The following is a 277,725-nucleotide window of genomic DNA, read 5'->3' as shown; positions in this document are numbered from 1 at the left end:
AAGTCCTGCATGAAAGAAACCTGCTTTTTTCAGCCCAGATCAGATCAGATCAGTCGCTCAGTCGTGTCCGACTCTTTGCGACCCCATGAATCGCAGCATGCCAGGCCTCCCTGTCCCTCACCAACTCCCGGAGTTCACTCAGACTCACGTCCATCGAGTCGGTGATGCCATCCAGCCATCTCATCCTCTGTCGTCCCCTTGTCCTCCTGCCCCCAATCCCTCCCGGCATCAGAGTCTTTTCCAATGAGTCAGCTTTTGCCAAATGTATTTGCTTATACAACCATTTATTTTTCATCAGGGATACTTATAAACACCTCATGGATCTCTTTTCTGAAAAACTAGAGTTGGAAAATGCTGCTCTAGATAAGGGAATTAAATAGAAAAGCAAAATTATGGCAAAATAGATTATTGCAAGGAACTAAATAAGCATTGACCTTTAGGGTTTTTTAAATTAAGATAGCAATCGGCTGGATGCCAGGAGATAAGAAGTGATAGCATCTTCTTATACCCAGTGGTATAATCTCCCTTTAATTGTCCAAGAAAATAAAATTGTGTTTCTAAGGATCAATATGTACCCAAGGAGAACTTCTGCATGCTCATGGGATAGATTCATGGTTTCCTAATCTAAACTCTATCCATTTAAAAAATGTTGGTTTCAGTAATTAGGAAGAAATTTTTAACACTTTTAGGTTGGATACAAATTTTGTCACTTTCAAATGTAAACGACATCATCTGAAAGTGAGCTGAAGAAATGTTTGTGTGTGTGCATCTGTGTGTGTTTGTGCATGTGTTTGTATGTTGTTAGAGCTTTTTCTGGTCAGCAAAGTGATATCTCTGCTTTTTAATATACCATCTGGGTTTGTCATAGCTTTTCTTCCAAGGAGTAAGCATCTTTTAATTTCGTGGCTGCAGTCAACTGTCCAGAGTTGTTTTGAGTCCAGAAGGACTCCTAGTTCAGTCCCGTGACCAGTGGACATTTGTACTGGGGACACTGGTACTGCTGGAGAGTGGAATGAGGTGGACCACCGTTTTCCATCTTCATCAGGTGAAAGTCTTTTCTTGGGAGTCAAATGTTGAACGCAGGCAGGGAGCTGAGAATAGAGACTGAAACGAGAATTGTTCACTAAAGGAGAAAAAACCTTGTGAATGGGTGTTTCTGTCTTGTCTGTTAGAAAAGGCAGTCTCTTGTTTGCAAATCTGCATTTCTGTTTAAGTCTCTGTTTCCCAAATGAAGTTTCCCTTAATGGACTTCTATACTGAGACTTAATGATTCTTGCAATGATAATCTGTCAGGAGGATTCTTATGGTGATAATATGTTATTTGAGTTTCCTTGAGAAAGCACCTATGTTCTTGCTCTGGCTGAGATGTGAGGCAGTCAAAGGGAAGGAAAAAAAAAGTAAGAAAAGAATAGGTACAAATCAGGAACCTAACACCACTTAACTCTTTCGAAAAACCAGTGAAGTGGGAAAATGATTCTGTGCTACTGTTTCCTCAGATCACCTTGTGTGTACTTTAAAAAGGAAATAAAGTGACTTACGGATCGCTGGGGGGAAGTCTGAGCAGAAGTATCAAGTCTGAAGCCATAGGGACCTCATTCATCATTATGTGTGACAGTGCAGACCCCATAGAGCCTTGAGCCTTGTGGGGACTTAATTTCGTGGGGACATCAAGCGAGGGAATAGCGGGATGAGTAAATGGCCAATTGTTCAGAGTATGTGCTTCTATTTCTGAGAAACTGGTGTGTTGTACAAAAGAGTTCAGGATGGAAGTGAGGAACAGGGTTTAAAATAGGAAACACTTATAGAGACCCTCCTGTGTGCCAGGCACCCTCCTAAAGGCTTTATATATTTTGACTCATTTGATCCTCACAACAACCCTAGGGGAACGCTTTATCCTTATCTTTGTTTTGCAGAGGAGGACACAGAAGCAAAGCTAACCGATGACTCGCCCAGGATCACACAGCTGGTGGTGGAGCCAGGCTGAATCCTGTGCAGGCAGACTCCTGAGTCTGTGCTCTTAACCACTGAAATGTGCTGGCTCAGAAATAAGGCAAGGGCAAGGGCAAGGGCAAATTGTAGAGGCTGGCCCAGCTGTCCCATCTGTTTAACCTCGCTGAGCCTTGGTTTTCCCGTTCAGAGGATGGGTACATTCAGTGTTCCTACCTCATAGGGCCACTGTGATTATTCATTTCATTAAATAAGCTCCCAATAGCCCTACATATCTTTAGCTGTAAACATCTTTAAAAAGGTCTTCCCAGGTGGCGCTAGTGGTAAAGAACCCTCCTGCCCATGCAGGAGACATAAGGGACTTGGGTTCTATCCCTGAGTCAGGAAGATCCTCTGGAGGAGGACACAGCAACCCACTCCAGTATTATTCTGGGCTGGAGACTCCCATGGACAGAGGAGCCTGGTGGGCTATAATCCATAGGGTTGCAAAGAGTCAGACATGACTGAAGGGACTTAGCATGCATGCATCTTTTAAAATGTGAGCCTGGGGACTTCCCTGGTGGTCTGGTGGGTAACAGTCTGCCTGCCAGTGCAGGGGACATGGGTTTGAACCCTGGTCCAGGAATAAGATCCCACACGCCACAGGGCAGCTGGGCCTGCTGAAGGCCGCACACCCTAGAGCCTGCGCTCTGCAACACAACAGTAGCTCCTGCTCTGCATAACCAGAGAAAGCCCGCACACAGCAAGGAGGACACAGCGCAGCAACAAATAAATAAATACACTTTAGAAAAGAAACTTTTATAAAAGAAATGGGAGCCTCGGAAGAAGTCTGGATCACTTTTATCTAGTGCTCTTAACAGGAAAAGATCCAGTATTCAGAGTAGTGCTGTCCAACTGAGCACTGTGACGACAGAAATGTCCTCTACCAACACCGTACAATATGGTACCACACGTGGCCACCGAACGCTTGACACATGACTAGTGCTCCAGGAGAAGTGACTTTTAATTTTATTTCATTGTAATTCATTTAAATAGCCAAACAGTGGTTGCCTTGGGATGGGAATGGGGGTGGAGGAGTGGGTAACGGGAAGGGCAGAGAGGGACGAGAGAGGGTTACAAAGGGATGAGGCAACCCTGGGTGTGACGGCTGTATTTATTCTCTAAGTGTGGTGCTAGTTGCATAGGTGTGTGCTTATCCAGTTGTCCTGATGTGCTGCTGCTGAGTCACTTCAGTCGTGTCCGACTCTGTGCGACCCCATAGATGGCATCCCACGAGGCTCCCGCATCCCTCCAGGCAAGAACACTGGAGTGGGTTGCCATTTCCTTCTCCAATGCATGAAAGTGAAAAGTGAAAGTGAAGTTGCTCAGTCGTGTCCGACCCTCAGCGACCCCATGGACTGCAGCCTTCCAGGCTCCTCCATCCATGGGATTTTCCAGGCAAGAGTGCTGGAGTGGGGTGCCATCGCCTTCTCCATTTGTCATATTGCATTCATATTTCAGTTAAGCTGTTAAAGAACAAAACAGATCCATCCAGGATTAATCCAGCTTATGCATGGCTTCCAACAGTGGTTTTTAAACTGAGTGTTGAGGGGAGCCTGGAGTCACTGGGGCTTCTGGGACTGGAGGTTGAGGTGAGGGTAGAGGGGTACATGTCAGTTAAGCACACCCTCCAGCTCTGCTTGGAGATGAGCTGCTTGCTGAGCTGCGTGTTCAGTTTTCTGGCTTGCCCTCTCTCCTGAACTCATGGGCTACATGAGATCAGGGAGTTTGCAGTCTCCATTTCTGTCTCCTTGGTGAGTGCTCAAGAGATGCTTGTTCAGCTGAGATTCTGAAAATAGCACTCCTACGCTCTGTTTAGCCAACACTTGTAAGGTACTCACTTTCAGCCAGGGACTGTTCCTACACCTTGAAAACAGTAACTTCTTTAATTATTGTTTTAAAATATTTTTAGAGTATAGTTGCTTTACAATGTTGTGTTACTTTCTGCTGTACAGCAAAGTGAATCAGTTATATGTATACCTATATCCTCTTTTTTTGGATTTCCTCCCCATTTAGGTCACCACAGAGCACTGAATAGAATTCCCTGTGTTATTCAGTCGGTTCTCATTAGTTATCTATTTTATACAGAGTGTCAATAGTGTGTATATGTCTATCTCAATCTCCCAATTCATTCCATTCCCCCCTCCTTTAATTCTTTGACATCCTTTTTTGAATTACATGCTCTCAGGGCACAGGAAGGGTAAACACTTTCCTGGGATCTTACACCTCGTAGGAGGGAGGATTCAGATCGACGCTGTCAGCTCAGAATCCATCCTAAGAATATGTCCCCACCACCATTGGGGGAGGGGGCTTCCCAGGGGGTGCAGTAGTAAAGAATCCACCTGCCAATGTGGAAGACGCAGGAGATGTGGGTTCAATCCCTGGGTCAGGAAGATCCCCTGGAGAAGGGAGTAGCTATCTACCCACTCCAGTATTCTTTCCTGGAGAATCCCATGGGCAGAGGAGCCTCGCAGGCTATAGTCCTTGGGGTTGCAAAGAGTCAGACAAAACTGAGCAACTGAGTCACACGCACGCACCATTGGGTAGAGGCCCCTCCTGGTAGAACCTTCCTTCCAAATCAAGGATTTTTTTTTTTTGTCTGTGCCACAGGGCATATGGAATCTTAGTTCCCTGACCAGGAATCAAAACCACGCCCTCTTCAGTGGAAGCTCAGAATCATAACCACTGAACTGCCAGGGAAGTCCTGAAATCTGGGATTCTTACATTACCACGTGCCTCTAGAATTCTGGGGATGTCTATGAACTTTTTCCTGGGATAATATTTTTTGTTTGCTTGTTTGTTTTCTGGAATAATACTTCCAATTGCACATGAAAAAAATTGCATAGGATTACAAAAAAAAAAACAATTTTACTGAAATATGGCTACTGCAATATTAAAAATATCCTAGGGTGTTCATTTGTGTTATGATAAAGTACGTGGCTCTTTATTAGCATATGAAACAATAAGAGCTAGCGGTGGGCCTAATCTCTACTGTAATTCCCAAACAGTCATCAGTGGTATTTGGAGAGATCATAAAGGGAAATTTGGAGCGATGGAGGGATATTGAAGAGACCTGAGGTTTCTATTTGGGACAAAATTACAGGTGCTCCTTCTAAGGGTAGTTGTCATCTACGTTCATAATAGAAGGGAGTGATACGTTTCTCTTTTTTCGGTTGTGCCACACAGGCACAGGAGCTTAGTTTGGTTGTGCAGGCTCTTAGTTCCCCAACCAGAGATCCCACCCACACCCAATGCAGTGGAAGCTCAGAGTCTTAAACACTGGACCACCAGGGAAGTCCCAGGATTGGTAAGTTCAGAAGATAGTAAAAACGCAGATGTACGTATTTTTTATCATCCAAATTCACTGACTCCATGAGTTGAAGAATTCTATGTGGACCCAGGTCAGGGGCCCCGGTTCGGGGTGCTCTTGATGTGGACCGGCAGCACTGGCATCACAGCATCAACAGCATCCAGGATCTCAACCCCACACCAGACCCAAGTATCCGAATCCACATTTCAACAGAAATCTTTGAGCTATCTGTGTGCACACAGAAATTTGACAAGCCATGCAAAACAGATGTTTAGTGAGGTCAAAGCAACAGAGAACTGTGTTCTTGAACAGGACTGAAAAGGTCTGGCTGCAAATTTGTTTTTGTCCATCTCTCTGCCTTTTATAACCTCCTTCCTGCGATGGAGGACAGTTGAACCAGGTGGTGACGTTGGGACCATGGCTGCCGCTGACATCGTCTCCGTGCGCCCTTGGGGCCCACCCTCAGGGGGCAAGGGTGTTCTCATCCTCTCCAGGTCGTGGGTGGTCCAGGCAGGTTCTGCTCCTTGGGGAGGGGGAGTCAGCATTTGTCCACAACTATATCTGGGACAGTGGACCCTGGTCAATATGCTTCAGGGGGAAGACTATTTGGACCTCAGACCCAAATCCAGTTTTCCAATCCAGGTATTCCAGCATGAAAACAGCAATAATGCTTTGTCTCAGCTCTATTTGTTTAATTAGCTCTGAATCTTCTAAAGAAGGATCTGATTAATTAGAGCCCTCAAATTCCAACAATATTGGCTGTTAGAAAACTCAAGAGCCGGGACTTCCCTGGTGGTCCAGTGGTTAAGAATTCACCTGCTAACGCAGGGGATACGGGTTCAATCCCTGGTCCGGGAATCTCACATGCTAAGGGGCAACTAAGCCTGTGTGCCAGAACCACTGAGCCCTCCCTCTAGAGCCCGTGAGCTGCAGCTGAAGACTGCCTGTGCTAAAGCCGGTGTCCTGTAACCAGAGAAGCCACTGCAACCAGAGAGTAGCCCCTGCTCTTTGCGACTTGAGAAAGCCTGTGAACAGCAATGAAGCACTCATGCCCCACATCCAAGACCCAGTGCAGCCAAAAATAAATAAGTAGATAAATTTTAAAAAAATGATTAAGAAAAAGAAAGCTCAGCAGCAAATGTACAGAGCTCTAAGAATGCATTTTTGTAATAATCTCATTCCTGAATCATTTCTATGGCCCTCGTCTAGTTCTTCCTTTTATTTTCCTCCTTGTTTGAATTTATGTCCTCTTTCTGTAATCTTGTTCTATTTTCTCTATCCTTATAAGCCTCTTTAAATCATTTTTAGAATAAGGTAGGCACATAGACTCGTAAATAAAGATGCAGATATTAAGACAAGTAGATACCCAAGTCTTAGAGACAGATGCTGTATCTAGGCAGGGTGGTCACATCACCCAACCACAGGGGCTTCTACCCTCGTTGTTTGTGGAGATCGTGGTCTTTGAGCACAATGATAGACCAGAAGGGGAGACGGAATCAGGCCACTGGGATCAGTGATCCAGGGCTCCCGACACACATAGTCTCTGCGGATCAGTTGGCGATGTGTTTCTGGAAAAGAGAAAGTTTCTGGTAACCAAGGGCATTTGGGGGTAGGCTTTTCATTTGTAAAACTGTCCTCAAAAACATTCTAAAAATAGTCTTTGCTCTCGGGATACGTGGGTGAGTGCAGGTGGCCTCCCTGCTCATTTAGTTGGAATCAGTGATTTGAAAGCCGGGACCTGAAGCACGGCGGGCAGGCGGGGCTGGGCATCTCTGCTGAATGGGTCCAAATGCTTCCCACTGAGCGAGAACTCGCTGGTCTCAGGTGCTGTGAGAGCCAGCTTCCCCTGCCGGTTATACCTGCCTCCCTGGGGGGGTGCTCCTCTGTGCTGTGATACAGGGATGGTGCTGGTTACATAGGCTGTACTTATCCAGTTGTCCACTTCATGTGCGGTTTATTGTATTTTCCAAAGAACAGGTGAGGACAGAGGAGACGAAGGCAAATGGTCAAATAATACATGTTAAAGGTTTTCCAGGCTCTCAGACTGACCCTGGATTCCTTGAACAGTCCACACTCCTTCTATCCTCAAGGGTCTCTGCTCATTCTTTCCCCTTTGCCTGGAATCCTTTCCCTGCTTCCTTTCCCAGGCCAGGGCCCATAATTATCCTGTGGGACTTGACCCAAATGTTATTCCCTCTAGAAGCCTTTGCTGATGTTTAACTCCATCAGGTCAAATCCCCCAGAATACCCTTCACTGCCCTTATTGTGGTTTTAGTGAATAAGTGTTCGTGTCATCATTTCTTTAGTGTCATTTTCCCTACTGGACCACAGGCTCCTTGGAACACAGGCTACCCTCATCTTGGTTATGACCATTTTGTTGCCAGTTAGGCTGGCAGTTGCCTGACACAGAGCAGGGCTCATTGAATAATTTGCTGGATGAATGAATGGAAAAGTGGGAAACAGATTTACAGACACAGCTAAAGCATTGGAAACGTGAAAAGAAGTATATTCATATCATTTAAAAAAAGATGAAAAAAAATTTTTAATGGAGGAAAATGAGTTCCTCTCATTTTTCAGGCATCTGGAAAGGCCACTGTATTTGAGGTGGACCAGCCATGGGGCTCACTGTGGGAAATGGGCAGCTCTCCTCCTATTTTCAAGAAATCCCTGGCCACAGAGAATAGGTTAAAACTGTAGCAACAGAAGAAATTGTAGATATCAAGAAATTTCTGAATCTCAGGGAAAATGATATTTGAACCAAAAAGACAATATATCCTAGTGATGAGGAGCCAGACCCTGGGTTCAATTCTGACTTTACTACTTATTAGCTCTGTGTCCTTGGGAAAACTACCAAACGTATCTGTGTGTTGCTAAAACAAACAAACAAAAGATGAGAATGATGTGACCCACTTCATGGGCAGGATGGCTATGCAATTTACCCTTTAAACCCAGGCACTTTGGGTAGTAAAAGAGGGGGTGGGGTGCTGTTAATAATTTTGTTTGGGTGACAGGAATAACCTGGGCCCCGACCCAGAATCTAGAGAAGTGTGGTCATTGTACTCATAAAGCATTACAAGAGTTAAAGAAATTGTTGTTCAGTTGCTAATTCGTGTCCAACTCTGAAACCCCGTGGACTGCAGCATGCCAGGCTCCTCTGTGCTCCACTATCGCCTGGAGTTTGCTCAAATTCACGTCCACTGAGTTGGATGCTATCTAACCATCTCATCTTCTGCCACCACATTCATGTGTCATCCCCTCCTCCTCCTGCCTTCGTCTTTCCCAGCACCAGGGTCTTTTCCAATAAGTCAGTTCTTTGCAACAGGTGGCCAAAGTATTGGAGCTTCAGCTTCAGCATCAGTCCTTCCGATGAATACTGAAGAAGTGAATGCATGTAACTCCCCTAGAGGCATGCTGACACAGTCAGAGCTCAGTGATGGCCAGCTATTCCTGAGAAGACGCAAGCTTTCTGAAGACTCTAAGAAAAGACGGACAGTTGATTATATGGGATGGAGGTTATAACTTGGGGTGCACCAGGATTTAATGGCCTGATTTTTTTTACACTTATTTCCTTTTTAACCTTTAAAAAAATTGACATATAACATTCTTAGAAAAACAGACATATAACCAGTGTATAGGGCTTCGCTGGTGGCTCAGCAGTACAGAATCCACCTGCAATGCAGGGGCCACAGGAGAGGCAGGTTCAATCCCTGGGTCAGGAAGATCCCTTGGAGGAGGAAATGGCAACCCACTCCAGTATTGTTGCTTGGAGAATCCCATGGACAGAGGAGCCTGGTGGGCTACAGTTCATGGTGTTGCAAAGAGTTGGACACAGTTGAAGTAACTTAGCTCACATGCACGCATGCAACTGGTGTATAGCTTATTGAATTATCATGAAGTGAACACACCCAGAGACCACCTAGGAATCACCACCCAGAGCAAGAAATGGAATCTTCCAGAACTCCAGAGATGTCTGGCCTGCCCATTCCCATCACCAACCCATTGTGTCAGCCCCAGGAGTGACAACTTTCCTGACTCCTAACCTCCAAGTGAGTTTTGTCTGTTTTCTTGAAAGACACGCATAAGTGGACACTGGAGATGTGCCCCTTCGTGTGTGCACTTCTTTAGCTCCACCCTTGGCTAAGGTGGTTCATTAATGTTGCTGAGTCAAATCAGAATCTATTTAACCTCACAACTGGGCAATAGTCCATTGTGGGTATACACCACTATGTATCTATCTGTTCTGCAGATGCTGCATATGTGGGTAATTTCCAGTTTCTGGCTGCTATGAAAGATGCTACAATGGCCATCTTATCTCTCAGGACGCGTACTCTCTGTTGTGTTGGGTGTGTAGACACTTAGGGATGGAAGTGCTGAGTTCTACCCTTGGTAGATTCTGGTGACCAGCTTCCCAGGGTCATGGGACCACTTCACCCTCCCACCAGGTCATATAACAGTCCTGGATCCTCCCCATCCTTCCTGCCCTTTGACGTTGCTGATCATTTCTGGAGGTTATCTCATTCTGGCTTTTAAAACAATTGCTTGTGAATTCTACCCACCTCTAAAATCAATGAACACAGAGTATCTAGTAAGTGCCAGACCCTGAGTCAGGTAGAGAATACTTCATTCAGTCCATAAATGAGCCCTTGGGTCCAGGCATGTCCTCACCGCTCTGGGGAAGACCAGAGAGACTGGGTGTGGTGGAGGCTGCAGAGGGAAGTCCTCAGTGGCGAGACCCTGGTTGCCTCGGATCCATTCAGTGTGATGCCAGATGCAAGTGCTCATTTCCCTGCCCTGTGGTACTGACCCCGCAGGGTCAGGATGAAGTAGGGAAGTGGGATCCTGAGCAGAACAGGAGGGTGTTCTGAATCCAGCTGTGCCCTTAGGGCAGCCTCTAGGGGATGGGGGTGTCTGCTGTCTCCCCACGCAGGACTGTGTGTACCTCCCTCCCCCAGCCATCTGGCTCCAGGGTTCTGAGCCAGAGAGCTGGAACGGACACCCTGTCCCAGCCGCAAAGGAAGATCAGATGGGGTGGATCTCATCTCCTGCTTCCTTTTGGAAAGAGGACCAGCCGTGGGTTGGGGAGGTACCCCTGGGTCATGCTGAAGTGGGGAGAGGGGGCAGGGGCTGAGTTCTCCCGTGGGTCAGAATTCCCTGCCCCTGAGCACAGGGCCCCATCATTGTCACCTGAGCTTTGGGAGGCTGTGATGCGGGCTCGGACAGACCCATTTTCCCTGGGTCTCCTTAGGCTCCCCACGGGCCCCTCCCTCCTCTGTCACAAGTCTAGGCCTCTTTATAGCCCCACCCCTGCCTCAGTGCCTTTCTGAGAACCATGCGCACCTGTGACTGGGACGTGGCCAGGCCCCCCCAGGCTTGCCCTCACCTCCCCTGCACCCACATTCCATCCTGAGGCCCCAAGAAGGGAGACACATCTTTAATTCAGGTGTCTGTCACCTTTCACACTGTAAAATAAACATAAACACGAAAACTACCAAACAGCCTAATAAGGACAAACACCCCTGCCCAGGAAAACCAACAGGACACGCTGACCATCCCAGAAGCTCCCACGTCCCCTCATCCATCGCTACCCCTCGTGCCACCAAAGTGTCCTCTCTCCCCCTTGTATGCATCACGTCCTTGAGTGACTTTATGTGGATTTGTCACCAAAGGGGGTGTCCCTGGGCTGGTAACAGATTTCCCTTTTGGAGGATGGTGTTGGGATTTATCCAGACCCCCGGTGGATATATCCTGCAGCCCTGCCTCCTTTCTCTGTCCTCACCTGCCCTCGCCTGGCCTCTTTTTATGCTTCTGCTTTCGTGCTCTATGCTGCCCTATGATTCCCTTCTCCCACAGCCTCCTGGCTGGCGTTCTCTGCATTCCCATTCCTGACTGCCTGGTTCCTTCTAGGGAGCAGCCCTTGGACATTCTGGTGAGTCAATTTCTCCACCTCCTTCCCCTGTACACACCTGGAGTAACTTGTTTCTTCTTTGATTTCTGGAAAATTCATTGCCTCCTTTAAGACCTAAGTCCAAGGTCACTTTTTTTTTTTTTAACATTTATTTTTATTAATCTGGCTGTACCAAGCCTCAGTTTTGGCATGTGGGATCTTCAGTCTTTGTTACAGCACACAGGCTCTTTACTTGTGACATGTGGGATCTAGTTCCCTGACCAGGGATTGAACCCGGGCCCCCTGCATTGGGAGAACAGAGTCTTAGCCCCTGGGCCACCAGGAAAGTCCCAGAGGTCACTTCTATTTGCCCTTCCCTGCCTCTCTCCACAGACTCACCTTCCTTTCTTCTCTGTCCTCTAAGAATATCTTAGCTGATTAATTTAGCTGAGCTTATCTTAGCTTACCTCTGTGTTCTCCTGATGCCATGGTAGCACTTTGCTCAAGGGTCAGACTTCTTGGCTGGCAGGGTCACAGTTGCTCAGCATACAGAAGGTGGCCAGTAAGTGTCTCTTGAGTTAACAAGGACTGTAAAGCCCTACGCTAAGTCTTCATAATGAGAGATTGTATGCAGTGAGAGCTCACAAAAATAATAAATTGGGAGTGGGCAGAAGCAAGCATATTTTTAGCTGTAATTGTCAAGTAACAAACCCACAGGATACATGAAAAATATAGTTAGAGAAAAGGGGGTGAGAGGACTGTGGGTAGAAAGAAGATAAAATAATGCTTTAATGGGAGCACACATTCTGAACAAGGAGAATAATTTTTTCTTTTTGTTTAATTAAATGATATTTGATAGTTCAGGAAAATCCTTAAAATATGTCAACCACTTCTCTTTTTTCAGACAATGACAGTAATAAATGCATAATGGTTAACAAGTATTGAAACAGCAAAAAAGGGTATGAAATGAAAAAGGTTTTCTGTTCCACTTTGCCCTTACACCACTTGCCTAGTTTTCTAGCATCTTTTAAAGAAAATTCCCAAGTACTTTCTTAGAACGTTATAAAGTACTTCAAATATTTACCTTCCAGTAGGGAGAGGGTGGTTCAGAGAGGACTTTGGCATCAGTCAGATCTGGGCTCTAACCCACTGCTTATTCCCTGTTTGACCCCACCAGAGGCAAATTTCCTCTAAAATCTTGAGCTAAACTTTGGTTTCACTTCTTCGGAATCTTGAGGATGAAAATAGTTCCCCTTCTTTTCCTCGGGCTCATTCTCCTTAATGTTGTTGATGTTTAATCTCTTGGATCATTGGATTGAAAGTCAGGAAAGTGGGTCTTATCCTTTCCAGTCATGAAGCGTTTCTGTGATCTTGGGCGGGACCTCCAGCCTCTTCTCTGTGTGACCTCGGGCAGCCCCAGGCCCCTCGGGTCTGAGCCCTTCACCTCTAGTGCTCACTCCAGCAGCACATATACTGAAACTGGAACGATAGGGATTAGTATGGCCCCTGAGCAGGGTTGAGCGTAGTTGTTTCTATTAGATGCTCCTTCGGGCTCCAAAGTCTCCTGGCTCCGTAGGTCAGTGATGATGGATTTTAGGAAGCCAATCTCCGTCTGTGTTTTTTTTTTTTCTGCTTGTTTGTTTTTCCTCTAGAACCTGGAACATACATACACCCAGACCCTAAAATCCTTCTCAAAACCTGGGAGAGCAAATTTTTCCTTACCTCGGAAGGTGCTGGGGAGTGAATGAATTAAGCTAGAACCTCTTTGAACTCTCCACTGTGGGAGAAAGGTGATATGAAAGAGAAACCATGGCTTATTATTTTTAAAAATAGCCTAAAGGGAGATCAGACAGCACCGTCTGCAGACGGCCTGCAGCAATCTACTGCAGCCAGAGCTTTCTTCTCTCAGCCACCCTGCCCCTTGATTTCACCTCTAGGGAGCACTCAGTAAGGAATGGTTCTGTGGCCGAGGGTGACAGCAGAAGAGAAGATGAGTGGCCCTTCTGGAAGCTTTATGTCACTTTATGTTCCCTGGAGTGTGCAGAGGGCATGTTGCAAAAAGACATGTTTAAATCAATACCTGGGTTATCTTTTGCAGGCCTCACAGTGATTTAGGTTTTTTAAATATATGTAATGCCGTATTTCTAGCATGCTGGGAGACAGAGCGTGTGCTGGGCTCTTCCTGACGAAATACGGTAAATCACAGAGCCGTAATAGAGATGTGAAATGGGCACCGAGCAGAAAACAAGCAGGCAGAGATGAACACTTCCAAAGTGTCATCATCTCTTTCAGTTTTCTAAATGAAATTGGGTTTTCCTATTGAGCTTAAAATAGAGTTTCCCATCTCTAGCTAACACAAGCTCTCCATGGTGGGTGGGTGGGGAGGGGGAGCAAGTGTGGAGGAGAAAGAGGGGGGGACTGGAGAGAGGGGAAGGGCTGGAGAGAAGAAAGTGTCTTTTAGTAAATCTTTTTTTTTTAAACATTAGACTTTAAAACATTATTCATGCATTTATCTGACTGCAGCATGTAGATCTTTGATCTTCAGTGTGGCTTGCAAACTCTTAATTGTTGTATGTAGGCTGTAGTTCCCTGACTGAGAGCAAACCTGAGCCCCTTGCGTTGGGAGCGTGGAGTCTTAGCCACTGGACCATCAGGGAAGCCCTCCTTTTTGTAACTCTTATGCAGTGTGCAGTTGGAAATCGAGTTGGCCCGTCACAAGCTGCATCAAACTCATTTCCAAAAACTCCTGCAAGCACTACACAAGAAAGGAACTCCAAATAAACAATGAGATTATGAAAAGGTGCCTACCATAATTAAAGGTGCCTACCACTGGGAAATGGAAATTTTAATGACAAAAGCTACTCTTTCATCCCTATTGTTGCTGTTTGGATGCTGAGTTATATCCAACTCTTGTGTGACCCCATGGACTACAGCCCACCAGGTTCCTCTGTCCATGGGATTTCTCTGGCAAGAACACTGCAGTGGTTGCCATTTCCTTCCCCTTTAGCATGGCTAAAATGAAGAGGACTAACCGTGCCAAATGTGGGTGAGGATGTGGAGCCATGGGAACTCTCCTTCAGAGTTGAGAGGAGTCCACACTGGTTAAAAGTGACTTTGCACAGATTTTCTTGGAATATCGCCTTTAGGTGTATTAAAGTTAAACACAGGCTTAGCCTATGGCCTAAGCAATTCCACTAAAGGCATGTGTAAGGCTGTTCATATCATCTTTATTCTTAACAGCCCGAACAGGAAATAACCCAAATGCCCATTCACAGTATAAATGTTCAATGAATTGCAATACATTTACACACCACATAACGATAGGAAAAAACAAAGCACTGCCATATGCAACAGTATGGACAACCCTATCAAATGGAATGTTGAGTAAAGCCGGCCAGATTCAGGAGAGCTTGTATTCTGCGACTTCATTATACGAAGTTCAGAAATAAGCAAAGTGAATCTGTGCTGCTAGAAATAAGGCCTGTGGTTGCTTTGGGAGAATGGTACTGATTCGGAGAGGCATGAGGGAGCCTTCTGGGATGTTGGAAAGGATCTGCATCTCAACTGAAGTGGTGGTTACACATGGGTAAGCATATGTAAGAGTTATTAAGTTTTGTACTTTACGTTTGTGCTTACTGTCAATCAAAAAGAAAAAAAAAAAAAAACCCATCTGGCTTTAGATGACTGCAAATTGAGTCTATTGGTGTTTTCTGGGAAAAGGAGACTTCCCCGTGTGGTCCCATAGTGCTATGAGCATTTGAGGCTGGGAGTATTAAATTTCATGTCTGAATCCTCAATATCTTAACATGTGATGTGCCCACTGAAGCCCTTGGCTAAATATTTAGCCCTGACTTCTGCTCTTGTTGGGTACCTGGGCTGAAGAGAAGTTGACTTTTGCCATGTTCCTTCTTTTTAGAAAATGAATAGTTTTATTTCTCAAATTGTGTTCTTCTTACAGCATCAAGAAAAGGATGGGACTGCCCAAAATGCTCTTGGTCTGATCATGTATAAAATAAGATGGAGGGTGAAACCCCCCGCCCCTTTCACTGAAGGCAGTGTTTTACATTAGAGGAATGTGGACTTCCAGAATTGCACAGTTTAGAGATGGCAATCTGCCACTCCCAGCTTCGTAGCTCAGGCCATTGTTTTGCCTCTGGGTCTAAGTGAGGTCAGTGATATTTACTTTGTTGTCTTGTGACATGGATTAAACTTCTAATGTTGGAGAGGCAGTTGGCATATGAGCCTAGTATCCAGTAGGTGCACAATCAGTGCAGATTCTCTCGCCTATTTTGTTTCCACAATCAGCATCAACATGCTTGGTGACATGACTGAATTTCCAGGAAGTGGCGCTCCCCTGCAGCTTCATAGGCCACCTCCCAATTGTATGGACACTTCCACTCTGAAATCAGGCTCATTATCTTGCCTGTGTAATGCAGAAAACAACTCCCAGCTGCTCTCTGAGAATTACCAACATTCGTCATGAAGGATAAAGAATCCTTTTAAGATTATGATGAGAGGAGAGAAATCTGAAGGCAAAATTCTATCTTTCCATACCTCTGCACGCACTTCTTCAGCGATGTTTTATCTGTCCACCTTATGTCGCCCCAAATCATTTATTGGACACTTTGGGGGGCGTCCACTCCAGTATCCTTGCCTGGAGACTCCCAGGGACGGGAGCCTGGTGGGCTGCCGTCTATGGGGTTGCACAGAGTTGGACACGACTGACGTGACTTAGCGGCAGCAGCAGCCATGAACTGAAATCGCATGCATAAAACATGCCCCCAGGGCTTCCCGGGTGGCTTAGTGGTAAAGAAACCGCCTGCTATTGCAGGAGACACGGGTTCGATCCCTGATCTAGGAAGATTCCACAAACTGCAGAGCAACCAAACCCGTGAGCCACAACTCTTGAGCCTGTGCTGTAGAGACTGGGAGCCACAACCAATGAGCCCACAAGCCTCAACTACCGAAGTCCACGCGCCCTAGAGCCCGTCCTCTGCAATAAGAGACGCCAACACAGTGAGAAGCAACTGGAGAGTAGACCACATTCCCTGCAACTAGAGAAATGTCAATGCAGCAACGAAGACCTAGCTTAGCCAAAAATAAATAGATTAATTAAAATTATATATGTTAAAAAAAACCTGCCCCCAAACCACCATGATGAACAGATTTAAATCTACACTTCTGCCAACTGAGCTTCAAAATCCTTTCCCCATGATTTCCTCGGACCTCCCCAAAGATCAATAGGAAGTTGTTAAAATGAAATTAGGTAGAAGAAATGGCCTGCTACTTTAATTTGAGGGGAAACGGAAACATTAAGCCACGTGTAATCACAAGGTCAATCGTCCTGAGTTTGAATGCTTTTCATTCTAATGAAGGTCAAGGAAGTAAAGTCACAGACATGGAAGGAAATGGGAATTTCATGTTAATGGCTGTTGAGGATGATGCAGGTCCTCTCAGGCCCGAAGGTGGAAGAATAAAGTAAGGTAACGATTTGTGAAGGTTATTGAACAGTGAAATGTTTCAACTTTCATTTTCTCAACTCCCTCCAAACTTTTTTCTTAGCCCATAACTGTGTATAGACAAACATTTCCCAAATTTTTCCTTGTAGAAAACATGCTCTGCTATGTGTTCAGTGAAACGAACATCCCATGGACAAGGACATTTGGTCATCCTAGCCTACTTTGCCTCTTTCTTGGAGAGTAAGAAATTCCCTGTGTTGTTAAACTGGTCTTTCTTCAAATGGTTTTGAATCCTGGAGTCTATTTTAAGAGGAAAGGTCCATGAAGTACAATTTGAGAAATGTTGGTGTAGATATATGGTATCAGTGACTAAAATTTAACACTGAAAGTGTCTTTTCCCACAAATGTCACTCTCATATAGTACTTGGATTTCTAGAGCATTGATGAAACCTATTCCATTAAAATTAGGAACTGGTTCAATTTCTATGCAATTATATTATCTCTACAACATGAAGTCTATTGTCAATTCCATATGAAATCTACCATTTCCTCTCTCTATTCACTTTGATTAATTCTAATATTCAAAATTCAGTTATGTAAACAAAAAGAGGTGGTATTTGCCAATGTTGTTTCCCTTTGGAAGTATCTTCATTATGAACACAGGCTCTTATGCCTTTTGCACATGTTATATCCATGTCAGTATACACATATCTGCTCCAGAATGTTTACTTTTCATCTGGATTTCTTTTTTAAAATTTATTGTTAATTGGAGAATAATTGCTTTCCAATATTGTGTTGGCTTCTGCCATACAATGCTGTGAATCAGCCACAAGGTCACGTACATCCCCTCCCTCTTGAACCTCTCTCCCACCCCCTACCCCATCCCACCCTTCTAGGTCATCACAGAACACCAGGTTGAACTCCCCATGCCCACTGAGATTTCTGCTGTGGATTCCTGACATAGTAATAGGCTTATGGCTTTACAGTCAGAGTAATAGGGGTTTGAATTTAAGCTCTGACCCAAGTTATCCTAATTCTTAGTATCAGCTTTCCCATCTTTAAAGTCTGGATATGAAAACTTACCTTACACAGTCTCTGTAAGAATTCCATGAGATTCTCTCCATCAGACAGTTTGACATCATCCTCCAGGGCACATATGTAACTGCTTTATAAATGGTTTCACTGCCCTTTCCATAGTTGGAGTTGATGACCTTTGAAAATGCATCCCTCTCATCCTAATTATCTAATATCTAACTCACACTTTGAATCGAGGTTGTTTTCTGTGCAAACAGCCATGACTGAGTACATTCCACCATGGTATGTAACTGACAAAGGGTAGCTTAGGTTTGGGAATTCCCTGGCAGTCCAGTGGTTAGGACTCCGTACTGCTGTGGGTGAGGGTTCAGTCTCTGGTTGGGAAACTAAGATGCCACAAGCTGCGAGGCCAAAAAAAAAAAAAAAAAAGGTAGCTTAGATTTGTTTCCTGCTCTTAATGTTTTTTACCACTCTGTGGGTATGCTTTTTAGAAGTGATCTTGGCCCTAAGTCATAGGTCAATATTGTTTTTTTAATGCTGCTGGTTCTGTTTATTTATTTTCATTTCATTTATTTATTTATTTTGGCTGTGCTGGATCTTTGATGCTGCATGTGGATATTCTCTAGTTACAGTGACCAGGAGCTATTCTTTGTTGTGGTGCATGGGCTTCTCAATAAGGTGGCTTCTCTTGTTGCAAAGCACAGGTTCTAGTCTCCAGGGCTTCGGCAGTTGCAACACATGGGCTCAGTAGTTGCCACTCACAGGCTTACTTGCCCTGAGTCATGTGGGATCATCCTGGACTAGGAATCGAACCCATGTCCCCTAACCACTAGACCACCAGGGAAGTCTCCATGGGTGAATACTGACTGTCATGTTTATCTGCGGCAGGATGCCAGGTCCCTTTCATCTGCAGCCTTTGCTTCTTCCATCTCAATGCTGAAGGTGCAGCTGACAAACATTGGTTTCAGTTTTCTGATGGAAAAATGCAAATCTGAAGGAAGTAAAAGAACACAGACTTCACACTTCAAATTGTAACCTGCTGCCTGAAGGAACAATCCTGATGCTTATCAGAGGTTTATTCCATCCACTCATCTTTTCAGGGCAGAGCTCTAAACTGTAACAGTGGCTTGGTTACCAAGTCAATTGGCTTGAAATAGGTTTTCAATAGTGAATTTGAATTGAACTGGGTTTCTTGCTGCCTCTTTAACTTAGGGAAGACTGAAAATATATCTGTTCTGTAGAATGTTTGACTCAAAAACTTTAAAGACTGGAAATGCACGTGGACTGTGCATGTGTGTGTGCCTGCGGGTGTCTCTAAGTGTGGTTGAGATGGGGAGGGATGTTTGTAGGTGTGAATGAATATTTGTGCACTTTGAGAAAGGCAGGCACACTTATTTTGGGTGGAGATTGAGTTTACTGGTTTGACTGAAAGATTATTGTACCACAAAAAGGCTTTCAACTTTCCTGATTCTCCCAGTTAGAACTGTCTTTCAGAAGGCTAGGAAAGGCCATATTTCTTTCCTTTTTGTCAGAATTGGAAAGGTAGGAATTTGTCGATACATGACATTTTCTTGAAGAAAAAGTGCTGTCCGCTGACCAAGAAACCCGGTATCCAAGTACTATGATTAATCTGTGGAAAGATTATCAATAGAGTTTTCTGAAAGTTCTTTGAGTTCTCTTTGTAATTATTTTTCCTTGAAGGATGAAGGAAGGAGAACAAAGGTTGTCTTCACGAGAACCATTAGAACTGTTACATGAAATCTACCTCAAAGAGGTCACCCTTGACTCGAAACCAAAAATGTTTCAGCCAATGTAGGAGAAAGTCTCAGTGGTTGAGAAAACTACATATTATAAGAAAGGGACAACAAGATGTCCCTTGTCTACTATAAATTTGAACTTGACCTTATTCTTTTGTGTCAGCCTCAGAACAGTGGCGGTAGGGCGCTCACCCACTGGCAACTGTAAAACTCTTTGCTGTTGTTCAGTCTCTAAGTCATTTCCAACTCTTTGTGACCCCGTGTTCATGGGGTTCTTGAGCCAAGAATACTGGAGTGGTTTGCCATTCCCTCCTCCTGTGGACCACGTGTTGTCAGAATTCTCCACTATGACCCGCCCATCTTGGGTGGCCCTGCCTGGCTCATAGCTCCACTGAGTTACATAAACCCCTTGGCCATGACAAGACTGTGATCCACGAAGGGGCTAGAACTCTTACACCTTCCAAAAGATCTTGTTCTTTTGGATTTTTTTTTTTTTTAATTTTGGATTTTGATTACATGTCTCAGATCAGAGTTTCTCAGCCTCCACACTACTGACATTTGAGGCCAAGCGTCCATTGGTGGGGAGTGGTCCTGGTATTGTATGATGTTTACAGCATCCTTGACCTCACCCCTCAAGATGCCAGCAGCCCCCTGTCACCCGCTCACTTCCTCCTTGCTCCCACCCCCCAAATCTGCTCCCACTTAGCTGTGACAACCACACATGTGTCCAGACAATACCATTATATCCCTTGGCAGGAAACTCAGCCCTGGCTAAAAGTCACTGTCTTAGCATGTAGTGTGTGGTGCTCTGTGATGGAGAAGTGGGGTGAAATGGAAGATTGGGATTGACATATATACACTACAATGTGTAAAACATAGTTAGTGGGAAGACAGAAGAAGCAAGAACTACAATTCCACAGCCTCCAGAATGAAAACCACAGTCACAGAAAGCTGGTTAAAGTGATAACATGGATCACAGTCTTGTGTAACTCAGTGAAGCTATGAGCCACGCCATTCAAGAACCACCCAGGATGGACAGATTATAGTGGAGAGTTCTGACAAAACATGGTCCACTGGAGAAGGGAATGGCAAACCACTACGGTATTCTTGCCCCAAGAACCCCATGAACAGTATGAAAGGCAAAAAGATAGGACACCAGAAGATGAGCTCCTGAAGTTGGTAGCTAGTGAGAACTTGCTGTATAACACAGGGAGCTCAGCTCAGTGCTCTGTGATGACCTGGGCAGAGGGGGATGGGAGTGGGTGGGAAGGAGGTCCAAGATGGGGGGGGATATGCTTCCCTGGTGGCTTAGACAGCAAAGAATCCACCTGCAATGTGGGAGACTTGGGTTCCATCCTTGGGTTGGGAAGATCCCCTGGAGAAGGGAATGGCTATCTCCTCCAGCATTCTTGCCTGGAGAATCCCATGGACAGAGGAGCCTGGTGGGCTACAGTCCATGGGGGTTGCAAAGAGTCAGACACAACTGAGCGACTTTCACTTTAAGTGGCTGATTCACTTTGTTGTACACCAGAAACTAACAACATTGTAAACAACTATACCCCTGTTTTTTTTTTAACATAGTATTTGGAGGATTAATTCAGATAGATACATATAGCAGTTTATTCTTTCTAATTATTGAGTAATATTTTCTTATATGAAAACACCACAATTTGCTATTCCATTTTCTTATTGATGGATAGTGGTTTTGGTTTTTGGCTGTCATAAATAAAACTGCTGTGGACATGCTTATTCAAGTCTTGTTGTGAGCCTGGTTTTATTTTCTTGGCTAAATAATTAGGAGTGTGAATTTCCGAGTTACATTGTGCGTGTGGGTTTAACTCTATGAGAAATCCCAACTAAATTTCCAAAATGGGGGAAATATATTTTCAACATCACCAACAATCTCAGTCAATATTTCATAGTGATAGGGCAATGAAAATAGTTGGCTGTTAAGTCGAGACTTAAAGAAACTCTCACTTTGGGAGAGGACTCCTAACCTCAGAAATGAAAAGCATGGGTGTAAGTTTCCCATAAGTGAAAATGGGGAAAACGTATCTGGCCTGATCATCAGAGGATTGCCAGACAGGATATGTTCTGGCTAAAAGCCACCAGGTTATCAATCCCACACGTGCTTTCTAAGCTTATTTGAGATGGAGCTCATTTCTTTCTGGGTCCAGTAAAATCATGAAAACTCTAGGAAACTTTTGAAATGGTATCTGTTAGGATTACTGAAGCCCTAGGAAGCTATGGAATTTGAAACCCCTGAAAAGCATAGTATATGCAAGGGGAAAAAAAGATTAAATTCATGAGTTTTGCACTTGGGAGCTTCTTTTTGATGAAAGAGTTTTAAATAGTTTTGAAATCATTGTACTTTGTTTTGTCTGTTCTTCAACGCATTAAAAGCTTTTAGAAGAATCATCCATACAACATTGGTAATTGCAGTTTAAACTGTATGAGGGAATTAAATTCTTCAAACTTGTAATCAATGAGTAAATGCTTAAGAATAAAAGGCTTTCAAAATGTCCTTCATTAGGTATATGAGTTTAATGAATTGAGCATTAAACAAAATACAAATACAAGTGCCTTTTCCTTTCTATACACAAAAGCCCCATGGACATCAAAGAGAGAGGCTGATACTCTTTTAATTCCTGGAGTTATTACACTGTGTCTCCCTGAATAAGATAAGGCAGTTTGGTGCTGCTGCTGCTAAGTTGCCTCAGTCATGTCTGACCCTGTGCAACTCCATAGACGGCAGCCCACCAGGCTCCCCCATCCCTGGGATTCTCCAGGCAAGAACACTGGAGTGGGTTGCCATTTCCTTCTCCAATGCATGAAAGTGAAAAGTGAAAGTGAAGTCGCTCAGTTGTGTCCAACTCTTAGAGACCTCATGGACTGCAGCCTACAAGGCTTCTCCGTTCATGGGATTCTCCAGGCAAGAGTACTGGAGTAAGGCAGTTGAGCCAGTAGTAATTAGGCATCTACTTCCACAGAGTGGGTCTTAGGAGCTAATTAGTCAATGAGAAATAAGTCTTTCATTCTGGTACAACAGCCTTTGGGGAAGTGGACCAGTGTGAGCTTTTGTGAACCATGAGTTGCTAGAATAACCTCCTAAGGGGGCCAACACAATGGTCGTTGCCCAAGATGCTTCATTAAATGTATCTCCAAGGTCCACTACCTTGGACCCAAATGGTGAGATCCTCTCCCATGTGGCCAGGAGTGCAAATGAGAGATGGATAAGGGTGAGCAGTTTTAGTTCTTTCTCCCTTGTTCTCTGCATCCAGTGAACACGACTCACGCCTTTCATAGAGGGCTGGGGCCCAGAAGGTGGCGTTCGCGTCCCTGGTTGCAGGATTAAGGCTAACCAGATAAGTTGTTTCCCATGCCCTGAATGTCTCTGGCTAACTTCGAAGCCATCTGCATCACAGATTCCCAGCAGACCAGGAAAAGTGACCCTCCGTGAAATAAATAAGTAACATTAAAAAATCTTGGAGGAGTTATCCAGCTCTAAAAGTAATTCAGGACACTACTTGCAAAACTTTTTGCTGAGAAGTTCTGGGGATGTTTCGATTGAGCCGAGGTGGTGGCTGATAATTCCTCTTTAGGAAGCAGGGCTAGACTGGGACTGTACTTAAGGGAGCTTAAACAGGGTCATGTGTCTTGTCCTTCTTAAGAAGCAAACAGTCCCAGGAAGAGGGTTAGTGTGAGCCTCTCAGCCCCTCCTGCTTCCCTATCAAGTGGCGCCTTTCAGACTTGCAAACAGAGCAAGTTGGGGTTTTTTAAAGGAGGTATTTTCACTTCAGGAATCCCCAGATGCTTCTGGTTATCCTTCACTTCTCCCCGCACTCTCCATCCAAGTGAATAGTATTCTTTGCTTTAGGAGGACGGCTGGATACAGGATAGAACAAAGAGATCATTGTTATTTCTGACTTTTAAGGGTTTTGCGAGTCCACGCCTGCAACAATAGTCCGAAAGCCTAGTTGATTTTGATTGCTGTGAACCAGGCACTTGAGATAAAAAGGACTTTTATCTGTGTCTCCAAAAAGGCACAGCTTGAAATACGCTTAGTTTGAGCCAGAGGACTCAGATCTGAGAATTAACACTGGAGTATGAAAGGATACGGGGTAGGGCATCAGAGAATCTTGCCTTCGTGAAATGAGATCCAAATGCTGGCTCTTGGTAGGGAGGAGGAGACGGGGAGGGGAGCATGAAGGGAGGGTGCAGGCAGAGTTTCTCACGGGGTGTCGGAGCCCTGAGAGCAAGGCTGGTGCGATGACCAACCCCACCCAGCTGATGCTGGTCTCCGAGAACCGCAGCGCCACACGTGGGCTTGCCAGCCCGCCAGCACCTCTGTAAACAGCTCCTTCATTTAAAGTCCCTCACCCAGGTGTTGAACAGCGTTTCCCACCCCAGGTCTGATGGCTGCAAGGTGTAACTAGAACTCTGGGGGGAAACTAAATCCAAGAGCATAAATGGAAGGCTGCTGCACATGACGCGCAGAGTGGACACTGCACACGTCTAGGTCTGCGGAAGTGTCTGTGAGCGTGGTGTCTCCCCGGCAGTCTCTGAAATGGTACAGGGGCCAGCCTGCATAATCGTCCATAGCAGCCTTGGCCAGGAGAAGTCATGGTTGAGGACAGCCTCTAAGATCAATGCTGGAAAGGAGTCCTAACAGACTGATTTTTCTCCAACGTGCAAATCTGACCATGTCACCCCTACCCCTTAAATATCACAATATGTCCTAGTGTTACTTGGGGTAAAGATGTTTCAAGGGGCTCTGCTTGCTCTGACCCTGTGTGACTCCCCTATTGCACGTTGCATCCTGTCTCTAGTAGCCCCATGTGCCTTCCTGGAGGCCTTTGAACTCATCATGTACTTTCCCATGTCAGGACCTTTGCATCATCTATTGTCTCAAGGCCTTTCCTCCCCTCTGTGTGCTCACCATTTTCCGCTCTTCCTTCGGATCTTAGCTTACAGGTCACTTTCTCCAGACAGTCTACTCTGATGTCCCTGAGCAGCTTACCTCCCCTGGCAGACACCCTCCTAGCATGGTGTAGAACCACTTAGAATTTTACCTTTGCTTCTATGATGCCTTGATAAACCTCTGTCCTTATAGACAACAATAAGAACAATCACAATGACAGCTGACATATATTAGACACTTTCTTTGTGCCGGGCCCTCTTTTAAGGCCAAATTAACTCATATGATCATCTCAGGGACTGGGTGCGATTGATATAATTGTCCTCTGCCCCTGTTTTACAGATGAGGAAGTGGAGGCGCAGAAAGAGGTCATGGGGACCATGTCTATTTTGCTTGCCCTTGAATACTCTCTAGTCGAACACCTAATATAGCAAACGATCGCTGTTTCTTGGTTACTTGAATAAAAGATGTTTGAGGTGAATCTCAGAGTGAATCACAATGCTGGCATTAGTGCCCTAGGGGTAGGAGCTTTGGGAGCAGGAGGAGGTTGAGAGGCTGATTGGGAAGAACAGGACAGAGGAATCCAGAGAGAGGCTGTGGATAAAGCAAGGCAGAACACAGTCCTCTTGTTGGCCTTAAAGCAGGTGGCAGGCCTGTGCGTTTCAAGGTGAAGGACTAAGCTCCACGGAACGCAAGACAGATGCTAGAAGAGAGGGTGGAGGTGGTGACTGGTAGGGTTACCGGGAAGTAGACCCCAGAAAGATACCATAACCTCCACTCTCGTGGAAGAGCCCACTGGGGGAAAAGTTTGGGGTCACAGATGGCCCTCATTTCTTCCAGTTCAGTTTGATATTTCTTCAACAAATAATACTTCACCAGAGTATATCATTGTACCCTTGCTGCCCATGAGCATATTTCATGAGGAAGGAGCTATGGAAGGTCTGTACGTTCACCTTCACTCCAGGGGAGAGGGAAGGCTGAAGGGAATGTAATTAAGATGAATTTTGCTGCGCAACCGGAAGCCAGAACCAAATAATCAGTCACAGGAAAGCAGCCTCTCTTTGGGATCACCCAGGTGTCTATGAAGTCTTGGTCTTTCCTGGAGCTCGGAGTTCCTTGCATGGATTCAGGTTGTGAGTGTGAGTGGGATGGGGATGGGAGATCAGACTCAGTAACACACGTCGTTTTCTGTGAGTGTCCAAGGGAAGGAAGGCATCGGCTGAGAGGTCCTAGGACCCACTGTTGCCTTTAATCTTCCCTGTGATCTTGCTGGAGGTTTTCACGTCTCCGGACCCCGGTGCCCACATTTGAAAGGGGAAGAGCTAGAGTGACTGCCCCACTGTAAATTTTCCATGTAGTGATGGTGGTTACACTGTGGGTGGAGGGGAAGGAGGGAGGGCAGGGGCTGCTGAGGGTTTAGAGCCTGCAGGATCCTCAGAAGATCTTAACATTCAGTGGCTCTGAGGGTCTGTAAATGGAGACAGTGATAGCAGGGAGCATAATGGTTTAATCCGTAAACTACGAAGTGCATTTTAGCTCCTTGGCAAATTCAGCAATTCTCCTGGGAGGCTTGGCTGTCACTTCTGGCTGCCGTTCCTGCCTGGGAAATTATGAACAGTAGCAGGCAAGCAGTCCCTCTTCATAAACCCATTTGCTGATCAGCGCCTGATACCAGGAGGGAGAAATGACCTGAAAACCCAGCTCTGTGATAATCCGCAGCCGGCAGCACTTTAGAGGGAGGCTTTCTCATTGTGGAGAAGATGCGCCATCAGAAAGGTGCAGATTACCTGCCATTGTGAGAGCATTTTCCTCTCAAAGAGAGCTCCTGTCACACAAAGTTCTGTCTCGGATCTGCTCCCATCCCTCCAGGGAGAGAGGGAGGGAGAGAATAAATTCCCCCCCCTTTCACAGACAGAACTAAATCAGGAGCTATGACTTTGTCCAAGGTCATATTACTAACTGGCACCAAGGGTGGCTCTCAAAGTCTAGTCCTTTCTGTCATCATCTTTAAGATACTATGTTAAAAATAAGTTTCGTTTGCTCTTCAATTTATTCCCTTTTCATAGCTCTGTTTCTGGACCGAGCTGCTTATTGAGTTGTGCCAGAGTTTCTTTGTTGAAGCCAAGGTCAGAAATGGTATATCTTGATTCAACAGCACCAATGATAATAGCTAAGGATTATTAGATGCCTTTCCTTGGGATTCTCTTCTTGGTAGTGGTTCTTCCTGTTTTTCCCATCAAATTTATCCACTCTTCCAACTTTCCAATTTTTAAAAAAATGTAAAAAAAATTTTTTGCCACACTGTGTGGCATGTGGGATCTTAGCTTCCAATCAGGGCTCGAACCCTCCCCCTCTGCATTGGAAGCACAGAGTCTTAACCACTGGATTGTCAAGGAAGTCCTAATTTTTATCTTCTCTAATTTGATCACTCACTTTCAGCCTCAATGATGAATAAAATGGGAAATGGAGAGTGGTGGTCAAAGTTGCATTGTACTTTTCTTCTATCTGCTACTTATTGCTTTCAATCCCTGGATTTACCTCTTGGTCTTTATATATCCATTTCAACGCTGACTAAACACTTTTAACCTTGAGTACTGTGTGCCTGGCCCTCTGCTAAGTTTATTTCATGTACTGTTCAAATTTACAGACAAACTGAAACTCAGGGAAGTGAAGCAACTTGGCCAAAGTCACGCAGTTCTAAGATGATAGGTCTGGTCCACTCCGTAGCCCGTGTTCTTAACTCTTATACATTCCTATCTTCCGAGATTGGTGATGTGGTTAAATATTGGGTAGTGTCTCAGGGTGAGATGGGTTAGAAGAGAAAGAAGCATGCTTTCCAAACTTAAACCCTGCTTTTCACATTTTCAGCCTTGTCTTGCACATGTCACCAATTTGGGGGCTACACAGGGAAAAGCCAGGGCAGAAAACTTAAGCACATACTTGCTTGTGCACAAACACACAGTCCCATCAGCTCCTATGACTGGTTCAAATCTGTCTGCTGTGTCCTAGAATTGTGATTTTAGGAAAATATTCATTTCCCAGGGCTGCTACAACAAATTACCATAAACTTGGTAGCTTAAAATAACAGAATTGATTCTCTCACAATTTTGGAGACCAGAATCTAGTTGTCAGCAGGGCCCTGCTCCTTCCAGGGTTCTCTGGGGAGAATCCTTCCTGGCCTCTTCTGGCTTCTGGTGGCTCCTTCATCCCTTGGCTTGTGGCAGCGCATCTCCAGTCTCTGCCTCTATCTTCCCACGACTTTCTTCCGGAGTGTTTCTCGGTCAATCTCCCTTTCCCTTCTCATCTAAGAGCTTGTCATTGGATTTAGTGCCCACTCGAATCCAAGGCAGTCTGGTCTTGAAATTCTTACCTGAATTCCATTGGCAAAGACCTTATTCCTAATGAGGACACGTGGGAGGTTTGGGTGGAGGTACGTTTTGGAGATCACGTTCAACACACTACCTAAGCTTATGGCGCTAGGCAGGAATCGCAGTTCACAACCCTCAGTTTCTACATCGGGGTGATGCTCCACTTGCTACTTGCTCTTTCGCACATGTTTTATAAGGATGAGGTGAGTCACTGGGAGGCTGTGTGCTTCTGGAAGCCCAAACAGTCAGATGGTGCTAAGCTGCCTTCGTTCCTTCAGCAATAGCCATCTGTAAGTAAACAAACGTCTAGACGCTTTACTGAGCTAACATGTCTTTCAAAGATCTCACTCTCAGAGAGAAACTTGAAAAATGGGAAAACTAGGCTCAGTATGTGTGAAAGAACTATGTGTCTTCAGGGAAAAACCAGTGCATACGTTTCAGAGAGTAGTAGTATTATAGAAAGACACGAACACGTGGGGATAAAGTGAAAAATAAATTCTGCTGATATGCCCATCTGGGGACTTGCTCCATTCCCCAAACGGTTTCATGAAAAACCCTCCCTCTGAATTGCCTGAAAGGAATTGATGCCAGCTGGATAAAGCATCAGGGCTACACCTGCACCAATAGGCTAGGAGGACCTTCTGGAGAAGTGGCCATCAAGCCTCATGAACGCTTCCAAGGGTTTGTTCATCTTTTCCTTAACACCCGCAATTCCTGCTTCATTGGACAAATGAGTTCTGAAGTCTCTGTCCTCTGGTCAGATTGAAAGTGGTCAATTATATGTGAATATGTGCTTAGTCGTGTCTGACTCTTTGCCACCCCATGGTCTGTAGCTTGCCAGGCTGTTCTGTCCATGGGATTTCCCAGGCAAGAATACTAGATTGGGTTGCCATTTTTTTCTCCAGGGGATCTTCCCAACCCCAGGATCGAACAGGGTCTCCTGCTTTGCCAAGTGGATTCTTTACCACTGAGCCATTGGGGAAGCCCTTAACAACTACGGTCAATTAGAATCAATTACATTTTCTCTTTCCCGGGGAATGGCTTAGACGTCTATTTGCCCAGCGTCTGTCTTTTGACAGTTCAGTGCATTCAGTTGAGCTCTGCAAATATGTCCTCACTGACAGCTCAGCATGTGGCACTGCGTCTGTACTGAGCAGAGGGTGGTCCTGCCTCCCAGGACCATGATCCAGAGACAGCCCACTCAGCAGACAATCAGAGGTGAGCTGGGCATCCGCTCATAGAGGTGCAGAGCTCCATGGCAACACACCTGGGTGACAATTAATCCTTCCTTATTGAAAAAATTATGTTTCTGGTAAAAATAAAATAGAGATAGGAAAAAAGAAAAATAAAGACAGGGTATAACTCCACAACACAGAGGTAACCATTCTTAACATTCGGTCTGTGTCCACATCTATGAGTATCTTTGTACCTGACTCCACCTATGTCTACACCTTTATGTGAACCTGGGTTCATATTATGCTCATGTCTATCGGTATTTTAATAACAATATCATCCCCTGATATGCCCATACATCTTGTTTTACAGTCCACTTGTATATTCCATAGTGTCCTGAAAACCTATTTCAATGTTATTTAGTTCATTATTTTTAATAGCTATATATTATTCTATTGTAAGGGTGGAACTTAATTATTTAACCAGCCTCTCGTTACTATGAATTTAATAATTTTATAGATAAACCCATGCTACTGCTGCTGTTAAGTTGCTTCAGTCATGTCCGACTCTATGCGACCCTATGGGCTGTAACCTGCCAAGATCCTCTGTCCATGGGATTCTCCAGGCAAGAATACTGGAGTGAGTTGCCATGCCCTCCTCCAGGGATGTTCCTCAACCCAAGGGTCGAGCCTGAGTCTCTCATGTCTCCTGCACTGGCAGTTGGGTTCTTTACCACTAGTGCCACCTGGGAAGCCCCAAACCCAGGCACAACTCCATAGTTTTGTTCTTAGAAATAATCTCTGGTGCTGAGACTCACCCAGGTGGAGCCCTCTGCTCTGCAGAGAGTCACTCAGAGGGGCCAAGACCAAGCAGTGGACTGCTTGTGATGCTGTGAGAAATAGTGGGTGAACCCGGGCACCCTGGAGGCAGGGGTGGGGTGCAAAAAGGAGGGGTGTCTGGTCTGCAGGCATTTTGTTTATGACAAAAACGCTGTTTTCTTCTCCAGGGCTGTTACCCATCCAGGGACTGAATCCATGTCTCTTGCATCTCCTGCATTGGCAAATAAGCCAAATAGTTGCTAGCAAATTTGTGAGCAAATAAGCAAAATATTTGCTTATTTTGTTTTCCATTTTAGGCTACAATTTTCTTTTTTGGCTTTTCTTTCCCCCAATCATGTGGAAGGTAAATATTCTGCTTTTGTTCACACTGTAAGTAGTTTTCATTAAGTTTAGCAACAATCTTTGGCATGTATATTTCTCCAAACAACAACAACAAAAAGAACTGCTGAGTTTTGACTTCTTTAAAATGAAAAAGGTCATACATTTTAACTCCTTCCCACCCTCTATTTTTTCCTTCTTGACTTTTGCTAATATGAGGTTTTCTATTCTTATATTTATTATGAATAGGTCCTTGTTATATTGCTTATATGTCTCATTTGGTAATTGTTTTTGATATTGTGGAAGCACATTTATAACATGTATTTGGAGAGAGCTCGGTGTTCTATTCTTCAGTGCTTACTATTGGTGCTTTTATATCAAAGCTTTTTTTCTGTATTGAGTTATTTTGATCACCTCCTGGGATGAATGGTGAAAGCATTAAGTCCAATGATAACTGGTTGTGTGTGTGATATAAGAAGTAAAGGCACCGTGACCTCCCTGACCCAGCCAGCATCACAGGGGACTTTAGTGCCCTCCTGTTGGTTGTAGATGACTGTGTAGATCAGTGTCAGCCCCAGCTGCTCAGCGACTGTGATAGCTCATGACAAACGAGACCACTGCATGACCATGTCTGAATGCTGACCAAATGTGACCACTGTCCAAACTGCAATGACTGAGCATCTGCGTACTGTGGCTAATATGAATGACCCCTGCTTTTCAAAAAACTTAATTTTATTGTTGTCGAGTGGATTTACAATGTTGTGTTAGTTTCAGGTGTGCAGCAAAGTGATTCAGTCATACATATGCGTATATCTGGGGCTTCCCCGGTGGCGCTAGTGATAAGGGATCCACCTGCCGATGCAGGAGACGCAAGACACACGGGTTCAATCCCTGGATGGGTAAGATCCCTGGAGAAGAAAATGGCAGCCCACTCCAGTATTCTTGCCTAGAAAATTCCATGAGCAGAGGAGTGTCATAGGCTACAGTCCAGGGGCCACAAAGAGTCAGACACGACGGAGCAACTGAGCACATGTGCATGTATCTCTTCTTTTTCAGATTCTTTTTCCATAAAGGTCGTCACAGAATGCTGAGTAGAGTTCCCTGTGCTATGCAGTAGGTCCTTATTGATTATCTATCTTACATGTAGCAGCGTGTGTGTCAGGGACAGCTTTAGCCTTTGTCTAGTCTTCCTTCCTTCTAGATAAGATGTATTAAGATGCCCAAGCTTAGCATTACCTCTGCTTTCTGGGAGCATTAATTCCAAGCAAAGCCCTGTATCCCCAGATCACTAACACAAGCTCAAATCCTATCACAACCCCTTTCTGATACTCCTTTACCAAGACACCTCAAGGCTTTCCAGGCTGGGCTCATCCTCATTGAAATGGGTAATAAACCCAACGTGTTCCATTGTATTCCTGGTACTCTGTGGCTGGAAGGTGTTGACTAGAATGGTCACACGATGGCTTCACTAACTGGCCTCCTGTGTCCACCTTTCTTGCCCAGTAACTGGAAGGTCCTCTCCCTCTGGGCTCTGGCTCAGTCACGGGAATCGTGTTGATCCATGTGACAGTGGCAAACTCAATGCCAGCACAGGCTGGCAAGCGCATATGTGTCTGCTCTCTCTTTCAAACCCAGCTATGGCCAATAGGTAGAGCTGGCACGATGGAGGGTGAATCGTGTGGAGATCAGTCAGGTGGACCCAGCCTCAGACACAGGAGGCAGCCTAGCTCAGATCAGAACTGCACAGTCAACTCATCATCTTGGTTTTTTTTTTTTTATTAATTTTTATTGGCATACAGTTGCTTTACAATGTAGTGTTAGTTTCTGGTGATGGTGGTTTAGTCGCTCAGTTGTGTCTGACTCTTTGTGACTCCATGGGTTGTAGCCCACCAGGCTCCTCTGTTCATGGGATTCTCCAGGCAAGAATACTGGAGTGAGTCGCCATTTTCTTCTCCAGGGGATCTTCCTGACCCAGGGATCGAACCTAGGTCTCCTATATTGGCAGGCAGATTTTTTACCACTGAGCCACCTGTTTCTACTATACAGCAGAGTGAATCAGCTATATGCATACTTACATGCCCTCGTGTTTGGATTTCCTTTCCATGTAGGTCACCACAGAGCACTGAGTGGAGTTCCCTGTGCTGCACACTAGGTTCTCACTAGTTAGCTATTTTACACATAGCAGTGTGTATGTGTCAGTCCCAGGCTCCCAATTCACCCCCCTCCTCCTTTTCCCCACTTGGTGTCCATACGTTTGTTCTCTATATCTGCGTCTTGTCTCAATTTCTGTTTTGCAAATAAAATCAACTTACACTGTTTTTCTAGATTCCACATATATGTATTAATACACGATATTTGTTTTTCTCTTTCTGACCTACTTCATTCTGTATGACAGTCTCTAGGTCCATCCACGTCTCTATAAGTGATCCATTTCATTCCTGACTCATAATCTTGTAATGGTCAGGTGGAATTTATTTCAGGAATGCAAGGATGGTAATTTTGCGATTTTTTTTTTTTTCAAAAAGATCAGAGCAAATGAGGGTTTCTGATAGTCTTTCTCCTCAGTCTATTTTTTAATGTTTGAAATCATGCTATGTCATTGCATAATTATTAGATGACATTCCATCCTCATTTTAGATAAATGTTATAAGAAATTTCCTTGTGATTCTTAAGATAATAAAGGTGGTTTTTAAACTATTTTATCATTACTGATATTAAATATTACTTTTGCTATTATTCATCACATAGAAAAGCAGCATTGCATATGTCACTGTGACCAGAAAGGAAACTGGAACTGTCCAGGCAGCATCTGTTTGCCCACACAGGGATGAGCTGGTGTGTCTGGAACAAGGGTAACAGTTTCTTATTGGAGCAGCCAGCTGGATAGAAGGTAATGTTCAGCCGAATATTTGCTTTCAGCCAGTCTGTTTGACCATATTGCAAAGAGTACATTTGCTATTAATGGTGGAAGATGATAGGAACCGCAGAGTAACTTTCCTGGGAACCAGGCAGAAGGCTTTGTATTCCAACTTTGCAACTCACTTAGCTGTGTGATAGCTGAGCAAGTTCCTTCTCCTCTGAGAGCCTCCTTTCCTTTTTTTAAATGCGAGGCTGATGAATTTCCATCCAACAGGGATACTGGAAGGGTGATGTGAGATGTTATGGCAATTGACCAAAGACACAGTCAGGCATAGATGCTGGGTTCCACTGTCCAGGTGGGGCTGCCTGGGAAGTCAGTCCCCAGTAGTCCAACTGTATCTTTAGGTGACAGTTGGAGTCACTTACCGCAGTTGAAATATTTTCTAGTTACATCTTTTACTTCTTTGTTTGTACATTTATGTATGTTGTTGTTCTAGTCACTAAGTTGTATCCGACTCTTTTGCAGCCCCATGGACTGTAGCCCATCAGGCTTGTCTGTCTATGGGATTTCCCAGGCAAGAATACTGGAGTGAGTGGCCATTTTCTTATCCAGGGGTTCTTTATGACCTAGGAATTGAATCTCCTACACATCTCTCCTGCGTTGCAGGCATATTCTTAACCACTGAGCCACCAAGGAAGCCCTAATCTATTTATAGATTCTTTTTTTTTTTTTTTTGATCATTCATTCATTCAAACATTTGTTGGTTGTTGGTCAGGTTCTCTTGGAGCAGACACTGAGTTGGAGTTTGAGCAGCAAAGTATTTATTAGGAACCAATATTTATTGGATAGAGGGAGGAGTCACACCATGACATGGACAAACCAGAAGTCTCTGGGGGGACTTGGAGCAGATGATGTCTGTTGGGGTTGTCCTGTGGGCACATTTGGTCAGAATGGCTGTGCCTCTGTCTCCTTGCCTTGCTCATCCATGGAATGAAGGCTGTCCTGGGAAGACCATGACCTCAGGCAAGAGAAGGCACAGCTGAAGCAATTTCTGAAGGTGTCAATGACTGAAGGCTGTGTGCAGAGGACAGCAGGTTCTTCCTTGAAGGGGGTCTGGGTGACATGTCCTTCTCTCCACTGCTGGTGGCTGCCATGGGCAGACCCTGCACCCAGACCTGGGCTTGCCAAATAGGAAAGACAAGACCCCTCACCCAGCTTAGCTTACAGCATAGGCTGCTTTTGAGAATTTTTAGTTGTCTCCATATTTCAAGGAAACCATCTTCTTTAGATTGATTGTCCATGAAGCTGGAAGAAGAGTCTAATGTTCCTAGGAAGAAAGCAACAGAAGTCTCTAATTATCGTAACACAGACTCTGGGCTACTGGAATCTTTTTCCATTAGTTTTCTGCTGATTTTAACAGTTCCACGAATACTGATTTTCTGTCCTGTGCCAGGCACAGTGTCAGGTGTTAGGGGTACAGTGGTGAACAGTATACAGTCTTGTAGGAGAGACAGACAGGTAAAGATAACCTCAACATAAAATAAGAAGTTACGGGAACTTACCTGGTGGTCCAGTGGTCAAGAATCCACCTTCTAATGAACAGGACACGAGTTTGATCCCTGGTCCGAGAACTAAGATTCCACACACCTCAGGGCAGCTAAGCCCATGTGCCACAACTATAGTGCCCAGGCGCCTCAGTGAAAGATTCCGCATCACGCAACTAAGACCCAATGCAGCCAAATAAGTAAATATTTTTAGCAAATAGTAATAAATTAAAAAAACAAGAAGTTATAAGGTAGTGATGTGAGGACACTGCTTAAGGCATTCAGAAGTAAGACAACTTCCTCCAGCCAGGTGGAGGGGCGGGTGTGTGTCAGGAGAAGCTTCTCCAAGGATAAAATACTTGAGCTGAGACTACAAGAAAGAATATGAGTCAGCCAGATAAATAAGTTCTCGGCTCTTAAGTAATTTTCCTCTATTTCATGGAAAAAGAGGACACATTAGGAGTCTTAAACATTTATAGAAAGTAATCATGCCAAGAGAACCAGGGATATTTAATGGGACAAATGAACTTTGATGGTCTCTCTCAAGAATGTTTCCTTCATTTTAAGCTTTGAAAGCTTAAGATTTTCCTGGGGGGCCAGAAAACTGAACATTGGATGGTGCTGGTTCTTTGTAATTGATTTCACTCTTTGTGTTAACGGCCATCACGCCTCTAAGAGGCCATCTAAAAAAGAGAAAATCTGTGCATTCTTAAATGTTGTGTGATGCAGTCATTTGGTTTAATTGGAGTTCTCTCTAGGTTCTCCTGACTGATAGCTCTGTGGAATCCTGAAAGGGGCTGGAGGGAGTCATTAATACGTGCACATGTGTGAGCCTCAAGCTCACACCTCCAGGCTCCCCCTAAGCCCACAATCTTCTTCAATCCCTTGACTCTTGGGTCACACATATTAGGATTCTGAAAATTGGGGGTTTTAATACAATCGTGTTAGATAGAGGCCATGTTTTTCCTTTTATATTTTAGAAATGCTCTTCAAGACCCATGAGCTGAGGCTTCTTTATTAACGTAAAAGCTGGAAATCCTCTAAGGCAAAAGTCTGTTTGCAAACCTGGTGGGTATCAGACTGCCACTTGGCTTCTCTGAAATTTCCCCATTGTTGGTGGGGTTTCCACTCCGAAGGCTCCACCATGGGGGAAGAGTAGATATGTGGTTGGGGTTGAGATGCCAGGCTGTCAGGGCTAATAATAATCTCACCATGTACTGAATGTGCACTCTGAAACCAGCTGAGTTCACCTTTGCTCTGAGACTCTGGAGAAAATAGACCCCCATCCTTATTTCTCATGGGTTGGAAGGGGGTCCCCAACTCCTGGGCCACAAACTGGTGCTGTTTTGTGGCCTCTAGGAACTGGACCGCACAGTAGGAGATGAGTGGAGGGCACATGAGTGAAGCTTCATCTGTATTGACAGCTGCTCCCCATGGCTGGCATTACCACCCAAGCTCCACCTCCTGTCAGAACAGCAGCAGCATTAGATTCTCACAGGAGCCCGAACCCGACTGTGAACGGTGTGTGCAAGGGATCTAGGTTGCATGCTCCTTATAGGAATCGAATGCCTGATGATTTGAGGTGGAGCTGAAGTGCTGATGCTAGCGTGGGGAGTGGCTGCAAATACCGATTATGATTAACATAATAAATGCCATGCTTTTGGATCATCCCCAAACCACCCCCCTCCCACCATCCATGGAAAAATTCTTCCACCAAACTGGTCCCTTGTGCCAAAAAGACTGGGGACTGCTGGTTCAGGAAGTCTGTGTTCTCCCCACGATTTCTACCATTTCCAACAGCTTTGTGTTTCTCCCGGTCATCTCTGGCTTTTACCGTATCTTTATTCTCTGCTTATATTCTTTTTCTATATCAGTATCCACCCAAATGAGAGTTGATGGCTCTTTCTCTTTGAGTGTCTTTCTCTCTGTTATTTCCCTAGATATCCCCCATATGAACTGTGCAATTGCTTTAAGCAGAGATTTGTCATGGGATAGACGACACCAATAATACTGGATTTCTGTATTCTTGAATAAGATGCCTAATCATTTCTGCTGCTTAAGCTTCAGATATTCTACCACAGCGCAAGGTGCTTCTTTCTCTCTCATCAGGCTCCAGATCTCTTTTCTTTCTCTCCTGCTAATCTGCTTTTGCCACTCAAGATTATATATTGCATGGTAGTGGTTTAGTCACTTAGTCGTGTCCGATTCTTGCGACCCCATGGACTGTAGTCCACCAGGCTCCTCTGTTCATGGAATTTTCCAGGCAGGAATACTGGAGTGGATTTCCATTTCCTTCTCCAAGGGATCTTCCCAACCCAGGAATCAAACCCAGGTCTCCGGCATTGCAGGCATCCACAGGCAGATTCTTTATGGACTGAGCTACGAGGAAAGCCCCATATATTGCATATGGGGCCAAAAAACACACAGAGGCTGTGTAACTTGGCTTAAATCATATGATTAGTAAGAGCAGAGCTACAGTGCAAATCTAGGTGCGCTATGCAAACCCAAATGAGTATAAAAATCACCTGGGAATCTTACCGCAATGCAGATTCAGAGTCTGCTGCTTTGGGTGAGGGACTGGAGAGCTTGCATCTGTGACAAGCTCCCAGGTTGACGCCCACACCACACCATGGTCCATACTCTCAGTAACAGAACCTAGAGAGTGCTGCTTATGTTTCTGTTTTTCCTATTCAAACCAGCGAGGCTTTGCCTTGTGGTTCAATGTCTCACACAATCTCTGAATTTTTCTTCTTGAGCCAAATGGGCTAGGGGTGAGGGGGCCCTTCCCTTCAAAGATCCAGGACTCCTACCAGGTCAGAGATTCCACCTCACATTAATGAAATTAATTAATTAAAAAGCTACCATTACTCAGATCTAAGAAATAAGGTTCCCTTCAGAACAGGCAGGAAAGATTGATGTAGGCAAGGTGATTTAGTGTTGAAAAGTAGGACGTTTGATGTTGAACGGTGACAGTGGATGTTTTAAATTCTGCCCTTCTGTCCCTTCTGTAGTCAACTTGGTGAGAAATCGACTTTGCCCATCCTCAAGCTTCTGTGAAATGCAAACTGCTAGGGGAGCTTGAAAGAGCTTCCAACAGTTACACATCATTCCACAGATGTTCTCTTACTGAAGGCAGTTTCTTCCATGACGCTTTTTATTTTTTAAATTTTTTAAAAAATTGCTGTTCTTCACTTTGATGTTCAAATTTGTGGAGGCCCTGTGACTGAAGCAAAGGGTGATTAGTGCCTGGGAAAGCCACTTGTCACTGAAGCCTGCTGCTGCTGGGGAAGAGGGCAGTGGCAGAGTCAGGCAGGGTGGGTGCGTGTGTTTCCCTAGCCATGGCAATGCTCTCAATACAAGAATGGCCAGAGTTGTGATCGCCTCCTGAAAGCAACCAGTATTGAGTGCATCATACACTGCCATGGAATACTTAATTACAGAGGAAAGTTATAGGTTCCAGTTGACAGAACCATCTAATCAATATGGCTTACTCCAGACTCTAATTTACTTGTCTTACAACTCATTAAATTTGAAATATTATTGATTTTCAAGTAGATGGCTTACAGGATAAATAAGTACATTTTATCTTGGGGACCTTCATTTGAGTTTGATCCGTGGACCTGCAGGAGAGAAAGCTCAAACGCCTTCATTAGGCAGTATCTGTAAAATCATCACCCCAAACATACTCCACTGATGCAGGTAATTTGCCAGGACCCCATATTTCCCAACAGCTGGTGGGGGATGAGCTACTGCCCTGTGTCTGAGGGGGTCCCTTGACAGCAGGGTCCAGTGCATTGTATGTCTTGGAGACACCCTTCTTAGGAGCGTGGACGTCTCTGAAATGTAATTTCTCTGGATTCTACAAATCAAAGGATGCTGTGAATCTTCTTTTTCTTTTGCTCTAGAAACCATCTTCTTGCTTTTCAGCAACCTATTTTGCCTTTTAACCTCAACACTCTGGAGCAGATTCTGTTCCCATTCATCCTCCAATGAAAAGTCTCAGAGGCAGGCTTCTGCATACCCTGGACTATTTTTCTAAAAAACATTTATTTGTTTATTTCGCTGCGCCAGGTCTTAGCTGATGCACATACGGTGTTCGTTCTTCATTGTGGCATTCTGGATGGTTTAGCTGTGGCATGAAACTCTTAACTGTGGCATGTGGGATCTAGTTCCCTGACCAGGGATTGAACCCTGGCCCCTGCACTGGGAGGGAGAAGTCTTAGCTCCTGGACCACCAGGGAGTCACTGCCTGGAATCTGACAAGCCCGCAGGCACTGTTTACTGGTGTGCTTTGTCCACATGCTGAGGGTGATGGGTGGGTTGCTGTGAAGGCAGAGACCGTCAAATGAGTCTTTCGTCCACTTTCACTCTGGGGTGGCCTTTTTAAAAGTAGCTGTTTGAATAGATGCCTATTGACATGACTAACAAACTTAACATAAAAAGGCACCCAGTGAAAAATATTCAGCCCCCGTTTTGTTTTCATATTTGCCCCCCTCCCCTCCCAACAGGAAACTACTGGTTTTAGTTTCTCTTGTTTCCTTCTGGAGTTTCCTTATGTGTATGGAAGCAAGAACAAATACAGATTCTTATTTTTTCCCTACTACTATGCTGCTGCTGCTGCTGCTAAGTCGCTTCAGTTGTGTCCAACTCTGTGCGACCCCATAGACGGCAGCCCACCAGGCTCCCCTGTCTCTGGGATTCTCCAGGCAAGAACACTGAAGTGGGTTGCCACTTCCGTCTCCAATGCATGAAGGTGAAAAGTGAAAGTGAAGTAGCTCAGTCCTGTCCAACTCTTCGCGACCCCATGGACTGCAGCCTACCAGGCTCCTCTGTCCATGGGATTTTCCAGGCAAGAGTACTGGAGTGGGGTGCCATCGCCTTCTCCGCCCTACTACTATAAAAGGTATCATATTATATACACTGTTATGAATCTTTTTTAACTTACTGGCTTATTGGAGGGATTCTTCATATCAACACATAAAAAATATCCCATTAAAAAAAGAGTTGGGCAGCTTTCCATCCTATGTATATACCATAATTTATCTAATCAGTCTGCTGGAAATGGACCTTTAGATCCTTTCAAATATTTTGCTATTACAAATGCTACTACAGTGACTAATCTTGCTCACAGGTATACAAGTGCAAAACAACTTCGTAAGTAGCTTTGCAATTGTGTAAGTATTCATGCGGACTCCCCACTGGTTCAGTGGATAAAGAATCTGCCTGCAATGCTGGAGACACAGGAGATGCAGGTTCAATTCCTGAGTTGGGAAGATCCTCTGGAGGAGGAAATGACAACTCACTCCAGTATTCTTGCCTGAAAAATTCCATGAACTCGACTAAGCATGCGCACACACACGTTGGATAAATTCTCGAAGGTGGAGAGCTGGGTCAAGGAATTCATGACAGCTTTGCCAGGTTGCCCTCCCTGGTATTATTGCCTGTTTGTCCTTCCACCAGCAATGAATGGGATCTGCAGCTGGCAGTTTTCATACCCTTGGCAAGCACTTACATTTCCAGGTGAAAAACTATAGCCAGGGTTTCAAATAACAGAAAGAGGGTCTAGTTAACTTGAGGCAGGAAAGTCTATTGGAATTGATTGGAAAACTGGAGCACAGGCTTTGGAAAGATGAGGGAGGTGAAAAACCACCCCGCTGCACCACTGGGCACCTCTGCGGAGTCAGGGCCCCCAGCCCCCAGCTTTGCTCTCCCAGTACCACACACTGGCTCTAATTAAGCTTCTTTTGGGCTTCCCAGGTATGAGTAATAGTACAGAACCCTCCTGCCAACACAGGAGACAGACGTAAGAGACCCCTGCTCGATCCCTGGGTTGGGAAGATCTCCTGAAGGAGGGCATGGCAACCCACTCCAGTGTTCTTACCTGGAGAATCCCATGGATGGAGGAGCCTGGTGGGTTACAGTCCATAGGGTTGCAAAGAACCTGACAAGACTGAGGTGACAGCCTGTACACACTGGGGTACGGTAGCCTGGGGAGGTGGGGAAAGGAAGGGAGCCCTGCCAACCTCTCTTCGCCTCTGGACGAGAAGCTATTCAGATGCTAGGCAGTCAAAACAACATCCCCTCTAAGACACACCTACCTCTTTGGAAGCAGTGCATCCAAAGGTATTTCTTGGACTATTCAGGTTTTAGGATCTGTGTTTAAAAGCTCTCCCAGCTTTGGGATCTAAATTGAACCTAGCATCTGCCACTGCATGTGGGAGGGGGTTCATGCGTCATTTTAGAGCGCAGTCAGTAAGTCTCCTTCATTTACTGATCAGCTCACTGAGGAAGCACACACTTGGCCAAGGACTTGGAGTCAGGAACTCTTCCGTCTAATGCTGCATCAGCTCTTCTGATGGATGACTTAGCCTTGGGCAAGCCATTCTTTTGAAGCCTGCTTTCTCATCCACAAAGCAGGGATAATAATATTGCCCTACTTTCCAGGTTGTTGCCGGGGCTCATTAATTGATAGCTGTAAAGAACTCTGAAAATATCAGTCCTTGAGACCCCTGGCCCCCTGTACCTTTATCCCCTTCAGCACTGCAGCTGTGCAGTTTGGGAACAGATGACGGACTGGGAGACAGACCTGACTTGTTTGACATATTAAGAGACGGTGAGACTGAGCCAATGCGAAAGGAAGTTCGTTAGCAGTTAGCAGACTCTGTGAAGGTTTCTGCAGCACCACGGCTTCAGCTCCAGCCATCAGGATCCCCAAAGGGCAGATGCCCAAGTCCTAATTGCTTTCCCTGGTTGTCATCCTCAGATGTAAATAAATTAGCAGCCGAGTCCTCGACACGGATGGTCTGAATGGCTCACCCCAAGCAGCTGTTACAGACTCTGACATTAATCACACGGTCCCCCTCATGGCATTGCCCTTAACATGAGATGCCTGCTCTGCTCCTAGCAGGGCGCATTTGTGCCCCTGATGACAAGGGAGAAGGTTGGATCCTTATCATGAATATCATCACCACAACATTTTTATATGCATTGGGATTCACAGAGCATCCTTACATCTGGGAACTCCGTGGAGTCTTGGCAGTATTTTGAGCTGGGCAAACATGATGATCTCTATTAATGATAGAAAAACCTGAATTTGGAGAGGGTCCTAGACCTAAGATTATACAACAGGGAAATGAAATCTTTTGCCTGGCCAGCCCAGCACTCTCTCTATTACATTACTCTGTGTCCTTAAATGATAAATAACTGTCTCTGGTTCTCTCCACTTTGATAGTGAATTGAAACAACTCAAAAATACACTCTGCCCTTCCATCCTTGATGAAACGCTCCCTACACGCAGCATACTGTGCTGGGTGAGGGCAGGTAGGATAACATCTCATCCTCACTTTGCTCTACTGGGCAGGCATCTTTGTCCTCCTCATGAGATGAAACAAACCGGGGTCCAGAGAAGTGAATAACTTGTCCAAGGACACAGAGAAGGTCTAGGCACTCCACTGCAGTTCTCCACTGCCAAACACCGAGAGCCCAGTGACAGACCTGCCCGGGGCAGAGGGCTGGCTTTTCACGGGTGGAATAGAGAAAACGAGATGCTGCCTCTGGCCTCTTGCATCACGGGCGGTTCCACTCCAGTTTACCTCATCCATCAACCGAGAATTTGTTTCTCTCATTGCAGTGGGAGAGCTGTGAGCTCCAGGTTGGGGAGGTGGCCCGGGAGGGGTGGAAAGTTTTGCAGGTGTTCGGTGGGTCACACAGGGTGTGGGCACTCAGTCGCTTGTCTGGGTCCTGCTGATTGCTGTCTGAAGTGTCCCCTCCCACCTCCTGTGCCCTGGAAGGCAGGCACACCTGGGACCTGGACTCACATCCTCATGGCATCACCTGGGATTTTATTGTGATAAGATAGCTGTGACCAGACAGCTCAGAACCTGCTTTCTGTTCACTTCTGCCCACGGAATCTGCATTCACCCACGTCTTCTGTCTTCTGTCTGTGCTTTCCACCCCCGGGCTCCGCTGGGGTTGCAACCATGGCTGAGGGCACCCAGCCGGCCCACATACCTAGGACAGGGAGCAGGGGCAGGTTTCTCCCTCCCTCGAAGAGGAAAAGTTAAAATTTTACATAACCTCCTGCTCTTTCTGCCTCTGTAACTCAGCTTGCTCCCTGGCAAAGTCTGGATCATGTAGGTCACATAGTCTCCAAAAGCGGGCACTTACAATACTAGGAACTGGAGCTTATCTCACTCACCCTTGTCCTGCTCTTTGCAACTGCCCAGCCCCTGCAAACCTGCTTAATCATGCCTGTTTGTGTAAAGATCAGGCACCCCCCTCCCCATCTTGAGTGCTCTTCCCGTGTGCGTGAAACCCCTTAGTTTAAACCAGCCTATTAACAGTTAGTGTTACCCACTATAGTCTGTCTATGAAAACTCTGTAACCCCTTTGTTCGGGGCTCAGAGCTTGGAGTGTTAACTCCTCTGGGCCTGCCGGCATAATAAATCTGAGTTCTCCAAGTCTCTGAGTGTGGTGCTTGGTTTCTCGATTACTGGTTTCTGCAACACCCTTCCCATGGGAGCTCCTCTGGAAGGATTCTCCAGAAATTCTGTGTACTCGAGCCCTGCTGTCCGCAGCCAATTAGAAACTTTTTTTTTTTTTGCTTCTATCTCTTTTCCCATACAAGCCTCCTCTGTTCCTGGGGATCACCTTAGAAAGAAACCGCCTGCACCCACCTTCCTGTCTTAGGTTATATCTTTGGGAAGAACCCATACTAGGAAAATCGATTCCCTTTCTAACAGCCTTGAGGGCATTATTCACCTATTTTTTTTCTTCCAAAATCATCCCTTGATGTCGAGGAGCCTTCACCAAGGTCCTCTCAGCTTTGTCCACCTTGGTCTCCCTGTGTACACAGCAAGGCTAAGAAGACTGCCTACCTCCTCAGTTGTAAGAGTTAATAATTGTGGGAGAGCCAGGTGCGTAACAATCCGTGTTCAGTGAACTAGAGCCGGATTGTTGAATCCTCCTGGTCAGCAAGTGGGTTTATTGACATCACCCTCTGGATTCTTTTGATCCCTCCGGGACACTCTCTCGTGGGAGAACCGTGCATGTCCCTGGCCTCTCTCCCAAGGCTTCATCCTTCTTGTGCGTGTTACGTGGCTTCAGTCGTGTCCAACTCTTTGAGACTCTATAGACTGTAGCTCACCAGGCTCCTGTCCATGGAATTCTCTAGGCAAGAATACTGGAGTGGGTTGCCATGCTCTCCTCCAGGGGACCTTCCCAACCCAGGGATGGAGCCTGGGTCTCTTACATCTCCTGCATTAGCAGGTGGTTCTTTACCACTAGTGCTACCTGGGAAGCCCAGGTATGTTCTTCTTAGAAGCTTAAAAGGATTCATTCCTCCTGAATCATCTGCTAGTGAGCCATCACATTCAGGTGAGGTCATCAGAGAGGGTCCCTGGTAAGAGAAGAACTTCAGGAAGCAAACTGGTTCAGCCTCCTCAATGGACAGGGAAAGCGTGGCCCCCAAGCTCAGCAGATGTTCACTGCAGACTGTCCCCTGGAAACTGAAACAGCAGGAGGAGAGCTTTCAGGAGGCAGGAAGAGGAGCTCAGTGAAAGCAGCTTTTCTTGGAGAGAGTCACGGGGTTGAATGGCGGAAGCTTTATCCAGCAGTTTTGGTGAAAGTCAGATGCTCCTTCTAGGAGGCTCTTCTTGGCGGTGGGACTGTCAGTCCAGCCATGGCTTTCCCTGGAAATGATTTGGGGCCTGCTGGGGAGCAGGATGGGGGCCTCCCTGTGGCACCTGGGTAGGGGATCATCCTGGCTTGTCCTTCTTTCCCTTTAACTCTATGTGTCCCTATATCCTCAACATCCAGTGAGGATGAGCATGCCCGGCAGAGAAGGGCTGTGGGGGTGACCACTGCTGGACAAAGAGAGGAGGGAGGTCTGCAAAAGACTGCAGGCATCTCCTCAGGGCTGGTGGGGGAGCTGGCTGCTTCACTTGGAAGACCTTCCGGAGGCAGAGATGCATACTCAGCCTGTGCACCTTTTCATCCCCGTCTCTGATGTGTCAGGTGGCAAAACTTTCCCTACTGGCAACAAACACACTTTGTCTTGTTACACCCACCGTTGATCTCACTGGCTGGCATTTTCAAAGAGGAAGCTTGTTAAACTAAGCTGTTATGCTTGTGGTTTCAGAGGTTGGCAATGGTAGACAGTTCTAGGGAAGGAAGATGTGCGCATGAATGGATAGAAAAGCATTTCTACTAACAGCATATACACTTCTAGGGAAAAAAAAAGTCCCCACTAGCACTAAGTCTCTCTGAGTACATTCTGCAATAGCAAACTCCTGGTCTTGCCAGTGCTCTGGCTGGCAATGGGAGGTTTGAAATGATTTCATTGCCTGGGAGAAGGGGGTTTTGGTGCGGGTTCTTGGCTCATCTCCATGGTGTATTCGGGACCCCCAGATGTGGTATAATTTCATCCTATTCCCCACAATTTTGGGGTAAGTCAAGTCAATTATGGTCCTATTTCCTGTCTACACCTGCATACTCAGCTTGGATAACCGAAGACGGGAATCCAAGTGTAAAAGAAAAGTTAAAAATAGTAATAATGAGGATAATACTAGCTATGCTGAAGCTGAAGCTACAATACTTTGGCCACCTGATGCGAAGATCTGACTCACTGGAAAAGACCCTGATGCTGAGAAGGATTGAGGGTGAGAGGAGAAGGGGACGACAGAGGATGAGATGGTTGGCAGCATCACTGACTCAATGGACATGAGTTTGAGCAAACTCTGGGAGATGGTGGAGGACAGGGAAGCCTGGCATGCTGCAGTCCACAGGATCGCGAAGAGTCGGCCAAGACCGAGTGAGCAGCAACAACGACCAGGCATATGACATCCTCAGCTCGTATGGCTATTCCGCAGGCCGGGTGCCACGCTCACTTTCCAGGGGAGCTGCTCCTGTGCCTTTTAGCTCTCATACCCACATCCTGAACTTTCCTTCTCTTCCTTGGCTTTTAGGGAACTACATTTCCCAAGACCCTTAGTCAAAAGCCCTCCAGGTGGCTTTAGACGGTGGAAGGTACTGTTGTGAAACGACAAGTAGAATCCAGGTCTTCTGCCTCACCCTCTGCCCTACCTTGGGCAGCACCCTTGGCACAGCTGTGTCCCCTTGGGCCCCCCGGGATGCCTCCAGCTCCCAGCTCCGATCCGTCACATCCCTCTCCCTGGCCCCTCCCCCTGCAGGGCATGGCCGCTTCTGGCTGCTGGGAATCTCTGCATTGCCCTCAGCTCTTACAGCTTCTTGAACAACCATTTCTCTGCATTAATCCCCCTTCACCTACACCTCCCCCATCATTTGAATGGCCTAGACTAGTTTCTGATTTCCTGGCTGGCAGAAACTAGCAAACTTTTTCTATAAAGGGCCAGATAGTAACTATTTTAGGGCTTGTGAGACAAGAGACAAAAATCAAGGTACTTGTATGTAGGTATTTATGTAATAACAAAAAACAAATTTCTGCAGATGATTGCCATACAAAAGCAGGTGCTGGGTGGATTCAGCCAGAGACAAATAGGTTCCCAGCCCTGCAGTGTGGCTAGGAGACGGAAACGTATTTTAAGTGATGTGGAAAACCACTGAGCCATTCTCAGGAAGAGAGTGACAAGATGGGATAACTTTTAAGAAAATTACTCTGGGACCTCCCTGATGGTCCAGTAGTTAAGAATCTGCCTGCCAATGCAAGGGACATGGGTTCGATCTCTGGTCAGGGAACTGGATCCCACACGCTGCAGGGCAGCTCAGCTTGTGCACCACAGCTACTGCGCCCGCCCACCCTAAAGCCTGTGCTCAGCAAGAAGAGAAGCCCCTGCAATGAGAAGCCTGTGCACCACAGCTGGAGAGGAGCCCTTGCTCACCACAACCTGAGAAAGCCCTAGTGCATCAGCGAAGACCCAGAGCAGCCAAAAAATAAGAAAGAAAGAAAACACTCGGGCTACTGCGCTGAGAATAACAGCTGGGAGGGAACAAGAAAAGACGGAGCAGATGGTGGCCTGGGTGAGGGTGGTGGCTGTGGCAAGAGTACAGCAGGTGGATGGAAGTGCTGGTCTCAGTTCTGAAGGCCAAGTTACTGCCCCGAAATACCAATCTGATCACATCACAGAGAGAAGCCGGGCCAAAGCCACAGGTTGTCCACAGTTCAACTGGTGAGCTCCGTGGACTTAGTGACCATCTCTTTCCGACCCCTAAATGGGGACATTGCTAGAAAGCTCAGGAAATGAAGGCAGAAAGCCGTGTGCTCTGGGTTTCTGTGTGGCATCCGGGAAAGGGGGAATGACCATTCGTTTGGATGGATTTGGGGATGGCAGGAGTTGTTGTCACTATCTGATGCCTTTCCTGTCACTTCATTCCAGATAGGGCTAGGGTCTGGGGGATTTTTATAGGACATTTAAATTAGAAGGTGAATGCATGCTTTCTTATAGCACTCACAGTGACTGAAGAGGGTCATGGTCATTTCAAATTCCCACTTACAGCAGAAGTTCTTAACCTAAGGCACATGGAGAGAATGCAGCGATCTATTAACTTGGGTGAAAAAAACATTTATTTTCACTAACATAGAAATGAAGCTTTGCTCTTCTTTTGGTGATAAATGTAGGTCGGAAAACCACAGTAGAATTAACCATTCCGCTAGATAGTACATTTTCATATCATCTAGATATTGTTGTAGACATCTTAAAATATTCATTACTTCCATAACTCTAAGTTCTCACACCCACCACTGAATCTTATTTAATGTTTAATAAAGATGAACAACTGTTACTACTCTGTCACCAATTTGTTTTTTTAAAAAATATATTGGTAATGGTATTTCAGCATAAGTGGCTTCTTCTGTAATCCTGCATATTTATTTTGTGCCCTTAAAAACATTCTTTGGAGAAGGGATTGTAAGTTTCAGCAGCCTTCCCAAGCCAAAAGCAGAGCCCTGCCTGCCCAGTTGGGACTTCTGCTCACAAGCAGCATGAATGGATGGTGCTGGTCCTGGTTTGGGGTCAGGTACAGAGCAGACTTCCTGAAGCTTCTCTTTTCTTCCGCACTTTTATACTTAACAGCGAGCCGCCGCCTGCCTTCCCAGGCTTCTCCACACTTCTAGAAGCACTTAGCTAATTGTGCTGAACTCGGGGCCAGACATTAGGGGGGAAAGAAGCAGCCTGTCTGGTCCCTAATGGCAGTCACTTATTCCCTGAAGTAGGAAGATTGATGGCTTCTGCACATTGATGCAGCTAATAATACTGCCGATGCTGTTTTCCGAAGCACATTCCAAAGCACGTAGCCATCCCCAGTCTTCCTTTTCAGCCTCTTTGCCTCAAATGGGGGTTAGAGCTCCTGGAGGCAAAGCAAAGATGCGTTAAGGAGGTGATTTGAACCCTCATGCATCCTGTCCGTTTCCACAGCTCATCTGCTTTCTGGCCACTAATTTGCATTTCCTCTCATCCTCTGATTACCTTTCTCACATTTCCTTTTTGGGTCACACATATAATCTCCTTCCCTGCATGTTCTTTATATTTTATTTTTAATGGGAGTATAATTGCTTTACAATGTTGTGTTAATTTCTTTTGTACAACAATGTGAATCAGCTGTATGTATATATATATATATATATTTCATCCCTCTTGAGTCTCCATCTCCCTGCATGTTCTGAAATGACCTTTTCTCCAACCCAAACCCCTTGAAATACCTTGTCCTTCTCAGGACCTCAGCAGTGTTTGATGGGGTTGGAGAGAATGAAGACCTGGGGCTCTGAGGAATGAGTTGGGAGTGGGAACATAGGAGCTGTTGACTGTCAATCCCCCTGCGAGTTGTTCAGAGACCCTTCATCAAATCCAGGGCCCTGGGAATACATTTTTAAAAATTTACATTTTTCCCATGAGGACTTCCCTGGTGGCTCGGATGGTAAAGCGTCTACCTACAATGCAGGAGACCCAGGTTCAATCCCTGGGTTGGGAAGATCCTCTGGAGAAGGAAATGGCAACCCACTCCAGCACTCTTGCCTGGAAAATCCCGTGGACAGAGGAGCATGGTTGGCTATAGTCCATGGGGTCGCAAAGAGTCTGACACTTTCTCCCATGACATTGCCAATAACTCATTCCTGAGACTGCAACCAGTTTCCACCCCCACCTGAAAGCTCAGGAGTTGAAATAACAGTTTCTACTGGCTTATCTTATGATTAAAAATGTTGAACTCTCAGGATTTCCCTGGTGGTCCAGTGGTCAAACTTCCCTTGTAACTCAGTTGGTAAAGAATCTGGCTGGAATGCAGGAGACCTGGGTTTGATTCTTGGGTCAAAAAGATCCCCTGGAGAAGGAAATGACAATGCACTGCAGTATTCTTGCCTGGAGAATCCCATGGACAGAGGACCTACAGCCCATGGGGTCGCAAGAGTCGGACACAACTGAGCAACTGAACCACCACCAGGGGTTAAGTGTCATGGAGCCACTAAGCCCACGTGCCACAACTGCTGAGCCCCTCATGCTCTGGAGCCTGTGCAATACAACTAGAGTCTGTGTGCCGGAATGAAGACCCTATGTGACACAATAAAGATCCTGTGTGCTGCAACTAAGACCAGATGCAGCCAAATACAAATACATTAAAAATAAAGTGTTGAAATTTCCCACCATGGTTGCTGAGAGTGGAGTTGCCTTCCCTTCGCTCATCACTGACTTATTCCCTGCTTCTGCCTTCAGTACCTTCAGGATCTGCCCTCCCATCATGGATCAGAGAGTACTGCCAACAAGTGGCCCTACTGGAAGTTTCCCTCTGAGGTCATGCCAAGGTCTGGGGACACTGAAAGACCCACAAAACCATGTGGGTAGTTTTGCTTTTGTCTCTGTTTCAAGCACAGAAAGCCCGGAGAGAGTAGGTATGATTTTTGACTCTTTCTGGGTACAGCATTCTATTATTCAAGCATTTTTCATGGTTACACTGTTGTGGGGACAGACTCTGACATTGACCATACTTGAGAGCTTCAACAGCTCATGACTGTTGTGAATAAAGCTGCAATGGGCATGGCAGTATAAGCATACCTGAAAGACCCTCTTTTGAATTAGATTTGTACCAGGAGTGGGATTGCTGGATCATACAATAGTTGCATGTTTAATTTTAGGAGAAACCGCCATACTGTTTTCCACAGAAGCTTTGCACCGTTTTACATTCCTGCCAACAGTGAACATGGATTCCAGTTTTTCTGCATCCTCAACATCACTTGTTATTTTCCACTTTTTTCCTTGATAATGGCCATCCCAGTGGGTATGAGGTGATATCTCACTGTGGTTTTGACTTACATCTCTATTGAGTCATGTTTACTGAGCATCTTTTCATATGCTTGCTGGCTTGTCTTTGGAGAAATGTCGGTTCAAGTCCTTTGCCTGTTTTCCCGGGGAAGGAAGGGTTTCACTGTTTCATTTTACTTAATTCTTAATACAAAGGAAAATCAGCCAACATTCGGGTCAGAACTCTACCCTTTTGGCAATGGAACGGGGGTGGGTGGGCTGGGGTGGTAAGCAACTTCCTCGCCAAATGGGATAGAAATCAAGCGTTTATCTGTGGTATGACTTTGTGACACTACCGTGATACCATGATCAAAATCCATACTGAATTTTGAAAGGCGTGTACCGAGGGTACAGCTGCATGAAATTTATGATGAACAGTTGTGAGCCGTGGTCCCTACACACACATCATTGGGGGGGGGGCTAAGCCAGGTCTGGGGTACCTGCGGAACTTGGTTCGGGCAGGGCGGGAACAGATAGCGGGGAGTCACCATTCCCAGGACCGCCGCCAGGGCGTGCACCCCGAAGCTTCACGCCCAGTCCGGCTGGGCTGGGGGCGATGGTGTTGAGTTTCTGGGGAGAAAAGGCCTCGCCTCAGCCCGGCTTCCTTTACTGCCCCGCTCCACCCCCCACCCCTTTATGAAACCGAGTTGTCTTCTTGTTTGGGGCTTATGTATTCTGGCCGTGAACCTCTTGTCAGAGAGACGACTTGCAAATATTCTCTTATTCCATCGATTGGCTTTTCACTTTGTTGATTTTTCGAGGACAGTTAACAGATTTGGTCTAACTTTTCCAACCCTGAGAATCATTGGGCTTTTGTTCAAAAATACATATATTCCCAAGCCCTTACTGAAAATTCTGATTCAGGAGATAAAAATCAGGAACCATGAATCTGTTTTGGTTTTGTTTTTGCCTTGTGGTGCTTGCTTGCGGGTCTTAGTTCCCCTACCAGGGAGGGAACCCCCTCCCGCTTACAGTGGAAGCTCAGTCTTAACCACTGGACTGCCGGGGAAGTCCCCAAACCTGTATTTTTACTAGGAACCTCGGGGGATTCTCGAATCTAGAAAGTTTGGAACATTCTAGATTCTGCTTTAATAGTGTTTTTCAGCTGGAGCTGAACAGGAGAATCAGACCTTTAGCAAGACTAAGGCCTCCTTCCTATTTGCAGAGTTTTGGAATTAATTGGCAATAATTAGTTCTCAATAGAGACCTGCTGGGATTTTAAGTATCTCCAGGAGACACTGATGCCGAGCCCTGGGAGGACCTCGTCCATCTGCACCTGGCCCAGGGACCCCAGCTCCTGGCACAGTCTGGCTCAGGGTGGGTCTCCTGTAGCCTCACTGCCTTGTTTTGAAAGTGATGCTTCCATTTCTGATATTGGACAGTGGTTCTGTTCCAGGGAGGTCGAGAGCTTTACAGAGAAATCTGACATTTGTGGTCAGAATTCCCCGTGAATTCCCCGTGATGGCATGGGAAAGTTGGAAAAAAATGGATTGTAGGTTTACTTCAGAGGGGATCCAGTCAAGGTCTGCCTTTGGTGACCAGCTCTGAATGCTTCCTTCTGCAGAGAAAAGTGGCGCCGCAGATGGGAGTATTTGCTGCCAGAATTGCTCCAAAGAATGAGACTTTATCACTGTGTGGTCTTTTCTCTACAGTGGTCCTAACACAGCCACACTTGCCATTGCCCTGGGCCCTGGGAAGCAGACTCTCTATTCAGTAGGAATTTTCTCAAAGGTAATTAAACCGTTATTTACGTATTTATTTATTTTTAACCTCGCTGGGTGGCTTGTGGGGTCTTAGTTCCCCAACCAGAAATTGAACCTGAGCTCCGACAGTGAAAGGACCGAGTCCTAACCACTGGACCACCGGGGAATTCCCTGGACACAGTTATTGTTAAGCTCTTTCTACAGTACCTTGTTTGTGATTTGGATGTGTGTGCTTGTCGGTCTGAAAGCCAATACGGGGCAAGAAAAGCCAACTGGAGAATTTATAAATTAGTTTCCATTTATCCCTCAAACAAGCTAATAGAGGAAAGCTGATAAGAGACAAGAGTGTGAGGTTAAGAGTTCAGATCTGATTCTATCGCTTATTATTCATGGGCTTCTTAGGCATGACATCTAACCTGTCTGGGTCTCAGTTGGCTTATCTGTGAAATGGAGTTAATGGTATCCACTCAGGCTGTAAGAAGGTCAAATGAGGTAAGACAGAAAAGCTGTTTGGTAACCTTGGTATGCGAATAAATGTTAGCCTTTAAGAAGTGGTCGTTACTACTTTTACTGTTGTGGTTATGAGCTGTTGTGTGTATCAGTGGGCGTTGGTACTTCAGAGCAGCAAACTTTTTGCCTTCGCCATGCCTGCCAAAGGGCAGGAGAGCAGACAGCCGTAAGGATGTGGAATATTTTTGTGGACACTTTCCATCCATATGTATTACCTAAATTATTCCAAAACACCAGCAGCCTCTCACTGGGTGCTTATTGGGTTCCACAGTTGTTTTTTTTTTTTTTCCTTTAGGTCTTTCAGTTGACTTAGTACCTTCCAGTTTCTCACCAGCTATACCCAAACCAAACAGAGACCTTACCATCATCATTTGTGTGTAACTAGAAATTATTCACGCTAAGGTGCTGACACTCTTGCTCCTAGCTAAATTTTAAACCTGTCTATTTCTATGAATGATCTCAAAGCCAATTTTCCCGATTACTTTGGTAGTATTCTTTCAGTAAATAGGAAGTCTTTGGGGGAATTTTAGTGTGAAACCATGTGACTTGGAGATTGAAGGCAGGTGCTTCGGGGAATGGGATCCGAGGCAGAGAAAATAAGTCATGGGGAGAAGATTGAGAACCTCTGACATTATTGGACGTGGCAGTCATGTGGATATAAGAGACAGGAAGACTTCATCGAGTGCCTACTGCATATTAAGACTGTGCTAGAAGTTTCTTTCAGTTTCTCATTTGATGCTCATATCCATCCTGCGGGAGGGGCCTCATTTTCATCTTATACAAGAGTCCAGAGACATAAGGTGCCTTTATCAAGGTCACACAGCCTGCGTGACTCGTTTGGTTCCAAAGCCCACATGAGTTCTCTTCTGTCAGTTAGGCTCAGTGGAAAAAATACAGTGACACCAAGTAGAGCTGGGATATTGGAAAACTATTAAAGAGAGAAGAAAAACACAAAAGTTATTGTTTAATAAAATGGTGCTATCAAGAGTCATTCATGTCCCATCTATGCCTAATTATCACATAGCACGATAATGATTATGATTAGATGTCTAACAGCTGAAGTTGGCTGTCCATTTTATTCGATCAGAACAGAAAGCATAACACATATAGGTTTCCTCTTCATTGTTTCTTGCCCACGCAGCATGTTGCTTGTTCATGACTTCAGTAAATCACAAGTGACGTTGACCAGCAGTTTTAGACCAGCCCTGTATCCCAGACGTAAGAACAAACAGAGCCATATCCAGCCTTTGCATCAGTCTCAACAAAGAACAGCCCGTTAATTCGCTAATTATTTCTCCCTGCCATGTACAGGTAGCATTAGGAAAAATAAACACACTGAAACTTCAGTGACTCAAAGTTCCTGCTTTTGTTGTTGAATTTGCTTAGTATTTTTTTTTTTTTTTACATTTTATGATTATGATGGGTGCCTTTGTCCACAGTGAATGAGAAAATTAACTTATTGTTCTTGGGGAGGGAGGAGAGATTACTTAACTGCAAAGAGGATTGGGTTGGAGGGATGCAGCTGGAGGAAGAAGAGGGCAGTGAAGTAGGATTCAGGGAATCTCACTCTGTCAGGGCCTGCTGTGTACCTCTAACCTTTGTGTGTTTTCTCATACTTAAAATGAGGATAATAATAATATTGGCCTTATATGGGATGTCTGAGACACCAAAGGCAAACGTGGAGACAGGAATTCTAAGTGCAGGTCATTGAATTTGGAGGTGATCTACGGGAGCACAGCGAGGGAGTTGGTAAGTAGGTTACAGCTGTGGGTATTGGGGTCGATGCCACTAGGACTGCTGGGTAACAAATTACTCCGCAATTTAATGGCTTAAGCAAGAACTATTTATTATACTTACATTTCCTGTAGCTGAGGGATTCAGAACTGGCTTATCTGGGCAGCTCTGGCTCAAGACCTCTGGTAAGATTATAGTCAAGATGGTGGTCGGAGCAGCAGCATCTGAAGGCTGGAAGGGGTGCAGGATCCGTCTCCAAGGTGGCTCCACCACGCGGCTGGTGCGCGGGCGCTGGTTGTTGGTGCGACGCCTCGTCCCTTGCTGTGCGGGCCTCCCCGCGAGCTGCCTGTGTTCTCACGACATGGCTCTGGCTTTCCCTAGAGGCCGCGTTTTCACCGCCTCAGCTTGGAAGTCTCATCATGTTCTAGTCATTAGAAGTGTCACTTAATGTCGCTTGCATTTGAGGGCAGGGGAATTGGGCTTCACCTTTTTAAAGACTGAAGTTCAAAGAATTTGTTGACATATTTTAGGACTGCCACTTACTCCGTGTGACTCTTATGGAATACACTTTAGAATTTTCCTTTTACCTGAGAATGGAAGAAGCTGGGCTGTTTATCTTCCGACTCCCACCCCTATGGGTTGAAGATCTGGTTGGTGATCTGAGGGCAGGAATGGGTGAGAGTAGGGAGGAAGGTAGTTCTCCTGTTCTGAATGGTGCTTAATAGACATTCCCTGGGGCTCCAGGGGGTGCTGAGGGGTACCACTGACAGGATGTACCACCCCAGACTGAGTGCTGCCCCTAGGCAGAGCCCCTGGGGCCCCCTCAGCACGGGCCAGCGCAGGGCCCTGAGCTCAGTGTAAAGCTCAGTCAGAACCTAGCTCTTACCTGATTATTTCCACTTATCATGACTAGAAAAACCTGCCTTTTTTGCCATCATCTTTTTCAGCTGAAAACGAGACTGAGGCGCTTATTCTTTTGCTTAAGTTGCGCTTGCTTGGACTAGCAAAGGATTTCCAAATACCGCGTATATTGGAGATTTGTTGTAAAATATGCACACACACTTGCATCCATAGAGACAAATAGCACCTCTCTCTGCTCTGCTATTTCTAGCACTAACCTTCATTTATGATGCCATATTTACGTAATTACAGTGCTGCAGTGGGAGATCATGATTTCAAAACACAATCCTGATCACCATCGGAAGAAATGGGGAAGAGGAAAAACATACACAAAGCAATTAAAAAGTCCTTGTGAATGAATTTTCCCAGTGCCTCCTGTTCTCGGGTCATGGGATGCTCCACCTCCAGATGCATATGTGTGTATGTGTATATGTTTACATTTCTGCTCTTAGTATATACCTGGGCCAGGGTATATATACCCAGTGAAATGACTTATCCCTTGGAGATTGCCATCCATCTGCTTGATTAGGTTTTTCTGTTCATTTATCTGTGGTCTTTAAAAAAAAAAAATATTTGGCTGTGCCAGGTCTTAGTTGTGGCTTGTGAGATCTAGTTCCTTGACCAGGGGTCGAACCCTGGCCCCCTGCATTGGCAGTGTGATGTCTTAGCCAGTGGGCCACCAGAGACATCCCAGTCATCTGTGGTCTTAATGGTCAGGGGATCTTGGCCACAGTGTATTTTTTATAACACATGTATCCCTGCTTCCCCAGTGGCTCAGTGGTAAAGAATCTGCCTGCCAATGCAGGAGACACGGGTTTGATCCTTGGGTCAGGAAGATCCTCTGGAGAAGGAAATGGCAGTATTCTTGCCTGAGGAATCCCATGGACAGAGGAGCCTGGCGGACTACAGTCCATAGGGTTGCAAAGAGTTGGACACAACTGAGCAATTAAACAACAACAATCCCTGCTTTATACTCCTTCCTGCTGACGACACTTTATACATTCAGTTCGGTTCAGTTCAGTTGCTCAGTTGTGTTCGACTCTTTGCAACCCCATTGACTGCAGCACACTACGCTTCCCTGTCCATCACTAACTCCTAGAGCTTGCTCAGACTCATGTCCATCAAGTCGGTGATGCCCTTCAACCATCTCATACATTAATTCCTTAGTAATATTTTAAAGTTGTTTCTCTATGCTTGAAAAATAATTTCCCACTTCCAGAATCCACGTGTCCCTCTATGCCTGTTTTCCCAGTCCCCCTCCCCACTTTATCCTTCTGCAACACCCCTCCATCCCCATCGGTGCTGCTGCTGCTAAGTTGCTTCAGTCGTGTCCGATTCTGTGCGACTGCATAGACGGCAGCCCACCAGGCTCTGCCATCCCTGGGATTCTCCAGGCAAGAACACTGGCGTGGGTTGCCATTTCCTTCTCCAATGTGTGAAAGTGAAGTCGCTCAGTCATGTCTGACTCTTTGAGACCCTATGGACTGCAGCCTACCAGGTTCCTCTGTCCATGGGATTCTCCAGGGAAGAGTACTGGAGTGGGGTGCCATTGCCTTCTCCAGGCCCCATTGGTGAGATGCCAGCTAATTGAAAAGCATCCTATTTTCTCTGCGGGGTCCCCTTGCCAGCTGGAAGCTCAGGGCTCTGTGTTGCTTTGTGTTGAGGACACTGCCTGTCCGGCTTGCTGCGTTCTGTGAACCTACTGAAACACTAGGCAAGTCCTTTTGCAGTGCCTGCTGCTACTGCTGCTAAGTCACTTCAGTCGTGTCCAACTCTGTGCGACCCCGTAGACGGCAGCCCACCAGGCTCCGCCGTCACTGGGACTCTCCAGGCAAGAACACTGGAGTGGGTTGCCATTTCCTTCTCCAATGCATGAAAGTGAAAAGTGAAAGTGAAGTCTCTCAGTCCTGTCCGACTCTTAGCGACCCCATGGACTGCAGCCCACCAGGCTCCTCCGTCCATGGGATTTTCCAGGCAAGAGTACTGGAGTGGGGTGCCATCGCCTTCTCTGTTGCAGTGCCTAGAAAACCCAATTCTTTTCTCTGCCATTTCTGGCTTATGTGCAGCAAAAGCACAGTATGCTCTGCCAAATCTTAAAACCTTAAAGCAGTTTATATATCCCATTAGGAGACTGCCTTTTTCTTCCAGAAAGTTCCCTGTGGCTATATCACACGAAATCTCACCCTGAATTACGTATTTGGACGCATAAATGAAAGTATTCCTTTAGTACGTTACAACTTGCGGGATTGGAGAAGACGACTTTGGGGGAAAGTGACTATTTAAATTATTATTAATTTTTTATGGCTGGGACTTCAAACAGTAGTTACTCTTTACTTTGAATCAAAAGCTCTCACTGAGTCCATAAGATGAAGTGTTTTTTCCATCTGTCTACCGTCAACACTCCCAGCCGGTTTGTCCCTGACGATTGTGAGGGGCAAAGAGGAGACTTTAGGAAGGAGTGGTGCTGGGGGAGTGAGCCTGTGTGTCCAGTCCTATTTCTTCATTAAAGTGCTGGTGCGCACGTCCACAGACATCGCAACAGACGTGTCTCCTACAGCCAGCACTTCCTTTGGGTCAGCACGGAGGGACGAGGGTATGTCACCTTTAGCCAGCTTTCATTCTGCCAGCTTTAACATTTCATTCTTGATAGCTACGGTATAGCTCTAGGGTGCCTTTTAATGGTCGCTGGAGGGAGATCTGTTGTTTAAAAGATGGGTTGGGAGAGGGAGTGTCTGGGTGTACCTTTTGGTCTGTGTCATTCATGACTGACTTCAAACCCAGAAAGCAAATTAATTCTAGGAAATTAATTCAGTCTCTTAATTGAAGCAATAGCCTATTTTCAAGTAATTTAAAAAATGAGATATGAATTTCTTTATGTAGATGGCTTTTACTGACCTAAGGCAAGGAGACCTGCTTTCCTAGGAATTCCTTTCCTCCTGCTGTACCTTCGTTGGCTTCTGAAACCTTGCTCTTGTTTAACTGCTGGCTGAAGATCTTCTGTCTCCTGTTTCTTCCATCACTGATAGGATTTTCTCTCATCTGTGATGCCTGCGCACACTCTAATAAATTAAGTACCTGGGATTGCTGTGTTAAAGGTATGGGGGTGGGATCCAGCGAAGTGTAGCAAATTATTTTTATCTCCTGCTCCCTGTTGAGCAGCGGTTGTTACTCTATTATCTATGTTTTGAATCTAGTTCTTTGATCCTCAAAGCCTAAAAGTAGCTTCTGTGCACAGTTTTATGGTCTTGGGGGTGCCAGCGACAGCTATAAATTCTTTGGTTGAGCCATATCTACTTTCCACATCCTGAAAATACGTTCAGCTCTGTTTCCCCCCCACACACATACATATCGTGGCCAACAGTGACATTACTTCCACATCCTTTTCTGTTTCCCTTCTTCACAAACCCACTACGGAACTGACAGCCTGAATGAACAGCAAAGGAAGCATTGCCTCGCGCCCACACTGTGACGACCTTCTTTCTTCTTTAGCTGGTGATGGCTGAATGTTGGCATCCTGGGAGGTTTGCAAGAGCCAGCCTCTCTTCCTCTGAGGCTACAGATAGATTCTACGGTGGGGAGAGTGCCATGGTGGAAAACTTAAGTGTTCAGGTGTTCTGTCTGGGTACTTTGAGACCACAAGGAAAGGTCTTGGTGTCATTATGCCTGCATGTGACGAGATGGTCAGCATGTCTTTATGATCTCGTTCTGGAGTGGGAGAAACCAGGGAATTGGAACCATGCATTTCCATCAGCCATAAAGGCAGCTGTAACCATTGCACTTTGGTGTGTTTATGTGCAGAAGGGAGGAGATGGGAGGAGGAAGAGAGAATTGGAGGAGGTAGGTGAAGGTGTGGCTTGTGCTCAGAACAGATGGGCAAATATGAAGCAACTGATTTTCTTCTGTCTGCTTCCTTCTCCTACTGTTGGCTTGGTTTCTCCTCATTCTGGTTTGGTCATGATTCCTCGGGGCCTCGAGAGCTATCTCATGCCCTACCTTGACCTTCACTTTCTGCATTATCTTACCCACATCCCATTTCCAACTCCCAAGGAAGAGAGCCCAATGGGCGTAGCTTGTCTTTTTCCCTGTGTCCACCCCAGAGGCTGGGATTTGGCCGCTCTGGTGTTCGGTCTGCAGCCCTGGCCGTGGCTGGAATGGGAGGGCCACATGCTGGAGGACAGACTCATGTTCTGCATAGGCTGTGGTTAGGCACCTCCTGTGGAAATGGGCTGGAGGCCTTCCACATGGCAGGCACACCCTACTCATGTCTGTGACGGATTGTGTACCCTGCAAAGTATGTGACCAAAGAGCCCACAGACAAAGGATTGTACCACATGGCCATCAAAGGGTGCTGGTTTTCCATACTTTTGGTTCAAAAGAAAAAGGCTTCCATGTGAAAGTCTGCATGCAGCAGGAAACCACCACACCCACTACAAACAAAAAGGCCTGGAGAGTGATTTTTATATGGAAACATGTATCAGTTCAGTTCAGTTGCTCAGTCGTGTCCAACTCTTTGCAACCCCACAGAGTGCGAATGCCAGGCCTCCCTGTCCATCACCAACTCCTGGAGTTTACCCAAACTCATGTCCGTTGAGTTGGTGATACCATCCAACCATGTCATCCCCTTCTCCTCCTGCCTTCAATCTTTCCCAGCATCACGGTCTTTTCCAATGAGTTAGTTCTTCATATCAGGTGGACAAAGGATTGGAGTTTCAGCTTCAACATCAGTCCTTCCAATGAACACCTAGGACTGATCTCCTTTAGGATGGACTGGTTGGATCTCCTTGCAGACCAAGGGACTCTCAAGAGTCTTTTCCAACACCACAGTTCAAATGCATCAGTTCTTCTGTGCTCAGCTTTCTTTATAGTCCTACTCTCACATCCATACATGACCACTGGAAAAACCATAGCCTTGACTAGATGGACCTTTGTTGACAAAGTAATGTCTCTGCTTTTTAATATGCTGTCTAGTTTGGTCATAGCTTTTCTTCCAAGGAGCAAGTGTCTTTTAATTTCATGGCTGCAGTCACCACCTGCAGTGATTCTGCAGTCCCCCAAAATAAAGTGTGCTACTGTTTCCACTTCTACTTCCACTTCCACTGCTACTTCCCCATCTATTTGCCATGAAGTGATGGGACCAGATGCCATGATCTTCATTTTCTGAATGTTGAGCTTTAAGCCAACTTTTTCACTTTCCTCTTTTACTTTCATCAAGAGGCTCTTTAGTTCTTCTTCACTTTCTGCCATAAAGGGTGGTGTCATCTGCCTATCTGAGGTTATTGATATTTCTCCTGGCAATCTTGATTCCAGCTTGTGCTTCATCCAGCCCAGCATTTCTCATGATGTATTCTGCATATAAGTTAAATAATCAGGGAGACAATATACATCCTTGACGTACTCCTTTTCCTATTTGGAACCAGTCTGTTGTTCCATGTCCAGTTCTAACTGTTGCTTCCTGACCTGCATACAGATTTCTCAAGAGGCAGGTCAGGTGGTCTGGTATTCCCATCTCTTTCAGAATTTTCCACAGTTTATTGTGATCCACACAGTCAAAGGCTTTGGCATAGTCAATAAAACAGAAATAGATGTTTTTCTGGAACTCTCTTGCTTTTTTGATGATCCAGCGGATGTTGGCAATTTGATCTCTGGTTCCTCTGCCTTTTCTAAAACCAGCTTGAACATCTGGCAGTCCATGGGTTCATGTATTGCTGAAGCCTGGCTTGGAGAATTTTGAGCCTTACTTTACTAGCGTGTGAGATGAGTGCAATTGTGCAGGAATTTGAGCATTCTTTGGCGTTGCCTTTCTTTGGGACTGGAATGAAAACTGACCTTTTCCAGTCCTGTGGCCACTGCTGAATTTTCCAAATTTGCCAGCATATTGAGTGCCACACTTTCACAGCATCATCTTTTAGGATTTGAAATAGTTCAACTGGAATTCCATCACCTCCACTAGCTTTGTTCATCATGATGCTTTCTAAGGCCCACTTGACTTCACATTCCAGGATGTGTGGCTCAAGGTGAGTGATCACACCATCGTGATCATCTGGGTTGTGAAGATCTTTTTTGTATAGTTCTTCTGTGTATTCTTGCCACCTCTTCTTAATATCTTCTGCTTCTATTAGGTCCATACCGTTTCTGTCCTTTATTAGGGTCCATCTTTGCATGAAATGTTCCCTTGGTATCTCTAATTTTCTTGAAGAGATCTCTAGTCTTTCCCATTCTATTGTTTTCCTCTATTTCTTTACGCTGATCATTGTGGAAGGCTTTCTTATCTCTTCTTGCTATTCTTTGGAACTCTGCATTCAAATGGGTATATCTTTCCTTTTCTCCTTTGTTTTTTTGCTTCTCTTCTTTTCACAGCTATTTGTAAGGCCTCCTCAGAGAGCCATTTTGCTTTTTTGTATTTCTTTTCCATGGTGATGGTCTTGATCCCTGTCTCCTGTACATTGTCACGAACCTCCGTCCATAGATCTTCAGGCACTCTATCAGATCTAGTCCCTTAAATCTATTTCTCACTTCCACTGTATAATCATAAGGGATTTGATTTAGGTCATACCTGAATGGTCTAGTGGTTTTCCCTACTTTCTTCAATTTAAGTCTGAATTTGGCAATAAGGAGTTCATGATCTGAGCCACAGTCAGGTCCTGGTCTTGTTTTTGCTAATTATATAGAGCTTCTTCATCTTTGGCTGCAAAGAATACAATCAATCTGATTTTGGTGTTGACCATCTGGTGATGTCCATGTGTAGAGTCTTCTCTTATGTTGTTGGAAGAGGGTGTTTGCTCTGATCAGTATGTTCTCTTGGCAAAATTCTGAGTCTTTGCCCTGTTTCATTCTGTACTCCAAGGCCAAATTTGCCTGTTACTTCAGGTGTTTCTTGACTTCTTACTTTTGCGTTCCAGTCCCCTATAATGAAAAGAATATCTTTTTTGAGTGTTCTAAAAGGTCTTGTAGGTCTTCATAGAACTCTTCAACTTCAGCTTATTCAGCATTACTGGTTGGGGCATAGCCTTGGATTACTATGATATTGAATGATTTGCCTTGGAAACGAACAGAGATCATTCTGTCATTTTTGAGATTGCATCCAAATACTGCATTTTGGACTCTTTTGTTGACTATGATGGCTATTCATAGTATAATTTTTGTATGGAAACATTTATAAACAGTCATTTGTGCCCTTAGAGAATGGATGGAAGATCAAAGATGGAATAAAGGCACAAAGAACCTTTCTTTTCCTTTTTCTGCTTGAGAAAACTCACCCAAGGGCTAGGGATTTTAGTTTTCTGTTGTTCTGATATGAAGGCCAATGTGTGTAATCCAGAAGGTGCAGGAGGCTTGCTTGCCCCTGGAGGTCCCTGTGTGTTTGTTTTTAGCCCCTAAATTCCATGGTGCATGGAGCTTGAAATTGCATCATAGGGTGGGGATCCAAGTGGGATGGGTTTTCTTTGCTACTTGGGTTCTCATTCCTTGCAACTTCCATTGCGCTGTAGGGTGCCCACTGGAACATGAAACTGCCCTTTGGGGAGGGTCTCCAGGGGGTGCATGGGATGGGTGTCATCATAAAGCATGATGTCATTGCCATTGCCACCTCTTGGGCCTTCCTCCCTTTCTCCCTGCCCTGCTCCTCACCGCTCCCTCCCAGATTTCTTCAAATGGCAGGAGGTCTTCCATTTCCCTTTTTTTCTGTCTTGCAGAATAACTCAACAGTCTGTCGGGATTTCCTCTCTCTGGTTTGTTGCCTCAATCTTATTTTGAAAATTGAAACAAAATTGAGGGATCTCCGGTGGTCTCTGCTTATAAAAAAGGCAGTTGGGGTTATAACTATCATACAGGTAACAAATAAGGTATGTTGTACTTTGTAATTTAAAAAACCCCACCGAAGTGTGAGATTAGAACCATTATCTCTTTTTTGTCAATGAGAAAATTTGAGCACTGAGGTTAAGAGACTTGAGTTCACTATACAATCAGCTTGGCAGCTTCAATTCCAACATGAGGGCTGTAAATCCAGTAGATTCATGAAATGTCCTAGGCTTCACACACCTGCGTTTCAGCAAGACTGTCTATTTGTTAACACATCCTGTATTCCTACACAACTGGGTGGATCTCTTTCTGGATGAATAGTCATTGCCAGACACTGCTAATTAGTGAATCATGATCAAATGAAAAAAATTAGCATACACTTTTGACACTTGGTGGTATATAAGTGCTCACATCCCCTTCCAAGAGTGTGTGACTCCATCTGGGACACAGCCTGCCCTCCACTGTGAGCAGCTTCAGTGGAATCTTTCTGTCACAGATGCTGAAGGGGCTTATCAGCCAGATCCTTCCTCCTACTTTCTGGTCCAACCAGGAGCCAGTCACAGTGCCTGAGCTCAGCCAAGAGGACCTTTCATTAGTTCTTCACATCTTGAGTAGAGTGACATAGATAAAGAAATGGTGGTTAGAGCCACAAGACGGCCATGTTCCTGATTTTGGCACTGCTGGCTTCCATTGCTCCCAGACATGATTCTTTGATTTCCTTTTAATCCATGGTGGTGATGGTTGAGTCACCAAGTTGTGTCTGACTCTTGTGACCCCATGGACTATATAGCTCATTCAGGCTCCTCTGTCCATAGTTTTTCCCTGGAATACTGGAGTGGATTGCCATTTCCTTCTCCAGGTTGTCTTCCCAACTCAGGGATTGAACCCAGGTCTCCTGCATTGCAGGTGGTCTCTTTACAAACTGAGCCGCCAGGGAACCTATTTTAAAATCCATCTCTTTTGCCTAATTTCCAAGAATGTCTTTCTGTTCACTGAGCCAAAGGACCTACAGCAGAACAGATTTCTCTAGTGTGTGTCACATTCTGTCCATGTCTCTTTGCCTTCTTTTTATTATTTTTCAATGACTAGGATAAAAATACAGATAATACTAGGGTCCAGAATGATCACAACAAATAGAAATGATGAAGTAATAGGTGAAGTTTTACTAATAAGGTTGCTTGCAGTTTGGCATTTTAGATACTAAAATCTAGTTACATACCAGCTTAGGTAAGTGGGTGGCTCATGTGTTAGAGAGATAATAAGAGTCTCTTTTTAAGACCTAGCTATTGAGATGCTCCAAGGCAGGTATTGTTATCCCATAGCGAAGGAAATCAAGGCTGTGGTTCCTCAGCTGACATGTGATGGCTGTAGAATTCAAGTTCAAATTCTGGCTTTTCCTGTAGTGTTACAGTTGGTAGCCATAGCTGTAATCAGAGGGGATTGTGCCAGAGACCAGGACCAGGGAGGGCAGCTCTGGGTCCAAAGGCTGTGGTAGTTTCAGCAGATGTGGGCCCCAGGGATGTTTTAACCCAGGAGCTGAGGCAAAGAATCCCGTAGGGGACAATTAAAATCAAGGTTGTGTTCATGCATTGCAAGATTCAACATAGCAAAGATGTCAGTTTTCCCAGAATTGATTTATAGGTTGAATGCAAATCTTATCAAAATCCCAGCATGGTTTTTAATAGACACAGACAGACTTATTTAAAAATTTACATGAAAATGCACAGGACTTAGAATAACTAAAATATTTTGGAAAAAAAGAATACAGCGGGAAAAGTCATGCTACCCCCTTTCATGTATCATGGCCTTGTCATGGTGAAGGGGCTTGTGTAACTCAATGAAGTTATGAGCCATGCTGTGCAGGCCCACCCAAGATGGATGGGTCTTAGTGAAGAGTTCTGACAAAATGTGGTCCACTAGAGGAGGAAATGGCAACCCACTGCAGTATCCTTACCTTGAGACCCCCATGAACAGTATGAAAAGGCGAAAAGATATGATACCAGAATATGAGCCCCACTCCCCCGCCCCATGTCGGAAGGTGTCCGGTATGGTAGTGGGGAAGAGCAGAGGGCAATTACTAATAGCTCCAGAAAGTGACTGGGTCAAAGCAGAAATGATGCTCAGTTGTGGATGTGACTGGTGGTGAAAGTAACGTCTGATGCTGTAAAGAACCATATTGCATAGGAACCTGGAATGTTAGGTCCGTAAACCAAGATAAATTGGAAGTGGTCAAGCAGGAGATGGCAAGAGTGAAGGTCAGTATCTTAGGAGTCAGTGAACTAAAATGGACAGGATAGGGCAAATTTAATTGAGATGACTATTATATCTACCACTGAGGGCAAGAATCCCTTAGAAGAGATGGAGTAGCCATCATAGTCAACAAGAGTCCAAAATACAGTACTTGGGTGCAACCTCCAAAACAACAGAATGATCTCAGTTTCTGTCCAAGGCGAACCACACAACATCACAGTAATCCAAGTCTATGTACCAACCACTAATGCCAAAGAAGATGAAGTTGAATGGTTCTATGAAGACCTACAACACCTTTTTACTAACGCCAAAAAAAGATATCCTTTTCATCATGGGGGGTTGAAATGCAAAATTAGGAAGTCAACAGGCAAGATTGGCCTTGGAGTACAAAATAAAGCAGCACAAAGGCTAGCAGAGTTTTGTCAAGCAAACACATTGGTCACAGCAAACACCCTTTTCCAACATTGCAAGAGATGACTTTACATATGAATATCACCAAATAGTCAGTACAGAAATCAGATTGATTATATTCTTTGTACTCGAAGATGGAGAAGCTCTGTACAGACAGCAAAAACAAGACTGGGAGCTGACTGTGGCTCAGATCATCAGCTCCTTATTGCCAAATTCAGACTTAAATTGAAGAAAGTGGGGAAAACCACTAGGCCATTCAGGTATGACCTAAATCAAATCCCTTATGATTATTCAGTGGAGGTGATGGATAGATTCAAGGGATTAGATCTGGTAGACAAATAGCCTGAAGAACTATGGACAGAGATTTGTACCATTGTACAAAAGGCAGTGACCAAAACCATCTTAAATGAAAAGGAAACACAAGAAGTCAAAGTGGTTGAATGAGCAGGTGTTATAAATAGCTGAGGAAAGAAGAGAAGCAACAGGCAAAGGAAAAAGGCAGATATACCCACTTAATGCAGAGTTCCAGAGAACAGCAAGGAGAGATAAGGCCTTCTTAAATGAACAATGCAAAGAAATAGAGGGAAATAATAGGATGGGAAAGACTAGAAATCTCTTTAAGAAAACTGGAGATATCAAGGGAGCATTTCATGCAAGGAAGGGCATGGGCACGATAAAGGACAGACAGTCAGGACCTAACAGAAACAGAAGATATTAAGAAGTGGCAAGAATACACAGAAGAACTATACAAAAAAAGATCTTCGTGACCCAGATAATTAGGATGGTGTGATCACTCACCTAGAGCCAAACATTCTGGAATGCGAAGTCAAGTGAGCCTTAGGAAGCATTACTGTGAACAAAGCTAGTGGAGGTGATGGAATTCCAGTTGCGCTATTTCAAATCCTAAAAGATGATGCTGTGAAAGTGCTGTACTCAATATGTTAGCAAATTTGGAAAACTCAGCAGTGGCCACAGGACTGGAAAAGGTCAATTGTAATCCCAAAGAAGGACAATGCCAAAGAATGTTCAAACTACTGTACATTTGCACTCATTTCACACACTAGCAAGGGTGTCCTCAAAATTCTTTAAGCTAGGCTTCAGCACTATGTGAACTGTGAACTTCAGATTTACAAGCTGGGTTTTGAAGAGGCAGAGGAACCAGGGATCAAATTGCCAACTGCCGGGGTCCAGCCCCAGATGATCCAGGGTGTTCAAAGCGGGGATGGCGTCGGCGAGGATCAGGATACAATAGCTTCAATTAGATATTAATTAGAGATGTAAAGAGTAATAGAATGAGGATAGCTCAGTAGGAAAACTCAGTGGAGAAAAGAGGCTGAGTAGCTTGCTTTACGAGGGAGACCAATAAAACTTCAAGATGAGAAGCTTGCACCACTTACGTAGGCCGCAGGCGTCCTTCTATTCTCCCGAAGGAGAGGAGACACTGAGGCCTCCCCGGTCGGATCTTAGAAGCCCAGGCATAATTAGTAAGCATGGCGGGTTCCGCGCTCCAGATGGAGACTCAGCCGGAGAGAGAGAGAGAGAGAGAGACATGAGGAGACCAGTCTTTCGAGGAACTGATCCCAATTCTTTATTTTCCATGGTCTACTTTTATACACTGAGATGTTATGCAAAAGTCACACGGGGTCAGCAGTCCTGACTTTTATCAAAGTCAGGTGCTTCATACAAATGTATACAGAGGTCTTAGGGGTGTTACATCATCTTCTGGCCAGGGGGCCTGCTGACAATTTATGACCCTCTCCTTGTGACAGCGATCAGTCAACCAGGACACTTATTTCTCCAGGGGTGATTATTCTTAAAACAGACACCACCCAAATAAAGTTACATTCCTATAGGGTGAGGGTGTAGTGGGTTTTAGTTAAGGAAAGAATTTACTTAGCCTAAGGTCTAACATGATTAATATCAAAGGTTAATACTTATTTCTTCTATATATTCATTAATGTGTGTAAGGGCAGGGGATGTGGAGACTTAGCAACAAACATTGGCTCAACAAATAAAAAACCCTTCATCAATACAATTTCTAATCAGCCCACTATACTTATACTAATAGTTTTCTAACTTCTCTAAAGAACTTGTTTTTAAAGGGTTTAAAGCATCTCGTGCTTCTCATGGTTGGGAGGCTGTGAGCAATCACATATGGCCGGACGAGCCTGTCAGGCAGGCCAGAGAACCTTCAGAGGAGTTTGTAGGTTAAAACACTCTTGTCACGCCCAGGAATTTTTATTAACTGGAGCTCTAGGTTAACTCCTTCTCTGAAAGAGGTGGTGGGGGACAGCCCCCCGTAAAGTCAGAGGTGTAGGTGAGAGCACAAAATAGTAAAGTAGGCAGGCTCTGGTTATGGGGGTAGATGTTCGAGGATTTCCAGGGGGACTCCTGAGGCTCGATCCCGCCTTTGCGTATGTTGAGCCTCCTTCCTCATGACCTTTGCCACGGGTGGAGTACCTCACTCTGGCCCCCAACAGCCAACATTTGTTGGATCATGGAGAAAGCAAGTGAGTTGTAGAAAAACATCTTCTTCTGCTTCATTGACTCTGCTAAAGCCTTTGACTGTGTGGATCACAGCAAACTGGAAAATTCTTCAAGAGATGGGAGTACTAGATCACCTTACATGACTCCTGAGAAACCTGTATGTGGGTTAAGAAGCAAGTTAGAACTGGACTTGAAACAACTGAGTGGTTCCAAATTGGGAAAGGAGTATGACAAGGCCGTATATGGTCTCTGTGCTCATCTAATTTATATGCAGAGTACATCATATGAAATGCCTGGCTGGATGAATCACAAGGTGAAACAAGATTGCCAGGAGACATATCAACACCCTCATATATGCAGATGACACCACTCTAATGGCAGAAAGTTAAAAGGACCTAAAGAACCTCTTGATGAGGGTGAAAAAGCTGGCTTGAAATTCAACATTCAGAAAACTAAGATCATGGCATCTTGTCCCATCACTTCATGGCAAATATAGGGGGAAAAGTAGAAACAGTGACAGATTCTTGGGCTCCAGAAACACTGCGGTCAATGACTGCAGCCATGAAATTAAAAGACTCTTGCTCCTTGGAAGGAAAGCTATGACAAACCCAGATAGCATATTTGAAAGCAGAGACATCACTTTGCCAATAAAAATCTGTATAGTCAAAGCTATGGTTTTTCTAGTAGTCATGTGGAGATGTGAGAATTGGACCCTAAAGAAGACTGAGTGCCAAAGGACTGATGCTTTCAAATTGTGGTGCTGGAGAAGACTCTTGATAATCTCTTGGACTGCAAGATCAAACCAGTCAATCCTAAATGAAATTAGCCCTGAATATTCATTGGAAGGACTGATGCTGAAGCTGAAACTCAAATCATTTGGCCATCTGATGCGAAGAGCCGACTCTTTGGAAAAGACCCTGATGCTGGGAGAGATAGAAGGAAAAAGGTAAAGGGGGCAGCAAAGGATAACATGGTTAGATATTAATAGCTTCACTGACTCAATGGACATGAATTTGAGCAAACTCCGGGAGATAGTGGAAGACAGAGGTGCCTGAGATGTTGCAGTCTATGAGGCCGCAAAGGGTTGGACATGATTAGCGACTCAACAACAACAACAAGAATAATAATCATGCTACCTGATGTTAAAGCTTGTTGTTTAGTTGCTAAGTCATTTCTGATTCTTTTGAGGTCTCATGGACTGTAGCCCGCCAGACTCTCTTGTGTATGGGGTTTTCCAGGCAAGAACACTGGAGTGGGTTGCCATTTCCTTTTCTAGGGGATCTTCTCATATAGGGATAGAACCTGCATCTCCTAGTTAGTAGGCAGATTGTTTACCACTGAGCCACCTGGGAAGCTGATATTAAAACTTACTGTATAACTGTAGTAGTCATCATACAGTGTGGTGTCTCATGGACAGGATTGAATGGACAGTTTAATCAACTGAGCAGAACAGAGAAATCCTAGTTATAGACCCACACAATTATGCCCAGCTGATTTTTGACAAAGTTGCAAAAGCAATCCAATGGGGGAAAATGGTCTTTTCAACAAATGATGCTGTAACAGTTGGACATCCATAGGCAGAACAAACAAAGCCCCAAACCAAATCTCATATCTTCTACAAAAATTAACTCAAAGTGTGCATGCTTATTCTCTCAGTTGTGTCCAACTCTTCATGACCCCATGAACTATAGCCCACCGGGCTTCTCTGTCCATGGGGATTCTCCAGGCAAGAATACTGGAGTGGGTTGCCATGCCCTCTTCCAGGGGATCTTCCCAACCCAGGGATCAAACCCAGGTCTCCCACATTGCAGGCGGATTCTTTACCACCTGAGCCACCAGGAAAGCAACTTAAAGTGTGTCATGATTTAAATGTAAAACTACAAAATCATTATGAAAAGAACATAGAAAGCATTTAGGACATGGGGCGAGTGGAGGGTTCTCTTGGTGTCATGGGGGGATTGACACCAAAAGCATGATCCATAAAAGTTGAGAAACTGGATATCATTAAAATAAAAAACTTTTGCTTTGCTCAGCTGTTCAGGATAAAAACACAAGCTACAGGATAAAAAAACAATATGAGAGAAAATATTTGCAAGCACATGTTTAGCAAAGACCTTATATCTAAAATATATAAAGAACTCTTAAAACTCCACAGTAAAAATTAAACAAACAATCCAGTGAGAAAACGAACAACAGATGTGAACAGACATTTCACTGAGAAGAATATGCAGATGGCAAATGAGCGTATGAAAAGAAAGTAAATATCATTAGCTACTGGGGACGTGCAAATTAAATCTTCCATGAGATATAACTACACACCTATCAGAATGAGACAAAGAAACAATAGTGATAACATCAAATACTGGCAAGGGTGTGAAGAAACTGGATCAGTCGTGTATCGCTGTGGAAATGTAAAATGGTATAGCCACTCTAGAAAAACACTTGGAAATTGCTTGTAAAACTATAGTACAGCCCAGAAGTGTACTCCTGGGTATTTATCCCAGAGAAACAAAAACTAATATTCACACAAAACCTATTGGTGAATGTTCATAGCAACTTTATTGGCTATAAAACTGAAAACAACCCAAATGTATTTCAGTGGGTACCTGGTCAAACAAATGGTGGCCCATCTACACCATGATGCTACTCAGTGATAAAAAGGAACCTACTGTTGATACCACAGCTCGGTATTTTGTAAGTTATGCTGAGTGAAAAGAGCCAGTCAGAAGGTTGTGCTCTGTGACTCCATCTATCTCAGTCCTAGAGATGCAGATCAGATTAGTGGCTGCCAGAGGGTTGGAGGGAGGGCGCTGACTGTGGCTGTAAAAGGGTAGCATGAGGGGGCCTCTGTACCCTGACTGCTTTTGGCTGCACAGATCCACATATTTGACAAACTGTACAAAAACACAGGTATAAGCCAGAAGGAAAAACATAAATACAGTATACTAACGCATATATATGGAATTTAGAAAGATGGTAACAATAACCCTGTGTACGAGACAGCAAAAGAGACACTGATGTATAGAACAGTCTTATGGACTTTGTTGCAGAGGGAGAGGGTGGGAAGATTTGGGAGAATGACATTGAAACATGTCAAATATCATGTAAGAAACGAGTTGCCATTTATGCATATGTTATATGCGGACTGCACCCACCTTCCCCCCAGCCTTTGCCTCCTGGGTTGTTGATGCTACTTTCCCCTTACTTTGCTACATTTCTATAGTTAAGTTGGTTTTACTTGAATGATTCATGTTTGGGGGGGGGGGAAATGAAAATACCCTTAAAATTTGTTTCAACTCCTGCAAATAAAAAAAATAAATGAAGTGGCAGATGTAAAAAAAAAAAAAAAAAGAAACGAGTTGCCAGTCCAGGTTCGATGCACGATACTGGATGCTTGGGGCTAGTGCACTGGGACGACCCAGAGGGATGGTATGGGGAGGGAGGAGGGAGGAGGGTTCAGGATGGGGAACACATGTATACCTGTGGCAGATTCATTTTGATATTTGGCAAAACTAATACAATTATGTAAAATTTAAAAATAAAATAAAATCAAAAACACAGGTATATGTGCACCCACACCGAGTGTGTGTAAGACTGGTAAAAGCTGCACGGTGGGTAGATTGCATCAATGTCACTTTCCTAGTTGTGATATTTACTATAGTTATGCATGATGTTCCTGTTGGGAAAATGAGTTAAGGCTGTACAGGTCATCTCTTTATTATTTCTTATGTATGAACTTTTAAGTATCTCAAAAGATAAAGTTAAAAATTCAGGTGAGTAACCTCTGCAATTCAGAGAACCAGTCAGAGGCTGGTAGAAAGCTGGCTATTTCCTATTCCCCTGGGATAGGCCCAGGCCAGCTCCACCTGCCTGCAAGGCTCAGGTTCTCACCATGCGGTGCTGGCTCCAGCTCACCTCCAGCTCCTCCATGCTCAGGACTGGGCCTCACAGTGTCTGGCACACAGGGTCCATGAAGGCTTCCCGAATGAATGAGGTCTTTTTCTGATGTCCATTTTCTCTGAAGTCTCTCCAGTGGATGGCTTTACTCTGTTTTGTCTTTTTCACTGCTATTATTTCAGTATCACTATTACTTTATCGTATCACACGACTAAATAATAAAGACGGATCACAAAGGCAGGGAAAAAAGGAGGTGCGGTTTGCTAGTGAATTAACAGCTGAATTCCTAACTTTTAATTACTGGTTAAAAGATGCAGACTCAAAGTTGACAGTATGCACAGACAAGAATAATGGTGAAGAAAGCAATTAACGTATAACGTGGGTTGATCGTGTCCTTGAGCAGAATTCTGAGTATCTCTTCAAAGGAGAAGAAAAAAGTTTTGTTTTGGTTTATTTACTTTCTGAAACAGAATGAAGACTTCTGAGGTCAGGACAATATAATTCTCTGAGTCACTACAGTAAAACAAAGCTTGGCAATTGTTTGGTGTAAAAGTTTAAGAATTTCTTTTCCCATTTGTCATTCAGAATAGAAGTTAATTATAAAAATAACTTTTTGAGAATAGCACACCCACACAATCAAGGATTCTTTGGTGTCCTTCCAAGGTCTTAGAGTGGTTCCTAGGTGGTAGGCTAGATTTTCTTACCTAGCATCCAAGAGAACAAATCAGTTTATTTTGTCAGCCTTTCCTCCTTGTATGTTGCAAGGGCACAGAGTTTGGAAGTCTTCACTCCTAGTGTTAATCTGCCCTCTTAGATGGCTACGTAGATATGCACCAAGACCAAAAAAAAGGAACTAGTGGAGGCAAAGTTAAACCAAAGTGTTCACACTGTGTGTTGTACATGAGGCTAGAGTCGAATGCTGCTTCTATAAAATAGCAAGGGTTTTTGCATCCTGAGGAAGTTCTGGAGGAGAAAGATCTCCAGAAAGATTAGCCCAAGCCGTGAGTAATTTCCTAAATGATCCACCCTGCCTTATGGGATTGTGTTAGTATTACAGCACGGTTCCCAGCATAGAGAAGGTACTTATTCATTGCTAACTCTGGTGGTTGTTATTATAACCATGAGTATTACTGTGACCATCTGTGTTTGGGAATGAAGAATGCATCTTTGGCTAGCCTCATTCCCCCTGTTTGTTCTGATTCTAGGATGGCAGGGCTGGAATGAGATCTCACGGTGGTGGAGTTTTATCATCCCCTGTCCTTTTCTCTTGCTGTTGGAAGAACAAACGTAACTTTCATGATCCCTGACCTGGGGGCAGATAAAGCATAATCACTTCCCCTCGCAGAATCTGGTGTCTTCAGCAGTCTGTGGCTGTAGCATTAGGACCCCCATGTCTGGCTATATCAGCCAAGCATGCTAGCCTGTACTTGCACCCTTGATATATTCTGTTGTAGTAAAGTGGCTAATGGCATATCCTGACCCTTTGACATCTCTCAAAATTATTTCCTTGCATAGCTAATATGATGGCTGTTTGACTTACAACAACATGGCTTGCTTTGCTTAACAGTGAACTGTATGTCAATGTTTCTGACTCTCCAATCTGCAATGGGTAATGCTGACTTTGGCCCAGTAGCCAAAGAAATTGCTCTAAACAATTTATGCCCAGGCAGAGCAGATGCTACAATTCCATTATTTTGGACCACTCTCAGTTCTACCCAGAACCCAGTACAGCTACCATCTCTTGCCAGCAATGTCTCCATCTCACAGTGTCAAATTGGAGGCCAGGCACAGCTTTATTGACAGTGCCTTCTGGAAAGTTCCCACTGAACAATATGTTTGATTCTTGGAAACATGATGTAGTGTATCCCAACAAAAACCTACAGCATCAAATGTGAGCTGAGGGCTTAAGATTAGGTTATAAATGGCTTATTTCTATTGCTAAATGGTAATTCTGAAAAACTATTGAAATCTATATAATTTTTTGACAAGACAGTTGGGTTGTTGTACCTACCACACTCCCTGGTCTGTCTTATCCAAAACCATTATTTCAAGGACTACAGCCAGGCTATGAGTTCCCAAGACTGTATCTCAAGCTCAGATTTCAAGCTAAACCCAAACCAGAATATTCAGTGTATGAACTGGTCAATGAAAGAAGTGTAAATGTCTGATAAATATGAAGATATTCAGCATCTAGTGGTCAGAGAAATACATGTGAAAATGAGATTCGATTTAAAAGAATTAATGCCGTGAAAAAATCTGTGAATGGGCCAAGACTGAAGTCTCGTGTTCCTTAGTTGCTCTTTGGGGTTTGTCCACTTGGCAGCATCGTGCTTGGTGGGATTGGGAGGGGGCGGGCTACGAGGGACATTTATCATGCCATCTTTGACTTTCAGGACCTTGGAACTGAGACAACTGAATCAGCACCCAAACAGCAGACATTAAAAATGAAATCTGTGTTAAGCTCTAACTTGTGAAATAAGAGTTTTGGAACAGGGGTAACATCAGATAAAATAATCAAAGAAATCTTCTCAAGAAATAGACAACTTGAATTGGATCTTATGTAAAGTTTGTGAAAAATTCCAGAAGTGGAGGTGAAGCGCTGTGGAATGGGTTCCTACATCAGCTCAAGGAGAGGGGCAGACTGAGCAAAGTATGTTGGGAAACCATGAGAACAAAAAACTTAATAAATGTGGAGGTTCTTGAGAGGAAATGGAAAATGAGGTTATTCAGCTGGGGCTGGTTATGAAAGCTCACAAAAGCCAAGAGAAGTCTGGAATCAATGTAGAAGGCCATGGGCAAACATTTGATTTCGGTGAACATTTATTGGAAGTCTTCTGTGTGTTCTCAGGACTCAGGGGAAACAGATGAATAGGAAAACTTGGTCCCACCCTGAAGGAGTTTGCAGGTTATAAGTGATGATAAATGTGAAGGCGGGGGGAGGGGACGGTCATAGATGAGGTGGGCCAGAGCATCCAGAAGAGAAGAAATAAAGAACTTCAAGCACAAAGGCTGAGGCAGAGTCAACCCATAGGCAAGGGACTGTTTAGCAGCTCTTTTTAGGGATACTGATGTGTTTATAACCCAGTGGTTTCAGCTTTGACACTTCAGTTGAATATTTGAGACAAGAAGTGTTAAAGTTGCTACATTTGGCAAATAAATTTTTTTGATATAAATATGTCCTGTACAGAATTCATTGTTTACCTGAAATTCAGTTCAACCGGGCATCCTGTATTTTGTCTGGCCACCCCAGGAAAAGTCCGATTTAACATCCTGTTACAGCTTTTATGGCTCACTTCCTATGGAAAAGTAAGAACCAGTTGGGAGCTGCAGCTGAGGCTTCTTCAGGGGACATAGCCACCTTGGGTTTGAGTGTATGTGTTTAAGTCCTTGAAAAAGGCCCTCCATACCACAAGAACCCATCTGCCAATGCAGGAGACGTAGAGATGTGGTCTCTGGGTCGGGAAGACCCCTGGAGGAGGGCATGGCAGTCCACTCCAGTATTCTTGCCTGGAGGATCCTGAGGACAGAGGAACCTGGCTGGCTACAGTCCATAAGGTCACAAAGAGTCAGACATGACTGAAGTGACTTAGCATGAGCGCATACCACAACAGTTGAATGTCGCACAAGAAAACATCGGCAAATACCCTTACATAGAAGAACACTGTACAATGAAACTTTTGAGTTCTAAATCTTAGGGTTCTTGGCAGTAGGGTTATTTTTTTGACCCAAACATCACGAACTAAGCATAGTAAAAATAATCTTTGCCACCTTTGCTTATTGTTGTCATTGTTCAGAAGCGTCGTTTATCTTTGACAGTTGATGTGCTTGATCGTGTACTCTTCTCAGGAAAGCAGATGAGGGAAGTGAGTTCTTCACAGTTTTATTGTTCTGGCATCAGATTCCAGCTGATTACTGTATCCTATCTCCAACATCTAGCTATGTCTACTTAGCTCCCCAACCGCTTACCAAAGCAAAACACAATAAAACAAAGTCATTAGAAATTCCAGAAGACACATGTATACCTGTGGCGGATTCATTTTGATATTTGGCAAAACTAATACAATTATGTAAAGTTTAAAAATAAAATTGGAAAAAAAATAAAAAGAAATTCCAGAAGATTAAGAAAGATGCGGATGATAAAGATTACAGGGTAGTTGTGAGAGGCCTTTGACATCAATTTCATTCTCCCAGTGGGTTCAAGGATTTATTTTTCTGCTTCTTTTTCTACAAAGACTTTAGGTCTATTTTGTTACTAACTCTTGAAATCTGAGGATATAATTTCTAGCTTGGTAATTTATACAATAAAATTCCATAATTTAATTTGGAATGAAAAGCCATTTTGATCCTGGAACATTTATAAGAACTTTTGTTTGAAATACATAATAAGTGCCCAGAGACATAGTTTAACTCAGGAAAATGCAAACCGTAATACAAGGATGCTTGGAGGATATGTGGCATGGATAGGTATCTCTTGGTGGCAAGCCACAGAAATCCTTTAAGAAAGCTCAAGGGAAGGGGATTTCAGAGGTGTTTTGCAGAAGATTAGCTTTGAGATGCTCCTCTCTCCCTCCTTCTCTCCCTACCTGCTTCTCTATCACTAGCAAGTGGACACACACACACACACGGGCACGTGCCCTGTATGACTGCTATTTGTCACTGTATGGTTGCTAAGTCGTGCTTGGCTCTTTTGCCACCCTGTGGACTGTAGTCCGCCTGGCTCCTCTGTCAATGAAATTCTCTAGGCAAGAATGCTGGAGTGCGTTGCCATTTCCTTCTCGTGGGGATCTTGCTGATCCAGCGATCGAACCTGCATCTCCTGCTTGGCAGGTGAATTCTTTACCGTTGAGCCACCTGGGAAGTCCGGCCATTTCAAAATGAAGTCAACACCTTAGTTTGTTTTCATGACCTTGTGAGTCTGCTCTTACAGCTAAACACCTAACTGGAATGTTGGTGTCTGAGTTTAACCTTCTGTGAAGGAGACTTTAGGTGCTTGCTTTCAATGAAATATCTGTCAACGGGGTGTGGGTAGAGTCCTCTGACTCCCTGTCTCCTCAGCAGAGTTCTGGACATAGATATGGACAGAGCTTTGGACAGAACAGCCAAATCAAGTGACATGATGATTTAGGTATTTTTTGTCTTTTTCCTTTTCTCTGCTCCTAACCTGAATAAGGGGCTAATGTCGTGGCCTGATTTTTATGAACTTTCATATATTTTTTTGAAGTTCTAAATTCACTGAGAAAATCCTTCAGAACATTGGGCTTTGTATGATGGATTTTATACTTTAGATTCCCGCTGCAGCGGATTCATACCACAGATAGTACTGGGATGGAAATATTGTCCCTAAACCATGACTAAGTCTGTCTTGGATTTTCAAGTTCATTTGTTCCATCTAAACTGAAGACCCAAATTTTCTGCAGCTGACCACTTGCTGAAGGCATGGAAGGAGGGAAATACATATTCTTTGATTATTCCTGCTCTGTCCCAGCCACAAAGGACAGTGTCACTGACATGAAGGTGATGGGGGAACCTTCAGGGGGAACCTTAGACCAGGCATGGGACAGTCTTCTGATTGTCTCTAACTCTTTTTTTTTTAAAGCTGATCTGACTTAGTGGCAATTCCATTACACATCCGAGACCTGCTTTGGCCTATAAATGCTCCGTATCACCATGATAAGGATCTGTGCAGCTCAGCCTTAGGTGGGAGAAGGAGGAATCCCTTTAAATTAAACTTACTAATCAGAGGCTTGAGGCTTAATAAAGGGCATTTCGCTCAGTAATTGGTTATAGCGATTGCATTTTCCAGGAGTAATGTCTTGGGCCTTCTCTCCAGTTGTGTTGTGGGTTGTGTGAGGATGGGAGGAGGGAGTGGAGATGGCCTGTAATGTGCTCCCACTTAAGCTCTTAACTTACATTGGTTGTCTCTGCCTCTGGATGCTCCCATGTCATTATCTGTGAGAAAGTGGAGAGAAAAAAATGGCACTCGATTTTCTGCATCTTGTTCTCCTTGAGATCTTGAATCTTCATTTAAAAGCAATCAGGTCGGCAGGTGAAGGAATCGGATAAAAGGATGGCTTTTAATGGTTTTTCAGATCAAGATTCCAACTTCCTCCTCAAGGCTAGCCAGCACTTCTATGATACCCAGTTTGGTATTTTTGGTTGCATCTCGTGTGTTTTAAGAATTTTGGCACTTTTCAGATTAAAAATGCCTTCAAGAAAGACAGCAGAGTATCTGAAGGTGCCATGAAGAGGATAAAATATTCTTCAAGACCCACCCAAGTCACTCTGTCACTTGTAAGAAGGCTGGCCTCCAACACCAGTCCTGAGTCTCTCTCCTCGGAGTCTCTGTAAGCAGCATTTACAGAAAGGGTGCTGCCCCCTGGGAAATGTTGGGTGGTTATTTGTTTGACTCTGACCATCCCTCCCCTACTTCCCCTTCCAGGAGACCTTGGGTCAGGAAGATCCCCTGGAGGAGGGCATGGCAACCCACTCCAGTATTCTTGCCTAGAGAATCCCATAGACTCAGGAGCCTGACCGGCTACAGTCCATGGGGTCGCAAAGAGTAGGACACGACTGAAGTGATGGATCACAACAGCTGTCCCTCAGAAGACCTTAGTTTGGGGGATGCCTTGGTGCTGGAATCTTAGTCTGGAGGGGAGTCACTTGGGGTCATGGAAGGCATCTAAATGTTTTCCCCTGGGAAACATGTAGACTCCACATCCAGAGGGCAGAGGGTGGTGCCTAGAGAGGTGGGGTGGCAGGGGTCTCAGCAGCTGGTGTCAGGACTCAGCATAGTGCTGTGTGAGAACTAGCTAGGCCAGTGGTGCTCGGTGGCCGTGTCCTGGTTATGTTAACTTGTCACTCCTGGCTGGGACCAGGTGGTGGGTGGGGCTGTTGCACCTGCCCTGCACAGTGGGTGGGAGGCTGCTGGGGTCCCCTCTGCAGGGAGAGCACAGCGCTCCTTCATGTTGTTCCACAGTGCCTGGTTTACAGGACCAATGCCCCGGGATTGTGGAGAAGGCAATGACACCCCACTCCAGTACTCTTGCCTGTAAAAATCCCATGGATGGGGGAGTCTAGTAGGCTGCAGTCCATGGGGTTTCAAAGAGTCGGACATGACTGAGTGACTTCACTTTCACTTTTCACTTTCATGCATTGGAGAAGGAAATGGCAACCCACTCCAGTGTTCTTGCCTGGAGAATCCCAGGGACAGGGCCTGATGGGCTGCCGTCTATGGGGTCGCACAGAGTCGGACGTGACTGACGTGACTTAGCAACAGCCGCCCCAGGATTGTGAGCCCTGGGTGTCAGTGAATTTCTGCAGCTCTGTGATTAATCCATAGAACTGCCTGATGATGTGTGGCAGGGCTACTTGAGCAGCTGTGGTGGGAAAGTGAGTCTCTGTCTTGACCACCATTTCTTTATTTTAATGTAAATTTATTTATTTAATTGAGGATAATTACTTTACATTATTGTGTTGGTTTCTGCCATATATCAACATAAATCAGCCGTAGATACACATATGTCCCCTCCCTGGTAAATCTACTTCCCACTCCATCCCACCCCCCTAGGTTGTCACAGAGCCTCGAATTTGAGCTCCCTGCTTGACCACCATTTCTTGCCCTAACAAAGTGCACATCCCACCAGGCTGGGTGTCCTGCCCCTACATCATAGTCATGATTTAAGGGGACAAAAATAGTATGATTTCACTTGAGACTCCAGGAACAATGGGTGTGTATTAAAATGTCTTGACTCCTCACTTTGCGGGTGAGTGGGGGTAGAGTAGTGACTGGCCCAGACATAGGCCAACTGAGTGACTGGGACCATAAATTAGATTCTATGAGGCTGGTCCTGCCCAGTGGGAGATGGGGAGCAAAAGACACCATGGGAAAGCCAGGGGTCAGACAGACAGCAGGGACATCACATGTACACACCCATCTGAGGTCTGAGGATGGACGGACTAGGTTGGTCAGAGAGGGATCGGATCAGCGAATGTATCAAAGACAAGGAAGAGAGTGGGGAAGGGTAGTGGGGAAGCAAAAGATGTGGTACCAGTTGTTCAAATAATCAAGAGAATAGCTTATTAATCTGGGCTTCACTGGTGGCTCAGTAGTAAAGAATCTGTCTGCTCATGCAGGAGACCCAGGTTTGATCCCTGGGTTGGGAAGATTCCCCTGGAGAAGGAAACCCACTCCAATATTCTTGCTTAGGAAATCTCATGGACAGAGCAGTCTGACTGGCTATAGTCCATAGGTTGGCAAAAGAGTCAGACTTGACTTAGCAGTTGAACTGCAACAGTTACAGTTTATTAATTCAGTGATCATTCAGTCACTCAGGAAGTGCTCATTCCTTCTGAAAGGAGGGTTGGGATTTGGAGCGTGAACAGTGGGTTCAGGTGTGGGTGTGCTGGGGTTGGGGTGCAGTGCTGTCCAGTTGCATGAGTGTGTGTGCTCACGGGACCAAGCAAGGGCTCACTGTTACTCACGGGTTTCTTTTTCTCCCTATTGGAAATGGGGATCTGCATTGGGAAAATAAGGAATTCGAGCTGAAATATACCGGAGGGATAAACCTCAAGTTAGAATCTAGATGTACCGTAACAAGATGAAGCTTCTGAGAGATGAAAAACAAAACCAAAAAAACCGAAGGCCTACATCTCTCAGCGTTTTAAAAATTTGAGTCATGTGAATTTATTTGCACCAATGGTTCTTGTTTTATGAATTCCTTGACACGGTTCTATAACAAAGCAATTGCTTTATGCTGTGTTTTAGGGAAATTCCTGCAGGGCATGCCCAGAGAATGGTGTGCTTCAAAAGATGTGCCATCTCCCTGGGCTGGTGGACCCCTGTGCCTCCAACTTTCTCCTTTTCAGGTCAGTAGCTCACTGTTATCAGGATGCTGCCTGATGCCTGCCTGTCTTAAACCCCAGAAGAGAGCCATCTGTTGAGCTGTGGAATGTTCTCAGCCGTGAGTCGTGCATCGTTATTCTAGCCAGGGCAAGCTGTTGCTTGTAGAATTTTTTATAGGTGGGAGCCCAGCTTATGTTCTGAATTAAAGGCTTTCATCTGCCTGTGGCAAATTGCAGCATATGCTGGTGGAAATTCCCTCCTGGGTGAGACTTGAAATATTTGGGATGTTATCTGTTCAGACATCCAACTATCCCTTCTAAACCTCTCTCTTTCTGTCGCCACTCAGTCTTCAGATGCAGAAACATAGGCGTGCGTATCTATCTCTTTGTTTTGGATTGTCTTATTCCAAAAGCATTTTCCACTTTCTCAGTAGGAATTGTCTCTTAGTCCAGAAGGAAAAAAAAAAAATCTGTGGAAGATACACTTTGTATTTAAGGTGTATTTTTTAAAAACGAGTGTTAATTGTGCTGAGAAGGTTGTATTCTGGCATAATATATTTGTAGTTTAAAATTTTTAAAGAGAGAATAGTTTGGAATTTAACCCAACATCAGTGATAGCGGTGGCTATCACTGGTGGCTAAGATGGTAAAGAATCCGCCTGCAATATGGGAGACCTGGGTTCGTTCACTGGGTTGGGAAGATCGCCTGGAGAAGGGAAAGGCTACCCACTCCAGTATTCTTGCCTGGAAAATTCCATGGAGAGAGGAGCTTCCCTCACAGCTCAGTTGGTAAAGAATCTACCTGGAATGCAGGAGACCTGGGTTTGAATTCTGGGTTGGGAAGACCCCCTGGAGGAGGAAATGGCAAACCAATCCAGTATTCTTGCCTGTAGAATGGTCAGAGGAGCCTGGCAGGCCCCAGTTCATGGGGTCGCAAGAGTCAGACACTATTTAGCAACTAAACCACCACCATCAGTGATAGCTGCTAAGGAAGAGGTCTGTTTAGTGGCTTCAAGTCACATACAAGTTCTAGCTTCAAGAGAAAAGTAGCTAAAGGTAAGGTGGGTGGTAGGTGTAGGAGACAAATGCATCACAGGAGGCAAATGAGTTACATGGGTTTGTGCTATAGGTGTGAGCAGTTACTAACATCTTTCCTTCTACCCCTGCAACAGAAGGACCTCTGTTCTTTTTTTTTTTTTTTTTTTAGGACCTCTGTTCTTTGAGCTGGGAGACATGGAACACTGGAACAGTGAGCAAGCGGGGAGGACTGATCATGCTGACTGGATGGGAAGTCCTAGACCTTAGGAGTTTCTTTTTATGCAGTAATTAAAGCCCACTGCAGAAGAAAAACCTTAAATAATTGATCATGTGGTGAGGCTAAACATTCTGGGAGGCTTTTGCCATAGGAGAGTGGGTGGAGCTGTACTCTGTCCTAGAGACAGGAGTGGAATTAAAACAGTAGCTACTGATAAAAGTCCTTCAGAGCTGCTCCATCACCCTTTGGATTGAACCCAACCTTCTGAAAACGGCACATGAAGCTATTATGATTTGTTTCAGGACTTTTTTGTTTGTGTTTTTTCATCCTTGCCCACCTCTTTATCTAACTGCTTGCACTGTCTTCCCACCATCTCCACCTCTGTGCTCCCACCACATCATGGTGCTTGTTTTAAGAGTGACTTGAACATACAGTGTTCTCAAACTGCAGGCCTGACAGAAGCGTTATCTTCCCATGGCCAGCTCTGCCTCGGCCTCTAAGTCTCAGCACAGATGTCATTTCCCTCTCAGAATCCTTCTTTACCTTTGTAGATGCTCCTATGATCTCTTGATTCTCTCCTTCTGTAGCAATAATTGTAACGCTGTATTGAAATTACTTGTTTAATCATCTGTTTCCTCAAGTGTATGACAGTATTGGAAGTTCTGTGAGAGTCAAGGGTAGTGTCTTCCAACTTGATATTATATTTCCTATATCTGGCACATAGTGCGTACTAGGGTACTACTCAAGAACTCAGTTCAGACACTCAGTGGTGTCTGACTCTTTGCGACCCCATGGACTGCAGCACACCAGGCTTCCCTGTCCAGCACCAACTCCCGAAGCTTGCTCAAACTCATGTCCGTCAAGTTGGTGATGTCATTCAACCATCTCATCCTCTGTCATCCCCTTCTCCTCCTGCCTTCAGTCTTTCCCAGCATCAGGGTCTTTTCCAGTGAGTCAGTTCTCATCAGGTGGCCAAAGTATTGGAACTTCAGCTTCAACATCAGTCCTTCCAATGAATAGTCAGGGCTGATTTCCTTTAGGATGGACTGATTGTATCTCCTTGCAGACCAAGGGACTCTCAAGAGTCTTCTCCAAAAACACTGCTCAAAAGCATCAATTCTTCTGCACTCAGCTTTCTTTATAGTCCAACTCTCACATCCATACTGGAAAAATCATAGCTTTGACTAGATGGACCTTTGTTGGCAAAGTAATGTCTCTGCTTTTTAATATGCTATCTAGGTTGGTCATAACTTTTTTTCCAAGGAGCAAACATCTTTTAATTTCATGGCTGCAGTCACCATCTGCAGTGAGTTTGGAGCCAGGAAAATAAAGTCTCAATGTTTCCATTTTTTCCCCATCTATTTGCCATGAAGTGATGGGACTGGATTGCATGATCTTAGTTTTCTGAATGTTGAGTTTTAAGCCTGGTTTTTCACTCTGCTCTTTATATATATATATATATATATATATATATATATATATATATATATATTTTGGTGGCAGCGGTGTGATATAAACCCATATGTATCAACTATTGGACTGATGAACCTGAGGAGGGGGGGAGCTAGTTGTATAGAAGCATTGGTATTTCTTCAATACTTGTTCTGTGTATTCTATTAAAATAAACTTTCCACAGAATATTAGGCAATATTTAGCTTTTTAATTAATTTTTATTGGAGTAAAGTTGCTTTATATATCCTTAGCTTTTAAAGTAAAATATACTGTTGCAAAAGAAAGAATATAATTAAATAAAAACAGTATTTTCTAGGTTTCAATCATAAATTCCTTGGAATAAATTAACAGATCTAATATAAACCCAAATTTGATTCCTACTGACATTGGGAAGCTTGCCCTTAAGAAACAAGTGTGATGTGGAAATAAATGACCTTACTGCCTTTTTCAAGGTCATGTGGTAGTCTGGTGATAAAACATACCTCTGTTTTCTTATCTGTAAAATGGTATTGTAACTTACTAAATATGGTTGTTGGAAGAATAAAATGAGATCATGATTATGAAGGACTAGCTGTGATACCCATCACATACTCAACAGGGAATAAACAGTGGCTGCTGCATTGATGGCCATGACCAGCTCTCGGGGACTGGCGGATCCCTTCAGGAGGTGATGTTTCCAGAGACTAGTGTGAGTTCATGTGACTTCCTGACTGTGCCTCTGAAACAGTCCTTTGCGTACATGCCTGTGTGCATGCATGTGTTTGCGTGTGTGCACGTGTATGTTTGTGTGTGTAATGCTCACACGCGAGCTCTCACTGCCTGGTCCATGTGTCATGGAGTTTTTGAATTTTCCAAAACCTTTTCTGCATTTTCACCAACTTTCTCTTGAGTCTACCGTGTAGTTCAAAGCATCACTTAGGTGTTACCGCACACCAGCTCAGAACTGTGCTTGGAAGATTGACAGTTTTGAGTGTGTATGCATAATGATATAAAGTTCTAAATAATACATTAAAAGATAATTTAGAGCTCTTGTTAGAAGTTAACTTCCCATTACAAATTAAAATATCCAACTTGACACAAGTTTAATTTTTCCAAAATACTTGTTCCAAAAGGCAGTGTACCTTTTACAGTTGTAGGGGCAACACTTTGAAAATATTTTTACTTTACTGGAAAGTCAGTTATGTTCCAGAATAAATTTTCTTTATGGACAGGGGAGGTTGGTTTCTTGTATGTAAAATCAATACCCAGGTAACTTATACACAGATCACACACGGATTTCCTTTCCTTTCCCTTTCATAATTATTTTTTTTAAAAATTTAGCAATGAGTCCCTTTGGTTTTCTTCTGGCATTTTACAGAAGTCATTGTAGAAGCAGTGTGATCAGTTAACAACTATTGGATTATGAAAAAATAACAGCAAAGCTACTGTCTTCAGTCATCCACAGAAATCAGAGCAATTTCCATCATAACCCTGAGGATTTAGGCAGCTTATTTGTACAATTCATTTTCCTCCCACTGGCTGCTCGTTTCATAAATAATTCTGATAGTGTGGTTGTATGTATTAGTATTTCACTAATTTTTCTACCAAGTCAAATCGCATCAGGCATTTAATGATGTAGATGTGTTTGAAGACAGACTTCAGGGCAGACTAAAAAAAGAATTTCAGTTTACAATGCTGTGCCATTTTCCAGGCATCATTTACTGTAACTGGGGAGGGCAAGAAATACCAGTGTTTCCTTAAAGTAAGAATATTCAAGGCCTGTCACAGAAGTGGAAAGATTTCTCTTCCTTCCTGGTTTCCTTTTAACTATCTCCATAAAACAAAGGAATTGCCCAAAACCTTGGAACGTTTCCTCTCTCTTCATGAAAAGGACTGCCTAATAGAAGTTACTGACCTTTCCTTTTTCATTCAAAGATCACCTCTGCCCCCTTGGAGGGGTGTTGGGGAAAGATGTCTGCCTTCCAGGAGCCTTGGAGAATTATACACATATGTCTCCATGTATTACATACTCTCCGTTAAAAAGCCATTAAGATGTAAAGCAAAGTATATGTACTTTATTGCCTTTCCAATAGAGGTTCTTTGAAGGCATGATGGGTATGGCAGGGGAGGCTGGATTTAACTAAATGTCCAAGTGACTCTTAAGATTCTGTGATGCTGTCACTTTTACCATTTAAGATATTTCTCTGAATATCACTTCCTTGGGCTGACTGCCAAATACCTCCCAATGTTTCTTTCTGCTTCTGTCTCATACTTGAGCAGTTTATCATCCTTTCATGCCTTCCTCCTCAAAGATGGAAAGACCTGGAGGGCAGGAGGAGTTTGGCATTTGGGAGCAACCAAAAATAGTTTTCTGTGGTCTGGGTTTCAGATCGGTAACAGGGGAGGTGTGGGTGAGAAGAGGCTGGGAGTCATGGAGAGTCATTTCAACCTTGCAACTTTGTTTGAGTTTGATCCTAAGGATAAGTAGATGCCATTGAGCATTTTATGAACTAGTGATGTGGTAAGATTTTAATTGTAAAAATATCATAGTTAATTCTGGGTAATGTGAATGTGGTGTTCGTTGTACAATATCATTCTTTGTACTTCTGTATATTTTTGAAAGTCTAGCTCGGATGATATATATCATGTATAATATATATTCACTTTGGCTATAGTGTAGAGAAGATATCAGAAGAGAGGCAAGCCTGTATCAGTTGGAAATTTGTGATAGTGATACTGACAGGAGACAGTGGTATGTGTTATCAATGACAGTGCCTCAGTAGGAGTGGAGCTACACGGATGGAGTGAGGCATATGTAGGAGGCAGAACTGGAGCTGGATGTGGAGGGGCATGAAGCAAACAGCTGTCATTAATTAGAGCTGATGGACGTGTTAACTGGGTGGTGGTCCCAGTGTTAACTGGGTGAGTGGTGGTCCACATGGGAAGATGGGTGGATGATAGCTATGTCCCCCTTGGAACCGTTTGAAGTGTCTAGGAGTCGTCTTAGTTGAGATACCTTAAAAGCAGTTGGATTTTTGAGTCTGGAGCTTGGGAGAAGTTCTAGATGACTGATACCAGTTTGGAATTTACTAATAATAATAACTACATTTTTGAAAACATCAGTTCAGTTCAGTTGCTCAGTCATGTCCGACTCTTTGCAACCCCATGAATCGCAGCACGCCAGGTCTCCCTGTCCATCACCAGCTCCCGGAGTTCATTCATTCAAATTCATGTCCATCGAGTCGGTGATGCCATCCATCCATCTCATCCTCTGTCATTCCCTTCTCTTCCTGCCCCCAATCCCTCCCAGCATCAGAGTCTTTTCCAATGAGTCAACTCTTCGCATGATGTGGCCAAAGTATTGGAGTTTCAGCTTTAGCATCATTCCTTCCAAAGAACACCCAGGACTGATCTCCTCCAGGATGGACTTGTTGGATCTCCTTGCAGTCCAAGGAACTCTCAAGAGTCTTCTCCAACATCACAGTTCAAAAGCATCAATTCTTCGGCACTCAGCTTTCTTCACAGTCCAACTCTCACATCCATACATGACTACTGGAAAAACCATAGCCTTGACTAGACAGACCTTTGTTGGCAAAGTAATGTCTCTGCTTTTCAATATGCTATCTAGGTTGGTCATAAGTTTCCTCCAAAGGAGTAAGCATCTTTTAATTTCATGGCTGAAATCACCATCTGCAGTGATTATAGAGCCCCCCAAAATAAAGTCAGCCACTGTTTCCACTGTTTCCCCATCTATTTCCCATGAAGTGATGGGACAAGTTGCCATGATCTTCGTTTTCTGAATGTTGAGCTTTAAGCCAACTTTTTCACTCTCCTCTTTCACTTTCATCAAGAGGCTTTTTAGTTCCTCTTCACTTTCTGCCATAAGGGTGGTGTCATCTGCATATCTGAGGTTATTGATATTTCTCCTGGCAATCTTGATTCCAGCCTGTGCTTCTTCCAGCCCAGTGTTTCTCAAAATATATGAAAAGTCATATAAGTTAAATAAGCAGGGTGACAATATACAGCCTTGATGTACTCCTTTTCCTATTTGGAACCAGTCTGTTGTTCCATGTCCAGTTCTAACTGTTGCTTCCTGACCTGAATACAGGTTTCTCAAGAGGCAGGTCTGATGGTCTGGTATTCCCATCTCTTTCAGAATTTTCCACAGTTTACTGTGATCCACACAGTCAAAGGCTTTGTCATAGTCAATAAAGTAGAAGTAGATGTTTTTCTGGCACTCTCTTGCTTTTTCCATGATCCAGTGGATGTGTTCTCTTGGCAAAACTCTATTAGCCTTTGCCCTGCTTCATTCCGTATTGTAAGGCAAAATTTGCCTGTTATTCCAGGTATTTCTTGACTTCCTACTTTTGCATTCCAGTCCCCTATAATGAAAAGGACATCTTTTTCGGGTGTTAGTTCTAAAAGGTCTTGTAGGTCTTCATAGAACCATTCAACTTCAGCTTCTTCAGCGTTCCTGGTTGGGGCATTGACTTGGATTACCGTGATACTGAATGGTTTGCCTTGGAAATAAACAGAAATCATTCTGTCATTTTTGAGATTGCATCCAAGTACTGTGTTTCGTACTCTTTTGTTGACCATGATGGCTACTCCATTTCTTCTGAGGGATTCCTGCCCGCAGTAGTAGATATAATGGTCATCTGAGTTAAATTCACCCATTCCAGTCCATTTGAGTTCGCTGATTCCTAGAATGTCGATGTTCACTCTTGCCATCTCCTGTTTGACCACTTCCAATTTGCCTTGATTCATGGACCTAACATTCCAGGTTCCTATGCAATATTGCTCTTTACAGCATCGGACCTTGCTTCTATCACCAGTCACATCCATAACTGGGTATTGTTTTCACTTTGGCTCCATCCCTTCATTTTTTCTGGAGTTATTTCTCCACTGATCTCCAGTAGCATATTGGGCACCTACCGACCTGGGGAGTTCCTCTTTCAGTATCCTATCATTTTGCCTTTTCATTCTGTTCATGGGGTTCTCAAGGCAAGAATACTGAAGTGGTTTGCCATTCCCTTCTCCAGTGGACTACATTCTGTCAGAGAACATACTCTGTCCTAAAGTCTTTACCAGTATTGCCACGTTTTATATTAACAACAGCTTAATAAGTAGAACTCGGAGAAGGCAATGGCACCCCACTCCAGTACTCTTGCCTGGAAAATCCCATGAATGGAGGACCCTGGTGGGCTGCAGTCCATGGGGTCGCTAAGAGTCGGACACGACTGAGCGACTTCACTTTCACTTTTCACTTTCATGCATTGGAGAAGGAAATGGCAACCCACTCCAGTATTCTTGTCTGGAAACTCCCAGGGATGGGGGAAGCCTGGTGGGCTGCCATCTATGGGGTCGCACAGAGTTGGATATGACTGAAGTAACTTAGCAGCAGCAGTAGCAGCAGCAATAAGTAGAACTGATATTAATTTCTTTTTGCTGAGGAAAGTGAGACATGGAGAGGTTAACTACTGTGCCCATGATCACACAGATGGGAGACAGCTGGACTCGGTGTGCTTTAATCCAAAACTCCTAAGCTTGTTGGGAAAAGAGAGTCTAGGTGCCGAGTGTGGGCTTCGCTTTCAGCAAGCTGAGCTGTGACGTGGAGGAGAGAGAGAAGAGAAAGGGTCATTCCACGGAGAAGGGTGGTTTGTATCCCTGTTTGCTTTCATGATGGGATAACTTGCAGTCTCCTTAAATCCTGATGGGGAAGAAACTGGTAGAAAGGGATCGGGTGGCGATCTGGAGAAAAGGGGCTTGCTCTGCAGGCAGGTGTCTCAAGAGGTGGTAGGATGGGGGCATCCAGAGTGTTCTACCATCACTGCCGCTTCTGGAGTGGGCAGGACCCCAGGCAGAGAGCTTGGGAGTAGACAGCTGATGGCTCTGTTTTCTCTGAGAAGGAAGAGGTGAGGGGCTTTCCTGAATGAGGAGGTTGGTGATTGGGCAGAACCTTGAGGATTATGACATCGGCTAGCATGGACAGCAGGAGAGAGTGTGGACCAAAGAGCTGTAGAAAGCCTGTGAGCAGCACAAAGGCCCAGTGAAGTCTGGAGGCCATGGGTTTGTAGTTAAACTGTGGGCAGGGAAGAGGAGAGAGGGTGTAGTCCTCACTGGTGCTTAGGAAGTATTTGTCAAATTACACAAACTGAATAGACAGACAGATGATGTCCTATTTACGTTGACTTTGTGTCTTACCTGATAGTAACGTATTCAGAAGTCTAAGCTTCACATCAGTTAGCCATTTTCTCATAAAAGGAAAGAAAACGAATCCACGTATGTGAATTTTGTGGACGTGCAGATGTCAGATAAATAGACTAAAAAGTTTATGTTCTGTATTGTTTTTCTCTGTACGTCTCTCAGAACTGGGGGGAAGGAGATGAAAGGTGACAGGAAGGAGGGGAACGTGGGAGGCAGGGGGAGGGGAGGTTAAGGGGAGACGGGGAGAGAGGGGCCCTGACGTGGCTTTGGAGCCCTGGTATGAAGTAGTATTAAGAATTCTGGTGTTCCTTGAGCTCAGTGGTTTTTTTAAATCTGGATTTTCACTTTGTGGAAATCCTCCTGGGTCCTGGCCAGTTCATGCAGTGACTTTGTAGTTCACGGTGGTGACTGACAGCTTCACAAACCAGGGCTGACATGTGACAGACAACTGTGTCTCTGCTAAGTGCCTAATATGAACTTATACAGAACTTCGCAAACCCCAGTGCAAGAACACCCCTCAGGCCCTTCAATTTTGGCCCAACTCTCTCTTCCTGCTCTTATCTGAGTTCTGTGTGACATTTTCTGCATCATTTCCTTGACAGAAAGCAGTGGAGCGCTGTTGAAAATCCAGGCTTAGTGAGTGGTTTTGATTTGAAGAACTGTGCTCTGAAATCAGGGCTGGATTGCATTGAGGGTGGCCACCTCAAACATGTCTTCTGTTGAGATCTGTCTGCTCCTCTCCTGGGGGAAACAGTCACTTGGGTGACTGTGGAGATGTTACTTTTGGAATTTTTGATCTAACACCAATTATGGGTTCTTTAAGTTGAGGAGGAGCTATAAGATGAGCAAAAATTTTAGACTTGATTTAGTTCTTGGTGAATTCTTATAAATTAGGGTTAATGTCATGAATTGAAATTCTGAGATATCAAGCCAGGTTTCAGGATACAAACCTTTTCCCTCCTTATTAGTTGCAAACAAATACCCATTTTATTCATTCATCAAATAGTTACTGAGTGCCTACTATGTTCCAGGCAGTTTTGTAAAGGGACTTTTCATCTTTCAAGCTTTTATGAAAATTCAAATCTTGAATTTTCTCCCAGACATGCCTGACTCCAAAGCCTTTGCTGTTACCATTCTTCTCCAGTAATGGGACTGGGATTTAGAGCATCGTTAGGGTTAGTTGTCACTGAAGGTTGACCCTCCCGGGCTCTGCTATTTTCCCTTTAATATCAAAGGGATGCTTGGATATGTGAACCTCAGAAGCTGACCATAGTGTCACACAACCTGCGTGAATTCCCTTATTGGATGTTAAAGGCTCTGCAGGTTTTCCCCCAGAAATGGAAACATCCCAGCAGTGGTACAGGGCGGAAGGAGCTGCATCTGGAAGCGGGAGGCTCACTTGGAGACCAGGGTCTCCCGAGGAGCTGTGTATCCTTGGACAAGACCCTCAGTTTCTTTTGGGGAAAGTCCTAAAACTCTTTATTTTCTTTTCATTTTAAGTGGAAACAGGAACACCTCCTGTATTCATTCACGAGTTTAATCATTCATTCATTCACTTGTTCCTCTGCCGGCAATGTCCTAGCTTAGGGAGTTCTCAGAGTGAACAAGACATGCCTGTTCTTAAGGAGCTTACTTTCTAGTGGGGAAACTGACCATACACAATACACCAATACATGAAAAAGTCTGGATTGTTGAAGTTCTGTGGAGGGAAAAAAACACCCAAACCATGGCCGTGGAGAGAGGGGGATGGCCCGGGGTCAGAGAGGAGAACATTCTAGATTGGGTGGCCAGGAAGGCCTCCTGAGGAAATCACATATAAACCGTGGTCATAATAGGGGAAGAAGCGAGTGGAGGGCAGTGCCCGCAGGGGAACGGAACAGAGGGGAGAGCACATGCGCTGAGAGTGTCTGCGGAGGAAGACCCCTTGGACCAGCCAGGTCAAGACCCAGTGATGTAACGTGTGTGGAAATACTTTGTGTATTGTAAATAATCACACAGAGACTATTTTTAATTCCCTCCTTCCTACTCACCTTTTCTTCCTTCCCTGCCCCCACCCCACCCTTTCTGCTAAGTCACTTCAGTCATGTCCGACTCTGAGCGACCCCATAGACGGCAGCCCACCAGGCTCCGCCGTCCCTGGGATTCTCCAGGCAACAACACTGGAGTGGGTTGCCATTTCCTTCTCCAATGCATGAAAGTGAAAAGTGAAAGTGAAGTCGCTCAGTCGTGCCCGACTCTTAGCGACCCCATGGACTGCAGCCTACCAGGCTCCTCCGTCCATGGGATTATCCAGGCAAGAGTACTGGAGTGGGCTGCCATTGCTGTCTCCGCCACCCTTTCTAGTGTGTCTCTTATCCCAGTGCATCCCAAACACTGATTTAGAAAAGAGGTAGTTTTATTTTTTCGTCTTCTCTGTCATGCTCTGGTCCTTTGGTAAAAGGTCCCAGCACCGGTCAAGTAACTGCAGAGTTTCCTATATGCTGAGGTTCTGTAGGCTGGCGGTGCTGAGTTCACGGACCACACCTTGAAGAGCACTTTTCTGCACCATAGGGCCCATCCCCCACTCCCAGGTTTGGTTCTTGGGGCTCCCCAGTTCGTCATTCCCCAGTTTGTAATGACCAGTGTCAATGTGGTGGTGTTGCCAGGAGCACAGAGGAGGGAGCGTGGTGCCAGCCAAGTCAGGCTCAGGGAGGACCTCCTGAGGGAGGGGTGGCTTCAGGGTGGAGAGGGTTTGAAGGCTGAACACGAACGAGTTTGCTGTGTAGACAGGGCGGAGTGCAGAGAGAGGGGTGTCTGTAACCTTCTGCATCTGTTTAGCTTTGCTGTTTGTCAGTGTATCCTGTGAACAGCAGCATTTTATTTTAATGGGACCTGGGGTTCAAAAGCGCACCCCACATACCCATGCAAGAAAATAATATTCTGGGCCTTGGTGTGTTCTCTGATTTACACAGACCCTCCAAACTCTCAGAGACAGGGGCCCGGAGACTGGTGTAAAGAGTCACCCTTAGTTTTTCCTGATACTGTCGTAGAATCAGAACAGCCCAATTAGCCCAGGGCCAGGGCAGCTCTGTGGGAGATTTCATACAGACTCGAGACAGGCAGGCATTCTCCACTCAATCTCAATTCCTTTCACAGAATTTGAAAAGCCAGGGGGAAGCGTCCAAGAAGGGCAGGGTCCTTGCCAAGGTGAATTTCAAGCTGACACGAAGAGGTTTGAGCAATAATGGCCACCTCCTGAGCAGGGAATGGCCAAGCTTATTAAAACCATCAAAGCTAGCCTGGGGTTATTGTGACAGTCTGGGGCTTGTTCTCCTGCCCTGTGACTCTTACCTGCTGGGGAGTGGAGGGCCTGCACTGTCTGGGTGTGGAATCAATAAATCTGGATGTCACATTTCCAGGGGCAGTCATGTTTGTTAACGGTGACCCAGGTGTTTTCCTGACACCCCAGAGAACTTTTAGCATCTTGGGAGGTCTCAGTTCTGCTGAAAAGCAAAGACAAAAATCATAGACTCTTGGCTTTCCCACACCAGAAAACAAGAGTTCTCTCATTTTATCTTTATTTTTTTAAACAGCTGAAAATGAAGCAGAATTGTTTGGAAGACTTAACCGCTGGAGTGTTCCTCTAGGCAGGGAGATGGAATCGCTCTGGGCTCTCTTTTGAATAGGTACTTTCGGTTTGGCAGACATAAGCTCATTATGCTTCTCTTGGATACTTTTCCTGCCCTGTGATAGGAAAAAAAAAACCAAAAAACTTGGAAATGTAAAGATTTGAAAAGAGCCCAACAGTCAATGAAGGGGATTATATCTTATCATTCAGTTTCAGGCTCCACGGGCACCGTAAGTGTTTCCACCAGCTAGAACTGTTTACAGCAGAGGGTTGCCACATTTATGGCAGTTTGAAGCAGAGTGACTCAAGGCTTTGGACTCTGGAGTCACTGAGACCCAGCATTGAATTTTGACCCGGCCACTTCCGAGCTGGCATAAGTCATCTCATCTCTCTGAATCTCTATTCCTCATGTGTAAAATTTGGTATCGATGGCACTTATGAAAGAGCTTCACCAGGGGCTTGTTCAGCTTTACCAGGACTCCCTCAGCACAGTGCCTGGAACACAGGATAGTAGATAGTAGATAGTGAAGTCGCTCAGTCGTGTCCGACTCTTTGCGACCCCATGGACTGTAGCTTACCAGGCTCCTCTGTCCATGGGATTTTCCAGGCAATAGTCCTGGAGTAGATTGCCATTTCATTCTCCAGGGGATCTTCCCAACCCAGGGATCAAACCCGGGTCTACTTGCAGTTAATGCTAGATGCTAACATCACAAGAGAAGACTCTACACATGGACATCATCAGATGGTCAACACCAAAATCAGATTGATTATATTCTTTGCAGCCAAAGATGGAGAAGCTCTATACAGTCAACAAAAACAAGACCAGGAGGTGACTGTGGCTCAGATCATGAACTCCTTATTGCCAAATTCAGACTTAAATTGAAGAAAGTAGGGAAAACCACTAGACCATTCAGGTATGACCTAAATCAAATCCCTTATGATTATACAGTGGAAGTGAGAAATAGATTTAAGGGCCTAGATCTGATAGATAGAGTGACTGATGAACTATGGACAGAGGTTCGTGACATTGTACAGGAGACAGGGATCAAGACCATCATCATGGAAAAGAAATGCAAAAAAGCAAAATGGCTCTCTGAGGAGGCCTTACAAATAGCTGTGAAAAAAGAGAAGTGAAAAGCAAAGGAGAAAAGGAAAGATATAAGCATCTGAATGCAGAGTTCCAAAGAATAGCAAGAAGAGATAAGAAAGCCTTCCTCAGTGATCAATGCAAAGAAATAGAGGAAAACAACAGAATGGGAAAGACTAGAGATCTCTTCAAGAAAATTAGAGATACCAAGGGAACATTTCATGCAAAGATGGGCTCGATAAAGGACAGAAATGGTATGGACCTAACAGAAGCAGAAGATATTAAGAAAAGGTGGCAAGAATACACAGAAGAACTGTACAAAAAAGATCTTCATGACCCAGATAATCACGATGGTGTGATCACTCATCTAGAGCCAGACATCCTGGAATGTGAAGTCAAGTGGGCCTTAGGAAGCATCACTATGTTATGGGAACTCATGTACACCTGTGGCAGATTCATGTTGATGTATGGCAAAACCAACACAATATTGTAAAGTAATTAGCCTCTAATTAAAATAAATAAATTTAAATTAAAAAAAAAAAAAAAGAAAGCATCACTACGAGCAAAGCTAGTGGAGGTGATGGAATTCCAGTTGAGCTATTTCAAATCCTGAAAGATGATGCTGTGAAAGTGCTGCACTCAATATGCCAGCAAATTTGGAAAACTCAGCAGTGGCCACAGGACTGGAAAAGGTCAGTTTTCATTCCCACCCCAAAGAAAGGCAATGCCAAAGAATGCTCAAACTCCCACACAATTGCACTCATCTCACACGCTAGTAAAGTAATGCTCAAAATTCTCCAAGCCAGGCTTCAGCAATATGTGAACCGTGAACTTCCTGATGTTCAAGCTGGTTTTAGAAAAGGCAGAGGAACCAGAGATCAAATTGCCAACATCAGCTGGATCATGGGAAAAGCAAGACAGTTCCAGAAAAACATCTACTTCTGCTTTATTGACTATGCCAAAGCCTTTGACTGTGTGGATCACAATAAACTGTGGAAAATTCTGAAAGAGATGGGAATACCAGACCACCTGACCTGCCTCTTGAGAAATCTGTATGCAGGTGAGGAAGCAACAGAACAGGACATGGAACAACAGACTGGTTCCAAATAGGAAAAGGAGTATGTCAAGGCTGTATATTGATACCCTGCTTATTTAACTTCTATGAAGAGTACATCATGAGAAACGCTGGACTGGAAGAAACACAAGCTGGAATCAAGATTGCTGGGAGAAATATCAATAACCTCAAATATGCAGATGACACCACCCTTATGGCAGAAAGTGAAGAGGAACTAAAAAGCCTCTTGATGAAAGTGAAAGAGGAGAGTGAAAAATTTGGTTTAAAGCTCAACATTCAGAAAACGAAGATCATGGCATCCGGTCCCATCACTTCATGGGAAATAGATGGGAAACAGTGGAAACAGTGTCAGACTTTATTTTGGGGGGCTCCAAAATCACTGCAGATGGTGACTGCAGCCATGAAATTAAAAGACGCTTACTCCTTGGAAGGAAACTTATGACCAACCTAGATAGCATATTCAAGAGCAGAGACATTACTTTGCCAACAAAGGTCCGTCTAGTCAAGGCTATGGTTTTTCCTGTGGTCATGTATGGATGTGAGAGTTGGACCGTGAAGAAGGCTGAGTGCCAAAGAATTGATGCTTTTGAACTGTGGTGTTGGAGAAAACTCTTGAGAGTCCCTTGGACTGCAAGGAGATCCAACCAGTGCATTCTGAAGGAGATCAGCCCTGGGATTTCTTTGGAGGAAATGATGCTAAAGCTGAAACTCCAGTACTTTGGCCACCTCATGCGAAGAGTTGACTCAATGGAAAAGACTCTGATGCTGGGAGGGATCGGGGGCAGGAGGAGAAGGGGACAACAGAGGATGAGATGGCTGGATAGCATCACTGACTTGATGGACGTGAGTCTGGGTGAACTCTGGGAGTTGGTGATGGACAGGGAGCCCTGGCGTGCTGCGATTCATGGGGTTGCAAAGAGTCAGACACGACTGAGCGACTGAACTGAACTGAACTGAACTGAACATCATGCCATTTATTATTACTTTCTCAGCGGACTCAACATCCGGGGGAACCATTACTAAATCTGTCTTCTGCAGACACCATTGCTGCTTGTGATCATTGGGTCACTTCTCTGCCATTGGTTGCCCCACCAATCAGACCACCAATATATGGATTTTTTTTCCTCATTTGTTTGATTTGAGGCAGCAATGAGCTTATAGCACTGTTGTGCCAGCTGCTATGGTGGACATAGACAATAGACTAAAAATGGCAGAAGGGAATCGATACTTAGTAAAGATTCCCAAAGAGCTTTATCTACTTCATCCAGTTTAATTATCGTAGCAGCTCTGCATGGTAGGGATATGATTGCCACATCACAAATGAGTCCTGAGAGTTTAAGTGATTTGCCTGTGCTCACTTAGCATGTAGGGGAATGACCGGGACTTACATCCATGTCTTTGCCCCATGGGATAGTGCTGTGTCCTGCAGCAGACCACCCTTTGATGGGCTCACCAGCGAGCTGGGTGAGAGGAAATGCACGTACTGTAAGGCAGGTCTAGACTGATAGATTGCTACACCATCTGAGTGAGAAGGGCAGTAGTGGAACATGGCAGACAGGCTGCCAGCCTCATCCACATCCTCTTGCCTGAAACTGTCCACAGCCACTGCTGTGGGGGGAAACACGCCTGGCCCTGGTTCCACAGTGGTCTGGGACGGTGGTGGACAGTGACCCAGCTGGGAACAAGCTGATGCTTTCTACTGTTTTAGGACTTCTAGACTGTATAGCTGGTTAGAGTTGGGTGTTCCAGTTAGGAGGTGGTGCAGTGCTGGGTTTGGTGTGCTCCTATCCCGTGACTGTGTAACAAATGATGGAACATTTGCCAGATTAAAACAGCACCGACTCAAAATAGCCTGCAGCTCTGGAGGTCAGAGGTCCAGGCCCTAGTGGCTGGGTTCTTCCACAGCTTACAGTTTCACAAGAGTGGAACTGTTGGAATGTACTTCTAGCTCTCTGGGGGCAGTCGACCAAGTTCAGTTTTTCAGTAGCTGTAGGGTTCTCGTCTCCTTGCTGGCTGGTGACTGGGTCTCTTCTTAGTTCCTTGGCACTGCCTGCAGTCTTGGCCCTGTAGCCTGCTTCGTCCCCAAGGCCAACACTGGAGAATTTCCCTCATATTTAATTCCTTTCCTTCTTGTTGTTTAGTCATTAAGTCATGTCTGACTCCTTGCAACCCCATGGATTATAGCCTGCCAGGCTCTTCTGTCCGTGGGATTTCCCAGGCAAGAATACTGGAATGGCTTTCATTTTCTTCCCCAGGGGATCTTCCCAACTCAGGGATCGAACCCATGTCTCCTTCATTGGCAGGCGGATTCTTTGCCACTGAGCCACCAGGGAAACAATCCCTTTCCTGCTTCTACTCTTTTTCTCAGGAAGAGCTCAGACGGTCAGGCTCGCCCAATACCCCTTTTTCCTTAAAGTCCACTGTGCCATTTAATGTCACCTGATCATGGGAGTGAGGTCCATCACACTCAGGATCCTGGAGGTTACATGGGCATGTCCACTGGGGAGTGGGAACTCGTAGGGGCATCTTAGTATTTTGCCTGGTAGAGATGAGGTTGCCCTTGGGGGCCACGTGCAAACCGGATGAAGAAGCCTAGAGGGGGGAAGGAGAGAGGGAGGCACTATGAGGGCAGGGCCACGGCTGGGCAGCCCTGCGGGAGGGCTCCGCACATACCCGTGTGCAGAGAGGTTAGCTGCCCTTTTTTCCTGGGGCACTTCTGGTTTCCATCAGGCCCTGGTGCAGTTCAGCCTCCGGCTCTTGGGTTCTGTGCAAGGGCCCAGTGTATCTGGGATGAATTTTCCTTTGTGCTGTGCTACCTTGAGAGGATTTGTTTTCTGTCATCTGAGTGGATGTGAATCTCCATCTGTAAACTCAGATGCAGGCAGATTTTATTTTCTTTTGTCTATAAATCAGACTAATTTCTGTCTGGAGCCACTTTCCACTTAGAAACAGTCTCAATCGATTCAGAGCTTCCTTTGGTTTCGCATATGTGCTGTCTGTATCCCCCGCCCCTCGCCCCTTGGGCTTCCCCATAGCCGCAGACACCCACAGACTTTCACACCGCGTATTCATCTCTTCGCCTGGGCTCTGCCCTGCCTGCCGGGGCTTCTCTCTGTCCTCCCCACTCCTTCCTGGGTGGAGGTGTTCATGCTCCCTGGGAGCATCCCTCAACCCGTGGGGCCCTCAACAGGTTTCTTTTGCTGGTGTATTTGCCCCCTCATCTCTGCAGTGGGGAAATCCCAGAGGCCAAGCTCTTCATTTGTTTCCAGAGTGACAGGCACAAAGCGGTCACCCTCCCCTCTGCTGAGTAATTGCCCCCTCCCTACTGATGGGCCCATGGATTAGCTCAGCAGTAAAGAGTCAGCCTGCAATGCAGGAGATGCGGGTTTGATCCCTGGCTTGGGAAGATCCGCTGGAAAAGGGCGTGACGACCCACTCCAGTATTCTTGCCCAGAGAATCCCGTGAACAGAGGAGCCTGGCGGGCTATAGTCCAGTGGGTCATAAAGAGCTGGAGGCGACCGAGCACACACGCATAGAAAATGCTTAACCCACAGGACCTGCTTCCAGAGAAATGCACCCTAAGACACACACACAGCCAAGTCTTTGCAGGGGCAGGGGGCTAAGGTGGTCCTTGATGCCCCTGGTCAGAGAAGTGCAGCTGAGATGTCCGTCTCCCTGTGGTTTCCTAAGTCAGCAGATTGTTTCACAGATTAGATCCCCTGCTTCCAGCCAACCTTCTTGCTACTTCTGGCTGCCCACATCTCTAACTTCCTGACCACATCATACAACTGGGTCAGTGGGGGTCCTGGCAGGAGACAGATGGTACACTCAAGCTGGATATTTTGCGATGAGTGTACAGGTATGAGAAGGATGTAAGAAAACCATAAGAGATGGTGCAGGGAAATATCCCGCTCCAGTCTGGGGGTGCAGGGACTACTGCCCTCCTAGGGCTGAAGGGGCCAGGGAAGGAGCCCTCTCAGGAAGCTGAAAAGGTGCAGTTGTAAGGAGAGCGCTCCTGCACAGGAGCTTTGGTCATCGTGGAGCCAGACTTCAGACAGACCGGAGGCTGAGGGAGTATTTACTCAAGCGTAACTCTCGCTCCTGTCCATTTACTGCTGGTGCACCCCTGGGGACCCCAGCTGAAGGCTGCAGGGTGCAGGGACCACCTGGCATTGTCCACACGCAGCAGCCCTCTGAGGAGAGGAGGAGGGTGGAGGCAGCTCAGCCTAGACCTGCAGGGGCAGATGGAGGCTGTGGAGCTATCGCCGTGCTCCCTCCGCTTCCCACGGACTCTCTGCAGGAAGTGGGCTTGGGCACGGACCTCAGGTACCCTTAGCTCTGGGGCGGCATTGTGGCTGCATGCGTTTGTGTGCGTGTTTGTGTGTGTTTGTGTGTGTGGAAATTGTTTGGTGACTGCGGTACCTTCCTGTGACTGCTGTAACTAATGACAGGTTCAGTGGCTTAAGGCAAGAGTTTATTCTCTTATAGCTGGAGGTCAGAAGTATGTATAGAGTCATATTTGGCCCGCTGCTGCTGCTACTGCTGCTAAGTCGCTTCAGTCATGTCTGACTCTGTGCGACCCCATAGACAACAGCCCACCAGGCTTCCCCATCCCTGGGATTCTCCAGGCAAGAACATTGGAGTGGGTTGCCATTTCCTTCTCCAATGCATGAAAGTGAGAAGGGAAAGTGAAGCTGCTCAGTCGTGCCAACTCATAGCGACCCCATGGACTCCAGCAGAGGACCGGGCTCCTCCGTTCATGGGACTTTCCAGGCAAGAGTACTGGAGTGGGGTGCCATCGCCTTCTCCGACTTGGCCCACTAGGCCAAAGTAAAGAAATCAGTAGAACTGGCCCCTTTTGGAGACTCCAGAGGAGAATGTTTTCCTGCCTTTTCTAGCTACTAGAAGCCACCTGCCCTCTTTGGATCCTGGCCTCTTCCTTCATTTTCAGAGTGCGTCACTCTAGTCTTTGCTTCCTTCGTCATGTTGCCTCCTCCTCTCTGTAGTCAATCTCCTCTGTCTCCGTCTTCTAAAGACCATTGGGATTACATGTTAAGCCCATTAGGGTAATTCAGGGTAGTCTCCCCATCTCAAGATACTTAATCACATCTGCAAAGTCCCTTTTGCCACAAAAAGTGAAAGTCACTAAGTTGTGTCCGACTCTGCGACTCCGTGGATCATAGTCCACCAGGCTCCTCTGTCTATGGGATTCTCCAGGCAAGAACACTGGAGTGGGTAGCCAGTCCCTTCTCCGGGGGAATCTTCCCGGCCCATGGATTGAACCCGGATAGCCTGCATTGCAGGCAGATTCCTTTCTGTCTGAGCCACCATAGAAGATAACATGCTCACAAATTGCAGGTATTAGGATCTGGACATCTTTATTCAGTTCACCAGAGTAGGAATGGACTCTTTCTAAAATTAAAAAAAATTTTTAATTAAATTTTTTATTCTAGTATAGTTGATTTATAATGTTTCAGGTATACAGAAAAGTGATTCAGTTATATACATACACACACACACATATATTCTTTTTCAGGTTCTTTTCCCTTACAGTTTATTGCAATATATTAAATATAGTTCCCTGTGCCACACAGTAGGACCTTGCTTATCTGTTTTATACGTACTAGTGTGTCTCTGTTAATCTCAAACTGCTTATTCATCGCTTCCACTCACCTTTCCCTTTCGGTGACCATAAGTTTGTTTTCTATGTCTGTGAGTCTGTTTCTGTTTTGCAAATAAGTTCTTTAGAGTTCCCATATAAGTGATATCATATGGTGTTTTTCTTTCTATTTCTGATTTACTTCACTTAGTGGGATCATCTGTAGGTCCATCCACGTTTCTGCAAATGGCATTATTTCATTATTTTTTAATGGCTGAGTAATATCCCATTGTATATATGTACCACATCTTCTTTATCCATGCATCACTTGACGGGTACTTGCGTAGTTCCATGGCTTGGCTGTTGTAAATAGTGCTTCTGTGAACGTTGGCTTGCATGTATCTTTTCGAGGAATGGACTCTTGAGTCAGTGGCTTGAGTTCACATCTCAACCCTGACATTTATCAGAGTCACGACCTCAGAAAAATTACTTAGTCTCTGTGAGTCTCAGTTTCATCATCTGTTAAATGGGGAAAGCAATAACACACACACTGTGTCATTATGATAAGGATGGAATGAGGAAGTGAAGGGAAAGTGCTCATCCCAGGACACAGTCAACATTCAGTAAATGTTGGTGTCATTATTTCTCTGATGCTGTTTAGGGCCTGGGCCATGTGTCTGGTGCTTTTGTCTGCAGCATCCACTTTCTTCTTCAGCTAATAGCACTTCAGTTTTTCTTAGGGGACTTCCTCTACCTCATTCTCTGTCCAGGGGGTTTATGTGGGGCTGAATTTATTCCCAGCCCCAGGGATGGGTGTGGGGCCCAGGCCTAAACTCACCAGTATGGTTTCCTTGCTTTGGTCTTGGATTGGTTTAAGGATGAGCATGGGAACCAAACTGTCCCAAGCAGCATGAATCCCTACTTGTCCAGGAGTGACCAAAGAATAGAGTTGCAGAGGGCAGATGTATGAAGCTGTAAAAATGAGCAGAGGTTTTGTTTTGTTTTTTCCTCTTTTAAAGTGTTACCACACTGTTAAGCCACCTGGAGGGTGGGAGGAAGAATCAAAGTTAAGGATAGAGAACCCTGAAATCTGTGATGAAGCCTCAAATCCAGCTCATCCTGAAACCAGCGCTTCTGTGGTCTTTCCAGTTACATGAGCCAACACAGTCCCCTTCTTGCTTAAGCCAATTTTAATTGGGTTTTTGGTCATTTTGGGGCTTCCCCGGTGGCTCAGATGGTAAAGAATCTGCCTGCAGGGGGGTAGACCCAGGTTCGATTCCCAGGTTGGAAAGATCCCCTGGAGAAGGGAATGGCAACCCATCCAGTATTCTTGCCTGGAGAATTCCACTGACAGAGGAGCCTGGTGGGCTACAGTCCACAGGGTCACAAAGAGCTGGACACAACTGAGTGACTTAACGCTTTCTCTTGGTCATTTTTAATCTGAAAGATTTCTCAGTGGAGCCATGGGGAATGGGGATCCTTTCTTTCTCTTTGAGAGAGAATAGAGATTTCCTGGCCATTCCTTGGCCTGAGAAGGCTCAGCCATGTGTCTGAGGCTGTGGAATATTCCTGGGGAACAGGGAGGCCCCTGACCTTCTTCCCTATGGTTCACAGTGACAGCGACGACAATGATGGTAACTTAACTGCTCCTGTGTGCCACCCAGGAGGCTAAGTCATTTCTAATTCTTGCAGCAGTGCTTCAAGGAAAGGGTTAGTTTACAGACACGGAAGTGAATGAGAGTGCAGGGAGGTAAAGTAAAATTTCCAAGGTCAAATCACTCACAGCGGCAGAAGTAAGAGGCACACCTGGGTCTTTCTAGGTCCTGTCTCCTCTGCAGCAGTGCGTCCCAGAGGCGTTCAGGGACCAGTCCCGTGACCAAGCTTTAGATGAGTCTGTCTGCCGTAGGCACACGCAGGTGGCCCTCCTGGGGACTGGGGCTCCCCTTCTCTCGGGCTGTGCTCAGCTCGTCAGAAGGTGCACTGACCCCTGGACTCCGAGACTCTCCCCACTTTGCCTGCATCCATCTCCCCTCCCCCACATTTCCCCATGTTTTACTTAAATCTCCGTGTGTGTTGTGTTTGTACCCAGAGGATTTCCCTCCGTGTTCAAATCAGGCGTTGTATGCTGTTGCCACTCTTTCATCCACAGATTTATCCCTTTAAAGGTGTACGTCTAAACTGAGACAAGTGTACAATGTAAAGCCATAGAAAGCAGTTATTGCCTTTTGAGCCTTCGTATCCTAAGGTAGATAATAGCAATGGACCAGTGAATAGCAAACATCACACAAACACATCCACACATGTCAAGATAGAACAGCACATGGCAATGATGAATCCAGGTATACCTGAATCTCAGCTTTACACACACCACTTTGTAATCTGGGCAGGTTACTTAATCATCTACCTCTCGGGATACTCAACTAAAAATTGGAAATGGTAATAATGTCTCATAGGGTCGCTGTGGGGATTATAGTTTTTGTGTGGGAGGACTGTAAGTGTGGAGTGGCAATTACAAATGTTAAGCACTTAGCCCAGTGCCTGACTCATAATGAGAACTCAATAGTATTAACTATTTTTATTAGTGTATGTATATACAAGAAAAAATAAAACAGTCATAATATATACACTTGCTGTGTAATATGCACAAGTGTGGAATCAGATTTGTAAAAGAATAATGGAGGCTGAAATATATAGATATATATATTTGGTTATTGCAGTTTGGCCCTAGAGACCAGACAGCTCTTTAGAGAGGATGCTTTTCATGAGAAAAATGGAGTCTTTTATCCATTCAGACTGTAGTCAGGGACTAAGAGCCACAGCTTTTGACACACAGTCTCTGAGGTACTCAGACATAGTCTGGATATAGAAATGTCTCATCGGGACATATCAGGACCAATCGCCAACTGTCAGGGGCACCGGTGAGACAACGAATCATTCTTGAAGAGTGATGCCCACAAACGATTCAAGAGTCGTTGTTGATTTCCAGGGGCCCCCAGGTCTCAGCAGAGAGAACAAGACAGGAAGTATTGTCAGCTGTTAATAGGGCAAATTTCACACGCCTCTCACACCCACTCAGTGACCGCAGTTTATGTCTCCTCAGTCTTCGTGTGCTGTTGGCACAGCTCCGATTCTCCTTTTCTGAGAGCTGCCACCAAGGTAGCACACCCCTGAAGCCCTGTCTCTATTAGCCTGACGACCTCATCTAGCATCATTGATTAAACAGCTGGGCCTATCAGTCCCTCCTCTAGGAGTCTGCAATTTGCAATGTATCATTACTGGTGAGCTTTCTGAACTGAGGGCTTAACAACTTGGGCGCTTGGGAGAGTGAGGGCCAGGCGAGGATGGAGAGGAGTAGGAATGAGAGCAAGAGAAAGAGGGAGAAAGAGAGAAGGGACGATGCCTCAGTTCCCGACTGCTCTCCAGGTCTTGGTTCTGCCACCTGCCTCTGCCCACCACCCCCCAAAAACCATCACTCTTGAATATTTTTGAGTCCTAATAAATGCCACTCACTTTTTTGGGCTTCCCTGGTAGCTCAGCTGGTGAAGAATCTGCCTGCAATGCAGAAGACCCTGGTTTGATTCCTGGGTCAGGAAGATCCCCTGGAGGAGGGCATGGCAACCCACTCCAGTATTCCAGCCTGGAGAATTTCATGGACTGAATAGCCCATGGGGTTGCAAAGCATGGGATGTGACTGAGTGACTTTCACTTCACTTCACTTTTTTGTTAATACTAGCTTGACACATGTCCTGTGTTAACTTTAAAAAGTATGTAAACAGATAATATCCAAGTTTCCCAATATTTCTTTTAATCTCTTTTTAACTTTAAATTTATTAATTTAAGATTTCTTTTTAATTAAGGGTACAGTGTACACAGTTAACAGACACATATCATATTGAGAGAAAACATTTGCAATGTCTAAACTGACAAGTTATAATTTCTAGACTATATTAAAAACTTTAAAAAATTAACAAGAAAAACCCAACACTCCAACAGAAAAACAGATAAAAGATATGAGCAGGTAGAGTATAAAAGATGGACTCCCAAATGGCTAAGAAGCATACAGAGAATACTCTAACTCATTAATAATCAAGAGTTAATAGTAAAGCAATGATGAGTTACTAATATCATTTGACACCCATTCCCAGGTGGCTCAGATGGTAAAGAGTCTGCCTGTAATGCAGGAGACCCAGATATGATTCCTGGGTCAGGAAGATCCCCTGGAGAAGGGAATGGCTACCCACTCCAGTATTCTTGCCTGGAGAATTTCATAGACAGAAAAGCCTAGTGGGCTACATATTCCATGAGGTCACAAAGAGTTGGACACCACTGAGCAACTAACACTTTCACTTTTCAGGCTGGCAAAATATAGAAAATCTGGAAAGGGGAGACGTGGGGATCATGTAGACGTGCACAGCCACCTTGGAGAGTTTTGGCATTCTTGGTTGTGTGGCATCTACTTGTAGTCTGCTCTTGGGTGTATAGCTCAAAGAATACCCACCCTGGTCTACAGGAGGCATGTAGAGATCTCATTGTCCCAGCTTGTTTGTGGAGGTGAGGAGCTGGAAGTGATTCCACCGTCCGAGGAATGCATAGGCAAAATGTGGTTTTGCATATGTGAACAGCAGAAATGGACTTGAGCCGTCTATAACAACCAGGACATTTAAGAAATTAGTGCTAATATCCAAAGTATATAAAATACTCATACAACTCCAAAGTAGAAAACCAAGCAATCTGATTAAAAAACGGACAGAAGATCTGAAAAGACATTTTTCTGAGGAAGACTTACAGAAGGCCAACAGGCACACGAAAAGATGATCAACATAACTAATCATCAGGGAAATGAAAATCAAAACAATGAGGTAGTGTTGCTATTGTGCTGAGGTGTATCATCTCACAGCTGTCAAAATGACTCACCAAAAAGACGAGAAATTACAGGTGTTGGCAAGGATTGGAGAAAAGGGAACCCTCCAACACTGTTGGTGGGAATATAAATTGGTGCAACCACTATAGAAACATGGAGCTTCCTCAAAAAATCAAACCTAGAACTGCCATATGATTCGGAAGTCCCACTTCTGGGTATTTATCTGAGGAAAACAAAAACACTAATTCGAAAAGATACACGCACTGCCATTCGTTGTAGCATTATTTACAACAGCCAAGATACAGACACAGCTAAGTGTCCATTGATGGATGAATTGATAAAGAAATTGCGATTTATACACACACACACTCACACATACAATGAAATACTATTCAGACATAGAAAAGGGTGAAATCTTGCCATTCATGACATCATGATGGGACCTTGAGGGCATTATGCTAAATAAAATAAATCAGAGAAAGACAAATACTGTATCATCTTGCATATGTGTAATCTAGAAAAAAAAATCAATAAATACAAAAAGTAAAGCTAAGCTCACAGATACAGCAAACAGAGTGATGATTGTAAGGTGGGAAATGGGGCAGGGGTAATGGATGAACTGTATTTTTTTTTTGTTTGTTTAAATAAATTAAAAAAATTTTAAAAGCTAGTGCTTAGTAGAGGTTGGAAGGAAGCATAATGAGGTGGGTCACATTTCACATAGGAGAAATGCTGCAGAGCAAAGAGCAGCGTGTATTTATAGCATGGACCTAAAAACAGGATGATGGCTGCTGATGGGGAGGGAAACAGGAAAAAGAAAAGTCATAAGAAGTGTGGGTAAGTAAATAAAGCAAGAGTAGGCTCTTGTCCAGACTGATCATGATAATGTCCCAGGGACCAAGGGATATGATTAACTCCACGCTTTCCATAGAGGTCCACGTTTTGGTCATGTGGGGTGACTCGAGTAGCCCTGGCTTTACCTAAAAGCCTCAGGCAGTGGGAATGGAGAGGTGGGTGGCATAAGGACCCTCAGGCAGCATCCTCTGTGTTGTTAACATCCTGTTTTCTACCAGATGAGTGTGGGTGACTCAAATGCATGTGGAGGTTCTGTTTTGTTTCCAGCTTCTCCCATTCACTATTTCTTGCCCTTGAATTGGAAGGATTTATTACAGTTACAAGGCTTTATCTTCTCCTTTTCTCTGTTCTGTTCAGTTCTGTTTAATTTAAACCTTGCTTTCTCCTTCTCCAGATTGCTTTGGATTCAAACTTGCTGCCAAAGCATTGCCAGATCCCTCCCCCTTGCCAGTCAGGCTTGGCACAGTCGCAGCCTCCTTGTGTGGAAATGTTTTTCGTGGCAGTGTCTCTCAGCTGACTGTGGTGATGTCATAGGTGGCCTCAGCGCACAGGACAGACATGTAACAGGACCCCATGTAACAGGGGTCGTGAAGCTGCCATGAAAATCAGACTGTGTGCATTGGGCATAGGATACTGGCAGCAATTGTGTGTGGTGGTACACGCGTGGGGATTCAGCTGGTCCATAGGACTGTTTATCCTTCTCAAGTAGGTTGGGCCACTCCCTTGGCTGATTACACACCCAAAATTCTATTTTATGCAAAGCTTACATGATTCTCTCCATGATTTTATAAAAGGAACAGCCTCCTTAAATTGTGAGCTGGTTTGACCCAGTCTCACTGATGGAAGTAATAAGCAACTATATAGAAATGTGTCCTTTCTGGACTGCCCGACTGAAATGCTTAATATTTACCAAACAAACATGTTGAGATCAGTTGTCCTTTTTCTGTTGGTTTCTGTTTGCAAATCATGACTTTGATGATTGAATTTTACAGTCTTCCATGTGGTAGATTTATTTTTTGGGGCTCCAAAATCACTGCAGATGGTGATTGCAGCCATGAAATGAAAAGACTCTTACTCCTTGGAAGGAAAGTTATGACCAACCTAGACAGCATATTAAAAAGCAGAGACATTACTTTGTTAACAAAGGTCCGTCTAGTCAAGGCTATGGGTTTTCCAGTGGTCATGTATGGATGTGAGAGTTGGACTATAAAGAAAGCTGAGTGCCGAAGAATTGATGCTTTTGAACTGTGGTGTTGGAGAAGACTCTTGAGAGTCCCTTGGACTGCAAAGAGATCCAACCAGTCCATCCTAAAGGAGATCAATCCTGGGTGTTCATTGGAAGGACTGATGTTGAAGCTGAAACTCCAATCCTTTGGCCACCTGATGTGAAGAGCTGACTCATTGGAAAAGACCCTGATGCTGGGAAAGATTGAAGACGGGAGGAGAAGGGGATGACAGAGGATGAGATGGTTGGATGGCATCACTGACTCAGTGGACATGAGTTTGGGTGGACTCCGGGAGTTGGTGATGGACAGGGAGGCCTGGCGTGCTGCAGTTCATGGGGTCACGAAGAGTTGGACATGACTGAGCGACTGAACTGAAACTGGAATGTGGTAAGATAATTTTTCTGGTCTTGGCCTGTAGTCCTATTTGGATAAGATCCCGTCTCATTGAAGTTCCAAAATTCTGAGTGAACAAGTTGGAGGACCAGTAAAGGGGGCAGGACACACACACACACTCACTCACTCACTCTGTGTCTCTGTTTTCATGAGAGAGAGTCAGTGAAACAGAGAGAGACACATGCAGAAAGGAAGTCGGCATCAGGGTAGCCCGAGAAGCTTGTCCTCTGTGGTCAGGGAAATACGTAATGGTCATCATATTCCCAGAGGAGTAATGATGACTCCGATGCTCTCTGTGGTGGCTGCAGATTTGGATTCCATCTTGGCCAGTGTGATGAGGGATGTGGAAGTGTAGAAGAGATCTCCCTTCTACTTTGATCAGTGATTTCTCCATTTCTTGTAGGCACCAGCCTCCCTGAGCCTGATTGCTGAAGAAACCAAAGTTATAAATATGTGTAATGTTCTAATTCTATTTTTGTTGGGCAGGAGTGAAATTGGAAAAGGAAACTAATTTCCTTAAAAAACAAAATGCATCAATGCATCATGCTAAAACATGGATGGACCTCAGAAACATGCTGAGTGAAAGAACCAAATGCAAAAGACCACATTATTATGTGATTCTGTTTATATGAAATTGCCAATAAAGGCCATAGGTAGAGACAGAAAGTCAACTGATAGCTGCCCAAAGCCAGGAATGGGAACCAGAAGTGCCTGCAGATGGATAGAGCAGATCTTTATTGGGCTGATGGAGGTGTTCTAGTATTAAATTCTGGTCCTGGTTGCGTAACTCTGTGAATTCACAAAAAAAATTGTTGAATTTATATTTAAGACAGGTGAAGTTTATGGTGAATAAGGTATACCTCAATATGTATATTTGTTAAAAAAGAAGATAATTATGCTCAATGATGTTGTAGGTTACTGCCGTTTGGTTCTGTACAAGTTGACAGTGTAAGCCAGTTCTTATTTCCTGGTCTGGAGGAAGTGGATTCCTAGTGCCAGGAGACAGCCACTGCCTGCTGGTTTATATGGAGCTGCCCCGCATGCCATCCAGCCACCGTCTGAGGACTGGAGGGACTCGTCACTGGGCTGGTCACTCTGTGCCCAGTGGCAGCCCCGTGCCTGCCTCCCGGCCCATCATGGGCTCTGCACCTCCTCAGCCTGTGGTCTTCTCTCTGTGAAAGATGGTCTCTCTTGGACAGTGGAGTTATCACTCATCACCCCTGGGCTGGGAAGGCAGTCCAGTGCCCATCTTAGAATCCTACGGTTTTCCAGGTGTGGTTTTCTGGGTGTCCGTGTCCCACACAGGACACGGGCTCTTCGAGGATGAGAGCCTCTGATAGTCGTCCTGGTGTTCTCAGTGCTTGGTGCATCGTGAATGCGCAGTCATTCGTCACTGGTCTGAGAGGACGCTGTCTGCCCGAGAGTTGCTGCTGACCTCATGGAAGGGGATGGTGACGTTGACTCATTAAGGGCAGTAGGAGAGCGCCAAGTCATAAGTAGACTGATTTTTGTTGTGTCATTTTCTTTTTCCACAAAACTCCTGACTGAAAAACCACCGAAACTCAGTGTGGAAGCAGAGCTGATCTTCTCACTCATGCACCTGTGTGTTGGTCGGGGGATGAGGTTGACTGACTGAGGCCTTGCTTGTCGGAGCTCACCTTGAAGCTGTGGGTTGGGTCCAGGTGTTTTCCATGTCTCTTGTCCTCCTTGCACCAGTGAGCTACCTGACCCATGCTCTTCTCACGGCCGTGTGAGCAGTGTGAGCAGGAGAAGAAAGCGTGATGCCTCCTAAGGTCTATGCTCGGAGGTGTTACGATGCCACCCACACCCAGCTGGCGAAAGTTAAGTTGCTTAGCTGAGTCCCACACCAGTGCTTGAGAAATGGACTCTGCCTTTATCAGAAACTGCAGACTCAGTTGCAGTGTCTCTAATGGGGAATTGGAAATAATAATACAAGTACAGTATGCTTACTTGTAAATGCTTTCACCAATAAAGCCATGTGGATCACAGGAAGCATGTTAAAAGTGTGTGTGGGATGCTCTATATGCCCTGTGATTTCCCATCAGATGACTTGTACCAGTCATAAAAATCACTGCCTTCTCATTTCAGCTGATTTGCTGACCCATCCTTTCCACAGGCTCAAGTTGTCAAGAACGCCGGGTCAACAGGCAGTTCCGCTAAGGTGAGGCCATCACACAGCTCTCGGCAGCTTACAAAGGAGGGCTCAAGTGAACGCACATAAACTCAAAGCATCGTTTCACTTTCAGAAACCTTGCTCTCACCTGCTGAGGACACTGGAGTCAGAAAGGGACACCCTCGTAGGGAAGGAAAATTGTCCCAGTGCCCGTGGAGGGCGCAGGGATATTCCAGCTGACAGAGTAATGGTGAGCTTTCTGAAGGGCTTCCATTTCCTGAGGACACCAGCAGAGCACGACCATTTAAGTGCAGTGTTCTGACCAGTGTGTTTGCAGGCAGTGCCTATTACTTTGTCTTTCATTAGGTCTCTTTCCAGGCAGGAAAAAAGCCTGTGGAGAGAGTTACCCACCAGTCAACCACAGAAGCAACTTTGAAAGCCTGAGATGCATTGCGAGGTTGCAGCAGTATCTAATCACTCCTAGTAAGCACATCACAGAGGCCCTGCTGGAGACAGATGCCCTCCATCCTGACCTCGTTTCCTTTCTTTCCATACCAGTTAGGGAAATTCAGTGTTAGGTGTCTGTTCTTTTTTTTTTTTGTTCACCTGGACAACACTTTTTTACAGATTTGTTTGTTCAAAAGTGTGATAGGTGCTGTCAAAGGAGGAGACAGAGGCTTGTAGTAGAAAATATCAGTTGGAGACCTGCTGGTGTGGTGACCAGGAAGAGGAGGCACCCAAGCTTAGGTGCCCGGGAGAACACGAACCAGCTGGTGAAGGGTGAGGGGAGACCACCCAGTGAGAGAGCAGGATGAACAGGGTCCTGAGGCTGAAGAGAAGCCCTGGGTGGGAGCTGGTGAACCTGGGGAGAAGGGCCTTGGGGTGAGCTTGGAGACAGGCTGGGGCCTCGGGCTGTGATTGGAAATGTGAATTTTTAAAAACTTTTATTAAAGTTTGAGGTACATGGAGAAAAGTACATAAACCACAGTACAATTTTTATAAATTTTGTCACACAAAACATAGCTGTGTAACCAACATTCAAATCAGAAAACGGAATACAGCCCGCAGCCAGAGCACTCCTGGTCCCCTTTCCAGTCACCACGGACTCCCTCCTGCCCAAGAAGCACTTACCAGACTTCTGATCACCCTCGTCAGTTTTGCCTGCTTTTGAATGTGGCGCAAACAAGTCATGCAGTAAGCACGCTTTTGCTGTCTCTTGTTCAGTATGACCTTGAAATTCAACCATGTATTTCCTGTGATTTAAATCACTTTCGTTGCTGTTGAATAATCCATTACATGACTAAACCAAGATTTATTTATTCATCTGCCATCAGTGAGCCTTTGGTTAATTTCCATTTGGGGCTTATTTATGAGTAGTGCTGCTGACAGTGGTCTTGTAGCTGTCTTCAGGTGTATGTATGTATGCAGAGACCTGGCAAGCCCTATGTATGTATACATACAGAGGAGTCTGGGGGGTTGCAAACAGTTGGACATGACTGAAGCAATTTAGCATGTTCACATGCATACGTCGATTTTGGGGGTGTGTGTGTATGTGTGTAGCTGAGGGTAGGATTGATGGAGCATAGGGTGTGCATATGCTCAGCTTCAGTAGAAACTGCCAGATAGTTTTCCTGCCATTTTGTACCAAGTCACGCTGTCCGCAGAAGTGGGTGAGCATTCCAGGTGCTCCATACCCGCCCTAACACTGGATGTTATTCCATACGCCTTGTTCACTTCAGCCATCCTGACGGATGCAGTGGTCTTGCATTGAGACTCGATGAGTGAGCTGAGCCCTTTTCATATGTATGTTGACCATGTGGATGTTCTCTTTTGTCAAATATTTGGCTCATGTTTCTACAGAGTAGTTTCTAATTTTCTTATTTGTCTGAGTTCTTTTATTTTTAAATACGAGTCCTTTGTCAGGTATGCGTTTGTAAATACCATCTATTGCTCAGTGGGTTGCCTTTTCAATTAATTCTGTTTGATGATTGAAAGTTGTTAATTTCAACATAGTTCAATTTATCTTATTTCCCTTCATTGTGCGTGCTAAGTCACTTCAGTCATGTACGAATCTTTGCAACCCTATGGACTGTAGCCCACCAGGCTCCTCTGTCCATGGGATTCTCCAGGCAAGAATACTGGAGTGGGTTGCTGTGCCCTCCTCCAGGGGATCTTCCCAACCCAGGAATCGAACCGGGGTCTCCTGCATTGCAGGCGGATTCTTTACTACTAGCGGTTTTTGTGTCCTATTTAAGACATCTTTACAGATTCTAAGATAAGTGTTTGGAATTTTATCTGTGCAGTAAAGATCCATCGATAGGCATGAGCAGGTAACTGACAAGACCTGATTTATGTCTGTAGAAATAAATGGATGTTGCTGCCTAGAACTTAGAATTTAAGGGAAAGGTGTGGAGGAAGTGAGTGAGTATAGGGTCAGCTGCCTTAACCCTGGATGATAGATGACGATGAACTGACAGAATTCCCAGGTGGACTGGTCGAGCCATATGGAGGAAAAGCGAGGTACCGAGAGTGACCCACAGATGGAGGGTTAGAACTGAGTTGTTAGTGAGGCCATTCATTGAGATGGGGAAACTGAAGGGACTGTGGGTGGCAGAGAAGGGATGGCTTCTTTGAAAAAAGTGAAATACATATTATATATGTTATGTTTGAGACGTTCTGAGGCAAGCAAGTGGAAATGTCTGGAGGCATTTAGATATGCTAATTTGGATCTCACACTTGGGGGAGGAGTGTGTGTGTGTGTGTATGTGTGTGTTGGAGGAGGGGGAGTCTGAACTCAAAGACCCTTAGAACGTTTTCTTATCTCTCCAGAGGAAAACTGATCACTCCCTCCCTTACATACCTCCTTGTTCTGTATAGATTTCTCTCATGGTATCTGTAATTTTTTGAAAACAAATCTATCCCACTCAATTAGTCTGGGAGCTCATTGAGGGCATGAAAAAGTGCTTGTGCTTTGCATGAATCATTCATTTTTGTTAACCAGATGAATGGGTTTTCTTAAAGAGGTAAAACACAACTGAAAAAAAAAAAAAAAGACTTTTTAAAATCAAAACCTACTAATCAACCAGAATTCACAAAATGTTCTGCAAATCCCAGTAATAAGTCAATAGGATAAAGAAAGACCTCAGTACTTGAGTAAATAGAACAAAGTTGGCTTCCAGGATATTCAGATTGCCTCCCAACTGTGAGTAATGAAATGATTTTGAGCTGGTGCCTCAGTGCAGAGTGGAGGCTGCTGGCACACCCGATGGCCGGCTTATTGAAATAGACTGCTGGGCCGAGTCAGGGCAGCAAGAAGAGGCAAATTTCCATGACCCAGTGGAGCTCAACCAAAAGCTGAAAAAACTGGGGCAGAGAAGGGAACTGACACCTTTTCCTGCTTCCTGTGTTGTCAGCATCCCCCAAAGGTGATTTTTTTCTGGAGGCAAAAGGAAGAGTTAATGCATGAAATAAAGCCACGCTTGTGCTCCTGGATGGCAGGCAGGTCCAAACCCTCCTGCCTGATAGCCTTGCTGAGGCTGGTGCCAGTGCTTCTCATGGGAGTAGGATGCTCTGGGGTCCAGAGGAGGAGGGCACATTTCCACAGATGACCTTACCCACCCAGAGTTGTAAAATTCTGTACCCCTTTGTCCGAATGTACTGAAATCAAATTCAGCTGCTCACCGCTGGAAAGACCTACACTCAGGAGATGAGTGTTGGTGGAAAAGGAAAAGTTGCTTCATTTAGGAGACCAGCAACCTGGGAAGATGGTAGATACGTCCTCAGACCGTCTCCAAGGTACTGGTTAGGAGACAAAGGTTATTTTGGTTGTTTGTTTGGCTGCGCTGGGTCTTCATTGTGGTATGGAGGCTTAGCTGCCCCGAGGGATACGGGATCTTTGTTCCCTGACCAGGGATGGAATGCGCATCCCCCACATTAGAAGGCGGATTCTTAACCACTGGACCACCAGGGGAATCCCCAGGAGACGGAGGTTTTAAAGGCAATATGAGGGAGGGGCTGCAGTGTGCGTGATCAGCTTGTGCACAGATCTCCCATTGGTTGGCATCAAAGGAAAGTTTTGAGCATCACCAATCTTTGGTTTTAAACAATCTGGTGTCTGAGTGCTTGTGGTCAGCAGTTTTCATCTGGTGGGGGTCTTCCTCCTGTAAAAACAGCTTAGGAGTGTGACCTTTATCCATATATTCAGGGAATTGAGAGTTTGGTGACGTTTAGGTGGCTGGTTTATAGTCTAAATTGTTGCCTGCCTCCTGTCCCATGTCCTGGAGGTTTTGGTCTGGAATTAAACAAGCAAGATTAGTTCTCTCCTAGTCAATTAGTCATTGTCTAAAACAGCTCTCAGACATGCTTGAGTCACTGGGAATGGGAAATATGTGTTTCCAGTCTTGTGCTGCTCCAAGTGGGGCAGCTTTTGCTCTGGCTGCACAGACAAGTGGTGTTCAGTAGATAAGAGATACGGACTGTGTATGTGTAAAATGGGTGAAAATAGACAAGGGGGATTAATTTTAATAATGTTTTATTTAACCTAGCATATTACAGTTGAGGTCATTTCAGCATGCAGTATAAAAAACTAATGAGCAACAAATACATGTCTCCAAAATTGAATGTATATCTTAATTCTGAGCAGCCACATTTCAAGAGTTCAGTAGTGACATGGTGAGTGGTCACCATATTGGATGGTATAGGCCTAGACTTAAAAAGTCATGCAGCTCCTGGTGACACGGTGCTTCCTAGAGCTCTGGCTTTGGTCTGACTGCCATAGACCTGTCTGAGGTCAAGAACATCTTCTTCCACTTGCCTTTTCTTTCTGAAATCCCCCAATTTGACTTTGTCTCTTCCTAAAGCTACTGTTACTCACTATGTAACATTGGTTTCTGTTCCTCCTGAAACCAGCTGTTGGTGGGACCCAGACCTTCTGCCCTGTCTCACTCCATTTCCTGATTTGAGACCACAAGGGTCTTCCATATTGGGCTTTCCTATTAATATCATGCAAAAACAGGGAGATAAAATAACAAATGTAAGGTAATACAGCGTTGAGAACCAGCTTCAAAATACTTTAATCTTCTTCTGTGCAGTGCCTGCCTCTTCAGTGAGACAGAAACTGGAAGTTTCCACTGCTTCTTTGTCCTTTGTGGAGGGCCTTCTGCATTTTTTCCCAAGGATGGGGCTCACCATGCCTCCCACTTCTGCAGCACCCACCATTAGTGAAGGTCAAAAGATGGCTTCTTGCTAATGGCCCATCTTCCTGGATGTCAGCCCAAAGGCCAAGATTGACAAGCAGTCTCTGAAGGACTCAGCTGCCCGACATCCTCCCTGAATCTCTGTCTCAAGCAGGAACTGTCAGACACCTCTGAATCTTTCCTCCTACAGGACAGACTTAACGTGAATGATTGCTTGGCTTAGAAAGGGGCACAGGTTACGATGAAAAGTAGGGTGGGGTTAATGGACTTGGATTGGGGTGGCAAAAGAAATTGGCTCCATTAGCTTGTTAGAATTTAAAGGACTTTTACAGAGGAAATAAAAAGTGGAACCAATTTATTTCCATGCCAACAAAGATAAAAGCCCCAACTGAATGCAAACTCCGTCCCTCGGTGCTCTGCACATGGCTGACAGCACCAGCCTCTAGCCTCAAGTCCACACTGAAGGGACAGCTCCAGGTCCCAGACACTCTCCTTTCTCTTCCCCTGTCTGCCGTGAGGTGTTTGACAGTCCCAGCCGGGGGGAATTCTCTCTCTGTGACCTCCTCAGAAGGGTTTCCCCTTTGGGAGATAATCTCGGTGAACCATCTCGGTGCCTGGGATCTAGGAAAAGTTCAGGGAGCAAAATGGCAGCCAGGGTCCCACACTGAGGCAAAGGGTGTGCCTGGAACCAGTTCCTGGCTGTGAAGAGAAGTCTGGTGAGGAAACCTTCATACAAAACAAGAATAAACTCTAGATTCTGTTTCCAAAGACCCTTTATGGCCCAGGTTATTGATCATTAGGTGTCTTGGCTGCAAAGACTGGATAAGAATAAGTGCTTTCTAGGCAACCTTTCTACACCTGTGTTAGGTGTGAAGCTGTGCATGCATGTGGGGATATTCGACATTTTGCTGTATAATCAAGGGCTGGCGTGTGGCACAGCTACTCCTAAGTGGTTCTAATGTAGGTCTGAGCACTCAGATCAATGAAGGGAAAAGTGGTATGAATACCTAATCATTATGGAAAATGTTATCCTAATATGGGCGATGAAGATGTATTAAGCCCGTTGCCGTAGAAATGTGCACGTCAGACTCATGGTAGGTTCTTCACAGAGTTGAAGGCTAAAACTTCTTATTTCTCTAAAGGAAGATGAAAAGCTCAGAACTCACTGGATGATAAGTCCAGTCCAGGATCCAGACGCAGGTTTTCTCTGCCAGGGCAGTGAAACAATGACGGCGACAGCAGACACTCATTGCCTGTGCCCGCTTATGAGAGAAGCCTTTTCCAGGAAGACTGTGGCTGTCATCCAGAGGCGCGCTTCCTCGGTCACCTGACCCCAGTGGTGCTCAAGTGTCTGCTGTGTGGTGCCCATCGTGTTCATCGCATTCTCTGTGTGATTACATTTGGGCAGGGACATGTGACCCCACTGTGGGCCAGTGACATGTGTGGAGAAGGCTTGTGGGCCTTCTGAAAAGTATTTTCTTCTCTATTAAATTGAGAAGAATGTCTTTTGGACAAACTTGAGGTTGAAAGTCTATATGTATACAGTCTCCTCAAGAAGACCATTCTGAGAAAGATATTTAAGTTCAAGAAGTTTATTTGGGAGTGATCTCAGGCAGCGTCCGCAGGGAAGTGAGGAATGACAGGGGGAGGAAGGCGGTCAGCATGCTACGCCTTAATGAGCAGGCTTCACTCCTGATCACTGAGCCTCAGTCCTGCTGGGACCTTGGGGATGAAGTGTAGGCCGTATCTCAGAGTTGTCCCGCCTTGGAGGTGAGTAAGCCCTACTTCTGTCCATCAACCTCCTGAGGCATTGTGGAGCACTGTCCCCAGGTGTCACCTCCCTCCACATGGGGAGGAGACAGCCCCAGGGACAGAGAGAGGCTGCTGCCAGAGGCCCCCTTAGATCTGGGGGTGCGGAAGGGCAGGCTCTGAGGGACGTGATGGGCACTGGCATTTCGACTAGTGGCACAATTAACCAACTCTGGAAGCATCATCCTTTTACGTGAGTTAATAGCACTTTCAGAAGTGGACACTCTCGCTCAGGGGTAGGGCTGCCATTCAGCTCGTATGCTCTGGTGCAGACGTAAGGGTTGTTTGCAGCCAGCATCTCTTGTGATAACTTAGATGCCTCTTTTCCTGGTCAGTGCCAATGCTATTTCCCTTAAGATATCTCAGTGGCTGCCGTGTAGAAGAAACATCTAACTGATCTACCTCCTACCCAGTCTCTTTGCTGTTAGCCTCTTCATTGCCTCGTTTTTCTGCAGATTAATGACTGACCAGAAAATCTTCCTTAAGCACCATTTTCATCATATCATTATCTGCAGGGAACCCATAGTCTAAAGATGAAATTTCTTAATGAGATCTTCAAGTTCTCCATTCTGGCCCTGACCTACCAGTCTAATCTTATTAATATCGCCTATGACTTTCATATATAAAAACTGGCATCAACTTGTATACTTTTCACAACAGTCACAAGGGTAGGTAGTATCATCGAAACCATTTTTTAGATAAGAAAGCTGAGGTTTCAAGAAGTCATACATTTTAAGGAAGCAGATTCTAGGCCTTTCTAAATAGAGATATTGGGCTACAGTTTATCCCCATCTGGAGAGTGTGCTTCTATGGGCATATTTATATATCTTAAAATTTTACCATTGCCTTGCACAGTTTTTGCACATAGAGTTATTGTTCATCATTCAGTCACTAAGTTGTGTCCGACTCTTTGTGACCCCATAGACTGCAGCACACTAGGCTTTCCTGTCCTTCACTATCTCCTGGAGTTTGCTCAAACTCATATCCATTGAGTTGTTGATGCCATCCAACCGTCTCATCCTCTGTCACCCCCTTCTCCTCCTGACCTCAATTTTTCCCAGCATCAGGGTCTTTTCCAATAAGTCAGTTCTTTGCACCAGGCGGCCAAAGAATTGGAGCTTCAGCTTAAGCATCAGTTCTTCCAATGAATATTTGGGGTTGATTTCCTTTAGTATGTATGGATTTGATCTTGAAGTCCAAAGGGCTCTCAAGCATCTTCTCTAGCACCACAGTTCAAAAGCATCAATTCTTTGGTACTGAGCCTTCTTTATGGTCCAACTCTCACATCTGTACATGACTACTGGAAAAACCATAACCTTGAATACAGACCTTTGTCAGCAAAGTGATGTCTCTGCTTTTCAATATACTGTCTAGGTTTGTCATAGTTTTTCTTCCAAGGAGCAATCATCTTTTAATTTCATGTCTGCAGTCACCATCTGCAATGCTTTTGGATTCCAAGAAAATAAAATCTGTCACTGTTTTCACTTTTTCCCCATCTATTTGCCATGAAGTGATAGGACCGGATGCCATGATTTTCGATTTTTGAATGTTTTTCAGAGCTTTTTCACTCTCCTCTTTCACTTGCATCAAGAGGCTCTTGAATTCCTCTTTGCTTTCTGCCATTAAAGCGGTATCATCTGCATATTTGAGGTTGTTGATATTTCTCCTGGCAATCTTGATTCCAGCTTGTGAGTCATCCAGCCCTGGCATTTCACATGATGTACTCTGCATATATATTGAGTACCTGAAAAAGTATTTGCGGAGCAAATGCTCCCACAACTCCATATGGAGAGTCATCTGATACCATGACTTTTGTTTCTGACTCTCTCTGCCCATGGCTTCATGACATCATTTTGCAAAAAAGGAAATTATCTCAAGACTGAAAAGGGAAATATAAATCAGAACTTACTGATGTAAATATCTATTGAGAGTCTGTAAAGAAAAAGGGATTTTCATACATTGTTCTCAAAAGTGAAAAGGTGAATGAAGAATGTAAACACAAACTCCATTTTTAGCAAAACTAAAGGGCAGCAAAAATTCCAAATTGAAAAGCTGATGGAGGGGCTGCCAAAAGCAGTGGGTCCAGCAAAGGGATGCTCAAGAAGCACAGAGAAATGTCACAGCTCAAAAGAGCCAGAAACAAGTCATCTCCAGGTGAGAGCACCTGCAGGTAAAAACTCTACATCTCGACAGTTGCCAGAGCTCCCAAGACCTCATCTAGATTTTTTCCAGATGACAGAGGAGCTGAGGTTACATGAAGAATCACATAGGTGAGCCTTGTTTGCAAGAAGCTGTCTCTGGTGGAGGAGGAGGGAAAAGTCTTTGCATTGCAAAACCCCCTGTAGTTGTCTATCTCCATTAGGGGTGAGGGACACACACACACACACACACACACACACACAATATTCAAATACACCTGGAACAGGAAATCTAGACAACACAGGCCTCCCAATTTTTCTAACACAAATTAATTCAATTTAATTGTATTACCACTGTGTAACTGGAACATAAAGCAGAAATGTATAAACTCAGAGAAAAAATAGTAAGAAAAAAGAAGATATCAAATAGGACTTCAGCACAAAAATTGGAAGAAAATATTAAATAGTAAATATTAAGCCATCACATAAATGAATATTATAAAGGTATCTGTGAAATTACTTGATTGAGTAATTGGATGATGGAAGTGAAGGAAGGAGAAAGGATAATATATTAAATTCATCACTGTTTACAGATTTAGCAGATACAGTATAAATTGCGATCATAAAAGTAACCTACTTGGATAAAACTACGTATGCTACTAGGATTAGAAGCAGCAGACAACATAAAGCAAAACACGAGATGGTGAGGAAGTTTTGAAACCAGAAAAGAAAGTACAATATAAAATAAGATGACAAACATCCTTATCACATCAATAATTATAAAGGAGCTAAAATCTCTTGTGGAAAACAAAGCCTTTTATGTTGGGATCACTAAGCCATATCCTAACAAGATTCCTGGACTTCAAGGATGAAGAATCAACTGACTGAAGACACCAGCGCTCACAGACAGTGGAATAGCAGCTCCAAACACTCCAGGAGCTAAGTGGGATCCAGAGAGTCCACACCCAGATCAAAGCTGTTCAGGGATGAAGGTAGCAAGCAGATCTAAACATGAAATAACACAGAAGTTGTTTTTTCCCCATAAGCCGTTCTTTAGGTGTCTAGGTACAATAGTTTGCAGACTAGTCTGTGGCTCAAATATAGCCAGCTACTTTTTTTTCTTTAACAGTTTTATTGTGATGCAGCTGCGTCCATTCACTTACATACTATCTATAGCTGTTTTGCTTGGGCTTCCCTTGTGGCTGAGCTGGTAAAGAATCCGCCTGCAACACAGGAGACCTGGGTTCGATCCCTGGGTTGGGAAGATTCCCCTGGAGAAGGGAGAGGCTACCCACTCCAGTATTCTGGCCTGGAGAATTCCATCGACTGTGTAGTCCATGGGGTCACAAAGAGCTGGACATGACTGAGTGACTCACTTTCATGGCTGCTTTTGTGCTGCAAGGCAGAGTTAAGTAGTTGGGACAGAGCTTTTATGACCTGCATAGCCTAAAAGAGGTGGAAGTTTGCAGACCCCTGCACTAGGCATAAGCTCCTAAAGCTAGGGGTCCTCCTGTATCCCCAGCACTCATTTCTGGGAGGAGGGGGTATTCCACACACATGCCAGATACAGGAGGAAGCATCCTTGTTCTCATTCTCTTAACTAACTGGAGCACGCTCTCTGCATCCATCTCCTGAACCACCCTTTATGCCTCAATTACACCCTTGGTGATAGTGACACATGGGGCTCCCAGGTGACTCAGTGGTAAAGAATCCACCTGCCAATTCAGGAGATGCAGGAGACATGGTTCCATCCCTGAGTTGGGAAGATCTCCTGGAGAAGGGAATGCAACCTACTCTAGTATTCTTGCCTGGGAAATCCCATGGACAGAGGAGCCTGGTGGGCTCTAGCCTATGGGATTGCATAAGAGTTGGACACGACTAACTGATTAAACAACAGCAGTGGCACATGAAGGTCCAATTCTTTGTGGTAAAAGTGCCAGAAGCTGCAAAGAGTTAACAGACTTTCAGCGAGCTAGTCTTTGTGAAGGATTTCTTTCATGGAATTTCTTACGGCTTCAAACACTGCGAAGATATCTTACACTTGTGCACTGATCTACAGATAACAATTTACTTGCTCTTGTCCTTTCTCTGCTCAACTGTCAGTCAAATGTACTCTGTTCTCCTGTAAAAAAGTTTGGAAGAAAGAAGGGCTATATTTAGCAGGTATAGAAATTAAACAACAGGCTTGCTTGTTAAATCAGTCCTGTTTCTCTCTCCTCACAGCTTCCTGGTCCTTGTTCCTCCTCTTTCCCTTTTCTTTACGCCAGGCAAGCTTAGAACCCTAAGAAGGTCTGGGAACAGGGGAAATTGGACACAGCCAGTACACCTCACTTTTCCAGGAGGCAGTAAGAGTGCTGGTTGAGAAAGTGAGCTCTAGGGTAAAGTAGCTTAATGGAAAATCGTTGCTGTGTCCCTCACCAGCTGGTGGCTCTGGCTGTGATACTTAACAGGCCGGTGTCCCAACGCCCCCATCTGTAAGACGGGTATCCTGACTGCCTACTTGTAGGCTTGCGGGAAATGGAACGTTTTAGTATGGACTGAAGCAGTTACACTGGTGCTTGGCGCATAATCGGCCCTCCCAAACGTCCGCTGCTGGCACTGTTGTCGTCCTCGTTCACTCTTTACTCTGAAGGGAGTGATCAGTGGGGGATTGGCATCCACAGCACTGTCTGCAGCGTGGCCTCCAGAAGGCTTCAGATAAGAGCGCCTGGGGTGTGCAGCTCCGGGGCTCCCAGCTCGGCACGCCTGCTTTCCCTCGGTCTCCGCAGGGCAGACGGCCTGCTCCATGGGCCGTGATAGCTCTAGAGCCAGCTCTGAACACAGCGCTGGTTCCTGGATGCTCTGGGTTGGGGTACAGCAATTCCACCTTCATCTGACTGTTCAGTGAAGATGGCGAAGATGATTCTGCACGGCTCCAGGAAGTTGTTTCTGGTTTTTGTTACTTTGGGAAAACTTGTTGGGACACCTGATTACTCATTTATTTATTTTCGGCCGTGCTGGGTCTTTGCTGCTGCCTGGGCTTTCCTCAGTTGCGGTGAGCGGGGGCTCCTCTCTAGTTTTGGTGCGCGGGCGTCTCGTGGCAGTGGGGCACAGGCTTTAGGGTGCCAGCTTCAGTAGCTGCGCCACGTGGGCTCAGTAGCGGTGTTCCCAGGCTCTAGAGCGCAGGCTCAGTAGTTGCGGTGTTCAGGCTTGGTTGCTCTGAAGCACGTGGTATCATCCCAGATCAGGGACTGAACCTATGTCTCCTGCAGGGCTTCCCTGGTGGCTCAGACGGTAAAGCGTTTGCCTACAATGTGGGAGACCCGGGTTCGATCTCCGGGTCAGGAAGATGCTCTGGAGAAGGAAATGGCAACCCACTCCAGTACTCTTGCCTGAAAAATCCCATGGATGGAGGAGTGTGGTGGGCTACAGCCCACAGGGTCGCAAAGAGGTGGACATGACTGAGCGACTTCACTTTCTTTCTGCATTGGTAGGCGAATTCTATATCACTGAGCCTCCAGGAAAGCCCCTACCTCATTACTTATTAAAGGGATAAGACCTCTGCTTGCTAGGAGATTTCTGTGTACTTGGGGGGCTTCTAGGAAGTGATATGTAACACTGCTTTACATATTGCGTTTCTGAAGGAGTTACTCTAATCTGATTGTCACAAATAGGATTCACCTGATTTCAGAGCTGAATAAAGCAGTTCACGTCATAGTAACGTGCATTGCCTCAGAACGTGAACGAAATAGTGTTCCTGGTTTTGCTCACTCTGGGATGACAGAAGACCTCTAGTTCATCGGGGCTGGATTGTTCATCTGTTACTATACTCAGATTTTTTTTTTCTTTAACCTTGGGATATTCTTATAAGAAAAAAATGAAGAATGACCCAATCTGTCTCTAAAATTAGAACTATATGACACTGACTATATATGAACTTTAAAGCATTAAGCAACACACTACAGATGATATGTAGTAAATTCTGATAGAAACCTGTAATGTCTCTTCTTTAAGGAGGGGGTAGTGACCCTGAGCCCAAGCAAATGGCTTTTATTCTATTTTGGTCTGGTTTCTTCTGTAGCAGAGAAGGCGGCTTTCCTTTACCCTTTTAGGGTCCCTGGCTGAGTGTGAAAATTGAAGTGACAAGAATAGTAACAAGAGAAAAGCACGCACATTTGTTTGATAGATGTTTTCCCTGAGGTGGAGCCTTAATGAGGAAATGAAGACCAGAGGAAACAGACCTGCATATTTCTGTGCTTGATGTGGTGCCGGGTGGGCCGTGGTGGACGAATATTACAGCTTGGGGGTGTGAGGTCAGTGCAGTGACCTGGGGACTGAGCAAGGACTGTCTGCTAGGGTCCTCCTCTGTCTCCCTCATCTTGGGAGATGAGGCTGCTCCTCTGCTGCACGTGTAGGGAGCACACCTCTCACAGGAAGGTTTTACCACGTGTTTCAGGGAGGAAGGTGGAGGGGAGGAGAGCAGAGCAAGCTTCCTGCGTCTCCTGTTTTCTCAGACTCCTCTGCTGGGCTTCACATGTTCAGCATGCAAGGTGCCATGTTTGGGGGAGTGTGTCCTGAACCTCTGGGTTCTTCCCTCTCACGCTGTCCACATTCAGAATCCTGTGCAGCTCCACTGCCTCTGCCACTTCTCTTCTCCCAGCCTCCTGCTGTTCACCATAAACTCGCAGACTGGGATGAGGGGCCCACTCACGTTCCTTCCCTCTCAGCACAGCCCCAACCCTGACGGGGCTATGGGAGTCTGGGTCCCACGAAATACTGACCTTTGCTAAATACTGTTTTGAATGGCCCTTGTGTGTTTCCTTGGGGTTGGGCTCTTTTTATTCCAAGGAAAAGAAGACTTTTCTCTGTTTTTCCACAGTGACTCATAAGTACTGCTCTTAGTGGATACAGTAATGGAGGTGTTGATGTAAACAGGGACTGTACTTTCTCCTGTGATCCTCACTATAACCCTATGAGGTCTTTAATATTTAATTCTTCAATATTTAATATTTAATTATAATTTATTTACATAAATAAAATATATTAGATAAATTATATAAAAGGAAATTTATTAATAATAAATATTATTTAATATTTAATGTTATTATACTCCTTTTATAGACAAGGAAATTGGAGTTAAGAGAATTTAAGTAACTTGCCCAACATCACATGACTAATATATCTTGGGGCTGGAACTGAAGCTCAAATCCAACCATCTACAGAACCCTAAATTTTAACCACCAACATGATAAAAAATAAACATTTACAAGTATAATTTTAAAAGAAGAGGTCATCTGGGCCATGGTCTAGTCATACAAATTATAATTGCTTGAAAGTGGCTACAGATTGGAAAAAACTAAAGTCATTTAGTCTATACCATGAAACTACTCTCTCCTATAACCAGCCTGTGAATTCTCTAACAACTACTTAGAATTTCAAATATTTGTAAGATTCAAGGACTTCATAGCCTTCAAATACATTTAGTTTTTTTATTTTTTATAATTAAAAACATTATAAAAAACTTTAATTTCATTTGACTAAATTCAGGTGCTTTATTTGAGTTCACTCAGACAATGGTAATAAATGACAGATGACGCTTCCCAGATGGCACTAGTGGTAAAGAGCCCACCTGCCAATGCAGGAGATGTTAACAGACGCATGTTTGATCCCTGGGTTGCGACGATGCCCTGGAGGAGAGCATGGAAATCCGCTCCAGTATTCTTTCCTGGAGAATCCCATGGACAGAGGAGCCTGGCGGGCTATGGTCAATGGTATCACAGAGTCGGACACTGCTGAAATGACTTAGTGCAATGACTCCACTATAATTTCTGCTACTCTTAAGTTGTGCAAGTTAGTGGTAAGTGACATTTTTAACTCCTTGGATAGTTTCTAGGATACTGGTCATATATGGAGGACTTGGATGAATAAGTAAAATGAGAATATTTAAAATGTGCATTTCCTGATTTCTGTGTTGTCAGCTTTTGGAATAGTGGTTTATATCCCACCACTCAATTTTAATATATTTTGTGTTCTGTGTATCAGTTTGTAGACAGAGTAGAGGCCCCATATGGCAGCTTGTTGGATGTGATACAGGCTCCCACTGTGTCCTGAGGCCACTGAGCTGGTGTGCATTGATTATTGAGTCCTCTGACCTCCAGGATCACACTAGTGGTAGGCTTGTAAGGGGTGTGTCTCTAGCTTCTTGAATCTTAAAACTGGAAGAAATCTCAGAGTGATCTCCAGCTCAGTGATCTCATTTTATTTATTAGGAAAGACTGATGCTTGTTATTCATTGTAACTTTAGTATTTCCAGTCCAGGCCAGTCATCTCCCTATCAGAAACACTGAGTGCCTTCCAGGGCTCATGCATCCTGGCCTTGTGGGAGATGAGACTCCCTCCTGGCAGGAAAAGCTAAGCCTATCGGAGCAGAGAAGGCAGTGGCACCCCACTCCAGTATTCTTGCTGGAAAATCCATGGACAGAGGAGCCTGGTAGGCTGCAGTCCATGGGGTCGCTAAGAGTCGGGCACGACTGAGCGACTTCACTTTCACTTTTCACTTTCATGCATTGGAGAAGGAAATGGCAACCCACCCCAGTGTTCTTGCCTGGAGAATCCCAGGGACAGGGAAGCCTGGTGGGCTGCCATCTATGGGGTCGCACAGAGTCGGACACGACTGAAGTGATTTAGCAGCAGCAGCAAGCCTATCGGAGAGCCAATGTCCGGGAGAAAATGGACTGAAGTGGTACACTGGCTATCTCAGTAGAGGGTCAGTGGGCCGAGAAGCAAAGTCCAAGTCAGAGGCAACTGCCCAGAACTAGAGGCCTCACCGTAGCACTGGGAGACCTAAGGGTGGAGCTGAGGTAGAGCCTGGGGCCAGTTTGGGAGCTGAGGAGCCCTGAAGCCAGGGTCTTGTTATACAAGGACAGTTGTCATGATCACGGATGGGGAGAAAGGCATTGTGTCCTGCATCCGGTGATTTTTTTTTATTTTTAGTTAATGTTGCTTGTTTGCCATGAGGGTAGCTAGAACTTGGTTGTAGTGTTCCAAAAGAGTACCAGACTAGATTAAATCAGTACGTGGTATTGCAGCTGAAACCAGGAACAATAAACAGCTGTCAGGACTCCACGTTGCAAAGGACAGAATATCTCATTTCAGTCAGCCCTTTCAAAGAAAGGGTTTATCATTTCACGTACCTGAGCTTTCAGAGCCTAGGCAGGCTCCATGATTGGCTGATCCAGAAGGTTGCGGTTTCTTTCCATCTCCCTGCTTCAGCTTCCACGGTGTCATTTTCCACCCAAACCTGTTTCTACTCGTGGTTTAAAGATGGCTGCCATAGGCCTGGGATTCTGGGGTTCCTGTTCAGCTTTGGTGAGATGCTGAGAGTTTCTGCCCCAGCATTCTGATCAAGTCCTGAGATCAGCTCTGATTGCATAGGTGCTCACCCTTGAACCCAAGCCTGATTTAAACCAACCAGGGACTACTAGTAGAATGAGAGAAGGAATGAGCTTATTCTGGAAAAATATGGGATGTGGACAGAGAGGTAGCTACGGAAATAAAATCTAGGTGCTGTTAAGCAGAGAGAGACAGGAAATGCATTGGTCATTCAACTCGATTCACATAGACAAGAGGCCTGGACTTCTGAGCTTGTGAGCTGAGACACACTTTCCCAGGTTCTCGACCCCAGCACTAAGGAGTCTGATTCAGTAGGTCTGCATTTGAACACATCTTCCCTGTTGATTCTATTAACAAACCACCTATGAGAACCATGGGAGTACATGACTTTGGAAAAAAATGTTAAAAATATTTATAAAGTCTTTTTCCTTATAATAATAGAACATGTCCATAACCTAAAACTTAGAAAATACAACAATGATAAGACAATTTGTAAAGTTTTTTTTTTTTTTTTTCCCTACTAGCAAGGAAATGCCTGTAGTGTTTGCTAAAGAGGGACAGTGGTTGTTCAGTTAAAGGACTGAGCATGAGCTTTGAAAAATCTACTGTGTTCCTGTTTGATGAATGCTTTGCATTTCATTAGAATTCTTGCACAGCCTCAGAGCAGCCTTGGGATACTTGCCAACAGCTGATGGCCCTGCTGCTCTGCTAATACACAGGGGCAGAGGCTCTCTGTCAGTGACATCCCCAAGACTGGCTTTATGGAGAGAGTCATTCATCAAGGTGAGCAGGGCACTCTGCACCCATCCAGGCCTGGAGGAGGTGACCACAGCCACTGAGAGCCCTCATACCTGGGAGAATCCCAGTGAGGCCCGGCCTTCCCTGCAAACGACTGGGCTTCAGCACTGGCCTTACACGTGGGGCTTCCCTGTGGTCAGCTTTGATCTTGCCATTTGTATGCTTGGTTGAAGGTGAGCTGTGACCCTCACTTGTATGTCCACAGTAATTTCAATAACTTTTGGCTTATTTCTGGGCTGGTTAAAGGAACCCACATAGACAAGCACAGGGCCTTGGATAGATGGCTAGAAATGTGGACTCTTGAGTTAGGCTGTCCTATTTACTGATTTGCCGGCTCTGCTACTTACGTCTCTTCAGCAAGCTTCTTCACCTCTCTGTCCCTTTGTTTCATTGCCTGTGAGATGGGGCCACTCCAAGGACCCGCTTCCTGAAGCTGTGTGAGCGGTAAGGCAGACAAGGACCTAACTTGCCAAGGGCCTGGTGCTAGAGACACCAGGTTAAGGAGGACACTGGATCTGATCAGTTCTCCTCTGATGAGTGATCTCATTCGTTGACTTAAATGAAGTTGTTTCTACTCTGATGAGTGATCTCATTCGTTGACTTAAATGAAGTTGTTGCAGACACTGTCCACAAGAGCAAACAGCAGCTTCTGTAGACAACGTGTAGTTTGCTCTGCACTGAGAAACAACAGAGGGTTTTACGTAAGAAAGGTGCTATGATCTGATTTTTATATTTTCTTTTTCTTTGCCTTAGGTGTGCAGATGATGCACACAATGCAAGCAGAGAGACCAGCTGGGGGAAGAGAGTGTTTACCTAGGACGATACTTCGGATGTACACACAGGAATACCACGGGACAGGGGCTGGGGGTTAAGGGGAGAGCTGTGTCCCTGGCTGATGTGGCAGGTGGAGAGAGCCGGGGAGGAGCTCCGAGGCTTCTGTCTCAGGTGGCTGTACGGTGCCATCCCTGAGCACCACTTACCAGAAAGCTGCTGGCTTCTGTTTGTTTTTATTCCAAGGTGGATCAGATAATAATAACAATCAACTTTGGTTTGAGTGCTTGAGTTGGAGAGACCTGTAGTTGACTTAGGATGCCTGGGGAAGTCAGATACCTCCAGGTGGCTGGGTGTATTTACCCCTGTAAGTCATCCACGCAGAGTGCATACGCTAAGTCCTCTGGAACCTGAAATAGCAAAAGAACAGAACCCTGAAGAGAGGCCAGAAACACATCAGCATTCCTTTGTCAAAACAGAGGAACCAGTAAAAGAAATGAAATTAAGTCAGAGGAAAGGAGGAAAATTATGATTTGGGTCACAGACTCTTAAAGGAGAGAAGAAGGTAGCGTGGCTTTGAATGGTCATGTGGGATTAGGGTGGAACGGTACCTGATGTTGGCCTGGAATGCTAGGCACAGGCTGCCAGTAAGCTGACAGGGAGCGGGGCTTGGGAAATGACCAGAGTGGCTGCACACAACTTCCTCAGCCTGTGGGTTTAGGAGCCAAGGTGGGAACAAGTCCAGAGAAGAACTGGGGAGAGGAGTGTGCAGGGATGAGGGAAATTGTCATGGGGTGAGACCCAGGGCTTTCCTGGGGGTCTGGCCTGTGGGTGGTGAGGAAGGCTGTCCTATTCCCAACTCTCAAAGGACTTTCAGTCCAAGTCTTGCCTTTTCTCCCAGGGGTCCACAGCGTCTACTTGTATTGACTGACTCTCTAGGACCTACCTCTCAGGGACACAGGAGTGCTGCCCTCTGGAGTTGTGCACGCCTGCTCCTTTGGCCAGGCTTTCTGCTTGGCTTCCGCCCATCCACATGTCCCAGGCTCCTGGCCGCAGACACGGGTAGAGGGTGGACACACATCCCAAGTCAGGCTACTCAGAACGGAAGACACAATTGCAGGGGTGTCATTTAAACTCTTAGGGTTGCAGCCCTAGTTTCTTCCAGGTCTGTACCACCAGCTGCGTGATGGCCCTGGGTGCTGTTGGCATCATGTGACTGTGAAAGTGGGCATGAGCAGAGGACCTGGGGCTGAAAACTGAGGGAGGGGAGGTGGGCACTGCCTGCCCATCTAGCTTCTCCAGACGGTCAACTAATACATCCCTCTTACTGCTTGAGTAACAAGACACATCTTAGTGAATACACCCTTCCACTTCTTCAGACACAGTTGTAGAAATAAAAAATAAAATGTTCATTTTTTAGAAATTCTTTGACATTTACAGGGATATTTTGCATCCATTATCCCATTTGATCCTGACAAATATATGCACCATTTTACAGATGAAGGTCATTAATGGGCAAAAGGAAACTAGAATTCACATTTCTGGTTCTTACTCATGACATCACCATGTAAATTCCTTTTAAACATAGTCAGTTGAATATTGAATGAGCAGTTTCATATTCCACTGCTAGTTCTGTCTCCATGCTATGTTTATATTTTTATGTATTGTTCTAAATCACAGAAGCTTTTTGCAAAAGCTGTGGCCTTTAGTGAGTAATCAATATCTTAGTATGAAGATGCAGCAAGTATTAATGAGTTAGCAAAGAAATCACAAAGCTGCTTTAAATGCATTTACCCCAACAAGCTCAGACAGGTCACATTCCAGAGTCCTGAAAGCACTCGCAGGTTTTATCTTGTTTATTATTTTAAGATTATTATTATTGTCCATATTTGAAAATTTTTGGAGAATGGGAGAGACACAAGAAAGGTAAAGCTGGGAAAAATATGACCTGTTTTTCAAAAGGGAGATGCTAGGAATTACAGACCTAATGCTATGCTTTGTCCCTCAGCCGTATCCAACTCTGTGATCCCATGGACTGGAGCCGGCCAAGCTTCTCTGTTCATGAGGATTCTCCAGACAAGAATACTGCAGTGGGTTGCCATGCCCTCCTCCAGGGGATCTTCCCAACCCAGGGATCGAACCCAGGTCTCCCTCATTACAGGTGGATTCTTTACCATCTGAGCCACCAGGGAAGCCCATGAATATTGGAGTGGGTTGCCTATCCCTTCTCCAGGAGAACTTCCTGACCCAGGAATCAAACTGGAGTCTCCTGCATTGCAGGCCGATTCTTTACCAGCTGAGCTACAGGGAAAGCCCACATACCTAATAGTTGATAGAAAAAATTGAAAACAATTCTAGAAGATAACCAAGCAATGTTCTATCTGTGGGAATTTGGAGAAGAATTTGACAATTACTGGTGTAAGTCCTGTCGAACTAACCTGGTCTCTGATAACAAGTCAATTGTTGTGATAAAACAAAGGCTATAAGATCCGAGGGTTCAGTAGATTTATAGGTAGTTTTAAAACCTCCCTGAAAATGAATGACTGTGTGTGTGTGCATGCGTTTGTGAGAGACTCAACTGCACAGAGAGGAGTTTGAGTGCACACTGCAGTTGCTGGCCTGATCCCTGCTTTAATCTATGCAGGCATCTTCTTTTGTTTTATACTAATATTTTCATTTTTAAAAACATTAATTTACTTATTTTTGGCTATGTTGGGTCTCAGTTGCAGTGCCCAGGCTTCTCTCTAGTTGTGGCGAGCAGGCTCTGTTGTTGGGGCACTCAGGTTTCGTTGACCATTGGCATATGGGATCTCAGTTCCCTGACCAGGAGTCAAACTCACATCCCCTGCATTGGAAGGCAGGTTCTTAACCATTGGACCACTAAAGAAGTCCCCCACGTTTATTTTATTCTCTTCCATCCCCACTTCCAATGCCATTTTGCCTCTTAGACACTCAGTCTGCTGCTGCCGAAACGCCAATACTTTGGCCACCTGATGCAAAGAGCTGACTCATTTGAAAAGACCCTGATACAGGGAAAGATTGAGGGCAGGAGGAGAAGGGGACGACAGAGGATGAGATGGTTGGATGGCGTCACCGACTCGATGGACATGAGTTTGGGTGAACTCCTGGAGTTGGTGATGGACAGCGAGGCCTGGCGTGCTGTGGTTCATGGGGTCACAAAGAGTCAGACACGACTGAGCAACTGAACTGAAATACAGCTGAACTGCTGTATTTAAGAAGTGAACTTCCTCTACTTCGATAGTATTTAGACGTTGGTGTACTTTGAGAATGTTTGGTGGTGTGTATGTTCATTTAAATTTACATAAGTATAGCTGAAATGCTAATCAAATGCTGTTTCTCCCACTCGATGTTATGTTTTAAAGAACTCTTTATGTGCACTTGGTGAGTCTGGTTTGTTTTCCTGCCTATTGCAGTTTCCACGGTGTTCCATCACATACACTTGTCACATTCTACTTGTCCCTTTGGAGGTGAGTCTTGCTTTCACAAACAGTGCTGAAATGAGCATCCTCGCACATGCCTCCTCATGGACCCGTTTGAGAGGTTCTCTGGGCTTTCCCGATGGCTCCGCAGTAAAGAATCTGCCTGTAGTGCAGGAGATACAGGAGATGAGGGTTCGATTCCTGGGTTGGAAAAATCTTCTTCAGGAGGAAACGGCAACCCGCTCCAGTATTCTTGCCTGGAAAATCCCATGGACAGAGGAGCCTGGCAGGTTACAGTCCAAAGGGTCGTAAAGAGTCAGACATGAGTTAGCACATATGCATACTGGAAATAAATGACAAAATGTATATATATATATAGGAAATAATACCAAATTGCTCATTGAATTCTCTGAACTAGTTAGTAACTCCTGTCAACGCTCCATGAGGGTTCCTTTTCTCATAACCTCTGTGTTCAATTGGTAGTGGTATAAAATAGTCCCCAGTGTGAATATTCCACAGTTTATTTACCCCATCTCCTACTGATGGACATTTTAAATTAGTCACTTATTTGCAACAGTCCTGTTATGATCACTCTAGTAATGGTACATATGTGCAAGCTTCTCTAAGGTGTTACTCAAGCAAGGTGTGGTTGTGTCTTAGGATATGTGAACACTTGAATTTATAAGGAAGAGCAAATTGCTTACCACAATTGTTCTAACAAGTTACCTTCCAATCAAGTGCAGAAGAGTTCTCATTGACTTGCATCCTTTGGGCATAGCATTGTCAAATTTCTTAATTTTTGCCACGGATTCTATTTAAAATGTACCTTCTTATGGTCTTAATTTGCATTTCCTTCAATGATAATGCAGTTAGTCATCTTTTCTTACGTTTATTTGCTATTTGTAATTCTTTTCCATGTGAAATACCAATTCATGTCTTTGTCCATTTTTTGTTTGTTTTTCTGATTTAAAGAATTCTTTCAATACTCTAGATATTAATCCTTTGTCTATTATATGTGTTTTGAAATTTTCCCTTATTTTATGAAGTCTTTGTGCACTGGATGGTGGTTCTCAATGAATATATATTAATTTTAATGTAGAAGTTTTCAGTTCTTTCTGTTCAGTGATTTTTATTTGTTTAAGAAATTCTTCCCTACCTTTGGGTCATAAAAATATTCTATCAATAAGAAAGCTGGTCATTTTCATATTCTTTTCTAGTTTTGGATCAGAGTCATCCTGCCTTCTTAGAATGGGCTGTGAATATATTATCTTTTATTCTCTGGAAGAGTTTGTATACTTTAAATATAGTCTTTGAAAATTTGATAGAATCCTCCTGAAAAAAGATCTTGCCTCTGGGAAGATTTTTAAATTACTGAATCTGTTTTTTAAACGCTTCTAGCACTGTGAAGACTCTATTTCTTCTTGAATGAATCTTATTTTTTTTTCTAGGAAATTGTCCATTTTCATGGTTGTCAAATCATTAGCATAGAAATTGTCCATAATGCTGCTTTGTTCTTGCTTTAATCTGCTGAGTCTATCTATAGGGCCAGCTTTTCATTCCTAATGTTATTTACTTTTGTCCCCCTCCCCTGCTTTTCCCCTTGCTGAATATTACTAGACTTTGCCTATTGCCACAGTCTTTTTGAAGAACTAACTTCTGGCTTTTTGATCCTGTTCTTTGATCTGCACTTGTTTTCTCTTCTTCCCTTTACTTTTTGGATTTATTTTGTTGTTTTTTCTAAATTCTTAACTTGGATATCTAGCAAATTAAAGTCTAGCCTTTTTCCTCAAATACAAGCATTTAGAATTGTTCTCTTCCAAGTAACAATTTTGTTTCAACCTACAAGTCTTGGTGAATAGAATTCTCATTATAATTCAGCTATAAATACTTTTACATTTCTATTATGATTTTTAATCCTCTGTATTTTATTTTTGATTTGTTTTATAAGCTTTTGCTCTTTTCTTCATCTTTGTCTCCCTTTCTTTGGAGTTTTTCTGCAAACCCTTTAAAAAAATTAATTTATTTATTTTAATTGGAGGCTAATTACTTTACAATATTGTGGTGGTTTTTGCCATACATTGACATGAATCAGCCATGGTGTACATGTGTCCCCCATGCTGAACCCCCCTCCCACCTCCCTCCCCATCCCATCCCTCAGGGCTGTCCTGGTGCACTGACTTTGAATGCCCTGTTTCACGCATCAAACTTGGACTGGCTATCTATTTCACATATGGTAATATACATGTTTCAATGCTATTCTCTCAAATCATCCCACCCTTGCCTTCTCCCACAGAGTCCAAAAGTCTGTTCTATTCAACTGTGTCTCTTCTGCTGTCTTGCATATGAGGTCATTGTTACTATCTTTGTAAATTCCATATATATGCATTGCTAAGTCACTTCAGTCGTTTCCGACTCTGTGAGACCCCATAAACAGCAGCCCACCAGGTTCCCCCATCCCTGGGATTCTCCAGGCAAGAACACTGGAGTGGGTTGCCATTTCCTTCTCCAGTGCATGGAAGTGAAAAGTGAAAGTGAAGTCGCTCAGTCGTTCCCAACTCTTAGCGACCCCATGGATTGCAGCCTAACAGGCTCCTCCATCCATGGGATTTTCCAAGCAAGAGTACTGGAGTGGGGTGCCATTGCCTTCTCCAATATATATGCATTAATATTCTGTATTGGTGTTTTTCTTTCTGACTTACTTCACTCTGCATAATAGGCTCCAGTTTCATCCACCTCATTAGAACTGATTCAAATGTATTCTTTTTAATGGCTGAGTAATACTCCATTGTGTATATGTACCACTGCTTTCTTATCCATTCATCTGCTGATGGACATCTAGGTTGCTTCCATGTCCTGGCTATTATAAACAGTGCTGCGATGAACATTGGGGTGCACGTGTCTCTTTCAATTCTGGTTTTCTCAGTGCGTATGCCCAGCAGTGGGATTGCTGGGTCATATGGCAGTTCTATTTCCAGTTTTTTAAGGAATCTCCACACTGTTCTCCATAGTGGCTGTACTAGTTTGCATTCCCGCCAACAGTGTAAGAGGGTTCCCTTTTCTCCACACCCTCTCCAGCATTTATTGCTTGTAGACTTTTGGATCGCAGCCATTTTGACTGGTGTGAAATGGTACCTCATTGTGGTTTTGATTCACATTTCTCTGATAATGAGTGATGTTGAGCATCTTTTCATGTGTTTGTTAGCCATCTGTATGTCTTCTTTTTCATCATCTTTGTCTCACTTTCTTTGAAGTTTTTCGGCAAACCCTTTCTTTTTTTTAATTGGAGAATAATTGCTTTACAGTGTTGTGCTGGTTTCTGACATACAACGCATGAATGAGTCATAATTTTATATATATATGTATATATATACCCTCCCTCTGGAGCCTCCATCCCTCCTCCCATCCTACCCCTCCAAGGCATCACAAAACACCAGGCTGAGCTCCCTGTGTCATATAGCAGCTTCCCACTAGTTATTTATTTTAAATACGATAGAGTATATCTGTCAATGATACTTTCTCAATTCATTCTACCCTCTCCTTCCCCTGCTGTGTCTACATGTCACTTCTCTACATGTGTGTTTCCATTTCTTCTTTGCAAATGAGTTCATCAGTACCGTTTTTCTAAATTTCATATATATATGCATTAATATATATTTGTTTTCTCTTTCTGACTTACTTCACTCTGTATAATAGGCTCTGTGTTCATCCACCTCATTAGAACTGACTCATATTTGTTCCTTCTTCTGGCTGAGTAATATTGTATTGTATTTATGTACCATGTCTGATTTATCCATTCATCTGTCAATGGACATCTTTGTTGCTTCCCTGTTCTGCCTGCTGTAAACAGTGCTGTTGGGATTTATTTCAAATAGTAAATTGGGATACATGTGTCTTTTTGAATTGTGGTTTTCTCAGGGTATATGCCCAGTAGTGGAATTCCTGGGTTATATGGTAGTTTTATTCCTAGTTTGTTAAGAAATCTCCATACTGTCTCCCATCGGGGCTGCATCAGTTTGCATCCCCACCAGCAGTGCAGTAGGGTCCCCTTTCTACACATCCTCTCCAGCACTTATTGTTCGTCATTGTTTTGATGATGGCCATTCTGGTTAGTGTGAGCTGATACCTCATTATAGTTTTGATTTGCATCTCTTTAATAATGAGTGATGTTGAACATCTTTTCATGTAATCTATTGGCCATCTGTATGTCTTTGGAGAAATGTCTGTTTGGGTCTTCTGCCTGTTTTTTGATTGGGTTGTTTGTTTTTCTGATATTGAGCTGTATGAACTTCCTATATAGTTTGGAGAGTAATCCTTTGTCATTTGCTTTGCTTGCAATTGTTTTTTCCCATTCTGAAGGTTGTCTTTTCATCTCGTTTATTGTTTCCCTTGCTGTGCAAAAGCTTTTAAGTTTAACTGGGTCCTACCTGTTTATTTTTGTTTTTATTTCCATTTCTCTAAGAGATGGGTCAAGGAGAATTTTGCTGTGATTTCAAACTGCCTGTGTTTTCCTCTAAGAGTTTTATAGTTTCTGACCTTAAATATTAAAGTCTTAAATCCATTTCAAGTTTATTTTTGTGTATGGTGTTAGAAAGCATTCTGATTTTATTCTTTTACATGTAGCTGCTCCATTATCCCAGCACCACTTACTGAAGAGGCTGTCTTCTCTCTATTGTATATTCTTGCCTCCTTTGTCAAAGATAAGGTGCCTACAGGCATATGGGTTTATTCCTTGGCTTTATTCTTGTTCCATTGATCTATATTTCTGTTTTTTTGTGCCAGTACCATACTGTCTTGATGACTGTAGCTTTGTAATATAGTCTGAGGTTGGGAAGGTTGATTCCTCTAGCTCCATTTTTCTTTCTTAAGATTGTTTTGGCTATTTGGAGTCTTTTGTGTTTCCATACAAATTGTGAAACTTTTTTTTCTAGTTCTGTGGAAAATGCCATTGGCATTTTAATAGGGATTGCATTGAATCTGTAGGTAGCTTTGGGTAGTATAGTCATTTTCACAATGTTGACTCTTCCAATCCAAGAACATGGTATTTCTCTCCATCTGTTTGTGTCATCTTTGATTTTTTTTCATCACTGCCTCACAGTTTTCTGCATATAGGTTTTTATTTTCTCTTTAGGTAGGTTTATTTCTAGATATTTTATATTTTTTGTTGTGAATTAGATTGTTTCTTAATTTAAAATTTTCTCTTTCTGATTTCTCATAAATTTTATGTCCTATGACTTTACTAAATTCATTAATTACCTCTAGTTATTTTCTGGTGTCATCTTTAGGGCTTTCTATGTTTATTATCATGCTGTCTGCAAATAGTGAGTTTTACTTCTTCTTTTCCTATCTGGATTCTCTGTATTTCTTTTTCTTCTCTGATTATTGTGGCTAGGACTTCCAAAAACTATATTGAATAATAGTGGCAAGAATGGACACACTTGTCTTGCTCCTGATCTTAGAGGAAATGCCCTTATGTTTTTCATCATTGAGAATAATGTTTGCCATGTGTTTGTTGCATATGGCCTTTATTATGTTGAGGTAGGTTTCTTCTAGCTGATTTTTCTGAACAGATTTCTTTAATCATAAATGGGTGTTGAATTTTATCAAAAAGTCTCTGCATCTATTGAGATGATCATATGTTTTTATCTTTCAGTTTGTTAATATGGTATATCACATTGATCACTTTGCATATATTAAAGTATCCTTGCATCCTTGGAATAAACCCACTTGATCATGGTGGTGGTGGTGGTGGTGTTCTGCTTAGCCATGTCTGACTCTTTGCAACCTCATGGACTGCAGCACGCCAGGCTTCTCTGTCCTTCACCATCTCCCAGAGGTTGCTCAACCTGATGTCCACTGAGAAGGTGATGCCATCCAACCATCTCATCCTCTGTCATCCCCGTCTTCTCCTGCCTTCAATCTTTCCCAGCATCAGGGGCTTTTCTAATGAGTCAACTCTTCACATCAGGTGGCCAAAGTATTAGAGCTTCAGCATCAGTCCTTCCAGTGCATATTCAGGTTTGATTTTAGAATGGACTGGTTGGATCTCCTTGCAGTCCAAGGGAGTCTCAAGAGTCTTCTCCAACACCACAGTTCAAAAGCACCAATTCTTTGGCGCTCAGCCTTCTTTATGGTCCAACTTTCACACCCATCCATGACCACTGGAAGAACCGTAGTTTTGACTAGATGGACCTTTGTCAGCAAAGTGATGTTTCTGCTTTGCAATACGCCATCTAGGTTTGTCATAGCTTTTCTTCCAAGAGCAAGTGTCTTTTAATTTCACGACTGCAGTCACCATCTGCAGAGATTTTGGAGCCCAAGAAAATTAAGTCTCTCACTGTTTCCATTGTTTCCCCATCTATTTACCATGAAGTGATGGGACTGGATGCTATGATCTTCGTTTTTTGAATGTTGAGTTTTAAGCCAGCTTTTTCACTCTCCTGTTTCACCTTCATCAAAAGGCCCTTTAGTTCCTCTTCACTTTCTGCTGTAAGGGTTGTGTCACTTGCATATCTGAGGTTAATGATATTTCTCCTGGCAATCTTGATTCCAGCTTGTGCTTCATCCAGCCTGGCATTTTGCATCATGTACTCTGCATATAAGTTGAATAAGCAGGGTGACTATATACAGCCTTGGTGTATTCCTTTTCCCAATATGTCAGCAAATTTGGAAAACTCAGCAGTGGCCACGGTACTAGTAAAGGTCAGTTTTCATTCTAATCCCAAAGAAAGGCAAAGCTAAACAATGTTAAAACTATCACACAGTTGCAGTCATTTCACATGCTAGCAAAGTAATGCTCAAAATTCTCCAAGCTATGCTTCAACAGTAGGTGAGCCAAGAACTTCGAGATGTTCAAGCTGGATTTAGAAAAGGCAGAGGAATCAGAGATCAAATTGTAGGTATCCGTTGGATCATAGAAAAAGCAAGAGAATTCCAGAAAAACATCTGCTTCATTGACTACACTAAATCCTTTGATCATGGTGTATGATCCCTTTAATATGTTTTTGGATTCTGCTAGAACTCTGTTGAGGATTTTGCATCTATGTTAATCAATGATATTGTCCTGAAACATTTGTATGTGTAATATTCTTGTCTGGTTTTGGTATCAGGGTGATGGTGGCCTTGTCAAATGAGTCTGGGAGTGTTCCTTCCTCTGCAATTTTTTGAAAGAGTTTGAGCAGGATTGGTATTAGCTCTTCTCTAAACTTTTGGTAGAATTTGCATATGAAGCCATCTGGCCCTGGACTTTTGTTTGTTGAAAGGTTTTTGATCATAGTTTTGATTTCAGTGCTTACAACTGGTCTGTCAATATTGTCTATTTCTTCCTGGTTCAGTCTTGGGAGATTGTACTTTGTAAAGACTTTTCCCATTTCTTCCAGGTTGTCCATTTTATTGGCATATAGTGGCTTACAGTAGTCTCTCATGATCCTTGGTATTTCTGCATTGTCAGTTGTAATTTCTCCTTTTTCATTTCTAATTTTATTGATTTGAGTCTTCTCCTTTTTTTTTCCTTGATGAGTCTGGCTAATGGTTTGTCAATTTTGTTTATCTTCTCAAAGAACCAGTGTTTTGGTTTTATTGATCTTTGCTGTTGTTTCCTTCATGTCTTTTTATTTCTGCTCTCATCTTATGATTTATTATCCAAAGTCTACCAACTTTGGAGGCTTTTTGTTCTTTCTCTTGTTGCTTCAGGTATAAGGCTGGGTTGTTTATTTGATGCTTTTCTCGTTTCTTGAAGTAAGCTTGTATTGCTATAAACTTCCCTTTAGCACTGCTTTTGCTGCATCCCACAGGTGTTCGGTTGTGTTTTCATTGTCATTTGTTTCTAGATATTTTTTGATTTCCTCTTTGATTGCTTCAGTGACCTCTTAGTTATTTAGAAGCATAGTGTTTAGTCTTCATATGTTTGTGCTTTTTACCATTTTTTCCTGTGATTGATATCTGATCTTACAGTGCTGTGGTCAGAAAAAATGCTTGCTACAATTTCAGTTTTCTTAAATATACAAGGCTTAATTTGTGACCCCAGATGTGATATATCCTGGAAAATGTTCCATGTGAACTTGGGAACAAACTGAATTCTACTGCTTTTCAATGGAATGTTCTATAGATATTAATTAGGAACATCCGGTGCAATGTACCACTTAAGGCTTGTGTTTCCTTGTTAATTTTCTGTCTGGGTGATCTGTCCACTGATGTGAGTGGTGTGTTACAGTCCTCCACTACTGCTATGTTGCTGTTGATTTCTCCTTTTATAGTTGTTAGCATTTGCCTTATGTATTGAGCTGCTCCTTTGTTGGATGCATATATAATTGTTATATCTTCTTTGAGGGAACCCTTGATCATTATGTAGTGTCCTTCCTTATCTCTTGTGATGGTCTTTATTTTAAATGAGTATGGCTACTCCTGCTTTCAATTTCCATTGGCATGGAATCTTTTTCCAGCCCCTCACTTTTAGTCTGTATGTGTCCCTAAGTTTCAAGTGGGTCTCTTGTAGACAGCTGATAGGTCATGTTTTTGTATCCCTTCAGCCAGTCTGTGTCTTTTGGTTGGAGCATAAAATTCATTTACATTTAAGTAATTATTGATATGTATGATCCTGTTACCATTTACTTGTTTTGGGGATGTTTTTGTAGAACTTTTCTTTCTTTTCTGTTTCTTGCCTAGAGAAATTTCTTTGTCATTTTTTGTAAAGCTGGTTTACAAAACCAGCTGGGATTTTCCAGGCAAGAGTACTGGAGTGGGGTGCCATTGCCTTCTCTGGAAGCTGGTTTGGTGGGGCTAAATTCTCATAATTTTTGCTTATCTGTGAAGATTTTGATTTCTCTATCGAATCTGAATGAGATCCTTGCTGGATAGAGTAATGTTGGTGGTAGGTCTTTTCTGTTCATCACTTTAAGTATATCCTGCCACTCTTTTCTGGCATGCAGTTTCTGCTGATTAATCAGTGGTTAACCTTATGGGAAAGATTGAAAGCAGGAGAAGGGGACGACAGAGGATGAGATGGTCGGATGGCATCACCGACTTGATGGACATGAGTTTGAGTAAGCTCTGGGAGCTGTTGACAGGGAGGCCTGGCGTGCTGCAGTCCATGGGGTTACAAAGAGTTGGACGTGATTGAGCAACTGAACTGAACCTGATGAGGGTTTCCTTCTATGTTACTTGTTGCTTTTTCCTTGCTGCTTTTAATATTTTTTCTTGGTTTAATTTTTTCTGGTTCGATTACTATGTGTCTTAGTGTGTTTTTCTTTGCATTAATCCTGCATGAGACTCTGGACTTCCTGGACTAGGGTGGCTATTTCCTTTCCTATGTTAGGGAAGTTTTTGACCCTGTGTGTGTGCTAGATACTTGGTCATGTCTGACTGTTATTGACCCCATGGACTGTAGCCTGCCAGACTCCCCTGACCATGGAATTCTCCAGGAAATAATACTGGAGTGGGTTGCCAGTTTTTTCTCCAGGGGATCTTCCAGACCCAGGGATCGAACCCAGGTGTTCTGCATTGTAGGCAGATCCTTTACCATCTGAGCCACCAGAGAAGCCCCACTTTGACTATAATCTCCTCAGATGTTTTCTCAGATCCTTTCTTTTTGTCTTTTTCTGGGACTCTTATAATTCGAATGTTGGTGTGCTTAATGTTGTTTCAAAGGTCTCTAAGACTGTTTTCATTTCCTTTCATTGTTTTCTTTATTTTGCTTTGCATTCGTTGTTTCCACCATTCTATCTTCCAGCTTACTTACCATTTTTCTGCCTCAGTTATTCTATTGGGTCCCTCTAGTGTATTTTTTATTTCAGTTATTCTGTTGTTCATTGCTGGTTGTCTATTCTTTATTTTTTCTAGGTCCTTCTTAAACATTTCTTGTATTTTCTTGATCTGTGCCTTCATTTGGTTCATCTGTGCCTCCATTTTATTCCTGAGAATTTGGATCATATTTAATGTCATTACTATGAGTTCTTTGTGGAGAAGGCAATGGCACTCCACTCCAGTACCCTTGCCTGGGAAATCCCATGGACAGAGGAGCCTGGTAGGCTACAGTCCATGGGGTGGCAAAGAGTTGGACACGACTGAGTGACTTCACTTTCACTTTTCACTTTCATGCATTGGGGAAGGAAATGGCAACCCACTCCAGTGTTCATGCCTGGAGAATCCCAGAGACGGGGGAGCCTGGTGGGCTGCCGTCTATGGGTTGCACAGAGTCGGACACGACTGAAGCGACTTAGCAGCGTGAGTTCTTTTCCTGGTACACTGCCCATTTCCTCTTCATTTGTTTGGTCTTGTGGGTTTTTACCATGTTCCTTCATCTGCTGAGTGTTTCTCTGACTCTTCATTTTGTTTAATTTACTGTTGCTTGGGGTCTCCTTTCTGCAGCCTGCAAGGTCATGGTTCCTCTTATTTGGGGATTCTGTCCCCAGAGGGTGTGGTTGGACCAGTGCCTTGTGAAGGTTTCTCAGTGAGGGTAACTGGTGCCTCTGTTCTCTTGGTGGGAACTGGATCTTATTTCTCTGACGATCAGTGCCATGTTCAGTGGGGTGTTTAGGGGTGTCTGTGAACTTGGTATGGCTTTGGGCAGCCTGTCTGTTAGGTAGGATCATGTTCCTGATTTGCTGATTGTTTGGTGTGAGGCATCCTGCCCTGGAGCTTGCTGCCCTTTGAGTGGGGCCAGGTCTTAGTGTTGAGATGGAGGCCTTTGGGAGAGCTGTTCTCAATTAATATTCCATGAAGTTGGGAGTCCTCTGGTGGTCCAGTGAACCTGGATTTGGGTCTCCCACCTCTGAGATTCAGGGCCAGCCCCTTGGTAGAGCACCAAGACTCCACAAGCTACATAGCATAGAAGAGAAAGAAAGAGATAGAAAATAAGAGGAGGGGAGAAAAGAAAAAAAATCAAACAAAAAAGAACAGAAAGACAAAACCCTAAGACAAATGGTAAAAGCAACATTAAATAGACAAGAACTCACAAAGAACTTCAGGCACTCCCAAAAAGTGTTTTAAATAAAAACAAACACTGCTAAAACTATACTAGCAAAAATAGAAAACCAAAAACATGGAAAAAATGCAATATAAGAAAAAAGTACTGTAGAAATAGGAAAAAGGTAAAGTAAAATAAGTTTACGTAAAAGCAAAAACATTAAAAAAGGAAAATGTAAGTAAAAAATTGAAAAGGAATAACAAAAACAAACAACAGAATAATATGAAAAAGAAAAAAGATGAAAACCTATATAGAGAGGGTGGCAATAAGAATTTCTCCCACGGCCTCAGTTGTCAGTGTCCTTGCCACACAATTAGCTCCAACCAGTCTTCCTACTCGGGAATTCCCTCAGGATTTCCGGGTTGGTCTCTGGAACTGCTGTGGGCACTGTGTGGTCAGGTTAGACTGGTCTTACTCCAGCTGTAGTTGCCCCCGAAGCCCACAGTCTCAAGCTAATTGTGGGCATTTAATCTGCTGATCCCATGACTGCAAGCAAATCCCCTTCCTGTTCTTGGGTCACACGGCCCCTGCTGCTCAGCTTTGGTTTTGGTCCCGTCTCTGTTGGTAGGCCTCTCTCTGGCATCTGTTCCCTGCCCAGACAAGAGAGGGGCAAAAGCATTGGCTTATCGGGGCTCACTTGCTCAGTTGGTCTGGGGGCAGTGAGGGGTCCAGCAGACACAACTGGGACATGTGTGGAGTGCCTGCAGCAGTAAAGGCCCACAGGAAGATACCACAGCTTGAGTCCCGTCATGCCCACCTCTGAGGTCAGGGACTGCAGCAGCGTCTTATCTCCTACCTCTAGTACTTGGGTATGCCTAGGCAGCAGCCAGCCAGTCTGCTCATCTTTGGGGTTCCAGATCGCAGTTACAGTCCCCCGCCTCTTGCTCTCCCGTGGATTTTTGTAGTGGTTGGTGGCCGGCAGGCTTGGCTGCCTCTGGGGTCGCAAACCACTGCCACATCCCACCCTGCTTCTGGCCCTTGTAAAGGTGGTGTTCTGCAGATTGTGAGTGAAGGGAGTTAGAGGGTCCCTGCAACAAAGATCTCTTGGCTCTCTGACTGGCCCAGGCTTTTCTCTGGTCTCCCTCAGCTGTGTTGTACTAGCCCCTCCAGAGTATCTTCCCAGCAGTCTACCCCAGTCCTCTGCCTGAGGTCTGCCTCTGAAGTCTGAGCTTCAGCACCTAGCCCCAACTTGCTGCAGTGGGCGTACAAATGTCCCACTGGGGAGTGCTGGTCGGCACTGATCTCCGTGGTGAATTCTCTCCACTTGGTTTTCCATGCACTTGCTGCTACACTCCCCGCCTCTGAGGTTCAAAAGGACCCTTCTGTCCCCTCCGTAAGGGGATTTCCCAGTGTGCAGAAACTTCCTCTTTCACATCTCCTTCCCTAAATTGCAGGCCTCATCCCATTTCCTTTGTCCATTTTTTTCCTTTCTTCTCTGGTCTTATGTCATTTTGTGGAGATCAGCTTCCCTTTTTTGAAGTCTGTGGTCTTCTTGTAGCATTCAGTAGATGTTCTGTAGGGGTGGTTCCATGTGTAAATGTATTCTGATGTATTTGTAGGAAGGAAGATGATTTCCGTGTCTTCTCCACCATCTTGAAAATGCCTACGTATATTCAGTCCTTTTCTTAATTCTGGCACTGGTGATTAGCTCAATAAATTTCAGTCTCTACTTCTGTTATAAGCATCCAAGACTATCTGTCCCCTCTAAATACAACTTTTGTAGTTTTTCCCAAATTCAGTTCAGGAATTTCTCATGTTCCAAATTCTTGCCATGTGAGTTCTTGTTACACGAATGCAAAAAGCAAATACATTCAATAAATATTTTTTAAAGATAGATTTAGAGACCTTCAGATATCACCAACACAATGGACATGGGTTTGGATGAACTCTGGGAGTTGGTGATGGACAGGGAGGCCTGGGGTGTTGTGGTTCATGAGGTCGCAAAGAGTCGGACACGACTGAGTGATTGAACTGAACTGAACTGAAATTACTTTATATGCAATATACAGTTTGTATCACTTAAGATTCTTTCAGTTCCAAAAGGCAAGAAACTTTAGACCAATCTGTTTATTAAAAAGATAATTTAAAAAACCACAGGTACGTGTATTTTAAGAGTGTTTTCAGAATGGCCTTAACCTAAATGAATAAAGGCTCTGGGCTCCTCATGTTTCTTGGCTGATTCCTCTTCTGTTGTCTACAGCCTCAAACACTTCCCCTAGGAAGATCGTCATAGTAATTTCAATCCAAAATTTTAAAACGTTGATTGGTAACATTGTGGTTACAAACATGAGGATGAAAACCATAGAATAAGAAAATCCAAACAGCAGTATAAGTACCTGATTGCATCATGAGGTTGCCAGAATTTTATACTTCTTTGTGCGTTAAAAGAAACAACAACAACAAAAAACTATAGTAATGATCCCTGAAACCTATCATATAAAAATATATACACAATAAGGACCTACTGTATACCACAGGTAACTGTATTCAGTATCTTATGATAACGCATAATGGAAAGACTCTGAAAAAGAATATATATTAATATGTAACAGTCACCTTGCTGTGTGCCTGAAATTGGTACAACACTGTAAATCAACCATACTTCAATAAGTGAATAAATAAGTCAACATTAACATAAAAGGGAAACAAGAGCAACTCCATTTCTCAAAAGCTATTGTACGTAAAGTTTTCCATCATTTGTTGCCAAACACAGTTCTTAACTGAGAGCAGCTGAAAAGCCATAAAAAGACTGACTCAAATTGTCTCAGTGAATAGAGCCATCACCACCCCAGTGCTCCCCAGGAGGTGGAATTGGCGTGGAACTTTTGGACAAAGCTTATTAAACCATACTAGGTGGACATCGTAGACGCTTTATTTTTAGGACTTCTGGGAGGTCAGATTTTCTTATTGAAATTAAGTTTCTGTCTAGGAAAGGAAAGTAGGGATTTGGGAATGTAATTGAGGCATGAAGTTCAGAATTTCCTCCCTGAAGGAGTGGTTCTATCCCATGGAGTCACGTGTGAAGAGTATGAATGAGCATGGAGAGAGTCAATGACTGATTCTATCTGGTTGGCCTCTAGGTCATTTTGGCTGTGGCTCATACAGCACAGAGAAGACAGCCTAAAGAAAATCCAAGGTGGCCACAGCTTTCCTTGCCCATGTCTAATTAATGACTCTGCAGCTCATATAAATGAGAGATTTTACACTGACCACACAGCTGTAATTGAGCATTTCACTGTCTTTTTTGTGCAGAAATGGCCATGTTCATCCTGTGGAGTGGAATAAGATGATTACCCTCGCTCTTGTTGCATAATAGTTATCCCATCAATAAAACATGGTTTCACATCTTTCAAGGGGAGCTAAAGTACTAACATTTACGTTGAAATAAAAAGGAGGCACTTTGAAGCCTTTCTATATAAAATCCCAAGCCATTTAAATAATGAGTAGGCTTTCTAAATTTGCCTCTTGATAAGTTATAGTTAATATAAGGCTGAGATGAGTAAATAGTAGCTTTGTAAAAGGAGAATATTGAACCAGAAATCTCTCCTCCTTCACGCTCACACTGATTGTGAAAATGGCTGCGACTCTTTCCTCTTCCAGTTCCCATGCCCTTTACAAGGTGGCATTGTCACGTCTCTCATAAAGCTGGGGCTTAGAGCCCACTTATGGCAGTTTTAAGATACAATCTCAAGTCTCCCTCCTCCTGAATAAGGATGTGATAAAAGGAGTTGGCAGAAGTGATGCTACACCAGTTTCTGGGCCAAGACTTAAGAAACTAGCAACTTTCCATTTCCAGTCTCTTAGGATCCATCTCCCATGATTCAAGAAGTGTAACCTGCCCGCTGAGAATCTCCCCTGGACAGGAATTTGCCAGCCATGGGATGGGGCCATCTTGGAAGTGGATCCTTCAGCCTTAGTCCAGCTGACATCTAGTGGAGCAGAGATGAATTGTCCCCACCGGGCTCTGGCCAAATGATAGATTGGTGAGTAAAATAATGAGTTGTGTTTTAAAGTAGTTAGTTTTGAAGTGATTTGTTATATAGAAATATAGATAACTGAACTATTTCCCTTGAATAGGAGCTGGCTGGCCAATAAAATGTTGAAGAGGTGATGTCTAGCTTATACTGATACTTAACAGGCCTTAGGAGCATCTACTTCCATCTTGATATCCTGCCTACTGGAGGATAAGAGACTTCTGCCCAGCTGCTCTTTGCCCCAGTCAACAGGCCAGTAACCACGCTGCCTCTAGAAATGTGAAACCTTCCTGGACCAGTCCACCTCCCCGTGACCAACTGCAGATGCATGAGCAAGCTAGTCAGGATCCACCAAGCCTGGCCCAGTGCAGAGCATCTTGGATGTTTCTCTTACCTGAGTAATCTTGGCCTCAACCATGAATGGAGTAGAGGAGAGGCAGCACATCCCCCAGCGGGCCCTCCTTCACATACTTAGAACCAGTCAGTGCCAAACTCCAGCCATGGCGCACGTCTGCTAGGGAGTGACATGAGCATATGTGGAAGGATAAATGATAAGGAAAAGAATATTTGGGGATGCCAAACTGAAGTAATAACTTAAATAACTATTAGTACAAGAATGAATTTGGAAACAGGATACACAGACAATGAAATGCAATATAGCACTGGAAATGAGTAAACGAAAACTACGCGTATAAGAGAAATCTCACTAACATAATTTTGAGTGAAAAAATCAACTTGGGTAGCAAACTGAAGCATTTTTCTATCAGGCATCTAATTTTTTTTTTAAGCCTGTGTTCCTGTAATCAGCACTTATAAGCTGCATGGGAAAAGATAGTGATCATAGCTTATTTGATAGTTGGAGTACAGACTCTATCTGTTCAGTTCAGTCGCTCAGTCGTGTCCAACTCTGTGTGACCACATGAACCGCAGCACGCCAGGCCTCCCTGTCCATCACCAACTCCCGGAGTTTACCCAAACTCATGTCCATTGAGTCCGTGATGCCATCCAGCCATCTCATCCTCTGTCCTCCCCTTCTCCTCCTGCCCCCAATCCATCCCCGCATCAGGGTCTTTTCCAATGAGTCAGCTCTTCGAATGAGGTGGCCAAGGTACTGGAGTTTCAGCTTCGGCATCAGTCCTTCCAATGAACATCCAGGACTGATCTCCTTCAGAATGGACTGGTTGGATCTCCTTGCAGTCCAAGAGACTCTCAAGAGTATTCTCCAACATCACAGTTCAAAAGCATCAATTCTTCGGCACTCAGCTTTCTTCATAGTCCAACTCTCACATCCATACGTGACCACTGGAAAAACCATAGCCTTGACTAGATGGACCTTTGTTGGCAAAGTAATGTCTCTGCTTTTTAATATGCTATCTAGGTTGGTCACAACTTTCCTTCCAAGGAATAAGCGTCTTTTAATTTCATGGCTTTATCTGTAATGTTATGTAAGAACAGTTACAACATTTCATCAAATTTATTCATATAAAAATAAAGCTTACACCTAATAAACCATCTGTCACAATCAATAAGCTGTTGATACTTTAAGAGAGAATAATTAGTGACCAACTTGGATTGTATACAAATAGGCATATCATTGATGTTAGACTTTAGCTTTTATTTCATCAGTTTTATGAACATTACTCAGAATTAGACTATAATAAGATTTTTCAGAGATTTTATGCAGTGTATTTATTTCAAGTGTTCACAATGTATTGTCTTCTATTTCCAAGGCCTCGGGCTCTGCATGGTTTTCTTCCAGCCCAGTCAGTGCCTCTGGGAACTGAAGCACACCAGGGCTAATGCCAGATTATTCCTGAGATTCTCCTCACAGAGCTGACACGGGCTTTTAAAATCTTGACTCATACTTCCCTGTAGGTTGCTTCTGGAATTGTGACCTTCATGCTGCAGAAGCGCTCTGAGGTCTCCAAGAGCTGTGGTCACACCAGCGCAGGGCACGTCCCTCAGGGAGGTGAGTACTGTCCCTACCTGCCGTCCTCCACGTCTGGTCTGTGGCTACGTGTAGCCCCTCTGAAAGCCAGTCAGTGGGGTTCTTCCTTCCTCCATGGTTTCGCTTTCGTTGTAGGTTCAGTGAGGTTACTGCCTCTCTGTGGGGGTGTATACATCTGTGACCTTTGACCTGACACTTTGCAGTGCCTCCTGCTCTGGAGGGAGTGTATGTCCTGCGCTCACCCTGAATGTGGGCTCCGCTGCGTGACTAGGATGACATGAGGCGAGGTGGCTGGCCTAGGAGAGCTTGTCCTCTTGTTCTTTTGTCATCACTATGGGAAAAATTTGTCTCAAATAGCCTCTGGTTCAAAGGTAGAGCAGATCTGAGCCTGCTCATATTGAGGCAGAGCCACTCTAGCTGACTTGCACAGCTTTGAGTATGAAAAATAAATGTTGCAGAAAGTTGGATTTGGCAGGGGGGGTGGGGTTGTTACACAGCAAAAACTGACTAATGCCACTCAGAGCCAAATAATTCCAGTGAGCTGAGGAACTTTGGTAAATCTCAATATCTCGGACAGCTACTTCACAATATTAAAATAAACTGAAGATATTCTATAGGCGTAATAAGTATGCTATTTTGTCTTTTAATATAACTTTTAATATAATATGTATTTGAATTTCTCCTTAGATGTTTATACGCATTTTGTTTCTTTTCTGTTGTCAATGTGTAATTTTCAAAAATTTAAAAACACCATTCCCATACAAATATAAAGTGAACGCATGTCACCAGTTTAATTAACTCATTAATGAGGGAACAAGTGAGATGGTAAAACTGGTTCCAAGAGCATATAAGGGACAGTTATTTCTGGGCGATCAGAAAAGATTGTTAAAATAAAGTGGCTGGGTTACATACACAACTGGTTAATTCTCTACAGAATGAGGAAACATTAACCTCCGAGGCTTTCTTTTCTACTGGACTGTGGAGATGAGTGAAGTAACAGAGGTTACTATTCAGAGCTTGGCATAGCAAGGGAGTCAGCCGTGCCACTCACACTTTGGAAGAAACTCAATAGCAGGCAGTTGAGGAAGAAGCCTTTATAGTGGAAATGAGGGGGAGCTCTGGGTGTGCCCTGACGGAGGCTGTTGGGATAGAGCAGCCTAGGTGGGCTATACAGAAGCAGGGCATCCTGTGTGATTGTTGGGGTGTATATTTGACAGTTGCACTCATCTCACACACTAGCAAAGTAATGCTCAAAATTCTCCAAGCCAGGCTTCCACAGTACATGAACGGTGAACTTCCAGATGTTCAAGCTGGTTTTAGAAAAGGCAGAGGAACCAGAGATCAAATTGTCAACATCCATTGGATCATCGAAAGAGCAAGACAGTTCCAGAAAAACATCTGCTTCTGCTTTATTGACTATGCCAAAGCCTTTCACTCTGTGGATCACAGCAAACTGTGGAAAATTCTTCAAGAGATGGGAATACCAGACCACCTTACCTGACTCTTGAGAAATCTGTATGCAGGTCAAGAAGCAGCAGTTAGAACTGTACATAGAACAACAGACTGGTTCCAAATAGGAAAAGGAGTACATCAAGGTTGTATATTGTCACCCTGCTTATTTAACTTATATGCAGAGTACATCATGCGAAATACTGGGCTGGATGAAGCACAAGCTGGAATCAAGATTGCTGGGAGAAATATCAATAACCTCAGATATGCAGATGACACCACCCTTATGGCAGAAAGTGAAGAAGAATTAAAAAGCCTCTTGATGAAAGTGAAAGAGGAGAGTGAAAAAGTTGGCTTAAAACTCAACATTCAAAAAATGAAGATCATGACATCTGGTCCCATCACTTTATGTGAAATAGATGGGGAAACAGTGGAAACAGTGACAGACTTTATTTTTGGGGGCTCCAAAATCACTGCAGATGGTGACTGCAGCCATGAAATTAAAAGGCGTTTGCTCCTTGGAAGAAATCTACGAGCAACCTAGCCAGCATATTAAAAAGCGGAGACATTACTTTGCCAACAAAGGTTCGTCTAGTCAAAGCTATGGTTTTTCCAGTGGTCATGTATGGATGTGAGAGTTGGACTATAAAGAAAGCTGAGCACCTAAGAATTGATGCTGTTGAACTGTAGTGTTGGAGAAGATTCTTGAGAGTCCCTTGGGCTGCAAGGAGATCCAACCAGTCCATCCTAAAGGAGTTCAGTCCTGAATATTCATTGGAAGGACTGATGCTGAAGGTGAAACTCCAATCCTTTGGGCACCGGATGCAAAGAACTGACTCATTTGAAAAGACCCTGATGCCAGGGAAGATTGAAGGCAGGAGGAGAAGGGGACGACAGAGGATGAGATGGTTGGATGGCATCACTGACTCGATGGGCATGAGTTTCAGTAGGCTCCAGGATTTGGTGATGGACTGGGAAGCCTGGTTCGCTGCAGGCCATGGGGTCGCAAAGAGTTGGACACAACTGAGTGTCTGAGCTGAACTGCACTGATATTTGACTTCCTCTGGTTGGTCTTCAGTTGGAAGCAGGTATACAAATCAGAAAGCTGTCAGTTATTGATCCAGTCTTAGCCATTTTGGACCGATCGTTACGGAGCTTATTGTTTGGCTCCCTGAGTTGTTACTGGAGATGGAGATCTGATTTCTACAGGTCCAACCTACAGCCATCTGGCTTCCAGGACTGGTTACTGGAGATAATTCCTTCAAGTTCTGTCTCAGAATTCTGTTTTTATACATGGTCTGGCTACTTCCCATTTGTGTATTCAGATTCTTCCTAGAGAACTCTACAGATTAACATGTAACTTCACAGTGGTTGAGCTCTATTCAAATAATAAGCTGTAAGTCAAATATAGGTGCACTCTCTTAGAAAATTACAAAGTCCTTTATGTTGGCCTATTAAACAAAATTCTAGCATGACGTTGAAAAGACACCTCATTGAAAAGTCATACTCTTTACCTTATTTCCAAATTTTGGATAATGCTTTTCTTACCATTGTATGTTAGGGAAGAATAGATATAAGAGATGGTAACACATAGAGTTCTGGAAAAAGTAGAAATGAGACAGAAACTGGACAGAAGCACTATAATCATATCAGCATAAATTTAATCCCAGGAGTCAATGGTATTATTAGAAAAATCTATGCCGGGCACAGTGTGAACAGCGTTCTTCAATCTGTTTTACCCAGAGTAGGACTTACATTGTTAAATCTTTGTCTGATTTACTCCATGAGTCCATTTCCCAGTTGTTTCACAATCCAAGAGTCCATTTTTTCCCCTTGCATCTTAACACTAATTACTTCCTGCAATGTATCATTCAGTGAACTAGATACATAAGATTTACTCTACAGACTCCTTGATCAGTGATTCTAGGAAAACTAGACACACAGACTTTCTTCTTTAAACTTGAAAGGCCCTCTTCCCCATTCTAGAGTAGCATCTGGTATAATCATATTCAGCTTTGCAGTTTTTTGACCAAACTTCTAAAATTCTCAAATTCCATACTGACAGGTGGCTCAGTTAAGTTCAGTTCAGTCACTCAGTCATGTCGGACTCTTTGTGACCCCATGAATCGCAGCACGCGAGGCCTCCCTGTCCATCACCAACTCCCGGAGTTCACTCAAACTCACATCCATCGAGTCGGTGATGCCATCCAGCCATCTCATCCTCTGCCGTACCCTTCTCCTCCTGCCCCCAATCCCTCCCAGCATCAGAGTCTTTTCCAATGAGTCAACTCTTTGCATGAGGTGGCCAAAGTATTGGTGTTTCAGATTCAGCATCATTCCTTCCAAAGAACACCCAGGACTGATCTTCTTTAGCATGGACTGGTTGGATCTCCTTGCAGTCCAAGGAACTCTCAAGAGTCTTCTCCAACACCACAGTTTAAAAGCATCAATTCTTTGATGCTCAGCTTTCTTCACAGTCCAACTCTCATATCCATACATGACCACTGGAAAAACCGTAGCTTTGACTAGACGAACCTTTGTTAGCAAAGTAATGTCTCTGTTTTTGTATATGCTATCTAGGTTGGTCATAACTTTCCTTCCAAGGAGTAAGCATCTTTTAATTTCATGGCTGCATTCACCATCTGCAGTGATTTTGGACCCCAAAAAAATAAAGTCTGACACTGTTTCCACCATTTCCCCATCTATTTCCCATGAAGTGATGGGACTGGATGCCATGATCTTCGTTCTCTGAATGTTGAGCTTTAAGCCAACTTTTTCACTCTCCTCTTTCACTTTCATCAAGAGGCTTTTTAGTTCCTCTTTACTTTCTGCCATAAGGGTGGTGTCATCTGCATATCTGAGGTTATTGATATTTCTCCTGGCAATCTTGATTCCAGCTTGTGCTTCTTCCAGTCCAGCGTTTCTCATGATGTACTTACTCTGCATATAAGTTAAATAAACAGGGTGTCAATATACAGCCTTGACATACTCCTTTTCCTATTTGGAACCAGTCTGTTGTTCCATGTCCAGTTCTAACTGTTGCTTCCTGACCTGCATAAAGATTTCTCAGGAGGCAGGTCAGGTGGTCTGGTATTCCCGTCTCTTTCAGAATTTTCCACAGTTTATTGTGATCCACACAGGTGGCTAGAACCTAACAATTCAACTTGTATTTGATGATTAGATTAAATATTTATTTTCTAAAACCAAAATGGACAGTATTTCCTGCGTTATTTGGGTATCTCTGGTGTTCTGTTACCTGTCTTTACCTGCCTGTAAGCTTGTTAATTCTGGTAGGCATCAAACCATGCACCAGCGTTTCACAAGACCAGAGGGGTGGTACTGTTAGCAGGAAAAAGTCTTCACATGTAATATTAATTTAAATATGAATTTAATTAATTGGCTTCAGCCATGAGAGAAAAGAAAATCTGTATTTCTACTTTAGATGTTATTTGAACTAAGTTTTTTTCAGATGCCATTACTGTGTAGTTTATTGATTCCTACCTTATCATTTGTGGCCAAAACATCAGCCACCTGGTCATCCACTAGATGTCAGTGCATCCCCACACTGAAGATATTGGTAAAGTATCCCTCTGGGGTCAAAAAAACATCTGTCTTCATGAGAGGTCATATCCTGCCTGCCTCTTATTGGCATGAGAGATGCCATGACAAGACCAGCTTTCCGTTATTTTCCCTACAGGACAGGCTCAGATCACTTTTATCACTGGGTGGTTGACATCTGCAAACTCTGGTCTCAATAACCACTTGCTTTCTTCCTCCTTGTTAAGCATGGCTGTCTGCAGTTGGATTTGGAGAGATAATCAATGCTTTGTTTTGCTGCCTGAAATAAATGACACAAAATTAACCTGAATGCCAGGATCAGGTAATACACATATTAACCTGTCTGTCAGTCTGATCACTCACCTAGAGCCAGACATCCTGGAATGCAAAGTCAAGTGGGCCTTAGGAAGCATCACTATGAACAAAGGTAGTAGAAGTGATGGAATTCCAGGTGAGCTTTTTCAAATCCTAAAAGATGATGCTGTGAGAGTGTTGCACTCAATATGGCAGCAAATTTGGAAAACTCAGCAGTGCCCCCAGGACTGGAAATGGTCAGTTTTCATTCCAATCCCGAAGAAAGGCAATGCCAAAGAATGTTCAAACTACTGCACAATTGTACTCATCTCACACACTAGCAAAATAATGCTCAAAATTCTCCAAGCCAGGCTTCAACAATACATGAATCATGAACTTCCAGATGTTCAAGATATATTTAGAAAAGGCAGAGGAACCAGAGATCAAATTGCCAACATCTATTGGATCATCGAAAAAGCAAGACAGTTCCAGAAAAACATCTACTTCTGCTTTATTGACTATGCCAAAGTCTGACTGTATGGATCACAACAAACTTTGGACAATTCTTACAGAGATGGGAATACCAGACCACCTGACCTGCCTCCTGAAAAGTCTGTATGCAGGTCAAGAAGCAACAGTTAGAACTGGACATGGAACAACAGACTGGTTCCAAATAGGAAAAGGAATATGTCAAGGCTGTATATTGTCACCCTGCTTATTTAACTTATATGCAGAGTACGTCATGCAAAATGCCAGGCTGGTTGAAGCACAAGCTGGAATTAAGATTGCTGGGAGAATATCGATAACCTCAGATATGCAGATGACACCACCCTTATGGCAGAAAGTGAAGAAGAATTAAAGAGCCTCTGGATGAAAGGGAAAAAGGAGAGTGAAAAAGTTGGCTTAAAACTCAACATTCAAAAAATGAAGATCATGGTATCTGGTCCCATCACTTCATGGCAAATAGATGGGAAAACAATGGAAACAGTGACAGACTTTATTTTTCTGGGCTCCAAAATCCCTGCAGATGGTGACTGCAGCCATGAAATTAAAAGACGTTTGCTCCTTGGAAGAAATCTACGAGCAACCTAGCCAGCATATTAAAAAGCAGAGACATTGCTTTGCCAACAAAGGTTTGTCTAGTCAAAGCTATGGTTTTTCTAGTGGTCATGTATGGATGTGAGAGTTGGACTATAAAGAAGGCTGAGTGCCAAAGAATTGATGCATTTGAACTGTGGTGTTGGAGAAGACTCTTGAGAGTCCCTTGGACTGCAAGGAGATCCAGCCAGTCCATCCTAAAGGAGATTCGTCCTGAGTGTTCATTGGAAGGACTGTTGCTGAAGCTGAAACTCCAGTACTTTGGCCACCTCATGCGGAGTTGACTCATTAGAAAAGACTCTGATGCTGGAAAGATTGAAGGCAGGAGGAGAAGGGGATGACAGAGGATGAGATGGTTGGATGGCATTACTGACTTGATGGATATGAGTTTGAGCAAGCTCTAGGAGTTGATGATGGACAGGGAAGTCTGGTATGCTGCAGTCCGTGGGGCCGCAAAGAGTCTGACACAGCTGAGTGACTGGACTGGACTGATAAGTCCTCTGAGTCATCTGTAATGACCCCCAGAGTGGACCTTTGCTCTCCCGATTGTTCAGCCATGCTGCCTACTGTCACTTGTATCTGAAACCTCTGAGACTGACAGCTTCCTTCCGGCTGTACAGAAGGCACAATGTGTGCAGTGCAATACAGCCATGTATCCTTGCTTCATACAAGCAGGTATTTAATCAGAGTGTCTTTGGTGCAGTCTCTGGCATTCACGGTGGTGATAACTAAGGGTTCAGAAACTCTCTGCGTGGGACTGACAGTCTTTGAATCCTATCTGTTTGAGTTAAAGGTGCATTTGCCAAAGCATCCTCTAAAGAACATTGGTCTTGTAGGATGTGACTGGATGGTACTGAGAGATCTAATTGAGGACCTGAAGAGGATTCCATGAAGCACTCTGCAGAAACCCAAATCAAACATGTTTCTGTGATATAGAACTTCCAACAGCTTTAGTGTCTTATGTGCATTATGAATATCCAAGAAGACGTTACTGTGTACAGAGTTTTACCACTTTTTTAAAAAAAAACCTTAGAATAATTATTTGACAGTGTATCTTGCCAAACCAGTTGATTTTGAAGTGTGAAAAAAGACTAACAGACTTCTGGACTATAATCAGGAAATCGTCTCACATTCCTCGTTCATCTTTCTTTCTCCTTTCTTCCTCCGCATATACTGAGGACATATTATCATTCCGGCACTATTCAGGAACAATGTAATAAGGGAGGTGCCATACACGGAACAAAGGGAATTAGTGGGGCTTAGTTTTTCCAGTAACGTATTAATATCATCTTTGATCTCGGTGCATTTTACACTTAAAAGATTTTGAAGTCCACAAGCGCCCGGAAGAGGCCCCAGGCACCGCCACTGGACACACGGCTCATGGGGGAGGGGTAGCCCCCTCTGTATTCAGAGGGATCTTTTCCCCTTGCAATACCATCGTTTAGTGAGGGGTCACAGGAAAGAGACTTCACCAACAGGAATCAGACAGGCAAATTCAGACTTGCTGGCACGACGGAGACAAATGTCTGAAACAGAATTAAGTGCTCTAAAGAGACTGGCTTTAAAAAAAACCACACAAAGAGGGATGTTAGAGGTAAGAACCACGGTTAAAATGCAGAGAATTGAAAGCCTGCTCAGAACTCACAGTGTCCAGTGGGAACAAAGCCTTAAAGCTGAGAGAGTTTCTCGTTTGATGCTTCTCTCTGGTGTGCAGCAACAGAAGGTCTCAAAATGCCTACTGAGGCCTGAATGAGGCAAACCCCAGGCTGCTAAATATAGATGCTGCAAGATCGAAGCTGGGCCTTCCCTCTCCTAGGAATGTTTGCATAGTGGGCACTGTCTGCCCTCAGATCATCAGTTTACCCCGAGAGTCCTGTCCTGGGGATCGAGAACTCTCCTGTCTTGGCTTAGCACCGATTTCTAGCACTTTCTCATAGAAGTGCAGAGAAGGTGGAGTAGTGGTGTGGAGAAGCAGTCAGGTCACAGCGTTGTCTTTGGGAGGACACTGGGAAGATGGCTGGGTCATTAGAGTGGGCTGCTTAGTGGAGGGATGACAGTGTGTCGTGACCTTTAACCAGTGCCAGGGAATGTGAGGGTAAAGTTAAGGCTTTGATAGGCGTTCATGTGTAAGCCTCAGCTTGAAGTCAAATATCGCTTTTAAAAAACTTTCCTTGGAATGATGGTATACCTATAGAAAGTTTGGCATAAGTGTAAATCTTGATGAATTTTCACAAACTGAAATGTACCCTTTTCACTAGTACCCAAGTCAAGAAATAAAATAGCACCAGGGCCTCAGAAGTCCCCTTTCACTCGTTAACCCATGCCAAGAGCAACTACAATCCAACTTATAATAGTGCAGATTAACTTTTGCCTGTTTTTCAACTTCCTATAAATGGAACCTTGCAATTTGTGCTCATTTGTATATGGTCTCTTTTATTCAATGTTGTATTTGTGAAGCTCATCTTTACTGTGGAAATTGGTCATTCCCGTGGGTGTAGAAATTTTTATTGTATAAGTTGGTAGCCATGTATTCACCTATATACTGTTGAAGGGCATGGCAGTAGGTACAGTTCAGGGCGATGGGAACAGTGCCATCACAACCATCCTTATACGTGGCTTCTGGAGAATGTGCAGATGGGTCACGTTGCTTTAAGTGTTCAAATCTGTTGGCACAGAATCAGTGGGATCTGATTAGGGAAAGTCCATCCTTCACTCTCTCAGATCCTATTCCCTAGACAAGTCCAAGGATAGCAAAAGCTCAGAACCACCAGCTTGCAGAGGAAAAGCAGAAGCTGTAGTACCTCTGCCTCTAATGCTCCTCCCAGCTGCCCTTCGAGGTGGCGTCTGCATCACCCACCCTGCGTCTGGCCACGGGAGACGTGGTCTCCACGTTACAGAGCCTCCACCGTCCAGGGCGATCAAGCTGACTTGCTGGCAGGACTGGTTCTTGCCGTGTATGCACAGGTAGCCTTGCCTGCCCCAGCCTCTCCTTCTCCTGCCCATGAGCCAGGGCATCCAGATGGGATGAAGTTTGGGCGCCACATCCTCACACAGTGTTCATAACCAGATATTCTCTAGTCTGTGCCTAGAAATAGGCTTGCTTTACAATCTGAGTCTCAGATTAGATTCCCCACGATTATGGGTACCCTAAGAATTCTCTGTTGATTTTTCCTGCCACCTAGCCTCCGCCAGGGCCACATTAAATGTATCTATACAACCCGACACTTAAGAGGATTTGGGCTTTGCGCTTGCTCTTGTTTCTCCCAGAATGCCCTTGAGTCCTCTGACAACGAACAGATTCAAAAAGGCACATGAAAGGGAGAACCCTAAAAGGATGGGCGGGGGGTGGGTGGGAGGGGGACTCCAGAGGGAGGAGATATATGTATACTTACAGCTGATTCACACTGTTGTATAGCAGTTGTAAAGCAATTATCCTCCAATTAAAAATAAATTTAAAAAAAAGACAAGAAGGTACCATCTAACTCCGTCTGCCATCAGCTCTCAGCTCTGGGCCTTTGCAAAACTGGAACATTTTTTAACAGAACAATGGATACCTGTTTTTCATTTGTATAATTAAATGGAAAAGAGATTATCTTTATGGAGATGACCTAATGTTGAATGATAGAAAGCAAATTGCAAAAGGATAATTTTTGCAACATAATACCATTTATGGGAGATATAAAACCCCAAGAAATATTGACATATTTCATTGGCAGCAGTTAAAAATAAGGCTGAGAGTGGAACATACCAGTCTCAGGATGGTGGTGACCTCTGGAAAGGGGTGGTTGTGGTGAGGTTTGGGGGGACATATTAAGTGCATCTGTAACATTGTTTGCAGAGTAATCTAGAGCAAATATAGCAGAATAGTCATGTCTCTTAAATCCTGGATAGTTGTTATATTACTTCCTGAACTTTACATTTGAAGGGTTTCATAATTTTTTAATTAAATTTTAAAAAGTCTTCTTCATATACACTTCTCCAGTGCTAAGCTGAAAATATTAAAGTAGAAAAACCAAGAAATGAAACTGTATGTATAGTGTGATCCCAAAGCTGTACCAAAAAGTGGAAAGAAAGATTAAAAAACAAATCATAAAAAAAAATGTTAACAGTCATTTCCGTTGGTGTCAATAGTGGATGGTGTGCATGTGTGTGTGCATGCCTGCGTGTGATACAAAGATAGCACGTGTAGTTTTATTTATATCCTCTTATTTTCCCAATTATTGAAGGAAATTACACCCAATGTGGCATAAAATTATTTTGAGCTGAACAGTCATTTGAGAATCAAAAGATGCAGAAAGAGAGTCTGTCTGACCCCCATCCCCCTTTATTTGCCTACAAGTAGAATCTTCCAAAAGAATTCGGTTGCCATAAGTTCCCCTTCGGGAGGCGGGGTTCCTATACTGGGGGAAGATGTACTGGGGAGAATGAGAAGTTGACACTGGGAAGAGAAATTGCAGAAACAAACATTGTTAGAAAACCATCATCCCTCCCCATCTACTCTCCTGGAGTAGGATTTATCTTTGCCCAAAGTCATTCATTTTCCCCAAAGTGTCCTTCCTTCCCCTCCTCTTCTCCTATTAAGATGCTATATAAGCCCCAAATTCTAGCTGCTGCTTTGAGCCACATTTTCTGGAAGCTCCCCTGTACTTACAGGAATAAACTTTGTCTTTTCTTGGGTTAATGTGTCTTTCTGGTTTACTTTGAATACCCCTAATTATTAAACATAAGTGAGGAGAGGAGAATTGGTTTTTTCCCTCACTGATATTATCTATCTAATCATTTGCCTAATTGTTAATTAGTACAAATGAGAAGTGAGGAAGAGTGGGATATAGTAAAAAGGGGACAGAAGTTGGTCCAGATTCAGTGGGCATTTGCTAAGCCTGGGGCTGTTTAGGTCCCAGTTCCTTGTGTTGCCTTTGCCCTGTGGGAAGTAAGGTCTACCTCCATTTCTTTCTGCCTCACTCTGACCCTCTCGGGCTCTAGAAAACTGGGACTTCCTCAGTGGCCCAGTGGTTGGGACCCTGCCTGCCAGTGCAGGGAACACGGGTTTGATCTTTGGTCCAGGAAGAAAGCTCCCACCTGCTTCAGAGTATCTAAGCCTGTGTGCTACAACTACTGAATCCCACACCCCCGAAACCCTGTGCTGTGTAACAAGAGAAGCCACCGCAATGAGAAAAGAAGCCTGCGTACCACAGCTAGAGAGTGGCCTCTACTCACTACAACTGGAGAAAGTCTGCACATAGCAGTGAAGACCCAGTGCAGCCAGAAATAATAAACACTGGGGCGCAGCTCCGCTTGTTCCAAGCTACCATTGCATTTAGACGTGGCAGAAAGAGTCCATCCATCCGAACTAGGGAATTTCATTTCACACTTCGCAGCTGCGGGCGGAGGCTGACTAATCCCATTTAGACAAGGCCTGGCACTACTGGAGCCTCTTGTTATTTGCATCTGAGTTGTGCTTCCTAAATTGCAAGAAGATTTTGTCAGAAGAGGGAACCAGGTTGAGAGCAGGACCGACAGGGCTACTTTGTGGAAGGGAACGTTGCGGAAGTGGAGGACGCGTGATGTTATCAACCATCCCGGATCACGTGTAGACCTGCCTCACCGATGCTGCTGCAGCCTTGCATTTGAGGAGCTCTCCTTGACGTTCTCTGCTTTCTGGAATCTCCCTTTCATCTGTCAGTGCAGTTAGTCCCTTCCTGTATCCCCTAGCGGTGCTTCCTAAACCTTTGTGTGCAGAGCGCGCACCTGGGGATCTAGTTAAAAGGTAGATTCTGACGCGGCAGGTCTGGGCTGGGAACGGACTGCTGCATTCCTAACGTGCTCCCAGGTGAGACCAAGGCTCCTGGTCCACAGGCAGAGGCTGGAGTACTAAATGCCTATAGGACTTCTTTACTCTTTAAAACGAATACCTGTGGCATCAGCTGGGTTATTGGCAGAGAAGAATGCAGGAAAGACGGAAGTGAAAATTGATTGAGACCTACTCCTTGGAGGTAGTCAGCTCATTTAGCGCTCACGTCTGCCACTTACGTCCGTCTTTGAAGCAGAGCCCTCCACAAGGGATGGCCTTCTACCCCAGCCAAGGGTAAGTGACAAAGGTTTGCAAATTGAACTCCCAAAAGGCAGATCAACAGGAGAAAAACATTTCAGTTTTATGTGCACAGGGCTCCACAAAAACACGAAGAGCCAAAAAGCGGTTAGACGTGGAAGCTTATATACCACTTTAAGACAAGGCGATAAGGGAAGGGACAAGATAAGGGAAGTTTGGGCTTCTTAGAGTAGTAAATTGTGGGAGCGCATTTATGTGGGGAAACTAATGGAAGATAAGGCTTACTTTAGATTTGTTTCGTTCATCTTGGTGCTCAATTTCCCATTTTCTTTACGGTCACAAAACTCCCCTGGAGGAGTGATATAGGGCAGTTCTCATTCCTCAGAAGTTTTTCTGCTTTTCATCAGGCAAGAGAAGCTCTGAGAAGGTTTCTCTCTGCATCTGTTTTCAATTGTCTTGGGCTCAAAATGATCCATGTGCCAATGTGACATATTTTGGAGCAGCATATTCTGTAAGTCCCTTCACACTGAATTAATGTTTTTCAGAGGAATAAGCGAATCCCTGAACAACAATCATGAGAAATAGATATTGTCACCCAGATTTTATAGACAAGGAAACTGGGAATCAGAGTTTACATGACTTATCCAAGATCACACAGTAAACAGTAGAGACAGCATTCAACTTTGTAATTATGTTACTTCAAGCCTCAAAAATTAAAAAAGACAAATTATTAAAAGTTGTGAGTGGTAACTTAGAGAAAATATTCCTTGTTGCTGTGTTCCTCTCTCTTAGCTATGCTGATAGTATATACAAAGCTCCTTTGAGACCAGACTCTCAGTTTGAGTGTAATAATATACTTTATTGTTCACGGTATAAAGTATATCCCAGTAAAACTGGATTAAGGCAAACTTGAGAAGCAGCAGAATGTATCTCTGGGCACCTGTTTGCCCCTTTGATGTTTTCTCTTGTTTCTTTTATATAATAAACACTGAACTGGGTGTCCAGTTTCCTCATTATCACCTTATACCTGTTAGGATGTCTTATCAAAAAGATAAGACATAAGTGTTGACGAGGATGTGGAGAAATGGGAACCCTTGTTCACTGTTGATGGGAATATTAACTGGTGCAGCCACTATGGAAAACAGTTTATGGAGGAGTCTCAAAAAATAAAAAAAAGAATAGAACCACCATATGATCCAACAATCCTCCTTCTAGGTGTGCATCCAAAGGAAATGAAATCACCATGTCAAAGGTCAAAAAGTATCTGTGCACCCAGGTTTACTGCAACAGCACGCGCAGCAGCCAGGGTGTTGAAACAACCTGCATGTTTGTCATGGGATGAATTGAAAAGAGAAAATGTGGTAGATCTATTCAGTAATATTCAGCCATGATAGACAAGGAAACCCTGCCACTTGCAACAACATGAATGAACCTTGAGGGCATTATGCTAAGTGAAATAGTCTAGACAGAAAGGCGAATACTGCACAGTATCACTTATATATGGAGTGTAAAAATTTTTTAAAAGTCAAACTCAGAGACAGGGTAGAATGGTAGTTTCTAGGGCCTGGAGGGAGAAGTTGGTAAAAAGATACAAACTTTTCTGCTTTAAGATGAAAAAGGTCTGAAGACCTAATTGTGTGACATGGTGACTCTAGTTGACATAACACCCTATTGTATAATGGAAATTTGTTAAAAAAGTAGAACTTAAGTATTCTCATCCAAAAGAAAGAAACATGTGAAGTAACAGATGTGTTAATTAACTTGGTGATGGGGATCTTTTCACAGTGTAAGCTTTTGTCAAATCGTCACATTGTACACTTAAATATACAACTTTATCAGTTATATCCAGTAAAGCTAAAAACCCTATAGGTAGGGAAGAACTACTATAACAGAGTTTGCTGTGTGAGGTGATACTTGTATTAATTTAATTTGGTAATTATTTCACAATGTGATATATATACATATATATATATACATATATGAGGAAACAGATGTGTTAATTAACTTGGTGATGGGAGTCATTTCACAGTGTATACTTATGTTGAATCGTCACATTGTACACTTAGATATATGACTTTATTTGTCAAGTTATATCTCAATAAAGCTAACTACTACAACAGAGTTAGCTACATGAGGTAAACGTTGAATTAATTTGGTAATTATTTCACAATGTGTGTATATGTGTACACAATGTGTATATATATATTTACAGTCCAGATATGTACGGTTTTATTTGTCAATTATTCCTGAGTAAAATTTAAAAAGCTTTAAAGAAGATGATATCGAGAGAATATTTTTAATATTTTAGGTGTGACTTTGACACTGGGGTTATGTAAAATATTTTCTTATGTATTGAAGATGCAGATGGAAATACTTAGAGTAAAATGGCCCAGTGTCAGGGATTTTCTCTAAAATAGTGCCGTAAAAGAAAGAGCTAAAGTCCAGTGAAATCGTGATAATTCAAAATTCAGGTAGATGGGGGTAAGGAGCTCATTATACCACTTACTGTACTTTTGTTTATTTTTCAAAACTATCAAGAAATTAAAAACTGCCCAACCCTAACAGTCAAACTCCCAGGCATAAAACCCAGAGAAATTCCCTCTCAGGACTTGGTAGGCTGGCCACTGTGGCCTGGTTTGTAGCAGCAGGGCGTGGACTTGGACACAACCACCCTGCCCATTTCTGAGGGCATGCCTGGGCAGGAGGTGATGGCAGCGCAGGAGGATATGATGATCTGATCTGCAGTTGTTCCACTCTGCGACCCCGTGGACTATAGCCTGCCAGGCTCCTCTGTCCTCCGCTGTCTCCCAGAGTTTGCTCAGATTCGTGTCCATTGAGTCAGTGATGCTACCTAACCATCTCATCCTTCACCGGCCCCTTCTCCTGGTCCGTGGGAGGGGAAATGGCAAACCAGTATTCTTCCCACAAGAAGCCCATGAACAGTATGAAAAGACAAAAAGATCGGCAGTTAGAACCAGGGAATTCTGTGGGGCAACCCACAGCCATCAGAATAGATCTTAAAATAGAGTGCTAAGGTGAAAAGCAAGAAAAAGAAACATCTATACTACAACTTAATTCTTTTTTTATATTATACCTATAACATTATTTTTATCTAATATATATTTATATAAAATTTATACATACATTCATGTAAAACCACACTACATATTTCCCAGAGATACTTTAAAATTCTGGAAAATGTATCCAATGCTTAGAGATGGTTGCTTATAGAGGATATGGGAGTTGATGGGAGTCAAAGCAAGTCACTGGATAAAACAAAGAAGTGGCCTCACGTGGAGTAGCGATGTCAGTGTCCCAAGCCCGACAGGATAATGACCTCAGCATTTCATGCTCCAAAAGACGCAGAAATGTCCACCCAGGGCCGCCTGAATCAAATGGGAAATAAGAGAGCTAGAAACTCCATTTTTTTCTGAGTCCTCTTAAGTGATTCTTAAACACCCACAATTTAACCTATCTTCAGGGGGACCTCCTGGCTCTAGATCACTGGCTGAAGCCAAGAACAGCAGAACTCAAGCTCTGAGGAAGCGCATGCAGAGCTCCCCTCAGTGTAAACTCCTCTTTGTGTGTGTAAATGGGAATTAGTTCTGAGAATGAGCACTATATAAATGCTAATTACTTCTGGGCCAACTTAATCTCCTGTTTACTACTGAGGGAATTTCCTTTTCAGTCCACCTGTAGAGGAGGAAAAGAATCCATTGTTCCCTTCACCAGTGTTAATTATAAGAAGAGGTAGGCATAACGCAAAACGAGAGAAGAAAGGATAATATCCAATCTTGAAGAAGTACAGAGGAACAGGCAGCTTCAGATGCTGTTGATGGGAATGTAAGCCGATACAGCTCACAAATCCTATCTCAGAATTCCCCTTTATAGGAATTTACGCTCCAGAAACACTCCTCTGAATGTGCAGGGCATACAGGTAAGAACGGTCATTTCCACATTAGATTGCCATTGGAAAAAGGAAGGAAGCAGCCCACAGCTCCTTGAATATGAGAATAGTTGATCATGTCAGAGTAACTGTTTCAAAGAATAAGAATCTCTGCATGCTGTGGGGGAAGGGGATATCCCCATCCTTCCCCTTTTAGTTCTTTTGGCTGGCAATTAAAAATTACTTAAGGCAGATGAATAGGAAAAAAAAAATCAAATTTATTATGTGCATGGAGAATTCACATAGGAATGAAGAGTTCCAAAGACAGCCAGGCAAGATGAGGTATATATATTATCTGGAGAATGAAATGGCAACCCACTCCAGTATTCTTACCTTGGAAAATCCCATGGACAGAGGAGCCTAGCAGGCCACAGTTCATGGAGTCTCAAAAGAGTAGGACATGACTTAGTGACTAAACAAAGAGAAGAAATAAGGGTCTCAGACTCCAAAGGAAAGTAAGATAATTCACAGGAAGGTAAAAAATGTTAATATTTGGCAGACAGCTGTTTGCTGGGCCATCCAAAGACGGTGACACAGAGAGAACTTTGATCAAATGGGCTTTGCTACATTTCTCCCCGTCTATCACACTTAATCGTTCACTATAGTTAACCAGGAAGATAGCTACTTCCTGGGACAGGCCTCTTATTTTAAATTCTTTTAGGCAATAAGAAGCAAGTCCAAAGGTTCTTCCTGAATCTTTTACACCTCAGTTGTTTTCAGCTCAAAATAATCCGTTTGCCAAAGTGGTACATCTTACAGCGTTGTGCCCCAAACCCCGTCAGTACTAATGCGAAACATCTTTCTAAGATGTAGTCTTTCCAAGAGAGACTTCTAAGAGGAAAAAATACACGAGAGAGTACGTATAAGCTCTGTTTTTTAAAGGAGAAAATGAAAGTAAAATATTTTAGCATACAAGTTGAATGTGTGTACTCTGATTTGTTTATAATGATAATTGATAAGGCAGGATATTGGGCAAGTTCCACTTTATGTATTATGTGTCGTTGACTGGAAAACAAAAATATACAACATGTGGAAGCTGTGAGTCAAGTTTATTCAGTGTTTTACTGAGACTCTAGCCGGGAGTCAGCTTCTCACAGCTCTGAGGAACTGTTCTGAAGAGGTATCAGTATATTCGTGATTTTTATGAAGGGGTTTCTGCAGCAAGCAGGAACATTTGGTAGAAGGTTGCTGCTGGTCACAAGGAACAGATGTCTTAGTGAATGGTTTCAGTGCTTTTCTAAGGATGGGAAGGTGCAAGAATGGGGTTCATAATATTTTCTCCTGAAAACGTCTAACTCTCTGAAGGCCTGATCTGACAGTTTCCCAGTGCACAGAGTGCCTCATGGAGATCTCCACCCTGCACCCCTCTCAGGGTATGTTGTAGATCAGGGTTTGCAGTGGCTCAGGACTCAGTCCTTGTAGGACTAGATGTCGAGTGACATTATTTAGCTGGCAGGACTTGGAAAATAGTTGTATGTCAGCCAACTCTGTATTATAGTTTGAAAGAAAACAACAAAGATTGGTTGGTCTCCTAGCAAATTAAGTAGAAATCTGAAAAGTCTCTCCTCTCCTTTGCAATATACTATAGGGCTTCCCTGGTGGCTCAGAGGGTAAAGAATCTGCCTACAATGCGGGAGACCTGGGTTCAATCCCTGGATTGAGAAGATCCCCTGGAGAACAGAACAGCTACCCACTCTAGTATTCTGGCCTGGAGAATTCCATGGACTGTATGCTGCTGCTAAGTCACTTCAGTCGTGTCCGACTCTGTGTGACCCCATAGACAGCAGGCCACCAGGCTCCCCCGTCCCTGGGATTCTCCAGGCAAGAACACTGGAGTGGGTTGCCATTTCCTTCTCCAATGCATGAAAGTGAAAAGTGAAAGTGAAGTCGCTCAGTCATGTCCGACCCTCAGCGACCCCGTGGACTGCAGCCTTCCAGGCTCCTCCGTCCATGGGATTTTCCAGGCAAGAGTACTGGAGTGGGGTGCCATTGCCTTCTTCATGGGCTATATAGTCCATGGGTTTGCAAAGAATCAGACATGACTGAGCAACTTTCACTTTCACTTTTTTTCATAGGACTTAGGCACCATGCTATGAGAACACATCTTGATTAAGTAGATGTTTTGTGGTCGAGGAAGTTTACTAATAGGAAGTCACTGGCTTAAGATTCGTGGAAAATGGAATTGTTTAAGTAATCAAGGACTATACCAGCAAGAAATCCAAGTCAGCCCAAGTGCTAACACATAGAAAGAGCCAAAGAGAATATAAGTTGCGCTGAAAACTGAAAGTAACTGGTTCTCATAATAAGATCTGTAATCTTCTGATTTGGACTTCCTTGGTGCTCAGACAGTAAAGAATCTGCCTGCAATTCGGGAAACCTGGGTTTGATCCCGGGGTCGGGAAGATCCCCTGGAGAAGGTAATGGCAACCCATTCCAGTATTCTTGCCTGGGAAATCCCATGGACAGAGGAGCCTGGAGGGCTACACTCCCTGGGGTTGCAAAGAGTCAGACATGACTGAGTGACTAACACTTTCACTTTTCAATCTTCTGAGCTAATTACTTTCTTTGTTGTATCCTCCACTGGAGAGCAGGGCAGGTTTCTAGAATGAGGTGTGAAATTGCTCCTGAAGCATCCTCGAGCCCTTCCCCGAGCAGGGAAAAAACCACTTACGCCAGGAGGGAAGTCAGAGTGCAGTGACAGGGAAGGAATATGGATACTTGAATTGCAGTTACCTGGGGGCATGGGTTTTTTTTAATTTAATTTTTATTTTATATTAGATTTCATTTACAATGTTGTATTAGTTTCAGGTGTGCATCAAAGTAATTCAGTTTTACATGTGCACATGTCCATTCTTTCTCTTTTAGATTATTTTCCCCATATGTAGAATATTAGAGAATATTGAGTAAAGTTTCCTATGATATCCAGTAAGTCCTTGTTGGTTATCTGTCTTATATATAGTAGTGTGCGTATGTCAATCTCAAACTCCTAATTTAATCCACTGCCTAAATTTGTTTTCGAAGTCTGTGACTCTGTTTCTATTTTGTAAACAAGTTCATTTGTATCTTTTTTTTTTTTTTTTAAGATTCTGCATGTAATATCATACGGTGTTTGTCTTTCTCATTCTGACTTGTGATTCACTTAGTTTGATAATCTCTGGGTCCATCCCTGTTGCTACAAATGACATTACTTTATTCTTTTTTAATGGCTGAGTAGTATTTCATTCCCAGGTGATGTTAGTGCTAAAGAATCTACCTGCTAATGCAGGAGACATAATAGATACGGGTTTGATCCGTGGGTCGGGAAGATCCCCTGGAGGAGGGCATGGCCACCCATTCCAGTACTCTTGCCTGAAGAATCCCGTGAATGGAGGAGCCTGGTGGGCTACAGTCCAAAGGTTCACAGAGAGATGGACACGCCTGAGGTGACTTAAGCAAGCGCAGCATTCCATTGCTTATGCACACCTTTGTCCTCTCCCCCGTTGCTGGATGTCTAGCTTGCTTCCGCGTCCTGGCTGTTGTGAATAGTATTGCAGTGGACACAGAGGCCCGTGCGTGTTTTCGAGTTACGGTTTTGTCTTGATGCATGCCCAGAAGTGGGATTGCTGAATCATATGGTAGTTCGATTTTTAGATTTTTTAAGAGGCTTCCATACTGTTCTCTATAGTGGTTGTAACAATTTACATTCCTACCAACAATGTAGGAGGGTTCCCTCTTCTCTACATCCTCTCCGGTGTTTAGGTTTTTTGATGACGACCATCCCGACTGGTATGAGGTGATAGCTCACTGTAGTTTTGATTTGTGTTTCTCTAATAATGAGTACTGTTGAGCATCGTTTCATGTGTCTGTTGGCCATCTGTGTGTTTTCTTTGGAGAACTGTCTTTTTAGGTCTTCTGCTCATTTTTTGATTTTTTTTTTATAGTTAGCTGTATGAGCTGTTTATATATTTTGGAGATTACTCCCTTGATCATCAGTTTATCTGCAAATATTTTCTCCCATTCTGTGAGTTGTCTTTTAATTTTGTGTGTGGTTTCCTTTGCTATGCAAAAGCTTTTAAGTTTAATTAGATACCATTTGTTTATTTTTGGTTTTATTTTCATTACTGTATAAGGTGGATTCAAAAAGATATTGCTGTGATTTATGTCAGAGAGTGCTTTGCTTATGTCTTCCTCTGAAGAGTTTTGTAACATCCCGTCTTACATTTAGGTCTTTAATCCATTTGAGTTTATTTTTGTATATGGTGTTAAACAGTGTGTTCACAGCACAAACTTGTGATTAGTTCGTTGTCTTTGCACCCCCAGGGAGGGCTGCACCAGACTGTAGGAAGTGGCGAGCTGGCGTTCATTATCCAGGTCTGGAGGATTTGGGGGCAATATTCATAGCCCAGGGGCTTTGTTCCCCTGAGTTTTTAGGAAACCAGTACCTTAGATGAGGCCTCGGTGAGTTCTGCCAAACAGATGTAATAGGGTGTCAGTGAGGAGAACCCAGCTCTGGGGGCCTGGGGATGAGCAGCCAGTCTTGGCTGTATCACCGACTAGCTGGTAGACTTTGAAGAAATTGATTGCCTTTTTAGGCCTCATTTTTTTTTATCTGAAAAATGAGACTATTAATAGTACAAACCTAATTCTGTCATTCATTAAGTAAGATAATATTAAGGATTAAATAAGGTTATGATTGTAAAGTATTCAGTATAACACCTAACAGATAATTAGCACTTGATATATAATACAACTGATTCTTACCATTGCAGTTGATGAGCTAAAGCATATTTTCAGGCCAGTTTTCTTCTAGATTGTATATTACTTTCCTATTTCTGTATAACAAACTGCAATAAATATTTAGGACCTCACATGATTTCTTTGGGTCAGAAACTGGGGGCTACTTACCTGAACAGTCTCTGTTGGGGTCTCTCATGAGATGGTGCAATTAGAATTTCCACTGTGACTGTGGTCTTTTGAAGGCTTGGCTGGGGCTGGAGGATTGGTTGCAACATGGTACCTCACATGCTTGGCAAGTTAGGGCTTTTTCTGGGATGAGGTATCACTTCCCCACCGTGTGGGCCTCTTCATAAGGCTGCCTGAGTTTCCTCATGACATGGTGGCTGGCTTCCCCTGTGACGATCCAGGAGAGCATGGTAGAAACATCACTTTCCTTTATGACTTCGCCTTGGAAGTCACACTCATCACTTCCCCAATGTCCTATAGGTTACAGAGGTCAGCCCCGCTTCATGTGGGAGGAGACTATATAGGTGTGAGTACCAGGAGGCAAGAGTCCTGAGAGCCAGGATCTTAGAGGCTGGATCTCACAGACCTTAAGCCTTCCTTGGACCATATGAAACTCTAATTCTCACTTGGTCAGCATCCAGACAGTGGAGGCTTCTTGACACATGAAGATGGAAGTTTCAGGAGTAGAAAAGCAAAAATAACTTATGATACCCTTCTTTAGGGTATTACAATCCAGGAGGAAAGGTGGACATACATATAGGAAGTCAGGGCAGGGAAAGGGGTACTTATGAATCAGTGTTTTAGCTCTTGGGTGGGTAACAAGTAATAACCACAATCACAGCATTAATCAACACTTATTGAGCATAATCTTTGTGTAAGAATATACTAAGTCTCTTTGTAGTAGTTCATTTAATTCAACTCTGTAAGGGAGCAGGGGAAAGTACTATTATTCTATTTTCCAGATAAGGCAACAGAGACACAGAGAAGTTAAGTAATAGCCCAGGGATCGCACAGAATAAAATTAGATGAGATTTCTGTCCCAAAAGACTATAGCTAGAGTCCATGTTCTTAAGCCTTATATGTATCAATCTGGGTTCAATCAGGGAACCAAAAGCACCATGAGAACTATAGAATAAGGAATTTACAGTAGAAATAGACCTTACCCAGGTGTGAGAAGAGCTGGAAGAATAATGATCCACAGCTAGAAGTTGAGAGGTCATAGAAAGGTTGTGTATTTGTTGGTTGGTTTGGTTGGTTTAGTCACTAAGTCGTGTCTAACTCTTTACGACCCCGTGGATATACCAGGCTCTTCTGTCCATGAGATTCTCCAGGCAAGAACCCTGGAGTGGATTGCCATTTCCTTCTCCAGGACATCTTCCTGACCCAGGAATCAAACCCAGGTCTCCTGCATTGCAGGCAGATTCTTTCCCAACTGAACTATAAGAAAAGCTATAAGGAAGCCCATTTGCTGGTTAGGGCGCCATAACAAAGTACCACAGACTTGCCGGCTTAAATAACAGAAATGTATTTTCTCATGGGGCCCAGAAGTCCAGACCAGGGTGTCATCAGGGCTTCTTTCTTCCAGGGGCTCTCACTTTGGCTTGCAGATGGCCATCTTCCTGGGGTCCTCACGTGGTTTTTCCTCTGTGTGTGTGTGTGTGTGCCCTAATTTCCATTTTTTTTCTAAGGACACCGGTCACATTGGATTAGGGCCCACTCATATGACTTCATTTTACCTTAATCACTTCTTTAAAAGCCCTGTCTCCAAACAGTCACATTCTGAGGTCCTGGAGGTTAGGACTTACACAAATGAATTTTGTGGAGACATAATTCAGTCCACAGCAGGTCACAAAGCAGTCCTGGTGGGGATGAATGAGCAGAACCTCCAGGAAAATATGGAAGCTATGACACAGTCCAGCTACTGGAAAGGCAAAACAGAGCGGATATAGGAGTTCTCAGAGGGTCAGCCTTGCACAGTGTCACCTGGTAAGTCCTAGCTGCGGGCCTGGACTCAGCACAGTTCCCCAGGACTGGCAGTATGAAAGGAAAGTCATCAAGGACAAAGTGGACCCAACAGCACCTCGGTGTCCACCCCTCAATACCTATCACCAACACTGACCTCCAGAGCAGAGTGGCTGCCGCTCCACACCCACGTCCAAATCTCAGTTCACTGTTCACAACGCTAACCCAGACCACCTTAAAAAGGGACTCTGGGAAATGCAGTTCGAAACATAACTGAGTGGTCCACAGAACCATACTGCATATTAGATACTGTATCTCTGGGTGTTAAGGAGAAGAAAATGGCAACCCACTCCAGTATTCTTGCCTGAAGAATCCCATGGACAGAGGAGCCTGGCGGGCTACAGTCCATAGGGTCGCAAAGAGTTGTACTTGACTGGAGTGACTCAGCCTGCTTGTTGGGTGTTAAGCTGCCTCTGGAAAATAGAAAATCTGTAAAATCATTTATGTTTTGAAATACTCTGTATTGGGGTTTCCATTGGTCAGCGTCTTAAATACTATTGCACCCTATTAAATCCACAAACAAGGCCTTTGCCTCTTGATCTGAGGAGGATTATCAATTCATGATTACCTCCACTAAGGGGAGATAACTTGTATTAAGTGCTGATTATATGTCGAGCACAGTGCTATGGTCTTTTTATATATTGTGCCATTTAATTGAATAGCCAGCCTAATCAGGGTTATTGTCATGGCTGGTTTGCAGATGAGGGAGCATAGACCCAGAAGGACAAAGCGTTTTTCTCACAATCATACAATCAGTGACAATAAAAATGACAACTGACTTTTGCTGAGTGCTCGCTATGTGCCTGGCATTGTGATTGAAAAGCATATTATCAATTCCTAGACCACAATACTGGAGTCAGAGACTAGTGTTACTCCTGCTTCACTATGGAGGATGCAGTATGGCACAGAATATTTCCGAACCTTGTCCAAGGTCGTACAACTACACACGGGCAGAGCCTGTGTGGCAGAGGGACTGTGCTTATCAAACACTGTATGTGCTGTCCGAGATCGCCCAGAGTCCCTTGCAGTGAGTGTGGGCATGTGACTGCGTATGGACAGTGGGCTCTAAGCAGAAGTGATATGTGTCACTCAATACAAATGGGTTAGCTGCCGACTCGTTAGGAAAATGAACACCTTGGCTGCAGTCCTGGGTCCTCGTGCCTCTCCTGAGAGAGCGGTGAAATGTGGAGGGCATGGAGGGAGGAGAGGAAAGCACTGGGGGAGGGGCTGGGGCAGGATTGGTCTGCACGGCAAATCAAGAATCAATGTCATCTGCTCACAATTTGGACTCCAGCTAGCTGCTTAGAGAATGCAGATCACTCTTCTGTGACTAGATCCCACTAAATTGCCATTCCCTGTTCTCAGGGCTTGAGGGTGAAGGCAGCAGCATCTCTCTGACTTGGGTAAACAAAAAGGCAAAGACTCTTAGGAACAATTTAACATCAGCTCTTGTGAGCATCTCTCAGCTCTTAAGATCCTGTTACATGTTGTTCCCATGTCTGAAGTTCCCTCCCTGTTCTCTGATGGGTTAAACTATATGCCAAGGGCAAAGCCCAGTTTAGGCCTGTCTCCTCCAGGAAGCCTGCTTTGCACTGGTTAAGGGTGGGGTAGTTGTTTTCTTGGCCGCGGTTATTTGCATTACCGATACTTTCCAGGCCATTGGAGCCCCTGCTCTGCATGCTGTGCATTTGAGGACTCCTGTCAGTCCCCAGGAGTTTCCCCGGTGGCTCAGATGGTAAAGAATCTGTCTGTAATGCAGAAGAGCTGGGTTTGATCCCTGTGTCAGGAAGATCCCTTGGAGAAGTGAAGGGCAATCTCCTCCAGTGTTCTTGCCCAGAGAATTCCATGGACAGAGAAGCTTGGCGGGCTACAGTCCATGGGGTTGTGAACAGTCAGACATGACTGCCTGATTGACACACACAGGTCAGGCCCCATGTGGGCTGTATTCCTCCTCTGGTGAGGTGAAGAGTCCCAGCCCTGCTTCTCGATCATTCTTGAATAACCAGGACCCTGAAACCCCTATCCCAAATGGCCTTTGCCTCTTTCCAAGAGCTGCAGGGGTCTCTTTCCCGGATTCTTTGCACCAGAGGGCAGATGATGTAGCTGGTGTGCATGTCTGGTTCTAAAGGACAGCGAAGGTAGATCAAGTTTGGACACATGGGCGGGGTGTCCACATAAGAACCCCTGAAGTAGAAGGTAGAACCTGGAATGAGAGGAGAAGGAAGGCAACTTTCATAGTCCCTGCAAATGCTGGTAGTGGGCTGGCCGTCATAGCACCGACTCTGTGATGTTGCTCAGATTGTCCTCTACTAGACTGTGATCATGTTGTGAGGGCAGGAATTCTTCGTCATTCCCAGCTGGATGAATTCCACGTGCCTTGTTAATTGCTGCAGTGTAGAGAAGCACTTGGAAATGGGGCTGCACTGCAGTTCTCACATCTTCCCATCTGCAGGAATATTTTTGTAAAGACTGAAAGTTCAACCAGGTTCTCTCCCTATGTGCACCGTCTGCAGAATTCAGTTGCCTGGGCTGATAATGAACAAGGAACCTTCCTGGCAGACTTCCTTCCACCACCTGACCTATTTCTAAAGTGTGAAGCTTCATTTAAAGATTGGCAAAATCAGTTGACCTTGTAAAACTGTAACAAGACCACACCAACCTCAGAAAACTTGAATGCTGAATTTTCAGTGGCAAGCGGGGGAGAGAGATGGATGTGCCGTGAACAAACGAGGTTGAGACTTGCCCATCCAGCAGGATGTTTCCATTCCACCAGAGCGGAATTTCTGACCTAACTTGTTAATTTATTCAGGACCTCAGCAGTTCAGTTCTGTTTAACACTTAATTTTAAAAATTGATTTATTGAGCACATATTATGCTAAAGTGACTTTTGTGAGTCACTTGAAATTTGAGCGTGTGGGGATATTTACACAATGGAAACCAACAAACACTACAATCCAGGCTGCCTGCCTGCTGTCCACCTTGACTCACACCAGCCAGTGCTGCTTAAGCTGAGGGAAACCCCATCCTGCTCAGGAGTGGAGGACAGAAACATTTGTCACTTCTCTTTTTTAAATCTTTATTGTTTAAATCAGAGAAGTATATTTGCCTGTTGTAACACATTCAAAAGAACAAAATGTATGAAACATGAAAGACCGGTTCTCTCTCTCCCAATTTAATATCCCCTCTCCTACAGAAGTTAGCTTTGGCATATAGCTTTCTATATAGATGTTTTCTATGGTTATGCAAAGACATAAAATATTTTTTAGATAAATGGAATGAAGCTACACATATTTTTATGCTTTTTATTTCTCTAGAAGTATTTTGTGGACATTTGTCCAAATTAGACCATATAGATCTATACCATTTGTTTAAATAAGCTTCTTCATGACCAGTTAGGTCATTTCATGTCTTTGTCCTGTTTTTGCCTCTGCAGATAAAACCCCATGATTGTGTGTGCAAGTGTGTGTCTATGTCTTTGCACTTGTAAGCATATTTCTTCAGGTTGGGTTCTCAGGACTGAATTGCTGAGCTGTTAAATATCTTGGTAGATAGTGCTAAGTTATTCTGCAGAAAAATTGTACTAAGGCTCCCTGCTTCCAGCAAGCATGGGAATGTTTATTCTTCCAACTTCTCACCAACAGTAAATGTTACCAATACTCTAGGGTTTGAAAAGTTGTTTAAAGTTATATTTTATTGTTATTTTAAATTGCATTTCCCTATTCACCAGTAAGACTGAATGTCCTATTTTTCATTTGTATTCTTATTTTTCTTTTGTGAATTACCAATTCACCTTCTTTGCTCTAATTCTATTAAATCACTCATTTTAGAAATCACTTTATAGGAACTCTTTAAATAAATGTAGTTTGACTGTTAGTTTTCAATATGGATTGCAAACATTAGCTTCAAGTCTGTTTGTCTTTTAACTTTGTATTATGTCTATCCATCTAGAAGTCCTATAAAATCAAACTATCCAGGGGAATTTTTCTATAGTTATGCAAATACATAAAAGCTACTTTCTGTTATACTGATAAAGGCTTTGTATTATAAAGACTGCCTATACCACGATATATAAAAGCATCATCTTATATTTTTCTACTACATTCTGTTTTTCTCTCATATTTAAGTTCATTTGTTTTTATCTGTCCAGAATTTTATTTTTGTGTGGTATGAGATAAGGATGGAAAGGATATATGGAGAAGAAAGCTTTTTGCAGTAGTGATTATAGCCGCAAAAAAGCCCCTAGAAACAATTAAGTGTCTATGACTCAGAAAGTACCTAAGCATATTGTGGTACATCTACACCATAGGATATTAGACAACCCCAAAAAAGAAGAAGGTCCACCCCTATTTTCATGGAAGGATGTTTTCATTGTATTGGGAAAGGACACATTTCAGAGAAGTGTGCATGGCATGTACAGTGAGGGCTTATGCTTAAGGCCATGTAAAGTTTGTGCTGTTGCCTGCATCAGCTGTGACGGGATCGGGAACCTCAGGAGTTAGGCAGTGTTGCAGCCCTGTTCACCGCACCATTAACTGATACAAGTGCCGCATACTTTGCTGGCCTCTGGGGAGACCTCTCATCTCCTTGTTATTTTGATATACCCCTGGGTGTTTTTTGGGGGGGTTGGTGACTGGGCTTTCGAGAAAAGCTCTAGAGAGATTCCATTCCAAGGCGTCCAGCAGGACCCTAAAGGCATGCAACCCTTCCCACTGAACTCTAGCAGTACAGACCCTTCCACAGTGGCCTCTGTTCTCAATTTGCCAGCTTAGATCACACAGTCACGGTCCTGCTTTCTGTGAATCAGGCACTACTCTGTGAATCCAGATTCAACAAATGAGAAAAAAGTGCTTGTTGTTGTAAGTCGCTAAGGTTTGGGATGGTTTCTTACGCAGCATTATTGTGAAGATAACTGATTCTCTCCTTATTCTGTGAAAACAAAATTCTAATTTTATTGGGACAGCAGTATGCTCAGCTAAAAGAAAACATTTTTAAAGCTTCCTTCACTGTAGATATGTCTTTGTGGCTAAATTCTGTACAAGATACTGAGCCAGAGGTCTGATTGAAAGGAGCACACTTCTCTGAGAAATACACCCCTTACCCTGTCCTTCCTTTCTTCACTGTTTGTCCAATAGCATAGAGCGCTGAGTCAGATTTCCGGGAAATCTGATTGAAAGGAGCCGACTTCCCTGAGAGACACACCCCTTTAACCGCTGTCCCTCCTTTCTTCTTCCTGTTTCCAGCTTCACAGATGAAAACTGGAGCTTCACAGGCTGTCTTGGTCACAAGGTGCCCTTGGATGGGATTCAGATTCTAGGATAGTGGAGGAGAAAGGGAAGAAAGATCCCTAATGACTGTGGAGCCACCTTGGCAGTCTGGATTTCCTGCCTGAAGCCTTCTGTTAATTAAGAGCGATACGAAGCTTCTGTCTGGTTTGCTGCTGCTGCTAAGTCGCTTCAGTCTTGTCCGACTCTGTGCGATCCCATAGAGGGCAGCCCACCAGGCTCCGCCATCCCTGGGATTCTCCAGGCAAGAACACTTGGGTTCTTGAGTGGGTTGCCATTTCCTTCTCCAATGCATGAAAGTGAAAAGTGAAAGCTAAGTTGCTCAGTCGTGTCTGACCCCCAGCGACCCCGTGGACTGCAGCCTTCCAGGCTCCTCCATCCATGGGGTTTTCCAGGCAAGAGTACTAGAGTGGGGTGCCATTGCCTTCTTCGTCTGTCTTGTTTAGGGCACTTCTAATCCTAACTGATAATGTTCTTTTCAGTTCAGTTCAGTCGCTCAGTCGTGTCCGACGCTTTGTGACCCCATCAATTGCACACACCAGGCCTCCCTGTCCATCCCCAACTCCTGCAGTTTACTCAGACTCACGACCATCGAGTCAGTGACGCCATGCAGCCATCTCATTCTCTGTCGTCCCCTTCTCCTCCTGCCCCCAATCCCTCCCAGCACCAGAGTCTTTTCCAATGAGTCAACTCTTCTCATGAGGTGGCCAAAGTACTGGAGTTTCAGCTTTAGCATCATTCCTTCCAAAGAAATCCCAGGGCTGATCTCCTTCAGAATGGACTGGTTGGATCTCCTTGCAGTCCAAGGGACTCTCAAGAGTCTTCTCCAACACCACGGTTCAAAAGCATCAATTCTTTGGCGCTCAGGCTTCTTCACAGTCCAACTCTCACATCCATACATGACCACAGGAAAAACCATAGCCTTGACTAGACGGACCTTTGTTGGCAAAGTAATGTCTCTGCTTTTGAATATGCTATCTAGGTTGGTCATAACTTTCCTTCCAAGGAGTAAGCGTCTTTTAATTTCATGGCTGCAGTCACCATCTGCAGTGATTTTGGAGCCCCCAAAAATAAAATCTGACACTGTTTCCACTGTTTCCCCATCTATTTCCCATGAAGTGATGGGACCAGATGCCATGATCTTCGTTTTCTGAATGTTGAGCTTTAAGCCAACTTTTTCACTCTCCTCTTTCACTTTCATCAAGAGGCTTTTGAGTTCCTCTTCACTTTCTGCCATAAGGGTGGTGTCATCTGCATATCTGAGGTTATTGATATTTCTCCCGGAAATCTTGATTCCAGCTTGTGTTTCTTCCAGCCCAGCATTTCTCATGATGTACTCTGCATATAAGTTAAATAAGCAGGGTGACAGTATACAGCCTTGACGTACTCCTTTTCCTATTTGGAACCAGTCTGTTGTTCCATGTCCAGTTCTAACTGTTGCTTCCTGACCTGCATACAGATTTCTCAAGAGGCAGGTCAGGTGGTCTGGTATTCCCATCTCTTTCAGAATTTTCCACAGTTTATTGTGATCCACACAGTCAAAGGCTTTGGCATAGTCAATAAAGCAGAAATAGATGTTTTTCTGGAACTCTCTTGCTTTTTCCATGATCCAGCGGATGTTGGCAATTTGCTCTCTGGTTCCTCTGCCTTTTCTAAAACCAGCTTGAACATCAGGAAGTTCACGGTTCACGTATTGCTGAGCCTGGCTTGGAGAATTTTGAGCATTACTTTACTAGCATGTGAGATGAGTGCAATTGTGTGGGAGTTTGAGCGTTCTTTGGCATTGCCTTTCTTTGTGATTGGAATGCAAACTGACCTTTTCCAGTCCTGTGGCCACTGCTGAGTTTTCCAAATTTGCTGGCATATTGAGTGCAGCACTTTCATGGCATCATCTTTCAGGATTTGAAATAGCTCAACTGGAATTCCATCACCTCCACTAGCTTTGTTCGTAGTGATGCTTTCTAAGGCCTACTTGACTTCACATTCCAGGATGTCTGGCTCTAGGTCAGTGATCACATCATCGTCATTATCTGGGTCATGAAGATCTTTATTGTACAGTTCTTCTGTGTATTCTTGCCACCTCTTCTTAATATCTTCTGCTTCTATTAGGTCCATACTGTTTCTGTCCTTTATTGAGCCCATCTTTGCATGAAATGTTCCCTTGGTATCTCTAATTTTCATGAAGAGATCTCTAGTCTTTCCCATTCTGTTGTTTTCCTCTATTTCTTTGCATTGATCGCTGAGGAAGGCTTTCTTATCTCTTCTTGCTATTCTTTGGAACTCTGCATTCAGATGCTTATATCTTTGCTTTTCTCCTTTGCTTTTCACTTCTCTTCTTTTCACAGCTATTTGTAAGGCCTCCCCAGACAGCCATTTTGCTTTTTTGCATTTCTTTTCCACGGGGATGGTCTTGATCCCTGTCTCCTGTACAATGTCACGAACCTCAGTCCATAGTTCATCAGGCACTCTATCAGATCTAGGCCCTTAGATCAATTTCTCACTTCCACTGTATAATCATAAGGGATTTGATTTAGGTCACACCTGAATGGTCTAGTGGTTTTCCCTACTTTCTTCAATTTAAGTCTGAATTTGGCAATAAGGAGTTCATGATCTGAGCCACAGTCAGCTCCCGGTCTTGTTTTTGTTGACTGTATAGAGCTTCTCCATCTTTAGCTGCAAAGAACATAATCAATCTGATTTCGGCATTGACCTTCTGGTGATGTCCATGTGTAGAGTCTTCTCTTGTGTTGTTGGAAGAAGGTATTTGTTATGACCAGTGCATTTTCTTGGCAAAAATCTATTAGTCTTTGCCCTGCTTCATTCTGTATTCCAAGGCCAAATTTGTCTGTTACTCCAGGTGTTTCTTGACCTCCTACTTTTGCATTCCAGTCCCCTATAATGAAAAGGACATCTTTTTTGGGTGTTACTTCTAAAAGGTCTTGTAGGTCTTCATAGAACCATTCAACTTCAGCTTCTTCAGTGTTACTGGTTGGGGCATTGACTTGGATTACCGTGATATTGAATGGTTTGCCTTGGAAACAAACAGAGATCATTCTGTCGTTTTTGAGATTGCATCCAAGTACTGCATTTTGGACTCTTTTGTTGACCATAATGGCTACTCTATTTCTTCTGAGGGATTCCTGTCCGCAGTAGTATATATAATGGTCATCTGAGTTAAATTCACCCATTCCAGTCCATTTGAGTTCGCTGATTCCTAGAATGTCGACATTCACTCTTGCTATCTCTTGTTTGACCACTTCCAATTTGCCTTGATTCATGGACCTGACATTCCAGGTTCCTATGCAATATTGCTCTTTACAGCATCGGACCTTGCTTCTGTCACCAGTCACATCCACATCTGGGTATTCTTTTTGCTTTGGCTCCATCCCTTTATTCTTTCTGGAGTTATTTCTCCACTGATCTCCAGTAGCATATTGGGCACCTACTGACCTGGGGAGTTCCTCTTTCAGTATCCTATCATTTTGCCTTTTCATCCTGTTCATGGGGTTCTCAAGGCAAGAATACTGAGGTGGTTTGCCATTCCCTTCTCCAGTGGACCACATTCTGTCAGATAATGTAGTTAATGAGAATGTAGATTTAATTGTCTACCTGGGCTCTTGCTGTAAATATACTAAAAATAGAATGTGTGAGAGCAGAGTAGAAGATACTGGAGCCGAATGATAAGATGATGTGATGTGAAGGGGACACACTTCAAGTGATGACTGGTGAGAGTCAGCCTGTGTGAGGAGGCTGTGTGCCAGGAAGGAAACTAGTTTTGCCTTCTAGTTCTAACTATGAGCAATACTAGTGGTGTCATGTTGGGTACGTAATGTAATTTCTCAGGGCCTCCGTTTGCTTATTTGCTCATCTGCAAAACGGAAACAACGCAGTTAACTACTGTTATACACCCGAGGTCTGCAATCCGCCCTTCCCCAGATTCGCGTGTTGAAATCCTAACTCCTGGTGTGATGATACTAGGACATGAGGCCCTTGAGAAATAATTTGGTCACAAGAGAGGAGCCCTCATAAATGTGACTAGTGCCTGTATATGCAGGACCTTAAACAGCTCTCTAGCCCTCTTTCTATCACTAGAGAATACGAGAACCATTTGGTACTCTGCAACCCAGAAGAGAGTTCTCACCAGTTACTTAACCATGCTGGCAGCGTGATCTCAAACTTCCAGCCTCCAGCAATGTGAAAAATGAATTTCTGCTGTTTCTAAGCCTCCCAGTCTGCGGTACTTTGTTATAGCTGCCCAGACCAGGACAGGCAGTGTGCCAGAGGGTATCTGAAGCACACACCCACTCAGGAAGCTAGTTTTGGCTTCTGGTTCTGGCTGTGAACAAATACAACGGTGTCAGCTTGGGCCTGTCGTTTAACTTCTCAGAGTCTCAGTTTTGGTATCCACAAGATGAAGCAATACAGTAAAACCCTGTTGAGAACTTCATTGTTATAAAGTGAAATTTGTCAAAACTAGTGACTGTAAAGATTATCATCCTTACCGTGATACATTTTTGACAGTAAAACGGATGCTACTGAGCCTTTTCAGGCTGCACTGGGTGAATTGCAGCTGGGATTGGGACTGGCCTTCCACCACCCCATGGAGCAAATTTTAAGTCCAGTGTTTGGTGTACCCGTTGCTTATGATAACTCTCCTAGTTACTACACATATAATAAATGAGGACATATTTAAAATTTTTTTCCCATAAGGTAACTGTTCAGTTCAGTCGCTCAGTTGTGTCCGACTCTTTGCGACCCCGTGAACCACCAGGCCTCCCTGTCCATCACCAACTGCCGGAGTCTGCCCAAACCCATGTCCATTGAGTCAGTGATGCCATCCAACCATCTCATCCTCTGTTGTCCCCTTCTTCTCCTGCCCCCAATCTTTCCCAGCATCAGGGTCTTTTCCAATGAGTCAGCTCTTTGCATCAGGTGGCCAAAGTATTGGAGCTTCAGCTTTAACATCAGTCCTTCCAAAGAACACCCAGGACTGATCTCCTTTAGGGAGATCCAACCAGTCCATCCTAAAGGTAACTGTAAGTACAAATATACAGTCATATAGTCTTTCAGTCCAGTTTAGTTCAGTCACTCAGTCATGTACAACTCCTTGTGACCCCATAGACTGCAGCACGCCAGGCCTCCCTGTCCATCACAAACTCTTGGAGCTTGCTCAAACTCATGTCCATCGAGTCGATGCCATCCAACCATCTCATCCTCTGTTGTCCCCTTCTCCTCCTGCCTTCAATCTTTCCCAGCATCAGGGTCTTTTCCAATGAGTCAGTTCTTTGTATCAGGTGGCCAAAAGATTGAAGCTTCAGCTTCAACATCAGTCTTTCCAATGCATATTCAGGACTGATTTCTTTTAGGATTGATTGGTTTGATCTTGTAGTCGCAGGGACTCTCAAGAGTCTTCTCCTACACCACAGTTCAAATGCATCAATTCTTTCATGATCAGCTTTCTTTGTAGTCCAACTCTCACATCCGTACATGACTACTGCAAAAACCATAGCTTTGACTAGACAGACCTTTGTCAGTAAATTAACATCTCTGCTTTTTAACATGCTGTGTAGGTTTGTCATAGCTTTTGTTCCAAGGAGCAAGTGTCTTCTAACTTCACGGCTGCAATCACCATCTGCAGTGATTTTGGAGGCCAAGAAAATAAAGTCTGATACTGTTTCCATTATCTCCCCATCTATTTGCCATGAAGTGATGGCACTGGATGCAATGATCTTCATTTTTTGAAAGTTGAGTTTTAAGCCAACTTTTCACTCTCCTCTTTCACTTTCATCAAGAGGCTCTTTAGTTCTCTGCTTTCTGCCATAAGGGTGGTGTCATCTGCATATCTGAGGTTATTAATATTTCTTCTCCCTGCAATCTTGATTTCAGCTTGTGTTTCATCCAGTCTGGCATTTTGCAAGATGTACTATGCATATAAGTTAATAATCAGAATGACAGCAAACAGCCTTGACGTACTCCTTTCCCAATTTGGAACCAGTCTGTTTTTCCATATCTGGTTCTAACTGTTGCTTCTTGATCTGCATGCAGATTTCTCAAGAGGCCAGTCAGGTGGTCAATTCCCACCTGAAAACTCTTGAAGAATTTTCCGCAGTTTGTTGTGATCCACGCTGAAACTCCAGTACTTTGGCCACCTCATGCGAAGAGTTGACTCATTGGAAAAGACTCTGATGCTGGGAGGGATTAGGGGCAGGAGGAGAAGGGGATGACAGAGGATGAGATGGTTGGATGGCATCACCAACTTGATGGACGTGGGTCTGAGTGAACTCCGGGAGTTGGTGATGGACAGGGAAGCCTGGCATGCTGCGATTCATGGGGTCACAAAGAGTCGGACATGACTGAGTGACTGAACTGAACTGAACCGAACACAGTCAAAGTCTTTGGCAAAGTCAAAGAAACATAAGTAGATTTTTTTCTGGAACTCTCTTGCTTTTTCATGATCCAGTGGATGTTGGCAATTTGATCTCTGATTCCTCTGCCTTTTCTAAAAGCAGCTTGAACATCTGGAAGTTCTCAGTTCACATACTGGTGAAGGCTAACTTGGAGAATTTTGAGCATTACTTTACTAGTGTGTGAGATGAGTGCAGTTGTGCAGTAGTTTGAACTTTCTTTGGGATTGGAATGAAACCTGACCTTTTCCAGTCCTGTGGCCACTGTCGAGTTCTCCAAATTTGCTGGCATATTGAGTGCAGCACTTTTACAGCATCATCTTTTAGGGTTTCTAATAGCTCAGCTGGAATTCCATCCCTCCACTAGCTCCTCATCACTATGAAGTGATGCTTCGTAAGGCCCCCTTGACTTCACATCCAGGGTGTCTGGCTCTAGGTGAGTGATCACACCATCGTGATTATCTGGGTTGTGAAGATCTTTTTTGTATATTTCTTTTTGTGTAGTAATTCTTGCCACCTCTTCTTAATATATTCTGCTTCTGTTAGGTCCATACTGTTTCTGTCCTTTATCGAGCCCGTCTTTGCATGAAATGTTCCCTTGGTATCTCTAATTTTCTTGAAGAGATCTCTAGTCTTTCCCATTCTATTGTTTTCCTCTATTTCTTTGCACTGATCATGAGGAAGATTTTCTCATCTCTCCTTGCTATTCTTTGGAACTCTGCATTCAGATGGATATATCTTTCCTTTTCTCTTTTGCCCTTTGCTTCTCTTCTTTTCTCAGCTGTTTGTAAGATCTCCTCAGACAACCATTTGCCTTTTTGCATTTCTTTTGCTTGGGGATGGTCTTGATCACTGCCTCCTGTACAATGTCACGAACCTCCATCCATAGTTCTTCTGGCACTCTGTCTATCAGATTGAATCCCTTGAATCTATTTGTCACTTCCACTGTATAATCATAAGGGATTTTATTTAGGTCATACCTGAATGGTCTAGTGGTTTTCCCTGCTTTCTTCAATTTAAGTCTGAATTTTGCAATAACTAGTTCATGATCTGAGCCACAGTCAGCTCCTGGTCTTGTTTTTGCTGACTGTATAGAGCTTTTCCATCTTTGGCTGCAAAAAATATAATCAGTGTGATTTCAGTATTGACCATCTGGCAATATCCATGTGTAGAGTTGTCTCTTGTAATTTCCCAATAATCCCATGTTTTATGCAGCTGAATTGTGGCCCTCATTTATCCCTCTCATATGTAGAATTTTATTGTAACAGTACAGTGAACTATCAGATGACTTTCTGATGACTATCTTACAGGTGACTCTGTCCCAGGTTTGTGACAAGGATCACATGAGCATCTGTAAAGAACAGTGCTTTGAAAACCATAAAAGCTTATGGGAATATTAGGTATTTTCACCAAATGCAGGAAAAACGTGAATGACAGTAATCACACTGGAACATAAAAGTCAGTGGCAGAGAGATGACATGGGCAGACATAAAAGCTGTGTAAACAAGAAAGCAGTTCTATCTTCTCTCCAGCGCTTATCTCCGGAATATGACCTTTGGGGAAATTGTGGTGAACACATCTTTAGTCAAAAATAAGGAAATAGAAATGGAAGCAAAAAACAGGTATGCGTACAGTATTATCCAAGCTGAATTTCCCTGCCAGCTAAGCGCATTATAGCATAATTGTTATTGTCACTGACTCCAATGTGTTATTAAGTACAGAGAATTATGATGATGATTGCTGTTGTTGCAGTTGTGTAGTAAATTGACTCTTTTAAGGCACTTGAAAACATCGCACAATTTTCCTGTAGGAGCAGCCCATGGAGGGGTAGTTAGTCGCTGTGCCTGGGCATGCAAGCGTGTGAACTTTAGCCTCAGATATGTTCATCACTTGCCTTGTTCCCTGTATGAAATCGGGATGTTAGTACTTCATTCCCATTCATTGATTCACATTTAATCATTCATTTACATACACTTACTTGAGAGCTCACTACCTGCCAGGTGCTTCCTACAGCAAAGAACCATACTGCAAAGATGATGTCCGTTTCCTGCTCACATCCCCTGAACCTCCAGCCCACTTGTGAGGTTTGCAGCTGCCAGCATCCGTATCTTTTTGCCTGACGGTGTTCTTCAAGGCAGTGGAAAGTCGCTTACCATCACTCCCAGCAGCCCTTAAATAACAGCTGGTAGGAGTTTGTGTATCAGTACCCTCGCTCCCTCACCTTCAGGTGGGATAACTCTGAGGCATTTATTTTGCATAGTTTCCTGAGTCACCCCTTGGGATTAAAATTCAGTTACCCAGAATGGCAGTGACTTGATAAAACAATTTTTATTTATCGCTTCCCCTTCCTGCTTTTATTGCCCTAGTGAGACTGTCTGGGATCTCTTCCCAAATAAAGTACTTAAATGCAATCCTCATTTTAGAGTCTGCTTCTTGGAAGAATGCAAATATTCACACCATAGCATGGGATATGGAATTTAACACAGGACTTTTTTCTTATGTGAAAATGAAAGGCCATGAGGAAGTGAAGGTCTGGAAGGGGGAAGTCACAGTGTCAGAGAAACAGTCTCTTGTCATGCTTGCCTGAAGCACAGGCTGGGAAGACAGTTGGAACTTCAGGAAAATCCAAGATGCTACGTGTGCCTGACTGCTGACATGAAACTCCAAGGGAGGTGCTTGTGGAAATGGATGTGGAAATTGCTGTCTCTGCGGAATCTGTCCCTTGGACAGGGTTCAGTGAGATGCCTTGTGGTGAACTTGGGGCGACTGCTGGTCAGAAGGGCTGGCAGCCAGGAATGTGAGCTAGATGTGGACTGAGAGGAGAAGGTGGGCAACTGGGGCCCTCTGGGCCTATGGCCATTTGTTTCTCTTCCTGTTTGACCATTATGACCTCCTAAAGAAATGGCCTCTGCTTTTCTTCTGCCTTCAAGATCTCACATGACTTCCTGTTAGTCATCTTTAACCTAGAGCCATAAGGAAGGGCATTCTAGGAAATGTACTTCCAAGCCCCAGAGAGGAGTGATGGTGCCAAGTCGCCCACACATGATCTTAGAACACTTAACATATGGCCTCATCGTTGGATTTTTCTGCCTTGGGGCTCACTCTGGATGGGGAGTAGGCCACCTACAGCCCATGGGACAAATCCTATGCACTGCCTCTGATTATAAATAAAGTTTTATTGGAACCCAGGCACATCCATTCATCTTCCATGGCTGCTTTATCCCTTTTTTCCAGTGGTCATGTATGGATGTGAGAGTTGGACTGTGAAGAAAGCTGAGCGCTGAAGAATTGATGCTTTTGAACTGTGGTGTTGGAGAAGACTCTTGAGAGTCCCTTGGACTGCAAGGAGATCCAACCAGTCCATTCTGAAGGAGATCAGTCCTGGGTGTTCTTTGGAAGGAATGATGCTAAAGCTGAAACTCCAGTACTTTGGCCACCTCATGTGAAGAGTTGACTCATTGGAAAAGACTCTGATGCTGGGAGGTATTGGGGGCAAGAGGAGAAGGGGACGACAGAGGATGAGATGGCTGGATGGCATCACCGACTCAATGGACATGAGTTTGGTGAACTCCGGGAGTTGGTGATGGACAGGGAGGCCTGGCGTGTTGCAATTCATGGGGTTGCAAAGAGTCAGACACGACTGAGCGACTGAACTGAACTGAACAGTGAAAGAGTAGTTGTGACAGGTACGGTACAGCCACCAGGCCTAAAATATGCACTAACCAGCCCTTTACAGAGGGTGTTTGCCAGCCCCTGCTGTGGGTGGGGGTCTGTGGGGGTGGGGGCTGTTTTGTTAATACTCAGTTCTGTGTCTCATTGGCAGTTTCTTGCACACTGCTCGGAGGAGTCTGACAAATATTTCTGAAGTGATTGAGTTTGAGCAATAAAACATAAAGCTATACAATTGTTAACATAAGAATTGATACATTAAGAAATATAAGTAGATAAAGTTGCTGGAGAAACCAGGAGCTTTGCTCTTTGTGGCAGAATATATGAATTATTATCAGGTAGTATAGAAGCTAGCAGGAAATCTTGGATTGATTTGAAGAAGTACTCAAAAGAGAAATGTAAAATAGAAAAATTAGAAACCTTAGGTTTTAGACCCAACCCTGTCGCTTTCAAGCTGTGTGATCTAGAGCACGTTATGAAGGGCTCTCTGAGCCTCCTTTCCCTTGGCTGAGGGATACGTGTGAGAATACCGTCTTGACCGGATTCAGGTTTTTGTGGCAAGCAATGACATGATGGTGTGAAATACTCTGGAAACAGCACTGCCCAGGTAGAAGGGACTACTTTGCAATCAGAAATCATTTTCAAAATTAATATGGAGCTCCAGGTTGGTCAAGGCCATGTTCTCTTTGTACCTTCCTAAGAGTTTTAAACCTCAAAGGTTTGGCTGAGTCAACCAGGACCCATGACTGTGCCTTTGATGTGAGCCGAGACACCCTGGATGTCAGAATACTGGCTGGTGTGTTAGTGGGAAATGGCCTTTTCCTTCTTAAAACTCTTTAGGCCTTCAGTTTTCCCTGGCAGTGGGGTTCATATTTTTACAGAGCAGCATCTGATTTGTCAGCAACCTTTAGGGAGCTTATTGATTTAACACTTCTTCAGAGATACTAAGAAATACGTGGTCTGCTGGAAGCAACAGGGAGCTGTGCCTTGAAAGGGGAATATGATGGCTTGTTCCCAGTTATCCTGGCTCAGAACCTCTGGTTAGTCATTGTTTTTCAGAAAATTGTTTTAAATAAAGTCTCTGTTCCATTGGGGCAGCCTTCTTTTGCTTCCTCCCTTTCTGGCAATCGACGGGAATTGCAGTGTCCAGGTGTGGTATGTAGCACACTATTGCTGAATGGGGTCATTTCATGGTGAAATAAGCTAAATGGAAGAGAAATCTGCTTTGGTGAAATGCTGAAGTTCACTGTGTCAAAGCAATCAGCTTCCAGAAATGATTTGCAAGAACCCATTTCTTTATTGTTCCAGAGCACTAATGCAAAACAGAATCTATGGAACTGATCCTGGAACCAGCCTGTGCAAGGAGGGCAGGGCTCCTCAGAAGGAAAAGGAAGGGGAGGAGCCCTCATCTTAAGGGCTTCCCAGGTGGCGATAGTGGTAGAGAACCCACCTGCCAGTGCAAGAGATGTAAGAGACCTGAGTTCGATCCCTGGGTCAGGAAGATCCCCTGGAGGAGGGCATGGCAACCCACTCCAGTACTCTCGCCTGGAGAATCCCATGGACAGAGGAGCCTGGCGGGCTACAGTCCATGGGGTCGCAAAGAGTTGGACATGGCTGAAGTGAGTGAGCACACACACAGATCTTAGAATGAAATCCTCCAGGGTGGCACTCCCCAGCATGCTTCTGTCTCCATCTCATTCCCCCATATAGTCCCCCCACTTCCAAGGCAGGGTTGCTCTGCCTGGACTCTGTTTAATTTGTGGATTAAATAATGTGCTGTCAAGGTCAGCAAAGCCTTTTGGTTTTCTTTCCTTCCTTCACGCTGAGTCTCCTAGTGTGGGTGAAGCCGAAGGACTCATTCTTCTTAGTCCACCATTTCATCCTTTGATTTTGTCTCCAACACTTTGATTTGCAGGAGAAGTAGGAGGCAAGGGGGTGTGATGATGGTGTGGGAATATTTGAAAACTTCCCATTCAGCTGATTCAACCTTTAAGACAGGCCTAGGGGCCAGGAATCCTGCGGTTATTTATTCATCCATCCATCCTGTTCTTCCTAGGACACTCTGAGTTGTAGCTCTGAAACTCCAGAATCCCAGGAAGCCCCTCAGTCTCGTGTAAATAGAGAACTGACCTCCCTAGACCCAGTTTCATCCTCTAAGCTAAGCCACATGCCCCTACCACAACTTCTAATGGGGTGCCTTGTGCTGGGGGTTTTGGAAGTTGCCTTGGGTCTAAAGTAAGTGCTGCTTAAAGCTTTTTTTTTTAACTTTACATAATTGTATTAGTTTTGCCAAATATCAAAGTGTTTAATTCTTAGTTGTCTTCTCTTCCTTGCACCTGTTCTCTTCTCCTGGAACCCCCTGGAGACAGGAGATGAAGGGCAGCACGGGTTGTCTGCTCTAATGGCTCAAAAAGCAGCTCTCAGTGTCCGAGACATAGATACACAGGGACCCTGTGGTGAGGGGACAGGGAGAGCAGGGAGACCAGGAGAGCAGAGAGGTTTGTGGGGACCAAAGAAGAGAAAGGAAAATGAAGGTTTTTAAGAAAGTGGGTTACTTCTCCAGAGGGCTCTCATTTGGGTGGAAGTATCTTTAGGTCCGCAGCGCTGAGTTTGCATGTTGAGTGGGCCCTGAGCTGGGCTCCGGAGGTCCTTGGGTGAGGGGACACAGCCCTGCTCCCAGGGGGCTCCTCACCTGCTCTCCCGGAGGCTCTCAGCGGGGTGAGCTTGCTTCCCTGCTTATGTGTCTGGGAAGGAAAGCTTGTGCGGGGGCCACCTAGAGCTGCACGCCGTGGCCTCTGTTCTCAGCTGGGAGACTGCCTGGAGTCCTGGGGAAGAGGGAGTACCTCCGGCTTCTTGTCCTGGGATGAAGAGCTTTTGCCATCCAGCACACAGGGCCCCGGTCAATGTCCCTGGCTGGCGATGAAAGCTCCTCACAGCAAATTTGAGATGACCTGTTTGCCTTCTGGCCAGAGGGGCGAGCTCTCTGTTCTTAAGAGATATCAATCATTGTTCCACAGCCGAATTCTGGAGAATTGCTTAATCTTGTCTTTAAGGTCATCCCAGATACTGAATGGATAACTTTTCTTTTTTTTTTAATTATGGGTCTGGTTATCAGTACCTAATAGATATATTTTACAAAAATCCAAAGTTTTTCATTCTTTTGAAAAGTTAGCAACTCTGGGAATCCCAGGCCCCATTCTTTGAATAATGACAGCCCACTGGAGTTGAATAGGGGCTGTCTGTTTTAGAGGCGGCGTGAAGTTCTGGGTCCCCAAAACCAGCCCTCACGCCCCTGCTGTCTCTCACATTGTAGTGGGCAGTGGCTGTTTCTCATCCCTGCTTGCCCCTTTCTCAATTGTGTCACCTCCTGGAGCCTACAGATATTATAGTCTGCCAACCCTGAGTTAGTCTGTAATCAGGGCTAACCCTCTTCCATAGCGACAATTTGATTCTTCTTTTCTCTCTCCCCTCCCGTTCTACCCCTTCCTCCCTCCTCCCCCAGGCTCTCACTAACAAGCAGTGAGATGCTTTATGTAGAATTGGGCATCACTTGGAACGTACATAGACCAAACATTTACAGACAGTGTCCACTTCAAAATAGCCGCCTAAATCAGCAGATCTCCGAGTGTGGTCCTCCCTCCCTCTCATCAGCAAACCTCCTGAGATTTTATTATAAATGCAGATTCTCAGGCTCCACCTGGATCTCCTGGATCAGAAACCCTGGGGGCAAGACCCAGCAGTCTGTTTTAACAAGCCTTCCGAGAGGTTCTGATACACCTAAGTCTGAGAGCCGCTGGCCTGCGCTTTCCTGAGGCGTCATTTGCTGAAAACAGCACCCGAGTGCAGTGAAGGTGCTTTACTCCTTTGGTGCTCTTCTGAGCATCACGGAGACCCCTCGTTGTTTTCTCTCCATATGCAGTCTCAGTGGAAGTCTTGTCCAGTTTCACTTCTGTGATGTGTTTATTGTGGGCCAGTGTTTATTTTCCTGTCATGGGCAAAAAGAAGGGAAGTGGTAAAGACACTCCCGTGCGGTCCGTTAGTCTTGACCGCGTGTTATTAGCTCCTTCATTGTTCCTTGGGTGTAAAGCTTCTCTCTTCCAACAGATGTAAGTTCCTTGCAGGCAGGAGCTGAAAGCTCAGTGAAGTCTGGCTGATTGATTTGAAGAAAACAGCTTCATTTGCCTCTTTAGCCAAAGGTGGTGGTAGGAACCGAACAACTCACTTCACGTTCAATTGAGGATGGCTTTGGCAGCAGGAGTCCGGGGTGACTCCCAGTCCTGCTATCCCGGATTCAGGAACCTTCGCCAGATGGCGTGAGTCCTCCCAATGGAGGATCCCAATGGCATGAGTCATCCCAGTGGCTCACAGAGGATCCTGCAGACGCACCTCTGAGAACAAAGCTGTCTCCTCAGCATGCTGATCACTGTGCCAGGACAGAGAGGAACCCTGCTTTCGGGAAGATGCAATGGCTAATGAGTAACAATTGGGTGATGGTGGCAAGGCCTTGGATGGTGCCATCATTTAATACCAGGGTTGAGTCAGTAGCTATATCCATTCTTTCAGATTCCCTGGAAATCTAGGCAAAGAGAGGGTAAGAAATATGTTACATGGCTTCTGAGGGGCTGTTCATTCATTCATTCATTCACTCACTATTACTCCATATACCCTCTTAAGCCCCTGCTGTGTCCCAGGCAGTGAAGGTTTTGTGTATGTGTGAGAGAGAAGTTTCTTTTCCTTCATGTTCCAAATAGTGGCTTTGATGCTTTTGCAATTGATTTCATTAATAAAGTTAATTTTATTCAAAATATCAGAGAAATGGCTATAAAAGAATGCTAATTTCTGAATTGGTATTTTGAGCTAAGGCCCTTGGTATTTTTAAGGGAAGGCTGCTGCAGTCATATTGGAAATTCAGGAACATTGCTTCTGTTTTTCTCCTCTCTCACATGAGCTGGGTAGGCTCCTGCCCTGGGAATGAGTGTCTGAAACCTCCAGGACTCTGCTGTACTTTTCTCCCAGCTCTTGGGATGTATCCAGTAGATGAGCCCTCCCTCACGGGTCTTTCTTTGTTTTGGATCAGAAAACTGATGAGAAACTTTTCTTTCTCTTCCAGTTCGGCTCTTCCTTCTCTGCCCTTTTGCTCTGCACACATACACAGGTGACACGGACAGCACTTAGAAAAGGTGCTCAGGGGGACGTGTGCATTTCAAGCCTCTCCTGCTGACTGCATCCATCACCGTGTTTCTCTACGAGCTTTGAGCCAAGGTGGAGATTCTAATGGAGAATGGTGACGTGGAAACTGGACTTACTTGCAGACAGCCATGACCTCACCCTCTTCAGCTCTTCTGGAATTTCGGAATGAGGTGATTGTCTCAATGGCAGAGTTTTACTCGGAGGAAATCCTGCCTGCTCTCCTGACTGGCTCCATACTGCTGTACCCCTTTGCCTTATTTTCGGTCATGATGGGGGTGGGAGGTGTTCTGATTTATTCTAGGGAGCAGAAGCTTCTGTTTCCATTTCTTTTTTTTTTTGTTTCCATTTCTTTGATAATTTGAGAGCTTGTGTTGGGAGATAGGCGGGATGCTGAAGGCTGCTGCTCATGGCTGTGTTCAGGAATTTTTATTTTGGGGCAGACTCCTTGGTTTAACCCGTAAGACCTTTGATGATCAAACACTTGGAGCCTTGTATAGATCATAATTACTGGAGAATTCTGAGGATAGTTATGTGCCACACAAAGTAGAGATGGAAATATATGGAATGGCGCAAGAGCCTTTGAATCTCACATCAGAGGAAAAACTTATCCAGTAGGGGTAAGAAATTAGGAAGGAAGGATACTGGAGCTTAGACGCGGTTGCACGCAGAGAAGATGCTTGGTGTGTCTGAGGGCTGAGGGTATTGGCTTGCAGTTTCTCATTTAGAACCAAACAGTCTTTAGCCTCATCCCCCAAAGAGGCCCTCACAGTAGGCGAGGCACAGGCTGCTGACCTTGTCTGGAGAAGAGTTGGGGGGTAGCACCCCACCTCTCACACTGGAGTGGGACCAGGAAGTAGGCTAAGAGTTGAGAGCTGGTGGGACCGCTGGGCATCTGTGTGGCCTTGGGTGTAGGGACCTCATGAGAGAGGCTGTGGGTTATTTATCCCAGGCCAGGAACAGATGGGGACTTAGCCCAGAATCAGAGTCACCCATGGCAGGGAAGAGATGGAGCTCCCAGTTCAGCTACTGAGCTTTGCTTCTGCTGAGGGAACCATAGGTGTGTTCGTAGACATGTGTTTCAGCAGTCTATTGCTGCAAAATGAACCAGACACTAGCTTAAGCCATTGGCATGAGTTTAAACTCAGAACAGTCCTTAGTTTTGCTCACCAGCCTGGGGCTGGATAGCTGGGCCCAGCGGGGCCCTTCTTGCTCAGGCTCTTTTGTGTGGATGCAGTCAGGAGGCACTTGGGGCGGGCTTCCCTTGACTGTCTGCTTACACTTCTCACCCCAGGCCAGGAAGACTCAGACCGTTGAGGGCAGGCACATCAGTGCTGCTCAGGCCTCTCTCTTTCTCCGTGCGGTCTTGTCGTAGCGCAGCCACCAGTCCCAGACATCTCGGGTGGTGGCTGAAGGCTCCCCGAGCCAGTGTCCCCAAAACAGCTTACAGAAACCACGTGGCCTTTTCTAAACTGGTCTCAGAACCATGGGGCAGTGCTTCTGCATTCTCTCCCTGGATGCAGTTACAAAGTCCTGCCCGGGTTCAAAGGGAGGCGATAGACTCCACATCTTGATAGGGGGAGTGTCAAAAAATTCACAGGGAAACTGCCAAACCTCCCCAGCTTGATCATAAAGAACTCCGAGGAGCCCAGCTTCAGAGGAGGCCCAGGCGCTGATGACCCAGAGCAGCGCCCCTCCCCCAGGCCAGGAGAACGCACGTCTCAGGAACTCAGGTTGGCCACGGGACGAAGATTAGAGCAAGGGAGAAGGATGCCATCTTGAACTGACTGAATTTAAATCTGGAATCGATCATGATTAAGTCTGCCAGTTACTGATTTACATTGACTGGGAACATTTTTTCAATTCCAAGTAGGAAAAAGAGTGGCCAAAGAACTCAAGTTTAGTTATCAAAAAATAAAGTTCCAGATTGTACATCTGAAGCTGTGACTGTTCGAGTCCATGGTGGGGACTCTGGAAAGATGGCAGTTGACTGACCTCCTCAAACGCAACTTCCGTGCAGGCAGGATGATGTGGGGACCCTCAGTGGGCATTGGGCTTGGCTGGAGTCTTTGGAAGGAACTATTTTAAGCCTTCTTTCTCTTTCTGAGCCTAATAGGAGCTGAGGGGCACTGTAGAGAGCGGTGGGGTGAGGAGCCAGGTACAGGTTCCTGGAGAAAGCATGGCCTCAGCGGTCTGCGGCCTGTGACGGGGGAAGAGTACTGGCCCTATGCATGCTTCTGGGACTTCTTCCTGGTGCCAGATCCTGAGAAGTTATGAGGGATCTGAAATAGGCAGTGAATCATCCCTACTTTTGACACCCAGAAGTGCTGGTGTTTGCCAACGTGGCTGAGGGGCCCAGATGCTTTGTCTTGAGGTGTCCTGGGGATGACACCTCACAGGTGGGTCCCCACTGACCCACAGGGCAGGCTGTGAACCATTTCTGGCCACTAAGGTGCCCCAGGAAGTGGACCCAGGGAAGTATCGAGGTATTTTATAGCCAACATAGGTCATATTTTAATACTCCTGCCTTTATATGACAACGTTATTTTCAGAGATAATCATGTAGTATTTGGTAACAATAATTTTAATTGTTCTTTATAAACAAGAATGAACAAAGAAGAAGAAATTTTGATTTTCAAAATGTTATTCAAATTCAGGAAGATGTTAGATGTATGAACTAAAATTTCGCTTCCCAAATGAAATAGTTTGGCTTGCAGTTCATACTTCGTTTCATTAAAAAAGATTTTAAACACAGATAACGCCACCGTAATAGAACTGAAGTGACCCAGCTTCTCTTTCTTGGCCACAGTAGCTACCGTGCTGTCACTGCTCACTTAGAGCCCACTGTGCCGACACAGGGACACTTGGTACCCTGGGGGCTGGAGACAGACCTGAACCGGAGGGTTTCCAACTCACTGTGAGCTTATTCTTCACAGAAGCTCAGCACTGAGTCGGGTGTACTGGAGGCCAACTGTGCAACTGAAAGTTTTACGAATTAGCTTCCATGTAGAATGTAGTGTCTATTAAGAGATAAGTGACCAAAATGTGCTAATTTGAAGCTAGTGTATGTATAATTCAAACCCTACTATAACCACAGCCATTGTTTAAAACTTAGACCAACAGAAGAGTGTTGGGAGAGAGGAGTATTTTATCACTGACATTGTTTCAATTGCCATCCACAGTGAAGATAAAGAGGTTCTATGCTTGTTTACATTTCCCTGCAGATGCTCTTAGCAGCTGGCATGCAGGGCAGACTGTGGCCAGTGCTCCGCTCTTGGTGCAGCCCTGGGCTCCAGAGACAAGGATAGAGAGATCTCAAATTCAGAGCAAGAAAGAAGAACAGCGGGACCCCTGTCCAGGCAGCATCTCAAAGAAATGAAGGTGCTGGGAGGCCTGTTCAAGAGCTCATGTGAAAGGGCAAGAAGCCCACTAAAGGTAATTTGACTTTAGCACAAAGAAAAGAACATTCTGTGGAACCAAGACCATGATCTTTTAATTTTAAATTCTTGCAGATAAGTGGGAGAGGATGGTGACGATTGAGATTTGAACCAGGAGGGTGAGAGCAGAAAGATGGAGCAAATTTGCATAGGGAAGAAAATCATTAAGAAAGGACTTAACAGATTTGTACATAGGCCCCCAAGACCCTAACGTATGAACAGTAAAGTTCCAGGAAGGGCAAAGAAGGGATGCTGGAGAGCTTATTTGTAAACAGATAATAAAAAGAAATTCATCTGCACTGAGGAGAGAGTTGAGGCTAAAGAAAACCCTTAGCCTGCAGACTGAAGTGTTCCAAGTACCAGGCAATATTGAAGAGAAGAACCATGTAACTAAATGTGTCTGCCAGAATTCCTAAACCTAAAGGGTAAAGAGAAAAATTTATATCCTTCAGACAGAAAAATAAAGTTAGGCAGAAAAAAAGAATCAAATTGTCACTGGAACTGTATTCTGACAACACTGCAAATTAGAAGATAGCAGAATGATGTCTACATACACTTCCAAGAGGAAAGGTCTCTGCCTGAGGAGTCTTATTTGCAGCCAAAATATTATTCACCTGTCAGGGTGGAGGGGTGAGATTTATGGATTTGCAGTAAGTCAGATAAAATAACTGAGAAAGAACTCTAAACAGACCCCAAAGCGTAAGCAATGGCCAGCGATGGGATGGAAAGGAATATGTAACTTAAGTGCTAAATGGAGGCTCTGAAGGCGGGAGAGGCCTCTCGCTTGGTAACAATTTGCAGTCAAAGCACCGCCTGTCCTGGTAAACCCGGGGAGGGGGTGCATGCGTGCGTGCTGTCACTTCAGTCAGGGGTCCGACTCTTTGCGACCCTATGGACTGTACCCGCCAGGCTCCTCTGTCCATGGGATTCCCAGGCAAGCATACTGAAGTGGGTTGCCATTTCTGCCTCTAGGGGATCTTCTGGACCCAGGGATGGAATCTATATCTCTTCTGTCTCCTGCATTGGCAGCAGGTTCTTTAGAGGAAAGGCATTTGGGAAGTCTCCTCTTTCAGGGGAGGAGGAGGAAGAGACATGAAGAGGCCAGGCTCGTGTCACCTGCTGTCTGTCCAGGGACCCTGCTTAGAGGGCTTCCAGTTTGGTGTGATGTTCTGCTCTGGCTGTTCTGAGCATTAATAATGTCCTGAGAGGATTAATAATTAGTATTGCAGTAGGGCCAAAACATGTAGCTGGGACTGAATAGAGATCTTCGGCAGACAAAATTTAAATCATGGATAGGCTAAGTTGAAGATTCTGAGTTTCTTTGAGGGGGAAAGAGTCAATTTTTTTTTTTTCCTGGTCAGAACATGGTGGCTGGAGAACTTGATTAAACAGAAAAAGAGAGAAAAAGAGAGAGGGGACAAATTTAGAGAGTGACATTGACATATATACACTACCATTGTAAAACAGAAGCTAGCAAGGAACTGCTGTACAGCACAGGGACCTCAGCTCCGTGCTCTGTGATGACCTAGAGAGGTGGGAGGGAGGTCCAAGGGGGAGGGGATATATGTATACAAATAGCTGATCACTTCATTGTATAGTATAAACTAATACAACATTGTAAATGAATTATACTGCAATTTAAAAAAAAGCCTTACTCAAAAAAAAAAATGTTGATACTAGCTTCTCTGAAGTTTATAGCTGATAACATGCAAAATTTGGGGCCAGAGGCTATAACTTCCTCACCTGTGATTCCTCATTGCTTTCTCATACAGAAGCTGAACAAGGTGGAATGAAAGAGCTTCCTGCGTCTCCCAGGGAACCCTACAGTGCGTGCAAAGCCATCAGTTTTGAAGAATGTAGTCTTCCTTAGCTATGGAAAACATTCTCTCAATTGAGAGAGGTTTTATTTTCAATGAAAACATTTCAAAAACTGCCAGGTGTCGTGCCAAAGGTTCCTGGAGATACAGGATAAATAGATCCAAGCTGCCATCCACACTTTAGGAAGAACGGCTCATGTCTCTCGAGTGGGATCACTCACCTCCGTTCTCCTCTCGGCGGCTTTCTCAGTTTTGCCTTGCTATGACTGCTTCTCTTCCAGCTTCAGATGTCTGCTCCATCATATCCGCTAAGGTGGCATCTGTGGCTTTTGCTCTCTAGCCCCCATGGTCTCTTCTGCACTTGCCCTGATTTTGTTCTGGCAAATCCTTTCCCACCCAAATCTCAGGACTAGGGTGGGTGTAGCCTTGGTGAATTCATTCCCTGGTCCCCGAGCCTCAGCAGCTGGTCAGGAAGGGGTGGCAATAGACACCTGCTACTTCCTTTAAGACTGGATTCTAGTTCCTTCTACAAAATATGTCCTTACCCTTCTTTTTCCCCTAGACAAACCCCTTCCTTCCTTTGCAAGATGTAGTATGTGATAATATCATTGGACATCTCCTGTGTGCTGAGTGCTTCATGCCTAGGTACCAGGCTTAACACCCATGGTCACAAGTTGCAAGAATAACAGTATATTTCAACTTCCTTCTCTGTAATCAAATTCAACTTGCTTTTGGTGGTGGGGCAGAATTTTTTTGTCATGCCAAGACAACTCAAATTATTTGGCTAAAACAATTTCTTTTTTAATCAATTCTCACAAGTCATAAATTTCTCCTACATTTTGTTAATTCAGAGTTGAAATTTCCGGAAATCCTAGGTTGCTCTCCCTTCTTAGGGGCTCTCCCATCCGCTTTCCTTTCCGGATGCTGCCCATGTGCAGAGGAAAGCGCACGCAGCGTCACAGCTGGAGGGAGGGAGTTCTCCGCGACAGTCGTGGGAGCCTCAGAGGAGCTCATGCTTTCTTCTCAGGTGGGCGGGCCTCGTTTCCTGCTCTGAGCTTGCTCTGCTGCTCCCCGCCATCCGGGGGCCAAGTCACAGGCCGCGGCCATGGTTTCCGTGTACTTGCTGTCTTCCTTCGACCCAGCTCCCTCTCAGTGAATGGATCCTCTCAGCCTTCTGCTGGGCCCTCCACTGGAGCGCTGGAGTTGGGATCCCAGTGGGAAGCGTTCTGGCTGCCTCAAGTCCGCGGTCTCTATTCACTTCCTGCTCACTGGTGGTGGGTGGGGCATGCTCTGGGGAGCTCCCAGGGCGTTTCTGCCAGAACCACTGAAGTGAGCTGGGGCAGAAGACCCTTCACGGTCGGCAAGGCCTGAACTCATCCTACTGGGTTTCACTAGCACCTCACACATGGCTTCCCTGGTGGCTCAGGTGTTAAAGAATCTGCCTGCAATGCTGGATACCCAGGCTGATCCCTAGGTGGAGAAGTTCCCCTGGATAAGGGCATGGCAACCCACTCCAGTATTCTTGCCTAGAGAATCCTAAGGACAGAGGAGCCTGGTGGGCTATAGCCCATGGGGTTGCAAAGAGTCAGACACAACTGAGCAACTAACACTTTCACTTTCACAGACAGCTGCCTGCCCACCTCCCCTCTGGGTCAGAAGGGCTGCATCTCGCGTGTGACCTTGTTCCCCTGCATGCTCCTCCACATCACTCCCAGGCTTTAGCTCTTCCTGGGTGGTGGCTGAACGTCTCTCAGGAACCCACCTCTTCTTCCATCCTCTGATCTGAGTGTATGAGCTTTTGATCTTTGGAACCTGAGATCCCATTTTTTCCCTCCTTTCTCAAAAAAAAATCACAACTCTTGTGAAGTGAATGTCCTGGCTTCCACAGCTGTTGTTTCTGAACGTGCTTTGGGAGTCTATTCGGAAATCAGTAGTAGCCAACCATCTGGGCTTCCCGGGTGGCACTAGTGGTCAAAGACCTGCCTGCCAATGAAGGAGACCTAAGAGATGCGGGTTTGATCCCTGGATTGGGAAGATCCCCTGGAGAAGGGCATGGAAACCCACTCCAGTATTCTGGCCTGGAGAATCCCCTGGGCAGAGGAGCCTGGTGGGCTATGATCCGTAGAGTCGCAAAGAGTAGGGCATGACTGAAGCAACTTAGCACTCACACACGCAGCCAACCATCTAATGCTCTGTTCTTGTCTGAGTTCCGTTGTGGGCCCCTTCCTCCCTCCAAACTCAACTCTGCTCCTTCCTGTCTTCCCAGCTCCTTCTGTAACTCTGATCCTCCTGCTTTCCCCTTATAAGGACCCCTGGGGTTACACTGGGCCCGTCTGGGTAACCCGGAATAATCTCTCCATCTCAAGTCCCTTGACTTAGTGACATCTCCAGAGCCCTTTTTACCACATAAAGTTACATGTTCATGGGTTCAGGGATTGGGCTGTAGACATACTTGGGGCCATTGTTCACCCTGCCACACTACCCAATGTGAAACGTTTATATAAAAAGTATTGTAAAATATTACCTTGCTCTACATTCCAATCCTTAAATCCTCCCAGCCATCCTATGAGTCAAGCGCTATTACTGCTGCTGCTGCTGCTAAGTCACTTCAGTCGTGTCTGACTCTGTGCAACCCCATAGATGGCAGCCCATCAGGCTCCCCATCCCTGGGATTCTCCAGGCCAAGAATACTGGAGTGGGTTGCCATCTCCTTCTCCAATGCATGAAAGTAAAAAGTGAAAGTGAAGTTGCTCAGTGGTGCCCGACTCTTAGAGACCCCATGGACTGCAGCCCACCAGGCTCCTCTGTCCATGGGATTCTCCAGGCAAGAGTACTGGAGTGGGGTGCCATTGCCTTCTCCAGCACTATTACTACGTATTCTCATTTAACAGAAGAGGAAATTTAAGTTAAATGTGGACCAAGATTGCTTGACTCCAAGGCCAGTATTTTCTCCATGACTTCACAAAGAGTCCATCGCTAATGAGGCTGCCCCAACCCAACCAAACTTCCTTTAATCTAGATTATCACATTGTGTCTTCATGTTGTGAAGTCATTTGATTGCGTGTTATACTGGTATTCAAGTGCAGTGTGTGTGTGTATGTAAGCTTTTCTTGCCAGACAAAATTGTAAAAGTTTCAATCTGGGACAAGACTTTCTGTCTCTTTGAACCACAGCCCCAATAAGGAGGCCTCTGTAGAGTGCCATCCACTAAATATGTTCGAGTAACTTGCTGATGTGCATCTGCGTCAGCTGCCCAGTCAGCTAGCTGAAATTCATTGAGTCCTTACTGGATGCTGGGCCCTGGACCGACTTGGGCGACAGAAGTGAAAGGCCTGCTCCTTGCACTGAAGACGTCCGTAGTCTGATACCTAAAAACCGTGCCTCTTGTTCCTCCCCCGAGGACACGAGACAGTGAGCTGCTCCTGGCTGGACACCATGTCAGTTATGGAATCCTCGTAGGAACCCTGAAATCCAGGGGCAGGCTTGTTTATTTTGTGATCCCTTTGCTTCTCTTTCTATGACGATTTCCTTCTTCCTCAATTTTGGATTTGCCAAATAGGAGGGCGATTTGGTGGCTCCATTCTCAAAGGACAGACAGGAAACCTGTGGGTGACCTGCGGGTCACCAGGAGAGGGGACCGCTCTGCCTGTCATCCAGACCTTGGGGGCGTGGGTCGCTCAGTGTCTGGGCTTTCCCAGACCCCTGCCCGTTCTTGTCAGGGGGCTGTGACTGCAACCCCAGCCTGCAGTTGGTGTGGTGAAAGGCACTGGCAGTGAAGTGGAAGTGACTCTGGGGCCCGGAGTCTGTCTGCTTACCAAGCCCAAGCCCATGGCCGCTTGATGGGTCCTGCTGCTGAGGCTCCGCAGCTTCCCTGCTGCACTCGCTGTGGCCACTGAGTATCTTCTCCACACCTGGCCACCATCCTGGGCACGCTTTCCTCAGACACGGAACTAGAGCTTCTGAGTCTGTTCTGCCTGCCTTCTCTGGCTCTGTTTCTCAGTCACCAGGGTCCTAACCATCTCCCGGTCCCCCCCACTTGCTCTCACAGAAGCCTCTGATGTTATTTACATCTCAGTCTTGACAGATAGATCTGTGTAGGTATTTACTTCAAATGTTGTGGTTACCAAAGTTTTATTTGCATCATAATTAATTCCTTAGAGATTCTGTTAAAAATATAGAAGTCAGCACCTGATCCTTGATCTCCTAAGTGAACATCTGCAAGTATGAGCATTTTTCATGTAGTATTAAAAAAAAAATCTTGCCATATAATTTTGCTGCTTCAGTGTTAGACAACCACTACTTTATTTAACACCCCCCTCTTCCTGGTTCCTTACCTATTTTAGTCGTTCTGAAAAGATATTTCAGACGTCAGCAAATAGGCAGGTAACACTGAAGTTGATGAAGTGAGGTGGGTGTGGGTATTACAGAAGAAGCTGAAAAAGATTAGCAGAGCTATTAACTACTGTTGATGCCACTGAGGATGAGGCATTTAGTGGAGGCTTTATCTTTAGTCGCTCATTCAGTCTCTTCTAAACATCTCTTTAAAAGGTAAGTATAATTGTCCCCATCTTACAGACAGGGAAATGGATCTCATAGGGGTTAACCAGTGGTAAAACAGCCAGGATATGGTACAGGAAATTTTCAAATCCTGGCCTCTCGGTCTCTGGTTTAGAAATAATAAACCATGGCTGCTGGGGACATGGAGGCCAGCTCTGCCAGCATTTCCTTTGGTTTTGTTGGATCAGTGGCTGTGAAATGTAAGGAAACATCCAATGCCCTTTTCCCCTCCCCAAGTAAAGGGTTCTGTGCTCAAGTAAGTTTTGGAAATGGCACTTTCATTAACCTAGTCTTGGAGCATGATCATAAACTAACATGATGGTGGTGGTTTAGCCACTCAGTCGTGTTCAACTCTTGTGACCCCATGAACTGTAGCCTGCCGGGCTCCTCTGTCCAGGCAGAATAGGAGTGGGTTGTTATCTCCTTCTCCAATAAACTAATATACTGAAGACCTAAAAAATCCCGTACAGGGACGATTACTTAGGTCAAGCCCATTTTCACATGAATCTCACCATCATGATATTGTATTTCCAAGAAACACTGCCTTAACTTATGGGGTATATAATAGTATATGATACGTACATTTGGGGGAACATCAGCATAGCACACAGGCAGCCACATTTGAAGGGAATGTGAGAAAAATAGAAGGAAAAGGACAGACAGCCAAAGAGAAGAGCTGTCTGCTGTGTCCTCCTCTGAAAAGAGGGAAATGGCACCAGGGCTACCACAAGGGCCATAGAACCTTCCCACCAACTCCTCTGCAGTCCTTAGCGATGGAGCATGGGGGTTCCCTGAGTCCCTGCTGCGTGATAAGCCACGGAGCTGCTCACCGAGTCCCTATGGCAATGCTAAACCTTCTCAGTAGGTCAGCGGATGCTGCTCAGACTACGTTGCAATAATATCACGAGCCTGATTTTCTGGGTCGCAGAGTCAAGTGGTGGGAAATAGCCTCTCCCTCCGCTTCCTGGATCTTTGTGTGTTTGCTTTCAGTGAATACACCTTGAGATACAATTTTCAGTTAAAAAACAAGACAATGGTACTGGATTCATTCACCATGGCTTTTTTTTTTTTTTTTACCCGGAGCGAAACAGGTTTTCCAAGGTACTCATCCAAGACTGCACGGGAAATGGCCCAAACCGACTGAAGTTTTCACAAAACCATGCTCACTGCTGGTCTGAGATCAAGGGCTTAGGAGGAGATGGAGGAAGGGCAGGGCAAAATTTGGGCTCTTCGGAGGCACGCCCGCCAGCAGTCTCCTGGGCTAACAGGGCTGCCCACCTGCTGATTTCCTTGTGCAATGCTGGAAGATTTTGAGTTGGTTAATTATACAGCTAATGAGCTTCAGGAGTTTGCTTTCAGAGTCTCTCATTCCAGGTGATGAGGGGGAAAAGCATCACATGTCACATAACGTCTTCTGCCCCAGGGGAGAGAGTTAAGTCAGATTTTTGAAAGGTGGCACATTCGTGAGAAGAGTGTCTGGCGTTCTTGCGTTCCTTGCATCCAGGTGCAGCGATGACGCCTTTTATCGGCTTCTGGAAAACCTTGTTGCGGAGACTGTCTTTCCCTGCCTGGTTTTACTCTTGTGTACAGCACAGAAGAATGAAGTGATTTTCTGCCAGCATCACTTCTTTCAGGCTCTGATGGGTCCTGCAAGCCTGCAGAACTCCTGAGGCCATCCACATATCTGCATCCTACAAGACAGATGAAATATAATTTACATTTTAGACAGTCTTAGGAAGCTTCCAGTTACAGGAAAGGAGAAACCAAAACATGAGCAGACTTACTTGACAGGAAGGAAACTGAGAATCCCACACAGGAACAAGGTGCCCGACCTGAGGGGCAGGGGGAGAAAAGACTCTAGCGGGAGCATCTGAAAAATGTTAAATAACATGAAATAATAAAAATAGGACTGATAGATCACTGGATATGTTTCCTTGCTGTATAGAAAAACTAGCAGTAGCCATAGAGAAAATTAACTAAATGAAAAAATAAGGCAGTTATTAATTCCAGATAACATGAAAAGTTGTACAAGAAAGGAAATGCTGATAGTGTATTACTTGGTTTGGCAGTGAACAAAAATTGCATAGCTATAATATTATAACAGGATGAAGGATGTGCAAGTGGAGGAGTAGAGGTTATTTGAAACCCAAATATTTATCTGGTATATTGTCACCCTGTTTATTTAACTTATATGCAGAGTACATCATGAGAAATGCTGGACTGGGAGAAACACAAGTTGGAATCAAGACTGCCAGGAGAAATATCAATAACCTCAGATATGCAGATGACACCACCCTTATGGCAGAAAGTGAAGAGGAACTCAAAAGCCTCTTGATGAAAGTGAAAGTGGAGAGTGAAAAAGTTGGCTTAAAGCTCAACATTCAGAAACCGAAGATCATGGCATCCGGTCCCACCACTTCATGGTAAATAGATGGGGAAACAGTGGAAACAGTGTCAGACTTTAGTTTTCTGGGCTCCAAAATCACTGCAGATGGTGACTGCAGCCATGAAATTAAAAGACGCTTACTCCTTGGAAGGAAAGTTATGACCAACCTAGATAGCATATTGAAAAGCAGAGACATTACTTTGCCAACAAAGGTCCGTCTAGTCAAGGCTATGGTTTTTCCTGTGGTCATATATGGATATGAGAGTTGGACTGTGAAGAAGGCTGAGCACCAGAGTTGATACTTTTGAACTGTGGTGTTGGAGAAGACTCTTGAGAATCCCTTGGACTGCAAGGAGATCCAACGAGTCCATTCTGAAGGAGATCAGCCCTGGGATTTCTTTGGAGGGAATGATGCTAAAGCTGAAACTCCAGTACTTTGGCCACCTCATGTGAAGAGTTGATTCATTGGAAAAGACTCTGATGCTGGGAGGGATTGGGGGCAAGAGGAGAAGGGGATGACAGAGGTTGAGATGGCTGGATGGCATCACTGACTCGATGGACGTGAGTCTGAGTGAACTCTGGAGTTGGTGATGGACAGGGAGGCCTGGTGTGCTGCGATTCATGGGGTCGAAAAGAGTCAGACATGACTGAGCGACTGATCTGATCTGATTATAAAAGTTGGCTTAAAGCTCAACATTCAGAAAACAAAGATCATGGCATCTGGTCCCATCACTTCATGGGAAATAGATGGAGAAACAGTGCAAACACTGTCAGACTTTATTTTGGGGGCTCCAAAATCACTGCAGATGGTGACTGCAGCCATGAAATTAAAAGACACTTACTCCTTGGAAGGAAAGTTATGACCAACCTAGATAGCATATTCAAAAGCAGAGACATTACTTTGCCAACAAAGGTCCGTCTAGTCAAGGCTATGGTTTTTCCTGTGGTCATGTATGGATGTGAGAGTTGGACTGTGAAGAAAACTGAGCGCCGAAGAATTGATGCTTTTGAACTGTGGTGTTGGAGAAGACTCTTGAGAGTCCCTTGGACTGCAAGGACATCCAACCAGTCCATCCTAAAGGAGATCAGTCCTGGGTGTTCTTTGGAGGGAATGATGCTAAAGCTGAAACTCCAGTACTTTGGCCACCTTATGCGAAGAGTTGACTCATTGGAAAAGACTCTGATGCTGGGAGGGATTGGGGACAGGGAGGCCTGGCGTGTTGCAATTCATGGGGTCGCAAAGAGTCAGACATGACTGAGCGACTGAACTGAACTGAACTGATAGATCATCAGTAGATACTTTCTAAAACTGGGAAATGAAGTAGCAAAAATATACATATTTTGGTTAACTGTAAAATACAGAGACACAAAATAACAATTAAACTAGGCAAAAGTTTTTTTATCAATTTTTGTTTACAAAATATAGTTGATTTGCAGTGTTGTGTTAATTTCTGCTATACAGCAAAGTCATCCATTTATATATGTATATGCACTTTTTATGTATGTATTTTCCATTGATTTATCATAGGATATTGGATATAGTTCTCTGCAGCAGGACCTTGTCATTTATCCATTCTATATATAAAAGCTTACATCTGCTAACCTCAATCTGCCACTTCATTCCCACATCCCCCCACCCCAACTGCCTTCCCCTTGGCAACCATTATTCTTTTCTCTATGTGTCCATGATTCTGTTTCACGTATATCATATTTTAGATTCCACATATGGGTGATATATGGCATTTACCTTTCTCTTTCTGACTGGCCTCACTTGGTATGAGAACCTCTCAGTCCATCCATGGTATTGCAAATGGCTTTCTTTCTTACTCCATTCGTATCTGGATGGCATCTTCTTTATCCATTCATCTGTTGATATTTAGGTGGTTTCCTTGTCTTGTTGCCTAATTGTGCTGCTATGAACATTGGGTGCATATATCTTTTTTAAATTTTTTAGCAAAGAGTTAATTGTGTTAGTTTGCTAGGGCTGCCATAACAAATACCACGGACTAGGTGGCTTAAACAGCAGAAATACATTTTCTCACAGTTCTTGAGGGTGGAGTCCAAGATGCAGGTGTCAGCAGGGTTGGTTTCTTCCGAGGCCTCTCTCCTTGGCTTGCAGATGGCCGCCTTCCCACCGTATCTTCATGTGGTCTTTCCCCTGTATGTGTCTGTGTCCTCATTTCCTGATTTCCTTTTTATAGGCACCAGTCATACTGGATTAAGACCCACCATAGTGACCTCATTTTAACTTAATCACCTCTTTAAAGTCTCTGCCTCCAGATACAGTCACGTTCTGAGGTACTGAGGGCTAAGAACTCAACATACATATTTGGGGAGGACATAATTTAGCCTGTAACAGTCACACAGTAAACTAAGCAAATGAAATAAATGGAGCAGTTATTAACTCAAGGAAAAATGAGAGTTGTAGCAGAAATAATCAAAAGAGACACTGATGTATAGAACAGTCTTTTGGACTCTGTGGGAGAGGGAGAGGGTGGGATGATTTGGGAGAATGGCATTGAAATATATATAATATCATATATGAAACGAGTTGCCAGTCCAGGTTCGATGCATGATACTGGATGCTTGGGGCTGGTGCACTGGGATGACCCAGAGGGATGGTACGGGGAGGGAGGAGGGAGGAGGGTTCAGAATGGGGAACACATGTATACCTGTGGCAGATTCATTTTGATATATGGCAAAACCAATACAATATTGTAAAGTTAAATAAAATAAAATTAAAAAAAAAGAAAGATATGTAATGGGTAACATTTGAAACAGCTTACTCAAACTCCAGTACTTTGGCCACCTCATGCAAAGAGTTGACTCATTGGAAAAGACTCTGATGCTGGGAGGGATTGGGGGCAGGAGGAAAAGGGGACGACAGAGGATGAGATGGCTGGATGAGGTGGCTAGATGGCATCACTGATTCGATGGACATGAGTCTGAATGAACTCCGGGAGTTGGTGATGGACAGGGAGGCCTGACATGCTGCGATTCATGGGGTCGCAAAGAGTTGGACACAACTGAGCGACTGAATTGAACTGAACTGAACTGAATGTAGGTAATGTATATGTTTCATTGCTCCTCTCTCGATTCATCCCACCCTCTTCTTCACCCACTGTGTCCACAAACCTGTTCTCTACATCTGTGTCTCCGTTGCTGCCTTGCAAATATGTTCATCAGTACCATCTTCCCAGATTGCACATATATACATTAATGTATGGTATTTGTTTCTTTTCTTTCTAGCTTACTTCACTCTATATAATAGGTTCTATGTTCATCCACTTCATTAGAACTGACTCAAATGTATTCCTTTTTATGGCTAAGTAATATTCCTTTGTATACATGAACCACAACTTCTTTATTCACTCATCTGTCAATGGACAACTAGGCTGCTTCCATGTCCTAGCTATTGTAAATAGTGCCACAGTGAACATTGGGGCACATGTGTCTTTTTCAGTTAAGTTTTCCTGAGATGATATGCCCAGTAGTGGGATTTTTGGGTCATATGGTAGTTTTATTGCTAGTTTTTTAAGGAATCTCTATACTTTTCTGCATAGTGACTGTATGAATTTATCTACCAACAGTGTAAGAGGGTTCCCTTTTCTCTACACCCTATCCAGCATTTATCTTTTGTAGGTTTTTTTGATGCTGGCCATTCTGACCATTCTGTGAGGTGATACATCGTTATAGTTTCAATTTGCATTTCTCTAATAATGAGTGATGTTGAACATCTTTTTATGAGTTTATTAGCCATCTGTATGTCTTCTTTGGAGAAATGTCTGTTGAGGTCTTTGCCTACTTTTTGATTGGGTTGTTTGTTCTTCTGATATTGAGCTGCATGAACTTCTTATATACTTTAGAGATTAACCCTTTGTCAGTTGTTTCATTTATTATTATTTTCTCTCATTCTGAGGGTTGTCGTTTCACTTTGTTTATAGTTTCCTTTGCTGTGCAAAAGCTTTTAAGTTTAATTAGGTCCCATTTGTTTATTTTTCTTTTTATTTTCATACTCTAGGAGGTTGGTCATAAAGGGTCTTGCTATGATTTATGTCAAGGAGTGGACTGCCTATGTTTCTCTCTAAGAGCTTTATAGTTTCTGGACTTACATTTAAGTCTCTACTCCATTTTGAGTTTATTTTTATGTATGGTGTTAGAAAGTGTTCCAATTTTATTCTTTTACATGTATTTGTCCAGGTTTCCTAGCACCACTTATTGAAGAGACACTGTTTCTCCATTGTATATATTCATGCCTCCTTTGTCAAAGAGAAGGTGTCCATTGTCACATGGGTTTTTATTCTGGGATTTCTATCTTGTTCCATTTGTCTATATTTCTATTTTTGTGTCAGTACCATGGTTTAGCTTTGTAGTATAGTCTGAAGTCAGGACAGTTGATTTATGCAGCTTTGTTTTTCTTTTGCAAGATTGCCTTGGCTATTTGGGGTCTTTTGTGTTTACATGCCAATTATGAACATTTTTGTTCTAGTTCTCTAAGGAATAGAGAACTAGAGAATAAAGAATAGAGAACTCTATGGTTTCACAGAGATTCCATTGAATCTGTAGATTGCTTTGGGTAATGCAGTCATTTTCACAGTGTTGACTCTTCCAATCCAAGAACATGGCATACGTCTCCATCTGTTTGTGTCATCTTTGATTTCTTTCATACGTGTCTTACAGTTTTCTGCATACAGGTCTTTTGTCTCTTTCACTTCAGTTTGCTTCAGTCACTCAGTCATGTCTGCCTCTTTGTAACCCCATGGACAGTAGCATGCCAGGCCTCCTTATCCATCACCAACTCCCAGAGTTTACTCAAATACATGTCCATTGAGTCAGTGATGCCATCCAACCATCTCTTCCTCTGTCGTCCCCTTCGCCTTCTGCCTTCAATCTTTCCCAGCATCAGGGTCTTTGCAAATGAGTAAGTTTTTCGTATCAGGTGTCCAAAGTATTGGAGTTTCAGCTTTAGCATCAGTCCTTCCAATGAACACTTAGGACTGATCTCCTTTAGGATGGACTGGTTGGATCTACTTGCAGTTCAAGAGATTCTCAAGATTCTTCTCCAACACCACAGTTCAAAAGCATCAATTCTTCAGTGATCAGTTTTCTTTATAGTCCAACTCTCACATCCATACATGACCACTGGAAAAACCATAGCCTTGACTAGACGGACCTTTGTTGGCAAAGTAATGTCTCTACTTTTTAATATGCTATCTAGGTTGGTCATAACTTTCCTTCCAAGGAGTAAGCATCTTTTAATTTCATGGCTGCAGTCACTATCTGCAGTGATTTTGGAGCCCCGCAAAATCAAGTCAGCCACTGTTTCCACTGTTTCCCTATCTATTTCCCATGAAGTGATGGGACCAGATGCCATGATTTTAGTTTTCTGAATGTTGAACTTTAAGCCAACTTTTTCACTCTCTTCTTTCACTTTCATCAAGAGGCTCTTTAGTTCTTCACTTTCTGCCGTAAGGGTGGTGTCATCTGCATATCTGAGGTTATTGCTATTTCTCCCGGCAATCTTGATTCCAGCTTGTGCTTCTTCCAGCCCAGTATTTCTCATGATGTACTCTGCATATAAGTTAAATAAGCACAGTGACAATATACAGCCTTGATGTATTCCTTTTCCTATTTGGATCCAGTCTGTTGTTTCACGTCCATTTCTAACTGTTGCTTCCTGACCTGCATATAGGTTTCTCAAGAGGCAGGTCAGGGGGTCTGGTATTCCCATCTCTTTCAGAATTTTCCACAGTTTATTATGATCCACACAGTCAAAGGCTTTGGCATAGTCAATAAAGAAGAAATAGATGTTTTTCTGGAACTCTCTTGCTTTTTCGATGATCCAGCTGATGTTGGCAATTTGGTCTCTGGTTCCTCTGCCTTTTCTAAAACCAGCTTGAACATCTGGAAGTTCACGGTTCACGTGTTGTTGGGGCCTGGCTTGGATTAGGTAGGCTTATTCCCAGCTATTCTTTTTGTTTCAGTGGTTAATGGGATTGTTTCCTTAATTTCTCTTTCTAATTTTTCATTATTAGTGCGTAGGAATGCAAGGGGTTTCCGTGTATTAATTTTATATTCTGTGACTTTACTATATTCATTGAAAAGCTCTAGTAGTTTTCTGGTGGCATCTTTAGGGTTTTTTATGCATATTATCATGTCATCTGCAAACAGTGAGACTTACTTCTTTTCCAATATGGATTCCTTTTTACTTCTTTTTCTTCTCTGATTGCCATAGCTGGGACTTCCAAAACTATGTTGATTAATAGTGGTGAGAGTGGGGACCCTTGTCTTTCCTGATGTAGAGGAAATGCTTTCAGTTTTTCAGTCTTGAGAATAATGTTTGCTGTAGGTGTGTCATATCTAGCCTTTATTATGTTGAGGTAGATTTCTTCTGTGCCTACTTTCTGGAGAGCTCTTATCATAAATGGGTGTTGAATTTTGTCAAAAGTTTTCTGTGGATCTATTGAGATGATCATGCAGTTTTTATCTTCCCATTTGTTAATATGGTATATTAGATTGATTGAGTATATTGAAGACTCCCTGCATGGCTGGGATAAAGCCCAGTTGACTGTGATAGAGGATCATTTTAATGTGTTGTTGGATGCTGTTTGGTAGAATTTTGTTGAGGATTTTTGCATCTATGTTCATCAGTGATATTAGCCTGTAGTTTTCTTTTTTGTGTGGGATCTTTGGTTGTGGTATCAGGGTTACGGTGGTTTCAGAATGAGTTCAGGAATGTTCCTTCCTCTGCAATTTTCTGGAAGAGTTTGAGCAGGACTGGTGTTAGCTCTTCTCTAAACTTTGGTACTATTTGCTTGTGAAGTCATCTGACCTTGGGTTTTTATTTGTTGGAAGATTTTTTATTAGAGTTCTGATTTCCATGCTTGTGATTAGTCTGTACATGTTTCCTATTTCTTCCTGTTCCTTTTTGGGAGGTTATTATCGTTCTGAGTTATAGTTTTGTTCGAGTATATGCCCAGGAGTGGGATTGCGGGGTTAGTTTTCTGAGGAACCTCCATACTGTCCTCCATAGCAGCTGCACCAACTTACATTCCCACCAACAGTGTGGAAGGATGCCCTTCTCTCCATACCCTCTCCAGCACTTGTTATTTGTAGACTTTTTACTGATGGGTTTTCTGAGGTGGTACTTCACTGTAGTTTTGATTTGTGTTTCTCTAATAATTAGGGAAATAGATGGGGAAACAGTGGAAACAGTGTCAGACTTTATTTTGGGGGCTCCAAAATCACTGCAGATGGTGACTGCAGCCATGAAATTAAAAGACGCTTACTCCTTGGAAGAAAAGTTATGACCAACCTAAATAGCATATTGAAAAGCAGAGACATTACTTTGCCAACAAAGGTCCATTTAGTCAAGGCTATGGTTTTTCCAGGGCTCATGTATGGATGCAATAGTTGGACTGTGAAGAAAGCTGAGCACCGAAGAACTGATGCTTTTGAACTGTGGTGTTGCAGAAGACTCTTGAGAGTCCCTTGGACTGCAAAGAGATCCAACCAGTCCATTCTAAAGGAGATCAGCCCTGGGATTTCTTTGGAAGGAATGATGCTGAAGCTGAAACTCCAGTACTTTGGCCACCTCATGCGAAGAGTTGACTCGTTGGAAAAGACTCTGATGCTGGGAGAGATTGGGGGCAGGAGGAGAAGGGGATGACAGAGGATGAGATGGCTGGATGGCATCACCGACTCGATGGATGCGAGTTTGAGTGAACTCTGGGAGATGGCGATGGACAGGGAGGCCTGGCGTGCTGTGATTCATGGGGTCACAAAGAGTCGGATACAACTGAGCGACTGAACTGAACTGAACTGAATAATTACTGGTGTCGAGCATCTTCTCATGTGCCTGTTGGCCATCTGTATATTTTCTTTGGAGAAATGTCTGTTTAGGTCTTCTGCCTATTTTTCAATTGGGTTGTTTGGTTTTTTGTTGCATTAGGCAAAAGTTTTTATTTCTCTCCTAATGTAGCTGTCAGGTTTCAGGTGACAGCCTTGCTCCCTAAAACGTCAGGTACCCACTCTGCTTCTGCTTGTTCTGTTGTTCTGACAGGGCACAATTTCATTCCCAAGTTAACCTCATGATTCAGTATGGCTCATTATGTCTGCATTCCATTTATCAAGAAGGAAGAAAGAATGAAGAAGTCAAAGTATATGTTTCAATTGTCTTTTATGGAAGATTCCTGAGAGTGACATGTAATGCTTTACTCACATCCCTTTAGCCCAGATTTAATAGCACAACCATGTATAGGGGAGCTTGAAAAAATATATTTTTATTCAAAAACTCTTGAGCTCAGCTAGAAGTTGGCATATGTATTCCTATGGAAGAATGGGAGACTGGATATAGGGGAACTAACCATTTCTTCATTCTTCTTTATTTATTCATATTATTTAGAAATGTGGAAGTAAATTCCAGAAGTAGTATCTGAATTTACTGAAATTAGTTACTGGTTGGAGAATGAGCCTTTTGGACAGGGAATACTGGTGCATGTTATTGCTGTATTTTGTTACAAATTTTTAGTACTGTTATCACTAACTTTTGAAAATTATATGCATGTATTATGTTGATAAAATAAATAAGTTAAAAGAAATCATACTGTCTCTGACACGAGGATGTGCCAGAAGCCTATGCGGGGTGAGAGTACGTTTCTCCACTTTGTCTTATGTTTCTCCCCGCTCATTTCTAAATTTACAGTGAGCCTGGTGTTTTTAAGCTTCTTCACAAAGTGAAAAATTATGATTCCAAATTGCAGAGGGACAGTAATTGGGTTTATAAGTTCTCCCTTCTGTCTACCCCATTTTTCTTGTTGTTATATAAACACAAAGAAAATCTTCCCAGTGGACAATAAAAGCAGTGGTGATGAGTAAGCCAGGGACATGACTCAGAAGCTTAAGGCAGGTTTGTTTACTTCTGGGGTGTTAGACGTCTCTTTTTGAAAAGCCGGGTGTCTTTCCACTATCACTTTCCTCTTAATTCATAGCCTTTCAAAGTGTGAGAAACAGTGAAGCTTAATCTGGAGATTCGGATTTTGATCAGCTCAGCTAACAGCTCATACCAGATCTTACCCTCTTAACTTCTCCCTTTTCAAATTCATATCCACTCCTGACTTAGAGAATGTCCAGCCAATTTCAGCCTCCTTGTCTCTGTGAATGGAAGTGCATTTCACAAAGGCTCAACTCATCTGCTATGTGAAAATGATCCACAGCCACAGAGAAGAAAATAAAACGCTGAGCTGAGACAGACATAGAACCAGTGCTGAGTAGGAGCCTGAAGGATAATGATCAAACTGATAATCCATATTATCATTATTAGCTTGTGGAATAATAATGAAATTAAGGTTCAGTTTGCTGTAGTTTGACTTGCTTTTGTATAGGTCTTTTCTGATCCTTGACAGTTGTGCAAGGCAGATATCATCATCGTCACTCCAACTCTTGAGATGTCATATCTACACCCGGGGTTAGCAGTGAATCAGTGGGGTTTGGGTTTCAACTCAGGATTGTCTGACTTTAAAGCCTATGCCCTTTGACTAGCACACGACTCTGAATTTGCGGTGGCCCCCTCATCCTGGGTCCAGCAGTGCAGTGTTTTCTGAGCATCTCCTTTATTTTAAGCACCTTACTCGGTTCGGTGATGAGCACAGAGCCACGTGGAAGGCACTGCGTAGAGTCGTATCAGCTTGATACAAAAGTCACAGCTACAAATGCAAGCTCACGCGTGGTAATTTGCCCAGGTCATCCTGAATCCTGCCTGCTTCCCAGAATGATTATTGATGGTACTCCCTTTCACTCTCTGATTGCCCTGGTTTGAGTGATGAACTGTGTGTGGCTGTTGAAGCACACGTGGGCCTTGCCCCATCCGTATCCTGTCCCCCTCACCGTCCTGGTGTTCACACTGGGTTTCTAGCTTCCAGCACCTGCGTGGATTTCATGTGGAGCTTTCTCTTGCCTCTGGCCTTGCTCATAGGCTGGAGGTGCTTGGGCACCAGCTCCAGGTGGAGCAGCTCTCCAACAATGACTGGACTCTCCAGTTGGTGTATCAATGCACCAGCTCCCTCCTCCTGGGTGGAATAACGGAGGTGTGTGTCCTATCCTGGCTAGCCCATCCCCACAGGACTGAGCTCCGGCTGCTCCGATGGTAACCGACTTGATCTGCACCTTTTATTGGCGGCTCTTCCTCCCTGTCCCTCTTTTCCACCTCCCTGTAGCCTTTCCTGTAGCTTTCAAATACTGTATTTGCCTTCAGATTCTTGTCTGAGCATTTCCTTTAGGCTGTAATTCAAACAAAAACAGCCATGTTATCTACAGTAACATCAGGGTTGGTGGTTTGTCTTCAAGTCCAGCGTTCAAGGGCGAAGTGAGACTTGAACTTGACCCAGACATTTGGATGTGATTTAAGTAACAGCGTGTGGAGGGGATGACAACACAGGTGAAGGTGGCTAGATGTGCAGGGGAGGCAGGTGATGGAAAGGGTACAAACCAGGGCTGGACTTTGGTTCTGTGAGCCAAGGCCTAGGCCACTGGGGATCAGAGAGCTGCCTGCGGTGTTTGAGCAGGACGCACTGCTTTTGGAAGCCAAGCCTGGTAGGGAGCAGGCAGATTGGATGAGGAAGGAGAGAGCTGAGTCAGAGAAGCCTGTGGGGAGAATGTCGCTGTGACCCAAATAGGAGGCAACATTGAACCCAGAGTGGAGGGGAAATGCGGTGGAAAGGGTGATGATGAGTCCCTTCGAAGAAGAATCTATTTAGTGGCTGACAGCTACGACGGTCAAAGCCCTGGATGAGTCAATGGTCGCAGCTCTGCGGGCCCTCTGCCCTCAGCTATGAGCAGCAGGGGTGACAGGCCAATGCCCGAGGAACCCAGTGCCCTGAGATGCTAGCAGCTATGGTGAGTGCCCACTGAATGGTGGCTGCAGTGTAGAATGTGCTCACATGCTCAGTTGCTTCAGCCATGTCTGACTTTCTGACCTATGGATTGCAGCCCACCAGGCTCCTCCCTCACTGGGATTCTTCAGGCAGGAATACAGCACATCCCCCTCCTCCAGGGAATCTTCCCAACCCAGGGATTGAATCCACATCTCCTGCATTGGCAGGTGGATTCTTTATTGCTGAGCCAATGGGACAGTCCAAATCTAGAGTGTGAAAAAAAAGTGAAAGTGTTAGTTGCTCAGTTGTATCCAACTCTTTACAACCCCGTAGAGTGTAGCCCACCAGACTCCTCTGTCCATGGGATTCTCCAGGCAAGAATACTGGAGTGGGTCGCCATGCCCTCCTCCAGAGGATCTTCCTCACCCAGGGATTGAGCCTAAGTCTCCAGTATTGCAGGCAGATTCTTTACAGTCTGAGTCACCAGGGAAGCCCATAGTCTAGAGTGTACTTTGCTTTCATTAGAAGACCCAGTGGTGAAGAGCTCAGGCTGGGGTCAGACTGAACAGGGCTCTTCTGTTTCTCAGGGAAATGGTCTTGAGTTTGATTTCACTTCCTCAGCTTTTAAAGAGTGTTTCCTTTGTGCAGGCATTTCAAGGACCTGATGAGACAGTGCCTAGGAGTGGTTGTCACGGAGTGGGGTGAGCACCCCAGCATGCTCAGAAAATGATGCTGTGAGGGAGGAAAACGAGTTTTCCTTTGACTCCTCTAGGTTCTTGGCTGAGTCATCTCCCCCCCACACCCAGTAATAAAAGGGAAATTATCAGGAGAAAGCAAATTTAAATTTAATTTTGTAATTAAAATGACTGAACTTGGCTGAATCCCTCCCGGCCCCAGCAATATAAGGTCTGAAGACGTGACCAAGGCAGGCAGCTTTTATCCTTTTTAGATAAAGAAACACCTGTGAGGAATTGACAGGATAAAAACGTTCAGGTTTAGAGTAGTAAATTGATGAAGAAGTAACAGAGTTTGTTTATACAGCTGCTTAGCCCTGGATCCTATGTCTGGTGACAGGGAAGGTGCCTTTCCCATGGGAGGTTTTATTTCCTGCTGTTGACCAAGAAAGATGCACCATGGGAGAGTTGTGAATTAAGTTTTATTTGGGGCAAAATGAGGACTGCAGCCCGGGAGACAGCACCTCAGATAGCCCTGAGCAACTGCTCCAAAGAAGCAGTCAGGGAAGGTCAAATATAAGATTTTGGTGAAGGGGGAGTTCAGTGCAGTCACACCCTTTTACAAGAGGTTTTTTGCTAGATGTAAGAGCTGATGTCACCATGAAGGGATTTAGTGATTTTCTAGGTTTGAAGAGATGCAAGGATTGTGATCATGAAATCAGTTCCTCAAAGTATCTATCTAAAGATGTGTTCTATCAGATTCCCTGGAGCACAGATTTCCCAGGCAAGGATACTGGAGTGGATTGCCATCTCCTTCCCCAAGGGATCTTTCTGACTCAGGGATTGAATCTGCATCTCCTACATTAGCAGGCGGATTCTTTGCCACTGAGCCACCAGGGAAGCCCATATGTTTCTTACTGAAGGGTAACTTCTATGCAGTTTTCAGTACTTCACTTGTGTCTGCTGTTTCTTAAAAATAATCAGCCTAGCCAGTGGTTAAGAATCTGCCTTGCAATGCAAGGGACACCGGTTCGATCCCTGGTCCAGGAAGATCCCACATGCCTCAGAGCAACTAAGCAAGCTGACACTCCTGAAGCCCATGCACCTAGAGCCTGTGCTCCACAAGAGAAGCCACCCCGACGAGAAGCCTGCACGCCACAACGAGGAGTCGCGCCTGCTCGCTGCAAATAGAGAAAAGTTGCGTGCAACAACAAAGACCCATCACAGCCCTCCTCCCCGCCCTGCCCAAAATGATCAGCCTAAAATCATCCTCATAACACAGAGATGCATTCTGGGGGCTTCCATGGTAGTCCAGTGGTTGAAACTTTGCACTCAAAATGCAGGGGGACCAGGTTTGATCCCTGGTCAGGGAACTAGATCCCTCCTGCTGCAACTAAGACTCAGCACAGCTAAACAAGTAAGTAAATATTTTTTGGAAAAAAGCCAAAAGAAAGGTATGCACTTTGGGGTGGTATTTCTGCTCCCCTTGAATATCTCTGTCTCTATCTCTGAAGCCCAGAAGCAGATAGTATTCTTCCGGATTCTGTGGGAGACTCAGCATTAAGACCGTGGATGAAGAAATAGTCTTCTTAGCTCCAGATAATCTTTTCATCTCTAGGCAGCTGCAATGTTGGGGACTTTCTGTTCTATACTTTCTGCCAGGGATTATATTCCATTTCATGGATGGCTGTAGGTCAATAAACAGTTTTATATTTTTGCTCTTCAAAGGCTCCAAACACCATTCATTTCAAGTATAAGCCGCCACCCACCTCGACTCCCTTCCAGGCTCTATCCTTACCATGAAAATGCTCTCCACACACAGAGCCCAGTGGGGAGGGCGGCAGCAGGAGAGCCTCTAACACAGACCTGAGCTAAACAGACACATTGTCCTTCATGGAAACCATGACAGGAATGAACCCCCTTCTGTTCTGCTCTGAAGGCAGTGCTGGCTGAGTCTTCCAAATCAGCGCTTCATAGAGTGGTTATTTAGTTTGAAAGGTCTCTAGATGGGCTCAGATGGCCCCGGTGGCATTTGTCTTGACCTTTCTGGGTGTGCCTGAGGTGTTCAGTCTGTCAGGAACATTCCTGAGGTCAGCTCTCCCTGGGCTGCCTCGCCCCACCTCACACCTGCGGCAGCTCCCTTGCCCAGCAGCTGTTGCTCACACCGCAGTGGTTCTAGTGAGACTGGACGTGGCACCTGGACCATGCTCGTCTCTGGTCCTCAGAGATGGCCCCAGTGTGGGAGCTCAGACTGACCTGCCGCGACTCGGAGGACAAAACTCTGGGACTTCTGATGCTCCACCTAAACCCCTCAGTGCTGGAAGGGACTCTCCTAGATCTCAACATCAAAATAGCAAGACCCTGAGGGAACCACTCATCGCTGCTGTCAGGGACTTGGCCCCTCAGCTGAGCTGGGGAACTAGGCATTTCAGTAGTCCACCTTGCCTGGCTTCTCCAGAGACGAGCACACCCCTGCAGAGGACGCAGCAGCCTGGGGTGGGGAGTGGGAGGTTTCCAGGCAGAGGTTGCGAAGTTTGGAGAGAATGAGATATACATCTTTTAATAAAGGCTGAAATGTTAAGTTGCAAAAGATTAAAAAAAAAATCTTTTTCTTTCATTTGTGTGCCAGCAGTGGGTAATTATAAAATGGAATAAATTTGAGGATTAGGTTTCCTTCTTCAGAAATTACTGGAAAACTACCGACCATAGGTCACCTTGCAGTGGCATTTGATTCGAGTCATTAAGGTACTGACGTAACCTCTTGGGCTTCCCAGGTGGCGCTAGCGGTAAAGAACCTGCCTGCCAATACAAGAGATGTAAGAGATGCAGGCTCAGTCCCTGAGTCGGGAAGATCCCCTGGAGAAGGGGTGGCAAACCACTCCAGTATTCTCGCCTGGGGAGCCCCATGGACAGAGCAGCCTGGTGGGCTACAGTCCGTAGTATTGCAGTCGGACATGACTGAAATGACTTAGCACGGCATTTACTTACTCCTGGTGCCTCTACATCCCTTTACGAGGCTGACGTGCCCACCCCAGCTGCTGTGGACGGTGGTTGCTCATGGCCCACCGCTGCCCCCCTTCCCTGGAGATAGTTTCTCCTTGGCTGATGCTGTCGCACCCAGAGACGGTGGGTGATCACACCTCCCTGCCCCTCTCCACCCCTACCTAGCCGTCCACAGCGATCAGTGACTGTCAGCAAGGATCTAACAGCCTGGCCCCCACTGCCAGGCAGGACAAGCCCCCACTGCCAGGCAGGACAGCTCCGCTTGACTTTGCAGAGTTCACAGTGGGATTGATTGAAAAAACCTGCATCTTTGCTAGACTTTTCATCTGCCTTACCCTGCATCCCTCGTTCCCATGCAGGTTTCACCTGAGAACATTCCCTCACTAAATCACACACCCAAGAATCTCTGTGTCAGGCTATGCTGCTGCGGAACCCAGCCTGAGATTCTGGCTTATCCGGGAGGTGAGCAGAGAGCTGGTTGGCTTCGTTATCAGAGTGTGAAGGGACCACCTTCCTCACTCTCCCCCACAATGCCCTCTGAGCAGATGCCAGCTTACCTGCGGCAACAAAGAAGCTCCTTCTAGAATGAGGCTCTCTTAGTTGCCTGAATATGGTCCTTTTACATAAAAAATTAAAAGCAAAAATTCTTCACTGTCTATGCTTTGGATTTCAGTTGGACTTCTTCATAAAAAATGCTTACTCAGTACAGCCTGGGATTCTTAGAAGTTTCCTGCTAATGAGAAAAGTGTCTCTCCTCCCCACAGTACTCTTACACAATGATCTAACTGCTCTAGAAATTTACAATTCTGATGTTCACTCCGTGTGTTTCAACTCTTTCTGCCAACATTATGACTTTGAAACTCTCGAGTTCCTCTTGGAGCTAATTGTCATAATTTCTGTAAGTGGATTAGAATGCCCTTTCCTTTCTGAAAAAAAAAATCTGTGCATATGAATGTTCCAAAAAAGAGAAGCTTTGGATTTCATTTTTTAGGACTTTTGAGGAGTGGTTTGATCTGAGTGCCTGAATGGGGAATCATAACAGGAATGGATAAGGGTAGAGAAGCGGCCTTCCCCAGTGTGTTTTGTCTGCTCTGTGTTATTCTGTTTCCCGGTCAAAAGGGAATGTCTGGGCTTGGGTTCTTCCTGTGGAGGCATATCCTGAGATACTTATACTAAAAAAAAAAATTATTCATGTCCCATACAATACTTAGGGCATGCTTACACTAAAAACGATTGGTTCTTTATCTGAAATGTAAATTTAACTGGGAGTCCTGCATCTTTCTGGCAGTCTCAGACTCAACATCTTCAGCCCAGGGCTTATGAAAACGTGATAGGAACCACTCTGCACTTGCGTTTAGTAACCCAGCCCCGCTGTGCCTCCCGTCCGTACAGTGAGACCACTGGGGAGGGGACAGTCTTCACTGGCAGCCTTGTGGAGAGGGTGTCATGGGGAGTGAGAGGGTCCCCCTCTCTCCACACAGAGTAGGGAGGAGGGCTGTGTTTTTCTGTCCACAGCAAAGAAGGTGTTGAGTTCTTGAGCGCACTTGTATAGGGTGGAGGTATTGCTCTGCAAGATAAAGAGATGTTTATTCTCAGGTGGTTATTGCTTGGGCAGTAGCCTTGCTGATGAGCCCCTGTGCCCACCGAGCAGGGGACACAGAGCCCAGAGGCACAGGGAAGGGGCAGGGAAGCTGGCGTACTTCTGTCATTGGCAGAAAGGAGCTGTTTTAGAGGAGATGTTACACAGGGTACCTGCACTCAGCCTGTTGTCCTGATATGCCAGCCTGGGGCTGCCTGCCCGGTGAGGGACCCTGGCAGCAAAGGCCATGAGGCTTTTGGGCGGCACTCTAGGAGGGTGGAGATGCTGCTGGGCCCCCACTTCAGGGAACTGCGGGGTTGTGAGAAACCTCACGGCTCTGCAGAGAAGTCACCCCCATGTTTGTAAGCACAGGGAGGCCTGACACGTTGTCTTGAGGGCCAGAACATGAAGGCCGGAGAAGCCGTCATGGCCAAGAAGAGGATGTGGGTCTCTGGGGTCAGGGAGGTGATGATGTTCTGCTCTTCTTCCTGCCTTCTCCTTCTGTTTTTCAATCCAGGAAGCTCAGAAGAGGCAGAACTTGGGAGGGTGTGGAGTTGAATGTGTGAAGCATGACCCTTGCCCAGACATGCGCTCTCTGCCTTCAGCCACAAATCCAGTGCGGAGTGGGAGACGGAGAGCTTGGAAGTGCACACGAGATTGAAATTTAAGACTGGTTCAGACCACCTTTAATAATGAAAATTGACTAAATGGTTTGGAATCTCCCCAAGATGTTGTTAAGAGTCAGAAAATGTGGATTTGATAAAGCAGGGATAAAAGTAGAGATGGGAAAAAATAGAGCTTTTTTCTTCTACACTCTGATGAGAAGAGGCACTCAATAAACCAATCCCATCTAGCAAAGTGGAATCCAGGAAGTGTAGAATTTCCCTGGTGATGTGACAGCTGGACTCCCAGGCTGGCCACCAGGGAGGGGATATGGTTTGATTGCCCTCATTTGTCCACGAGGTGCAGCTCAGGGCGAGGTGAAGACGCACCCCTGCCACACTGGAGAAGCCCCAAGAATTCTCCTTCCTGAAGACACACAGCTAAGCCCAGCCAGCACTGAGGAAACGAGGAGGGAGGAGCCCCCTGAGACCCACACCCTGGGAATGAGATGAGGTCTGGATCTCAGTTTAAAAGTATGCGAATGACAATTGTATGAATGTGGGTGACTGTTAAATGCGAGCGCAAATGCTTTCTCATAACCCATAAAAATTTTAAGCTGGTAAACGGGACGAGTTATCATTCAAATCATCTTTCTTTGACATTGGAAGTTTTCCAGCTTAGATCTAACACGGCCTTGAGTATATGTACATATAAATACCTGCACGTAAAAACGCGGCTAGTTGGAGGAGTTCTGCAATTCCCTTCTAGTTCTGATTGCATCCTCATGAATAAAACTTCTTTGCTGGAAATTCTGTTGACAGTTGTGCTGATGATGTATGAGGCAGGGCTGGGCCCAGTTCACATTTCCAGGCTTGCACTTGCCCTGCGGGGCTCAGCAAGCTCTGAACTCGCTTATGTCGGTGAAATGGGAGCCCAGATACATGGTTGCTGCTTGGAAGTGGATCTGATTAAGGAGCAGGCTCTGCTTTTCCATCGTCAGTTCCAGTCCTGGCTTCTAAGCACCACTTTCTTCAGTCCCTTTTCACCAGACCTAATGCATTGCTTTTCTTGCTGCAGAAGCTGTCAGAAACCTTTTTCTTTCTTACTAATCCATGCTTTTTTACAAGCATGAGTAATAATATTCTTATTGATCTTGCAAATCAGAGCTTGCCATGACTAGTGCCTTCCCACCTACCATAATCACTGAAGGCACACGGGCTGTCATAAGTTCGCAAAATTTGAGGGAAAGAGCCAGTATTTTACAGTCTTAGTTGGACTGAGTATTGAGGTTGAAAGCAAGGTTAGCAAAATTCTCTTATCTTTTTTTTCTGGCTGGTTTTGTCAAGTCGGGTAATTTTTAGCAAAGGATTGTCATTAAATGACTTCTATCTTTTGTGGCCTCGTGCCCTTGAGAAAATCATTTAACCTTATTGTACCTTAGTTGTATCATGGCACCCCACTCCAGTACTCTTGCCTGGAAAAATCCCACGGACGGAGGAGCCTGGTGGGCTCCAGTCCATGGGGTCGCTAAGAGTCAGGCACGACTGAGCGACTTCACTTTCACTTTTCACTTTCATGCATTGGAGAAGGAAATGGCAACCCACTCCAGTGTTCTTGCCTGGAGAATCCCAGGGACAGGGGAGCCTAGTGGGCTGCCGTCTATGGGGTCGCATAGAGTCGGACACGACTGAAGCGACTTAGCAGCAGGTGTATCATATTTCAAGAGGATAATAATAGTATCTACCTAATATTAAGTGGCTTTTTATAGGACTGCATGGACAGAGGAGCCTGGTGGATTACTGTCCATGGGATCACAAAGAGTCGGACATGACTGAAGTGACATAGTACACACTCAGATCTGAGCGTAAGGGTTTCCCTGGTAGCAGAATCTGCCTGCCAGTGCAGGAAGTGTGGATTTGACCTCTGGGTTGGGAAGATCTCGTGGAGAAGGAAATGGCAACCCATTCCAGTATTCTTGCCTGGGAAATCCCATGGACAGAGGAGCCTGGCAGGCTACAGTCCCTGAGGTTGCACAACTTAGCAGCTAAACAACAACAATCTAGGTATAAACATAGGTCTAGATACGGCTCCTGAAGTATAGATGCAGTTAGAACCTTAGATTTAATCCTAGCACATAGAAAACTCTTACTATTACTACCACTTATGGTTATGAGTTTTCAGATAAGAGGCAGTGTTGCGTAGTGGAAAGAGTGCACGTAGGTTTTGGAGGACATGACTTAAGGCATGGCTCTGTCACTTACCGCCAGGCCTTGGTCAAGTGGCCCCTCTGAGCCTCAGCAGCTGCAGCACCAAATGGGCCTTTGGTGCAGAGTGTTCAACAAGGACAGTGCGGGCTGAGTGGGATAATGTGTTCAGAGTACCCAGTGCGCAGCCCTCCTCAGTGTGTGTTAGCTCCTTCCTCCATTATCAGAGGCAGGGAGAGCATCACGCTGTGAATGTTTATGCCCATTTCTTTGTCCTGATATTTCCCCCATCTCCTCCCTCGTTTTGAGAAGGTAAAATGCAGGATTTCCTGGCACTCAGTCCCACCTAGTGGTCCTCTGTGTGGGGATGAACATACCCCAACACCCAGTGATGGAGCTGAAAGGACTCACCTTGTCTTCCAGGACCAGCCGAGTCTGGCGAATTAACTGAGTGAGCACGCGTGCCCAGGTGAACGCGTGAGAGGGACCTCCAAGTCAGGGGAACAGTCTGGGCATGGCCAAATCTGAGTCCGCGAGGTTTGAGCTCAGGGGCCTTCCTGATCTGAGGCAGCACCTGGGCGGCCTGGAGGGCAAGCGGCTCGGCCACATCTCTGTTCTCTGCTCGAGGAGCCGGGGCCGGGGAAGTGGGTGTCAGCCACCTGTGTCCTCTGCTCCCCTCCTCACCCCTGGCTACGCACTGAAGCCACCCAGGAAGCTTCGGAAAGCCTCCACCCCCAGGCTGCCCCCAGCACAATCACGTCTGAATTTACGGAAGACACCGGGTAATTCTGACGTGTGGTTACAATGGGGAGCAGCCACCCTTGGCTGCTCCACGTAGACCTCCACACTCAGGGAAGCGCTTTCGTAATCACAGTGCCCCGTGAGGGAACTGCTCATTCTGTTAACGTGTGATAACTGTTCTTGCTGTTTGTGCTATGAACCTATCTTTTAAATTCTAATACATTTAGAATTTAAAAAGCACCTATTTTAAGTGTATAGTTCAATGAATTTTGAAGAGTGGCAGAAGATGCCACCGCAAAATGTGCCACTTTGGCATAAGGGTGGAGTTAAAGGCACTTGAATAACAGCAAAGACAAGAAAAACGCTCTGATCCTCCTTCTTTTTCTGAAAAGTAGGAGACAAAATTCCCATGTGAAAGATGTCCTTCTGTTACCAACTAGGGTTTTTGTCCTCCTGAATCAATGGAAATTGATCAGAAACCAGACAAGAAATTCAGGCAAGGCTCGCCTGGGGCCCCTGCTGCAGCAGAGGGGTGAGAATAACTAACAGGCTCCCTTGTTCACTTGCTGTCTGAGAGGGAGGCGAGCTAGTTCATTATGTGGGGTGAGGGTAGTGGTGTGTCGGGCTGCGGTCGGGCTGGAGGGGTGGCTTAGATGGCTTGCCCAGTTCTCGCTAAATCATTTCAGTCGTGTGTGACCCCATGGACTGTAGCCCACCAGACTCCTCTGTCCATGGAATTCTCCAGGCAAGAATACTGGAGTGGGTGGCCATTCCCTCCTCCAGGGGACCTTCCTGACCCAGGCCTTAGATGGTGTTGTGTGCAGGGGGCTTGCACGGCACCCTGCTTTTGCTCCCAACCCCCTGCTTTTGCTCTAGGCGCTTCAGAATGGCTGTTGGGCTTTTTGGTCTCCTTGTGTCTTTTGTCCAGAATCTGCCCCAACTGCGCATGTGTGCAGTTACTCTTCGTGTCGTGCAGTTTCTTTGCGTTCTGTTGCTTAAGGAGACGGAGAAGGCAATGGCACCCCACTCCAGTACCCTTGCCTGGAAAATCCCATGGACGGAGGAGCCTGATAGGCTGCAATCCATGGGGTCGCTAAGAGTTGGACACGACTGAAGTGACTTAGCAGCAGCAGCAGCAGCTTAAGGAGGGGTGTGAGGAGAGCTGTGTTCAGGTGTGAGCACTGCAGCCCTGCAACAAAGGGTCCTGAATCCCAGCCTGTCTCACTTCCTGTAGGACGAGGAGAGTGACGTTCTTATTGGCAGGGGAAGCTGAGACCAAGAGACCGCTATAACATAGACCTCGTTAAAATTATTCTTACTGTCCCCTAGCTTCCGCACATAATTCAGTTACTTTTCCACTTTGCCTCTCTTGTTCAACCTGCTATAAGAGCCTGTAGTTTCTGCCATTTCTTTGGGTCTTCATTTCTTACAAGGGCTCCCACGTCATGTGAAATTTATAATAATTTGTCTGCTTTTCTCCTGTTAATCTGTCTCTGACATCAGTATAATTCTCGGGGCCAGTCAAAAGACCCTGAGAAGGTAGAATTAAAAACTCACCTTCCCTGCCATACTCATGTAATCAGCACCACAGTCAAGGCACACGTTTACATCACACCAGAAAGTGGCCCTGTGCCCCTTTGCCCCTCCAGTCCTGGCCAGGAAACTTGTATTTGATCCCATCATCTGAGGTTCGAGTCAGGAGTGTACAGTGTGTACTGTTTCTGTCTGGAATCTTTTGCTCCGCAAACTTTCTGAGACTCATCCATGTCATTGTCTCTAACAATAAACAGTTCATATATATATATTTAACTGCTAAGTTGTAATCCATTCTGTGAATATTTTACTGCTTCTCACTCATTCACCTCTTGGTGGACATTCACAAACCTAATTTTGGAGCCATTTTTTGGTTGTAATTCTCTCCCCACATTTCCTCTCATTTCATTTTACAATGAAAACAGGAAAGTTGATATTTCACCAGAGCCAGCATTTTTCTATGAGTTCCTGGGTTAGGCTCAGGCAGTATACTCAGGGCACATGGTCAACTCGCTCTCCCTGATATATAGTGGGCTCACCCGGCCTCACCGTCTGTGTCCCTGAGTGCTCAGAGCGAGCCCTTGGCTTCTGTGAACAACTCAGGGATGCCGATTCTGGGCTGCTACTTATTCCATCATAATCAAGCTCAGTTATTCACTAAGAGAGCTTAAGTGATTCATTTTATAATCTTTCTTTGGCTTCCTACACTTAACTTCTGCCTTTTATGACATCCCAACAGACTGGACATGTCCAGTTATATATCTGTTTCATAAAGCCCTTAAAATATCTCCAAGCTGCCAATTTATACCCCCGAGTTAGTTTTATAAGTAGGCTGGTCACACAAATACACACATTATATATGCATATATGAGAAGTACATTATACATATATAAACTTTTCAAGATTAAGAAATCCAGGCTTTGCCAAGAAAATCTCTTTTAAACATTTTTACTGGCTGTGTATATATCTTTTGAGTAGTTGACAGTGTTTTGTAAAGTTAAACTTATACTCACCATATGATCTGTTTATCTCTCCAAACATATATGTGAATGATTACAGAAGCTTTATTTGCAATTGTCAAACACTGGAAATGACTTGGAGGTCCTTCAGCTGGCAAATCGGTGATAGACTGTGGTATAATCATACAGTGGAGTTCTGCTGGGCGAGAGGAAGGAGCACGCCATGGAACAAGCAAGTGTGGGTGAGTCTGTGTGTGTATTGTGCCGAGTGGAAGAGGCCTGATGTGGTCAGTCCTCCCTATTGGGGTTCTTTGTCCATGGACACAAAGTGCCCACTGTATGATATCACTATACATGAGGGCTTTCAGCATCCACAGATGTGGTATCTGCCAGCGTCCTGGGGGTGCTTCCCAGGTGGCTCAGTGGTAAAGAATCCGCCTGCCAATGCAGGAGATGCAAGAGACGTGGGTTCAATCCCTGGGTCGGGAAAATCCCCTGGAGGAGGAAATAGCAACCCACTCCAGTATTCCTGCCGGAAATCCCATGGACAGAGTAGCTTGGCGGGCTTCCGACCCTGGGGTCACAGAGAGTCGGACCTGATTGAACACACACACACACACAGAGGCTCCTGGGGCCAATCTCCTGTAGACGCCAAGTGAGACTGTATGCAATCTCATTTACATGACGTTCTAGAATAGATAAAATGGGAGGATCAGAGGACAAATTAGTAGTTGCCAGGGTTTAAACGATGGGAGTGTTTGAGTGTAGGGGGAAGGTATGGCGGAATATTTGGAGGTGAGGAAACTGGTACCTCGATTGTGGTGATTGCTATACAATTCTAGGAATTTGTCAAAAGGCATAGAATTGTATATTCCCTGGAGAAGTGAATTTTTCTGTATGCAGCTTTGAAAAATAAATTTTTAAATGGCAGCCTAAATTGGTCTTTTTCCCTCAGCTGTGTCCTAGCCACACAGTCCACCCAAGTCTTGTCATTAATTCTATTGAAGCAGGAGACTGGGACAGGGGAGGCAGAGAGAACTGTTAAGTCCTAAGTCGCTGCCTTAGCAGGAGAGCCACTGGGTACCGTCTCTCACGGGGCTTTTATGAGGGTGAGGTGGGCCTGGATATCTGCCTGTAGGGTATGTGCTGAGTGTGCTGCCCTGGGTCTTTTTGAGAAGATAGAAAAGAGAATTCGAAATTGCACGGTGGAGAGAGAGGGCAGGCACAGAATGTGACCGCCTTTGATGTGACAAGGAGAAGTGAGTCTGCCGTGAGTGGGGCTGGATTGTTTTTCTGCCACTCGTCCATGAGGATGTCAGTCAGGGAAGAATACCTTAGTAGCAAGAGGCTTTGGGTTCTGACAGTATGAAAGGGACTTTGAACAGATGAGAAAAGGAAAAATAATGATCCAGTGGTTTCTATCTTCTGTCACTGGCAGAAGCAATGGCAGAGTGACAGCAACGGATTAATCAGAATATAGGCCACAGATAAAGAAAAACAAAGGGTGGTTAGCTTTCTGTTTGTCTAGATTCCTATTAAACACCCAAGTAGAGAGACCCTGTATGCAATTAAAATCCAGATTTGGGGTTTAGAGGAGGATTGGGTGAGGGGGGAGATGCAGAATGGCTTAACTTTAAGCATCAAGCCATTATGACAGGCTTCGGGTAGGAACAACCCGCCTTGTCTGAGCCACACTGACCCTGCTCGCTGCCGCTTCTGGTGCTCCACTGTGCTCCCTCTTAGTGCCAGGCAGGAGAGCCCAGGGCCCTGGTCAGAGGCCTGGGACACAGGACGGTCTGTTGCAACTGCTCTTCCTTTACGACTCTACCTGTGGTCACCTTTCTCTCTCCTTTTTTGCCAGATTGAATATATGAAGTTTTAAAATAGATTGGACTTTTTAAGTGGTCAAACAATTGAAAAGCTTAGAATCTGTCCAGGGTCAGCAACAGGAAGGGAGATTCAACAGATGATGGCCAAAGAGAATGACTTGGGAAAAAAATAACACATCATTTCCCACTTGTGCCTGGCCAAGTGCAGAGTGTTCAGCAGGTGTGCTTTGGCAAGAGTTTCATGTCAAGTTCCTTGAGAACACGCAAGTCATAGCAGCGAAGAAGCAGCCCTCCTTTCTACTGCCCCGAGTTTAGAACACCATTGCGCCCTGGGATCCAGTCCCAGATATAGAGCATGTATCGTTGGCCAAGGGAAGTTGCAGGATCAATTCCCCCAGGAAAATTTTACGGGCAGTGTGTCAGGGCTCTGAACCAGATCTGCCTTTGACTTTCAGGACACAAGATAATACATGGATGATGTTTGTTTACCCAGCAAATGTCAGTTTTGAAATGAGCTGAAGTGCATTGCATGCCGCAGTGATATCTTTGGATATACCCTGGCTTATGGAATTCCCATAACATGTAAGAAAGGATCCTGATAAGGTGAAAACAAAGTAAAAAGATAAACTACCCCATGCCATATAGCTAGTAATATCATTCTTGGATTTCTTCTTACTTTACAAACTGCATTGCTCTACAGACTAAGAGAAGTAAAGCCTCAGATCTCCTTTATCAACCTGTTTAAAACAACACTGACAATAACATTTCCTTTCATCTGCTACCACCTCTGATCTGCCCCCTCGCCTCACTTCCTTTCATCATGCCTCCCAGCAGACGGAAGCTGAAGCTACAAGGTCTTCTTCAAGGTCTAGATACAAAGGTTCTTGCCATATGGCCAGGAGCTGGGGCAGTTTGCTGTTGAGCCCCCAATAAAGTGGGCGTTTTTACATTCAGGGTAGATGCCTCCCTTCAACATCAGAGTGACACTCAGCTGCTGGCATGCTCAGGGGATGGGAACCACACAAGAATCAGGATGGGAGAGTGGTTGACACGCATCTTCTGTCTCTCACTGACCCTGGGGTCGGCACTGTGCACTCAGAGTTCACAGTTGACAATCCTAGTCACGAACACCTTTGAGTCCCAGCCTGAGGGCTTCCTCTGATGGGGGGAGCTCAGCCTGCCCTGGGGGAGATGAGTGTGTCTCGAATCCCATGCTGGAGAGCCGCCCTCTGCTAGTTGGATGGATGTTGCAGCATAGATGCCCCAACTGTTGCGTCCCTTGTGAAAGACCCCTGAAAGGTCTTACCCAGTCTCCCTGAGGAGGCCTGAGGGGCTGCGCATCATCTGTACAGAAATATCCTGCTCATGAATGCATCCCCCGCCCCTGCCTTTTCTTCCCTTTCCCACTTCCCTACCCCTACCAGTGCTTCCTGGGAATACCTCCAAACCAATCCCATGCATTCAGTCCTTATCTCGGCGTCTGCTTAGTGGGAATTCACCCCAAGATACATTCACTGGAAAGAATGAAGGGAATTACCACGTTGTGAAAATTGTTTTTTGTCTCTTATGTTCTCTGTCTTTGAATCTGTCATCGTATGTGTTAAACATGCAAACAGAGAGACTCTACTGTCTAAACAAAAGCTTGTTTTATTAGTTGCGAGTTATGTTTCCCTTCTGAATTCGTCATTTTTGTTACTCTTGAGACACACTAGGACATCTGCATGGCCCTGCACACATCACACAATTTCCCCTCTGCTTTTGTTCTTAAATACCTTTCTGTGCTAATAACCTCTTTCCACTTACCTGGTCCCAGGAATCTATTTCAGATGGTTTGAAAGTCTCAAATGGGGATTGTGTACTGTGTCCTTCCAGCCATTACACCATAGCTTAGTGGAGATGGCAGAGCGACCGACAGGGCTGTTTGTGCCTAGCGCTGAGCACTGCAGCAGACAGGCGGTCGTGGGAAAGGGTGGCATGATGCAGCCTCTGTGGGCATGGTGGAGTGCCACTTTCTTACAGGATGACAGGCAGAGCTGTGTCCAGAGAATAAAAAGGAAAGCAGACTACCTTCAGAGAAGCGTTGTTTGTGAGTGTGTATGTGTGTGTGTGCGTGCGTGGTATCCGGGGGTGTGATCATGGGCACACACATTTGTGACGGGGGCTTCACTAGAGGGAGAAGCAAGCACTGTGATTTTTTTGAGCAAATATCCAAACACTGGCCACGATCTCTCGTAGTCTGGGGCCACCTGTCTATCTGTCATCTACCTACCTTTGAGGGTTCTGTGATTCTCTCTCCCAGGTTCCCTGTTTGCTCATTTTCCTCCTCAGTAATTAAAGAGCGTGTGAAACATAGTGAAGTTAGCAATCAGGAAGACTACAATTTCTAATGATTCTTATTCTTTTAAGCCATGAATTTATTACTCCAGCTTTTGTGTGAAGGGAGCCATAATAGCAGCCCCCTACTAAGATGTCCACATCCTGACCCCTGGGACAAGCAAATGTCACCTTATGTGGTGACAGGGACTTTACTGGTGTGATCAAGGGTCTCGAAAGGGAGTTCAGTTCAGTTGCATCTGACTCTTTGTAACCCCATGGACTGTGGCATGTCAGGCTTCCCTGTCCATCACCAACTTCTGGAGCTTGCTCAAACTCATGTCCATCAAGTCAGTGATGCCATCCAACCATCTCATCCTCTGTCATTCCCTTCTCCTGCCCTCAATCTTTCTCAGCATCAGGGTCTTTTCCAAAGAGTCAGTTCTTCTCATCAGGTAGCCAAAGTATTGGAACTTCAGTTTCAGCATCAGTCCTTCCCGTGAATCTTCAGGGTTGATTTCCTTTAGGATGGACCGGTTGGATCTCCTTGCAGTCCAAGGGACTCTAAAGAGTCTTCTCCAACACCACAGTTCAAAAGCATCAATTCTTCAGCACTTATACCATGGATTATACAGGTGGGTCCTAAATGTAATCAAAATATCCTGTAGGAGAAAAAAAGCAGAGATTTCACTGCAGAAGAGGAACAGGAAGCGGAGACTGGCGTGAGTGAGCCTAAGCCCAGCGATGCAGCAGGCAGAGCAGCTGGAAGAGGCGAGGCATGGACTTGCCCTTGAGCCTCTGCAGGGAGCCAGTCCTGGGAACACCTTGATTTCAGCCTTGCAAGACTCATTTTTTCCTTATTTATTGGTAATTGAAGGATAGTTGCAGTAATGTGTTAGTTTCTGCCATATGTCAGCATGGATCATTCATATGTCCCACCCTCTCGAGCCTCCCTCTCCACCTCAGCATGGATCATTCATATGTCCCCACCCTCTCGAGCCTCCCTCTCCACCTCTCCCCTCTAGGTTGTCACAGACCCCTGGTTTGAGGTCACAGAGTCATGCAGCAAATTCCAATTGGCTGTCTCTTTTCCACGTTCATGTACATATTTCCATGCTACCCTCTCCATGAGTCTCACCTGCTCGTCCCCCCTGCCATAAGTCTGTTCTCTATGGCAAGACTCATTTTGAATTTGTGAACTCGAGAATTCTAAGAGAATAAGTGTGTCATTTAAAGCCATAAGTGTGTCATTTAAGTTGTAGTAATTTGTTAGCAGCAACAGGAGATGAATACAGAGCCCCTAAACTGTCTGGGACGTTGTGCCAGAGACTGATGGGCTGTCGTGGGAGTTATTCAGAGGACTTGTGTTCTTGCCCCGGTCTCTGCTTGTGCATCCCTGTCACTTACAACAGGTGAGAACTTATGGTCTTACTTGCCAACATGGCCAGTGTGACAAAGGCGGAGTGCCTGGTTGGCTAAGGGCGACTGGATGCCAAGGGAAAAGTGACCTCATTGCTCACCCACGTGAGTAGTGATGAGCTGTGTAACAGCTGACCTGTTCTGGCCAGGGAGCCCCTGGTGATGACATGGGATGTAGACGATCCACCTCCGAGGCACTCAAGTTTAGGGACCTAACCGAGGGTGTTTGTCCAGAGTCTCTCTACAGTCATCCTCTGCTGGCAGTTACTAGATTTCTACACATGAGTGAGTGCTATATGAAAGCTGAGTTTTGTTGGGTGGCCATAGAGAACACGATGGTGGATAAAAGTTGGCTGGCTCTCTCCCGTCTCTTCTTGCTCTAACTCTTCTCTGAAACAGAGTGACAGCCACTGATTATGCGGGGGAATTTAGCATGTGCTGAGAACTTTCATGCGTTGGAGAAGGAAATGGCAACCCACTCCAGTATTCTTGCCTGGAGAATCCCAGAGACAGAGGAGCCTAGTGGGCTGCTGTCTATGGGGTCACAGAGTCAGACACGACTGAAGCAACTTAACAGCAGCAGCAGCAGAGAACCTTATATGTTGTCTGAATTAATATAACAAATCTACTAGGGGAATATTCCTGAGTCCTGTTTTATAGACAAATGAGTCCCCAGTTCAAGGGATTAGATCTGATAGACAGAATGCCTGAAGAACTATGGACAGAGGTTCGTGACATTGTACCAAAGGCAGTGATCAAGGCCATCTCCAAGAAAAAGAAATGCAAAAAGGCAAAATGGTTGTCTGACGAGACCTTACAACTAGCTGAGAAAAGAAGAGAAGTAAAAGGCAAAGGAGAAGGGGAAAGACATACCCATTTGAATTCAGAGTTCCAAAGAATAGCAAGGAGAGATCAGAAAGCCTTCCTCAGTGATCAGTGAAAGAAATAGAGGAAAACAATAGAATGGGAAAGACTAGAGATCTCTTCAAGAAAATCAGAGATACCAAGGGAACATTTCATGCAAAGATGGGCACAATAAAGGATAGAAATGGTATGGACATAACAGAAGCACAAGATATTAAGAAGAGGTGGCAAAAATACACAGAAGAACTGTACAAAAAAGATCTTCATGACCCAGATAATCACGATGGTGTGATCACTCACCTAGAGCCGGACATCCTGGAATATGAAGTCAAGTGGGCCTTAGGAAACATCACTATGAACAAAGCTAGTGGAGGTGATGGAATTCCAGTTGAGCTATTTCAAATCCTAGAAGATGATGCTGTGAAAGTGCTGCACTCAATATGCCAGCAAGTTTGGAAAACTCAGCAGTGGCCACAAGACTGCAAAAGGTCAGTTTTCACTCCAATCCCAAAGAAATGCAATGCCAAAGAATGCTCAAACTACTGCACAATTGTGCTCATCTCATACACGAGCAAAGTAATGTTCAAAATTCTCCAAAGCAGGCTTCAACAGTATGTGAACCATGAAATTCCATATATTCAAGCTGGTTTTATAAAAGGCAGAGGAACCAGAGATCAAATTGCCAACATCCGCTGGATCATTGAAAAAGCAAGAGAGTTCCAGAAAAACATCTACTTCTGCTTTATTGATTATGCCAATGCTTTTGACTGTGTGGATCACAACAAACTGTGGAAAATTATTCAAGAGATGAGAATACCAGACCACCTGACCTGTCTCCTCAGAAATCTGTATGCAGATCAAGAAGCAACAGTTAGAACTGGACATGGAACAACAGACTGTTTCCAAATAGGGAAAGGTGTATGTCAAGGCTGTATATTGTCACCCTGCTTATTTAACTTATATGCAGAGTACATCATGCAAAATGCCAGGCTGAATGAAGCACAAGCCAGAATCAAGATTGCTGGGAGAAATATCAATAACCTCAGATACATAGATGATGCCACCCTTATGGCAGAAAGTGAAGAACTAAAGAGCCTCTTGATGAAAGTGAAAGAGGAGAGTGAAAAGTTTAGCATTAAAAATCAACATTCAGAAAAATAAGATCATGGCATCCAGTCCCATCACTTCATGGCAAATAGATGGGGAAACAATGGAAATAGTGGCAGACTTTATTTTGGGAGGCTCCAAAATCACTGCAGATGGTGACCGCAGCCATAAAATTGAAAGATACTTGCTCCTTGGAAGAAAAACTATGACCAACCTAGGCAGCATATTAAAAAGCAGAGACATAACTTTGCCAACAAAGGTCCATCTAGTCAGAGCTATGGTTTTTCCAGTGGTCATGTATGGATGTGAGAACTGGACTATAAAGAAAGCTGATCACTGAAGAATTGATGCTTTTGAACTGTGGTGTTGGAGAAGACTCTTTAGAGTCCCTTGGACTGCAAGGAGATCCAACCAGTCCATCCTAAAGGAGATCAGTCCTAAATATTCATTGGAAGGACTGATGCTGAAGCTGAAACTCCAATCCTTTGGCCACCTGATGCAAAGAACTGACTCATTTGAAAAGACCCTGATGCTGGCAAAGATTGAAGGCGGGAGGAGAAGGAGACAACAGAGGATGAGATGGTTGGATGGCATCACGAACATGATGGACATGAGTTTGTGTAAACTCTGGGAGTTGGTGATGGACAGGGAGACCTGGTGTGCTGCGGTTCATGTACTCACAAAGAGTCGGACACGACTGAGCGACTGAACTGAACTGAGGCTCCAGCTGAGCACAATGCCTGGATCACACAGCTGGGAAGTGCTAGAGCCGGGTCCGAACCTGCGTCTCTGGGACACAGAAACCTGCTCTGACATGCTGCACCCCTCTCCAGGCTCCAGCACCCTGAAATGGCAGGGGTGTCCTTCCTTCTCTGCTTCCTTCCTTTCTCACTCTGTCAGCACCGAGGGCCCCTAAGTGCAAGGATCAGAGGGCACAGGTGGGTGCTCACCCAAACCTTCTCCTCATCTCCCACTTCTCCTTCATATTCAAACCATGTATGTGCTCCAGAGAGCCCCATGCAAGTGAAAAATGGGATATGTTATTTCAATTTGTCCCGTCACGGCTGTGAATAATAAAAACAACTAACACGACCACAACTACCAGCACCCGGAGAACAATGTGCGTGAATCACGGTGCGTACACTTTTGCAGAACATTCATACATCGTCCTTCTGTTTTCACAGCAGCTCTTATGGCAGGTAATGGTGTCCCACCAAGGCTTGAAGAAGGCAAACAAATAGCAAGTCAGCCTATTTCATTCCAAGTTCCACCTCCCAGTCACTCACTCAGCATCTGTTGAAAGTCCCAGGGCATCTTAGGCACTTTTGAAGCCTTGGTCACCACTGTCTGGGTCAGTATGGTAGGCTATGTTGTCTACATCCGGTTGGCTACTTTTAGCAAGCAGTGGTCACTTTTATACAGTGACAATTCATAGTCACCTGTGCCCTCAGAGGAAGTCCATGTGTTTTCAAAATTCTTCCATGTGAAGCATGGAACAGCCCCTCTGATAGTGCCCCCACCCCCATTTACATTAGGGCACCAAGCTGCATCTAACACAGGCTTCCTGTTTTTTCCATGCAGTCGGTAAATATTTATTAAGAATTTGCAACGTGCCAGACTCTTTATTAGGTGACGAGACTGAAAAGGTGAGCAGAATAAGCTGGGTGCTAGCAGTTTCGTAGAAGAGACAGGTAAATCATCAGAAGTACTTATGTGATCAGGCTTGCTCTTGCCGCCCAGCTGAGCATGTCTGTTTTAAAATGTACCTGGGACTTAATTCGTGGAGATGACTAAGTGCCATCATGGAGAGGTGAGGGTTATCAATGTCAGTGTTAAAGGAAAGTTCATTACTTACAGTTCCCAGGAGGAAGGGGTAGGCCATACTGCACAGGGCCTTGTGAGGAAGCACCTGGCCAGTCTGGAGCAGAGGGAGTGAGGGGAGGCACAGGCAGGAGTGAGAGCCTTTGTCACTCCCGTGGTGGGAGAGTGTTAGGCAGGGATGTCCCCCAATGAGCAGGATGTCCCCTACTGGGTGAAACAGGTGTTGGGGTTTGTGGTTAGGGGGCTTGTCATGATAATCTGTGCAACCTGAAAAAAACACAAGGATAATATGGATGTAAACATCTTTAGCTGTTACTAAAGTTAAAGCCAGTACTTTAAAAAAAACTTGTTTTTATGTATTTATTTGGCTGTGCTGGGTCTCAGTCGTGACACTCGGAATCTTTGACCTTCATTGCAGCACAGGAGATCTTTTTCAGTTGGGGCATGTGGGCTCTTTAGTTGCGGCATGCAAAAACTGTTAGTTGTGGCATGTGGGAACTAGTTTTCTGACCAGGGACCAAACCCGGGCCCCCTGCATTGGGAGCAGAGTCTCAGCCAGTAGATACCGGCGTAGTCCCTGGCCCATACCATCAAGATGTCAAATCATCCATTACAGAAAATCAAGAATTATCATTACAACAACCTACACCAGCAGTCCCTCTCCCTCCACGACATGACCTGGACACAGTTGAGAAATGAAGAGTATTGTTTTATGCCCCTGAGAGGTTTTAGTTGTTACACGCCAATGGCTGACCAATACAACATGCTTGACGGTTGTGAAGAGTTTTCCTTTGTGAAGTGTAATCTGGGAAAGGAAATGCTCTGACCTAACTCTTCTGTCTCTCTTCAGTATCCTTCCAGAAGTCGGAGGACAAAGGAGACCATTCATGTCGTCCCTATAGACTAGCTCCCCCTGGGATGAGGAAAGGGAGGTGGAGCGTGGAGTCGGTTTGGAAGGTGAAACAGAGGCCGTCTAGCTCAGGGGCCCACGAGGTAAGAAAGAGTTAAATCGTGAAGGGAGACAGTTCTAGGCTAACAGCGCATGTGCAGAGTCCTTGGGCGGAAGTAGCGCAGTGTATCGGCGGCACAGGCTGGGGTGTCAGGGAGACAGAGAACAAAGGGAGACCAGTGATAACAAGGGCGCTGGGGCCTTTCTTGCACCTCCTTGTGGGTGAATGAAATGTGCATTATTTTGCCCTGTATCTTAAGAGGGTTTCAGCAAGGACAGTGTGGCACATCATTTTATTATGTTTTAAAAAAAGGCCCTCTGGTTGCTAGGCCAGTAAAGGATGAGCAGGGAGAGAACGAAATAGGAGGAGACCAGCTAGGAGGCCATGGACGCTTGTGTCTTTTTTTTTTTTTTAATTTTTTGAATACAATTTAAAATTATTTATTTATTTATTTATTTTAGCTGTGCTGGGTCTTTGCTGCTGAGCACGGGCTTTTCTCTAGTTGTGGTTTGCGGTGACCACTCTTCATTGCGGTGTGCAGGCTTCTTGTTGCCGTGGCTTCTCTAGTTGCGGAGCACAGACCCTAGAGCACGCCAGCTTCAGCAGCCGTGGCTCTCCGCTCCAGAGCGCAGGCTCAGTAGCTGTGACGCACAGACTCAGTTGCTCCATGGCATGTGGGATCTTCCCCGATCAGGAATTGAACCGTTGTCTCCTGCATTGATAGATGGATTCTTTACCCCTTCCCAGGTAGCACTAGTGATAAGGAACCTGCCTGCCAGTGCAAGAGACATGAGAGACGTGGGTTCAATCCCTGAGTCGGGAAGATGCCCTGGAGGAGGGCATGGCAGCCCACTCCAGTATTCTTCCCTGGAGAATCCCCATGGACAGAGGAGCCTGGTGGGCTACAGTCCATAAGGTTGCACAGAGTTGGACACAACTGAAGTGACTTTAGTGCACACACATGAGCCATCAGGGAAACCCTAAATTTAATTTTTTAATCAAAGTATAGTTGATATACAATATTGTGTTAGTTTCAGATGTACAGCAAAGTGATTTGATTGCACACACTATATATACACTTTTTCAGATTTTTTCCATTATAGGTTATTACACGATATTGAATATATTTCCATGTGCTCTACAGCAGGTCCTTGTTATCTGTTTTATATATAATAAAATGTATATGTTAACCCCGACTTCCCAAATTGAAGTTTATGTCTATAAACGCTGCCTCAGCTACCTGTAGCATTAAGGATCTGTGAAAGCCGACGGGCGGCAGTTTGGCTAAAGCTGGGACAGGTCTAATAAGAGCTATTTACATTGACAGGGCAGAAATTAGGCTGGCCCCGAGGCTTGAATGAGGGAAGCGGTCATCTCGGGCTGGAGAGGCCTGGGCCAGCACAGAGGTTTCACTGGAAGTCCCCGCATGATTAAGGGGAATGCTGTGCTTCAGGGCGAGCACCTGTCCACAGGGCCTGAAAGGGATGCCTCGGGGCCTCTGAACACATGCCACTCGGCCTCTTCCCTGGCTTGTTTGAAAGATGCTTTTCATTTGCTCTGTCCGGCTCACCCAGAAGCACCAGAGGGAGGGAAGCTTCCAGGAGCCTCAAAGTAAAAGTGCAGGATATCCCTTCATCTCACCTCCATCCCCAGGTATTGCTGCTCCCTCCCTGCCCCTTGAGGGCTGGTCCTGGGGCACACCTGCAGCTCTCTGTGGGAATCTCCACGCTGTTTGCTTGACGGTCACTCCCTGAACCTCCTGGGAATCATGTGACGACAGGGAGACAGAGAGGCTGGGAAACTGTCCTGGGCCACGACTCGAGTCCTCACTTCCCTCTCCTGCCTCTGTAGAGCAGACTAGAAAGAGAGGGACTTTTTAATGAAGTGCTGCCTAAGTTATCTGAAAACACATAAAAGTAAACTTTGGCAAAAGTCAGAGACGTATGGAATCCATTTTCTGACATAAAAATTTTGTGACAGTATATTGGTCAGTTCATGCTGTGTAAGGAAGCACCTCACAACTCAGTGAGTTTAATGAAACAAGTATTTCCTGTCATTCATGTTTCTGTGAGTCAGCAGTGTGTGGCTGTTGAGCCTGGGCTGGGACTGACGGCTCTACTTTGCACTGTGGGTCTGGGGTTGTCTGGAGGCGCTTCTGTGTCCACACGAATCCCTCTTCCTCCTGAGTTTGGGGGCTGGCCGAAGCACACTCTTCTTCTGGTGACAGCAGAGCATCCACTGCATAGTTCCCTCTCGCATCACATCGAGGCAGGGTACCAGCCAAATCCAAAGTCAAGCGGTGAGGAAATTTACTTTCTGGTGGAGAGGGGGTTGGTGTAAAGTTGGTGGAGCATCACTGGGGGTTTGACTATAGAAGTAGGACTACAACGCGTGACAGGAATAAGGGATTTGGTGCAGGCACTGAGCCTCACGCGGTTGTGGGAGCTGGTGCAGAAGTCAGCACATGGCCGTTCCCTCTGTACCTGACATTGAACCTGCGGTTGTCAGGGCCACATCGGGGAGGGAAAGTAAGACAGCCGTGGGTTCCAGCAGGGACCACCTGGAACCCAGGTCAGCCTCTGTCTTCAGGCACAAAGTCACCATGATGGGGAGGGAGGCTGGCACTCTTGCTGGTGTGCATGTGGCCTACCACGCGCTCCCCTGGCACGGGAGCTGCAGAAGGGGAAGGAGAATTTCCAACAGGGGCCGGAGGTGCTGGGGCCTGGCTGCCCTCTGTGCCGACATAGGAGCCCACAGGTGGTGACGCCCACCTCCAGAACAAAGACAGTGGCTGCTGCTTGACTTCCCCTTTCCAAAACCCACATGCATTTTTTTAGTGCCAACTTAATCTAGGACTAGACAGAAGAATGTTTCAGGAAATGAAATTCCAGCTCAGCTAGCTAAGCTGACAAAGCAAAGTGGCCACACACACGTGGGCTTCCCTGGTGGCTCAGTGATCCTCCTGCCAATGCAGGAGATGCAAAAGATGTGGGTTTGATGCGTGGGCCATGAAGATCCCCTGGAGTAGAAAATGGCAACCCACTCCAGTATTCTTGCCTGGAGAATCCCATGGACTGAGGAGCCTGGTGGGCTACAGTCCATAGGGTCCCAAAGAGTAGGACACGACTGAGTGAGCACGCACAAACAGAAAAGGGTGTGGATTCAGAAAGAGACAAAGAGCGGGGCCAGTGATGCAAATGACCACGTGTAATAACTGTAAGCAACTGACTCTGTGGAAGAGCAGTAATTGCCTGCCTGTACCTGTTTCTGCTTACTAAACCTAAAAATTTCAGTGACCTTCATCAACTTTATAAAGTGTGCTTCTTTCCTCTCTGGAGAAAGCAATAAATGTGGATGATGGTAGGACTGCTGGACACAAGAGGGCAAGTGAGATGATAAGAATATAAGGGACTGACCCACAGGTGGAAAATCATAGTACTGGTTGGTGACAGTTCACATGATGCCTGCTGATTGCGCTGCATCCTTGCAGCGAGTCAAGAGAGAATCACGGCCACCCTGTCTAGGCCTATCCTTGGTGAGGGTTACACTGAAGCAGCTGGGAAAACTGAGGCAGAAAAATGTCAAATGACCAAGAAGCAATAAGATGCTGAGGAAAGAGTGGTGGATTAGGGGTCTGGAGACTACAATCCTATTTCTGAGGGACCGCAACTAGTTGTAAAACTCTGAGTAGATGAAGGGTCACATCCATCCCATCATCGGTAAGTGGAAGTGTTGGCCCAACTCCCTGGTGCCTTCTACAGATTATGAGCCAAGTAAGACCGTAGTCTGTCCTGTGATGCCCCCCCTCCAGCGTGGCGCCATGCTTCTCCATCGGTTTCTGCAGCCGTGCGCTTAGACTTTGGGGGAGGGACAGAGGTACCCAGATTAGATACCTAAGTCCTGGGTTCCCTTGCTAGAAAAGCTGTCATAACTTGGGTTCACACAGTTTACTTTGCATCTTTAGTGTCTCCAGCCTGTGTTTCGAAGAGGTGTGGACCCAGAAACACGCGATCTGTACTCTGCTCCTTGGAATAAATCAGCTGTCCAAAGGCCGGGATCGTGCTGATTCTCTCTTCTGCATCAGAGAGAACAAATGAAGTGAGGGAGAGGAAAGAAGGATGGTTATATGGTCCTGGGGTGGAAGGGGGCGGAGGTGGCATATTGGGGAGGAAGTGGGGGGAAATAAATCCTTGCAAAACATGACAGCAAGCTCACGTGGTTTTGGAGTTGGAGTACACAGTAGTACATGTGTGACAGTGTATCTCTTGCTGGACTTTTTTTTTAATTGGAAATTTTAACATCAGGGAACGCATGTATATCCCTGCTCCAAGTTAGGGATGGGAGCTGTAGAATCCGGGATTGCCTAAGCATCTCCTGCTTTGAAGGCTGCCACGGTGTGTGAATAAAAAGAGCAATTGTCTGTGTGTTGAACACGAGCAGAACTATCTCCAAACAGCCCTGACAGTTTTCGTTGGGTCACCTGGGCAACGAGTCATCTGGGAGCAGGACCTCCTTTCTCCCAGTGGAAGAAGCTCCACCTAAAATCAGCTTCCTATAGACCGTAATCTTCTGTCATCTCAAGAGCCAGATTTCACACAGGATCAGAGCAGCTGGCATCCTCAGACAACCGCTATAAACAGCTGGCATCCCCAATCCAGCCTACTTGGCAATAACATTCTTTATCCCCCTTCCCCCCACCATTCTTTATCCCCCCACCCCATCACTTCAGCAATGTGAAAATGGGGGGGGGGTGGGCAAAAAGAGGGAAGGGCTCCATTCTCAAGAACAAAACCCACATTGTGTCTAGCAGCTGTCATAGCTGTATTCGTTTAGGTCATCGAGCAAGTGTACACTGAGCCCCAGTTACGAGGGTGAGAAATGTGTTGGGGATAATTCAGTGAAGGTAAGCCAGAGGGAAGCAGGCAGGGGCCGGGCAAGACTTCAGACTGCAGTGTGGATCTGACACCATGTCAAGAGAGGAGGAAGGCAGGCAGGTGTGGGAGGAAGAGCCTCTGACAGGTGTATTGTACTCGCTCATGGATAAAACTCTTAATACAGGTATGCAGAAAGGAAGCCCGGGAGGTTCTCACCTCGATGAAATGGGATTAGCTTTGTAGTTCTATAATCTTCTTCAAAGAAGATGCTGTTTCAGTCTCGGTGGTGATTCCAGCTGCTATGAAAGCCTCCTCCTTTAACGGGAGTCTGCTGTTGTCTTCCAAACCCAATATAAGTTCATTTGTCTTTGGTTTATGTGCTCAAGGAATAATCTTTAGTTTGTCATAGTTATAATTTCTGAGTGGTGGTGGCAGGTGGATCCTTAAAGGGGCATCTTGCTTCAGAAGTACTGTAAATTATTCTGCAGTTTGGTCCACATTAAGCCCATAATACACTGCAGGCCTGAAATTGTGATGCACGGGTGAGCTGACCTGTAACGAGAGCCATGTGAAACAGTTTCATTAGTAGGAAGGCACCCCAGGGAATCCCTCACAGGCGCACAAGGAGACTGCTCCTGGCATTCCCCGATGGAGCTCTGGGATGGTTTTGGTCACTCCACCAGGGAAGGCCAGCACTAAGACTGTCTGCAGAGAAGTCCCCCACTGGGCAAAAATGGCCAGTCCCCTGGTGCTTGTATGATGCGTAGACATCGGGGAGCTTCTGGAGGAATTCTGGCCTTCCTGTGGATCCCAGAGGCCCTGAAAGAGGAGGCTGTCTGCTCACTATGCTACTCGTGGCAGATCTCTCTTGAATGAGGTCTGAGAGGTGCCCCTCCCTGGCCCTGGCGTGCCTTTCCGTTAGAATAATGAAAGATGAAGATGACTGGATTTCTGTATTGCTGATCTTGCCTTAGTGTTTCCTTTCCTCAGTCAAATCTATGGCTTCATCTTCATTATGTGATCTTATGGGAGTGATCCTGAAATTTGGAGCATAAACCGGGTGGAGGTTGGAGGCCCACCCATCATGATGCAGTTAACCCAAGTCAGGAGGCCGCTGGTCTTTATTCCCCTGCCTTGCAGAAGGCACTGCAGTGATGCTGTGGCGGAAGGGGAAGCTTTAGGTGCATGGTGGTGTCTGCAACACCAGCGGCTAGCTGGGCCTCTGACAGCTCATAGGAGGTATTCCTTAATACACATTAATTGAGCTGAATAACAGGCTTGTGTTTTTAGCAGTCACAAAGATGGTCACCTTAAGTGAATGACATCTTTTAAAGTACAGTTTGCACAGAATCGGCAAGAGTGATACAAAGGCTGTGTTTCCATCATATTTAGATAGGCAGCATTGCTCATACTTTCTGAAGACAGAGAAAACCTTTAAAAGCAATTTGAGAAGGAAAGATGTGCAGAGTGACATGGAATCCTGCTTCTGTAAGTCTTAAGCAGGCTATGTAGCTTCAAGTACAACCCTCCCTCTGTCCCCCAGACTGATGCTTGAGCCAGACTCTAGGTGTTTGACAACCTTATGCCCTGTGCTATCCTTCTGATGCTCCTCTGCCTGTCAGGGGCTAGAAGTCTATGAACTGTATTTCCCAGACCCTCTTGTTTCCAGCCCTGAGGATATCACTTACCATTACACTCTGTCAACAAGAGAGGCACTTACAGTAAGGTGGAGTAGAGGTGAAATCTGCTTTCTCCTTCCTCTGGTAGTGGCCACGAGTGTGATGTGGGCTTTGCTTGGATGCTATTGGATTTTGCAGTGGTTTCTGAGCTTTCCTGAGATTCACATGACTCGGGGCTACAGGGGGAGCTGGAAAGTTAGCTGTGAGGTCCCTGCATTACCAACCCCTCTGTGACAGCAGCATTTGCCCATCTTGTGAGACTAGAATCGTGGAAGTGAAGCTGAAAGCTAATTTCCGAGTCCTGCCTTCCACTTCTCCAGTCCTTACAATAGTTCAGTGATCACTGAATTGTCTGTATTGAACCACATTTTATTTACAGTGCCTAAACTGTATCAAACTGCAAGGAGATCAAACCAGTCAATCCTAAAGGAAATTAATCCTGAATATTCACTGGACAGACTGATGCTGAAGCTGAAACTCCAATCCTTTGGCCACCTGATGTGAAGAACTGACTCATTGGAAAAGACCCTGATGCTGGGAAAGATTGAAGGTGGGAGGAGAAGGGGATGAAAGAGGATGAGATGGCTGGATGGCATCACCAACTCGATGGACGTGAGTTTGAGCAAGCTCCAGGAGTTGGTGATGGACAGGGAAGCCTGGCGTGCTGCAATCCATGGGGTCACAAAGAGTCGGACATGACTGAGTGACTGAACTGAAACTGCGTCAGTTCTCCTGAATGATAGAAACTATCCATGGTATTGTCTCCTGGAATCTTTATGTTGGCAATCTTCAGATGTTTCCTGGAATCCTCTAAACCATAAGTTACCATTTAGTTCTGAGGCAGCCATGACATTTCCTTCTTATATCACTTGTGAGCATTCAGAATCAGCATGGTCCTTCTTCCACATGGCAGTCATTCAGATACTTGAAATAACTTTTTTCCCCTCTCTAACCCCCTGCCTTGGAGAAGGCAATGGCACCCCACTCCAGTACTCTTGCCTGGAAAATCCCATGGACGGAGGAGCCTGGTGGGCTGCAGTCCATGGGGTCACTAAGAGTCAGGCACAACTGAGCGACTTCACTTTGACTTTTCACTTTCATGCATTGGAGAAGGAAATGGCAACCCACTCCAGTGTTCTTGCCTGGAGAATCCCATGGACAGAGGAGCCTGGTGGGCTGCCGTCTATGGGGTCACACAGAGTCGAACACAACTGAAGCGACTTAGAGGCGGCAGCAGCAGCAACCCCCTGCCTACTATTTTCTCCTCCAAGCAGAATGACCTTATTCTGTCTGTGATTTCCTTATGTCTATAGCCTTCAGAGAGGGACCTGTTCGGTTGTTCAATGGACTCTGATTTCTTTAGTTAAAATATTTCCTATACATTTTAGCCAATGATTGATCCTTTCAAATGGAAATAAAATCAAGGATGAAGTGGTCCATGAACAAATTTAATTAAAAAGATAGATTGGGGGGAAAAAGGTATAATGAAGATGTAGTGAAAGGGTAATGTCTATAATATTTAAAGAGTTCTTACAAATTGGCAATAAAAAACAGAATAAAACCCCTAATATATGCATAATTAATAAAAATGAAACATGAATGGCTGCCAAATATAAAATATATTTTCAAATTCAACTAGTAGTCAGAGAAATAAAAGTAACACAGAAATATCCTTTCACATCCACCATATTGAGAAAAAAAAATTTATACTGAGAATATGGGTAAAATTTTCTACCCATGTTTTTATGATGCAAAAGTGGAGTATTGACACATTTTCTGAACATGCATTCTGGCATTGCCTAGTACAATGAAAACTGCATAACCCTGTGACCCTGAAAATTCATTACTGGGAATTTAGCCCTAGAAATGCAATGCATATTGATATTACAGAATTTATACCAGTCACAAATATTAACTAAAAATGAATCATTAATCTCAAAGTAAAATGTTAAATGATATTACCTTTAGAAATTAACATAGGAGAAAAGCTAAATGATATTGGGTTGGGTGGTTAATTTTTAGATATAACACTAAAAGCATGATCCATGAAGAAAAAAAATTGATAAGTAAATTAAAAATTTCTGCTCTCTGAAAGACACTGTTAAAGAGAATGAAAGACAAGTGACAGATTCAAGAGAAAATATTTGCAAAACATGTACCTGATAAAGGACTTGTATCTACCTGATAATGGATATATCTGCTGCTGCTGCTAAGTTGCTTCAGTCGTGTCCAACTCTGTGCGACCCCATAGACGGCAGCCCATCAGGCTCTCCCATCCCTGGGATTCTCCAGGCAAGAACACTGGAGTGGGTTGCCATTTCCTTCTCCAATGCATGAAAGTGAAAAGTCAAAGTGAAGTCGCTCAGTCGTGTCCAACTCTTAGCGACCCCATGGACTGCAGCCTACCAGGCTCCTCTGCCCATGGGATTTTCCAGGCAAGAGTACTAGAGTGGGGTGCCATCACCTTCTCCAAAAGGATATATAAATAACTCTTAAAACAAAAGAAAGAAACTACCAGTTAAGAAACAGGCAAAAGGAACTGAACAGACACCTCACCAAAGAGGATTTGCATAGAGCCCACATAAAGACACTTGACATGGTAAGCCATTTGGGAACTGCAAATTAAAGTAATAGTAAGATAGCTCTACACACCTAGAATGGCCAAAACCCAGAACACTGACAACACGAAGTGTGGGCGAGGACGTGGAGCAACAGAAGCGCTAACTCACTGCTGGTGGGAATGCAGAGTAGTACAGACAGCGGAAGATGGTGTGGCAGTTTCTTACAAAGTTAAACGTAGTCTTACCATATGTTTCAGCAGTTCCCCTCCTTGGTATTCACCCAAATGAATTGAAAATATATCCATACAAAAACTTGCTCATAATTTCTACTTTGTAATAAAATGTTAGATTATTATTTATTAATGTTTATCAACAATTGCCCCAAACTGGAAGCAACCAAGATGTCCCTCTGTAGGTGACTAGATAAACAAAATGGTACATCCACACGATGGAATATTATTCAATGATGAAAATACACGACTTGTTATGCCACGAACAGATGTCAGCGTTAAGGAGGAAGCTTAAATGCATGTTGCTAAGTTAAAGAAACCAGTCTCAAAAAGCTAGATTGCGTGATTCCAGCTGTATGATATACTGGGAAACGCTGAACTACAGAGACAGTAAAAAGGTCAGGCGTTTGAGGAGAAGAGGGCAGGGACAAGTAGGTGGAGGCCAGGCATGTTCAGGGCAGAGGAACTGTTCTGTATGACCCTTCGATGGCAGATGCGTATCCTTACACATCTGTCAGAGCCCATGGGATTGAACTGTGGACTTTAGTTAATAACCATGTATCAGTATTCGTGGTTGAATCTTAACGAGCATACCGCACTAACGGAAGATGTTAATAAATTATGTTAATAAGGGAAAACCATGCGTGCAGGGGGAGTGGGGTGTGTGGAGACTGTATTATCTGCTCAATTTTTCTGTAACCTAACTTGAAGAAAAAAGCTACTGTGTAATTTCATTTTTTACATACAATCATGTAGATCATATAATATTTAAATATTATATGATATATAAATAGATCATATAATATTTAAATAACATATGTATAAAGAAATTATATTAAAAAGGAAACATATTTCAATCAGTCAGCTAGCTAGTATATTGACTCCAGTCTCTGGGTAGGTGAATGGGATTTTTCTCAGTTAGTTAGTGGTGAAGTGTGAAGTCTGTTTCCATCCCAGGCTGGTACTCTTCCAAGCATGTCAGCTGAGTTAGCTCATTACTCCTCACCGCGGTCCTAGAAGGTTGATGGTACTTCAGCTCCACCTTCCAGAGGAGGAGACTGGAACTGGGAGAGTTTGCTCAGGGCTCCAAAGTCAGTGAGCTGCCAAACTAGTACTCATACCCAGGAATCCAGGCTTCCGGGTCACAGGGTGACCCAGAGTACTTGCTCAGACTACAGATATCTGCTTCTGCTGTACGTGTGACTCAGTGGAGTTGGGGTAGGTCTAGGAGTCTGAGCTTTGGACAGATACCCCAGGTGATGTGATTGTATGATCTTGAGAGCATTCTTTGAGAGACTCTGAATTTCAGTGATGATGAAGAAGTAGGCACTAAAGATAATCCAAAGATTCACAGAATTGCAGCTGAACCAGCAGCGTCAGAAGCAATGACGTCAGAGAACAGAAACTGGATTAACAGAAGTCAGTGGGACTCGGCATTTGAATTTTCCAGCAATGAAATCCTCCCTGTTACCCAGGAGAACCCAGTGGGGCCTTCCCAGGACAGATGCCCCACCCCCAATATCCTCTGTTGTAGCTCCTCTCTGAAGTACCCAGGTAGTAGTATCCAGTGCATATTTCCTGAGTTTTTCAGATGCTAAAACCTCCCACCAAACAGAGGAAATTAACTATGTCATGATCATGAAGCCCCAGACTTATTGGGGCTTAAAGACTGATCATGTTAACCACCCTGTTACATCACCGTCAACCAGAGAACTGTGTAGGAGCTGGTCACATACTGTGACCCACTTTCTGCACTTGGCCCTTAAAAAGGCTTTGCTGAAATCATCTGAGGAGTTCAGGGTGTTTTTGTGCACAGGTCACTGGTTCTCCTTCCATGGTCCTGTAATAGACCTCTGTCCCAGACTCTGGTGTTTCCATATTGTTTGGCCTCACTGTGTCAGGCGGGCAGAATGAGCTTGGACTTGGCAACATAACCGTGGCTGAATGCTGTGATCCCGGTACTGGGGCTGGGAGACTAACCTTCTTGCCCAACCATGAGAGTAGCGAGGGGGCCAGCCCGCTCCATGGTCATGAGCAGTGTTTCCTGTGGTGGTGATGATTGCTGAGGGTTCTGACAGCCTTGCAGGGATGCTCAGGAATCATTGTTGCCCCCCCCCCACCCAGGCCTGCGCCTGCTGCTCCAGGACACCCAGACAGCAGCAAAGACTTGTTTCCTGACAACCCTTCAACTCTAATGTAACAAGGTTTCCACTTTGCGTGTGAGCATTAGGGACCAGGGGAAGGCATGTGAGGTCTGTAAGGAGCAGCTCTTACATTGAGCAGGCAGTGGGCTGGGCTGGCCATTAAGGTACAGCGGGCCAGAGGGGCCTGGGGATGCCCTGCTGAGGAGTGGAAGTGGTGACTGAGCACAGATAGGGCAGGTCAGCACTCTGTCCCCTGCTCTTGCTTGTGCTCCACGACAGCCTCGGGTGGGTCAACTCCTGCCCCCAGCCTCATGCTGGGGACCCGCACCTTTTAAAAATCTCAAAAGCAGTGGAGCTTATAAAAATCTGGACTCCCAGGCTGTAACCCATTCCAAATAAATCAGGATCTCTGAGGATCCAGGCAGCGTGTGTGCGTGCTCAGTCATGTCTGACTCTTCGTGACCCCATGGACTATAGCCCACCAGGCTCCTCTGTCCATGGAATTCTCCAGGCAAGAATACTGGAGTGGGTTGCTGTTTCTTTCTCCAGGGGAGCTTCCTGACCCAAGGATCAAACCTGCATCTTCCGTGTCTCCTGCATTGCAGACTGATTCTTTACTACTTGAGCCACCAGGGAAGCCGAGGGATCCAGGCAGCAGGATATTGAAAAATTTCTCTTGTATTATGAACGTGCATCCAAATGGAGAGCGTGTCAGCAGAATGGCCATCCTGCCCATGCTGCTTCTGATACCACTTTTAAAACAGTCAGGATGCCCTTAATGTTTAGAAACATAGGAAATAACGTTGATATGTAAAATCATGTCTGTCTTAAAGGAGAAAGAATCCTGTTGAAATAATAGGTTTTAAACCACCCAACCCCTCTAGCTGCTCACTATAATTTTCTTGGTTAAAAAAAAAAAAAGCCAGGCCCAACCCTCACCATCTCCCAAGAGTTTGACCAAGTTCATGTTCATTGAATTGGAGATGGATGGCATTATTGATTCATTAGACATGAACTTGGGCAAACTCAGGGAAATGGTGAAAGACAGGGAAGCCTGGTGTGCTGTAGTCCATGGGGTCACAGAGTCGGACACTCCTGGCCACTGAACAACAGCCACCAACCCCAGAATGACTAAATCAGAATCTCAGGGTGTGGGGCCTGGATGTGTATAATCCTTTAAAGCTCCACAGGTGGTTCTCCGGGTGAGTATCAAGGCTAGGAACCACTGTGTTAATGAAAGATGCTCTCTTGGGAGTTCCGCTGAGCTCAGAGCTGCAGAAGGAGTGGATGGTCCTTGGGCCCCATGACCGTCTTAGTGGACTTTGGACTTGAAAAAAGAAACTGGCTCTTATATCCCTGGACTTGACATACAACAAAAGGTACTACCCCTCCTGGTCAAAACAGGTGTCTGGGAGCAAAGCTGGATATAAAGTCCTATGAGTTTCTCTTTCCTTTTGCACCTTTGAAGTTGCCATTTCTTTGTCTTCTTGGCTTCACTTTTTCTGATTAAAAATCAGAAAGTCTCCCCTTCCCCCTTGATATAATTTGCCTTTTGTTCCTGATGGCCTGCAAAATTTCCCTTATCTTTCATTTCCGGCCTTCTGACTTATGAAGTTGTCCTTGTCTTTACCTTCCGAGGGTTCTGTGACCTTTTGGTATGTGGTTTGATGTCTTCCATCAGTTTTGGAAAATTCTCAGCCTTTTATCTCTTCAAAAATTTCTTTGGTTTATTGGTCACTCCTCCCCTCTGAGACTCGAGTTACATGTATGTCGGATCATTTGATACTATTTTATAGATTTTAGAGACTCTTCCCATTTTTTCACCTTTTTCCCTCCACATGTTTCAGTTTAATAATTTCCCTTGACCTGTTAGGGCAGTTGCAGTGGTCTCTCGTGTGCTGTTGCCCACCAAGTATTCTAAACTCCTAATATGTCAGGGAAGTAATGTAACAATTGGGTCTCAAGGAGCATTTGTCTCAGGATGGTGGCCATAATGGATACAGACACATGAACAGTGATAAAAGCTAACGCTTAGATAGCACTTGTTCTGTGCCACGTGCTGTTCTTTGCATGATAAGTAGTATAAGTCATTTAATTCTCTCAATAACCCTATGAGGTAGATACTATTATTGCTACTGTATAAATGAAGAGCCTGAGGCCCAGAGAGGTCTGTAGTTTACATGATGTCTCATCGATGGAAGGGGACACAGGAAGGATTTGATCTCAGGTGTTCTGACTCTGGGCTTCAAGCACAGTGCCTTGACATCATGTCGAAAGGAGCTCAGTGCCTTTGCATGACCCTGGGGAGTGAGGGGCCTCTAGGATGCCTGAGGGTGATGGTCCTGGAACCTCAGCTGGATAAGGGCTTGAAGGTGGTGTCAGGATGGTCGGCTCTATGAGACGGTTTCTAAGAACCATTGCGGGGCTTCCCTGGTGGCTCAGTGCCGAAGAAGTCACCTACCAGTGCAGGAGACGCGGGTTCAGTCTCTCATCCAGGAAGATCCCGTGTACCTATACCCGTGTGCCACAGCTCCTGAGACTGCGCTAGAACCCAGGGGCTGCAACTTCTGAAGCCTGCATGCTCCAGAGCCTGTGCTCCGCAACGAGAGAAGCCATCTCGTCTCGAGCACTGCAACTCAAGAGTAGCCCCCACTCTTCGCAGCTGGAGAAACGCCCACACAGAAGACCCAGCACAGCCAAAAATGAATAAGTAAATAAAGAAAATTATGGGGGGAAGAGAACCATGGCAATCACCAGGGGAGGCCCCCCAAGCAGGAGGGGACTTGGGAATCTTGACAGTGCGGCTCTGGTCTGGGCCAGCTGGGACCTGGGCTCTGCCGCAGCTGGGCAACCTTGACGACAGTCATGAGTATCAGCCTAAGTGGGTGTGAGGGGCTACTGGGGTATCCAAACTAGACGGGCTTCCAGCAGGATGGAGTAATGGATGTGGGTGACAGGCAGGGAGCTTGGAGAGAATGCCCAGGGCCAGTGGGATGGAGGGAAGGGAGGCTTTTACTGGATGCTTGCAGCCAAGGCCAGAGGAAGGGAGAGGGCTGTTAAGGGTACAGAGTTGTTTTTGAGAGATAAGAGTGAGGCGGCCTCTTTGCAAAAGGTTGGAGAGGACGTGGGTTCTAAGAACAGGAGTTGGAGAACAGAAACAGAGCAGTCAGCGCATTAGAAGGAGCTCGTTGGAAGGAGGTGGGTGGAGGGGGAGTTGCTGGGGAGTTTTGGCCAGGATCCCTCCAGGGAACAGGAAGGATGCCCGCCTTGCCCTGATGAGAGAGGCTTGAGACTTACCAATTGGTCAGGCCTGACCCACTCGGCCTCTGATCTGAAGTCAAGTTTAGCTAGTTTGCAGCACGTGAACCTGGGGTCTAAGTCGATAAAGAACCAGCCAGATTTAAAAATACTCCTCTGTTTGGCCATAAATCTTAAATCTGGGGATATACCCAGTGGCCCCGCTGCGGTACTAAATTATACAGCGAGTCCTCAGCTTGCAAAACTATGATTTTTCTGTCTCAGACAGGTGTTCATTAAAGGTCACTTGGCATCCCCTGAAACACACTCTTTCACACCTTAATAGCTGAGGGCTTGAACCATTTCCTCTGTTGTTGCTCTGGATTCTGGCTTCAGGCTCAAATTTGGAGAGGTGGGGAAAAAAATGACTTTGTTTTTTCCTATGTGCTTGGTACATTTTTAAATACTTTTTTTTTTCATTATAAAAGTGATAGATGGTTATTAAAAATGTGAAGAAAATATAGGAGAAAGTGTAAAGCCATTCCCAGTCCAGCTCACTCACCAAACTTAGATACTGTTAATGTTTCAGTGTTTTTCTTTCAGTTTTGTTTTCCGAATAGAAGGATTTTTGTAACTTAAGATCACATTGGATACATAATTGCCTGGTTTGAATTTTTTATTTAACATTATGTCATGGCATTTTCCAGGTGAGCATCTTTTCTTTAACTTCTGATTTGAAAATGTTTTAAACCACAGTAATTGCAAGAAAAGTACAACAAACACACATTTATCCTTTGCCCAGATTCACCAGTTATTAAAAACTTTGCCACATTGGCATTATCTCTATTTCTATTCCATATGCAATATTGTTTTCTATTTCTGAATCATTTGAGACTGAGTTAAAGACTTTACTTTTGTTCCTAAATGCTTCTGCAAATATCTCCTAAAAACAAGGACACTCTTATATAATCACGATGAAAGGATCAACTTTAGGGTATTTAATATAGATACAATTATCTAATAAATGTTCTTATTCAACTTTTGCCAGTTGCTTCAACCACTGTCTTATATAGCAATGTTTTTCCAAATTGGGTTCTGTCAAGGATAACACATTAAAATTAGCAGGCCTGTCTCCTGGGTCTCCTTTAATCCTAAAGGCCTTATCTGTTATCTTTTGATTTGTATGAATTAATGTTTTTGCAGAGCACAAGCCTGTGGTTTAGTAGAATGACCCTTAATTGGCATTTTTGGTTTATATGCATTAGAGCTCACTAGCTACATAGTATAGCTTACCTAAAGATTTCAGCATAAACTTTCTACTTGTTTCCAATTGTTTCCATTATAAACTAAGTCTGATGCACATTTGCATGAAGCAGTGTAGGGAATTATTTCTTTAAGATGGCTTCTCAAGGGTGAAATTACAGGATCAAGGAGTGTAGAGATTTGGAAAGTCCTTGGTACCTTGCTAAGTTGCTTTCCAGAGGGTTGTGCTGGCCTGCCAGCAGTGCTTGGAGACCCCTGCTTGAGATCCCTGCTGGAAACAACCTGTATGTTCTTTGCAGCATGATTGCTTTACAGAGCTGGCAAGAGCTCGAATGCGCTCATTTAGAACAGAAGCTGCAAACCCAGACACTAGTGGGGTCAGCGGGTGCTGTGAATGAGTGATGAGGGCTCGGCGGGGTTTGGGATGGAAGGCTGAGCCTCTGCAGCAAGTAGGTGGCCCTTTCTCCAGCTTATTGTTGTCAGGCATAACAGAAAAAACTGTTGCTGACTCAGTGTTGCCCAGCCGTCCAAAGTTTCCACAGTACCAGGAAATCTATATTATGATGTCACATTTTCCATTTTTTTTTAAGTGTTAGCAGTTCAAGCTCCAGTACTTTGGCCACCTCATGCGAAGAGCTGACTCACTGGAAAAGACTCTGATGCTGGGAGGGATTGGGGGCAGGAGGTAAAGGGGACGACAGAGGATGAGATGGCTGGATGGCATCACTGACTCGATGGACGTGAGTCTCAGTGAACTCCGGGGGTTGGTGATGGACAGGGAGGCCTGGCGTGCTGTGATTCATGGGGTCGCAAAGAGTCGGACACGACTGAGCGACTGAACTGAACTGAGTTCATTAAAAGGTTTTTTTCAAACCTTGTGTGAGTGAGACAAAACACATCTGTGGGAAGGCTGTGCCTTGGAAGCTACCAGTTCATATCTGTGCTATAATTTTTTTCTTTTATTTCCACATTGATTCTTTCTTTTCTGCCAGGCATCCTATTGATTCTTGTTTCCCAGGCACCGGACTGGGTTCCTTCTTAATCTCAGCCCATCGCAGTATACTTTATCTTTTGTGTTCTTAATAATTAAAGCGTTCCCCTGAACTCTGATATCGATCTGGGTGTTGAGCTCATAAGTGATAATCACATCAGAGAGATGGAAGGGACTCGTGGATGTCTGTCTGGTCAGCCTACCCAGAGTCTTGGATGCCCAGATGAGAGGTGCTTGTGGTCAGGATGATCCAAGAATTGGATTTGGTTCTTTTGGAGTCCTGTGTGGTGGAGATATAGATATTTACTGCTAGGTGGGTATCCATCTGCTCCATCAGGTCCCAGTCCTGCTGCGAGGAGTCTGGGTCCCGAGACTGGTTCTGACCGGTGGGCTGCAAGCACAGTGTGCCATGCCTCACAGTGACCCAGTGGGAGCTTCCCTCCCCACCCCCAGCTCTCTCACCTTCGTCTATGATTGGGGACTGCAGTGTGGAGTCCCCACACAGAGGATGGCTACCTGGGGATGGGCTGAGCTTTGTAACAGAGGGGAAATGCATACTGGCCGTGTATTGGGAGGAGATGGGTGGGGTATGAGCTCTCTCTCGCTCAGGTCCACCCTGCAGAATGAGCATGAGAGCACAAAATTCCCCAGTCACTCAAGTGTACTGTCTTCCCAGTGTGATGTTACCTTTTGAACTGACATTCTGATACTCAAAATAACCTCTTGAATTGAATCAGAAATAAAGATCTCAGTCCTACAGAAAAGGAAGCTGAGGCTAATGATTTGTCTGAAGGTCTAATTCCAAAGTGTGTTCTCTATCCTGTTATACCCTCCTGAGCAGAAATTCAGTGAAAATAGAGCCTATTTACTAACAGAACTAATCAGTAAAGAATTACTGATTCTCACAAGATCACAGAGCACAGCCCACCCCTGCTTTTGGTTGTTTATTTTTAACCATGAAGAAAAAAGAAGGTACATGGAAGGAAAAAAAATGGAGAGAAACTTAAATCTATAAGGGTGACATGATTCACTTGAAGTAATTTCAGTTTTTCCTCCAGATATGTATGGTCTTGAGGGTCAGAAGAATGAAGCCTGGATTCCTTTGATATCTTATTACAAACTGAATAATCCATCATCTTATTTCTGGCAGCACGAACCATAGACAATTAATGTATTCATGCTTCACAAAATTGTCATCTGCTTTCTTTCTCTCAAAGGGGGAAAAAAAAAAAAAACAGGATCTCTCTACCTTTGTAAACATTTGTAAGTCATGTTCTTAACTTATGAGAACCAAATAGTTTAGGGCTTACCTTTTCCCTGCTGTTTTGTCTAGTCTTCAGTTAAGAGAGCCTCCTTGGTAGCTCAGCTGGTAAAGAATCTGCCTGCAATGCAGGAGACCCCGGTTCAATTCCTGGGTGGGGAAGATCCACTGGAGAAGGGATAGGCTACCCACTCCAGTATTCTTGAACTTCCCTGATGGCTCAGTTGATAAAGAATCTGCCTGCAATGTGGGAGACCTGGGTTCAATCCCTGGGTTGGGAAGATCCCTTGGAGAAGGGAACAGCTGCCCACTCCAGTATTCTGGTCTGGAGAATCTCATGGACTGTATAGTCCATGGGGTTACAAAATATCGGACGTGACTGAGCGACTTGCACTTTTTCTCTGCTGTTTTTTCTAGTCTTCAGTTAAGAGAAAAGATAATTGAAAACAACTTTTTTTTAACTTGGCACACCTCAAAAATTCTTTCCAAAGTTCTGAGTTTGCAGTGAGCCCACCATGATGCACATAGCAGGCCTCTTCAACAGGCCACAGGAGCAGGGTGACCAATGGACGCCCAGCATGACAAGGTCACAGACTGTGTTACAAGAGCACCATTTCCACATGGAAGTTTCTCTTGGCTGTGAGTGAACTCCACACCAGCTGGGGAACCTACATTGATTGTCGCATCATAGGGACATTATGTCATTGAGGTTCAGATGTATAAGAGGCTCAGCAGGCTTCCACATGGGTAAGTTGAGGATGAGGAATGCTGTATTACATTTGTCTGACAGCACAGATCACCAGTTTGCATAGAACAGAAGCAAGAGCTTGTGTGTGTGTGTAATGGGAGGACGTTTGCAGACTTCATCTTAAGAGTATCCATTTCTCCTCATGGCATTTGATTTGCCATGAGACTGGTCAGTGGATATTCCTCACCTCTCCTACACAGGCATCCATGGGAAGAATATACCTCCCTGCTCTAGTGGCATTGGACTTGAAATGGCCAAAGAGGGCGGAAGTGGCAATGTCAAGTCCCAAGCCTAGTCCTGAAGAGCCACCATCCATTCTCCTTGTTCTTGTGCTTCTGGTATTCTAATGGAAAAGATAAGATGTGGATAGCTGACTGGTCCCAGGTAACAAGAGGTATGTGTGACCAGCTTGGGCCTGACCATGGCCTGTGGCCCAGACCCAACTTGGCTTGAGTCAGGCTAGGTGTAAGCATGTAGGTGAGAAGTAAGTGCTTATTATCGTATGTGACTGAGATTCTGTGCTTGTGAGTAGTATGGCAGCAGCTCAGTGATTCCAGTATGTCTGCCTTTCCCTGCCTCACTTGCTGTGGGTACAGACAGAATCACAGTACAGGTCCTGTGTTTTATTTTGTTAATTCTTACACCTAGTTTTCCCCAAAGGCTTGGCTCCATGCCCTCAGTATTTCTGAAAGCCTCTGGGGATGCCTTGTGTGTCATCACAAACCAGGCCAGAGCAGCTGCAGTGTGTCTTTGGGACACCCACAACCTCCCGGCCGACAGGAACCGCATTGCTTTTGGTACACAAGCCTTAGGATGGACTATGTGCCTGTAGAAAAGCTGGAAATTCCCCGTTCCCTGAGCCATGAGATATTTTGTCTTCGGGGCCTGAAGCAGTGCTGCATGTCTGTGAGTCTTGAAAGGTTTGCGAAATCAGTTCTTGGAGTTAAGCAATGTATGCACACGTGTGGCATGCCTGTGAGGCGGTGGCGCACACCCCTGCTCCACTGCTCCCTGATCCCTGGGCAGTGGGCAAGCTGCTTCGCCTCTGCAGAACCAAGCCTTCTCATCTGCTAAATGGGAATAAGAACTGTGTCCCTAGCCTGGGGCTGTTCTTAGGGTCTGATGAGAAAGTACCTGCCAAACACCCAGAATTGTAAATACTCACATGTCTGTTATTGCCTTCTTTCCCCATTTATACCAGTTTAATAATTAAACTATTACCTTCTCCTCACTCACTTCTAACCCAACTGGGGAAAGCACTGGAGAGGCAGTGGCCCCGTGATGGGGAAGGTGAACTCTGGACGTGAGAGGCCTGGTGGGAACTTGGACAGGTCAGTTAACACTTCCCTGACTCACTTGCCTCAGTGGTTAGTGGAGATAACAATAGTACCCACTGCGTATTAGTTTTGTTTTGCTGCTGTAACAAATGATCACAGGCTTATTGTGGTTGGAAGCAGCACACACTGATTATCCTGTAGTTCCCGAGGACAGAAGACTGAAGTGGGCCCCCTGAACTAAAGTCAAAGCGTTCCTTTGTGGAGGCTACAGGGGAAGATCCGTCTTCTTGCCTTATCCAGCCTCTAGAGGCCACGCATGTTCCGAGCCTCACGGTCCCTCATCCATTTTCATAGTCAGCAGCAATCGGTCAAGCCGCCCTTGTGTTGCTTCACTCTGCCTTCCTCTGACTTTATAAAGGGTCCCTGTGAGGGTACTGGGCCCTGCCTGCGTCATCTGAGATCATCTCATCTTGGCCAGTGGATTCTTAGTCTTAATTCCTAAATTCCCTTTTTGTCATTAATGAAACATATTCACAGGTTTGGGGCATTGGCATGGGACATCGTCATGAGACCTACCTCACTCTTCCTTGGGTCTCATGATGATTAAATAGATGTAAAACATTTGGGACAGAGTCTGGCACGTGGTGAGCCTCATATAAAGACTGGCTATTAAGACTTGCACACACAAGTCAAGAATATCCGAGTTACTGCTGCAGGGCTAGATTGCAGAGTGTGAGACTCAGACAAGGAGCCACATGGGTTTCTACATGTTCTCCTTTGAACTGAATTTCCACATCAGATCACAGGCAGAAGCCCTGAACATGCTCAGACCTTTCCTTCCAGACCACGCTGCATGCTAAGAGGGCAGGAGAGGAGATGGAGAGAGCATGAAGACGGGTCAGGGGGCTACAATACACCTACCCTGTCTCAACAACCAGGTGTCTCACTTCCACTTTTGTGGGAAGAAGTCAAGAGAACAGTGCTTCTGGGAGAGGAGAAGATCTTATATTATGGGTCATCCAAAATTCAGGGAGAGAAAGAACGTGTTTTTGCCAATGATTCCACTGTTCATGCTGCCGGGTTGGGGACGCACCACCCCTCCATCTGTCTCCCCGTCTCTTAAGCCAGCTGCCCAGGACTGAAGCTGCTCTTGCCCCCTTCTAATGAAATAAAGGCTTTAATACAAATCATTTACATTAAATTGGCTTCTCTTAGGTACACCTGCTAGTTTGTAAAAGTGCCCGGACACGGTGATTGATGAACGCCAGTTGTAACGAAGCCTAGGCGGATTCATTTCGATGTTTGGCAAAACTAATACAATATTGTAAAGTTTAAAAATAAAATAAAATTAAAAAAAAAAAGGAAGAAGCAAATAATGACACTAACAATTGGCCACAGTCTCTCTCTCTCCTCTTCCTCTCCCTCCCTCCCCCTTTCTTTCCTGTCACTGCTTCTTTTTTATCAGTTGGATATACTGACGAAGATTTGTTGAAATACAAACTATGCCTCATATCATGTTTAGGTTTAGAAATAGAAGCACGTTGATTTGGTTTAGATTCACTGTAAATTGAAGAAAAAGGAGGGGGGTGCTGGCAAATTGTGGTGACCTGCTCAGAAAACACTGAGAGAATGACGACCCAAAGGTGAGAATAAAGAACCGTGCAGAAAATTTATTTTCAGTTCCATTTTGTCAGTTTACAAATTATCATAATCTCCTACTCTGGCCTTTTAAATGATGTTATGGTGTAATCTAAACCACGATTATCGAAAATGAATTTGCATTTCAGATGGCAAAACACAGACTCGTATAATAAAACAATGCAACACTTATACCTTTTTATTGAATGAAAACTCCAACTTAAACTGGAGAATGGCGAGGAACGAAAGCTGTTCGCCTCTTGTTTTGTTTTGTTTTGTTTTGTTTCCTTTTCTCAAAGTTCAGACTTTGTTGATTAATCAGATAAGTGGAAGTTTTGTTTTTTTTTTAACTTACTAGGTGGTAAATTCTATTTTGAAAATCAGCACAGGTAAAAGATTTACTACATAATATCTGAAAAATATAAGGAGTTTTGCTATCCAAGGCTACTGTTTGTTAGTTCTTTTTAGTTATAGCCAAACCACTCTAGGGCTTCCCCAGTGGCTCAGCAGTAAAGAATCTGCCTGCAGTACAGGAGACGAGACTGGGGTTTGATCCCTGGGTCAAGAAGATGGCTTGGAGGAAGAAATGGCAACCCACTCCAGGATTCTTATCTGGAGAATCCCCTGGACAGAAGAGCCTGGCAATTTACAGTCCATGGGGGTGCAAAGAGTTGAACATGACTGAGTGACTGAGCATGCACACCCCTCTAACAGGGAGTGTCCCAGCTTGGCTTCGTACGAGCCCTTCTCAGCAATGGTAGCTCTTGTGGGCTGAATGTTTGAGTCCCCCAGATTCATATGCAGAAGCCAAAACCTCCAGTGTGGCTACACTGGGAATAAGGGAGGAATTAAGGTCAGGTGGCCCTTGCCTGTTAGAACAAGACCCAGTTTCCCCCTCAGTCAGTCTCTCCCATCAGGAAGCTTCCATAAGCCTCTTATCCTTCTCCATTAAAGGGCAGACAGACTGAAAACCACAATCACAGAAAACTAACCAATCTGATCACATGGACCACAGACTTGTCTAACTCAATGAAACTATGAGCCATGCTGTGTAGGGCCACCCAAGACGGACGGGTCATGGTGGAGAGTTCTGACAAAACATGATCCACTGGAGGAGGGAATGGCAAACCGCTTCAGTGTTCTTGCCTTGAGAAGCCCATGAACAGTATGTAAAGGCAAAAAGACAGGACACCGAAAGATGAACTCCCCAGGTCGGTAGGTGCCTGATATGCTACTGGAGATCAGTGGAAAACTAGCTCCAGAAAGAATGAAGAGACAGAGCCAAAGCAAGAACAATACCCAGTTTTGGATGTGACTGGTGATGGAAGTAAAGTTCAATGCTGTAAAGAGCAATATTGCGTAGGAACCTGGAATGTTACATCCATGAATGAAGGCAACTTCAAAGTGGTCAAACAGGAGATGGCAAGAGTGAACCTTGACATTCTAGGAATCAGCGAACTAAAATGGACCGGAGTGGGTGAATTTAACTCAGATGACCGTTATATCTACTACTTTGGGCAAGAATCCCTTAGAAGAAATGGAGTGGCCATCATAGTAAACAAAGGAGTCCGAAATGCAGTACTTGGATGCAACCTCAAAAATGACAGAGTGATCTCTGTTCGTTTCCAAGGGAAACCACTCAATATCACAGTAATCCAAGTCTATGCCCCGACCAGTAACGCTGAAGAACCTGAAGTCAAACGGTTCTGTGAAAACCTACAAGACCTTTTAGAACTAACACCCAAAAAAGATGTCCTTTTCATTACAGGGGACTGGAATGAAATACCTGGAGTAACAGGTAAATTTGGCCTTGGAGTACAGAATAAAGCAGGGCAAAGGCTAACAGAGTTTTTCCAAGAGAATGCACTGGTCATAGCAAACACCCTCTTCCAACAACACAAGAGAAGACTCTACACATGGACATCAGCAGATGGTCAATACCGAAATCAGATTGATTATATTCTTTGCAGGCAAAGATGGAAAAGCTCTATATAGTCAACAAAAACAAGACCGAGAGTGGACTGTATCTCAGAACACGAACTCCTTATTGCCAAATTCAGAATTAAATTGAAGAAAGTAGGGAAAACCACTAGACCATTCAGGTATGACCTAAAACAAATCCCTTACAATTATATAGTGGAAGTGAGAAATAGATTCAAGGGATTAGATATGATGGACAGAGTGCCTGAAGAACTATAGCCAGAGGTTCATGACATTGTATAGGAGACAGGGATCAAGACCATCCCCAAGAAAAAGAAATGCAAAAAGGCAAAACGGTTGTCTGAGGAGGCCTTACAAATAGCTGAGAAAAGAGAAGTGAAAGGCAAAGGAGAAAAGGAAAGATATACCCATTTGAAAGCAGAGTTCCAAAGAATTGCAAGGAGAGATAAGAAAGCCTTCCTCAGTGATCAATGCAAAGAAATAGAGGAAAACAATAGAATGGGAAAGACTTGAGATCTCTTCAAGAAAATTAGATACCAAGGGAACACTTCATGCAAAGATGGGCACAATGAAGGACAGAAATTATATGGACCTAACAGAAGCAGAAGATATTAAGAAGAGGTGGCAAGAATTCACAGATGAACTGTACAAAAAAGATCTTCACAACCCAGATAACCATGATGGTGTGATCACTACCTAGAGTCAGACATCCTGGAATGAGAAGTCAAGTGGGCTTTAGCATCACTACAAACAAAGCTAGTGGAAGTGATGGAATTCCAGTTGAGCTACTTCAAATCCTAAGAGATGATGCTGTGAAAGTGCTGCACTCAAGTGCCAGCAAATTTGGAAAACTCAGCAGTGGCCACAGGACTGGAAAAGGTCAGTTTTCATTCCAGTCCCAAAGAAAGGCAATGCCAAAGAATGCTCAAACTACTGCACAATTGCACTCATCTCACACGCTAGCAAAGTAATGTTCAAAATCCTCCAAGCCAGGCTTCAACAATATGTGAACTATGAATTTCCAGATGTTCAAGCTGGTTTTAGAAAAGGCAGAGGAACCAGAGGTCAAATTGCCAACATCCGTTGGATCAAGAAAAAAGCAAGAGAGTTCCAGAAAAACATCTACTTCTGCTTTATTGTCTGTGCCAAAGCCTTTGACTGTGTGGATTACAACAAACTGTGGAAAATCCTTCAAAAGATCAGAATACCAGACCACCTAACCTGCCTCCTGAGAAATCTGTATACAGGTCAAGAAGGAACTGGACATAGAACAGCAGACTGGTTCCAAATTGAGAAAGGAGTACATCAAGGCTGCATATTGTCACGCTGCTTATTTAACTTATATGCAGAGTACATCACGCTAAATAATGGGCTGGAAGAAGCACAAGCTGGAATCAAGACTGCTGGGAGAAATATCAATAACCTCAGATATGCAGATGACACTACCCTTATGGCAGAAAGCAAAGAATTGAACTCAACATTCAGAAAACTAAGATCATGGCATCTGTTCCATCACTTCATGGCAAATAGATGGGGAAACAGTGGCAGACTTTATTTTTTGGGAGTCCAAAATCATTGCAGATGGTGACTGCAGCCATGAAAATCAAAGATGCTTGCTTGCTCCTTGGAAGAAAAGTTATGAACAACCTAGACAGTTTATTTAAAAGCAGAGACATTTGCCAACTAAGGTCCGTCTAGTCAAGGCTATGGTTTTTCCATTGGTCATGCATGGATGTGATAGTTGGACTATAAAGATAGCTGAGCACAGAAGAATTGATGCTTTTGAACTGTGGTGTTGGAGAAGACTCTTGAGAGTCCCTTGGACTGCAAGGAGGTCCAATCAGTCCATCCTAAAGGATATCAGTCCTGGGTGTTCATTGGAAGGACTGATGCTGAGGCTGAAACTCCAATACTTTGGCCACCTGATGTGAAGAGGTGACTCATTTGAAAAGACCGTGATGCTGGGAAAAATTAAAGACAGGAGGAAAAGGGGACAACAGAGGATGAGATAGTTGGATGGCATCACCGACTCGATGGACGTGAGTCTGAGTGAACTCCGGGAGTTGGTGATGGACAGGAGGCCTGGTGTGCTGTAGTCCCTGGGGTCGCAAAGAGTCAGACACGACTGAGTAAATGAACTGGACTGTGAGTCAGGTGAGGTCGGGTGGGGGCCTGATTTGAGGGGATTAGTGACCTTGTAGGAAGAGAAACCTGAGAGTGAGCCCTCTCTGCCTCTGCACACACAGCAGGGGACCCATGGGAATAGGGCTAGATGTCAGCTGGTCACACACCAGGAAGGCTGCTCCTCCCAGGGGCCAGCCGTGCTAGCACCTTGATCTGGGGCTTCTGCCTGTGAGGAAAGATGTGTCTTTTGCTTGAGCTGCCTGGTCTGTGGTGTTCACTGTGGCCACCCGAACAGACCCCCACCCCCAACACATCGTTTCCTGAAGCCTCTATAGCAGGCTTTGCTCCTCAGCCCCTGGGTGATATGTGTCTGTTCTAGGCAGAGATTTTAGGCTTAGTATGGTGTACCGTGCTGTCCCTTCACCTAAGAGAGTGACTGTGGAAGCGTGTGTGGAGATGGAAGCGTATCTGCCTCCATCCTGAGGAGGGAGGTGGTGAGTGGAACCACACCCCCACCGCCAAGTTGGATCTGTGGCCCGAGAGAGGAGAGAAGCAGGCATTTGTCGTGTTAACCATGGGGTTTGGGGAGCTTGTTCCTACAGCCTTACATGACCTGCCCTGAAGGATACAGCATCTCAAGGGTGGCATTTTAAACAGATAATAAAGGAGCTAATTTGTGGCTTTCCATTTCAAACATCTGAAGCCCAGATGTACATACAACACGTTTGAAAGACCAGCTGGTGATCCCAGCCATCGTCTGCCACACTCAGCGAGGGTCTTCTGGTGTCAGAGGGAGAAAATATGGAGAGCTAAGGGGAAAGTAAAGAGCTTAGATGCCACTGTGTCCCTGAGTCCTCATCCTCTATCCGTGTCTTTGCAAGGTGGAAAATTCCTCTAGAAACCCCAGTGGGGTCTGGAGATTGAAGATCTGAAAGGATTTGTGTCCCATCTTTGGAAAAACCCCAGCCTCAGCTTGATGAGAAGACATGTCTTCAATGCATGGTGAGCTGACTCTCTTCACAGAGTTCTCACACCTTCAGTGACCTCTAGGGTCAAGAGATGAGGTCCATGAGCTCAGCACAGGCATGGAAATCATAGAAGGGGTGCGGGGAGGCCTGCCTGCCCCAGCAAGGCCTTCTGTTGGGGGTGGAGAGGGTGGCACTCTCCCTCGTGACTCTGAGACTACCCACCCCCCCACCCCCACCCCGCTGGGCATTCAGGCCTCTCCCCATCTGGCCCACGGCCTCTCCAGCCACGTTCCCCATCACTTCCCATTTCAGGCCCCATTTCAGCCTTGTTGCGTTACCTGTGCTTCCCCCACATCTAACCAGTGGTTCTGGGACCCTGTGCCTTTGCATCTGCTTGCCTTCTGCCTTCCTTGTTTGACTGAAACATAATGATCCATCCCTTGAGATCTAATAGACTTGTCACCTTCTTTGAGAAACAGTTCCTGTTTCATCAGGTCATCAATCATTTCTTTAGCCACAGATGTACCCAACATTGGCCATCGCGGTGGCTCAGCAGTAAAGAATCTGTCTGGGATGCAGGACACAGAGAAGACCTGGGTTTGATCCCTGGATCGGGAAGCTCCCCTGGAGTAGGGAATGGCAACCCACTCCAGTATTCTTGCCTTGAGAATCCCATGGACGGAGGAGCCTGCTGAGCTACACTCTGTGGGGTCACAAACAGTCAGACACCACTACAGCGGCTTAGCACACATGTACCTAACATTTACCTCTGCTCAACAAAATTCAATAGATGCTTCTAGAACAGTGACTCCGCCAGGCACTGCAGTCGCCACAGGGTAAAGAGAGGTGAGCAGAGCAAACAGAGGTCTGCTCTTGGGCCCCCATTCCGCTTCCTGTTGCTGCGTAGAAGATCACCACAATACCTAGTCTGTGAAGCCATCTCCCCTCTGATGGCTTCCGTGGGTCAGGAGGCAGAGAGACCCCAGCTGGGACACTGAGCCCAGGGCCCTTGTGGAGTCACGGTTAAATGGGAGCTGCAGCTGGCACAGCACGGGAAGGGCTGGTGGAGCATCTGTCAGCTGCCGACCGTCTCATCTCTTCTCCTGTGGTCTGGAAGCCTCTCCATGCGGCCGCTCTGCAGGGGCCGTCTGGCCTTCCTCTCAGCATGGTGTCCTCAGGGCCGTCAGACCGTTTGCTTGGCAGCTCAAGGCTTTACGACTGAGGATTCCAGAAGACACGGCAGAGGTTATGTGGCCTTTTAGGACTTAACTTGGAAAGTCCCACTTTGTCACTTTCTGCTGCATTTTTGCAGCTGAAAATAAGTCACTAGCCTGCCCAGATTTAAGGGAAGGAGAATTAGGTTCTGCTTTTTGATGGGGAACTGCGAGGTTCTAGATGAGCATGTGAAATGGGAGATGTTGTTAGAACTTTCTTTGGAAAATAGTCTGACACTTGCCATACTTGAATGCGTGCCCGCCTCTTTTGCTAAGCTATCAGCTGATTTAGGCTAGGAGTTGGATCTCACTCTCTCTTCTCAGAATTTAGCTCTGAGCAAACTAGAAGAGAAAGACGCTCAGTGTTTTGGAATGAATCAATGAATTGTCCATTCTTTCTCTAAGTTCAGAGAACCCTATTTATGTCTGTTATTTTAATTGAGAAAATGAACACTTCTAAAAGGATAATTTAGTTTCTCAATTTTCCTGTAGGTTTTTTTTTTTTAACTTAGGCATTAAAATCAAACCTGTAACAATATTTTAAAATAATGATCCTCCAATTGAAATAAGTAGATTAATTTAAAAAGTCAAATCTGTAAAATGTATATAGTGCACTTGACGTGGACACAAAGCTTATTGTTTCCTCCTAGTCCTTCTGAGGACTCTGGATCTTCATGGCAGTTTCAAGAACTATGGCTGTCAGATGAAAATAGCCAGTGCACTCCAAAGGGTTAAGATTTCAACAGAATGCAGGCCTCCCCAGTCTAGATGCTCCTCTGCTTCGGAACCCCAACCTGTCTTTCCGTGACTCACTTAGCTCTTTATCCTGGAAAGTTGCACCAGGGAGACTCTTGATCGGATCTCTGAGAGTTGCCTGAGCGACCATCACACTCCAAGAATTTGCTTGAGCTGCTTCATTAGAGAACAGATCCAAGATGCCCTAACACAGTTTTACAGACACAATCTGACGGAAGGGTGTGAGCAGTGCCTTGGGGCACAGGTGCCTCTGACTCCGCTCCTCTCCCACACCAAGAACAATGCTGGTGAAGAGCTGTGTCTCATTACATACAAACTCATCGGGCAGGTGCTGGGTGCTTGTTTGCTGATACAGACAGCTCTATCTCTTTGCAAAAAGCTGCTATAGGTGGTATTTTGTTTCCTCAGTCCCCCAAGCTTGCCTCATTTATTACAGTATGTCATTTGTGTATTATGATGATAGAAATTGTAGATGCCGATGGTAGCTTCCATTGAGGTCTTGGCCTGAGCACTTTATTTACCCTCCTCCACTGAGGCTGAAAATACATTGTAATGTTAATATCCTCATCCCCATTTGGAGGTTCAGAGACTGGGTTAAAATTTGCCCAAGAGGTTGGAAGCAGCCAGGCTGCATTCAGACCTTCTAGTGCCCAACTCCCAAGTGTACGAGGGCCAGCTTTCCTTTGGTCTCTGGGTGGTTAGTGGCTGGGGGAGGTCTGCGGCCCGTCCTGCCCCTGTGCCCACAGGCTCCCCTCTGGCCATCGACTGCACTCATTTCCTGGCCTGTGTCTGTGACCGTCCTGTTGCCTGGAAGAGGAGAGTGAAGTGGCCCCCACCATGAGCTTGCCCGCTGCTCCCTGCCATGGATGCTGGCGGCTGATGCTGGCGGAGCTCATACCTGGAGGCAGGTGGGCGGGGGGTCAACTTGGCCAGTCGCCTCAGAAGTCAGCAGGGGAGATGCAGCCTCTTCAGGCTTAAAGAGCTCATGGCTTGAAGAGAGGAGAGTGTGATCTGAGTCCCTTGAGATCTGTCTCCTTTTTGGAGGCTCCTGAGCATATCGTGGGGCCCCTCGGAGCCTCAGTTTTCTTGTTGAAAAAGGAGTCAGTGATACCTGACTTGCCTTCCTCTCTGGGTTACTGTGAAAATTAAACTCCTTAGCTCTAGAGGGAGCGCTTTGTGAATTGTAAAGCTGCACCTAACGGGGTGATTTTTATCATACAGGGTGGTCTCCTCGCAGAGCATGCTGCCACATGGGAGGGGCTGGTGCAAGGTGAAGGGAGGGATGTGCCTTCATGAGGACGCTGCTGGGGACGTTTCTCAGATGTGCGTTTCGGCGCTGTCGTTGTTGGGGGAGCAGGGAGGGGTAGTGGGTGGGTGACACAGCAAAGCTGAAGAAGCAAAGGTATTAACAAAGGGAGTCCTACTAATGGTGTGCGTGTGTGTTTGTGTGCTTGGTCACCAGTCGTGTCCGACTCCTGGGGACCCTGTAAACTGTTGCCTGCCAGGCTCCTCTGTCCATGGGATCATTCTGGCACGAATACTGGAGTGGGTTGCCATTTCCTTCTCTGGGGTACTAATTGTGTATGAGCATGGAAATAAGAACTTTGTCAGTACACGAAAAGGGTATTATAGTACATGTGTCTTTCACACATTCCATCCTCAGAATGCTTTCAGAGGCCTGTACTGTGCAAGCACACAAGTTTTTTCTAAGAAAATGTTTAGATAACTGTTACATAAAGTAGTTTATTTATATACAAATATTTAGAAGGATACTTAGGAAAAAGATAAACATGTGATGTTAAGTTGGCCACCGCCACGATTTCCAAAGACGTTAAATTAATTTAAAGTTAATTAGAGGTGTGGGATTGCAGGACTGGCTTGTGTAACACCCTGTGTTGTGAAACCTTGTGGCTGGTCTTGGTGGGAGGACAACCCTCAACCATGCTGGCTCCTTCCCGCATTCCTCCTCGCTCTCATGCCACTTCGTCCTCACTAGCCCCCCAGGAAGCTGATTTTCTTTTTGAGCAGGAGCCATGGAGGAGGGTGTCCTTCCCTTGTCACTGAGCTCAGAGCTTAGGCACATATTCTGTGCTGGTTTGTCCCCCCTGGGGGGTTTCTTCTGCAACCTTAGGTGGGTCTGCAGCGCTTAAAGGGCATTGTGCCTGGAAGGTTTGCTTAGGCCCGTCCTCCTGCTGGAAGGGTAGTTGAAACAGTGCAGACAAGGCTAGCGCTCAAGAACCCTCTGTGTTTCTGAGCCCAGGCTTTTCTTGCTTATGAACCAGAGGCCCTGTCTTGGGTCTGCCTTCCTATCATACCTTTGTAACCTCAGGGGCTTTCCCACTGGCATCTCACTGATTTTTATGAACAAGGTGGTAATCCAGCCGTATCTTCTGCTACCCACAGATTCCAATATTTAAGCCCTGACTGTGGCTGGCTGTCCAGACATCTGTTTTCTCCCCGTGTTAGTCAGGGTAGGCTAACTGCTGTAACAATCCCCACATTTTGGTGGCTTAGCATAACTGTTTATTTGTAAAGTCCAATTGGATGTTCCCGGCCAGTGAGCAGCCGTCTGAGTGGTCTTATCAGGATCCAGGCTCCTTCAGTTCTGCGGTTCTGCCTCCTGTAAGGCCTTCATTCAGCCATGGGGCAGGAAGGAGGTGAGGTGCTGCAAGGGGTTGGCGGGGTAGAGGGGCATCTTCGGGGACCTTGGAGCCTGTATCCCTCGTATGTGTGCGTGTTCAGACCCTTCAGTCGTGTCCGACTCTTTGCAACCCTATGGACTATAGCCCGCCAGGCTCCTCTGTCCATGGAGGCTCCAGGCAAGAGTGGGTTGCCATGCTGTCCTCCAGGGGATCTTCCCGATCCAGGGATTGAACCGTTGCTTGCATTGCAGGCAAATTCTTTACCGCTGAGCCACCAGGGAAGCCCCCACATCCCTTGGGCCCTATCCATACCTGTCAGTCCAACCTCTAGCTGCCAGGACCACTTCCCAAATCTTTCCCAGGGGAGAGCAGCTGATGGTGACATGTGGTAAGAATATTGGAAATGTGAGGCAGGGCAGATGAGCCAGAAGGCTGATGACAGAGGTAGCGGTCAGACCATGAAGGGACTTGTGTGACCAACCAGCGGCAGTGAACACCAACCTCTAGGCACCTGGAGAGCCAGTGAGGAATTTTAGTGATTAAGCATTTAAAGTTTAAGCAAAATACACAATCCTAAGTATGTATGAGAATATTCATCATGATATAGATGACATATATATATATATGTCATCTATCTTCAGAGAAACCGTTACCCAAAGTTCCCATATGAAGTTTCATATGAGTGAATTTCAGTTAAATCACAAAAACTCCAATGGCTTAGCTTGAGCCCAGTGCAGACATTGCCCCAGGCCAACAGCTGGTCTGTGACAGAGCTGGGATAGACCACTGATCTCTGAATATCCAACACAGTCACATCTGCCTCCATATTGACTCTTGGGTCAACTAACTGGGGAAGGACAAGCCAGCCATACATTATGGGAATTACACACTTTTGTGTGCAAACCTTTAAAAGGCAGATGGCTTGACAAGCAGGTGACCGAAGGTGAGAAGCCTCAGAAGTCCTTGAGTACTGGGTCCTTCCCTTGCTCCTCCGAATCCTAGTTCCACTGCATGTGCTCCTGTCTTGCTTCCAATCAGATCCTGGCTTTTCTCTTCTCCTGATTTGCATCTCTATCTTTCATCCTCAGCACAAGCTTTTTCTTGTGTTATTTGTTAGGTTTATCCAGGCTTGTCCCGGCTCTAGATCTGTACCCTCCTCATCCTATTCTGGATGACTGGGAGGACCTACCCACCTCTGTGCCTTGAGGCATCTGTCACCTGACCCAGGCTGCATCCGTATTGAAAAATTCAGACAGAACTCAAGAACACTTGACCTGGGGCTCAGAGGCAAGTTCTGGCCTGGATTTGTCACTAAAATTCAGTGATACCACACAGGATGCTTCAGTTGTCTGGATTCAGTTTTATTTAAAACAACTGAAAAAAAAATTATAGTGTAGGAAATAGGCCTAATTATCTCAAGGGCTTTGTATTATTTAGGACTCATATTAATAATTACAAGTGATGTGTGTGTGTTAGTTGCTCAGTCATGTCTGACTCTTAGTGACCCCATGGACTGTAGCCTGCCAGTCTCCTCTGTTCTTGTAATTTTTCAGGCAAGAATACTGGAGTGGGTTACCCTGCTCTCCAGGGGATCTTCCCCACCAGGAATTGAACCCAGGTCTCCTGCATTGCAGATGGATTCTTTACTGTCTGAGCCACCAGGGAAGCCCCACAGATGATAGAAAACCCAATCCAAACTGGTTTGAGTGATTAAGTGGACTTGGCTCATGTAACCAAAAGGCACATGGTTTGAGGTGGTTTCAGACATGGCTGCATTCAGGGTTCAAACAGTGTCTCCTGTGGGTGGTTCCCATCACCCCTTGGCTCTGCTGGCTGATATCCTAGCTTTATTTTCAATATCCAAGTTATGGAAGGAGAACGGCAGTGGCTTCAAGCCTAATATTTTCTCCTTTTCAAGTGGAAAGAGGAGAACAATGAAATACTTTCTCAAGTTAAAAAAAAAAAACAATCTAGTTGTTTGCTATTAGTTCTGAGTGACGTGCCCATCCATGATTCCATCATAGTGGAGTGGCTGTACTGTGGGGATTGGCTTGACCTGGGTCACGGGCTGCACCCCTTAGGCTGGTGGCATGACCCTGCCTAACCTCTCAGACTGAAGTGGGTGACCCAGAGGTCTTCAAACAAAAGCAGAGACTGTGGGCAGAAGGGGATGGAAGCTGGAGAGACAAGGAGAAAACATCTCTGCAAGTTCCTTTTTCCTCTGGAGGTCTCTGATTTCTAGCTCCGGCTCATGCTTTTGCTGAACTGTTTCTAAAAGGTTTAGATGGGTGATATTGTGGACTCCATGTTGGCATTGGAATTAGGAGCCTGGGGGTCGAGTCCTCCCTCCCCCAGCTATGTGACTGAGCAAGGTACCCCTCTTCCCAGAGCCTCAGCATCCTTATCATCTACCAAAGGAAGATTCTGGACACAGTCCTCCCAAATACTTTGTCAGCTCTAATATGCTGGTTTCTTTGAAAGTCCATATTGTTCATTTAGGGCTTCCCTGATGGTTCAGACAGTAAAGAATATGCCTGTAATACAGGAGACCGAGGTTCGATCCCTGGGTTGGGAAGATCCCCTGGAGAAGGGAATGGCTACCCACTCCAGGATTCTTACCTGGAGAATTCTATGGACAGAGGAGCCTTGTAGGCTATAGCCCGTGGGCTTGCAAAGAGTTGAACATGACTGAGCGACTAATGCACACACACTGTTCAATTAAATGCCCATCCAGAAGGGAGAGGCAGTCAAAAAGAATTTCCCCACTGGGATGAAAGCTTTAGCAATGAAAGATGTCAATGTAAATTCCTTCCTGTGTGCTGTTTTCCTTCTTGTACTTAATAGAACACAAAAGCACTACATTTTAACTAGGAGTTTTACTGCTCTCTTGGTTAATCTTGCAGTGAAATTATACTATTGCATTTGGGACTACATCCCATATTCCCATAACAATAGGCTGGATAAGCCTTAAGAACAGAAAAGTGATGATCGTTAATATAAAATTTACTGGAAACCCATTCTTCTAAACACTTTGCCCTTCCTTTAAAGAAATTGCTTTATTGAAAAAAATTTAATCCATCTGATCATGATTTAGTTTCTATTGACTCATCATTTTTCGTTGGCAGAAGTGATTTAACTTCCAAAAAGTATTTAAGGAGTAACTTGACCATTTTTTCCTGCCAGCAAATAGAAAATCGCATTTTATTTTTCCTGTGAACAAATGGATTTTAAACTTGAAGTTTCTAGTCCAAAGATATGAATGCTTGGGCTGATTTAAACAGAAAAAAATGTCGTGTTCTCTTGGTTCAGCGAAGAAGCAATGGTAATGTCCAGCCGGAAGACTCTGGTACCTCTGTGGTCGTTGTTCCTGGCTGTGTGTCCTGAAGAGGGGGTCCCCTGCCACGTTCAGAGCGTCACTGCTGCAGGGGACGTCCTTGTCCTCCTCACACCTGCGAGACCTCGTGGCATTTCCTTCTGTTTTGTGCCTGAGTGCACGTGGCCGCCATCACCAGGTAATAAGAGCAAGCACTCCACGTGTTGTTACCCACACAGCTGTGCTCGAGAAATGAGCCTGTGAAGGTGGGTGGGGAAGCCGGGGGGGAAGACACTAGGAAGAGAAGCAGCCTGTGGCTCAGAGACCTCGGGTCAGGCCTTGCCGCGGCACTGTCTGGCTGTGGGACGCTGTGCAGGTCACTGACCCCACTTATGGTTTAGTTTCCTCAGATGAGGACACTGGGCTCCACCCACAGTTCTTAGCTCACGAATGGAGAACGAGCCTCAGTTCAGTTCAGTCGCTCAGTCGTGTCCGACTCTTTGTGACCCCATGGACTGCAGCATGCCAGGCCTCCCTGTCCATCACCAACTCCTGGAGTTTACTCTGAATCATGTCCATCGCATCTGTGATGCCATCCAATCACCTCATCCTCTGTCATCCCCTTCTCCTTCTGCCTTCAATCTTTGCCAGCATCAGGGTCTTTTCCAATGAGTCAGTTCTTCACATTAGGTGGCCAAACTATTGGAATTTCAGCTTCAACATCAGTCCTTCCAATGGATATTCAGGACTGATTTCCTTCAGGATGGACAGGTTGAATCTCCTTGCAGTCCAAGGGACTCTCAAGAGTCTTCTCCAACACCACAGTTCAAAAGCATCAATTCTTGGGCACTCAGCTTTCTTTATAGTCCAACGCTCACATCCATACATGACTACTGGAAAAACCATAGCTTTGACTAGACAGACATTTGTTGGCAAAGTAATGTCTCTGCTTTTTAATATGCTGTCTAGGTTGGTCATAGATTTTCTTCCAAGGAGCAAGCATCTTTTAATTTCATGGCTGCAGTCACCATCTGCAGTAATTTTGGGGCCCCCAAAATCAAGTCTCTCACTGTTTCCATTGTTTCCCCATCTTTTCGTCATGAAGTGATGGGACCAGATGCCATGATCTTAGTTTTCTGAATGCTGAGTTTTAAGCCAACTTTTATCTCTCTTCTTTCACTTTCGTCAAGAGATTCTTTAGTTCCTCTTCACTTTCTGCCATAAGGGTGGTGTCATCTGCATATCTGAGGTTATTGATATTTCTCTCAGCAATCTTGATTCCAGCTTGTGCTTCATCCAGCCCAGCATTTCACATGATGTACTCTGCATATAAGTTAAATAAGCATGTTGACAATATACAACCCTGATGTACTCCTTTACAATCTGATGTTTCATGTCCAATTCCAACTGTTGCTTCTTGACTGCTTCTTGACCTGCATACAGATTTCTCAGGAGGCAGGTCAGGTGGTCTGGTATTCCCATCTCTCTAAGAATTTTCCACAGTTTGTTGTGATCCACACAGTCAAAGGCTTTGAGCCTCAAGAGGTTACTATTAACAGTATGGTAAACATACATCTCAGTACATTGATTTGGATTTGAAATAAATCTATTTTTTCCTCTAAATGTACTTTTTTTCTTATTGAAGTATAGTTGATTTACAGTGTTGTATTGGTTTCTGATTCAGGTTTATATATATATATATATACATATATTTTTCCCCCCCAGTGGTAAAGAGTCCACCTGCCAATGCAAGAGACTCAAAAGTCACAGGTTCAATTCCTGGGTCAGAGAGATCTCCCGGAGTAGGAAATGGTAAACCACTCCAATATTCTTGCCTGGGAAATCCCATGGACAGAGGAGCCTAGTGGGCTACAGTCCATGGAGTTGCAGAGTTGGCTACCACTGAGCACCCATGCACTGCACCATTATATAGATATGTCCTTTATTAGATTCTTTTCCCTTATAGGTTATTATAAATATTAAATATAGTCCTCTGTTCTATACAGTAGGACCTTGTTTATCTGTGATGTATATGGTAGTGTGTATATGTTAATCCCAAAGTTTTAATTTATCTCTCTCCTTTCTCCCCTTTTGTAAACATGTTTGCTTCTATGTCTAAGAGTCTATTTCTGTTTTGTAAATAAGTTCATTTGTATAATTTTTTAAGATTCCACATATAAATGATATCACATGATATTTGAATTTACATTTCTCCCCTGATGAGCAGTGTTGAGCATCTTTTCATGTGCTTGTTAGTCATCTGCATATCTTCTTTAATATATATTTGTATTTATTTATATATAGGTATATTCAGGTTTTCTGCCCATTTTTAAGTCAGGTTATTTCTTTTTTTGATAAGCTGCTTATATATTTTGGATATTAACCCCTTATTGGTCATATTATTTGCAAATATTTTCTCCCATTCAGTAGGTTGTCTTTTTGCTTTGTCAGTGAATAAAGAATATGTGCAATAGATACATGATGAAATATTGATCAGCCATAAAACGGATGAAATTGTGCCATTTGCCACAACATGGATGGACTTAAAGGGTATTATACTTAGTGAAATAAGTCCCACAGAGAAAGGCAAATACTGTTACCACTTATATGTGGAATCTAAAAACTAAACCAAATGAATGAATATAACAGAACAGCAGCAGACTCACAGAAAAAGAGAACCAATCAGTGATGACAGTAGGAAGAGGGGAGGGGGAAGAACAAGAGAGGGGTAGGGGATTAGGAGGTAAAACTATTATGTATAAAATGAATGCTCTACAAGGTGTATTGTACAGCACAGGGAATATAGTCAATATTTTATAGTAACTTTAAGTGGAGTATAATCTAAAAAATATTGAACCACTATGTTATATGTCTGAAGCTAATAGAATACTGTAAATCAACTCTGCTGCTGCTGCTGCTGCTGCCGCTAAGTCGCTTCAGTCGTGTCCGACTCTGTGCGACCCCATAGACGGCAGCCCACCAGGCTCCCCCGTCCCTGGGATTCTCCAGGCCAGAACACTGGAGTGGGGTGCCATTTCCTTCTCCAACGCATGAAAGTGAAGAGTGAAAGCGAAGTCGCTCAGTCGTGTCCGACTCTTCGCAACCCCATGGACTGCAGCCCACCAGGCTCCTCCATCCATGGGATTTTCCAGGCAAGAGTACTGGAGTGGGGTGCCACTGCCTTCTCCGAAAAACTATACTTCGACTAAAAAAATAAAATTCTCAGTTTGATTCTTAGTTCAATTTCCGTGACTTCCTTGGCCTTTTGACTCTTATTTGTTGATTCAGTATCTCTGAGCCAGATCAGGACTGTTGTGTTTAAAATATACGCAGACAGTACCACACACAGATACTACCAAATGGAAACAGTGTCCATTTGGGTTGGCTCTGGCCTTGCTGGGGATGCTTCTATCTCAGAGTCGTCTTCTCTGAGGCTGCCGGGCATGGGCAGGAGGCTCATGCAGGAAGATGTTTCGGGGCCGCCCTTGGCACTGAGCAGGAGCCTTATGTGTCTACAGCTAATACTTGCCCATCCATATTTCTAGTGACTGCCTACACATTTACTAAATGTCCTTTCTAGTTAGTAAGATGGAATGTTTATTTTTCCAGTTTAGCTGAAGGCAGAATTCAGATGATAGAGAGGAGGACTGGTTGGCTGAAGACAGCTGACTTCAGAAGTCCTCTGAGCAGGAATACACCAAGGTGGGCTTTGTGTAGATAACATCATGGATGAAAATGCCTTCCTGTGTCCTGCTGGTTGGTACCTGCCCTTCTCTCCTGGGAAGGACTGTTCCTGCCTGTGTAGACAAGGCAGTGAGTCATAATGCTATCTAAATTTGTGTCCAAAGCTGACCACACTGCTGTGTCCAATGCATAAAAAATAACATTTCATTCCCCATCATTGGTCTCTGCCCTAGAATTCAGGTAGTTACTGTGCTTTCTGCATTCGCCATCCCACTGTTGCTCATACTTTCAAGAGTATATTCATTGGTTTAAATAGCTTTGTCATATATACAGATGCTTTGAGTGAGTACAGTTGTTTAGTTGTTTAAATCCAGTTTCATTTTGATAGAAGGGAATTGTTCAACTATGAAATGAGTAAGTACCCTTTTCATATGCCCTGTGACAAACACATTGAATAAGAAGTGCTGTGTTTATATGGTGTCTGTTTTCCTGAGTAGGAAGCTCATTGTTTCATTGATCATCTCATCATAGTCTGGTTAATATTGTTCCAAAAATCTCTGCACTTTCTTGAGTAGTTCCTTCCTCTTTTCTCCAGTGGGCTTTCTCCGCATTCCTGACTCCCCTCCAGCCCCCACTTCCCACACTTAACTCATAGTTTTCCTGTACTCACTTTGCTCCTTTCTTGCCTTGTCCTTTTTTCTTTGTAGTGGCTGCCCCTGTAATAGGGTTTGACTTACTGGGCAAGTGCTATGCCAGCATGTCAGCTGAAGCCCTCTGGGGAAATTGCATTGGTTTATGGCTATGTATTGTATGTGTAAATGACATGTAGATCAGATAAGGAAGAAGACATCAGTGTTGCTTGTTTCCCACAAAAAATGTTTAGCATAAGAATCTAGACATATATTATTGCATTTGTTTTTAGCATCAAAGATTATTACAGTAGAGAACAAGATATAAAGAAACAGTGTTGCGTTCAGACTGACATGGTCTTTCCCCAAACTCAATGTGTCTTATTCCTTTCCAACCTGCCTCTGACTGTCTAAATTTACAATGGTCTTTCCCCAGTGTTTTCTGTAAGGTTGACCCCTGTCTCTGAATCATCGTGGCTTCTGGAGGATCATCCACGGTGGAGAGACCTGCTGGCCATTTGGGCTCTACCCCTCAAGCCTGAGCTGGGGCCCGCTGGCGACTCCTGGGTGTCGAATCCCTTTCCAGCCACCACTGTGCCTTGTTGGGGGGACGGGCTTCAATCTCTGAGAGCTGTAATTGCGTCCAGTGACGACAAGGGTGCTTGGCTTTCAGAGGAGCCTCTCCCCAAAGCTTCGTGTTTCTGCAGCTTAACAACACATGAGCCACTGTGCTCTGCTTTCTCTTCCCCGTGGGTCCATATTTTCCTGCAGCACCATCTCATTATGCAGCTTTATAGTTTTCCCATTCAAGAGACTGTTTGCCTTCATCAGCGCCAGCTTAGTGATGTGTCTGCTTTGATTTTAAAATGATTTAGCCCAGCCTGGCTGACGTCTCCCCTTTTTAGAAAACAGCAAAGACATTACTTCCTTTCTCTGATTTCTCAAAGAGGTCCTGCCCCAAAACAAAACCCACTCAAATTATGGTTTCCTATAAACATTTTTTAAAAGAGCAAAAGAAAGATATATGAAGTTATTGGTAATTGGGATAAGAAACACCAACTTACAAATATGTGAATCCTTCTTCTCCTTTCCACTACCATCAAAGGGTGAGACTCTATCCTGGGACTTCCGCAGTTATACCAGTGTATTTGTCAGAACATCCTTGCTTACAGACAGGACAATCCTGATTCAAATGGGCTCAAACGAGATCTGTCACCTGACAGCCTGGAGCTCCGTGGGCAGGGCGGGCTCTGGGGGAGGACACTGGGGTCCAGCCCTGTGCCTCTGGGCTGTTCTGCTCTGGGTCAGGCTGATGTTCACCCTGTTACAGGGTGGTTGTCAATGGCAACTGTGACAGCTGCTGCTTCTTGGAGGTGAGAGGGGGAGATGCCGCGGAGCAGAGGAAGGGAGTGGACAGCAGTGGGGAGGTGAGGGGGGCAAAATAAAGACGTGGGAGGGGGAGGAGGAGGGGGCGGCACAGACTGAATTAGAAGAGAATTTTCTGGACTTAGAAGGAAGAGGAGAGGCCCTTTAGAACCTTAGCTATGCACGTGCAAAATACTGACAGTGCGAGAAATGGGGAAGAACACGTGAAAGAAGTTTATCTTTGGGTTGTAAATACACACTCCTTTGGTATTTTCACAAAGGACTTTAGATTTTCATTGATTTTCAATTATTTTGGTTGCTGGAGTAGGGCAGCTCCTCAAGGTTGCTTTGCTCAGCACTTCTGCCATTCTGTTACAGAAAGGTTAACCACATCATTTATCATCCAAACAGGGCCCTTGAGGCTGAAAGGGGACCCTGTTGGTGACAGCGCCAGTATG

The 277,725-nt window shown here is 44.7% G+C and overlaps 4 long non-coding RNA genes across 12 annotated transcripts; 2 read left to right on the top strand and 2 right to left on the bottom strand.

The window, feature by feature from the left end:
- Window positions 1-50,707: 50,707 nt before the first annotated feature.
- Window positions 50,708-197,434, top strand: LOC147347952 (uncharacterized). Of its 9 annotated transcripts, none has more exons than XR_015150847.1 (7): window positions 50,713-51,448; window positions 109,981-110,025; window positions 146,256-146,442; window positions 148,309-148,402; window positions 191,985-192,234; window positions 195,286-195,496; window positions 197,271-197,434. It is a non-coding gene; the product is annotated as an uncharacterized LOC147347952 (long non-coding RNA). The 9 variants fall into 9 exon arrangements; XR_015150848.1 differs by lacking the exon at window positions 109,981-110,025 and having other exon boundaries at window positions 50,714-51,034; window positions 51,370-51,448; XR_015150846.1 differs by lacking the exon at window positions 109,981-110,025 and having other exon boundaries at window positions 50,717-51,034; window positions 51,282-51,448.
- Window positions 52,442-55,932, bottom strand: LOC147347954 (uncharacterized). The gene is made up of 2 exons (XR_015150854.1): window positions 53,788-55,932; window positions 52,442-52,858 (listed from the first exon to the last, which is right to left on the bottom strand). It is a non-coding gene; the product is annotated as an uncharacterized LOC147347954 (long non-coding RNA).
- On the bottom strand, window positions 163,332-165,209 carry LOC147347953 (uncharacterized). Its single transcript, XR_015150855.1, has 2 exons — window positions 165,109-165,209; window positions 163,332-164,215 (listed from the first exon to the last, which is right to left on the bottom strand). It is a non-coding gene; the product is annotated as an uncharacterized LOC147347953 (long non-coding RNA).
- Window positions 197,435-221,280: 23,846 nt separating the features above from the next.
- On the top strand, window positions 221,281-240,931 carry LOC147347951 (uncharacterized). Its single transcript, XR_015150844.1, has 4 exons — window positions 221,281-221,501; window positions 226,526-226,667; window positions 236,629-236,771; window positions 240,693-240,931. It is a non-coding gene; the product is annotated as an uncharacterized LOC147347951 (long non-coding RNA).
- The last annotated feature ends 36,794 nt before the right edge of the window (window positions 240,932-277,725 follow it).

Source organism: Bos grunniens, chromosome 22 (genome assembly GCF_055505025.1).
Source record: "Bos grunniens cultivar Pamir isolate PY7600 chromosome 22, Bosgru_T2T1.0, whole genome shotgun sequence".
Taxonomy (NCBI): Eukaryota; Metazoa; Chordata; class Mammalia; order Artiodactyla; family Bovidae; genus Bos; species Bos grunniens.
Note: the sequence above shows the minus strand (reverse complement) of the source record. Positions and strands in the feature narration are given on the sequence as shown.